Consider the following 266192-nt stretch of genomic DNA (forward strand, 5'->3'; position numbering starts at 1 on the left):
CACCACAGAGCCGACGTCGGAGGCTCTTGGGCTGCCTTGGGTGTTTTCACCGCCGCCGTCCTGCCCACATACGCAGAATCACGAGTCGTTTCGCTGTCCCGTTCCCTCTCTGCCAGCCTGTGAATCAGGGACCTTTGCAGAGAGCGAACAGCGGGATCCAGCGAAGTTCACAGAACGTGCTGGCCACCTGCAGCCCTTGAGTGGAGCACAGCTCCCCCGTTTCTTGCTCCTGCTGGAACATCTCCTCTCTGTCACTGCTGTGTAGCCCACGTGGCAATGCCAAGGCAGGCTTCAGCCTGGAGCTCTCTGATACCACTCCAGCCATCCGACAGCACCAGCAGAGACACCGAAACCCCTCTGTTGTTCACCAGGGGGAGAATGCTTGCTTTTGTCATCATTGTTTTTAAAAAAAAGTCTATTTTAAGACTTTTTTAATCACAGAAGGAGCTTGACCAATCTCAGCTGTCCCGTTTTGTGCTGCCGCAACCTTCTGCTGCGGTGATAGCGAGTCACCAGCCGCAAAGCTGACCTGTTGTTTGAGTCACAGGTGTCAAATTTAACCGCAGGCCGGAGAGGTCTGAGCGCCACCCCTTTTCCCAGGCACCCGCGTGTCCGGGTGATGGGTAAGGAAGAGTCACGGACCGGCCGTCTCTGGGACTTTTCCCTTCACCACAAGCCATGCGTGGGCTCGAGTCGCATCACCGCTGCTTCTGCCCCGCAGCCGCGTAAAGCGTGGGCCCAGCGCGGGGGGAGTCTCGCAAGGGAGGGTGCCCTCAGCCTCAGCCAGCCTAGGGGGAGCCCGGTGGATCCACACCAGTGAATAAACTGGGGGCTGCTGTGCCACCTAGGACAACTTTAGAAGCTGGAGGGGACTCGAGGACGGAGGGTAATTTGTTTTAACAGAAGAGTAGTTGACAACCCTTGCTTTTTCTGCATGAGCTGCCCACTTCTCATGAGAGGGAATCTCATCTCTCAGCATCGCCCTGCCTTCTCTGCTCACGTCAGCTCAGCTGAACTGAACTTCCCAACGCAGCCATGACCAACAGCTCGTTGGGACAGCTTTGCCTTCCAGTTAAAAAGCAGAAGACTCCAAAAGGAGTACGTCGCACGTGTCGTTCTCCCCGCCCTCTCCTCCCTCCACTTCCAGTTGAATACACAAGCAAAAATAGTGCACGCTGGTTTAATTTTCAATCACGTTTTTTGAAAATGAATTCCAAGATACAGTACAGCATCTTAGTGTTCTACACAAAGCAAGCTTCCAGCAAAAGGTCAGAGGATCTTAGATGGTGTAAAAATAGATCCCAAATAAAATAGTTTCTCTAGGAGAGCAGCCTGTGTTGTACATCTCTAGGCCCTTCGAATGATTTCCAGAAGGCAGAGGCCTGGGTGTACAATCCACACGCTAGAAACGAGTTCGTGCACATTCACGCTACAAAGTTAGAAAAGGGAGAAGCTCTGGGTGACCCGGGCCGATCTCCAAACCCAAGCAGTGGGTGCAGTGAGTGCACGAACAAGCGCCCTGGATTCCAAAGGAAGCACACCACTTCCAGTCCAGAAAGTCAGGAAGCAGATTGTAACGACTCGCCTCCGGAGAGCAATTCTATTTACTGTAACTCCTTCTTCCCACCTGGCCAAAGGAACAGCTCCTAGCACTGAAGGGCTAGCTGTTTGCTTTCTGTGTCCCAGCTTGGAGCTGGTAAGCCAGAGCTGCACTTTCAGCATCAGAGACAAAGATCAAGGCTGTTCCTGCAGTCCAAACAGCGGAAAAGGCTCCAAAATGGCCTGAAAACTACGTGATTCTCCCAACCATTTTAATACAGAATTAGCCTTTCAGTGCTCGGATTGCTGAGCACCACACAGCAACCAGGCCTGTCGCTTCTCCACACAGGGTCAAACTCTTCCCACCCCAGAGCATCACGTTTAGCATATATTCTAAGTGAAAACCAACAAAACCCCCTCAGATTTGTTCTCAAATTTCCTGCACGCCTTTGGGGCGGATAACACAAGTTTTGCCAGCCGAGATTTTGGCCAGAGCACCGTCTGAGAGCAGAACGGGCAGCGCTCGGCCATCGCAGGAACTGGAAACAACAGCCACGCCTGGCGGCGAGGCTCCGGCGGTGGGGCAGCGCGCCCAGCTCCACGCAAACCCCGCACGGCAGCGCCGCGAGCCGGGGCCGCAGCTGCGGGGAAGGCTGGGCACGGGCCCGGAAGAAGAGTTTTTAAAAGGCTGCATTAGTCTTTCTCCTCACCTCGTTTTGAGGACAGCGGCTTATGCCAACACACCCCTTGCGCAGCGCACGGAGGGAATGCGTACGCACCCCGCTCCGGGAGGATCGGAACGCTGTGACGGCGGTGCTAACGCGTAGCAGTCTTCGCAGGCGGCTCTGTTTCATTTGTAGAAACACCTGTAAAATAACCCCATTAAAGTTTCCGGAATATAAAACTTTTCATGCTTTCTGCCCCAAAGGCAGCAAGCACTGGCCTCTTAAAGGCCGTCTCTAAACTGAAGGACCAGGGAGCAGCAGAGTCCCTCACAGCGTTTCGTACCCCGCATTACAAGCCTGTAGGACTCATAATTTCTTACACCACTAAGATGATTTATTTTCCACACCTCACTCCTTTTTATTTCCAACCTACAGTTCTACTCCTGCACTGCAGTTCCGCAGTTAGGACTGCACATATCAAAAGGAGACGTATATAATCTAATGTACACTGTTTCTTAAATAAAATCACTTCTTAGTTGAGAATACTTTTAATCCGGGAGAACTGGAGAAGCCGTACACGCTGGGCCTAGCCTACTCCACAGCATCCCCGCAGGGAACGCGATGTTTAACGCACACACGCCCACTCACCCCAAACGGTACCCTCTCCAGAAAGGAAGTCAAGTGCGTGACAGGAGGGGGCTTTGAAAAGGTAGGAAGGCAAAATGGTCATCAAGATCTGCCTAAAAATAGCTAAATAGTGCAGTGAAATGCTCTTAAATACCACAGACACCTCCATTGACCGGCAGCCAGTTTTATGAGCGGCTCTGAAGAAGATTTCTAGCTGAGCTTTAGTGAACTGGGTGTTCCCAGCCAGAGTCCCCAGGCCCGCCACCAGCATGGCCAGTTTCAAGGTGGAAGCAGGGCGTTCCCATTTTCATTTGCCCCTCTTGCCACGGCCTCTCCTGGAGGAAGGTTTGCCGGTGCCCCCCGCGGAGGAGCTGGCAGAAGACGCCACCGCAATATTGATCTGTCCTTCCTGAATCTCCTGTCGGGTCTCAGCTGGGAGGTGATTGATTTTCTGTTGCGTCTCTAAGTAGAACATGACATCCCGCAACTGCTCCTGGATCTCAGAGATCTGCAGGTCCTTCTGTTCACAGGTTTCCTTTAACACTCTCTCCTCCTCCTTCAGCTTGTTCTGAAGCAAGGCTTGATTCGCTCGCAAACACTTGTTCAGTTCCTGCTCCTCCTTCAGCTCGTTGGAGAGTTTAGCCACTTTGTTGTTCAGCTGCGAACACCTTACAAATAGAAGCGCAAAGTCAGGAAAGCGGTGCACTGTACCAGGTTAAACACCACTGCATCCTTTTTATTTCCAGTCCTTTGGGCAACTGACCCCCAGCTGTCCCCAGCCTGACCAAGGCCACCACGAACTTGGTTTTCTGGCAAAAGATGGACAAGGGTGGGCAACACAAGAGGACTCTGAAAGCCCCTCGGGATTTTCCACCCAGCTTAAGGCTTGCTAGCACCCGCTTGTCTGCATGGCTTCACCTGCCCGCGGAATCGGATGTTGTGAAGCAGAATCCCTCCCTGCATAGCCCAGGAGAATCCCTGCCCTTCCCAGTCAGACAATTCCGTCACGTAGCAAAGGGCAGCAGAGGCAGCAGGCAGGCTGCGTGGGAGCACGGGACTGCGACCTTGAACACGCACCTGCAACTCACGGAACAGGCGCCAAAAGGGGCAGAGATTACACAGCTCAAGGCTGTCAGGGACTCCCAGATGCTGGCTCCTGCCACGCTCAGAGTAAAGACCCCGAAACACCCCTTCCGAGACAAGCTGCTCCCACAAGGGTATCAGCAGCCTCACGTCTCACAGACGGCGCTTCCCTGCTCCTAAGGACTCCTTTCCTCTCAGCAAGGTGAGCTGCACAAACCACAGCTCACTGGCCTGGCTCCCTGCTCCAACTGGGACTGCTGGAGAGGCGGCAACGCCAGGGGCCTGGTGGGCTGGGAGGAACAGAGCACGCAGTCCCGCCTAGGGAGCTGGAACACGTCCCCATGCTTGACATCTTGCATCTAGGCACTTCCCAAGATCTACATTTTTCTCTGTGCTGGGTGAGCTGCCGTTCTTCTCTCTGGATGTATCCGCCCCTTGTGAAACAGCCTGGCGGCTGCTTCTGAGCAGGCAGGGGAAGGATCACAGAATGCTAAATACGCAGGCCATGTAAAAACAGCCAAGAGCCCAAAAGCTGCGTTCCACTCAAAGCCACTCTCCATTTGTGAACACCTACAGAAACGAGAGCCTTTTTTAAAATAAGCAGTGTTCTCAGTATGCCAGTTTAAATAGCTCAAAATTGCCCAGGAATAGCAAGATCTTTTCTTTTTGGATGTCAGTGTGAGAGTTTTAATGGCTGCATGGAACTAAACCTGGCAGCGGTACCCACTTCCGCTCAACAGACTGCTTTTCTTTGAGCAAGTCATTCAGCCGCTGTTCCAGACTGTCACACTTCTCAATGGTCTCTTTAAACTTGGTCTTCATGTTGTTAATCTGTAAAAACAAACACACGGGCATTGCAAAGAGATCAAAGTCCTCTGCACTTTCATTATGACATTCAATTTTTTCTGGAGTGGTTTCTAGACTTTGACCAATTACTGTGTGCAGGTAAGCAAAAGCTTTCAGTCCAGAAAAAGCCTGATTTTGGTGAAGACCCTCTGCATTTACAGTTCAGCGTACCCCAACGAGGAACCATGTTGCCGTGGAAGCTGCTCACACAGAACAGCAACTCAGAGTGCAGATCTGTGCCAGGCACCCCATTCAAACAGAAGCTGCATCAGATCCTTAACTTCTTACTGACTGCAGGTCAGCATTCACTTAGCCATTCTCTCAGACTTTTTGTATCTGTCAGCAATTTAAATTTGCACCTTAAGGCTTTCCAATATCGGGTTTTTGCTCATTTTAAATGAAGCCATAAGTAAGTATGGCCAAAGTCTGAAAATTAACATGCTACTCTGCTCAGCACTGACTCAGCAGCTTGCTGTCATAAGGCGGTGACCTACTGACATGAATCTCTTACTCATGCAAAACGCAAACAGAAACACACGTACGTCGGCTTCCTCTTCCCTCTGCTTCACAACTCCCGACTGCCACTGCTGACGAAACCCAAGCTGTCATTCTCTAGGCACTGCACAGAGCACGTCGAAACCTCAAACGTAAGGCTTGCAGGAGATTTACAGACAGAAATACTTGTTTCCTCTGTACTGGTGTGGAAAGCGTGCTTGCACATAGCAGAGGCAGGAATTTAAAGGAAAAGTGCTTTCCTGGAGGAGCAACCTGGAGGTCAGGGTCAGCACACACGGTGCCTTTGCTGTTGCCAGAGTGAAGGCAGAGCAGGTTTCAAGCCTTCCAGCCTTAGTCACCGAATGTTTATGCAGCTAATGGCTAATCTGGGGAAGTGGCCTGAGCACTGATAATGGAATACACTGCATAGTGGCACCCATCCAGACAAGACTTACATGGAGCGAGTGCCGTGAATAAAATTGTAAGGATCTTCAAACATGAAGCTACATTTGGGGCACATATCGTCATTTCTCTTTGAAGTTGCTCTGTGGTTTACGTTTCCTGGTCGTGTGCAGAATGATTTTCGCTGTATCTTTCCCTTTCATATGGCCCTCCCTAAGATTTCTGAGACTGTTCTCCAGACCAAGGTCGATGATCGCTGTTTCAACAGTCACAACTTCTACACTTACGATGCTACTTAACTGCAGGTACCGAGCGGTTAATTAGAAGTCATGCAGAAAGTTCAGTTAAGGACTCAACCCTAAATCCTAATTCACTTTAAACCTAGTTGAAAGGACCTACGTAGAGTGAAAAGCATTAAAATATTCCCACTGGATTTTTGCTCATGACATTTTGAAGCGGTCCTGCCTACAGAATGTTTCATAGAAGGAGACTCTGAACTTTTCCCAGAGGGTGATGAGGAGAGAGAGGGGATCAAAAAGAAAGGGCAAATCAATATGCATTTGGAACAGAAAGGCAGCTTCCACTCTCTGCAGCCGAGCAAATTAAAGTCATATTGTCTATGCTACACCAACCTTCCCTAGAGATATGCGTCAGCGTGAGACGGATGGCAGCGGCAAGCAGGGATCCTGCAGCAGCAGACTTGTTTCCACCACTGCTGCAGTTTCCTGAGCAGCAGATTTAAATCAACCTTCAATCTAGGTGGCAATCTACCTACTTCTGCACCACTGAGCAGCAAACTGCTAGATCTGAGCATCCAGATAAGGGATACGTCTTGGAGCCAATTTTCTCAGCTGGCAGTGAAACAGGCTATGCGAGGCCACGTCACGCAGCACTCGGGCCGTAAGAGACTGAGCAGCTCCAGCTCCCATTTAACTTCGCCACGTCCAGGGGCCTGTTTCGGCAGAGCTTCACACGTGCCCAGCGCAGAGCTCACCTCTTCCGCTGTATCCTTTTCTATTCGGACAATCTTGTTTTCCCAATAGATGCGCTGCGATTCCAGCTGGCTCGTTAGCAAATACGAGTACTACAAACACAGAAGACACACAGAACAGTCAGCTCTTCCGTAAGGGTGGCTGTGCTGCTTAAGAAGCCCAAAGCGCTGCAATATACAAATCAGTTTAATCCGATGAAACTGAGCATACAGGGCATTCTGAACACACATGCGAACTGCAGATCCAGCAGCTGTGTTTCACCAATTTGATTTCAAAATCAAATCACTTGATTTTTGGAAGTCAATGAAAGCCTTTAGAACAGCAGGGTCAAGTAAAAGGCCTGCCAAGCTGGACCCAGTACCGTACTTTTTAAAGATGAGAGATTTTTCACCATAGTAGCAATAAATCTCTACGAGTTTTATTCTCGTCTACAGGGAAAATTAAGCATCAACCATCCCTGTCATAAGAGCCTGAGATCCCAAAGGCTGAGTTGCCAAGTTCCCCATTCACAGCCCAGAACCCAAGGCAGAAGGGTAAATGCACGAATTTAGCTTCACTGTAAGAACAGCTCTGGGAAAACATCCTTGGCCATGTAGAACTACTAGCAATTATTGTTCTCCAACAAGTATGGCCCATTCCAATGTTATTTTGGCATCTGAACAAGGATATGTGCCTTACATCCCATCTTTTCCCTCCTGGTTCTGCAAATGAATTATGAGAAAGTTGGAAAACGTGATAATTTCTTATCATCAGGCTAATAAGCCCAAAATAGGCGTTCACTACAGAATTAAACGTACAAAAAGCCTTAAACAATCTCAGTAATGTAAGAGCGCCAAAATACACTGCCAAATTAATTATCTTTAAAAACATTTAGATCTCAAACTAGATAGAGAGGTCTTGCGCACTCTAAGTGCCAACCTCCCAGAAAAAAGGGTTAAAAATAGCGGGTTTAGCGCCTAAGTGTTACTCAGAAAATTCATGGAAAGCAACCAAGTATTTATTTGAGCAGTAAGCTTACGAAGTCTTGTCTCTATGGGCTTGTCTAATGCAGCTGAAGTCACGCTGCAGCGTATCTGCTCAGCAGAGCAGTCATGTTGAGTTTCTCTCCTTTACCCTTCTAGTTAGGAGAGGAGAAGCTGGCCAAAGGTTGTGTTGGGTCTGGCTGGGATGGAGTTGGTTTTCCCCACAGCAGTGCTCAGTGCTGTGCTGTGCGGCTAGAAAGGTGTTGATAACGCACCAGTGTTTTGGCTGCTGCTGAGCGCTGCACCAAGGCTGTCTCTCCAACATTGCCCCTCAGCAGGAGGCTGGGAGTGGGCAAAATCTGACCAAACTGGCCAAGGGGATGTTCCAGACCACAAAACCTCTGCTCAGCAACAAAAGCTAAGAGAAAGGACAGGCTGGGGCAGGGAGGGGCGCATTCATTACAATGATGTTTGCCTTCCGGAGCAACCGCTACGCATACTGAAGCTCTAGTACCCAGGAAGTAGCTGGACATTGCCTGCTGATGGGAAGTAGAGAATAAATCTTTTGTTTTCCTTTGCTTCTGCACACAGCCTTTGCTTTTGCTTTTATTAAGCTGCTTTTATCTTGACCCAGCGGTTTGGTTTTTGTTTTTTTTTTTTCCCTATCTTATTTTCTCCCCACCCTGTCCTGCTGAGGAGAGGAGTGACAGAGGAGCTCAGTGGGCACCTGCCGTCCAGCCAAGGTCAGCCCTCCACACAGGTACAAAATAATCGTTACCTGCTCAAGAGAAGGGAGCAGAACAGGGCTGGTATCACATGAGCCTGTCAGCTCTCTCTGACAGCCAAGGTAAGCTCACAGCTACAGATTTCTACATACTCGCTCAGTTTACAACCGAACTGCTCGAACTGACAGTTCCATATGCACCCTGGCTCCCAAACCGAGCCGCAGCTCCACCAGGAAGGGTCTGGTGAGCAAGTCTGGGCATTTGGACTCATTTCTCTTTCCAGTGAGTGTTTGGAGCAGCGTAACCAGCTAATCTTCAGTCTGGTTGAAGCTGCAGCCAGCTTACACTCAGCTGCATTGGCTCCGCAGAGCCAAGAAGAGGTTGGCTTTTTTTTTTTTAAAAAAAAAAAAAACAAAAACAAAACACAAAAAAACCAACCAAACAACAAAAAAAAAAAACAGTAAAAACATCCTGCTTCTGCCTGAAGATGATTGCCTACATGCAGGGAGCAGGTCTGCTGCATAAGCTGACGTAATTTTCCTCTAGTCGGATCTGGATTTCAAACACTTCCACACAGCAGCACAATGCAGAGTCCAACGAGCCAAAATATTTACCTCTAATTGTAAGGCATCAATTTTCTCTTCCTGACACATATCTCCCTCGCACTCGTACTGAACTATCTTCCCATCAGTTTTGCTTGCAACCAGGCGATGGACGTAGTTATCTGAAGAGAGAAAATTCAACCACGGGGAATTTCAGCTTAAGGACACCCAGGCTGACATCAGTGGAGATACTTTATGCAGCACAATTAAGCACGCAGACTGCTGCAACAGCATATTAGCAAGGCAGAAAGCCAACAACAGATGTATTTGTTATTTAGCAGACTTCGCAGAGACACCTTACGGGATATTTATTACAACAGCCCATTCCCATACCTCAGGGCAAATTGATGGAAAGGGAGTAACAAGCACGTTCCACAGAGACTATAGGACCGCCCTGGTTCATTACAGAATCGTTTTCTCCCTCCTCCATCTGCTACAGACCCACCAAAACTGCTGTTAGAGAGGAGATGGATGTTCCCAAAAGACAAGGTATTAGTACGGATGCAAACCCCTTAATCTCCAAGCAAACTCTACCACAACTACTCTCACTAAGGGGTCTCGAAAGCCGTTTTACAAACAAGGTCATCCTACAAGAGGGGAAGACAGAGCGCTTACCTCCAGCGTAGTCCCAGACTCTGTGGTTGGTCAACTGCATCGCGTAGGTGTGCTGGGTCTCCTCAAAGTGTTTGTAAGCGTGTCGACTCACGTACCGGCCACAGCCTATGTGCCCACATATTAAACAGATCCAAAGGTTCTGTCAACAGAAGGACAAGCTCTGTACACACAACACTGTCAAGCAGTGGTATTGGCGCTTTGAGAAAGTGTGATCTGACACTGGTGGCCAGCTGATGCCATGCACATCCAGCCACTTCCTTAGAAAGCAAACAGCATCTGCTTTTCCCCCTCCTTTGAAGCCTTGCTTAGCTGGGAGGCTAAAGAGGAGGAGGTACCTGCTCATTCAGACCAGTTAAGAGGCCTGCTCATGTTGACAAGAGGCCTGCTGGGCATGTTGATAAATTAGCACAAGCATGGATGGAAGAATGGCCTTGACTAATGAGCAAGGCCACTCAGCAGGACCACAAAAGCGAGCTCTGAAGAGCACAGACTAGAAGAGACCACCAGGGTCAGCATTAGTTTGGCTGCCTGCTATCATACTGATCAGGCACGCTCTGATCAGCTCGCATGCTAACTAACACTTCTTTCTAAGAATCAGAAAGGTTTGTCAGAACAGGAAACCTGCGAGGTAAGATCCCTTCCCAGTACCGATTGCAACTCAAAAGGAAAGCAGATACACCACTAACTGGTAAAATCAGCCACAAAATTAACTCCAAAAGCAACTTGAGCGGCTGTGCCGTAAGATTTGGTCTAGATCTCACTCACCATCCACCCACCTACTTACTTCTTGAACTCCACACTCAAAACACTTGTTCTCTTCCACGGGCTCAGGCGTTTGGCAGTATCTGCAGACAGGACACCTAGAGGGCAATAAGTGTCATGATTAGACACAGGGAGCTCCATCTGAATACTACAGTAATTAAAAAGAGAGCCAGAGAGCTCAAAGCAAATACCTTGCGCAGTGCGCTGCTCCCTACACGCACACAACTTTCAGTTCACATTTACCCCACCCAAATTTGCCTCCATTCCACACAAGGATACTGTTTTGAAGCCAGTAAGTGTCAGAAGAACAAAGAACAGCTCTTCCAAAGCATTTTCAGAGTCTCAGCCTGATCTGGTTTTGCTACAGTACAAGTGTAGAGAACATCTGCAACCAAGTGCATCGGAGGGGCTGCCAGCAACGTCAGCCTCTGCCAGTAAGCAGAAAAGGCACGACCGAGCTTAGGAAACACCTCCCTGCCTCAGCCACAATCACTGCAGAAACACTGGTACAGACGTGTTACATATCTCCCATCACTGCTGCGCCAGGCTGTCACATTCAGGCTCCCGTTACCTGCAGGGGTTTGCGCAGGTTGGGGAAGGATGCTGCGACTGCACGCTGCCGAGGACAGCCGAGTAACAGCGGGAGAACCCGCGCTTGGCAAACATACCTTGGTTTAAACAACCCTGCGGAGATGAGGAGATGCTTCAGCTTCACCAAGCAAATGGGTTCAGTCTCAGCCCTTCCAGGAAGAATAACCCATAACTGCACCCTAAAAGAATGGGGAGCAGGCACCCCACTATCATTTTGAAACTATATCCCTGTGCTGCCAGAAAGACAGAAGACCCAAGACCAGCAGGGAACTTTGTCTCCTAAGCACCAGAAGCTCAGCCAGGGAGCGGGGTAACTGAGGCTGTGTATCCCGTTGCCAGGACTGTTTATGTATTTTTCATTAGCTGCCGGATAAGCTACAGAAATATTGAAGGGAGGAGACAATTGGATTGCAGTCAACTTTCTATACAAATGCAGGCACTTGCAGCCTCCGTGGCGCTTAAGAAAAGTGGACAGGGATTTTCTTTTATCGTTCTTCTAGACTGGGAGCATAAGTTCTGCTTAAATTGTATATTAGATATTTAAGTGCTACTCTGGACCTTGCTCCTTCGCTGGCTAAGCTCCGCTGCTTCAAATTTAAACTGGTTTTGATTTACAGAGCAAAGCAGCCCATAAGCTTGAATAGCTACAAATTTGATTAATCTTACTGACATTGTTACTCGGCTTACAAATGATATAGAGGGCTAAAATTTTCCTCGTGCTCTGCCAGAGAATCAGGCAATCAGTGGTACCAGTGACAGAGAAGAAAATTAGACAGTGAAGACTGGCAGCCTTCTGCTGCAGTATCTGTGAGTGCCTGACGTGCAGTAAAACAGCAAACAGCATCCAGAAGGATGCAAAATACGCACAACCGATAGCAGCACCTGGGTGCAGTCAGGGGCTCCGACACACTGAAATCCCCCTCCACAGGGACGTGAAGGACGGTAAAAGCAAGAACAGGAAAGGGTTAGCAGTAGCGAAAGCTTTAAGGACAGATGCAGGTCCCAGCCTCCAGCACTGCCTCGTGCCAGGGAGAGTCTCCCTAAGGCACAGGTGATTACCCCAGCCAGGAACGTGGCCTCCCATCGCTCAGCCCATCGCCTCCTTGAATAACACAGCCTGTCTAGAGCAGCTGCCTCCCCTCCCGATCTACTGAGTGATCTTGTCACTGTCCCTTCCTTCCCTGCCTCCCTCCTGTCTCACTTTCCAGTCCTGTCTCCCTGCACACCTGCTCTTGCCCAGCTCTTCTTCATCCCCTCCCAGCTAAGACTACAACTCCCCTCCTGCCTTAGCAGTGAGGCCTGTGGGAAACACGGATCAATTACTTCTGGCAGGGAGATTTCTCTCTGGGATTTCATTAATGGGAAAAAAGAGCATTAGAACCGGCAGTAATTCCTGCCCCACACTCTGATGAGCAGAACCAGGCTTGTCAGCATGTAATCACCACACTCAAATGGGGTTTCAGATGTGGAAATACAGAAAAGCCTCTTACGTGGTGTCCTCCCACCGCTGCAGACACTGGCTGTGAAAGCTGTGGTTACACAGCGTGGTAAGGATCCCGTTCACAGACTCATCCATCCTCTCCAGGCACACTGTGCACTTCGGGAGCTCTGTCAGATCCATCACAGGCAGGCTGGCCCCCTTCAAAAGAAGAAGCAGAGACAAAGCGCTAAGCACTTTCCAATCACTGTATATTAAACACCCACATAAGAAAAAGCCAAAATTCTCTCCCATTAGTGTTGGCACTAGGGTACAAAAACACTACAAAGTAATCCCATGAGTCTACACAGTGGTTACAGATTTATATATAAAAAAAAAAATTATTCACAACTCCCCATGGCAGGTTTAGGTCAGAGACCCTGTGGAGGTGAGGCACAAAGCCCGCAAAGTCCCAAAATGAACTCTCCCAGGTAGTGACAGCACTGGAATGCAAAATGCAGTTTGGGTTGACGCAGTTAAGCAGTTCTCGCAGCATTCTGCCCAGTCCAAATAATCCTGTTAAAATTCTCTGAAGTGCAAGGAAAACAAAACAAAACAAACTTACATCTTCTGATTTGAAGACTTCAGCCTTTTCCACGTAGACCAGCTGGCAAACATCCTCCTCTATGGAGTTGAACTGCCGGCCGTTGCATGCCATATAAAAGCTATCTGCATCAGCCTGTGCACAAAACAAAGGCAGCCAGTTACAAAGAGAAAACTCGCAGCTGATACGACCAAGGAAGAGAAATCTGCTGTACGGTCTCTCCTCCCCTCCACCAAGCCCTGCAGTACCAGAGGAGATATCTCAGACAGCTCCCACCAGCAGGCACTGCATCTCGGGTTTAGCACTACCACTGGAAGGCAAGAAGTGAAGTTCACAGCACTGGCGGCTACTCTGACACTGGAGCATTCAGCAGGAATAACGGATTTCCCTTCAGCATCTGTTTCGCCCTTTGTCAGCAATTTCAGTGCATTTGCAAAGCAAATTGCAAACTGCAAAGATTTCAGCGGGTCCTGCGCACGCTGCAGGACACCGATGCTTGTGCCAGGGAAAGCAACAACAATTTAACTGTGGGAAAGGAGCCATTGCACCGGTCACGCCCCAGGCACGCTCTGAATTGTGCCCAAGAGTCACTGGCAAGGAGGCAGAACCAAACCAAAACCTGTCAAATAAATCATCCATTTTCACTCAGTAACCCCCCAAAACCCTTTCTCTCACAAACGACCACACCGGATTAAGGCAAATTTAGCTGAACGCCACATTCCTAGTCGCTCCAGCCAGAAGCATAAAGGCCGGTGAGATCTGCTTTTGCTACCTGCAGGCACAGCCATTAGGGGTCACCGGGGAACAGGGCTTCAGGGCATTTCCTGAGAAACAGGAATTTTGGGGGGAATTGAGTACAAGTTTACAGATTCGCTGCGTGGCCGTTCAGCACTAGGCACCTGCCCGTGTAATTTGACACAGCGACACGCAAAACGCACCTTTGCGACTACTGCAAACGGCACAAACAGCACACAAAGACTGCATCTGCACAGCAGGCAGGGGAAATACCTCACACGGCATTCACGGCTGGGGGCAATCCTCTTCCCCAGCTCCAAAAATAAGTCATTTGCAGATGGGAGAAAAGACGGTAGAAGTGAGAGGGTCCCCACAGGAACTGGCAGGGGGAATGCTTAAAGCTAAACAGTTCAGCTGCTGGGAGCAGCAAACTGTGTTACCTGGTTATCAGTTCATCCCCTAGACTCTCAGTTTTGGGGGCGACTGGCCTTTTCACGCTGTACTGGCAGTGGCTGGGAGACGACCCAGCTCCTCAGAAAAGCAGAACAATGCAAGCAAAGCCCCGCCAGCTGGGTCCTTTCTGTTCAGCACAGTACAGCATGCTGCGAGACAGCAGGGCACTGTGTATCCTTACCGTTTTTTAAAAATATCCTGCCAACGAGAAATAGGATAGCTAGAACATGGCAGACACTCGCGTTCAGGTCAAAGAGTGGGACTAAACCTTGTCAGCAGCCCCAGGAAAGCTCTGGGCAACGTCTCCAAGCGTAAAGTGCAATTTTGGCTACGAGCCGGCCGGCGAAGCCAGACAGCGCTCCTGAACAGCGGCCACATACAACAGTGCAGCCCCTTCCACAGCAAAGGGACTTCCAGCTCCTACCTGTGAGCTAAACTTTATCAGCACCATGTACTGGTTTGGAGTGGAATCTCTGATGATTTTCATGTGCTCGATTACTTCGTAGAACGAAGCCACAAACTTCATCAGGTCGTGGCTGGTCATCGTAGCAGGGACCGTGAGGATGCACAGCATGGCGCTGCGCCTCACGTCTTCTTTCAAAGAGGTCATCTTGCTGGGGAGACAACAGTGACACAACTTCACCTCACTTCAGAGAGCACACCGCAGTTACTGGAACAGCTGCTGCCAATCTGAGTTCTCTTTTGCACAGTTGTAAATATTAAGAAAGAGAAGCAAGGGGTAGTGATAAGCATCCAACCACGCGAAACCCTTTAGCAAAGGATTAAACTGAGCAGCTCCAGCAAACAACGGTTTTGTCAGGAATCATCTAACACCCGTTTTTCTATAAAAATAGTTGAAGCTGGCAAGCCACAGGTGCTCACAGCTACTCCTAGAACAAGCGAGTAATTTTGTTACTGTTTCAGGTGCCCATTTTGTGTCTCCTGATCGCTTTCAGAAAGACCTGCAATGGAAGTTCTCAGGGAATTGCAGGGGAACAGCATGGAAATGTAATCCCTGAAGCACGGGATGAAACCTCCCGCTTCAGAGAGCTCCTCAGGCCTGCCACCAAGGCCCCAGAGGTCACAGTTTAATTGTGGGACCCCTTGAGAAGCTGCTTCCAAACGTCATTTTTTAGGAATCTGCATTCATCTTACACTCTTGCAGCCCCTGGCACAAGCCCCTCTCCCCCCAGAGCGGCACCACCGGCAGCAGCCAGACCCGGGCCAGCCTGAGCTCCACCGCGAACGCAAGGCACGTCTGCCCTCCCCGCTGCCAGTCACCCTTCCTGTTTGTCCCAGTGCAGGAGCCACAGCCCCAGGGCGACCGACTCACCCTTCCAGGTGGCGGCATTACTCAGGAGCGCTGCTCCCACTAGAGCTACAATTAGCCAAGCGTTCTTACTTTGTTTTGTACAGATGCATGATGCCGTGAACGATTTCGACTGAGGGATTCCCGCTGAAGAAGGAAATCTGGTCAGGGAGCTGTTTTGAAGGCGAGTCTGGAGCAGCCTCACGCTCTTTACTTTGATCGTCGTGTTTATTTTTGTCCTCGGCAGATGCAGCCTCTGAAGATTTTCTTCCTTCCACGCCAGCTTTTGTTTCATCTTGTACAAACCAAGAGTTTCCACATTACTAACCGCGCATCAGAAATGTCTGCTGTTCCCTAAACAGCACAACAGCACCCTGAGAGTCAAATTACAGCCCTGGAAAGCAGCAGAAGGAGACATCTCTCATTTCTGCCGTTCCAGGGGGTACTCCAGAGCTGCCAGACAGCCGGTGCAAGCCCCTGGCAGGACCCGGTGCCGAGGATCAAGCTCGATGAGATTTGTACCGTGCCTGGTGAAATCCCAACAGGAACCGGTATCAAGACAGAGCAGCCAGCAGAGGTTTGTCGAGCAGGGGCGAGGACGGCCCCGCAGCAGCAGGCTGCTCCTCCTGCGCTGCTCCCGTAGCGGCTCAGGCGTTTGACGGGACTTGGAGTTTCCTTCTTGGAACTTCCCCTCTATCAGGGAATTTAACACCTGAACGATCCCACAGGCCAGCAAAACACCAGCCAGCCCGCAGCACAGCCCAAAGTAAATTAACCCTTTACAGAGTGGGAACTGTTTCCCAGCAATAGCCAGCTCTCCTATCTGGACTCCAACACGCATTCCTTCACTTCTCTACTTGTTTTTTAAACTGCTCAAGACTCAAGACCCCCAAACCCAACGGCATCTCCGGCACCCCCACGCTGACAGACAGCTGTCACCGGCAAGGCCAGTCCCCGGGAAGCGCTGTGTTCCCTGGCTGCACGTAAGCAGGGCGGGCGACAGTCACAGGCCCCAAACCCGGCATTTTCCTCCCCACGAGGCCGGTACCTGGCCGCGGCTGGATGGTCTCGATGATCACGTCGGTCATCTCCCTGCGGCCAAGGTGCTGGTGGAGGATGGCCGCCCGCTCCCCGGGGCCTTTCCCCTCCAAACAGGTCGGGACGGCGGGCGGGGCCGCCCCGCTGCTCTCCGCAGCCATCTCGGGAGCTGCGCAGGAAAACGGAGGCGTCGGGACGGGGCGGTGGGAGCGGAGCCCCGGTACCGGGACTCACCGGCAACACCGGGACGGCGACCGCGGGTGCTTCGGAAGCCGCGGGGAGGGCACAGCTCCCTCCCCCCGCCACGGCGGACGGGGCTGACCCGCCCCGGGGCCCAGTCCCCAGGCGGGAGGGAACCGGACGGGACCGGAGAGACTCACCAGCCGCGTTGTAAGCGAAGCCCGCGGGCAGCGGCGAGTGCTCGGCCAGCTCCAGCCGGATCACGACCAGGGACACGCTCATGGGCCCGGGCACCGCGGGCCGCCGCGCTCCGAGGAGGCCAACGGAGATAAAGCACCGCTTCCGCCTCCCGCCGCCTTTCCCCTCTGACCCGCCCGGGTCACGCCGGCGACGCGATGACGTAAAAGGCGGCGGCGGCAGCGACGACGCAACAGCGGAGGACGGAGCTGGGGGGGCGCCTCGAGGGGCCTCCGGCCGCTTCTCGCGAGAACTTACAGGTGTGTTCTCGCGAGACTTGGGGGCTGGGGTCAAATGGCAGGGTGAAGCCTGCCCTCGGCCTGGCAAGGCCTGGCCTGGGCTAGGCCTAGGGGGGCCGGGAGGGACTTCGTCTGATCTTAAAGAGAATTTATCCCTTCCGAGCCCCCCCTCGCCGTGCCCCGGCCCCCTTAGGGTGACTTCAGGGCTGGGAGGAGGGATGGGACACGGCGGGTGGAAGCCGAGGGGGTCACAGTCCTGCGTGGGCAGGCCTGCGCCAGAGCCGGAGGCCCCGTTACCAAGGCAACGCAGCCAAGCTGGAGGGACCAGGCCTCATCCCCTTGGGCCAAAGCACTCTCCCAAAAAATAAAAAACAACTTTCTTTTTTTTTTTCCCTCACACCCACCACGTTGGTATCTTGCAGCTCAGGGCTGTGCCAGGTTTTGGTAAAAGTAACTTGCTTAAAGTATAAAATAAACTAAAGGACAGCCCAGCCCTGGAAATAAGGCCTTTGCTTCACGGGTTAGAGCTGTCTGTGAAGGACAGAGGATGTCTCTGGATAATCAAGATGACACCAGCGTCCCATAGCCCCTCTAAGACGTCTTTGAAACCCTCTCAGCATCATCTGGATCACAGAAGACAAGCTACAGCAAGACTGACTGCGGGGACATCTGGATCAACAGACAAGCAACAGGGAGGTTGCAAGAATGTAGTCGCTTTGCAAAGTTCTGCTCTGATTAGTAACCAGTCGTGTGGGTGTTAGTGATGAGTCAAATTATGTTGCACCTGAACATCTGAAGGGTATAAGGACCCTGTGTAAAACCACGTTCAGGTGCCCCAATTTGGCTGGGACTCTTCGTGTGCATTAATAAATATTTACCCTTGTAACTCTACACTTTCCGTCCTAGCCTCTCTCCTCGGTCGGCATGAGCCAGTTGCAAAGTTTCCGCAGCGTGTACCTGAGGTGCATCGCCCGTGCCCCTTACCTGCTCTGTGCCAGGATCCGGCAACAGCCGCAGCGATTAATTCAGCGGTGGCAATCTGGATGGTGCTGTTATAAAGCTGTGATATTTGACGAGAGCGGAATGCTCCTGCCGTCCCCTCACAAGACAGCTGCCGGTGTGTATTCTCATTTTTCATTTGCTCTCTTGTTTCAATGCATGGAGGGAAAATGAATCCCAGGTGTCCCTGTCAGCGTCCTCTGGTTTTGGTAAGATATTCCCGAACTTGCGATGGTGACGATGGTACCCTGTTGTGCCATCAGAAGTACTGGAACTGACAGCAACCAGCAACCGCGTCGGCAGCTCCAGATCAGGGCCTGAACCCATGTGGTAATGAAACCGTCCTGTAATGGCGGCGGCTGATACCACCCGACGCTGGTGCAGTCCTTCAGGGCACTTTAAGAACTCGGTGTTTTTGCCCCAAGGGTACCACACCAAAACCAGAGGTGAGGTGCTTCAGCTGGGGAGTGCCTATGCTTCCCTCTGTGTCTGGGTAAGTTCCCCCGTCCAGCACATCGGTTCTCACGAGTGCTGGTCGACGTCTCAGACTTCAGAGGGATTTCAAGCTAATTTCCCAGTTCTGATGATGCCATACGTGCTCTTTTCTGGCTTTCTTACTTTTTTTTCTGTGTAGACTGGGAGGCCCGGAATTGTATTCCAGCCGGCACCATCCAGCAGGCTCTGCTCTCTGGAGGGGAAAATAGTCCTTCTCTGAAGTACACAAGAGGAGAGCTGACGAGTGTGGAGTTTTTGCAGGAACTGGGACAGCAGTGCTTTGAGATTGTAAGCCAGCTCCCCCCTCCTCTCTCTGTGCTTCCTGATCGCAGGGGAACGGGGTCCTGCAATGTGGTAGTTCAGTGAGGAAAGAGGAGCTTTTGAAATAAAATCCTCTGACGGAAGGGTCTGGATTTACCTTCTAGGAAGCATTGCTGTCTGATCAGGGCAGACTTTTCACAGCTGTCATCATTCTGGGACCCAGGCGGGATGGTGGCTGAATTTGCCTTCACTCCCACCAGCCTCTGCCTGTGTGTTTAATAACTTTTTTTAAACTTCAAGACGCCTCTAGGATCAGCCAAGATGAGAAGTTAGCGAGTCAGAGATCAGCTAAAAGGCTTTTGCTGCTAGTTTGTGCATGCTCGATGTGTGGAGGCCATGGTCTAGAGAAAGGGGTTCTTAAGATCAGTGGAAGCCCCTCTACTGCAGGTCCAGGACCACAGTGTGAGAATCCTCTTTTGGATAAAGTCTTTTCGAACCAGCTCAGTCTAAAATGCAGATTCCTTTCCCGCCTGCTGAACGGTGAAGCAGTATTTATCTCTCACCTGCCTTGATTCCATGGCGGCACAGTCCTGCCACGTTTCTCTTTCCCAAAATCAGCCCTTCACCTCTGCTGCTGTTCTGCAGAATTAGTAATGTGAGAACACTTGTGTATTTGGTCTACGCAATTTAGCTGGGAGATTCGCTGACGGCCTTCTGCTGCCAAAGGAAGTAGGACAGCAAGAGGAGATGATCAGGCACCCTATGCACCCCACCACTCTTGTTTTCCTCCCTGCTTTAAAACCATTTATGGCTAATTATAATTCTTGGGGGTTTCTCTGGTTTCTTAGGCGAATGTCTGTGTTCCAGTGGACTCTTTTCTCTCGGACTTAATCAGAAATGAGATGATAAAACAGCTCCCCATAATGGCAGAAGCAGTACAGTGTATCCGTGCAGAAGGTCTTAAGACAGCTCTTCTAAGCACCAACTTCTGTCTGCCCCTGCACCGAAAGCACTTTGATGTGGTAAGCCTGGGTGGACTCCAAAATGCATTTCTGTAGCTAGGTCTGCAGAAAGCTGCAGCTGAAATAATTTACATGCAGGTACCAAATGAACGGCAGCCAGCAGCACGTATTAGTGGACATAAATGTCTGTGAAAATGTTTCCTGGCATAAGTTGTTGTAGCGATTGGGCCCTGAAGAGGGTCTGAGTGAGGCAGGTACTTGTGAATTTGAAAATTCCTTGCGAAATGCCCACGCAGCCACAAGCATACGTGTAACAGTCATGGCTAGCAATGTCGATAGAAGACAGCAGCTGGAACCCTACACGAGAAATAAATGTTAATAACCAGCGCCTCTGCTTGCTGTGTATTTAGTCCTTACTCTTTTAAAGCTTGTTTCACCCCACATAACTGCAAAGCATCCCCCATATTAGAAAAATCCCACTACCCCAAGGTGCCCATCTGTCTGAGCTGATGAGCAGGCAGAGGCCCCTCTCTCAGCATGCTTCGCTTTTGCAAAGAGGACACGGAAGATTAGCCGTGAACCTCGAGGCTGGCTCCAGTGGCTTCACTGTAGTGGGCAGCTATGAAGACTTGCCCCAGCACGACAGAACATTTCCTTTTTTTGTGTGCACCAACTCACAGCTTTGAATTTCAGGAATTTATTCATGACTTAAGTTTGTTTTGTAGCCTTGACTGAGACAAAATATGCAAAGAAGAGTCGTATCGATAGATTTAAAACTGGGACTGTTTAAAGTCATCTTGTGGAGATCACGTCATTATGGACTCAGCTTTCTGTGCGTTGTACTGGTGACACCAGTGCCTGTGAAGCTCTCTTAGTGGAGTGATGCTGTGTTGTGATGCTCTGTGGCACCTTCCATCCCAGACCCTTTCAAAGCACTTCAATAGCCACGGCCTATCCGGTGTCATCACTCACGTGCTGTGGCTCTTCTGTAACAGCAGGCAGCAGCACTGCATAGTAATTAGTGAAAAAAAAAAATTAATTGAATGTGGATTTCCATTAGGATTGGCTTTTATGTCTATCTAATAGATTCATTTCTATTCCTAGAGTGTCTGTCAGTGCAGGTGTGAAATATTGCTGGATTTTTTTATGGTTTTGAGGGCAATGCGAGTATTCAGAGACTGACTCAAGATTCTTTTGGTCCAAATTTGAGCAGATGATTACGGTCAGCATCTCTGCTGCTGTGAAGGTTGCTTTGGCGTGGTTGATAGGTGCAGCGGTCAGGACACCGCTTTTCCAGATCATTTGGAAGGCGGTGCAATCCAAGGCTCTCTTGGACAGCATGAAGCAATTGGTTCAGAACAATCTGGGACATCCAGTGAGTCTCCCACATCGTGACATCTCTTGGATATCTTCCATCCAAGGACTGGCTAATCCCATTTGGCTTAGCTGACAGAGCCACAGCCAAACAATTGGCACCCGTGCGGTCACTTGAATCACGTCGTGTCCAGCCCTGTTAGCCCTCCATTCCCTGTTTCCTTTATTTCACATTACTTAGACTGTCAGTCTTGTTCCCACCCTCCATTTCCAACACTGCACAGATGTTTGTGGTCACAGTAGGCTCATGCATAATCCATTTGTTGTTTCCACAGATGATTGAACCTTATCGGGAAGGAATGTGCAAGCCAGATCCTCGTATCTACAAGCTGTGCTTGCGGCGCTTGGGCATTCAGCCCCAGGAATCCATCTTCCTCGACAACAGCAGCCAGAGCCTACAAGCAGCAGCCCAGCTTGGCATTAGAACAGTGAAGGTACAAAGCGGTGTAACCAGGGCAGGCTTTGGGTATGGTTTCTAAGTCCAGAAGCTGTGTTTGACTTGAATGGCTCAGGATTTTCAGTCGCAGTGGCAGACCCGTGTTGCCAAGCCTTTTGTTTCAGCCTGTCCCTATTCCCGCAGGACGCGGCAGGGTTAAAGAGGAGGATTACTGGCAAAGTCTGCGCTGGCCTGTTTCATTCACAGCTCTAAACCAGCGTAACCTCGGAGAAGTCGCTTCTCCTTTATGGACCTCAGTTCCCTATTAGAGAAACAGCCCTCACCCTATGGTTGAGACAACCACATCCATCTGATGTGAGAAAATAAGACATATTTAATAAATTTCCAGAAGCTCTGAGGCTTCATGGATCTGTCAGCTGGGGACTGACTGGTTAACCCTCAGGCTTTGGAGACAGTGAGCACAGGGGTTTTACTTTGGTGAGGGGGAAGGAGAAGCATGGGGCTGGTGGGAAGAGTCCGCTCTGCTCCCCTGGACCGCACGCAGGGAATTCCAGCTCTTAGCCCAGCCTGAGCTCACAGTGCCTGTGCCACAGGAACACGAACGTCTGCGGGACAGAACCAAGGCGGGAGGCTCAGCGACTATTGGTAACGGCACTCTGTGCTGGCAGGGACTGACCAGTGAATTCCTGTGTGTCTTAGTGGATCGGTGCTGTTGGACTCACAGATAAACGCATCACAAGTGTGCAGAGCTCTTTCTTTCCCGGGAAATTTTATCTTCTGTCACCCAGTGTTTCTCCCTCCCTTCTGCTTTCAGGTCGATGATCCCGAAGCAGCACTCAAAGAGCTGGAAACCTATCTAGGTTTTCCTTTGCAAGGGTTTGTTCCATACACTTGTTCAGTGAGACCGAGCATGGAAATCCCAAAAGATCATCTGCAAACGTACCTTGAAAATTTTCTCGGTGACCAGACAACAGGTATTGCAGTGCTTTTTGCTCTTCAGCCTGAAAACTTGCATATTCTGGAGCCACTTGCTCTTTCCATCGTATGACAGATGGATTGAAAAACAGTATTAATGAGAGGCTGCTGATCTCCCAGCAGATATTGCAGCCATTCAGGTTTCAGTGATCTGTCACTGTTTCCCAGAAATGGGAAACAATATTTTAGGACTTCTTCGTTTGGGAGGGGTTGAGCACAAGTTGCCAAAGAGGTGCCAGGAATATGCCTGGCCTGTAAAGCCATCTATAAGCTACTGCCGTGGTTCCCAGGGATTTGGGACGCAGGAGCAAAGTGTACGTTCCTGATTGCTGCAAGCGAGATCTCAGACGCAGGCGCAGAAAGGGGAAGTAAAACCTGGAGAAGTGGTGAGAAATAATCCCAGCTCATGCTTCTGTTTGCCAACCCTCTGCTCTCAACTCTTCAGGCCCACCAGTGTTACGCCAGTTTGGCCACGGACGGTCTACCCGGACCTATTACGTCAAGTTTGGAGATCGCTTGCTAGTGCTGAAGAAGGAGCCCTCCGACAGCCTGCATCCCTCGGGCTCTGCAGTCGGAAGGGAATACAGGTGAGAAGGAGCTGTGCTCCTCATGCTGGCTGGCCTGGGAAGACTCTTGCAGGAGGTCCCAAACAACCCCATCCTAGGGACAGTGCTCTATTCCTATTCTATTCTGCAATCCTTCGAATCCACTGAGCTCTTCCAGCACATGTTGGGAGATGCAGGACCTCACTGTGGTATCTGGCATCTTGGGTGGGAGAGAGGTTGCAGCACAACACCGCAACAGAGCAGTGAGGAGCCTAGCGAGGGGCTAGCCCCATGCTGGAGGGATCACGCTGCAAACCGGTTTGCTGTGCCAGAGATCTCTGCCTCAGCAGCAGAACAGCAGGACACTCGTAGGGGGCCTGATGTGATCTCCCCTTGATTCTTCCCAGTGTGTTAGTCTTAGGGCTCTGAGCCATACAGAGATTTTGGCGTGCTGCTTCCCCCCACCCGCAGCTATGTTATTCTAGTGTGTTTAAAACTGAGCACAGGACTCTTTTTTTTTTTTTTTTTTTTTTTTTTTTTTTTTATATTGTGCGTCTGCCTGGCAACAATGCAGTTCTATTATTGATTCCCTAATGCATCTCTGTGCTGACATGGCTCTCTGACTTGCCCTGGCAGGGTACTGAAGGCACTCTCTGAGGCTGGTGTTCCTGTTCCCACTGTACTTGCTCTCTGCGAGGACAGAAGGTAATCTTGTCCCTCTGCTTGACAACTCTGTACTTGACAACTTCAGCCGGATTCCCCGAAAGATGAGGAGAGGAGAGAAGGAGCCAGACCTCACAAAGTGCACTGGTCTCATTAGTGTGTTCTCCATCTCGGGCTAGAGGAGCCTCTAGAAGTTTGAAGGACAGTAACACTTTTATTTGGCTGGTTTAGGTGTGCCCTTATTTTAGCAATTAATTAAAATGCTGTCTTCCTTTGAAAGGCCGCTATAAAACAGTGTTGTAGGGCTTCCTGCTGACTCAGTATGCTCAGGTTTCCAATAAGGAGGTGATTTTTCTAACTGACAGACCTCAGACTTGCTCCAAGATCTACAGCCGCGATAGCGGCAAGTCTACGAGCCCCAGTCAGCACAGCTACGCTCAGATCTCTGCCGGCTGCAGTAATAAAGTCTCTGCACTGCAGCTGAATGTGCGTCCGCCGTTCACGGCATTTGCCTGCAGCCTGACAGCCCAGCTGCAGAGCTCACTGCAGGGGAGGCAGGGAGATGGTGCTGTAGCCCGGCCCAAAGCTCAGCTTCCTGGGGCTGGAGGGACCAGGACTGGTCGTGCCACAGCCATGTGCCACTGCCTGGCAGCCTGAGTTGGGCTTGAGGCCACAGTTGGGCGTGAGTGCTCACGGAGCAGTGCAGGTGAGGCCTGGGGGCATGTTCAAGGTGCAGGTGAGATTTGAGGGGTGGCAGGTAGCAGGATTAACCTCAGACCCACCTTGCTTCCCCAGCACCCTTGGCACGCCTTTCTACCTGATGGAGTACTGCGCCGGCCGTGTCTACAGGGACGTTGCCCTCCCCGCACTGCAGCCTAGCCAGCGGAGGGCTATTTATGCTGCCATGAGTGAAGTCCTCTCGAAGATCCACAGTGTAGACCTCAGAGCAGCCAAGCTGGAGGACCTCAGGGAGCACGGTGAGAGAAGGCTGTGTGTCCTCAATCACTGTTTTTTTCTGTGTATCAGCATTTCAAGGGATAGGCTCAGGTACAGGACTTGCGCGAATCTTGGGGGCAGTTGGGAAAGCGAAGATGAGCAGCGAGGTGTCTGAATCCCCAGGCATGGTGGGAGGGTGTGGAGAGCTGCTTCAAATCCTCCAGGTCTGTGTTGACTGTTAGCAGTCCCCAGAGCTCCCTGCCGTGAGCAAGAGCTGCACTGTGGGTGCAGGAGTAACTTGTTTGCTGCCATCTCTGACCAAACTTCCGCAGTTCCTTCAGTCTCTCTGCAGGACTATCTCAGCTTCTCGGGGTTGGTGTTGAAGTTACGTTTTTGTCTGGGATCTGGTTATTTTCACCAGAATATCAAACCCAGTGCCCGGTTAAGAATGTATGAGACCCCCAGAAATCACAATTAAACTCTTGGAGCTTATCTCAGGGTGCTGGACTGAGATCTTCTTGCCTGTTTGACTCTTTCTGCATGCACCTTTTATGCCTCTCTTTTGAAGCCTTTTTGTGCCTGTCCCGTTCCATGAGAGCCTTCGTTTCTCTCTTCCAGGTAATTACATTCAGCGGCAAGTTGAGACCTGGACAAAGCAGTATCGAGGTATGGAAACTCGTGTTATCCCAGCCATGGAGAGACTCATCAAGTGGCTGCCTCTGCATTTTCCTGAATCTCAGAAGACGACAGTCGTGCACGGTGATTTCAGGTACTGCTTGGCTGACAGCACCGCCCTGGAGCACATCCCAGGCAGCAGAGAGGGAGAGTGAGCGTAAAGCAATATGCAAACTCCAAAGAGGTGCTGAGTTGGGCTGGTGCAGCAGCTTCAGAGCAGTCTGAAAGCTGGGCTCTGGGTCGTGTTCAGCATCCCCTGGGTAATGAGACCTAGAGGGCCACAAACCCTCTGCGTCTGCCATGAGAAACGTATTCCAAGAGCTGCGACTGGTGCTGTCTGGCACCCAGAGCTCTCACATTTTTCTCAGTGTTCATCTGCCTACTGCAAACACTGGTCTAACACTGGGGAATCATCAGCTGTTTCTGCAATACTCAGAAATCAGTCCTGGAGCATGTTGCTAATGATATTTGGTGCTTAAAAAGTTTGGGTAGCTGGTGGGATGCTGCAGGATGTATGGCGAAACCTGCCAGTGTTACAGATGAAGTCATGCAGGAGTGCAGTGGCTGAGGACAGAGGTGAGGGGTGCTCAGAGCTACTTCTGCGTCGTCAGACCCTGGCTGCCAGGGCTGTGCGGCTGCAATGTAGGTGTGTGCCAATTCTGGGCCAAGGCATCTTCCCACAAGGTTTAGCGCACGCGGTTTCTGTGTGACTGGAAGCTGGTGAGCTCTCTGCGCCCTGCCAGGCTGGTGCTCTCTCTGTTTCCTCCTCAGTAGGCTGCCGCCCTCTCCTGGGGCTCAAAGTGGTGAAGGCTGTACTGCGCTAATCTACAGCACATGACGGTGCAGGGCCTGGAGTTATTGTGCAACCAGAAAATGCCCCTGGACAGTGACTGGCCTGCTTTTTGCCTTTTGGCTAGCTTGTCTTGTCACACCTGTTAATGATCTGAGAGCCTGAATAACTCTGTTTCGTTCTTCAAAGCACAGTTCAGTTCATCATTAACCAGAGTTTACTACTGGGTAATCTCCGCGCTCCCTATGCTTGCAGAAATTAATGTTTCACTTGTGCAGCCTCCCAAAGGACTCGGCAATTTTTATACAGAGTCAAGAGCACTGGAAAGCACCTACTGCTGCTGAGCATTGGGATTTTTTCCCCCTCCTGAGACTTTTCTGATCTTTTTTTTCCCTTTGATACAGGATGGACAACCTGGTCTTTCATCCAGACAGGCCAGAAGTCCTTGCTGTCCTTGGCTGGAAGCTTTCCACTCTAGGAGATCCCATCTCTGATTTGGCGAATAACTGTATGGCCTACTTCCTGCCACCTCACTTTAATGCACTGAGAGGTACAGAGAGGGGCAAAGTCACATTTGCACACGGAGAGAGGGACTAGAGTTTGGAAACGGATTAGCTTCTGCCCAGAGAGCTCAGCTGACAGTTGAGCTCATTGCAGTTGGAAAGGGCTGTGGGTCTTGTACCATATTCCCTGCTCTGCTCTTTCTTCCCTCCCCGAAGAACCCTCCATCCCTCCAGGGCAGAATCCTCTTTCTGCGTGTGAGGTGACTGCTGTGCCATGGTCACCCCATCCCCAGTTTATCTCGTATCTGCCACCCATTTAGCAGATACTCTGCCGTGCACTCCCTGTCCTGGTTGGTACTGTCACCCTGCTCACGCACGTGGATCTTTGTTAGCAGTCATGTCAGGAATGGCCCCAGAGAGGAGGGCCCTGCTTCACAGCTTGCAAAACTGCATTTAAAAATTCATTTGGATTATTTTTCCTCTCACTTCAGCTGTAAAGCTGGGGAACTTTTTTGGGTGGAAAGTTGCGAACGAGGCCAGCCCAAAAGGGGTTTGTCCACAAAGTTATACGCTTGTTAAAAAGAACGATGTAGGGATAAACAAAGAGGAAAAACATTCCGTCATTTAGGAGGAATATCCATCAGTCACTGCTTTCACAATCTCACCCCAATGAAGAAATCTGCCCCGTATGCATTTCACCTATGTGGGCTGGTCCCAAACCCCATTGTTCTGTATGGAAACAGTGGGGCAGCAGTGCAGGTGGTGGATGGGTGCAGGTGTCTGTGCTGCTCCACAGCTGCACGGCTCCGCCACAAGCCTCACGGCATCCCTAGAAAGCTCTGAGCCGCACTGTCTGCTGACTCACTGTTGCCTCTTCACGTCTTCTAGGCTTGAAGAAGTGTGATTTGGGGCACCTGGGAGTCCCCACGGCAGAGGAGTATTCCCGGATGTACTGTGGCCACGTGGGACTGGAGCTTCCTGAGAACTGGAATTTCTACATGGCCTTTGCCTTTTTCCGACTGGCTGCAATGCTGCAGGGACTCCACAAACGCTCTCTGGCAGGTGAGGAATCCAACCACCCTGGGCCCTGTTCTGTACAGGTCTCCAGCCAGAGCACAGACACACGAGCACCGGTGCGGGGAGAGCTCTCGCACTGAACTGGGGGAGGCCAGACCAGCAGCTTGTGCTGCAGGGTTTGGGCACTCCAAAACTGCAGGTGCTACAGCACCACAGCAAAGCGTGGCGTGTCTGGCAGTCTTGTGCTTTCAGCATAGAGCTCCTGTGGGAAATGAGGGATCAAAATGTTGTTTCACTCTGGAGATGAGTGACCTGGAAGTAACCACGCAGCGAGTTATTGCTGTATATAGACAAGAGGGATGGGAATAGAGTATCCTGTAAACAGAGCCCCCTCCCTGCTCCAGCACAGGCTCTGAGGGTGTGAGGCTGCTGTAACCTCTCAGGCAGGCTGTGTGGTGTAGTCAAGTTGCGTGCTGCAAACAGAAGCACACACAGGGTATTTCCCCAGCGGCTGCTTTTTGCTGGATGCAAGGTCTGGTCTGTTCCTGTGTGCTGTTTGTGCTCATTGGAGGTTGCTGTGTGCTCACTTTTCTTTCATGGGAGAACTGAGGAGAGGCCGGAGTTCAGAGCTCAGAGCTGGGTCCTACAGGTGAAGCTCTCAGAACTTCAAACTAAGCACCACCTTCGATGAGAGACTCCAAAGCAGGGAGGCGGTGCGAACTCTCAGTGCTGTTTATCTGCACACACCAGATCTGGTCTGGGAGTCTTTATCAGAGAAACACAAGACGTTATTTTTGTATTCCTTAGAGACTAATCTCCTCGAGTCCTGCTGGGGAGGCTCAGACAAGGGCACGTGGTGCTGTTTAGGATGCGAGTACATAACACAGGCTCTTTCAAAGATCTCCTGTTCTTCTCTTGTCCCCAGAGAGGCCAGCCCCAGGTGAAAGCAACTCAGAGGATGTAGAGTGTGTGGCTGACCTGGCTTGGGAGTTCGCCATAAAAGAAGGATTCCGTGTGTTTGACAGCTTCCCCACCACAAAGCCTCTTGCACGAAGTTACAGCACCTGGGCCAGGCAAAGGCCGATCCTCAGCAGGAGCTACGGTACCTGGCCACGTCCTAGGGCACCTCCTGTGTCCAAGGTCCCCCTGGTCAGTCCCCTCACCAGCCTGTTAGGGATGGCTCAGAGTCTTTGCCGCAAGCTGGAAAAGATCATGGGTGTCCAGTGGAGTTTTTTGATTTCCCAGCTCGGATGGACTCCATCTCCTCTTCTAGAACTGAAGATGAGACATCTTCCTGCCTACAGTAGCTTTGCTGCACCTGCACCAGGGTGGGGGAGTGCGGCATGCCTCTGAGTGTCCTTCCTTTCCTGATCACATGAGACACTTGGCATTTGTAGAGTCTAACGGCTTGGAGAAAGGGGGCTGGATTCCCATCGCTGGCTACATTCAAGTAACAGAGTTCATATTCTGGGAAACAGCAATTTCAGAAGCTGGTACTCCCTTCCAAGATGAGCAGATTAATGCCAGCCCAGCTGTAACTGCTGGTGCTGCTCCACCAAAGCCAGGGGAGGAGTCTTGCTGCCCATGGCACAAAGATAATGCAGTGGAGTCTAAAACAGCCAAGTAGTCCTGGCCTGGGACTGTCATAGCGCTCATAAACCAGGCAAGGACCAAGGGAAAGGGCAAGCCTGCCTCATGCCAGCTGGCACTGCAGGGGTGGAGGCCTGTCCCAGCGAGCGTGGCGGTGAGATACCCTTAGCTGAGGTGCTCTGGGCTCAACAGGGCTCAACATCCCGCACGGGGAGCCAGCAGACTTTGCACACTGGTTCCAAAGGCTGCCTGTCCCCGCAGTTCTACAGGGACATCCTCTCCAAGGTTGCAGAGCAAAGCTCAGTTTCTCTCTCAGAGCGAGCACGGCCTGGCCAAAGCACCAGGCACACAGCTGCACTCCCCGCGTCTGCCTGGGAGGGAGCCTGGACTGGCTATGGGAGGGGGCCAGCACCAGGGTAGGGGGATGCAGGAGGGTATAACGTGTCTCATCCTCTTCCATCAGGCAGAGAGCACCAGAACCAAAGCAGTGGCCCTGATGATGACTGTGCAGGCCATGGGTCAGGATGGCCAGGTGAGCAGGCACATGCACCCAACATCTGACCCTTCTCTGACCCACATAAAGTAACACAGGGACATCTCCCTTCTGGGGCCTCCTCCGCACCGGGAATGAGGCATTGCAGTCTAGGGCCCGTGAGCACTGGGAGTGGGTTGTCCTGTCTGTTGTGGGATCCCTGGTGAGGACATTTCCCCAGCACTGTGTTCCACAGGGCATTTGGAAGGGGCTGGGGCTTTTGCTGCTGTCCTTTGTGGCTCCTGCAGCCTCTTACTTCCCCTGCGTGGGCTTTGATCTCACTCTCGCACAGATCTCTGGAGCAGAGCATCTCAGCAGTGCAGACCCCAGCCTGGTGCTTCACTCAGACCTGAGCTCGGTGTCTGGCTGAAGGTCCCGCGTGGTCCACAGGACAACGCTCTCCAAACCACAGCTGAGCAACTCGCCACCGTGCTGAGGAGCCTCGGACGTGAGACTAAACCAGCCACTCTGGCATGCGAGAGGCCGTGCTAACGGCAGCCTGGGAGCTTCTGAATTTCAGTGGTGTTTGCTGTTATCTTGTATCTGGGCTCAGTGCCTTTATTGCCAGGCTCATCAGGGCAAAATCCATCCCTGGATCGTGAGGCAGTCAATACCAGTCTTGCAGGGGGTGGGACTGGACAAGAATGACCACGTCAGGGTGCAAGACTTGGTTTTGGGAACAAAAAGAATGGAGCAGGGTGTCTCTCCTCCTTCAGCACAACACCTTCAGCTGCCTGCAGATGTTAGAAGGATTCCAGTCAGTGATGAGGGAAACTGAATCAGATCCTTAAGAACTCTGGCCTCAGGGGAGGCTCTGGAGGTAAGGCAGTGCCTCATCCCTGGAGCTGGGAGGAACTGGGAGGACTCCGTGGTCCCGTAACTGCAGCAAGGATCTCTCTGGGTTTCTTTGGTGACCACAGATGATGCAGACTGGATCAATGTGGGCTTTCAGTGCTTCACAGAGGCCAGCAGCAAGGAGAGAACTGTGAGGACAATCATGGAAATTCCTGGGCTCTTTATGTGTAATCTAGTATTAACTCAATATTAAAGTGATGGGCACGCTTCTTTGAATTCTTCTCCAGCTTCTCCAGTGTGGGCGCAGCCTCACCACCCACTTTCCCAAGGTCACATCCATCTGCCCAGGGTCACCACCACATCCCTGCTCTTGGAGGGACAAGAGGTGCCGTGGAGGAGCCCTGGGACCATGAGACTGTAGGGAAGCCTTGTAACCTGAGCCTTGGTTTCTCCCAGGCTCCAGGCTGAAATTCTACCCTCAGGCACTTGGCTCTGCTGTGGAAGAGGGAGGGAGCCTGTATCTGAGCCCGCATCTGCCCAGCCCAGACAGCTGGGATGGTTTCCTAGCAGGCACCTGGCCTTTGCGCCTCCCACCATCTCGTCTTTCAGGCAGGCTCAATCCCCACCAGCTATTGCAGGGCTGAGAATTTGAGGCTGAGCGCTGGGTCTGCCACGAAGGCGTTTCCTCCCTTGCATGTGGTTTTAGTGCTGCTGGGTCTGTCTGCTAAGCCCCAGGGAAGGGAAGGGTCCTGCTCAAGAGGAGCAAAAGCATTAACAGAGGGGTAATCCTCAATGTCATCAGTTGTCCATGCGGGTATCAGCAGAAGATGCACACAGGACAGCATATGGGGGCTTAGCCCTGAGCAAGGCTTGGCTGGAGCCGGCTCTGGGACGTGTCCTGTGGATGCGCAGCCCGGCCCGGTCCCTCTGGGAGACACAGTGCACACAGGCACATCTCTATGGTAAAACAGGTCTGTCTGGCACCTCCCAAAAGTGCTTTAACACACAAAGATCTGCAATGGGAGGGAGAATACGTCAGAACAAGTGGTCCTCATGAGTGCCACCTCCTAAAGGGCCCGGACCCACTGTCCAGGACACGAAGGGGGATCTGTCACCTGTCAGGGGATACGGGCGGCCAAGGACGAGAGAGGCTGCGATCCAGCGCAAGAGGATTTCTTTTCAGCTGATCTAGGGAACAGGCAGCCTAATCTGAGTCCTGCTGGATAACCTTGGGCTGTCGCTTTGCCTCTCCGGGCTTCATGGTGATAGAGTTGTGTCATAGTTCAGGCTCCAAGTTACTGGAATCCTGGTGTGAAAATGTAAAAAATGCAAAATAGGGCTGGTATTTCCCTCCTGCGTGAAATGCCTGGAGACCTGCAGATGCAGGAGCTACCACCATGCTACCACTTTTCAGTGACCTGGGTCTTCCAGGAGAGTGAGTTAAACTATTTTAAAATTCCATATTCTACAATTTTGCTGGCCCCTTTAATAAATTAGAGCCATCCGTCTCCACTTACCCTCCTCAGACTACAGGAGCCAAAGAGGCACTGTCAGATACGGGGTAATTACCGCAGGTTTATTTTGGAGGTTAAAAACTCTTTGTGCCGCTAGTCTGTGGCTTCCTTAGCGATGGCGATGATAACTCGAGGACCTCCCTGGTCCCTGCGTCTGTGCCTGCGCTGAGGCACGCTGAGGCTGAACAAAGCATCTCACACAAACAAGCAGAAAAGGCCTTTAGCCACTCTTGGGAGCAATTCTACGAAGCCGCTCGTTCGCATGCACTGAGCAGTGTTTCTGTTGTGCAAGGGCGTTGCTGGCTTTGTTCCACTTCCCCTGTACACAGTAGTTTCTTTTTTTTTTTCTTTTTTTAATTCCAGTGCGCATGCTAACAGCGGCATGTCCAGGTACGCAGGGCTCCCCAGCCGTTTCCCTCAGCACACCACTTGCCCTGCAAAACGAACCAGAGCTGTTTCTGGTTTTCCTCTGCTTTTCTCCTTGTTGCCTGCACAGAGTTCCCTGGGCACGGATGGGGACAGGGACAGCCAACGCCTGTGCCAGACACCGACGGGGCATCCCCCGTGCACCAAACCAAGCCGTGCCAGTGTGATCTGGGCTGAGCTGGGCTGAGCTGACACACATGGGGCTGAACTCAGCTAAGCCATGGCAACTTCATTCGAACTCAGCTCAGCCAAACTGCACTGCCCAAACCGAGCTGAACCAAGCCTATTCGATCCCAACCAAGCCGTGCCAAGCCGGTTCAACTTGGGCAGTGCTAATGTGGATAGAACTCAGCCAAGCTTTGCTGGACTGAGCCTAGCTGGGCCTAGCTGAGCTAAGCCATGCTGGGCCAAGCTGTGCCAGACTGCGCTGTGGCCGGACCAAGCCTTGCTGGATCCAGCCCAGCTGAGCCGTTCTGGGCCGAGCCGTGCCAGACTGAACCGTGCCGGACCGAGCCTTGCTGGACCTAGCCTTGCTGGTCCCAGCCGACCCAAGGCGTGCCAGACAGAGCCCAGCCGGGCCCAGCCTCGCGGGGGCGGAGCGGGGCCGGAGCGGGACCGCCCCGGAGGAGCCGTGGCCTGGCCCGCAGCCCGGTGCAGCCCAGCCCAGCGCAGCGCAGCGCAGGATGTTGCGGGCAGTGGTGCGCGGTTCCCAGCTCTGCCGCGGCCCGGCCCGGCTCGGCGCGTCCTTCTCGGCCGCTGCCTCCCCCATCCCGGCGCCCAACCCGCGACCCGACATCGCCTTCAACAAGGTAGGGCCGGGGTTGGGGGCTCCCCCGGGGCTGGGTGCTCCCCCGGCTCGGCCGCGGCCCCGGGAGGGGTTTGTGCGGGGCGCGGTGCGGGGCTGAGCCCCGGAGCAGCCGGACATTTGGGCCCGGAGCTTTGGGTTGCTGGAAATCCTCCTTTTGGGGAAAGAGCAGCTCTGGGTGCAGAGGTGTCCAGTCTAAGGAGAAAACTACGGGAGAGGGCACGGGGAGGGAGGGTGCGGTGCCGGTTGTCCCGCACACTCCTTGTGCTCCCTGCCCGCAGCCCCGGGGAAGCACCGAGCCAGCCCTTCCCCGCAGCCGTGGCAGGGCCGCCGGCGGCTGGCTGAGGGTTTGGCAAGTTACAGGGGAGCGCCATGATCTTTGCACCGATACTCTTGCCATGGGCCTGAAAAACAAAACAAATTCACCCTTACCGAGAACGAAAGAGCTGGCGAAAAGCTGCTGTTGGCGCCCGGCGCGGTTTCACAACGGTGCGTGAGGAACCTAAAATCAGCTCATCAGCTGCCAGAAGCTCTAAGTGCCGTGTACAAAATCAACTGAATCGTCCGTGCCTGAAGGGTTTTCCCACTGTTCAGTCTCCTGAGGCTTCCAGGTCTTGCAGGGAGCTACTGAGACAGGAACAGCTTCCAGTTCACGTGCTGTTCGCCGAGATGTGAATTCTTTTTATTAACTTGAGGCCATATCTTTTGTTGGGTCCTTTTAGGGTAAAATAACTCCTCTGTATTGGTGCGGTTTTGGAGCCCACACGAGTTGAGTCTCTTTTAATTAAACAGCCTGTTAAGATGTCATCAAGCAACTAAAGCTCCTACTGATGTCACCTAGGTCTGGCCCTAAGGCTTAACACCGCTTTCCTTTTTTCACTGCAGATTTTCATAAACAATGAATGGCACGATGCAGTCAGTAAGAAAACTTTCCCTTCTATCAATCCAGCAACGGGAGAAGTTATCTGCCAGGTTGCTGAGGGCGATAAGGTAAGTGCTCTCTTGATGACATCGGTTTGTTTTCTGCGTGCGCAGGCGCACGGGGATTGCAGAGGAAGACACTAACTCGCCTCTGGCTGAGGCAGCTCTGCTGGGTGCTGTTTGCAGTGCTAAGTGTCTGGCCTGTACAAATACCACTGAGTGCTGCTTGTGTCCTTCCTCGACTGCTTTCAACAAAAGCCCTCTGGCTTTGCCTCTCACCAGTGGCAAGCTGGGCCTGGAAAGGGTGAAGAGGAATAGATGTGGTGTGCAGTGGAGCCTGAGCTGGGGAGCAGCCGCGGGTGGAGGTTGCTGGGGCGGGCAGGGATGAAGGCAGACACCTTTGCGGTCCCGTGGTGCTGTGCTGGTGGTGTCACTCAGAGTCACGGTGGCAGAGAGACGGGTTTCTTCTGTACACATGCAGTGGGGGATCGTCCTCAGCCCTGGGAATTAAAAAAAAACCAAAAGAGAAAGAGATGGTGGGGAATAGAGTCATGTAATCATCCCATACTGTATGCAAGGCACTCTTAGGAGTCTGTGGCAGAGCTGAGTTGGTGTTTCCCAGCAATTTTGGGTTCTTCCTACAGTCTGGAAACTTGTTTGTATTCCCCAAGGGAGGGGTGAGTGAGGGAAACCCTTTGTTGTTTCCTTGTCCGTGGTAGACTGGCTTGTCCTGGCGAGACCATTAGGGCAAGCCAGAACAGAGAACCAACTAGAAACCAGTTAATGCCCTGACAGGACGAAATTATGGATTAGAGATACTTGACGAGTGGAACAACTCCTTGAGACTGCACTGGCGAAATCGAATCCTGACAGTGTGAAAAACTTTTCCCATGCCTTGCGATAGGGTGCAAACATTAACCCAGCAGATGCGGAAATAACGTGACAATATTTGCACTCTGCAGAGCTGAAACAACAGAGAGCACAAGCGCAGGCATAGGTGCCGCCTGCATGGCTGTTGCGCCCATCTGTTTCTGCTTCTGCTCCCTCTTCCCCACAGATGCAGCCTAGGCAAGAAAGCTGCGGCCGGTCCAGCAGCAGCGTTTGTGCTGCAGCACTGCCCAGGTTGATGCTCGTGGGGAAAGTGGCCCGGGGGCCGCAACCCATGCGCTCCCCTGCTCTGGGACCGATGGGTGTCTGGCAGCGAGGCAGCAAGTTCTTCCTCCCAAAAAGGTGGCACTAGCAGCCACTTGTGCCGTCTGGCTGGAGGCCGTCTTCTCTTGGAGACCAGGGAGGGCTTCAGCTGTATTTTGAGGGAGTGACTGGGGGCTGGTTTCTCCTTTCTCACCCTCTTGCCGGGTCTCCTCTGCAGGCAGATGTGGACAAGGCCGTTAAGGCAGCCAAGGCAGCTTTTCAGCTGGGCTCGCCTTGGAGGAGGATGGATGCTTCTCATCGGGGGAAACTGCTGAATCGTCTCGCTGACCTGATCGAGAGGGACCGGGCTTACCTGGCGGTGCGTATCGCGCTCTGTGGCTGGGCTCTCTGCTGCCATCCCTGCCTTTGGCGAGAGGGAGGCAGAGATAGGTTTGTGCCCATCAGGTGTGATGGGGACTTTAGCCGCAGATTAAATCGTGAGAGAGCTACAAAGGACGGGAAAGTAGTTTTGGGAAACTGAAAGCAAAAAGGCCAGCGTGTAGAACAGATCTGAATCGCAAACTGAGAATCAAATGTAAATCTGTATGCATGACTTTCCCCACCTCGCTCTTCAGGCAATCTCATCATCTTTTGTAGGCCCTGGAAACTCTGGATAATGGCAAACCGTACTCCATCTCCTACCTGGTGGATTTGGACATGGTAGTCAAATGTCTCAGGTAGGCACCGAGGCTACGGTGACAGCACAGTAACTCGTCATGCTCCGTGGTTGTGTGCAGCTGGCCCAGGGCAGCTGAGCCTCACGCAGAGACCCGATGGCTCTGATGCAAGCGTTGTGGGTGACAGGGCTGTGGCTTCATTCGGCCATAGCAGCGTACCAGACACCCTCTTTTCCTCTATTTTTCCTTTTTAAGAATGAGGCTGTAATTCCTGTGACTTTCCAAAGTACGTATGTTTCTCTCTTGCTTGTGTTACAGCTCAGGAATGACAGAATTTATGCAAAGTGCTGGCAAAGGCAGAGAGACAAATGTTTGTATTTACTGTCCGTTCTTAAAATTGCCTGCTTGGGAAATATTGTACTGGTATGTGTTTGATGAAGCGACTGCAGAAAGGATGAAAGCAAATAGCTGAAGGAAGTCTCTCTTATTTTCTGGTGATAGGAGACTTGTTATTTTGAATTCCGTGACCAAAACTTTATTGTTGCTAGATACTTTGCAGGCTGGTCAGATAAATTCCATGGCAAAACCATCCCGTTAGACGGAGACTTCTTCTGTTACACAAGACACGAGCCGGTGGGAGTTTGTGGACAGATCATCCCGGTAAGTGATATGTATCAGTAGTTCCTGCAGCGTTTCAAGAGTTCGGTGTTACCATGAAGAGTTGTCTTAAAATGCAAGTTATTATCTGTTGCTAACCACTGCTTCCTCCAGTGGTAAAGAAAGTTACGCTTGCACCAGCTGGGAAGGCTGCTACTTTGCTCTGGCAGTACAGAACAACTTATTGATTTCATGGGCTCTGAGTGAGATTGACTTTGTATCTGCTGGGAAAAAAAAAAAAATTAAACCCCTTTATCGGAGTTATCTGTCTCAGAACCACAGTTAAGTTTAAACTACTACCTAGCATTAAAACCAAAACTCTGTGTGATAAGGAAGTAGAGACTAGCACGCAAAGTTCAGCTTTATGTACCTGATCTTATTTCTGTAACTGGCAGCAAGCGCAGCAAGGTGGTTTGTCAACAACAAAGCCGTATTTACGCAATGATCCGCGGATAGTGTTACCTCTTCAGAGGGGCAGCCAGGTTCTGATTGTTGTGTACTGCGTTTGCATGTTTTTATACTTGCATTGAGCAAGAACTGAATTTAAGCACTTCACCGGTCTGTGTACGCTGCTCTGTCATTACAAACAGGCTTTCGAAACACCTCAAAAGAGCGTTTAACGGTTAAACTGACATAAAGATTAACTCCAAAAAAAGTTAGAGTTTTGCAATGGTACTGAGAGACCTCACACTTCACAGTACACTTGTCCTGGACAGGCAGAAGGCAGTGCTTGAAAAGGAGCACTGAAGATGCTGAAGAGCAGCTAGGGAAGGACCAAAGCCTGCTTCCGTAGGTGCTGCAGCTGATTTGAGTGAAGCTCACTGGTTATGCACTAATTAATGAGAAACTTCCCAAGTTCAGACCGGCAAACGCCTCCTTGTTTTTCAGTGGAACTTCCCGCTGCTGATGCAAGCATGGAAACTGGGGCCTGCCCTGGCTACTGGGAACGTTATTGTGATGAAAGTGGCGGAGCAAACCCCGCTGAGTGCTCTCTATGTGGCCAATTTGATCAAAGAGGTGAGCGAAACGCTGGGTTTCCATCCGCTGCCTCGCTATCGCTGCTGGGGTGCGGCGTGATACGGGCAAACTGGTGAGGTGCGGCGGGTACGTGACAGGAACAGAGAAGGGCTGTCTGATCTGAAGAAAGGCTGGATTGTCTTGGATATCTTAGCATTTGATTTAAAACCTCTTGTCCTTATAAATACATATGCAGAGAACAAATCTTGGTTAGGGAAAGACTTTAAGGTTCAGTTAAGCAACAAACTTCAGGGCGATTAGAAAGCTAACATACATAGCTCCAAACTACGCTTAGGATGGAAGGCGTGGAGTTGTCCTGGTTCTTGTGACCTGAGCACTAAAACTAAAGATCTGGGAAATTAAAGTGAGGTAGAAAAGGCTCTGTTTTTCGTGAGAGGTCTACTGAAGCGTTACTAACAGATGAGGGTCGGTGAAATCCTTGATCTGTAAAAGGAATAACGTTGCGCTCTCCTGCTGCGAACCGGCAGGCTGGATTCCCACCAGGCGTGGTGAACATCATCCCTGGCTACGGGCCCACTGCAGGGGCTGCCATCTCTTCCCACATGGACGTCGATAAAGTGGCCTTCACCGGCTCCACGGAGGTAAGGGAGTGCCTTAACCTTTAAGCCTTTAGGATACAGAGAATATCTCATTGCTGTAATACCTTTTCTGTATCGAATACTAGAGCTGCCTTGCCTTCTACACTTCTTTTTAAAAAATACAGCTGACTTCAGGGTGTGACATGTATTTTTTACTTCACATAAGACTCTTTTTGGTGCTTTCTTTAGAACACTTCCTATTGTTTCCCTTGAGCTGCTTCTTACCAGAGCTGAAACTCTGGGCAGACTTTGGTTGTTCCGGTAAAGCCCTGACAATGAAGGGATTATTATTAAACTGTTGAGAGATCTAAAACCAGCCGCCCTGCCAGGTGGTGCTGGATGGAGGAGTTAATTCCTAATACCTGTTTTTCTCCTGATGCAGGTTGGGCATCTGATCCAGAAGGCTGCAGCAGAGAGTAACCTAAAGAGGGTGACATTGGAGCTTGGAGGAAAGAGTCCAAATATCATAATGTCTGATGCAGACAGTAAGCACCTGCCACCGTAGTTTTTGATCTGTACCTTTTGTGTTGGCTTTCTGCAAGCAGAGCTGCAGGGGAAAGGAAGCCTCTCCTGTGTCACGTGAGTCTCCAGCTCTGACAGCACCTGGATGGGCTCAGCCCGGGAAGTCTCCATGCCTCCTGCTGCAGCTGCTGTATTTGTGTATCGGCACTTCTTCACTCCCACTTCTTTCCCAGCGCTGTGAAGAAGTTCAGTTATCAACAAATGGGAATTGTTTCAGTATCTTCCTTCAGTCTTAGTTCCATTTCTGTTTTCATTTCTTTCTCTTAGTGCCCATTTCTAGTCTCGTGAAGTCCTGGTTCCCTCATCTCTTGCATATAGGCTCATTTTCGGTCTTGATGAGCTGACACACATGCTTTTATATGGCAGTAAGAAAGGAAATTCTTCTAGATCAAAAATAACTTTCCCTTAATACCTTATAATTTCAAATGAGAATCGTAATCTGACTCAGATTAGATTATTTTTTTTCTCTAGTATGGGTTGCTTTAATAGACTCTTATACTAATTAAATCTGTACGTAACTTCTGCCCTACCAAAGCATGGAAACTGCCTGTCAGCTGAAAGGACTTTGTATCCCTGATACTCCAGTAGTCTGCACAACAGTCACAGAATCACAGAAGGGTTTGGGTGGAAAGGGGCTGTTAAAGCCCACCCAGTCCAACCCCCTGCAAGGAGCAGGGACATCTCCAACCAGATCAGGTTGCTCAGAGCCCCGGCCAACCTGGCCTGGAACGTTTCCAGGGATGGGGCTTCCACCACCTCTCTGGGCAACCTGGGCCAGTGTGCCACCACCCTCAGTATAAAAAATTTGTTCCTAATGTCTAGTAATTCAAAAGAAGTCACTTACTGCCTCTGGTTGGTTTTGTTTGCTTATTTGTTTTCTCTCCTCTCCCCAATCTTAGTGGACTGGGCTGTGGATCAAGCCCATTTTGCCCTCTTCTTCAACCAAGGGCAGTGCTGCTGTGCTGGATCCCGAACGTATGTCCAGGAAGATATATATAATGAGTTTGTGGAGAGGAGTGTTGAGAAGGCCAAGTCCAGGGTGGTTGGAAACCCGTTTGACTTTAAAACTGAGCAGGGTCCTCAGGTAAGAGCAGGAAATGTCCTGAACTTCATGAAATAGTTCAAATCTTGTGCATCCGTAGATGAGGATGAAAGGTATCCTTCTGTCTCCTGATTAATCTCTTTTGAACTGTGCCCGTTACCTCCTTGCTTGTGCAGGAGGGAGAAGTTGATTGGCCATTCTGATTATTCCAAAACCTCTACTTGATGCCGGCATTTAAAAATTATCATCTGCCTTTGAAGCTGGCTTGCCAGTCTGCTGAAATGAGGAGCTGCTAGAGCACAGCTGCATGCACGGCGGGTTGTGGTTGAATCTGTTTTTTTACCCCTGGTAAAGGTGAAGCTGATCTGTCTGTCCTCATGGCTCTCAGGTAGATGAAGAGCAGTTTAAGAAGATCCTCGGTTACATCAGCACTGGGAAGCGTGAAGGAGCCAAATTGCTGTGTGGTGGCAGCCCTGCTGCAGATAGAGGCTATTTCATCCAGCCAACTGTCTTTGGTGATGTGCAGGACAGCATGACGATTGCCAGAGAGGAGGTGAGACCTGCAGCGCCTTTCTGTCTAGAAAACCTGGGTCTGCAAGAACTGGAGATTCATGAACTGTGAAACTCAACGCCTCTTAGAAAGTTACCACATTAAACTTCCCTCAGTTTACATCTGGGGCGCTTTGCAGTATGGGAAGTGATACTTTGAATTCAACATCCTGTGTGACTTCTACCACACATACCTAACTGCAGCATCAACCACGGCCTTCCCCGTGACCGATTTGCACAGATTTTCACATGCTCTGTTTGGATTTTGCAGATATTTGGGCCAGTCATGCAGATTTTGAAATTCAAAACAATTGAGGAAGTCATTGAGAGAGCGAATGACTCCAAGTACGGCCTCGCAGCAGCAGTCTTTACGAAGGATCTTGACAAAGCGAACTATGTGTCACACGGCCTGCGAGCTGGAACAGTTTGGTGAGGCTCAGCACTTCCTTCTCCCTAAACTGCTGGCAGCTTCCTCGCGTGCTGCCGTTTCCCACTCAGTTTGCTCTTCGATAGCCTGTCTCTGCTTCGGGGGGAAAGGAAATGCAGTATTGCAGCTGGCAGTGAGAGCAGCTGCTGCAGGGCGCTGCGTGCCAGCAGTGATTAAATCACCGCGCACATCTGGGCTGTCTTGGCTGCTGCAGCGGATGTTCCTCTGTGTTCTGAGGCCGTGCCAAAGACTGCGCCAAAGTCAGTAATTCAACACCAGTTTACTGTTCTAGCACAAAAGATTTTGGAGATCCAGTATCTCACAATCTCTCTCTCTCTCTTTTTTTTTTTTATGGTACTGAGTGAACAAGTAGGTGTTTTTGGTATCTGTCCTCTGAAGGAGGTTTGGGTGGCAACCTGGACGCTTGGTCCTGTGATAACGAGAGATGTGAATCCATTTCATGGTATTTTGTTTCCTGGTTGGTGAGGATAAGGTTCCAGTATCGATTAATTCTATTGGCTGAGAGAACTGATAAATATGGGAATCCTGCCTGGAAATTCAGCTGTCCCTCTGCTGTAAATGGCTGAGATGTCCATTTGCTGTGGAAGCACCCTTGCATTAAGCGGTTCCGCACCTGCAGGTGCGTAACTCTTCGTTTCCATTTCAGGATAAACTGCTACGATGTGTTTGGTGCCCAAGCCCCGTTTGGTGGCTACAAAGCTTCTGGGAATGGGCGAGAGCTGGGAGAATATGGTCTGGAGGCATATGTAGAGGTGAAAAACGTGAGTATCCCTGTAAGGACTTCCCCAGTCTGCCTTAGCTCCACATTGTATTTGTGCCCATTGGTATAGGCTGGCCTGAGAGTTGCAATTCTTCCTTCTAATGCCTGGAACAAATGTGGAGCTGTGCTTCTGAAGTAACTGCAAACACAACTCCACGCAATTCTGTTTAAAACAGAACGCTAGCCTTGCTTTATACTGCTGAGGAAAACAAGGGGATACCTAAGAGATAACCAATTGCCTGCACTGCTTGGCACCGTTTCACAATGCAAGCGTATGGACCTCTCCGTGAATTTCTGAGAAGTGACCACCAGTATTTAATGCGGCTCTCCTGAGCTGATGTGCCCTCAGGTCCACCTGCGAGACGAGTTCCTGGTGTTAGGCAATCCCATCACCACAGGCTGAGTAACGTCCTGTAAGCCGAGGCAGAGGGCTGTCACGCTGTCTGCCTGCAGCTGCGCTGTCTCAAGGGTGACGGAGCTCTTGGGCAGAGGTGGTTAGCCCGTGGCCCCGGAGTTACAGAACAGTGAAGTGTGTAACAGCGGAGAGCCTCCAGCTTGCGACGGGCAGGGGGCTGATCTGGTGCAGGAGCTCCAGGCGAGGAGAGATCTGAGGATCTGGAGAGATACCGCGACCCAGCCTTTGAGCTTCCCCCTCTCTTTGAGCCTTCCAGACAGGTCTCCAGACCACTGACTGGGATATACTGGCCTCTGGTTCTCTTCCGTAGGCTGCTGCTGCCTCTCAGCCTTCAAGTGAAGATAACCGCACAGTCTTCAGGAAAATAATTTGTGACTGTTCTTTTTTTTTTTCTTTTTCTAGGTGACAATCAAAATTCCACAGAAAAACTCCTAAAGGACAGCAGCCTCCCCACGTGTTTGGAAATAACCTATGCAGCTTCCTGTGACGCAAAGCAAGGAAACCTCTTCTTAACACACACAAAAACTTAGGTGGAAAATGTGTGACTCTGCATTAAGAAATGTTTCTTTAGAAGGAGTCTGAAGGAGCTTTTGTTAAAAAAAAATTACTTGGCTTTATCTTTTTAAAATACCAAATACAGCCCATTGAGTACTAACGCATTACCTGGGTGTACTTGTTACATCTGTATCTGACGAATGTTTTTTTTTTCAAGAAATCATAGAAATGCTTGTCTAGTCTGCAGTAGTTTTTGTAGAAACTTTTTGTTGGCCTATGCAGCTAGCTCTGCGCACCTTGTCCTACACACCTAACGTCCCTCCGTCCTCTGTAAGCAAAGTGAATGGAGACTCAGCTGTGTAACGGAGCAGGAGAGAGCGTTCATCTGTGGTAAAAGTTCGTTCCGGGCGGTTCCCAGCTGCTCTCATGTTATCTACTCACAATAAACATTCTTCTCTTTGTGAAGTTAGCCCTGCCTTTGTGGGAGCAGTTTGCGTCTGTGAGCCAAACAGGAGCACAAATTTGTATTTTCTTCCACGCACCAGTTACCCCCTGCCTCAAGCAATTTTTAAGGTTTTTGCTGACTTTCTGCCCTGCCTGCTTTCCCCGTGTTGCCTTAACGTTGAAGGAAGTCCTACACCCGATGACCGTCCCCAGCACAAGAGCTGGCCCTACCAGAGCAGCAAGGCCTCGGGAAGGGTTGAGCTGTGCCCCAGCGAGGGCGCTGGGCGACACCTGCACCACAAGGCCGCTAAACGAGGCCTGTGCTACGAGGGGAAACAAGACCCCAGAAGGCAGAGAGCGGCCCCTTCGCCCCGGCCCCGCCCGCCATTTTCCCTCTGAGGCGCGCGCGGGCCCCGAGATCTCGCGAGGCTTCCCGTGGCCCCGCCCCCTCTCGCGGCTCGCCCTGCAGGGGGGCGGGGCCGGAGCGCCCCGCTTCGCTCCGCCCCCCGACTGTCATCGTGCACCTCCCGTTTTACGTCATTAGAAGGTACCCGGCCACTCCAAGGTCCCCGCGGGGGCCTTGGTGGCGACGTCGCGCTTTTAGGGGTGGCGGCGGCCGCCTGTAAACCGCGCCACCGCCGTGGCGGAGGCTCCTAAAATTCTCCGGTGTGAGCGGAGAGGACGTGGGAGGTGCGGGCCGGCCTCCCACCCTGGGCGCGGCGGGGGCGGTAGCCCTGCGGGGTGACGCGCCGCACCGGCAGGTGTGCCCGGCTCAGGGTGCCGGCAATGCCTGGCTCCCGGGCGGCGGCGGCGCCTCGGCGGCGGCGGCGGCGTCTCCCGGGCTGAGCGGCGGCTCTGGGCCCGCCCGCGCCCTCCCTGCGGCGCTCGCCCGCCTCCGTGCGGGGTCCTGACCCCCATCTCCGGCCCGCCTGGCCGGGGATGAGGCGGTGCGGCGGCGGCACAAAGGCTCCTCCGGGGCGGCCCGTTGCCTAGCGCGGCCCAGCGCCCCCGAGCCGGCCCCCCCGGCGCCCCTCGCCGCCTCCCTCCGCCTCGGCCCCGTGGGAGGATGTCGGAGGATCACGAGATGGACAAGATGATCAAGGTAGGCAGGAGGCAGCGGCGCTCGGGGTCTCCCCGGCACCGGTCCCCGCTCGTCCCCTGCCCTGCGAGGGAAGGCGGGCAGCCCGGGAAGGGCCCTGGGGCCCGGGCCCCCGTTCTCTTACGGCTCTGCTCCTCGTTGTCCCTCCGCCGGGGCCCGGTTGCCCTCGGGCTGGTCACCCGCAGGGCACCCGGTGTGGAGCGCCAGACACCGGGCGGGGAAAGGGGGGCTGCAGGCAGGCGGCTTGGGGCGCCGGGGCTGCGGGGAGCAGAACCGGGGCCGCCCGGGGCGGCCGGGGGCTGGGGTCTGCGGCTCCCAGCCGCCCCCGGCGGCGCAGGCAATGCTGTCGTCTCATTCCATCTCCGAGTTCCTGTTCGGATGCTGTCAGGAAAACAAATCTGGCGTGTGGGATGTTTGTGTTCGAGTGGTGGCAGAGGAGCTGAGCAGATCCAGGCTTGCTTTTTTTTTTACAGTGAGAATCGGTGTGAGCTTGGTGCTTCCCAGGGAATCCTGCTGTGACCTAGCTGAGCGGATTTCCCGAAGAAGCTGGGGAAACTTGAGATAAAGTAACAATAAAACAATACTTTAAGGACTCTGTAGGCTCTTTACTTTGTGGAAAACATTTGTTGTCACAGTTCTGGATGCCTTTGTAAGTGCTTATTTTAATAAGATTAATGAGTTGCGTAAGGATGTTGGTAAAAAGACCCTGTAGAGTGGCATTTGCCACCTTTCCTTAGCCCTGCTATCTGCCACGGTGGAATTTGTCTTTACAAAGCTCGTTGGGGGCAAAAATCAATGTGAGAGAAGTAATAACGCAGTCTTGTGTTGTTGAAATCCAGATTGATGTAAAATGTCTGGGTCTTGCCTTTTGAACTAAAAAAGCCCAAAGCAGAAGGAAGTCTAAGCACTGTGTTCAGACAAACCAGGTTGTAATTAAATTACAAGATCAAGTGTCAAAATTGTATACTATACCGCCAAAAACTTGCCCAGAATCTGTTCTCGGTCAAAACCCCTCCGAACTGAGCTTCACTGGAACTGCGTCTTGGCACAGTGCAGGTGAAGCAGCTGTCCAGAAGGTTTCTCATGTATTTCTGCGGTATTTCATATGAAGGTAAAGATCTACATAAGAGCTCTTCGGGGTTAAAAACAAAACAAAAAAAGCTGAAGCAGCTGTGTAAGCGTAGGGACAGTCCTGTGTCTGCCTCCTGTCCCTCTCAGTTTGGAGGGGTTTTGACCAAGGACAGATTCCAGGCAAATTTTTGGGGTTATAGGCACTGTCTGAATCTAAACCGTTATTTAGTGCTTGTATATATTATGCTGATTTCTCACCTTCTCAAATACTTAGTTATTGTTCAAGTTTGAGTGGTTTTCACCTGCATCTGCAGGTTTAAGGTCTCTGATTCAAGATAGCGATCGCAGTTTAAGGCAAACTAGCCAAAGCTGAAAGGCTGCGTGTTGGAGCGGTGGAGGTGGAGTTACACCGGTTATTGGCATTTCACTTGTTGGCACGCAGAGCGGCGGTCTGTGTGCCTTTCATTGACTGTAGTGAGTACGAGTTACTCTTAAAGTGCCCGATTTCAAACCTTTTCCAGTTGGTATTCAGTGGAAACAGAGAAGCGCCTGAGCTTTCCCCCGAGCGGTCCCGATGCATGCCTAACCCTGTCTGAAAGCGGCTTGCTGGAGATGGAGCTGGGTGAAAGCTCGGAGTCCTGCCTTTCGGGGCTGTTAGCATCCCAGAATGCTGACTCTGCGTGGGAGGATGCTTGAACCGTTGTTTTAGGTACTGTGAGCTCGCTGAAAGGGAGTTGTGCTGCTGAAGAGAACTCGACGCTTCAAGTTTGTCTGAAGCTTTTTTGTAATTTAATACACTTCAAATTAGTTACTCCCTTTGCCCACTGGAAATTAATGAAAAGAGTGATCAGAAATTTAAAGTTCTTTTAGCGGCAGGAGCAAAAAGGTTTACTGTAAGAAATTGCACCACAGCAGATTTTTTTTTTTTTTTTTTTGAAAGCGCGCTTTGCAGCGCTCTTCTGCCTCGTCTGTTCCCAGCCACAGCAGATTACTGCCAGCTGACCCGTCAGCCAGTCTACAGGTTCAGTGCTGTGCAGCAGAGCTACTGCAAGGGTTTTATTCTCCAGATGTGGAGCTAAGTACAGGGTACCCTGCCCTCTGCTGCCTGCACCCGCTGTGCATTAATCTGAATGAAGGGGCAAGACATTTCGGCTTACCAGTTGAAGTAGATTTTGATGTGCTCAGAGGGCAGTTTTACAGCTGTACATGTTAAATATTTCATGCTGTTTGAATGTTATGAACTCGTGTTGATTTGCAGCTACATAGTTTGGTTGCTAGATTTGAAGCTCCTGTTTCTGAACGAGAGATGTAGGCAATTCTGTACACTGATGGACATCGGAGTTCTCAAATGCTGTATTCATATCGTTAGGAAACAGTAACTAGTGTTTCTTGATCACTGCATTACTCACTTTTACTTCTAAGTTGTAAAGCTGCTTTGGAATGAAGATTTGAATCCAAATAAAAAAGCAGAAAACAAAAATGTTGGCTTTTTATTTAAAACAATAGGAAGTACGCAGAGGAGCATGAAAGAGGACATTAATTTTTATTAAAAATGAACTTTTTTTGTAGTTGCTGAACTTGTCCTTCAGGAGTTGAGAACTCTCAGATCTTATTCTTACTCCATTTGATTCATAGATCAGACTTTCCCATTCCTAATCAGCTTCTCTGTTCCAGTTGTTCAGCTGGAATTAAGCGTTTGGTCTCTGTGCCATCGCAGAAGTGGCACGAGGCAGCAGAAGCTGTTTAGTCAAGACTGGGCTTGTCTGTGGACACAGTATCTCTTTTTAGAGCAACCTGTGCAGTTGAAAGGGTTGGGTAAGTTTTGGGGCAGGCAGGCCCTTTGGTTCTGGAACAGGAGCAGCAGACTTCAAAGCTCTATAAAAAATAACGAAGGATTGTTATTGCTTAATCATGATTCTGCTCCAAAGTACTTTGGCATTTGCTCCTCCAGCTCGGTGGTTTGACTTTCTTCAAGACTTAAGCACTAAGCGTGATCTGGAAAGCGTGTGCTGAGGAGGCTCCCCGGTTCAGAGAAACCCCTTCTTTGCTCATTGATGCTCTTGTAAAATTGTGTTTTCCTTCCGCCCCTGATACCTTCAATTCTCTGTATCTGCATATCAGGAAAGTTAGATGAGCTTTTCCCTAATACGCCTCTCAAGTGAAATTTATGTTCAATTGATAAGAAAATTTCTTTGTGCTTCTACTTGAAAACAACAAACCACGTGTGATCCACTATGCTTTTCTTCCCCTTTCTTTTAAAACTCCTCATAAAACCTCCAGCTGCATGCTAGTAACTTATGATTTATGTCGTACCCACTCCAGACTGCATTAAAAGGGATTTTGGTGTTTTTTTGTTTTTTTGGTTTTTTTTTTTATGTGTCTTTTGCACTCTCTAATCCCTTCAAATCTTGCCTTAAATGTCAGCTTTCCTCTCTTGCTTGCCTTTCGATCCGTGTGGCTTGAGGTGTGGCTGCAGCTTGGCACGTTAATCCACGACTGCTGCAGCAGAGGCCGTCGGTCCCGGGTCAGGACCTGCCGCTGTCAATGCCTTAGTTGAGAGCACGAGCGTTGTCGGTTTTCTCATAGTTTGTAGCGTGAGTGATTCCTGAAACGCTGCTTGTTTTGGATTTAAGTTAACGGAAGGGGAAGATCTGACTGGAATAAAGTCACTTTGCAAGCGACGCACTCTTCCATTTGTTTTCGGTGCATTTATGAAGTATTTTACATGCTTGGTGAAGCTTCTCCAGTTCCAGCTCTTGTTACCGCCACCTTTTCCTCCAATTTGTCAGAAAGCGTGGCTGTTTGAGAGGTGACCCTGAACATAGATAGCGATGTTCGTAAAAGCAGGAAGGCAGGATTTTGTGGTGTGGTTCCTTTTTGCCTTGTGTTTGCACACGCTTCCCCCGTCACCCCGCTCTGCTGTCGGATCGCCGTCTGTGGAGCCGCGCATGGCAGCAGCGTTAAGCAAAACGCCGCGCGCTAAAGCTGCGTTTACATCCCGCCTCGGGACGTGTGGAAGCATGATAGCACCCGGGCTGTGTCATAACAGAACCAAGCCCTGTTTATATGGATTTGGACAAAAGGATTATAAACATGAGCTGGTTCATTATCAGACAAGCTGAAACTGGTCATGCGGGGTTTAATTTACACTGCAATGATTCCAAAGGTTTGAAAACTTTAAGAAAGCAGCAAAATAATTTTGCACTGCAGTGCTGTAACTGGACCTTTGCATTCAGTTGCAATTTACCATTTCTAGGTAGAAAACTGGATTTGAGAGTTGGTGGGGGAGGAAGTGCCCTTGATACACTTTCTGTATTAAAGGCAGAAGATCCCATTTACTGTGCTCAGTAATCCTGCTTCAGAATGCCAAGGTGAGCAGTCTCAGCTGCACAGAAATAACTTTAAACTGAGATATATTTTTGTGTGAGCATTTGTATTTATGTTTACTTTTCCTAGGTGAAGCAAACGCCAAAGCAGGCTCTTTCTCTGCTCGGGTATCTTGCAGATCAGGTCTGCTGAGCTGGTTTTTTTTTTGGAAAGGATGTAGTAATTTTTATTTATTTATTTTTTTACTCTCTTTCCCCTCCCCCTGTTCCTTCGTGAATAGGAAACCTCCATTTTAGAGGAGTACAACATAAACTGGACTCAGAAGCTGGGAGCTGGGATCAGTGGTCCTGTTAGGTAAGACAATGCACCTGCGGAATTGTGCGTAGTCTCTGCCTGTTTCATTAGCTGTGGAGAAGTGAGGATGTGTTTTAATTGTGATGTGACGTGTGGAAGACTCTCTTTATAAACAAATAAATGTCTCTGTACTCCATATGGGCTGTAGCTGATGTGTGAGTGAGGAATTGTCTTTTCTGGGATGTGTTTGAAGTATAAAAACTCGCCTCTCTGCCTTGTCCCGTCTCACTGCCGTATTCCTGAAGCAAAGCGGAAACAGTGGGTTGTGAAACGGCGGCGGCAGAAAATTCTGCTCAGACACCTTTGTCCTTTTGGTATCAGTGCGGTGCAAAGGTCGCTGCTCCCGTCTACGGTATCATTGCTTGGGGCATCAGCACCGTGTGCCCGTTAGCTATTTTTACCGGCTATTTTTTCACATCATCATGTGAGGCTAAAACAGAGTGTGCCACAAGCTCTGCATCTCATAGCAGAGAATCGTGAATTTCTAAGCCATGCAGGAACTGGATGTTTCTGTAAAGCAAAACATCTGTTCTCTTTTCAACAAGAACTCTCCCTTTTGAAGCTGGATTTTGTGTACAAGCACTGGAAAACAAATGTCTGCATCTCTCTGTTTCTGGGTGTTTCACAGGGCGATTGTCTCTTGCTACCATTTATCTCCCTGTCCAGGCAATTGGTTTCTCCTCGTCCATTTTTTGTTGCCATGTTGCCTCAGATCTTTATTAAAATATCCCTTTGTTTTTGATTCTTTTAGCTGCCTGTAAATATGTGGGCCCTTCCCTCTGATGCAGTTCAATTGTGAATGTTAAATGGGAGAAAGAGAGAAAAAACGTGTGCGGCACGGTTGGTGGCCTCGCTAAAACAAGGGTTTCCATTCAGAAACGCTTTATTTGTTGCAGACTCCACCCTCCATTGGGGATGTTCAGGCTGCCACTGTGTGGTTTGGGTTTTTTCATCAAAAGCGTCTCTTCAGGCTGAATGTACAGAGTGCATTCTGCTTGTCTGCAGTTTCCCACTGCTCTGAAGCACTTTTTCTGCATTGCTGAAAATATAACTGTGTGTTAGGTGTTTCTGTATAACATATTTAATTGTTCTGGACAACTGAAAACTGAGGCTTTCAAGCTGGGATGTGGTGACAGGTGCCCTGTGTATTCCAGATTGCGGGCTTTTGTGTTAATTCCCATGTGGAGAGCAAAACTCATAACTGCAGATCATTTGCTTGAAGTGTCTCTTTAACGTTCTTGCTGACTGAGTAATTTTATTGCTGTAATACCAGAGTCTGCGTGAAAAAATCCTCTCAAGAACGCTTTGCACTGAAAATCCTTCTTGATCGTCCAAAAGCTAGAAATGAGGTATAGTTCCCGTTTATACTGTCTGCCTTCTGACACGCTGCGAAGTCTCGCCCTTTGGTGAATTGTTGCAATAGTTTAAAAAAAAAAAAAAAAAAGTGTTCTGTGCAAGATTCCGTGGGTTTGATCCTCTAGCCTTGCTGTGCTCAACTCCTGCTGAGGTGGTGGGTGAAACAGAGGGTCTTTCTAACGCTGAGTTTGCTGTAGCTGTGATTTATAGAGCTGCACTTTAAAGCTAGTGCTCTTCCTGCGTCCCGTGTAGTCTAACATGAATAGTTCAAAGCTGATTTTGTTTCCATACATCTCGCTCGTGGATGTCCTTATTCTAAGAATGCTTCCAGTTGCGCTCTAAATATTATGGGTTTATCTGTGTATGAGAAACTAAATAAGCTCACTCATACAATTTGTGACTTAGTGGGGCTGGCAAGAGCTTGCCAGGGTACCGAGCTGTCAATCTGTTGAGAATGATGGGCAGTCAAGTTGTCATGAGAGTCAAAGCAGCGTTAATTGTCCTGAAGGTTTAGGCAACTTCCATTTCTTGTTACTGAGCAAATTCTCATTTAAAATTGCCAGGAAAAAACAATGAGTTTCCAAAGAGCACCAAGCATTGGCTTGATTTAGCAGTCCAGGTAGCTTTAAACTGGGGAAAATTCCTTAGGTTCCTGCTTCAGCACATTGGAAGAGGAGATGAGGTTTCTCATGTTGTGAGTGCTAGACCCTGAGGCCATAAAAGGAGCCAGATTATGGAATTTCAGGTTTTATTCACAAATTTTTTTGTTTCAGTTTTATCTCTTTTGCTACTTTAAAACTAGTTCTAGTTTTAAAATTATTTTTAAAACCCAAAGAAATAAAAGATTGGGCTTTTTATAGAACTCTACTGGGTTTGGTTCCATGGTCTGTAACAAATAAGTTGGCAATGTGTGATCTTTTTGTCTTACTCAGTCCAAGTACTGTAATGGCTGTTGGTCACTCATGTGAACGCTTGTAGGTATTTCTTATTTTTTTGAATAATTAAAATTGAGTGTGACTGGTGCTGAGCACAGCCGGCAGCGCACAGACTGGTGTGCGCGTAGTCTTGGGGGCAGAGGGAGGAGCAGAGCTGGTCAGGTGCGTGTCGCTGTGTACGGTAACGTTTCTTCCCTTCTCTTCAAGGTACGTCTGCACATGATGTGTGCAACACATCCAAATATTGTTCAAATTATTGAAGTTTATGCTAACAGTGTGCAGTTCCCACATGAATCCAGCCCAAGGTAAGATTACATAGGGTGATTCATTGTCACAGCTTGCTTTCCATGTTTAGGCCAAGGTATTGTGGAGTTTGTTTTGGTTTTTTTTTTTTTTTTCCTTAAAATCACAGTGCAACCAAAATAATATCTGGAACGCTTGACAAATATTTATAATTGTACTTCAGAGTAAGCAACATCTGCTTTTTCCCCTGTCGATGCCCAGACCTTTGCATATTTCAAAATCAGTCCTTCACTGGTTTTGAAAACGTCTTCCTTTCTTAGGTTTTTTGTTGATTCAGTCTGTGATACCTGCATTGTCTGAGAGAGCTTCTGCCCTGCTTTGATATCGCTTTAGAACCTTGAATTGAATTGTAACCTTTGAGCCTCCTTCTGTTTTCAAAGCACTGTTAAAGCGGGATTGGAGCTGCAAGTTTTGTTGCTACCTAGAATCCTAAATGAGATCCTTTTACGTGACGGTGATGCCTGTGAACCACTGGGAAACTGAATGCCAGTCTTCATTTAAAAAAAATGGAAGAATTGTTCCTGAAAATACTAGGTCCTGCCCTGTAAACTCTCAGTACATTGTCCTGCTTAAAATGAACACAGCAAAACTTGAAGCAGACTTGTTTTCCATATATTAATATCGCTTGGGATGAAAACATCTTGTAATTGGAGTGTTGAGGAAAAAAAAAGTCACAACTGGAAGAATTAAAGAGCTGAGATCTGTCTTTGTTAGTCTCTGATGTATCTGATTTTGCTGTATGGTGACAAGAACTAGAAGTTAGTTTATTAAAGGTCTAGCAGTCCTGAACTCCACACTTCCTATTTGTTGTCCTTCATAATTATGTCAATAAAACTGTAAACTAAAATAATGAGGTGCAGTAGGGTATCCAGACTCAAAAGCATTAAAGATAATTCCTCAACCTTCCGCTGCTAAGTTGCCACGAACATCGTCAGCGCCTAGGCAGATGGGCACGTCTGCAAGGATGGGTGCAGGCAGGTGCACGCTGTGCTCTGCGCCAGCTCCAGCCTGAAAGCTGTTTGGCCTGTTTAACGCAAGACTCTACCTGCTGTGTTGTTATTCTTTGAGGGCAGAGTTGTATGTTGATGTGTCTAAATGGCTTCCAGCTCCAAACTGGCTTGCAGGTGGAGCTTGCGTCTATCTGTCTGAATGCATCCCTGTAGACGTGTCCATGGTGTTTGATCCAGCTGGATGTGGGAGCCCAACGTGAAGAGCAAACTGTAGATTCCTGGCTGACAATCAGTGGGTCAGATTGTGCCGGGAGCCAGAAAATCCTGCAGCTTACGTGCTTAAAGGCAAAGTTACGGAACCAAAATAGCTAGAACAACTGTAGAAGAAGCAAGAATATGTCTCTCTTTTGGCCTGCGTCAGTAGATATGAAGTATGCATTATTAGCTTAGCAATTCTGTTATTTTTGATTATTTTTAATATAACAAAATGAAATGCTTTTGAACAGGGCTCGGCTCCTAATTGTAATGGAGATGATGGAAGGGGGAGAGCTATTTCACAGAATCAGCCAGCACCGGCACTTTACTGAGAAGCAAGCAAGCCAAGTAACAAAGCAGGCAAGTTAACACCCATGTATAAGCAAATCCATGAATGATAATGGCTAAAGTATTTAACAATTTCTTGGGATGGGGAGGTGGGAAAAAAGGAAGCTAAAATAATCCTCAGTTCTGATCCGATGATCATTGCCTGCTTTGTTATAACCTGACAATGCCAAAGTTTTAGTAGAAGCAAAGAACTTGAAGGCGTGGGCTGGTTCTTCTGGGTTGGGACCCTGGTGTCTCTGCTGTCGTTAGCAATGTCTTTTCTAACCTGGTCTACACAACACTTCACCAGAGAGAGCTCTTTTCTTGCACAGGCTTCCTGCTGTATCCCTCACTGTTGTTCTAAAAGTGTTCCATCCAACAGTCCACAGGCTCTCACCGGACCACGCGTGGCTCCTGAGCTCCGGTTTGAGAATTGCTCTTGGCCATGACACAGACTTGGTGTTTCTCTCCCCTCTTGGGCTGGGGAGCAGATGATAACGTACATGTGTCCTGGGCCAGTGGTTCTCGAGCTGGGTTCTGTATTTGGTTTTATGGAAGTCCTGCCTGTCACAGAAGATAACGAGAGGAATGTACCACTGTAGTGCATGTTTTCTGTGCTGTTTGTTCTGGTGTCATTTTTCCCTCTCCATTTCTCTAGGAAACTCTCTTGAATGTTATGTTTTATAGTCTCCACAGTATTTATTACTAGAGGTTTTGGGGTTCATCAGGCTCTTTGTTGCTTAGCAGTGTGCCTGATGTGACCAGCTTAGGTCCTGCTAGAGCAGGCAGGACGACGAAGCAGAAGGGCCTCCGTGGGATTCAATGCGGGGATCCCCAGTGTCTGTTCCTCTCAGTTCTGGAGTGAACTTGTTCCCTTTCACTTCCGAGCTGTTGGATGACTTGTGGTGCCCCATCAGAAAGGCTGGATTAGTGGGGAGGTTACAGGAAAGAGAATATGGCTGAACGTTGTGATAGCCTTTCTGGAGAGCCACAGCAGAGGACCAGCAGGTTCCTGTTAAGGAGCCCCAAGGCAGAATGATCTTGCTGTTGAAATGGCTGAGCGATTCTGTGTGGGAATTGGCACCATGGCCTGAAGCTGAGGGTCAGAGTTGCCTTTGTTTGCTTCTTGCAGAAGTTACGTTGGCATTCCAAACAAAAGATTTATGGTCTGTAGGTGAAAGACTATACTGGAGATACTAAGCAGTAAATGTCCTGCTCCCACACCAGTGATCACTGCAATGAGTAAAGGAAAGAAAACATGAGACAAAATATTACAGCATTTGATGTAAATTGACATGACTTTATGAATATATCCATGTCCCAGTCATTTTTTTCCTCTTAAGCTGGGGAGATAATGTTTGGTACTGAGGCAAAAAAAGAGGGCCAAATAATTTCATCTTACTTTTCTGTCTTGTGCTTTGACTTGTTTCTAATGAAGTGGTGATTGTGCTGTTACCTTTTTGCCTTCTTCCAACAAAGAAATTAGGTGGAAGTACAGAACTATTCTTGACAGTTTGTTTTCATGTCCTTTGGGCTGTTTGATGTTGACAATGCAAGGCAATCTCCAGGATTAACATGTTGGGAAAATATTTTGAAACTATACCAAAAGACAAGACTTTTAATTGAGTTCTGACTTTGTGTACAGTTGGGTTATTCATGTCCCAGGTAACTCTTTCCTTTAATGTTTATACAAATGAAGTTGGAAAGGAACGCTAAAGTCTTATTCTTTCATCTAGTGGTTCTTCATCGCTGTCTTGAACGATGGGCCTTAGTTCCTTGTACCCAGTAATAGCTAAAACCTTGTCACAAAGCTGCCTCGTTTTATCTGGGAATGTGTTTGTTTCTGAGCTAAGTTAACGCTGAAGTTCTGTTGTCACAGTGATTTGCAGTCTTACCCAGGGTCCTGTGTTTGGGTAGGATCCTACGGAGCCCAGTAAGGATATTTCCAAATAAGGGTTCTGTGGCTCTGCCTTACTTTTGTTTCAGTAATACTGTTTGAGTGTTTATGCTTTGGTTTTCTTTACATGAATTGCACTTTCTGTAGAACTTTCATGACTGGGTTACAGGTTTCTAACTCACAGCAATGTAAGAAACTGTCTTTGAAAGAATAAAGTAATGTGTTTCTGTGTAATATCAGAAGAAATGAATACATTGCAGGCAGCAACATCAAGAATTGTGGAATAAAACTGCCTGAATGTTCACTCTTAAGTCACTAACAAATGCAATGAAATATTGACTGAGATACTGACACAAGAACTCACTGTTGACTGTTAAACAGAATGTGATTGCTGGAGAACGTGCAAGGAAGTTTAGTGACTTTGTAGGCACAGCATATAAAAGGACACTGTCACGATCCGTTTCGCTTCTGGGGGTGGGTAAGAACGCCCCAAGTTAGTCAAACTAAAATGTTTGGGAAGCCCAGTACAACTTAGCTTTTATTTTCTGTTTGCTTTGAGTGAAATGCAAACTGAAGAGTTTGGTGAGTTTTGTTTCCCGATCATCGCTTTGCTGCACTATTGTGCAGTATGGCCAGGCTTTTCTAAACTCAGAATTGTACCCCAGTGGAGTGCAAGTGTTTGGGGTCTAAGTGGCAGTGTCCTTTTTAAAGCTGATAAACTGTCCAGGCTAAAGGAAGAAATCTGTAATTGTAGTTGATTTGTTGTGCCCTTTTTCAGATAGCTTTGGCTTTGCAGCATTGCCACTCATTAAACATTGCACATAGAGACCTCAAGCCTGAGAATCTCCTCTTCAAGGATAACTCTCTGGTAAGGTGAAGACTTGGTGTTCTTTGTTTACTGCTGGATTCTGTAAAATGGCTCAATGTTGATTTTCAGAATAGTTGTAAAGTGACATTAATGCAATGTATTGGTGACAAAAATTAATGACTTTTTTGGCTTTGTGCTTTTCCATACTCTGATCTGCTTGGAGTTCAGGCTGTCCGTGCTGCTGTTGTTAAACATAGGTCAAGTTCTCCACCTCCACATAGAATCCTGCTTTGCTGAGGCCACATTTCCTGCCTAGGTGTTGTCAGGATGTTCTAAAATACATTATAGATGCTTTGATGTATCCAAGCACTTGCCTGTTTCTTTCTTCTCCTGCTCATAACCACCCTGCGTATGCAGTAACCCCCCCCCCAATGTACTTAGTGCTTTCCAAAGCTGAGAGGTGAGGGCTGCTTTTGACCCAGAGCATCCAGGAAAACAAAAAATGATTATTTCAAAGATCACTTTCTGACCTTTTAGCTGCTGTGTGGAATGTTAAGGGTATAAATACAAAAGAGGAGTACCTGTGGCAAAGGTAAGATGAGTACAAGGTGAGAAGGATGTATTGAAAAGCTGATATAGTGAGATTTTGTAATGAAACCTCTCCTCCTTCTTTTAGGATGCACCGGTTAAATTGTGTGACTTTGGATTTGCCAAAGTAGACCAAGGTGACTTGATGACACCACAGTTCACTCCCTATTACGTAGCACCTCAGGTAACAAAGGATTACAGTTCTAGGCTATAAGGAAATAGTGATCTTTATTGCCTGTGCCTCCGTACCATGTCATTTTAATAGCTTTTGCTGCACGATTAAGGGCTTCTGTGCGCAGGACTCTTGAGTAATTATATAGTAGCCACCTTTCAAGATGGAGTGCCACGGTGATCTGTTGATTACAGCAGGAGATTGTGAGGCAAATTGCCCAGGCTGTTTTTAGCACTGACTTCTTGCTGATGCCTCCTGACTCTCCCAGGCCCAGCTCCCACTGGTGAGACTACTCCGGTGAGGAGTTTGACAATCGGCCTTTAACCACAACAAAACGGTTGTTTTGGAAAAGTCCCTTCTTTGCAATTCCTTTTCCAGCTCAGGCACATACAACATTACGTGAAAAAGGACTACGCTGAAACAAACAGGTTCTGTAAAGGCAATTGCTCGAAAAGAGGGCAGTGCCGGGGGATAGCCATTCACCTTGGCTTGGCCCCCTTGTCAGTATGCATTAAGATGCAATCTGTAATTACAGACAGGCTGGTTTTTGTCCAGGGCATGTCGGCAGCTTTCAGTGACTATGAAGAGCAATTGCAGAGATCATAACCATGCAGTCACAGTCCAGTGCCCTGAAAATGCCTTCTCAGCTGGTGCTTGCTGGTCAAGGGCCATGTGCACTGCAGACGAGGGTTTTAAAGCAATAGAACTACCAAACTCATAAAAAGCTTTTCCTGAGTTTTAAACTGAGATTTTTTTTTTTTTTTTTAGAAACACAGATTTGATCAGTGAGGGACAGATTTTATTTGATTTGTTCATGGGAGAGGCAAAAAGGGACATCTCTGGAGCTAGGGTGACCCTCCAAAGACACTTTAAGTTCTAGTTCCAGAGCATGGAGATGTTAGTTTTTGGACAAAAGAGGTGTGAGTAATTGCTTTAATTCAGGTAAAACTGAATTTTCATCCAAAGCAGCAAAATATTTTAGCTGAAATTTTCCTGTGTAGAAAGTTTCAGTTTTTCTTAGAAAGAACCATTTGAGTTTGGCAGAGTCTTGAGCAGCTGGAATAAGTCCACCTAACAGAAAAGCATCAGACACCTTTGGCATAAGCATTGCTGTTTGTGGTGCCTGTGAATGAGATGTATTTTGCATTTTTCTTTTTTTCCCCTCTCATGGTGACAGGTATTAGAGGCACAAAGACGGCATCAGAAAGAAAAATCGGGTATTATCCCCACCTCTCCAACACCTTACACTTACAACAAGGTAAGCCATGGAACAGCCCACAAGTCAATGTCTTTAAAGCACAGCGTCTTCCCCCTCCCTGCCCCCCGATGGATCTGCTGTAGAAGTAGTCTAGAGATAAAGTTTATCACCTAAGGCAATAAACTTTATTGCCCTGAAATTACACAGTTATGGCTAGAAGCAATAAAGTCATTCTGATCTCTGTGACAGGAATACATCTAACAGCTAGCCAGATTCTCACACCGAGTAAATAGCAGGATCGACAGGAAGCAGTAGGGAAATGTCATGTTGCTTGCTGTTTGGTGTACGTGTGTATTTTCAGCTGCAAGGAAGCAGTATCTTTGGGGCTGTATTTCTCAAAAGTGTGATTCCTTCACCTTTTCTAAAAGGTGTGACAGAGTGACCAGGTATAGAGTGGTATTTCCCCCTTTAAATGTGTTAGACTCAGACCAGGTTTCTCTCAGTTGAACTGTCAAATTAGAAGATAATGATCTGTGCAGCTAGCTGTCTTTCTCAGTTTAGAAGTGACACACTAAAAGATGCTGCTGGCTCTGCGTTCTTTCTCATGGAGCAAATAATGAAATGCACACTAGATCCAAGCCTAATTAATTATCCTCTAATTAAAGGAAAAATATACAAACATTGTTACAGGAGCACTAAATATTGAAAAGATCTTGGGGACAGTCGAATTATTCTACTGGAGTGTGAGCGTATGGGAATTTCTTTCACCTCCACAAGAGACTGGTTCAAAGGAATCCTCTTTTCTGCTGTCAGCTGGAGTTTCTGCACTTTTTAGGCTGTCTTGTTCGGGCAACTGCGGTGATACCTTGTCTGTATCAGGGGTCTTCTGCAAAATGACAAATATTGTATTGTGCTGTCTGTAGCAGTAGGCCATGGACACTAAACTGCTGCTAGAGTCTTGTGAAGTGTCAACGGAGAGTGTTCTGAAAGGTTGTACCCCTTTTTGGTCATACCAAAACATTTTCTTCCATATCAGCATCCCTCTCAATTTGGATTACAGTTGGCTGGTTTCTGATTGCAGTGCTAAGTATCTACACTGATTCCAGCTTCACGGATGGTTGTTTGACCGCTACATGTTAGAGGGGGTGGTTTGATATATAGTGTTCGTTTTAGTAGCTGCCTATAGAGAGCTAAAGCAACGATGGGCAGAGATAACTTTCACTGAATTAGTCCGCATGGGTTTCCTAATCATAAATCTGCCTTCTTCAGGGTTATGATTATCTCTTCTCCATCCTGGAGAAACAGCTTGATGATTGAAGCCAGACACTTCTCATAAAAAGAGTTCTCAGGTGCCAATAGTCTTTTCAATACAGAGTTTCCTCTGCCTTCTCTTGTATGAACCCCAGTCACAGGAAAGGTTGTTTTTTAACAAATTTTGAAAGTCTCACAAGGCTCAAGAACTCTTCTTCTGTGGATTGGAGCAGATTTACTCTCCAGTAACAGCCCTCTCCAAGGGACGTCCCTCTCTTTTGTTGTAAGAGGGTAGATGCAGTTCCAGAGACACCTGGAAATGGTTGCCTGTGCTCAGTGGTTGTTCATGTTGGTAACAATTTGACAGCTGTTTTCCTCTTTTAATGAACCGACGAGCCCTGGACATGGCAACTGAAGCAAAATATGGACCATATTCTTGTACATAGCGGAAGAACTTTGAAAACAGATACCAACTGGAGTTCACTCACATACTGACAAGGTTCAGCTGCCTTGATCTTCTGGGATTTACGGTGTGATACAGTGATTTTGTTTTCAGAGTTCATTTAAAGAGCTGATCGGTCACTTTGGACTGCTTTCAATCATGGTGGCACTAGCTGGAAAGGCTGCTGAAAGAAGCAGCCTCATCCTTACCTTGCCAAGCGTGACTCACTTCAAAAACAGCATCTGGCATACGCGTAGCTCCCCAAAATAGACTGTGGTAAACTCCCAGGTACGCTGTCCTTCCACAGCATTCAGAGCCTGAGTGGAAATGGCTGTGATTGATACTCTTTCAGGATCAGTAGCTCTATCCCACAGATGTAAAATAGAGGAAAAACCACATCTTTGATTCCCTAAGTATTTTTATTAAGCTGCAAGTGCGTATGCCATGGCTGGAGGGGATTGACTCTTGAGGAAGAGAATCTGGGAACCATATCCACAAAGAATTTAGACACTTGTTTCCTAATTACATGCCTAGAGTCCCATTGATTTCATTAGAAATTAGAATTATGTCACTAGAAAAATGATGAGAATTTAGGTACCTAAATGGAAATTGAGACTTCTAGAACCATCTGGGATTGGCTTAAGCTTCCTGAAAAGCATACATACATGGGTTAAGTCCTTAGGATTTCTCTTGTTATCAGCATCCACCTGTTTTGTAGAAGCCAAAAGCCAAGGGTACGATGTAATGATCCATATGACGCAATCTAAGTGTAATCCCTCCAGAAGGAAACAATCTCACCTTTGAGGAGCCCCTTCCTGGGTCAGCGTTGATCCAGTCAAAAACCAGTTATTGGAGTTGGGGTTCTCTCTTTGCTGAGTTTGTCTGTGCAGCTTCAGAAACACTGGTGCTGTCCCAGAGTAGGCAGTGGAATATGCAGCCTGGGGCAGACAAGGTGGTGCTGAGGTTGCTTCAGTTGGCAACTGTGCAGACTCCTGTCAGTGTAAACTGGTCGCAGAACCTCCCCAGTTCCCCAAATCTGCCCGTGTGTGTCTTTCCACAGACACCTGAAGCTGGCTGGAGTTCAGGCTCCTGCTTACGCTTGGCTGTGTGTTCCTGTCCATCCTTGTGCTGGCATAAAACTTTGGGAGTCCCCTGAAGGACTGATAGGGCTGGAAACCAAGCTAAAAATAAATAATTAGCTATACGGATGCTATTGTTGGCACAACAGAAATACTGGGAATGGATGGCAAGGGTCAGAGCAGGTCCTGCCAGCCCTAGCCTGCACCGTGCCATAACCAAGTGATAACAGAGCTGCATCCTTAAGGATATGGTCCAACAGAAGCTTGAATTGCAGTCTAGGCTGTTGGGGTCCTCTTCCCTTCCTGTGTTTCTGTGTTTGTGTGAGCACACGGTGATCCAGGTGGGGAATAGATTTGTCTTTCTGCTTCTTTACTGAGCTGGTTTTTGGTTGGATCCACCTCCTGGATGAGCTTGTTCTGTGTCACAGCAGTGACACTAGTACCAGCACAGGGGAGGGAGCTCCAGCTGGGGTGGGAGGGCAGGAGGCAGCGCAGCGTAAGCAGCCATGAGATCTTCCTCCTGGCTTTCTGAAGCTGCTTCATCTCTGTGGCTTTCAGGGTGTGAGTTTTTCATTAAGACATCTCTGATTAAATATCTCTGCTAGCTCGCTTGTTTGATAGTTTCTTTTTAGTCTCACGTTCTAAAAAATGACTCTGTCCTGGTTTATGTCCTGATATGGTGAAACTAGGATTCAAGTATCCTGAGATGCAGTAAGTGTGCAGCCTGCTCACGCCTCTGAGGCACTGGCTGTTTCCATACAATTTACCATTGCATAGCACAGAGTTACAGGAGCATTTTCTGTAACCAAGCTGCTTTTGGGTACTGGAAGTAGTTTAGGTTGGCAGCATGGAGTGACCTTGTGCTTACGTTTGCCGTATTTGTCCATGACGGTCCTCAGATGGACCTTTAGGAGGAGGCTGAGCTGTGTTTCTGTTTTCTTAGGGAATCGCAGAGAACTTTTAACAGAGCTACACCACTGCTTGCTGCAAATTGCGCCCCAAAGTGATCATTTCCTTGCTTTCAGAGCTGTGACTTGTGGTCCCTGGGTGTCATAATTTACGTGATGCTGTGTGGATACCCTCCGTTTTACTCCAAACACCATAGTCGGACAATTCCAAAGGACATGCGGAAAAAGATCATGACAGGAAGTTTTGAATTTCCAGAGGAAGAGTGGAGCCAGATCTCAGAAATGGCGAAAGACATTGTGCGAAAGTGAGTCAGTTGAGGAAAATGTTGTATTGCTCTTTGCTTTTATTAAGAAATTGGAAAATCACTTGAAAGTGCGTTATCACAAAGGGCTTATTTTTCCAAAGGCGGGGGGAATTGTCTGCAGCACATATAGCGGAAAAAAATTTCTGTCATATTCAGCGCAAATGAAGTCTGTTAAATATTTTCTTTCCCTCTCTTTTTTTTTTTTTTTTTCCCTGCCCGACTGTTGTGTTCAATTTTGATGTCTCCTGTCTCTGAAGTTGATAGTGTGTTGTGCATTTAGTCTTTAAGGGGAATGGGTACACTGCCTTCCTTCAGAGCAGTATAGACAACTGGCTGCCACATTTGCAAGTGCTCTGTAGGTGCATTTTTCTGGGATAATGTTTAAACTGCTGTTAAAATCGGGGAGCATTTAGACGACGTAATAGAATCTGGGAGCTCTGTCCCTTTAAAAACCCTGTGCACATAATACACAGTCTAAAAGGAGTCGAGAGAGAGGCGTGATGGTAAGGGAGGTTAAGATCTGTCACAGGGTGTCAGACTACGAGATAAGGTTTTGCATGGGTGTTTTATTCTAAATGCCAATGGAAACTGTTTTTAATGCAGCTCACATCTCTCAGTTGCAAATGTTTCAGGGAGTGTGATCCCATGGTCCTGTTTGAAAGCACGAATGTGGCACTGATTAGGTCTTGACCTCACTTATTTTTTAAAATGCAAAAGGGACTTACTGCCTTTGCTTGTATCACCAGAGGAACTGGAAGGATAAAAGCAACATAAATAGGAAAAAAAAAATCAGTTAAATAATTTTTAAACTGTCACTGTCTCCTCTGACATATTATAAAATCTCCAGAGACTTAAATTTGTTTAGAAAGGGTGCCAGGACCTGTTTGTAGCAGTGCTGGAGAGCCCACAACCTTTCACTAAATAAACTGTAGATTATGCTGCTGAAACTTCTGTTTACACCAAGGTCAGCTCTTTATTCTGGCTCAGAAGCTCCACAGTCAGTAGGTTTCATTGTCTTTTAAAATGGCCGTGAAACTCAGCTCACAGAATGTTGTTACTTGGATTCAGTTCACTTAATTCTCTCACTAATGTTATCAGGGCTCCCTTTCCTGCTTGTCTTTTCCAGCCGGTGAGTCTGAACCCGTGTTTATGGTGCAGGAATACATTTAGACTTTATAGAGTTCTGGATAAGTTTAGATTTTATTTATGTAGATTGCTATTCACATGGAGTCTTGCTTCTGGAGGTCATATTTTGCATTCAAGCAGCTGCTTCCTTTCAGGCATGTCAAGCTGAAGTCTGACCTCAAGCTTTATGAGCCGGAGTGCTTGATAATAGGTTAGGACTTTGAAAACCTACGGAAAAGGAATGCGTGTGTCTTGGGTCTTGTATCAAAACTGAACTTACAACCTGTTTGGCAGTACGGCCTTGCAAGTGAAATTTATGAGCTAGCCTGTGGTCCTGCTGACACTTTGTGAAAGTTATTTCCACTTGCTTGGTACATTAAACAACTCTGCTTTGCAGCCAGGAAACTGATCTGGAGTATTGTCTAAGAAAGTGTGACAAACTCATCAAGTCATTCTGTTTCTGATTTAGACTCTTGGGATAACTTGTCAGCACTCCATGTGAAATTTTACTTTTTTATTAACCAGTTGTGATTATCATGAGAACATGAGTTTGTCTGCCAAATGTCTTTCCAGGGTTTCATTCTGGTAAAACTTAATTCCATGGAGTTTTCAGAGATCTCAGAATGAAGTTCCTTCTTATTTTGCGGTGCTGTAGCCAGCCAGCGTGCCCATTACTTGAGGTTTTTGCAGAAGAGCTAAGATGTTGCATGGTCAAAGCAGTTAATTTGGCAAACAGGTTTCCAGCTTTGAAGCTTTGCCTCGCTTCATCGTGTGCACAGTGCTTGGTATGAGTATGGACTGTTCTGTGGGTGAGCTCTAGCTGTACGTTCCCAGAATGTCGGTCTGGATCACTTCCAGTTAATCTGGAAGATCATTTCCCATCTGGGAGGATGTGGATGTGGAGTTTAGCAGAAGACAGGTATCACTAAAATGACCTTCAGCGCCTTTCTTTGTGCTGGGTTGCTGAATGTGACTGAATGAGCTGTGGTAGCATTAAAATATCACCGCAGCAAGGGTCAGCAAGGCTGATAGAAAGTCAGACTGCTTTCAGGTCAGCTTAGTGTTTTGGTTGTTAGGAGGAGTTTCTTTTTTGGCCCCTCTAATGCTTAGAGATTGCTAAGTGCTCTGATCCCAGACAGAGCAGCACATTGTGAAGCAACAAAGACCTCTTTATGGACTGATTGATTCCTCTCCCAGGCTGCTGAAGGTCAAACCTGAAGAACGGCTGACCATTGAAGGTGTGCTGGACCATCCCTGGCTCAACTCCACTGAGGCGCTGGATAACATCCTACCCTCTGCCCAGCTGATGATGGACAAGGTCTAAGCAATGTTTTATTTTATTTTATCAAGAATGCTGCATAGGAGAGCTGGATAGCTCTTGGATGGTTTGAGTGTTTTATTTTCCGTGAGGTCGGGGCATAATGCAGACTTGATTTTTGTTATGTGTCTCTTAAATAAATAGGACTTTTGTGCTTTTTTTTTTTTGTCCATGGCTAACATTGTCCATATGTTGTTCTTTAATTCACAAAGAAGCTAATTAAAACATCAAGTGTAACTCTCTTCATTCCAGGCAATGGTTGCAGGGATACAGCAGGCTCATGCAGAACAGCTTGCGAACATGAGAATCCAAGACCTCAAAGTCAGTCTCAAACCCCTTCACTCCGTCAACAACCCAATCCTGCGCAAAAGGAAATTACTGGGGTAATTCTCTAAAGCTGTTTGTGAAAGATCAAAGTGTAGGTAGCTGTGATGCATGGCGAATTACTTTAAGCATGTTACAATTTCATTCAATTGTAGCCATGCTCCTGAATTCCTGATTTGGTTGACACGCTCTTCATGCTGAAGGGGGTAGTTGGAGCCGAGTAATACTTGCGTAATATGTTCTGCCTTCCAAAATATGCCAGTGAGGGCAGGAAAGAGATTGGATAGTGTTATTCTATTCTACAGGTAGTGGAACAGGTCTGTTATGAGAAGATGGGTCACATGCTGAGTAAGGCAGAGCATACTGGGAGAAAATTCCAGTATTTTTTTCCTGATCCTGACATTTATTTACTGAAAAAGTCAGGTGATCTCTCTCTCTTTTTTTGAGTTACCTATCTGAAAAATAGGATAATACATTTTAGGATTACCCTTACTTGAACTAATTTAAAGGAATATTTATTTTTCTTCATACTTAAACTAGCCTCATCATACAGGACATTGTTATAATTAATGCTAAATCTAGCTCCCAGTCCCAGCTTTCCAGAGACTGAAAGGGAGTGTTACACTGGTGCAGTTATGCAATGAGTAATAGACGGGAGTTGCATTCCAATTGTAATTGTTTCCTCCTTCCTCTTTTACAGCACCAAGCCAAAGGACGGCGTTTATATCCATGACCCTGAGAATGGAAGCAATGATTCCAACGTGGCTCTGGAAAAGCTCAGAGATGTGATTGCTCAGTGCATTCTACCACAGGCTGGTAAAGGTTGCCACTTTTAAGAAAGTTACGTTCCTAAACATGCAAGACACTGACTTTTCGCTGTCTGTGTCAGTACTGAGGAAGGATAAACAAAACTCCTGTTGCCCTCGTCGGTCTTGAGAGGAAAGCATTGTCTGTGGACTGTAATTTTGGTGCATGCATAATATTGCTGTCAACAGTGACATGCAGAGCGGTTAAAATAACTTTCAAACAGGAGTGTCTGCTTTCAAACAGCTTTCCTGGTTTGCGTGAGGCGAGGAGGAATGGCTGCACGTGCTGTTAACTGAAGCTCCGAATGTTGCTGTGAGGCAGAATGACGAATGTTCTGTTTACCTTTGTTCTCCTAAATAGGAGAGAATGAAGATGAGAAGCTGAATGAAGTGATGCAGGAGGCATGGAAGTATAATCGAGAGTGCAAGTTGCTGCGAGACACTCTGCAGAGCTTCAGCTGGAATGGTGAGGAACTCCTCCTCTTCCCCGGAGAGTGGTGCTAATGCTGGGTGAAAGAGGGAAGCAGTGACTTTCTTACGGAAATAAAACCAAATTGATTGTATTTCTGCCAGACTGATTTAGGTCTTGACACTGTTTCAGCCCTTCTGCCAGCATGAGTGTTCTAGGAATGAGGATGAAAGTTTAAAATTTCTAATTGGGGTCTAGGGTAGAGCTTTCAAAGCCACCACGTCACGTAGGAACATAACAGCACAAATGGATCATCGCTTTAGAAACTACTTCAGCTGTTTTGAGCTGGTTTCCTTCCAGCTGTTTATTACCCTCTTTCTGCTGGAGGCTGCTGCCCTCCTCTGAGTCAGCACAGCATCTCTTCTGCTCCGTTTGTACAGGAAATGGAATTAAACTAGGCCAGCTGCCTTGAGGCTCTTCAGGGGCTCCTTGACAAAACAGGGTGGCAGAGGTGTTGGCCCCAAGGAGCAGATGCTGATCAATATAAGGGGACTGGGGCCATCAGCCAGGTTCAGAAGGGCTTGGCTATGCCTCTTCTCTCATTCTGGTTTTTGTTTGGTTGGTTTTAATTTAGATTTTTAAGTGCTCAGTTTTTTCAGTGCAATTAGAGATCATTACTTGTTTTGATACCCTTGCAAATGTTGTCCCGCGTTTGTGTGTGAAGCACTGTTTTGTGTTCAGTCAGTGCATGACTCCAGCCGTGATGGCTTCCCTCTTGTGCCCTGCATCGGCTGACGACCTGTTCTTCTCTTTTTCAGGCAGAGGATTCACAGATAAAGTGGATCGACTAAAACTGGCAGAAATAGTAAAACAAGTGATCGAAGAGCAGACAAACTCCCATGACTCTCAGTAGCTGGAGCTTCTTAATCTTATTTTTTTTACCATTTAAGATTTATTCTTTAACTGTAAAAAGTATTTTTATGTAAATTAATAAATCATAATTATTTCATTAAATTTCCATACTGCTTGAAAATGCTGTATAGTTGTAGATACAAAAAAAAAATCATTGGTACTGTAATATTTTTTTAAAACTCAGTTCCTTGAGGTATATATGATCACTTATGTACTGTTAATCATGAGTGCCCCGGATGGGGCAAATTATATTGTTAAAGACCATTCTTTTCCTTAATAACCAGTTGCAGAAGCTGCCTTCCATCTGCTATACATACAGCCAGCTGCAATGACTATGTACGTGAACGAGACAGCCACAGTTTCTCAACGCCCTGCTCAGTAAGTACTTGAAGGAAGTGCTTCATAGCTTCCCTTTGCGCCTAAATTTGGGGTCTTTATGTAGAGGCAACTAAATAGCCTTCTGTTTCACTAGGTAACCCAAGAGCTGCACTTGGCCTTGCCAAGGGCACCCGAGTCCATATGCTTGCTCTATTTTTCAGTTCTGATCAGTAGCCCTCTCTTTTTCTTCTTCTCCATCTTCCTCAGACCTTCTTTAAGGCTTAGTCTTCTTTCTTTCTTCTTCCTCATCTTCCTCAGACCTTTTTTAAGGCTGAATTGGCCATTCAGCGTAAGAATCCTCTTTTTATCATATTGTTCAACAGCAGAATAGAAGAATGTTCTAGTTACTTACGTACAAGTTATTTTTATTTTCCTGGTGGCATCTTCTACGGACAACAGTAAGCATGGGGTTCACTTGCTTTGGCCCCAGATCAGCAGCTGTGTGTGTTCCACCCATGTACTCCATTCTTTCCTTTCTAGGAGATCCAACACTTGGTTTCAGACTTGTCCTCTTCTTTGAAAGAGCTCATCCTGGCAAGGGTCATAGTGCCGCTGTGTGATCCTTCTCTCGTGTCACCCTCTGGAGTCCAAGCTCCCCATCTCTTTGCCTTTGAGCTCCTCCTGGGGGAGCAACAGATGCAGGGCTCCTCTTTGACACACGTCCTTACACTGCCTGGACCGTGAGGCTGCCCAGGGCAGATTCTTACACTAGTCTGGAACATTGGCTCCAAAAGCTGCTTTTTTAAATTTTAATTAAACAAACAAATGAAAAGAACCTGTACATATTTCTAGTTTTCTACCTTCTGATGCTTTTCTTTCTTTTGAGACTGGTCGAAGGCTTTTTATAGAGATATTTTGGTACTAAACCCGTGCAGACGCTGAGTGAGTTTGGTCTGCAGACTGAAGTGCCAATTCAGGGCTATTAGTAATGACTCTTTAACATTATTGTTATATTTCATAGCTCATTAATTTTGGGTTTACATTTACAAACCTGAGCCATGAGTCTCCCAATTTACTCTTCCGGCAGTCCAGCCTTGTTCTTTTTTGTCTTTTTTCTATACCAGGCTTCCTTGCAACCTTTAGCTTGGATGGCAAACCAGTGTCTGACTCTTTCTATAAGGTTTTGTAAACAGTCACTTAGTTTTTCTACATGAAGGAGATACTTTATTTCCCATTCTTCGTCAGCAACTTGTCAGCTTTCTTTTCATCCTGTTGACAGTTTTTCGATGCCTGATTGATTGCAGAGTAAGAACCACAGTCCCTACTTAACCATCGCTTTCTCTGATGGAAACGGGGAGTTTCTGTGTAACCAGAATTGTACCTCTGACACTACGTGGAACACTTGTGCACTGACATATTGATGACAACTGTAGAGAATTAGCAAGAGACAAGAGTATTTGTCATTTCTCGGTAGGATCAGCAAGTTTACAGGCCCTGTTATATGTGTTTCTGTCCTTGCCCTAAATTCTGGGTCAGTTGACATCCACACAATCTTTAAATATAACAGATCATTTCCTTTTAAACTTGAAATCAGCAGAGAAGCTGGGCTCTGACTGTGCATTAGAAAGTCCCTCCTCTCTTCGTCCTCCCTCAACTTACCCAACAGAACAATTTCAAATTGCTACTGGTAGTGAGGTGGGTACATCTGCGACTGACTGTGAAGTGCTTTGGTGTCTGGAGGGAAGTCAGATTTCTAAAGGCTTTTGTGAGTAAGGAACTGCTTTTTATGGGTTTACTGTAGGTTTTATTGTCTATGCTAAATAAGAATGGCCTGATTTAAAATGGAGGTAGGGAGGGACAGATTAAGAAAACACAATTTGAAGAGTCAAGGTCAAATGGTTTTACCTCTATGAGAGAGTTGATTATTTTACTCTTTAAAAACTTATGTTTTAGATTTCAAAATTAAATACACTTTAACGGATTCATTTACATATTTAAAAGTAGTATTCTACTTTCTCCTTCCTGTGGTTTTTTTTATTTTTCACTTGACATAAATGCAAGATACCTTGTCTTGATTATGTAAGGTTTTACTTGGTAATAAATCTACTGATTCTTTATAGCAGACTGTGAATAGTAAGTTTTAAAAATCTTGAGATGGAAGGGTCGTGTGGGATCAAAGAAGACATTCTTTGTACAAACACTAAAGGATATGAGAAAGCTGTGTAGGTTTTTTTTTTAGAATTTTATTTAAGAGAAAAATCTCTGAAATCATTTGACCTTTTCAAAATTTTATGTATATCTGACTTCTCCTGTGACTTGATTATTTTAAGCTATATATATATTAAAAAGTTAGAAGAACTTGACTAGGTGAAAGAGTTTTTTTGATTGGAAATAGCAACATGTCAACGTTTTGCTGTCATTACTTCAGGTTTTTCTTTTGGAAATCCGAGTCTGTCCTCATACGCCATGTTTAACTTCTGTGTATGAAAACGTTTTCATTTCTCCTTTTCAGTGTTATCTGTAATACCTTAGTTTATTTTGGATCAGTATTATATTGTAAATATTATGCATTGGTGTATATAAATGATTTTACTAAACTTAACAGTTGCTGGCTGCTTTTGTTTGGTTCCCAAGTCCCCGTAGTACGGAAGGGAAGGGCACACCGTGCTTTTGCCACCCCCAGACCTGTCATGCCGTGCTCCTCCGTCCTGCCTGCCTTACCAGTGTGAATGAGCACTTTGCTTTATGTTTTGCAGGAGTGCTGTGGGGCTTTGAGATGAAAGACTGACTGCCAGGATAGTCTGGATAAAGCCCTAGAAAAGGGCGTGCTCTGACTGTCACAATAACCTGACATCATTGTTTTTTAAACGCTGCTTTCCATTAGATGGCAGCAGTACGTGCCCAGTGCTACCAGTTAACCCTGCAAGGTCTCCAGGATTTTTCTTGTAGCTACGAGCTTGGGCAGCCAGGGAAAGGAGGGATGAGTTGTTCCGAGTTCAGTGATGTTTCCCTGTCAGGTACGAGAGCTCCTCCATTCTGCCAAGCGTGTTTTTTGAGGCAGAAGCTAGGAACTGGCTTCTTTAGGATGACGATCCTTGCAGGGAGCTGCACTTCGCTGAAGGTGCCTGGGACTGACTTTCCCTCCTCACAGAGGATGTGTGGCCCAAAGAACGCCTCTTCCTTTCCAGTGAGAAAACTCCACTCAAACAGTTAAATCGGTCAGAGATGCGCTCAGCTGAGCGATGAGCCTCTAAGGATGTCTGTCAGCAGACGCGAGGCTCTCACTGCTGCAGCTGAAGGTCCCACTAGGGACCAAAGCATTGTTTCCCTGGTAATCTATTGCTTTCCGCTTATCAGCGCTTAATCCCCTTTTAAATAAATTGCTGCAGCAGCACTGGCTCCTCGCGTGCTCAGCAAACGGGGTCAGCCCAGGCAGGGCACAGCAGACCCTTAGCAACGAAGTAGAGTGTATTATTTAATGCGCTGCTTGCTCCTGCCTCTGCCGGTGCCTGGCTCCCATCCTCCCTGTGGAACATCTGCGTTTGAAGTGGGGCTGGAGAAACGGTCGCTCCGTGGGGCTGGGAGGACAAAGGGAGCAGGAGGCTCAATGTAAATTGGACCTTTGCTGTGACAACACCGGTCAAAAGAAAGAAGGAGCTGCTTGCGCTTCTGGAGGCTGCTGTAAGAATTGCAAATCTCTTCCAGAAGGAGAAGTGTGTAGGGAGAGCACTGGTGCGTGTGACCTGCCCCAGTATTGCAATGGGACAGCTGAGCACCGCCCGGCAGACGTGGCCAAGCAAGATGGGACCGTGTGCGCTGAGGATGGGTACCAGTCTCGCGGGTTACAGTGTACAAGTATCTTTGGTACGGAAGCAAAAGGAGCTAAACATCTGTTTTTTTTGTTTTTCTGTAGAATGGTGGCACCTTAGTAAATAATTCACTTGGGGATCTAGAAGAGCATTGACAGATTCACGTGAAGTCCTGCTCACTTGGGTTGAAGCAGCTTATTTTTCTGAGTAGCGTAGCTGAGCAGGAGTTGGCACAAAGAACAGAAGGGAAATGTGGAAAGAGTCAAGGCACAGAAAGTGAGTGTTGATTTTTTTTTTATGCTACTTTGTAATTTTTCATTCCTTGCAGTTGGCTTTTAGTATGGTGCATGTTCTTATTTTTATAGTGAATAAAAGTCAGAGATTTAAAAATATTTGCCTTTGCTTTACTGTTAATTTGTAACAGCAAATACTTAGAGAAGTAAAACATCCTTTGATCACCTACCCTCAAAGGAGCTGCACCAGATCTGAGCAGCATTTCTGGAAATATTCCCATAAGGAGAAAGTCTGTAACTAAAGATTTACCACGTTTAAAGAATCCATTTACAGTCCATATAAACCTGTAAAATAAATAGCTATCTTCACTGAAAGTGTCTGGCTCTGACAGCACTGCTCAGGCTCCACCAGCACTACAGCTAACGTTGCTGCTGGCAAGACAGTTCCCACCCGACAGCTTGATACCTGGTCTGGCTGACGCTGCTGACAAGGTCTCGTTAGCGCCTGTTCTCCTTCGACGCAGGGATTCATCAGAGCAGGGTGGACGTGGACCCCTCTGCGTCCGGTGGGCTGGCGGGGAGCGTGCTGGCGTAGAACTTCTTCTGGGAGCGCAAGAGAGGAGTCTGAGTGTCAACGTCCCGGCAGGCGTTGCGTTTGAGGGAGAGGAAGACGTGCTGTGTCCAGCCGTACACAATGCAGTTCAGAAGCCCCTGGGAAGCTGCTGTCAGAGCCTGGGAGAGATCACAGTGGCGATGAGGGCTCTCATCAGCCAGCGCTGCACAGCGTTCCACGGCTCCCTGCTGTGGGACCTGTCAGACCTGGCATGTTAGGCTAAGCCTCCCCCTTCCAGCATGATGTTATATCTACCTCCATCCCCACATGATACAGGAATCTCACAATTATTTTAGTAATCTTTGCTAAATCTGCCTCAGGCACAGCAAGGAACTGGACAAGAGTTGTAGAGTAATTGCATTTGGAAACTCATAGAAAGGGAACAAAGCTAACTGATTTCTAGTCCCATTTTCTACCATTTCCATGGTGCTGTGAGTTTGGTTACTGAGACCTTTGCAAGCCTGTGGAAAGCATAAACCAACTGACAAAGATCTCTGCCAACCAAAGCACAAATCAGAGGTAGGCTGGTCCAGCAGTGATGGCTGTAGCTACAGGCACGCTTTGTCTAGCAGAGAGCAGAAGCAGGCAAACGCTCATTTTGCTGGTCAGGCAGAGAAGGCAGAACACGGGAGGCTGCAGCGGAAGCCTTTTACCTGTAGAATCAGAAGAGCCATGTAGACTTTGCTGTTTGTGGACACGGTCAGCTTCAGTATTCCAAGGAGGACAGCTGTGAAAAGGGACGGACAAGAGGGTAGCGCTTTAACCCCGCCTCTCTGCAGCTTCATTGCCAGGCGCCAGCTTTTAGGAGAACGTGGTGAAAATAACTCAGCTCTCTGCTAACCTGGTGCCCAGCAGCAAAAGAATGTGACGGGGTAGAAAACCACTCGTTGTTCCACCGTCTTAATCATGGCCCACTGCTGATCGCCCAGGAATCCCGTGGAGTTTACGAACCTTTTGTACAACCCTCGGGCTTGACCCAGTATGACCTAAAAAAGAAAAGCATACATTGTGGTTTGTACTCTGTGCACGTGCTCTGCTCTGACTTGTTCATCTAGGCCAGAGTATCCCATGGCTTTTTTAGCCAAAACCTCATTTCAGTCTATTAAACCTTGTCACGCAACAGTGTGCTCGCTGCGGGAGAGCAGTTGCTTTAAACATGATGTGAACTGAGGACTCAGAATTGATTTGGGCTCCTGTTGACCCCCGCGGTCGGTGATCTCTGCTGCCACGCTCTGAGCCTTCTCTACCTGCCAAAACCTTTTTGGGACTGGGCTGACAGAACACAGGACTCCAGCCGGATTTATATGGTGGCACAATGATATTTTCTCTCCCCTACCATACCTTCGAAAAGGGAAGTGGCAGCACACAGTTCTGTCCCTGCCATTGCCTGCCCGCTGGTACCATCCAAAGAAAGATGTAAAGATGAAAATGGGAACATCCTCCCACACCAATCATCTGGGTGCGAGGGCTAGTGCGCGAGGGCTACGTTTCTTACCAGAATGGCTACGAAGCTGATCAGAAAGGAAATGAGAAAGACCCCAATGCCATAGAAATGCATCACACGGCAAACAGAGCCGCTCAGGGTTTGCGGCTCGTTGGTGGGCATGCCTATTTCCGTGTGCATCAAGAGACACCTGCAAGGAGAGGGGACAGCCTGAGCTCCTGCCGCGACTCGGAAGCAGTGGGACTGGTTCAGAGACGCGTGACGCTTACCCGTGCTTCTGGCTGAAGTTCTGGGAGCAATTACTGCTGTTGCCCAGGCAAAACACAGGCACCATGAGAAGGAAAGGGATCAGGCTGGGAGGAGAAACGACAACAGCACAGTTATTAGTTATTGCACTATTTCCACTCTGGAAAAGTATTTTACCAGCACTTTTGCACTTTCATGCATGCAGGCAACACAGCGGTAAAGGGAGCACTTTCTGAAAAACCACAGCTCGCCAATATCGTTGTAGTTGGGGAAAGGCCCTTACATCCAAACCGCTGAGCTCGTTAGGTCACTGCTGTTACTGCTCAGCTGGACGGGTTTTAGTCAAACTTGCTTTGGAATAAGTAGGAAACAGAGGTCAGCACACTACAGTTTACCAGAACCACATCGTTCCGCCAGAGAGAATGAGACCTTACCTAGCTGAGATCGTCGCTACCCGGCCAATGCAACCGGCATAGTCGACAACCTGCAAAAAAAGTCCAAAGAGCTTAATTAAACTATCTGTTCCGCCCAGCCACGGGTTCACAGAACCAGCTCCCAGGCAGCACTTCAGCAGCTGAGGGTTCTTCACACGCTGATTCATCCCCAGACCGGGCACAAACGTTTGTTTCCTCTTTGCACTGAATCAACACTGCCGAGCTCGGCCTGTGCTGATGTGCAACAGAAACAACCAGTGCTTCCACTGCTTACTGGCTTCTTCTCCTTCAAGACTAGAAGATTTGAGAAGGGAATTCGGAACTAGACAAGGAGCAGACACTTGATGAGCTCTCTGGTGTAACCTACTCATTTTTTGTAGTGCTTATTCGCCTAACCTGGCCCTGTTCCTCAGAAACTTCATGTTCTGGTGAAGAAATGCAGGCAGTTTGGAGTGGCCTGGTGTCTGCTCTCCAGGCAACGTACTTTGGCAGCTGGCATCCACACACCTGCTACGAGAATCCGACGTGGGCACGGCTGCAGTGGTGGGGAGTTATGGCAGGCGTTGTGTTTGGAATGGGAGTCCAGCAAGAAGGAAACCAGTCCTACCAGAATATCTGAGAGACCAAGTTTGCCGTGAGCAGGCAATGTCTGGGGAAGAAAAAGGCTGTGTACAGAAATGGGGCTGATATGGGAAGAGCGCATAAGGAATCCGCAGTAACGCACGCGGAGCAGCACACCGGTGGCAGCGACGGCGGCGCCTCGCTGTTCAGCCAGGTGCGAGGAAGGGAATAACGGCAAGGAGAGATTTTGGTCACGGGAACGTGAAGTGTTTGTTTAGCCTGCAAGGCAGAGAGTGTTCTTCTGAGCGCTATGTCCTTGTGCCTCGGTTCCCAGCAATTACGCCAGTTCCCCCAAGGGCTTTTGTAAAGGCCAGCGGTGATGAAGTGAGGACCGGCCACTGTTCACAGAGCCAGCTGGGCCTTTTGTTGCTGGCTCACTTCCGTCACGCCTCCTATCTCAAACTCTTACCATACTTACTGACGCTCTTGAATGCTGTATGACACCTGGGAAGGACAGAAATCCTTGGTTCTCAGCTCCAGGCTGTCCAGGTGACCCCTGCTTTCCTGTCCCCTCCACCGGCAGAAGGCAGTGACAGCAACAAACCCATTGCTCAGCTGGTGCAAACTGCTGTTCTTCTAACTGGAGAAGAACTTCACCAAGCCCCAGTCCTGAGCTTTCTCTGCTGTGAGACGTACACTGCCATCGGCCTTTGCCTGCTTTGGTCTTGCAAGCCTTTCACCGAGATCCTTCAGCAGACCTGGCTGTAACTCGCCTGACCTCCATGGGCAAGATATGTCCATCCACACAGCCGTGGGGCCGAGGGGCCTTCAAAGTCCTCGTGGTGAGGCTTACTGCTGTGTATGCACCTCCTAAACCCCACCACAACCCCACGGTCAGACCCGGGTACCCAACAGTGGCTGCACGTCCGTCCTGCTCACCTGGGGGGGCATCCTGTGAAGGTTCTGGTTGTATTTCACCTTCAGGTCCGTGTACAGGTGCCAGGTGTAGTTGGCAGTGTATAGAAAAGAGGCCACGTAGAATATCTGAGAAATAAACCAGACAACGTTTCAGTTCCTGCAGCACGTTTAGTTCATTGCTGATGAACACAAAGCCCCCGGGCCAGAAGCAGGATGCTGAGCAGCACAGTGGACTGCAAAGGTGAGGGTCCCTGCACAGCCCCTGCATCTACTGGGTTGCAGTGGGACACCCAACTGGGAAGAGCCAAGTAGAGGAGGGATTCCCACCTTAGACCACACAAAGGCAGCTTCACTTTGGCCCCAGACCAGGGAGAGGAGAACCAACGACAGCAGATGGTCTCAGAAATACAAATCTCGGTGACTTGGCTCATTCTTTGGCCCAAATCCTGGCAGCAAAGGGTTCAAAAGCACTTTGACCCTCTCTGTGCTACATTCAGTAGGAAACACGACGCAGATACGGCGCTTAGCTTCGCTTCTCGCATAACAAGCTGGCTACACGGTGAATGAGCGGAAACAGAACACAATGGTGCATTTACAGAGGAAAGCCGGGGCAGAGAGTATCTGCATCAGCATCCCGGGAGCCCTCTGCTCTCCACGGGAAAAGGAGGAGAGAAAAGATACCGAACACTGTTTCCCACAGAGAGTTCCACAGCCCTTGATTCCAGCTGGAGGTGAGACCCGATATCTAAAATACCCTGCACAAACTCCCAAACCCTTCTTGCATTTGTTCCTGAAGTCACGGTTGCTCTGGGCAGTGAAGTACCACCAGCGCTGCCTCGTCATGCTCTATACAGGCGTGTGCCGTGTCTGTCAGGAAACACATGCTCCAGCGGCCACGGCAAAGAGGAAGGGCTGGACGAGTGAATTTTTTTGTGGATTTGCTGTCCTTTGCCAAAAAGGCAAGGAGCAGAGGTTTGCCGCCCTGAGATCATCTAAGCCTGGGAAAGTACCCGCTAAATAAACTTGGGTCTCCTTCCCTGCGGTTGCGAACGCTCTTGGCTGACTCAAGAGGCTGAGTCCAAGGGGCTGCTCCGTTGCAGCAGGAACATTACAGCGACTTTCCAGCTCATTAGGCGAGGTTTAATGAGGGCTTGTTGCCCTTCTTCAACTACTTTCAAAGGGAAGGTCAGTGAAACAGCCCACAAAGATCGTTCTCGCCGCACTTCAGAATGCCTTCGAGAGGGTCACAAAGCGTCAGCACTCTCTCCTTGTTTGGAAGAGGGACCCAAAAGCCACTGGGAAGTGGCCAGCAGAAAGGGATGGGAGCTCTGCTCTCCTGAGGAGACGGAGCAGGGGCTGGGAGACAGGAGAGCCCCTCATTACCCCACTTCTGCGGCTCCCCACTGTGCTCGCCAGCACCAGCGGAGCCTGCCAGGACGTTATTAGGCCACTGGAACTGAACTGGAAGAATGTGGGGGAATCGAGCGATTACAACCACAGTCTCTGTGCTGGGCTTCAGTATTGTAAGGCGAAGGCAAAGCAGGGAGGAGGAGAGAACAAAGCCGAGGGACAGCAGAAGGGAGCAGTGTTTACATTTAATACCGACCCAGAGTCTGGGGCTGAAACGGAGCAAGTCCAAGAAACAAAGCCATCTCCTGCGTTACGACACGGTGTGGACATTAGGGGAGTTCCGTCTGCTGCCGCGTCAGCCTTGGTGACAAAGTGATGGCAGACAGGCCGAATAAAGCCAACTATTGTTCTGCTCCTAAGGCAGTCCCTTGAGACAACCGGACTGCGGAGCGAGTCTCCCCAAGGGCTGCCATCTGCAGACACCTCTGCTGAGCAGCCCCGCGCCCGTCCCCACCCTTGTCCTCCAGTGCATTTCACACCTTTTGGGTCTCTGCGCGCAGAGAAGCCGCCTGTGTTTGTGAGATACCCAGGAACGCAACCCTTGCGAGACCTCTCCACTCAACACGGGCAGATACGGGATACGGCCAGGAGACCTTTCCTCGTTTCCTTCGGTCACAGATCACTTACGCTCTGCAGAAGCTGCCGGTTAAACCTGTTATGGCTCCCACTTACGCACAAGGTGTTCCCACCATGCAAGGGCACTGCCGGGATGTTTGGGTGTAAGGAGGTGCCCTGCACCGTGTCACGTGCACTGTGCGGGCACGGTTGCCATGGCAAGCGCTCCGTTTGTTTTAATTTCTTCTAGAGCAAACAGCAGCGACCGCTCTTGCTAGACACAAGCCGGCTCTGCCGCCCTGGCAATCCTCCTGACGAGGGTGGTCTGCTGGTGGCACGCTAGAGAGGAGCCCGCTGACCCCGTGGCTGGGGTTGGGATGCGGCTGGCATCCTGCAGACCCCACCACAGCACCCTGACCTTCCCCCGAGGGGCGGAGGCAAAGGCAAGTCCTGTAAGGTCTCGCCCAAGGCCAACTCTGCCGGCCCATGCTGCGTTTCCCAGCGTGAAAGCAAAGCTCCCACCTTGCCCCAGTCCCTTGCTGGTGTCCTGAGGAGCACGGCCACGGGCTGGTGTGCCCAGCAGCGGTGTTTCCGCAGCGGCTCAGGGGAGCTAGGGAAACCAGAGACAAGCCAGGAGCGCAGCAGCTGCTCTCACCGTCACGAGAATTACGGTTTTCACGAGAATCACGGTCTGACCCAGAAGAAGAGCTGTTGGGACAACCCTGGGCGGCAGGCGCCCGTCCCCAGACACGGAGCAGCGTGAACACTTCCACACCGCGCACGCAGCCATTCCCTGCCCTCTCCCAGGTACGGAGAGCCTCTCCAGCTTCAGAGGCTGCTGCTCAGCGAGGACGTTTCAGTTCCCATCTGCGGGTAGCATCGCGCTCCTGGGGAGCTGCCCGAGCCCACACCACACACATCAAGGCTCCCGACAGCCACTTGTTCTCCCCAGCCACGTCTTTGTGGCTCTTTCAAAAGGAAACCGCCAAGCGCAGAGATCACGGCTTGTGAACCGCCGCTCTGGCCCGAGCTCGGCTGTATCCCGCAGAGTTTTCTGAGAGCAGTGATTTTCAACACAGCGAGACAAAAGCAAACGGTCAGGAAACCGGTGTTTCGCTCGCTCCACGCCAATTCATCCCCAGCACACGGAGTCAGCGGGAAAGCGGCCGAATCGCCGGGGCGGGGGGCTGAGCCTGCGCTGACAGACCATCCCCCGAGCATCCCTGGGATTGTCTGGGAGAGGATAGGGCCAGGCCGGCAAGAGCTGGGCTGTTTGTACGAGTCACGCTGCACGGCTGAGCTCAAGCGCGTTGCAGAACGCGTCTGTTCCTGCCCAGGATGGAGGAAGCGCGAAGAGGAATAGAAAAGCTGCCGTGTGAGAGGCACAGAGATCATCGTCGGCACGGGTCCAACAGGAAACAGATTAAGACCCATCTACTCCAGCAGTTTACACCAGCAACCCAAACGCGGCAACCACACAATCCCATGCTCTCTTTGCCTTCCTCATTGCCTCTCTCAAACCAGATGCACCTAAAACCCCGCGTCGTTATCTCCGTTCGACACAGAAGGCAAAGAGATCCGATAAGCCAAGTTCACATGGGAACCAAGGCCCCTCCAAAACCAGTCCCCCCATGGCCATGCTCTGACGGCACGAACGGCGATGCCGAGGCGGCTCACCTGTCCCGTCGCTTGCAGGTTGTAGCAGATGAGGTCCTGCTTGGCGGTCGGCGTGCTGTAAAGGAGCGCCCCGGCGAGCCAGCACAGGCCCAGAAACAGGTCGGAGAGGCTCAGGTAGAAAAGCGGGCGAACCTGGGAAAAGTAAAACCGGTCAGCAGGTCTGAGCGACGGTCACAGCGCTCCCACGACCCACAGCAGCAGATTTACCCCGCCATCTAAACTGCCCCCAGCTCTCCCGGCAGGGCGGCACACAAAGCCCGTGCTGGTTCTTGCTCTCAGGAGCTGTTTCAGTGCAGATACACCGCTCTGATCACCCCTCCTGCCTCTAGCAACGCCCCAGGAGCCAAGAGCACCACCAACTCTTACAGAAAATATCTCAAAGGTCCAAAATCCTGCAGTTTTGGGACAGGTTGGCAGTGAGAAGCCATCGTTTAAATCAACGGAGAGAGAAATGAAACTTTTGGTAAACACAAACCCTTCTTCAGGTCTGAAATAACTCAAAACAGACATTTTCCCTCTGTGTCTCACGTCATTTCGGTTGGTAACTAAGGCTGAATCTATTTGACACGCCAGATTAATTTTCACTGGTCTCTCTGCATCTTGCTGGAACAGAGTCGCCTCTCCTCTAACGGCAGTTTCCAGCCCATTTCCAGTTTGCGTGCCCTGGCCAGGACGGTAAACACTGTAAGAAAACATTTGCGCAGAATTCTGGCCAACATTTTCGTTGTTAGTGGGGGAGCAGACACCCTGGAAAAGCAGCCTAATTATCTAGATTCTTAATTGTAGTCTTCGGTACCTCATTTTCAGCATCGTGGAGAGAAAATGATGGCTTTTTTTTTTTTTTTCAGGAGGGCTTGATTTTAAGATTTTTTTTCATGCAACTGAGCTTTTGGTGAGATTTGCCTCAATATTGTCCTTGAAGTAGACGGTTGCCACCCATCGTGTTGTGTGATACTTGTCTTGTTCCTGTGAGCAGCAAGAAAGAGCTTAGCAAGATCTGTAGGTGGTAAGGTAGACCTGATTGACCCCGATCTGTCCCTCTGCCACAGTTTGAGGGGGCCTGCTGTCTCCTTGGGCCCCCACTGCCACGCGGCAGGTCCTCTGCCTTCTGCAGGATTGCTCTCCATCCCATCTTCATCCTTGTCCCTCCAGTTCTGCAATTCTAACAAACGTCCAGCCCAGCAACGCGGTAAATCAAACTGCTGTTGCTAGCTAAATATCTGGAGCTCGTCTGTACGCCGCTGCATTATCCAATGCCTTTTTCAACCAGGCTTTTCCTTGCTGGTGCAGAATCGAAGCCCCGTCACAGGCATGACAGGCTGGGGATACCGCCCAATTTGCCGCTACGGCGGGTTAAAACCAGGCAGCTCCGCAAGAAGAAGCAACTTTTGCAATCGAACAGGTGCCCCCTTTCTCCAGCAACAAGTGTCCTCGGAGCCAGGCACCACCGCTGGGTTGAGGAGCTATTTTGGCGGAGACCTAAATAAAGAAGTAGGTAACATAGCGGTGAGCAAAAGGCAGCTTGGCTCTTCCTTGCCAAAGGGAAAAGGGAAAAAACCAAACGGTATTTATAAAATAGAGGAAGGGACTGTAAAGACGTAATGATTCGGGTGAGCTGCCAGGCTGGAGCACACGTGTCGAGTTAGCTCTGTCTGCCCACTGCCCGGGGCCACCTGCCTGTGCAGAACCTGTTGACGTGACAGGAAATTCTCTGTTCGTTGCTTGCCACCATCTCTTCTGAAGGATTTAGCTCCGGCTGAAGAGTTTTATTGACCCCGTAGAGACAGAAAACAAGCTTCAAGAATGCAATATTTGATTTCCTGGGCTGGGGGCAGGAGGGGAAGTGTTCATAACATTGTTCTCCTCCCAGCTTCCAGAGCTGTTTATTCTAAAACATTTCACTCTGGAGCCTCATGACTCAGGCAAAAAACTGTTTGTGGCAAGCTTTGAAATGGATCTCTTCCAGCCCCTTTGTTTACAAATTTCCACTTGAGACCAGAAACACGGGGACGAGGCGATGGGGAAGTAACTGAAGATTTTGCCGCTTTTGAAACAGCAGCAGTGGATCTCCCCTGGCAGCAGAACAAGAGCCTGGAAGCCCGATGCAGACGAGTCGCTCCAGCTGGTATCCATCCCTCCTCTTCAGATTGGCAGAAATAATCTGAGCAGAAACATCTGGACTCCCTGGAGCAGGAAGGGTCCATCCGTGACCCGGAGCCACGCGTGGCTCACAAGCGGCTAGAGCGCAGCTCCCGAGCCACAGCCACATCATATGACTGATGGCACAAGGGCTCCTGAGGAACGCGGGCTTCTAGCCATGGACGCAAACGGGCCGAGGCTGCCGAGTCACGCCGGGACACCTGCCAAACCCAGCTCCGTATCCTACCGGAGTGGGGGACCCCGGAGAGAGACGTGTCTGGAGCTCTCCAGCTGCAGGAGATGTGGGAGAGGAAGCCTTTGATATGCACCTGCTCGGGCAGGTTTTCCGTCCCAGCGCTGTGGTGAAGTCCTGGCCTTCCTTCCTCCCTGGGAACGCGTGGAGATCTCCGCAGCTCATTCCCACTGCGCTGGGCAGAGCGTTTCTCCTCCCTGCTCTGCTTCACTCAACGACGCATCGGTTGTGAGCTCGACTGCTTGCCTTCCTCCTCCGGGGATAACTCACTGCATTCCCTGCGAGTCCTGTTCTCCGGGCTGCAGATCGAACCCGCGACGCACAAAGAACGTTGAAGACAAGGGAAGCGCAAACACAGCTTTGGCACAACACGGCTGCCAGCTCCACTGTCCTGCATTCCTGTCAGATCTGCAGCGTGTGTGTGGACAGTCCCGCCCCGAGGGAAGCTTGCGCCCGAGTCCTGCAGCTTCGGCCTCAGAAACGTTCCTGGCTCGTTTTGCCCCACAGAGGAGGATACGCTAACAAATCCCCATTCCCAGAATTTGTCAGAACGACTGGAGGACGTTCCCGGAGGACATTCCCGGAGCGGTGGGAAGCGCGGGGCTAAGGAACCTGCTTCTCCCTGCGTTGGTACAGTTCAAGGTTGGTGCCTTCAACTCCTATCGCAGACGGACGGACAAACTCTTGGTGAGGCCTTTGCCTCCCGGCTGGTAAACAAGGTTTAACCACGTAAACCCGGGACCGGCAGCTGCTCCTAGCACAGCGCCTGGCCACGCTGGCCTTGGCTACACACGCGCGACCCACCTGCGAGGCACCGACACCCGGACTCGGGGCGGGAAACGGAGGCGCAGAGCTTACCTCGGGGGACCGCACTGCGTTCTGAAAGACGGCGTAGGCGATAATTGAGCTGGAACCTATAACACTGGGAAAACAAAGCGCAGGTTGGAAGAGGAGCACGCCAGCCTCACTGGCATAAGCGATTTCTCTGTGTTTTTTTTCCGGTAGCAGCGCGCTGTACCTGAGCATGGCCATGGTGAACTGTATCCACTGCAGAGCCGAGTAGACCTGGGGAGAAGGACGGGGGTGAGCTCAGCACGACCGGGCCCCACGCGTGACGGGGAGCGCCCCACGGACACGAGAGCCGCTCTGAGGGCAGCCACGGGCCGGGGGGTGCCCGGGGACCCCGCAGAGGAGCGGGCAGGGTCCCGGGAGAGGGGACAGGCGCTGCCCCCCGGTGCCGGTGCCGGCGGGGGTCGCTCACCTCCTGCCAGCCCTCGTCCAGGCGGGCCGCCTCCGCCGGCAGGGCCATGGGTACCCGCCGCCGACCGCCGCACCGCTCCCGGGGCTGCGGGCACCGCCCCCGCTCCGCCCCGCCCCGCGCCCCGGGCCCAGCCCCGCCGCCGTCGGGGCCGACTGCGGGGAGCGGCCGGTGGTGGAGAGGGGCTGAGGAGGGAGGTCGGAGCTCCGGGGGAACGGCGGGGCCCGGGACCCGCGCCTCCGCCGCCGTGCATCCCCACCGGGGTGCAGAGCCCGACCGGTGCGGGAGCGCTCACCGGGGACTTGCCGGGACCGGACACCCCGGGGCACAGCGCCCCCGGTCACCCCTCCAGGAGCCGACCCGAGGCGACCCTGCTTAGCTTCCCCTACACTGTAAGTTGGTACCGCCTCTCGGTGACGTCACGAGCGAGCGGAGGCGGGAAGGCGCCTCCGAGGGAGCGCGCGGGGCGATGGCGGCCCAGCCGCTACCGGTACCTGGGCGGCTCCCCGAGGCAGCCGCCCTCCCCTCAGGAGCCAAGCGGGAAGCGTCTTCCCACAGGCCTCGTCGAGATTGTTCCCCGCCGCTCCGCCCAGTTTGGGGTCCCGCCCCCTCCCCGGGTAAGGGGCAGTGGGCACCGGGCCTGGGGACACCCTCCCACCTGCCCCTCATCTCCGCGGAATTCCTTTCCCTTCAAGGTGGCTTCATCTGCCCGATCAGCCTTTGCCTTCCCCTCTAACGGCAGAAATCAGCAGCAGTTTCTCTAGAAAGCAGTTTAAGATGCAGCTATTCATTGGAACAGGTTTTTTTTTAATTATAGCATTATTAATACAATTTATCTTGCAGCAATATCGGCTCTGTGTATCCACCCCAGGATTCAAAAGGCAGCAAAGCTCCCACAGAAATCAGTTTTGCTTAACTCGAAGTGTAGTCTTAAGGTAAAATGCTTGGGTGTTTCTCTTTTCAACCCTGTATAACCCTGAACAGGAGTAGAGCATCTTCCAGCGGCCATCTCAATTCCACACAGCACGAGCACCACATGCAGTATCAAATTTTTAGGACTGACCTGATCCCTGGGTCAGGTATCTCCATTAAAATAGCACAGATGGAGCTTCTAAGGACACAAATACTTCTGCTTCCCATTTCAAGATGTCATTTTCAAGTATTTAAAACTACCAAATGCTGATGAAGCTTTAGTTGACAGCATCAATTGCTTCTGAGGACAAGGCTGGAGAAAATATTTTGTTCATGTTAACTGTGGCTTGAGACTTTCAGGTGTCCTTATCAGTCTCACCCTCCCTTATTCTGAACCTGGGAAATGAAGCTTAGATGCAAAGGATACACACGCAGGCATCGCACGTACTCTTCAGCCCTAAGAAAACTCACCCAAATTTACCTTATCAGCATCTGAAAAACCATGTTTTTGCAGACACTGGTGAGTGTCAGTGTAATAGCACCTCAAGGAGACTCTGCCCTTGCTCAGGGCTCAAATCACTTGCTCTGTCAGGGCATCACAAAGGATTTCAGGAGAACGTTTGCTGAGACAACTGCTGTGGCCAGAGGATGTGGGGCAAGTTCTGATGCGCGGAGGAGCTGTCTTGACTATGCCTGCCAGCATCTGGCGGACACCCGAGCCAAACGGGAGCCACTGAAGGAGAAGGCAGAAAAAGGAAACTCCGGGTCTCTTAGTCAACAACAGGTAAGGAGAACTAAACTTAGAGGAGGAGCCCTACTGGGAAGACAAAAGGTAGGAGGAGGGGTAGATTAAAGAGCGTAAAACCCAAGGACACTAAGAACAGGGAAGGGAGGGATGCGAGGGGCACCCCGTCTGTACCTTTTACAACATGTAACGTGGAATGTGAGACTGAATTTTGTTGATTGCCAGGGAACAGCTGTAAAAACCACCAGGAATGTGCTTTAGGCCAATCTAGTGCCTTTTTTTTTTTTTTTTTGGGTCTACTTTAACACTGTTATTGAATAGTATTACACAATACTGGTGTCTTGCTTTACGGTGATTTTCCCAACATTTGGAATACTGTGTTTTTAAGGAATGCCTTCCTCTTATCTTCTAAACTCAGACTACCAGAAGGAAATCTGCTGCTCTCTTGAAGTCAGCGGGAAGTTTGCTTGCATAAGGAGAACTGGTTAGGACTCTTGACAGTGTTTCACAGCTTGTACAAAGTTCTCCAACCTATTAGAGCTCATCTTTTTCACTATTCTTCTTCAGGAAAGAAGCAAGGATATTGAGGCTTTTCTGGAGCTCCTCCTTTTTTCCATCACTCATTTTGTTCTTCTCGATCAGTTTTGTGATTCGGACGACTTCGTTAGCAGCAAACTCCTCTCCCTGCTCCAGCATCTTGCTCATAATTTTCAAGTATTGCTCAGCTGACTTCTTCTCGGTTTCTTTCGCTTTTTCTAAACTTTCTTGCCCCTTTTTCAGGAGGGACTGGCGTTCCGATTTCTCAGTGGTGCTCACAAACTTGCTGGCCAGCATGTCGTACTCTTTCAGGCAGCCCGGCATCCCCAGATAGATGCCGTTACTCTTCAGCCAGCGCTGAATAGCCCCGGCCTTGATATGGCCGCTGTAAGGTAAGGGATTGTCAAAGTCACCATCCTGGAACAAGTGAAAAACGGGGAACTTCTCCTTATCCAGCTTGTACTTTTCTCCTAGCTCAGTGTTCAGTTTATCACCATAATCTGTCAAGAGAAAACGAAACACAGAAAAACACAGTAGGTTAATCAAAAGAAAAAAATAGTTTAGGATTCTCTCCTACACAAACTGACAAATGCTTGTCTCCAGAGTTTCAATACTTCCTAACAACCTCTTTGCCAGCAAAGGCCATACACTGAAACAAAACCACTCCAGAAAATCGCTTCTGCACGGCGAACCATCATTAGGTTTTCAAAAGAAAAAGAGAAGGTTCTAACAGTGCTTTGCTGTGACTGTGGCAGCATAAAACATCGGCAGGACCTCTACGTACAAACCCTGTCCTCCTCATGGGGAATTAAACCCCCTTTTTCCCCTTGTTTTGCTCTATCCATTGATTTTATTGATTTTACAGTTAAATCGATTTTTTTTCCTGATCTATGTGCAGAGTGTACACTTATACGTCTTTGTTCTGACAGCACGCCAAGCTACAAGATGTTTTCTCATCTTACATAAATTGCATTTATTCCTGAGGACAGAAAACATCACTTGAAGAGATTTCAACTCTGCTACTTAGCTAAATCCACGTGTGTTGAGAGATGTCAGCGTGGGTGAAACTTCCCAGTTAGACGAATCCTGTGAGCTTAAACTCTTAAGTTCTACCTACAAAGCAAGAGCGAGTCAGGTGACAGTGATCCATTCTTCACCGCTCTTCTCATAAAGCCAATTACAAGAACATCAAGTTACACCAGCCACAGCGCAACGACCACTTTCCGTGCTCCGCTGGCAATAAATGGAGGGTTTGCTACAACGAATTAATCATCCCACATCGTCTTTGTTTGACCAGGCTGGTGGCTAAAGCATGATTCTTGTAAGGCCTGTTCCCTAGAAATGGACGAAAAGGTTTCTCTCAGCACAGAAAGAACAACAATAAAAAAAAAAAGACAAAAAGTGCTAGGAATGAGGAGGGTGGCATCCAGCAGCAGCGTGGGCTGACTTGCTTCATTAACCAGCCCAAAGGAGATAAGCAGCACTCCTACGCTCGCTGCGGGAGGCACGGCAGCAGAGCTCGGCGACCAGCCGGAGCAAGTGCTTTGGTCTGGCACGGCACGGCCCATCTCATTTCTCGCTACCAGAATTCCCTCGGAGCCCATTTTCATCAGAAATTGCAGTGAATTTTATTGCCACCACACCAACCCATACCGTACTCATCTGTCCAGAGTCTCTCACCTGATATTCCCACTTCAGCCACCAGAAGGTCTTCACTAGAGCCGGAGCTCTCTGCTAGCTTTTTAAACTCGTCCTGTTTCTCACCATAGGGATATTGTGTATCAAATTTCACGAGGACAAACTTATGCTTTGGAATTACCTAGAACAAGAGAAAGAAGAAAAAAAAAAAAACAACCAAACAAAACTTTAGAATTTAATGTTTAAATGGTTTATAAGTCACCTAAGGTTGCTTTAGCTTGTTCTTCTTTTCCTCTGCAATGAGTAGACGCAGAGGGAGAATGGAAATTTTATAATTATGGCCTTTCAAAAATGACTCACTGCAGCACGGAGGAAAGACTGAGCTTTGGGTGCACGTACCCCTACACCAGATGATAAAGATGGTGCGCGGTAGGCTTGGGGGGTCTGATAACGCCTTTAATGATAGATGATTATTGTAAATCTGATCAGCATCTTGGAAGGAAGTCAGCTAAACAATTTCCAGGGGGACATGAAGAGGATAGAGGCCAAATCTCACGTCATTCTGAAGTGTCCCAGCAGGAGAACCGCAACCCTTAGCGAAGGAAGGAGGCGCGGGGAGGGAGCAGAGATGCTGGAGGTGCTGTACTGGTTCAACGAACGGAGGATTTGTGTTTTAATTGATTTCTCTTTTCTTGTGCCATTGCTTTTGAATTTTTTCTCTGCTCAGATGATGCCCTTTGAAACGAGCTTGGGAATGGAATCTGCCACCTGGTTTGGGATTTTTATTTGCCTCCAGAAGACCTTGCAAAATCTTGTCTGGCAAACAGGGTCAGATTGCAACACAGGTCCCCACCTACGCAGGGCACTGCAAGCCTGTTCAGGCACTGATGTGCAGCTGGCTGCAACGTTAAAGCCTTCGGTCCTGCGCCTGCTGACCCTATTTACCATCCTGATAGGAAGGGAACATGGCAGGTGTTACACCTTCGGTCTTTTTAAGTCCCTCTGCCAGCATTCTGCCTATTACTTCAAATCCTCCTCGCTGCAGAAGGGCTGAAGCTCCCAAGGGTTGTAGAGTGCCGAAGCGTTCAAACACCAAAAATGGTTTGTCACAGCAGAAAAACCAAGCCGGGGGGGGGGCTGGCATGTGGCAATTAACATTTCCTCACGCCTGAGCAGTTTGTTTAGGGCAAATGCTTTTCAAGAGCCCAGCTGTCTGCTGTCCCCGCAGCTCGCCCCGCCGCAGCGCGGGCTGTAATCCCGCCACACACTGATTCCCTCTCGCCAGCTGCCTCGCCATCTGCCCGCAGCCGGGCCTGCGACACCTCCCACGGCACTGGCTGCTACCGAAATAAAAATCCTGCCACGCTCTGGGAACACACCTTCGTTTCAAAGTGATTTAGCTCAGAAAAAAAAAAAAATAACAAACCCGAAACCGGTGCAAGACCTCAGTCTGGCAGAAGCCTGTTGCTTTCCCTTTCACGAACAATACAGGTGTGACACCGGCCCACGCAGAGCGCGCTCGCGGCCCCGACTCGCTCCTGTCCTGGGCCACCACCAGCTGGGGAGGAGCAGGAGCCAGCCGACAGCAGCAGGCCGCGGGGAGCCGGCCCGGCGCTGGGCCCAGGAGCCGCGGCGGCAGCCGGGCCTCGCCTCGTCGGTGCCGCGGGCCGGGCCGGGTCCCGGCCGTGGCGCTGCCCTGGCGGCCCCCGGCGGCACGGCTCCACTTGGATGGCGCCGATTGGCTGTCCGCCGCGGCCGCCGCTCTCCTATTGGCTGCGGCGCGGCGGGCCCGGCCGCGAGCGCTCCCCCGCGCCGGTGGCGACGGCGGTGCGGGGGCGGCTGGGGGGGCGACACCGCGCCCGCAGCCCATCCCGGCGGCCCCGCACCGTCTCCCCCGCTCTCTGAGCCCGCCCGCCTGTTGCTACGGTGCACATGGCCGCCGCGCTCCCGGAACGGCCGCCCGCCACCCCTCCCCACGAGCGTCCCGGTGGCCCCGGCAGCAGCAGCCGTGCTGGCCGTTACCTTGTAAAAGGTGATGGAGTCGAGGGGCACGGAGCCTTTGGTGTGCAGCGTGCTGCCGCCGGGCAGAGCCAGGCCGAGCAGGCAGAGGAGCAGGGAGCCGGCGGCGGCCGCCGCAGCCATGGCGGAGCGCGGAGGGGAGCGGGGCTGCCGGCGCCACGTGACCGCGCGGAGCGGCTGCTCGCCCCGCCCCAGCCCCGGGGCCGAGCCGGGGAGCGGGGCCGTGGGGCGGGCGGGGCCGAGCCGGGGAGCGTGACCGTGGGGCGGGTGGGACGGGCGGGGCCGAGCCGGGGAGCGGGGCCGTGGGACGGGCGGGGCCGGGAGCGGCTGCCAGGGACAGAAATACAAGCGGGGAGCGTCCAGCAGGAAGCCCAGGGAAGATGAAGGCAGGAGGAGAAAGGGCAGATTGCAGGGTCTGGCCCGGCAGGGCCGGCTGGAGCGGGGAGAGCAGCTGCTGCTGTGCAATGAATTTATATTCAGCAGCAGGCCAGGCATGGTGGCCGCTGCCATAGCATTGCCACAGCCCTCCTAAGCACTTCAGATTTTTTTTTTTTTTTTTTGTGCTACTAGAGGAGATATCTCATGCGCTTCTCACTCAAACGCAGGGTGAAGCGCAAGCAAGCAGTGCGGAAAGCCTCAACAGCGGATTGAGAGATGGCCATGTCGAAGAACAGCCACATCCCACCTCCCTCCTCCCAGCAGACATAATTCTGAACCCAGTCCGCAGGTAGAAAGCAACGACCATTTTCCCCCACTCTTTCCCTCCTCCCTCTTTGCAGGTAACTTGATTTTTCTGCTTGCACGTGTTACCGAGGAGCTGACAAAGCTAGACAATGTAAGCAAGCACTTCAGTCACCTCCAGACCATCTAGACAGAAAAATGAAAGACACAGCACTACTGATTTGTAACGAAACTGACCTTTATATAAATTATAAACCCATCCAGTTTAAAGCAGATCATTTGCAGTTGTGTCACTTAAGTCCGTAGAAGGCTGAGGCATACATATCTTCTACAGTCATAAATTAACAATGGATAATCAAGGAAGAGAGAGTTCAAGATAAGGCTGCGGATAAAACAACAACAAAAAATCCCTCTAAGATCACTAGCGGTTAAAATAAAGTTACGATTATCAATGATCGCAAAATATATATGCAATTTTTGAACAGTTAAAAAGTACAAAAATGATGGGCAACACAATCAGGCATTGTACATTTTGTCCTGTATGTAGACAAAGCAGGGTAGGACGTCTGACCTTTATCTACACCAGACACTGACTTTAAGCAGAGAATTGAGGAGATTGTAAAAGGATCGTGGCTCATGATCCCAGTAGTATAAAAGCAGTACTTTTTCAGTCTGTAAACAGTAGTCTTGGTAGCTTCTTCTAGGTATGTTTTTCAATTAATCACCAAGAAAAAAAAAAAAGTCCAAAACAAACAATAAAACAAATGCCAAGAGTGGAAAAGGGGGAACAGCAGCAATGGATTATAGCTTGAATTTCTTCCCAGATCCCTGTGGGACATATTCTGGAGGGGAAATGCTCTTTTGTATGAAATATATAATATATTTAACTGTACACAATTTATAGGGGGAGAGAAATTCTCCCTCTCCCTCAACCAAGCCCCCAAGCAGTCAGGATGCAGTCATTTTCGTACACTGTCTCCTATAGAGGAACTACAGCTTGTGAAGAAATGGCACCCAATTTTATAAAACACTGAGTACTCCAAAAATTGTATTTGTTTAACAAGCTCATCGTTCACCAGTGGCTGGAACCGGAAAGAAGACAGCGGCTAACACTGAGAGGCAGCCAGTATTCCCCCTGTGCTGGCATAAGGATGGTTTGAGTCACCAGCCAACGCGCTGTGATGGGAAGCAAGAGCGAGCCAGGTTCCATCTCTTCTCAGACTTTGCTTCAGATGACACATATCCTCCCCAGCAGTTTCAATTCTGCTTTTAAGAGAGCTGATGCAGAAAACCTTTTTTTTTAAAGCAAGTTCTGCTTTCAGGCACATAGGAGGATTTTAAAAGCCTGGTTATATAAACCTTACACTTAATTTTTCACCATTGCTTTTTGATACGACTGGTTGAGTTCAACCTCTTGCAGCAGCAGTGGAAGGAAGAAGTGGAATAAGCCAGCCCCTGGACTGTTCCCTCGTCATGAGGGTGCTATGCCAACTCTGTGTTCAGTGCTGGTGTTGCGCAGAGCCCAGGCAGGGAGGGAACAGGGACATCAGCAATGGCAGTTGGCCTCCTTGAATGAAGAGGGGCAGCGCAGATTTCTGGCTCCGCATCATCTCAGCAATGGGACTGTTTTCACTTACCCTACACATTTCAAAGCATCAACTTCAGCGATAAGTCTTGCTTTAATTTAAGGAGCACACCCTTCTTTCCAAAAAGGTATTTCTATACAACATATAAGAGTTCAGTTTCTTTCTTTTTTTTTTTTTTTTTTTCTCCCAGGAAATGTATTACTATAAAACAGACTTAACACATTTTGGTATTCCTCCAGCCCAGAGCACTTACCCGTGCAATTAAACCGTCAGGACATCCATTACAACTTAGACAACCTGCAGACATTCTTCTTTCCCTTTCAGGATGGAGCAAAGCAAAACTAAATCCAGCAAGAGCAGCAATGTGGGGTTTTTTTTGTTTGTTTGTTTTTTGTTTGTTTTTTACACAGGGGATTTATTTAAAAAAATACTCTCATCAACATTCTAGCATTACTAACAAAACAAAATCAGAAGAGATGACAAAGGGTAGGATTGTCAGCTCTCTCAAAACTTTAAATGTAGGCTTCAGATACTAGCTGCTTTAAATCAGAAGATGAGGAATCTGTAAAGTCTGACCTGTCCCTTGTATCACAGGTACGTGTAACTTTTTTTGCCTACCAATTTTAGGCTGCATTACTCCTTTAAAATTAAAAAACCTAGCAGAAATGCAGATTCAGTGGGAGCAGATGATGCCAATGCACTTTCTAACAGAATGCCTAACAAGCTAGTACTTGAATAATCAAAGATCAACTGCAGAAAGCAAGCATAGTTACAAAAAATATTCTCAGCCTCATACCACAGCGGAAGCAAAAGTTACCTTTGCCAACTTAAAACCAAAGCCAATAGGATTTAATTTCTATTAAAATATTTAAGCCTTAAAGTTTCAGTAATCTAAATACACTTTTTAAAAGTCATAATGATTGCTGTTTTACGTTAAACTGACATGAAATCAGACTGCAGTGTCAGACTCCACTGCAGCTATTATATACAAGGTCTCTAGTTTTGTCTTTTTATTTTTTTTTTCTTTCCCTGCTGAAACACCGATTCCCATCTCTCCCTGAAGCTTAATGGCCAAGTTTGCTCATCAGGTTTGCAGCTTTTCCGAATGTGAAAACAACCTGTGTGGGCACTGACACCACCTCTTCCTCCCAGCAGTTCTCTCCCGAGAGGAACCTGCCTCACCACCACGCGTGGATCGCTCCCGCCCCGCGACGCAGGGCTGGGCTCTGCTGGAAGGCTGTACGCGAAGGGTGTTCCTCCAGCACAGCCCCACCTCTCTGATGGACCAACACACAGAATTAATTCAGTAGGACCGGGTGGCTTGCAGACAAAATAGGCAGCTTCAAAACGGGCTTGTTTCCTTGGAGGCGTCTGAATGCGGGCATCTACAATTTCTGCATTTCTAAGGCAAGGACCATACAAAAATTATAAACACTGTATGGTGATGAAAATACAACTCCTTTGAGATATATGCTTTACACTGGATTTCTATTGCTGCTTCTAAAGACCATCTCCAGTTGTTTCTAGAGATCAAAAGGGAAGAAAGTTAGTTTTCTCCTGTTGCAATATGCTTATGAACATGTATAAAAAGTGGTCAAACCCCGTTAAGGGTCCCTGCTTCTCGTTTATGTACAATAATTTAAATCAGCTCAATACATCTGTGATACCTAGAAAAATTGTTTTATGATCTTAAGTCCTTCATGCATTATGAGGAAGTTCTGGATTAAAGTGATGGTATATTGGATGTTGCTTCTGTCTGGGACTCTGGTGTCACTCCCCTGTGGAGTCTGCAAGGATGCATTTCTCAAATCTTTAGTTTTTTAATAGTATCAAGTCTCTTTTTCAGCAGCTCTCCAATTTCCTGAACTGAGTGATGGTAACTGCTCTGGACCTTCCCTTGCACAGTCTTTGTAAACTTTTTTTCTTCCTGCAAAATGCAAAAGAGACATCATTCACTTCACAGCAAGTGTTTAAATCCTCCTGTTAAACTTCCCCCACCATCTCAAACATTGATAAGAATTTCAGGAGGATCACAATGTTAAGTCAGGAATGCCATCAGTACAGAATAAGCGGCACCTGCTGAGCAGCAATAATTCCTGCAGATACTGGTACTGCCTAGTCAGGACCGGTTACACATTAACATTTCTTCAAAACTTCTGGAAACATTCTTGTGCAAAATATTTGTGGCTGAAATTGAAAGAGTGTGTAGCATTTTAGCCAGCATTTATTAGAGCAGAGAATTTCTTATACAGAGAAATGAAGTCGAACAGCGGATGAACTCTGACCAGCTAAGAGACTGTTACACCAAGTTCCAGAGCACAGTGAGCTGCAGGGCCTGGGGCAGGTTCAGATGTCACTAGTTCAGCAACACTGGTACCTGATTTTCCCAAAGCCATTAGCTTCCCTTTAACGTGCAGTTTTCTAACATGCCTGCACTAGAAGGCTTTTAGGAGGACCGCCATCATGCAGCATTTTTGGCGTTGCTCCTGCAGGTAGAGTGAGGTTGGCAATGACCTATCACCAATGCCGCTGCATTTCTGTATGCAGAAAGAGCAAATCCTGGTGCCCAAGGCAGCAGCCATAACCACTGCTCTGTCAAGAAGTGACTTGCCATCAGGACACCTTCTGCAGAGAGATAACGAGCAGAAAAGCCTGCAATGCACAGCCCACGTAAATCAATCGGACGTGGCAAAAAAATTGCATTACTGGCCAGTTCAGCTGACACTATCGCTCCAGCCACACCAGAATCTTCACTAATACCTGAACACGAGAACTTTTTCAAAAGCACCTTTTAGCTCTAAACACACAGAGCTGCCAGCACAGCTCCAGGTCTGAGCAGAGCTACACAGATTGCGTTTATCAGGATTTACTGCGACAATGTCAAACAACAAACTGAATAGCAAACATCGTGAACACGCACAGGAAAAGCTGCAGACTCCCACAGATGCTTCTGCTCAAATCTACGCGAGTCTAACAGTTGGGTTTTGCAGATCTGCTTTGTGTAGTCATTTGATGCCTGGCATCAAAGAGAAGATGGAGGGATTTGCTGACTCAGTGAGGAACCAGAAAAATTACAAAGATCAACAATTATCTGAAAATATCTTATCTTTTAAAGCGAAGATTCTTTGAGGATATTAAGAAAATGTACTTTTTTAGTTTTATTGAAATTTGCATTAAATACATTCTAAGGGATTTTCTTACTTTCTATCAGTTTTTGCAGGTTTTTTGTTTGTTTGTTTTGTTTTTTTTTTTTAAGAGATACTTCTACATCAGCCTCATACAGCAACAAGGGAAAATTTTAATTAAATGTTATGAAACAGACAGGACAATTAACTGAAAAAAATACAAGCTGTCCACCTAAGCTGCTGTCAGACAGAAGTACAATTCTGTAATACAGGGGTGCAGCTTTTAAATCCTCCCCTATTTAAAAATCTTCAGATCTCCCATCCAGACAAACATGAATGCCAACGCCCCGTAGGCCAAATTTGCCATTTTAGATAAATATATCTGAGACCTGCTTGTCTTAAGTGCTGATTCCTCACTGAATTTGAAGCCAAGCTTCCTCATCAGGCCCATGCTTCACATGTCTAAATTTGGCACGAGGTCTGGCATGTGCAGTGCCTGTTACTCCTGCCTTTGGTTCTCCCTGTATAGCTGGGGCAGTGGGAGCAAGTTACCACTTGTTTTTCCATAAAGATCAAGTAATTGTTTCCAGGGAAGTGACTAATCAGCAGTAGATGAATCTCAAATGTTTCCTGGAGTAAGTTTTTTTTATCCACGATGGCATGCTAAAATACAGGTAGTAGAGTAAGTCATATCATAGACAACAAAATAATGTTAAAACCTAAAGCTTGTCTTCACTACCATACTACACAAAATTAAAGTATTTCGAAATTCCTGTGTTTAAATTTCATTTTTTGAGATTATTTTGTGTAGTAAGCTAGAGCTAATCAGATGAGGGAAATCCCCAAGCTCACCACTCCCAAACTTTTGAGCAGTCTGGTCCCTAACCTGTGGTTAAAAGCAATTAAGTCAATCATAACTGGTGGGTTTTGTTTGTTTTCCTTTTTTTTTTCCTTCCAGTAAAACATTTTTGAGGAAAATACGCTTTCAAAGTTACCCCATAGGGGTGTAGATATGGATTATGGATTATACACAAATGGACAGAGCACACAAATACGGGTGCGAGTTCTTACCTGTAAAAGCAGAGTGTCCTTGAGGGACAGCTCTTCAAGTTTTAGTGCAGTCAGAATTATTTCAAGCCCTTTGATGTGATCTATTACATTGGAAGTTAATGTCTGTAGTTCAGTAACATAATCCAGAAAATGTGTAAATACAGGAGGCTATGAAAACAAATACAGATTTTTACATTATAAACACATATTAACACCTACTCAAATGACTGTTCTACATAACTCACTTTCTAACGTCTATCATTCAATTTCTCCCCGCAGTGCTAAGCTATGCTCTACGTACCCAGATAAACACTACCAGTTCACTGTGGTGTGCTCAAGGCAGAAAGGCCTGTGACACTCTAAACTGTATTTCCTATTGAAAAACTGCCACGTGATGTCAGGTGTGGCACGCTCACCACTTGATTCTGAATAGAAAAGGAGTTTTAAAAATTAGTACTGAGTAATCTCGAGCCTATACCAGCCTCTACGAGGCAAAGTTTATGAAAAACAGTTTATTAACGTGTCACCTATCCTGATTTTTTCTTTCAGTATAAATATGCTGCTGGATTGGGGCTGGGGGAAGAAAAGGAAGGAATATTGTCTACCATAGTTACACTGCTTTCTTTTTTTTTCTTCTTCTTCTTCTGCAGGTTGGATTTAAAAGGTCGGAGGACACTGTCACAGTAACTTGATACCCACAGGGCAATGGAGATCGTCTGGAAAAAAGGTACAAGTATGTTACAAGTTGCATTTACAGGAGACTTCTAGCCTGGTTTTATAGTGTTCCTACTGATAAGACTCAGAATATGCAACAAAAACCTCTGCTTTCATGAGTCACTGAGATCAAAGAACTTTCACTGTGTTTTACTCCCAACACTTCTACCCCAGAGTACTCCAAAATGTCTGGTTTCCAAAGGAAAAAAAAAAAAAAAAAAAAAAGATACCTCAACAAAGAAGACTAGGTTTTCCAACAGGTTTGGATGAGTTTTCACGGTGCCATCTCTGACTTCAATCAAATCACCTTTACATTTATTGAACAAGTCTGAAAAGAAACAAAGAAAAGCCTTATTCAGGACACTTAAATTAACTTAAACACCTATTTTCTGTGCAGTACGCATCTCAGTGTGGCGTGCAAAGCTGTCAGAGGACTGAACACTAAGGAGCTAATGATAAGTTTGGCCAAAGGCTCTCAAGAAGGTCCAGCTCTGAAGTTCCCTCTGAATTGTATTTCATTACAAACAGTATCTCCACCCTATTTATTAGCACACCTGGACCAAGTACCAAGGAGGCAACAGCTGCCAAGACTAGGCTGCAAGGTAGGGAAAGGACTGGACATAACGACATTCTGTGGCATGCAACAGCTTTATGATCAGACCAGCCAAGGGGAATCTCTCCCTTGTTCTCAAGTATCCCTCAAAGGGCTCTGCAGGTGCATTTACACACTTCCCCGCCATTGCAGCTCACTCAGCAGCACATCCTCAGAGCACCATGAAGCGCTACCTTAACTACCAGTGTTTAATCTTGAGTTACCATTTACCTGTTAGTCGTTCTACTAAAGACTTGAAACTATTCCCTAGCCTCTCCTGGATTTCTGCTGAATCTTCTGAAAGAAAAAAATAAAGCAGTTATAAACTAGAAGTTTGGGTATATTCTGCTTCCAGAAAACCAAGAGACATTTAAATGTGATTTAGTGTTAGCAGACAAACAGAAATTAAGCTGCTTTCAAAGAGGATCCAGTATTACATCAACATACACTGTACAAAACTTAAGACTCACGTAAAACATTAAATTAAGGCATCATCTCCCAGATAACTCAGTGTCATTCAAAAAACTAAACTAACACACAAGTAAAAGTCTGGCTCCACATCAGCCAACGCCTAGTAGTTTTCAAACTAAATGGCGACATCTCGCTCCCTCCCACCACACACCAAGACAATTTTGTTAAACCCCCACCCCTCAAACACTTACCTAAGCCATTGGTATCTAGTTCATAAATATCACTAACAAGATAAAACAAGCTAGTCTGGCATTGACAGCTGCCATTACTGAAGAAGCCAGCCATTCGGGTAGGAGGAGGGCCAAGGACAGGATACTAGGCAAGAAGCAAAGAAAAAGATAAAGGTGTTGCAGCTTTTCCTTATCCAGAACACAGTGTGTGTCTCTGGCACAACTCTCGGTCAGATTCATACACTACAAACTCAGGGGCAGTTAAGTGCACTCTGCAGCCTGCTCGATGTTACAAGATGCATTCAGTTTCTCTGCTTGCATTCATGTTCATTTAATATCTGGGGATAGCTTTTTCCTTAACGGGTACCTGAATTTTTTGTTCTAGAAACTTCTTCCCTGAGTCCACTGCCGCTTCCAGCTGCTGAAGCAGGGATCGAATTGTATCAATCTTGGATGAGACGCCGTTCTCTGCAGTCTTTTCAGAGTTCTTTGGTTGAATAGTGTGACTAAGAGTTGGGAGTCCGCTTACTAGCCTTAAAGTTAAAGACCGGATTCGCAACCACATGGTTTCTTCCTCCAGTGAGAGTTTCCTATGTTCTTCAGAAATGTCCCTAGAGAAAGGCACCAAATGTTTTCAGGCAAATGCTTCAATTTTGCAAAGTAGCAAGCTTCACTCAGGTACAAAAGCCTACCCAAAGTTATCAAATACTGTATGAAGACGAAGGAGTGGTCAGAAATTCAGAAAACTGTATTAATATGTAAAAAGGCAGCACTGCTAGAAGCGATGAATGATGCTTGTTAAGTCTGCAGTTAGCCAGCCTAGAGAACACCTGAGTACGGCAGTTGCCCTGAAAGGATTTTCCTCGCCACGTGTGCTGGAAGGAAGGTGTGATTCTACAGGTAAGGATATTTCTACCCACCTGTCTTTTGGATCCCAGTTAAACAAGACTGTCAGGTCTCTGTTGTCACGCAAATCTTTCCACGGAATGTCATCCTCCTCTGGGTTCAGACTCATGGACTTTATGCTTTCTTCTAAACTGGCTGATCTGTACATAAGAACGAGCAGCATTAAATCAAACATGCAATCACTGGAAATAGAAAAAAACAGCTCACTAACAGACCATGTTCTCTCCATTTTTCAGCCCTTCTGATGTCAGAAATGTTACACATATATAGTACTGACACAGACACTGCAGGGGAGAGCAAATCAGAAGCAGAAAGAAGTATCTCACAAGATTTTGCCAAAGAGCCGCAAATGCAACTCACTAAGGTCTCACTTGTCCAGTGTTCTGCCTGTGCACAAATCTCAGATTTTTTTTCACATGTAAGGTGCTGCACTTATTGCTGCTGTACTTACATATTTGCTTCAAGTAAGAGGTCTAACAACATCCGTTCTGTGCGAACTTGCGCGAAGTGAAGGGAAGAGTTCAGCCTATTTCTAAATGCAATGAATTCTGGGATCTTCTCAAATGCACCATACTTGTAGGCTTGAATGATATATTCTGAGGTCTGGAAGAAAACACACACCATCTCTGTATTAGTTACTTCCATAAATTCAGAATAACCAAGTTTAATAAGGTCACTGCCGAGAAACTGCATTTCTGTGGTTTTTGTTAACCCAGAGGTGCAGAATCTGGCAGACACTCCATCCCTGGGAGAAGCTTGCACTTTTGCTTGTCCAAGTCACCTCAGCAGTTTTGCTACTTTAATTTGAGAATGCCCAGGTGCTCCGCTGGGCACTGTGATTTAATAGCCAAACGAACACTAAGAATCATCACGTTGCTGTTGCCACTGAGACTGAAAAATACTTAGAGGGGACAGATTATTTTGGAAGGCTTTTTTTTTTTTGTTGAGCTGCATTATTCAAATCATTGTTTCATTGGAGAAGTACTTTCAGGCAAAACAAAGATATCCCAGATTTTCTGCAACTGACTTGGATGTGCATCACATATTACCACAACATGGATTGAAAAAAATTACTCACACATTTTTTTGTTTATCTTTTTTTATTAGATTTTTGAATACAGTATCACAAGGTAATATCACGCCGTGTATACACATTACAATACAATCTAAACACCAAAGGAAACTGCCAGGGTCCCTGGGGTACTCTGCTTCCCCTCTGATGAAATGCAGCAATACAAGGAACGCAACTAATATTTCACATCAGTCCAAGCAATCTCCAGAAAGAGATTTATATGACGAAGGAGCCCCAAACAAGCACTATATTTTAATGAAAATCTCTAGCTGTAGAGACACAGTGAACTATTTATGCTCCCAGTCAAGATAGCTGGCTGTATTTTTAAAATCAAAATTACTCCACAACTGAGAGATTCTGACAAATCAAATATTTTCTTCTGAACAAGATTATTAAATGCACTGAAGATGAGAGGCACCGAAAAAGGCCTCTGGTTAACTGAACTTTATACGGTACTAACACACTCAACCTGTCTGGAAGGCTCAGAGACCAGAAGCTAGCACTCATGGATGAAAGCCACCTTCTTTTTTTTTCCCCTCCAAAATAAGAAGTGTCCTCTAGGTAGCTCTTTTTTTTTTTCTCCTAAGAAATTTGGTTATTTGTACTGTATGAAAAAAAAATATGCCAAATATTCAACAACATACCCTCTGATAAACAGCCTTGCAGAGTTCATTGTCAGGCTGCGGGACTGCGCTATGGGTGCTAATTCAACTGCATCGGCGTGGTTTTTAAATCCCCATAGGACACGTTGGTGTTCTGTTTGCCTGCAGTATCTGGAGAAATTAAAGACGGACGGACACAAGAAAATTAGAGAGATTACTTGTGATTCTGCATATTTAAAGGAGGACTTGAGAAGGATAAAGTTGCCTTTTTAGTTCTGGCCAAATATAGTAGTACTGCCTTCTCTCTCCTCCCTGTCCTTGGCATCCTCTCCCAGAGCAGAAATACTACGTCAGCACTGCACAGTATCCTAGATGGCTGTTACTCATGGGACCCACTCTTAAACAGGATTCACTTCAGGCTGTTAAGTTCAGCAAGTCAGAAGGAAAATATATTTATCCAAAGCAATCAGTCTGAATCAGTAGCTGCATTTTTATGCCAGACCACTTGGTTTCTATCCCACGCTTCCTGTTCTAGGCAGAGTCCCACGCACAGCGTGCTGGAGGACATGTTCTCTGTGCTGCAGCAGACCTTCCAGCTATCTTAAACACCAGCCTAGAGAGGAGCAGGCAGTATCTGAAATCAGGTGAAAAAGTAACTTTTAAAGGATAGTCCTCGTTTAAGATTGCAGTTAGATGCTGTTATGAGACTTGAATGGGAAGCTTGGTATCAGGACCCTGAGTATGAAGGGAAAACCCCAGCAGAACCACAGCAGCACAGAAACTGGTAACAGATTCTGACCTTGTGATACTTGGGACGTGCCTTACGGTAAGGAATCCCTGTTTTTATCTCCACTCTTACTGAGCCATCATCCTAGGTGAACGGTACCCTGAACTGAGCCTTCACCTCCTGCAGTTTGCACCTTACAGTTGGGTTTAAAGGACACTTGCTATTTGCAAATCAGAACAGCTGCTGATGCACTTCCCAACTTAAAGGATCTTAAGGTGATAACCACTGGAAGTGTCCGGAACACATGAGAGATCTGGACACCCAAGATCAAAAACGGTTCATGGTCCTTTGGTCGCAATACTCTATCTCCAAGAAGAAACTGATCCGAGTGCGTTCCGGAGTCATGTCCTTATCTTTCAGCATGAAGAATTCTACAATGCTGATTGCATCACTTTCAGCAATTTAAACATTTTAAGGTGTGGTATGGAGGCAGGTTGAACCATTCAGGCACTGTCTCTTCAGGATTTCTGGAACACGAGTTGAGTAGCATTTTCCTGGCAAGAGCACTTGGAACACGGCTGCCTTCGTCTGCGTACAGATGTTGAGCCACTGGAGACAATCAGCTCTTCTCTGCTGCAAGCACCTTTATCATTCATGCCAAAGAGAATAACCGTCTTCCAAGGTAACCACATGTGAAGTCACTTCAGATTGTCTTCCAGGGAAAGATGATTTATTGCGGCTTTACGATGCAGTGTTCCCGAGCAAACAAATAACATCCGATCGTTTTTTTTCAGTTCACTTTTTTCACCTGGCACCCAGCAGTCAAACATTTCATTCAGACAGTTGGTTCCAGGTACGCTTTTCATTGAGATCCACCAAATGAATTTTAAACAAGACTGAACAAGTTACTCCTTATATATTAAAAAAAAAAAAAAAAAGCTACCACTACCAACAACAGATACGTAGGAGAAAGCTGCCTGGATCCAGGGCTTCACTCCAGCACAAAACACTGCACCCAGGAACTCAAAGGCTCTTAGTAAGTAGAATTAGTACTTAAACAATGAGCAAATGAGGGAAGCAGATAAGAGCAAGCTCCCATCACACAATCCACATTTCACCCCTACAGTGAAATTTCTGTGTCAGACAGATCACAGCAACTCAGCATCTACCTACAGGTAAATGGCAAAAGGTATCTCGTACATCGGAACAGCCTGGGCTGCCAACAGAGAAAGGGTACTTTTCCTGAGAGATAACCATGTGAGCATCTTTAGTATCTTTACTATTCAAGGGCATGGTGTGCATTTTAGGAAGCACCTGATCTCTTTGGAGGAATTCCGTTACTCTCCCCTCACTATCTCCTCCATTCCAGTGCCAAGACTCTCAGTCAAGACAACTTTCTGTTCATTCATATTGCTGTTAGGGGTAAACTGAATACATCAGGTAATTGCCATTAGGAAAAGACCAGGTTTTGCAATTTGATCTTACACCTTCAAAATAATGCACTGAGACTTCAAGAGTCAGTTTTTCCCCTCTGAAATCCTCCCACCTTCTTCCTTCTGCTTTCCCCACCATCCCCTGTGCCCAGGACAGCCATCACTAAAGTATGCTGCCTCAGGGACTGTAATATAAAGGATCTGTAAGTATGCCATCATCACCTTGACCCACCATCTCTGGCTGCTGTACGACTTTCCAAAATGCTAGAAACTACACGACACTGGAACTTACTTGCCACATGATATTTCACTTAAATTATTGCATAAAAATCACAATTCATAAATAGAAAGCTAAAGCTAAATTCCATGTAACAGTAAGTTACAAATTCTTGTAACGAGACACACAGGTTGAGGCACCCTTTACTACAAAGTTGCATGCATTATTCCTCTGCGTTATCAACCACTACATTTCTGTGAGCCCTTACATAGAGCACAGACTTCTGCAAGGCATCTTGACATAACCGCTCTGTTTCAACGACACAGATCTATCTTTCAACTTACATCTTTCTGGTTGGAGTGGAAAAACCTGAGTGCAAAATTGCAGGATTGGGAAGCAGCAGCGTAATGGCCCAGTGACTCGGCATAGCGCGTCAGAAGATAGCTGCAACACAACACAGCACAAGTCAAATACCAGCACACAACCCTGGGAAACCTGAATTTCAGACACAGCTCTGAACAGAGCTGCAGCACAGTCCAGCTTTAATGAAAAGTCTGAAGATTTAACAGAGGGGATTCACAACGTTCTTATTAAAATTTAAGCTTTTACCAGAAACGGAAGGAATCCGTAATTTTTTAAAAAACAGTATGTGGGGGCTTGAAGTTCCTCCATCCACCTTGTTAAGTACGTAAGAGCTTTATTTAATTAGATATCCACAAACACACTAACCACTTGGTATGTCTGTTTTAACTAGGGCTCCCAAGCTTTGCTGCGCAATGACAGAAGTCAGAACACCAAGCTGTGACTGGCATCAAGATACACATTTCCGATTTCTTTCAGATTCCCTTTAGTTAATGCTCCAAAAATCCCAAACTGATCAAAATCTCACAGGAAAGATACTTCACAAGAAGAGGAGCTTACTGCAGCAGACACGCATCACAAAATTCCAAAATACTTTTACATAACACCATATGAAAATTTGATAGTCTGCTAACGTTCAGTATCAAAGAAAACGGAAGATCTCAGCACTGGTTACTGGAGAGCCACCATGACCAATTATTCTCAGTATATACTACCCACCCGATGGTGTCGTGCTGGATGTGTTTTGCATCGAGGCTCGAATAGAGCTCAGCAACAGGTTCGAAAGCACCAAGCCTGCAGTAGATTCGAATGAGCAGCAATTTAAACTGAGCATTAGAAGGACTATGAGATAACCCTTCTTCTAAGAGAGTCAGGCACTGCCACACAGCCGTCTCTTCACCTGGCGACAAAGACAAAACACACAGACGGGTGTGATCAGAGAGAGGCACTGAGCGCTGACAGCACAGTTCACTTTGGCACTGAAGCTCCCTTACATTACACACCTCTCAAAATGGTCCCATGCATTTAAACACGCTGCTGCCCTTAAAACATAGCGTCCCCCCCGGGATTAAAGCTGCTCTCTGAGAGAAAGGTGGAGGAGTAATTCTTCACTGGGAATCTCTCTCACATTTGTACAAAGCACAGCACTCACAGGCCCAGTGCAGAAGAAGGGATCTTCCCTGCTGAGTGCGGGACTGTTCAGGATTCCCAGCTTCTGTGTACAGAGCACTCTCAAGCATCATGAAAGACAGCGGCACAAAGCCAGGAATTCAAGCTTATGCTCTGCCAGTGACCTGCCAGGAACCTGACGATGGATTTACTCAGGTTAAGGACTAAACCTTCCTTGGGAAATACAAAGGTGTAGCTGGCAACTACACTGAAGTGCAGGAATATAATCAGCCATCATGGGAGACTGACTCTCTGGGATGTGGAGGCTAACTGGCAGAGCAGATGTTGAGTAGAGGAATACTCGAGACAGTGCAACAGGTCTCAGCAGAAGGTCTAGAAGCAGGGGATCTAAAAGACAAAGTATGTCAGGGAGGGAAAGAATTACTCTCAGAACACCTCTGGTATGAGAAGGGAATTGGCAGCAGAACTCATGCAAAGGGAGAGAAAACATTACCTATGTGGGAAACTCGGAAAAAGCTTGTCAAGACAGCCAGCACTGAGCTGCAAGAGTCATCAGCAAAGCCCTGCCAGGACTCACAGGAATTAATGGGAAAAATTAAATCCTTTAAAGGTCAGTCAGGTTAATATCAAACACCAGCTGAATAGAGGGACTCCTGAAATGCCTCTTATTGAGGAAAAAAAAACCCAGAAAGCTATCAGCCTAACAATCCATGACAGATACACACTGGCCACAGGGACAGGGACACAGTCTCCTTACCACAACCATCCAGGGTGGCATTAAACAAGACACAATTTTAGGAACATACCTTCTAGCCACAGATCGAGCAGCAGGTGAACCGCAAGCAGGCAGTAATAATCTGAAAACTGCAATTCAGTTTTCAAACAAGATTTCCCTAAAATGAAAAAGAAAAAAGTTACCCTTGAATCACTACAGTGCTGTCTGCTGCTTCTCCCGTTGTCGGCATTATCAAATGACACAGCTGTCTGGCAGACGATAACCGCAGCTTAATTTATAAAATCCAGAGTTGTCTTAAAAACTGAAACAACTGTATACACACTGCATTTGTTAATCACACAAGTGGGACTTCAGGCCACTTCATATGTTGACATCTGCTGGAAGAAAAGACTCTTCTACGACTGCAAGATTTACAAATTAATATGATTGCCCATGTATCTGTCCTATGCAAACCTGACAAAGCCTGGCTTTGCTTAAAGGCACAGGCAATTGTGCTAAGATACAAACACACCACCTAAACTACCCAGAAATGTCTTGTTTATCTTTAAGATATACAATTGAAAATAAACAAAATTAAAAGGCAATGGATAATTCAGATATACTCAAGGATATAATCACAAAGGAGAAAGCAAATTATTATCTAGCAGCTCAACGGGTGCTGTGCGCCAACAGCGATATTTGCCATCAGTCTGTGTTGTTCCACCCCCTCTGAAAAAAATCAGAACTTTTGCTTGTAAAAAGCTGCAAGTGAACTACAAGATTAGTTTCAAGATTTTTCTCACCAAACTCCAATCCATGGCGGTATCTTAACATCAGCTCCCGGACCACAGTCAGCTTCTGCTTCTTATCCATGCTGTGATAGATACCGAGCAACCTTGAGAGCTGCACCACACACAAGTGCTGTTGCAGGGCTTTGATATCGGTTGGCAGTGCAATTTCATTCTCTGCCGTTGCTGACAGAGGGATTACTTCCAGCAGTTGACTGATGAACTGAAAGAGAAACACTCCTGTTAAATTCTGCGGGGCATCTGGGACTGCACAAACAGAAGGCATCATTTCCTCCCTCCAATCAAGCGAAAAACACAAGGTGGAAGTGTCAGCATCAGCCCTGACATCACACTAGAATCAGATAGCTGGCTTCAGTGTTTGTTTATTTATTTATTTTTGAAAGGTGGTGAGCACACAGTTCTGGTTGCACTCAATAGCTTTTAGTAAGTTTCATCAAACAGATGGAGGGAAAAAAAAAAACTAAATCACAGGCAAGTTTCCAATACATCCACACACAAGGGAGTTCAAGCACCTGTTAACACTCACAGTAATAACACATGCAATTAAAATAATTAGTTACTGACAGGCTTCAGAGCACACTTCCAGGAAATAGTGGTTTCGTACTAGCTATTATATTTTCTCTGAGCTCTGAAGTAATGCACTGTGCTCAGTGAGGTCATAATCTTCGATTAATGACTTATTTTTTGAATTAAGTTGTAAGAAAAGCAGCCTCTCATTGTTTACAATTTTAATAGGAGACAGCAGACTTCTCACAACACACAGTCAGGGCTGGACAGTGGTTTTTTATTGCCCTAAAATCCAACAGTGTTTACAGTCTTAAAACTGACTTAGAGCCAATTAATTCAGCTTTACTACCTTTGGTCCTGAAACACAGAAGTGGATCAAATGCATGCCTGAGGAAAAAAGCGCGGCAGCTAGACAGGAGGAACACACAGCACCACGCACACAGATCCCAGTTTTCCCATAGACTTGGATGAATACTGTGTCGACAAATCTTTTCAGTTTGAGATTTTGCCAAGCTGGGCAAGGTTAACCAAATCACTCCAATTTGCACCCCTAGGAAGTCGAGACCAATGTCATAAGGATTATTTCTGGAATATCTCATGTGTCTACTGGCCCAGCAAGATCACCACGTTCTCAGGTACTGAACTGTAACGCTATGCAGAACTCTTAAAGAAATAAAAAAAAATAAGGAAAAAAGAAAAAAAGATACCTCCCCCCAGCCATGCATATCCTTAGCGTGACCCTGCTTACTTTACCTAGGATAAAACAACCTTCAGCATCTTTTTCTGGGAAACAAGAATAAATCTAAGAATCTATAAATATTTTAGAGCAACTTAAACTTTCGGATTTCAAAAAACTCTTCAGCACCACTAACACCCCTCAGCTACACATCTCCTTGACCGAGTTAAGTGCCGCAGAGATGGCAGCCAGAGCAGAGCCAGACGCTGGACAGACCCTCTGATGATGTATGCGCTAAATCAGCAGCAGTTTTAAGGCCAACCTGAAAATTTTAGAGAATTTATTCAAAGTCATGGTTTTACAAGCACTGTGACCAAACTGTAACCTAAACAATTATTTTTAAATATCATTTCCCCCATGCTCTGGGTTTAGAATTTGTTTTCCGGAAACTTAGGATTAAGCTTGTTTAGTGCTTCAGGACTTCAGCGTTACCTTGCCACGGTCTCACCATTTCCAGAACTACGATTAAACATCCTACTGACCACCGGCGTTGGCAGTCGGGTAAGAACACAGCTTTTAACAGAAAACAGCAGCAGCAACCCATACATGCCAGCACCACCACTCCCCTCAGCAGTGAGGCTGTGGGAAGAGCTTGCATTTGCAGTCAAAAAATATTTCAATAAACTAAGAAAACACTACCACTATCCACACTTTGTTTACAAACATTTTATCAACAGCCTCTGGCTGATCCAGGCTTCTCTGTCTAGCCCTCCCCAGCTCAGATAATTTTACACAATGGCTTAGAAAAACAATGGGGTGAGTGACAGGATTCCCAGCTGCTGAAGTCATTCAGCGAGCTGCTCATGACTCTGCACAAATAGTCTTTTCAGTTAAAGAGAACTTGTTTCAGAAAGAGATTCTGGAAAAGTTGCCACAGGTTTGCCATTCTCTAGCACTGCAGCAGAGCCAAGCAAAACATCTGTGTGATGCCCTACCTGCACGGGATGAGGGAGCAAATCTTTCCCAGTAAACATGTAACTTTAATGGGGAAAAACCAGTGATGAGTGGGAAGGGAAAGAGGAGGATGCCTCTGTACAACAAAAGTTACAGTACACAGCAAGGAGAACTGCAAATGAACGACCAGGGTGGTCTTTCTCTCTACTGTTTTAAAATTACTCCATTTTGTAAGCTGTGATCTACAAAAAAAAGTGATGAGACTACTCACTTAAAAATGAGCTAATGGAGTAACTTAATTGAACTAGAACTCCCAGGGAACTTTTCATCACAAGATACGAGCTTGTACCTCGCAATTTTCATCAGCATTACGAGCTTTTCATTTTTTGATACGAGAACTCAACCAAGATGATCTCAAACCACCATGACACCTTGAAACGGTAATAAAAAGTCAAACAAGTACTACATCTGGATTGAGACTCTGCAGGACCAAACTCTTAGTTTTTAGTCTCCAGTAAAAATCCTTTGAAAGAAATTCCTCAGTGTATTTGGATGTTCATTGTATTTTCTGCAGTGCAGAGAGTTTTCTGAATTTCAAACAGAAGGTAAAAATTTGATGTTTCCAGTCTTTTTAGATAAAAAGACCAGAGTGCAAACAAGTGCTGCAGTTCCTGCCACCACTTCTTTATCTTTCCTTACCTTTGTATATTGGCTGGATGGGAGGAGATCCACAAATACTTTGAGATCAGTAAAACAACAGGGTTTGTCCCCAAATTTTTTGAAATATTGGAACATTAGTTCTTCTGGATCACCTAGGAAAAAGGCCAGTTCATCTTTTCAATATGCTCCATTAAAAGTTGAACGAGAAATCTTTGTTAATGCTTCCCCTTCACACCTTTCAAGATTGCATAGCAATTAGAAAACGGATAGCTCCACTGCTGCAGATTTTAACAGGGGCTCAATGACTTCGGTAACCAAAGATATCTTAAAAAAAAAAAAAAAAAAACAAACAAAAAACCAAACCCCAAGAGCTTAATTCAAGCTACTTTGGCAGATAAGAGCTCAGCATAACAGGCACGTGTACATAGCCTCTGCTTATCTAACAGTAACTTATTTTTGGATCAAAATGGAAAATGAACGAGTAAGTAGCACAGATGTTGCTCTAATCACATGACCTTCTTCACTGATTCCGTAAATGCAATTTTAAAATGCAAGTTTTTACAAACCTGGTATCACTGCCAAAAAACTCCAATGAAAAACCACCCAGAGATTACAGCGTAACAGCAGGACTTTCTACAAAAGCAGCGCACCAGGAATGTGTTTTTCATTACAACGTCAGTGACCGTGAGCTTCTATATCCCGTAGGTCCTTCTGAACGTTTCCATGCTTGCCTTTAAAAACCCTGGAGCAGCCTGGAACTATCTGCCTTTCTTCAGGGCTCATCTTCTAATTCTTTCAAAACGCTTTACATACAGACAACAGCGTGTACGTTTTCATAACACACATCGTATTTAACTGAGTGATATAACAAAGGGCTTGTTCCAAGCTCGTGTCCTCTTTCAAAGACTAGCTTATCATTCAGTTGGTGGCTCTTACCTAGTTTATATTCGTCATTACAACCTCTGTGTCGCAAACGTCTGATCAGCTCCAGTTTAGCTAAATATGGTCCCCGAAGTGGCCGCGAGCTTTTAGATTCTTCTGTTATCCTCTCTTCTATGAATTTCACAGCTTGCTCTATAGAATAGTGCACCTCTCCTTCCAAAGAGCTGTGCAATTAAAGAGACAAAAGGTTCTTTGGTTTTTCCCATTGCTGGGGCATTGATAACACACGCTCAGCATACTCACAGGACACTCTTAAGGAAATCTGGCACGATGGATTCTCTAACTCAATCACCATGAAAAATATGAACTGGATGAGCTCTATAGTGTACAAACCACTATTTATACAGCTGTTTCCAACAAACTATTGCCAGTCTCCAAAACAAAGTAGGGAGAACACATCATTTGAGGTCTGATTGTCAGGAAGTTACCCGAAGATGCAGACAGCGCTGTACTGAATATATGAATGCAAGCCACTTGCTCTAGCACAAAGAAAAAACAAATCCACATCAGAACTGTTAACTTACTGCTCTTCTTCTGGCGGAGGTGTCCAGGATTCATCAATGAGTTGAAACACTGAATCAAAGTAAGTTATATAAAACTGCCAATCATCTGAGCTGAAACAAAAATCAGGCACAGAACAAAGTTTAGGCAATTGCCAAAACAGTAACTCACTTCTAAAACTGTATTTCTTGCAAGAAGCTGGATTTGAGGAATAGCATATATTCATATTAGAGAAAGAACAACTGTAATAAGAATAATTTCTCCTTTAAAAGGTCTCACATCTTAAGAATGCTATCCACCCTGAACTTCTTGAAATGGATTAAAGGACACAAATTCAATAAAGAATTGAGGCAAGCTATAAATTCTCCTCTTAACATTTATATTGCAATCAGGGTTCACGAATATCCCCACAAATTGCTAATGCAGAAGTTTCTCCTGCCATGTTCTGAGCAATTTAAAGAGCATAGAACAGGAGATGCCAAATACAAAGAAGTAAACCTGAAAACGTCCTTATATTAGCTCTACACAAGGCAATTCACAACCAGCCCAGAATTTTTCTTCAGTTTTTTAGCAGGACTGCAAAAATATCATCTCACTTTTTCAGCAGCAGCCTTCTCGATAGTGCATTGCACTCCGGCCACCTACGCAGCTTCTTGTACATCGCCATACACTTGTTCTCACGGCTCTGGAGCTCACTTGTCAGCTTCTCTAAATTAAAAACAGAAGGACAAATTTATTTAATCAATGCATTTCCTCCTCTACTTTCTGCACAAAGCTTCTTATTATAGCCAAGGATGCAAAACAGTAAGTTTAAGAGAACAGAAGAGAGGCCCTTGAAGGATAGAAAGGAGAGATTTGCTATGGAAACCTTCTTATTCCAATTCTTTAAAACTGCAAGTGCATTTTAATCACCCGAAAGAGCGTGCAAAAAATGTAGGATATTATTAAATACCATAAACAGCTGGGTAAAACCAGCTTGCACAAGAGTACCTTCAGAGTTTGCATCAGTGTTTGAAACTGGCTTCCTACAGACTTATTTTTGTAACCAGGGGACAAGTCTGAAGCAAAGGAGAACTGCTGTTCCTCCACACAACTGTGATTATTAACTGACAGAGCAAGTTACCTCCTAGTTTTCCTCTCACAACATCCAAGGCTTCCTGATACTTCTCCAAACGTTCCAGAATCATGTAGTACAGTTCGACCTTAAAAGAAAGATTAAACTGCAATGAGATTTGCTAGTAAAACAATATACAGGTGTGCCAAGAAATCAAGTGGCTTGTGTTACTGTCACTGGAAACAGGAGACAGCCAGGACTGCAAAGCTATCTTTAGCATCCCAGAGGGTGAAGCATTCAGGAATTTAGGTCTTTTTTCCATTCTCAGCCCTGAAGTTTCTCTTGGGGTCTCCCTGGGAGCAAACCCAAGTACTTCATCAGTCAAATCAAATGCCAAAAAATTTCCTTGGCCACGCTCTTCCAAATCCCTCTCAACCCTCTGCTCTTGGTTTTCCTTCTGTCCCACTACATTTACTTTCAGAACACTAGTGGTTATTACATTGGAAAACTGTTAAAATAATCAACTTCCTTCGGCAGTTCATTCCTTGTCTCAATAATGTTTAAATCAAGCTGAACGTATCTGCAAGTCTTACTTCAGCCTCAGCTTCAATCTTATCCTCTTTCACCATTTTTTCCACCATTCTCTCAGCTAGCGGCAAAAACATCGTCTTTGAGAGGTTTTCGTCCTGTGCTGAAATAGACTAAAGGGAGAGAAGAATTATTGTAACAGCTCATCAACTTCTTGTGTTGTCCTACCCACTACTTTTTTTCCCCAATTAGAAGAGGGAAAAAAAAAACAAAACAACCCCAGATGCATCAATCCCCCCAAAACCACACATTCAGAGCTCCCATCTGTCACATGCAGAGAGCGACTGCTCGGTTAAAAAGGCAGCAATAAAACTAGTGATAGACTGAGAGGCTCACTCCTGATTACATTATCCAGAGACTCACGCATCTGGGCACAAAATATCCATAGCAAATAGCGTGCAGCAAGGACACATTTGTGTTTTAGAGAATGTGTAGTATTTTAGGTAATGTGATTAATGCCTCCGTGCTTATTTTCTGCTTCGCCAACACTCTGTCAGCCTTTCTAACCTAGTTAGAGAGGAACAGTTCTCCGTAAGGATTTATTCATTAGCTCTCTAACTAAAAAGACAGGAGGGTACCAGTCCGGATAAGAGAATAATTCAAGTGCTATAAATGTGGTGAGGCGGATCAGTTAAGCTGCATTATAAAAACACTACAGCATTCACTTTGGACCACATCACACAGTGCTGCTTAAGGAGGGCTCAGTCCTTCTTCCAGCATCACAGAGAAACAGTTCAGACATTTTGCTTGAAACATCTCTAGTATCTTCACTTAGAACATTTCTGTGTTTGCACTACACCTGCAGCAAAAATCTAACTCATTTGCACCACTGTACACACCTGCATAATCAGGCTCATCACAGACCAAAAATAGTAGGGATTTTTGGGTACAATCTTATAAAGTGCCATTCCAGCCTGAAAAATAAAAGACAAAGATTCATCATTCCTGAAATGTATCTGCTCGTGAGCTCTCATGACAGACAATGCAAGCTAAGCAGCAATGGTGGTGGCAGACAACACAGAATGAGCAACTAGAGGGGAGGACTTCCATCAGTCTGGGAGCCCTCCCATCCTAACACACATCGCTAAAGAAGAAAACAGAAGGTGAAAACGTTTCAAAGATCAAATACTTTGCGTAGGTCTGACAAGAAACAGCAGCGAGCATGTGCGTGTATGATTGCCCAAACAGATGACAGCTTTAATTAGAAGTGGCAACTACATCAGGAAGCAGAAGACTTCTCTAGGAGCAACAGGGATATTTCCAGTGCTGATTTTCACTAGGGTGCTCAGTCAGTGCTAAAAGGCACACCAAAGCACATGCCTCCCTCATGTAAGCCACTGCCCTTCACCACTCATCTCGTACAAACACATACTCAGATACCTGAAACATGAGGTCGCCTACCCGTACAAAGCAGTGGTCGAGCTAGAAGCTTGGCTGTATCAAAGCAGAGCCAGAGCATTCAAGATTCTCTAGCCTAACACAGAAACCGTTATTCACACATTTCTCTCACACATTTCCGTGCCTGCATATAATTAAGGACAACACTTTTACCCATACCAAACCTGTAATTAATTTTAAGAAACTACATACAGTACAGCCCACTCCCACAGATGGACTTCTCTGCCCATTTCCCGATTGCTGTCTCAGTTTGCATTTTCCAGTCCTTTTGGTGGAATGCACAGGCCAACCTGGAACATCCTACTGTCTGACAATGTCTGGATAACTTAACTGGATACATGCTTGTATGATATTTTAAGCATACAAAAGGTCAGATAAATGTTAAATATCATTATCCGTGCAAGACATGCATTTTTTTCCACCCATGGTTGGAGACAGGAGCACAATTAACAAACAGTCACACCTCTGAAGTTTAGACTGTCATATGAGGCTTGTAATTTCATGTACATTAATAACTTAGCCCCTATCTACAGCTCGAACTCAAGCAGCATACAAGTTGGACTACAATGGAGGATAACACTTCTGCTCAATATATTCTTTGAGTTATTTAAACCAAACTTGTACAAAAACACAAGTCACCTTAACGCAGTGGTAACGAGAGGGAGTTTAGGACTCATTTACTCGGTGCTCTGTGCTTTTTTACACAGAAGAGTGAGCGCGCATGCTTTGAAAAGAATCTTCCATTTATAGGCATTCTCCGGGCACCTAATATGGAAGGGATGAAAACAAAACTAACCAGCATGACACTGTTCTGCCAACTGAGAAGAAAGAAGTACTTAAAGGAAGTGCTTTTTAGTTTTTCTTCACTGAGTTACAACCAATACAAGCCTAGCTACATTAGGTTCCATAAGCAAGAGCATGGGCAAGATTACTTTTTTCTTCCAAAAGACAACATCAAATAAAGGAGTGAAACAAGATTGTAAACATGGATCAGAATATCTTGCTAGATCTTCTTCTACCTACTCCAGAATTCCTTTATAATAAACCGCCTCATATGTAAGCACCATACTGTTCAAGACAGACCAAAAAAAACCTCCCAAAATAACCAACATATTCTATGAGACCAGGTACGCGCACAAAAGGCACAGTTCTCCTATCCCTTTTAAGGAAAAGAAAGCATTTGTCTTCAGATAAAACACCCCCTAAATAACAGTCTTAAGTCCTTCTGTAAAAACTAACAGAGTATAACATTCACATTAACCCAGCTTAGCTTTCCAGAAGACAACATATAATAGGAAAAGGCATTAACAGGAAGACATCTAGAAAAAGACACCTTAAGACGACAGAACACAAGTTGTTGACCGTACCTGCTGCATCTTCTTGTATTCTCCAACCCTGGCATAGGCCATGAAGAGATGAGAGTGATACTCTTCGCTGTTGGGAACCTTCTTTACAGCTGCCTCATAAAGTTTAGTTACCAGTTCCGCTAAACCAAAACCAGATGCTCGAGTTAAGACAAATTTGGGAGTAATTTTAAAGCACAGCTACCTAAAGATAGCATCAGCAACACTCTGAACAGTAATCCAAATACACTCATCAACCACAGAAACGGTACTCCCTCCCCCAAGACCTCAAGCGCTACAAACAGTAGTCAAAGAAGGGAAGTGCTTAAAAACCCCAAACAAACCTGCCTCAAAACAGAGTTAGCAGCAACAACTCAACTTCTCAGAAGCACTCAGGTCTTTCTTAAGAAAGTTTATCTATTTTGGATCATTAAACTGAATGAAACGTCTACTCCTGGCAGAACGACTGCTCCAAAATTATGTATCACAATACAGAACACTTTCAGAGCCTAATATCAAATATCAAAAACTCCTACTGCAGGTTTACTTACACCAGTCGTATCCTGTTATTTCCAAATTGCCCGTTTAGTACCTTAACAGGTAAAATACTTCACAGTATACTTTTTAATAATAGGGCTATCGTGACTAAATACTTACGATATTCTAATATGTAAAACTTTTTTACATTTTTACCCTTCCAGATTTTTTTTCCTTACACATACAATCATACCTCAGTGTAGTATTCGAAAACTAAATGTAATTTGTTTTTCCTATAGTTTACATATCCTCAACACACATACATAAAACATCTAATTACAGTTGTCTTGCAGGACCAAAAGTGAAAGTGCCTAACACCCACTATTTCCTTTCTGAGTTATAAACCTAAAAAGTCAGAAACATGAGCTTAATGCTTATGCGAGTTGTTTAGAACCACCAACAGTCTTCTGGCATTTTCAGGGGTTTGTTTATGTTGAAGTCACATACACACACAAAAAAATTGTATTATTCAAGAAGTTATGCTGTAAGTCTACATATATATACACACAGATACAGAGAAAGAAAAACTAGGAGAGCATAAGCAATTGCTATATCACAGACTGATACCAAATATTCATTTCCACAAGAGTGTTTCACCCCTTTGTCACTGCTCCAGCGGTTCAACAGTACATGTTGCTACCACCACCAAGGACCACAAGAAGCTGCCAGGAACAACAACTGCTTAGAGCTGCAGATAAGGAGTGTGTAAGGTCTGGCTTCCTTCAGAAAAGCACTCTGTCACTCAAACATCCATGATTTAGCACTTTTAAAATACTGTATCACTAGAAGGAATCGTACTGAAAAAGATAATGCGGTCAGACTGAGAGGCCAGGACTTCCCTTCGGATTGTCACACAGCTCCTTGAGGCCTGAACCCCTTGACTGCACTCTCACAACATGAAGCACATCCCAAACCACAGACCACGTGATTGTCATCTCTACCACGTATACCGACAACAAAATACAGTAGCTTTCATTAAAAAAAAAAAAAGTGAACTCATAAGCTGATCATGACAGATGATTATTAGCATGCCGTTCATTTAGGACCTGCATACACAATAATGTTATCAAGAGAAGCCTAAACAAGGTTCTTTGCTTTATGGTGATCACTGGAGCCTGAGTGCCATTTATAAGAGGTGTCACTTAAATTTTCTGAGTCTTTTAATAACATGCCTGTACATGAACCCTGGACTCTGCATGTTTCCCATGAAACTGTGAGTCACATACACTTCTGGAAGAACGCATATAATTATGAAAGGAAAAAGCTTACGTCTATGCATTTCCCGGTAAAGAATAGTTAGTGCTTGCAAGGAATTATCATCTGTGGGTTCGAGTGCTGCTACTTCTTGTGCCAGAGCATAAGCTTCATCTTGCTTGCCAGTTCTCTGCAAGCCAATTGCCTTTAGAACCTATTGACACAACACAGAGGTAGCTGTTAGAAAGACAGTCGGTACTTACCAGCAAAAATCCTCTCATTCCTGGTGAGGAGAGGCTTTCCCCAACCACCTCATTAGTTCTACAGACCTTCAGGTTTTATTCAGCTCCTATCCATACGGCTGTAGAGGAAAACTTCCAAATGGAAGCTGCATCAAATAGCGTGGCTTTGCATTTCTTCACAAATACGCACGCCGCTGCAAGGCATCAGCTGCCACTCGCTTTCCCCTACCTGTAGGCTGAGAACTGACCAGCCCTGCTAATTTCAGTTTTTTTTTCTTCCAGTAACTGACCAGAGCAAAGGGACACAAACAAGAGTCCGGTCAATGACACTCGCTTCAGCTTGGGAAGCTTTCAAAACGCAGAAGTGGTAGGAGTTTTCAGGCAAAAACGATACTGCGTGAATTACAACAGCCCGAGAAGTTCCAGAGGGTTGAGAGAACACCGTGGTCTCTGGAAGATGACGGACACTGCCCGAAAGGCTCAGCAAAACACTCCAAGTCTCAGGAGCTACGCTCATCAAATCAGGTCAGTGCACCGCAACCACCTACCTTTGCACAGTGAAGATCCTTGTGTTTTTTGAGCAGCTTATCCGCTTGCTGGATTGCCATTTTATTATTGCCATTATCGAGATAATCTGCATAAGAACATATACAGTATTACAACAGAACACAAGAGCATTCTAGAAAGCTGCTCCAGTTTTACCGTGGAGTATATGCCATCGGGCCAGTAGTGCAAGCCGCATTTTCCTTGTACAATCACCGCTAAGCCAAACATTCAGGAAACATGTCATTTTGTAGATGAAGTATTCATCTCAGGATATCAGTTTTAGTCACTCAAACAAACAAGCTTTTGTAATTACTCCACACAGATCACTACAGCAACAAAAGAGACCTATAATAGAGCGGGCTCTGCAGCAGCAGCTCTTTGCTAGCAATGGAGCTTCGGCTCTTTGCTTCAGTAAAAGTAGAAATTAATTTGGCGTGCCTTCGAGAGACTTTCAATGACTTTCACCAGGCAGCAGGTCAGGAACTAAACACGTGCAATCTAGCGGAGCATCAAGTGAGAAGACCTACTTGTCCACACAGTCCGTGTGTCAGGCAGAGCAAATCTGTCCCTAACAGAGCATCGCTATGCTTTCGCAGGGCTGGTTTTAAAAACAGAAAAGTGAAGCTCCCAGGGGGAACTTCAATATTTCCTGGGGGGATATCCCACTATCCAGTAAAACTTCTGGTGTCTCGAGACCATTTTCTCCTTTTTCCAGCTCGATAGTATAATTTTCAGCTTCACCTACAGAGTGTTCACCTACATCATGTTATTAGACAACTACAAACAAGCAATTTTAAATTAGACCACGACCCCTCTATGCTGCCCCTCCCTCAAGAACTAACAGTTACTAACCAAAACCCAGCAGCAAAGCTCAGCTGCACCTGGCGTGCCAACAGGGAAGGGTCTGCCCACACTGCCCCAGCCTCTCCCCTACCAAACTGAACAGAGGTAATACCAGTTAATTGAAATCATGCTACACATCTTTTTCTCATCAAGACTGTAGTTCTCATAATGAGAAAGAACTCCAGTACTGAGTAGAGAGGTGACCTTCAGTAATTCCTTGGTATATGGCACAAAGTGTGCATCTATACTAATGAGATTTATATTCGGCAGCTTTAACATTTTCGTCCATGGCCAAGCGCGCGCTGCAGATTTAAAGCAGAGCTAATTGGACTCCTGAGACCATACAGACAAAACCTCAAACAAGGCAGCCTGCCCACACTAACCGAAACAAAATACTGCCGCACAAAATACAGTTGGAAACAGGCAAGCGTTGTCCTTACACGGGTTAGATGGCTATTTTAACTTAGGAAAACCTGTGCACCACCTTTAACACTAAAGCTCAAGCAGGGATTTCCCAGTGACAAGGTTTCAAAGCTGCGGATGCCCAAATCAAGAAGCCTCTGCCGGTGATCTGTGTTGCAGTTCAGTTACACACAAATTACCTGCCACGCTGCACTGCCTGTCTTGGATTGTTTAACAACTGTGCCGATAAGATCTCCACTTTAGATCTCCTGAAGTGAATCAAATAAACCACAAACCTCTCTAAACTGCACCAGAATAAAAAGACAGTATTTTGTTAACAACAAGTAAGTTTGTTGGAAGCCAAAGTAGCTAGCAACTTCGAAATGTATTCAAGCTAAAGGAAAATAAACTTAAACATTAGTTGCGAGTCTGTAGGTAGAGATGTTCAAGGGCTGGAAACGCAACACGTGAACCTTCAGGTGAAAGGAGAACAAATCAAGATGAAAGATAAACGTAGCTGTCAAGGAACTCTGAGTACCCGCGGCACGCGGTGCAAACGGAACCGGGTCCTGCAGCACCAAAGCCTGAATTCAGCTCTCACACTGCAGAGAATCCTTTCCAGAACTAGCAGAAAGCATTTCTAAAGCTCTCTCCCTAACAGCTATACTCTCTGAAGTCAATACAGTGAAATACATCTCAAACATCATCTGCTTTAATATCGGTTGAATTTATCAAGCTCTTTCGTTTAAGAGCATTTAAATGTTACCCAGGTTACAAGACAAATAACTGCATGTTAATAAAAAAGGCAATCACAGCACGAACAGCAAAAGAAAAAACTTTAAATTGTTACATAAAGACAGACTGCACAGCTGCGCTCAGAATTACGCAAAGAACTTTAAGAGAGATGTGTATTTACTCTTTTAATCAAAACTACCTTCCTCCATTCCGTGGAACGCTTCACGGATGCAAGTCTACACTGCAGCATCCTCACCGCCCGAGCGGCAAAGGACATTCCCAGAGCGCGTCCACCCCAAAGGAAGGCAGCTCTCCACATGTTTGTGGAGGGAGATTTTTTTTTCCTGGTGCTGACAAAGTTGAGAGCATTTTCTGAAATCTCTATCCGTTCTTCAGTTTTAGGGACGAGATGATGCTGTACCCTGGGGAACTGCTTTTCTTTTCTCTGTATTTGCACAAACAGAGCCAAGCTTGCCTACCATTTCTGAAGCAAACCCAATCGCATGTAACACCCTCGGAAATATTTGGAGACAGATGAATAAAAGAGGTTTCTCAAGGAGACCATCTCCTCCTAACTACTTCACTCTTGCCTCCCAATTAATTTTCCTAACACCGTAATTAGTCTGTGCCACAACACCTCGACACACAACCTGAAGCTTTCCGTGACCGCTGTCGTTCCTTTGATGAATTAATCCGTTCCTAACTTCCCCGCGGCAGAAAACAAACGCCGACCGAAGTTACCTCGGCCGACAGAAAGGCGCTGAGATTCCCCCCCACACCCCCGCCTCCGCCAAATCCGCAGAGGCCCCCGGACACGGCTGGGGGGGTTCCGAGCGCGGAGTCCCCGCGGGCCGGCAGCGGAGCGGGGAGCTCGGCGGGAAGCGCCGCTGCCCGCAGGAACACGCGCGGCGGGGACGGAGCCCGGGTCCCCCCCCGCCCGGCCACGCTCCCACCTCCAGCCCCGGGCTGCCCATCGACCCCCGGAGCGCGCTGCCCGTCGAGCGGAACGCGGGGCTCCCCCGCCGCCGGGGATGGGGCGGGCGAGGCGGGCGGCGGGCCCCGCCGGAGCACACAGCGCTTACCGGGCCGGGCCGCCCGGCGGGCCCCTCCGCGCCGTCCCCGGGCACCGCCGGGCGGGCCGGGGTAACCCCGCGGGACCGTGACGGCGGGTCGGCCCGCCGGGCCGGGGGAGCAGGGGCGGGGAGGACCGCGGGGTCCGTACCGTAGATGGGCCGCAGGCGCCGGTCGTTGGGGTCCTGCACATGGCCCCGCGCCGCCATGATGAGAGCGCAGAACCGCAGTGCGCAGCCGCCGGCCGCGCCGGCCCGGGGGCGGGGGTGAAGGGGCCGGTAGGGAGCGCGGGGCGGGGCCGGGCCCGGTGCGGGGTTCCCGGGGAGCCGCGGGCGCGGGGCTGGGCTGGGCTGGGCTGGGTCGGGTCGGTTCCCCCCGCGTTGCCCAGGGTAGGGGCGTCTCCTCCTTCCTGCTCCCCCGGGCTGAGGGGAGGGAGCAGCCGGGCCCGCGCTGGGGGGAGCGGCGCTGAGGGAAAGGGGACCGGGACGCCTCTCTTCCACCCCCCGGCCGAAACCATGGCGATCGCCGCAGTTACCGAGGCGGAAACCCGGCTGTGCGGGAACTGGTAAGAACCGAAAGCGGATGCTGGGTGCCTGGGCGCCGGTCCTTCGGGCGGGCCGGCTCACGGAAGAGTGGGTTTCCGTGGGGCAGACATGGTGTACGGGTTCCAGGTTTCTCTGAGGCAGCTGGGTGTCTCGGAAGCAGAGCTGTGAGAGCAGAATCAGTGGCACGCATTGATGTGGCAGTTGTCTCTCTTTGGTTACAGTTCTCTAGGAGCTCCCGTGTCGGTAATACATTTACTGATAACGGTGTAATCTCAGAGGTTGCCTCTGAAATACAAGCAGCTTAAAGAAACTAACATTTTTTTTTTTTCCTGAAAGAGACATCGGAATCCAAACAGTTTCTTGCAACATCAGTCCAGTTGGTTTGCAAGTGGTATGGGCGGTTGAGACGCCGCTGCTGGACTTTGTTGCTTTGCCAGGCCGTTGGCTGCTTGGGACCCGGCAGGGGAGAACACAGCTGTAGTGCTTGTCCTCTGTGACACGGAAGGCACCAAACAATAGGTTGTAATATTAATTTTGATGGTTTGAAGGCTGATTCCTTGTGTGCAGGGAAGGAATGATGCATCCATCAGAAATGATGTTACCTGCTTGAGGCAGGAGTAAGGGCTGAGCTCGGTGTGCCTCAGTTCTTTTTGGACCTTTTGGGTTTGTAAGCCTGGCATCTTCCTCGAGATAGGAAAACGAGTGTCTTCGAAATGAGGTCAGTTGGGGAATTTTGGCTCCAGACTAATATGGTTACTGCTATCATTCCCTGAGCAGATGTGACATAAGAGGATCTATTACATATTTTTGCCAAGCAGAGCACTGTTTGACCTCTCATAGCCAAGTTATTTTCGGGGAAAACTGTCTCAGATTAGTTTATGTCCTGATTTCAGCCAAGATGGCGTTAATTTTCTTCCCAATAGCTGCTGTGTTTTGGATTTAGCATGGGACTTGGTATGGGAAGAATGTTGATAGTACGCTCATGTTATTAGTTGTCGCTAAGAGATCAAGGATTTTTTTTCAGCTTCCCAGGTTTTGCTAATGTGCAGGTGCAAGAAGCTGGGAGGGGTACAGCCAGTACAGCTGGCCCAGACTGGCCAAAGGAAGTCTGTAACGGGGGATTGGCTGGTGGGCAGAGATCTGGAGATCGCTGTTCTGAGATTGCTCTCGGTTCCGCTCTGTGATTGCTGCTTGGGACGGGCTGTGTCGGTTGTCGGGTCATCTGGCGGTGAGAAATTGTGCATCGGTCGTTTTGTGTATTCTGTTATTATTATCAAAATCATAATAATTATTTATATATATGATTATTATTATATCTTCCTTCGCCGTCCTAGTAAAGTGTTGTTATCTCAACTCACAAGCTTTCCTTTTCAATTCTCCCCGCCATCCCACCGGGGAGGGGAGTGAGCGAGTGGCTGTGTGGTGTTTAGTTGCCAGCTGGGGTTAAACCACAACAGTTTATTAACTTGAACCTGGTGATAACTTGTTTATGCTGCAGAATTTGTTTTTCACGTGAGGAAATAAAACCTCCTTGATTTTATCTCAATGAGTGTGCAAACTGTGACCTTTGTGTGCTGTATACGTTAATATCCCAACTGTAAGGAACACGGAGGCCCGGTTGGGCTTGCCTTTCTCTTTAGGTACTCAGTTCTTGTCCTGGTTTCAGCAGGGATGGAGTTAATTTTCTTCTCGGTAGCCAGTGTGTTTTGGATTTTGTGTGTGAAGAATGTTGATAAAAACATTCTGATGATACGAGTTGTTGTTAATGAGACCAAGGACACTGTCTGGCTTTCCAAGTCTCGTTAACGTGCAGATGCGGGAAGCTGGGCGAAAGACAGACAGAATAATTGATCCAAACTGGCCAAAGAGAGTATTCCATGCCATAAACGTCATGCTCAGTGTATAAGTGGGGGTTGCCCATGGGAGGGGGCATCATTTTCAGTTATTCCTTTTCTTGTCGGGTATCCGTTTGGGCACCCTTGGCATCCTTTTCTTCTCTCTTGCTTGCTGGCATCGTTCCCTCTACCTTGCTAGCTTGCTCTCCCCACTTTTTTGCTTGCTGCTCGGTGTTGTTCCTGTGATCACTGCTCAGGACGGGCTGCGTCGGTCATTCGGACATCGGGTGGTGAGAAATTGTACATTGTTCATTTTGTATATTTTATATATATTAATATCCTTATATCCTGTTAGCTTTGTAGTTTTTAGTATTTTTAGTAAACTGTTTTTATCTCAACCCACGAGTTTTCCTTTCTTCCCAATTTCTCTCCCCTGTCCCACTAGGTAGGGGGAGGGTGAATAAGGAACTCTGTGGTGATCCGGGCTAAACCACCACAGTTCTCTAAACCATGAATTCATAGAACGCTTTCTTAGGATTCTTTTGTTATGGAAACCGCTTGAAATTGTTGTCAGTGCATTTTCTGAAAAGTAACCTCTGTGACTTTCTCATAGCACAAAGGAGATTCCTGTTGCTAATTTCATCATGCATGAAATCCACTGTAGGAGAAATATTGAAGTATGTCGCTACTGCAGTGAATCAATCCCAAAGTCTGAAATGAAAAACCATATTGAGTCTGAACACGTGCAGGTGAGAAACAAATTTCTCCTCTAAAATTGCTGACTTCCATGGCAATTAATCTAATGAGGTCTGTTTATTGTAGGTGACCTGCAAGTGTGGGATGAAGATAGAAAAAAGTCTCTTGAAGGATCATGAGGTTGGTGGACTTTATATCATGAGACACTTGGGAGATACTCTACGGTATTTGCAAGCACTGATTCCAGAGCCTTTCTGTCAGCCAAGAGCTGGGTTCCAGCCTGTGATTTCTGCATCCTTTTGATTGAACCGTGCTTTCTAAATTCCCACCCTCTGGGAGAAGGTGGTTGGAAACTGCCTTAAGGTGGTGGAGCCTGCTCAAGTCTTCATACCAAAGGGAGATCTGTGATAATTGGTGAGACTGTCCTTACTAGTGATTAAGATGAAAAGTGACACGCTGTTTCAAAAGTACGGAATATGATTAACTTGACTTTTAAAATTCCTTTCACATTACGCATTTTTGACTCTGCTGCAGTCATTATGTGAATTTTAATACCTTATTGTGCCCAGACAGACTTTAAAAATAGCTTGTAAAATAAACTAAATGGGACACAGTGGGATTTTCTGAGTTCCTGAATCCTATTGGCTGCTGACACTGGCAGTCTTGTTAGAAATGTCAGTACCTTCCCTTCCCAGGGGCTCATTTAAAGACAGCTCTGGAAGTGCCACACAAGTCTGCTTATTGGTGAGGAATAGAGGATTTTCTTTGAAGATACGTCCAGTTCAAAATCCTGGGAGTAGTTTATCCTGCACGTTTCTGTGTAGTGCTTTTAGTTTTGTTTGTAAAGCCAGTGATGATGTAGTATTGCAGCATCTGTATCTCATCTGTGTTTAACCCCTTTTGAAGGGCAACTCACCTCTCGCCCAGCCCAGGGTAAAGAACATATGCAAGCAATTCTTGCTGAGTAGTAAATGTGCTGTAAAACCGTTCCCTAATACAACACACGCAAACGTGTTTTTTAGCGGTACTCAATGGAATGTGATTAGTACTGGGTGTCAAGACCGTATCTAAAAGCCAACTTCAAAAGCACCATGTGAATCTGCTGTCCAAGCGTTACAGATCTTAAAAAAATATTCTGAGTAGTCAGAGTGCTTCAGCTGGCGCGTTTGTGACTACACAGCTTATGCAACATGCTGTTCTTATGTTTCTCACATAGTATCTCATTTCAGGCTCTTCCTCAGTCTGGCTTTGGATCTGGCTAAAGAAACAATAGACCGCTCAACTCTTAAGCAAACTGAGAACCTCCCTCCACCTTTGCCTCAGTCTTCCCTGTGCAAAGAATAATCCCTCTTTCTTTTTCCAGGCGTCAGCGTGCCCTCTGCGCCCTGCCCTCTGCCAGTACTGTGACATCCAGCTCGCTTTCAGCAAGCTGCAGGACCATGAAATTTACTGCGGAGCCAGGACTGAGAGGTGTGGTGGGTGCGGTCGTAACATCATGGTGAAAGAGCTGAAGGAGCATCCTCGAGTCTGTGGGCAGGAGGGCAGAGAAGGAAGAGGAAGCAGAAGAGTGCCTTGCTTTGAGGATGAGGATGAAGATTTGCGCCCCCTTCGAGACATTAGAAACCGACTGATATCAGGTAACTGTGCTGGGCCTTTGTGGAGAACGCCCAGGGTGCTAGAAAATCAGATTTATAGCAGCTGTGTAGGAGACAAAACACTTCAGGACGTTAGCAGAAGAAATGTTTTGGCAGCACGAAGAAATCAAAAGCGAGATAAGGTGTAGAGAAGAGTCATAATTGGCTTCTAATTTGACATTTGGCAGCTGATCGAAGTATCAGGTTTTGTAGCTTTCTGTGAAAATACTGAATAACGAGAGCTCCAGAGGCACTGTGAGTGGGACTCTGGCTGTGGAACAGAACCGCAAAGGTACAAACCAGCCAAACAGAGAACTGCTGAGGTACCTGGTGGGAAAGCCCAGTCCACTGCCTCTTCTTTTGTCTCAAAGTATCTAGCTTAAAAATGAAATTGGAGTTGTTTGCTCACTGGGAATTCTGCACTCCTCCTTCCTGCAGTTAAGTAGAAGGGTAGGGAAGACCTGGATGTTGGCTCACCTATGTAGAGCTGCGCATTTCTGCAGTAGCGTCCTGTCTGGGCACAGCTGAGAGTATTATAAATGCTCCTGCTCTTTCCTGAGCCTCTAGTCTCTTACCTCCACGTGCAGAGGGTCATGTCACACGTAGGACATGCTCTTCCCACGAGCTCTCGGCTGAGTCTGTGCTGCGGGACGCTCGGAGGATTTACCACTGCAGAACACTAAGTTACAGCCTTTGCTGTAGGAAACTGCCTGGCTTGTAGAAATAACTTCTAGGCTTAGTTTATAAAACTCGATAACCTGAAGAGCTGTAACTTGTCGGCCACTTACACCAAATTCCACAGAGTGCTCACAAGTAGTGTTTCTGTGCACGTGTAAGCTTTGTTTAAAATTCTCGTGTGATCAGTACAGATGAAATACCAGAGATTTGACACCGGCCAGCGTGGAGGCGCAGCACGTCACCTTTCTGTAGGCATCATCAGTTGAGTCTGGGGCCCCGCTCTGGAACCCTGGTTTTCTTTTCAGTGCAGCAGTCCTACGGGAAAGCGTTTCATGGTTTTCTTCTGAACATGTACAATTCCCACTGTTGTCAAATGTAATATCCGCACGTGCACGTGTGAGACCCTCCTGGGTGAGCTAGTCTGATGAACAGAAGTGAACTGCTTGCTGCAGGCTTAACGTTCTCTCAAATTTACGCTGTTTCTCTTTTGAAGAGCATGAACTGGAGCAGCTGGAGAGAAATGAAAACGCTCATTCTTCACTTTATGAAGAGTGGAACGCCGATTTGGACTACGTGTTGGCTCTTAGCCTACAAAACGAGAATGATCCTCACGATAATGCTGCAGCTGAAATTCCCAGTGACTTCTGGGAAAGCTACTGCACCAAAGAGTCAGTGCCACCGGCCTGTCTTAATGAAACGGACAAGTCAGATATCTTCTCCAGTGACTCTGTAGTGTCTTTTAGCACATCAAAGCACATAAAAAGTAAGTATAAATGCTGTTGTGCTGGTTCTTTTTTTTTTTCCTTAAAGTTGGAGGGAATGGAGAAGGAAAGAGAGGCTTCTTGGATTGGGAATGTCAAAGGTTGTCTAGGTATTGTAAAATGTCAAAATTGCTCTCTTTGAGACACTCTCTAAATCGTTTTTAGGTAATAAATACACAGGAGATTAGACTCTCCGGGAGTACTATTCTTCCTTCCTTTCTTAAATTTTATCTTCTGCTCCCTCAAAATGTAGCAATATTAATGTTTAAAATAGTTTATTTCAAAGAGATATTACTAAAGGAAAGACAGCAAGGGAAGAGGAAGTAAAAGCTACAGTGAATCTCTGACCTTGATCTGTGGTGAGAGATTCATAACAACTGAGTAGGTGACAACTTTCTTGTTAAGTAAACGTGATAGGAAGGGAGGATCTGGGGGAGACCTGAAGTGCCAGCTTATTTTGAGAGGAGAAAAGGTGCTGAAGGATTTACTGAAGACAGCAACAGGTGTTTTTACCAGACCATTCAATACATCTTTGACCCCAAAACCTTGTTCTCACTCTGGGTGACGTGAATTTGCTCATGTGAAATTCAGCGGACCAGAGTAACTTATTTCCTCAGCGTTTGCTCTGGTTGCTGTCCTGCACCACAGAGCAGGAGCCTGTTGCTTAGGAATTTTGAAGACAAGTTGATCCAACTGCATCAAGCTTCTCCAGGCAGGGGATGTAACCATTACGTACTTTGCAGGTGACAAGACCATCATGTTGCCGTGTGAATTCTGTGAGGAGCTCTACCCTGCCGAAGATCTGATTCTTCACCAGGTGTAGTACTTTCTCTTACTGTCTCTGGGCGTTTGCAGGAAAGACTTTTTTTCTGCTCGCGTGACTGAACAAGGGTGCAGCCTTCACTCGATGATGCTCTGGGAACTCCAGCAATTTGGTCTTTGCAAAGCATGGTTTTAAAGTCCATCTATGCTCAACAGGAGAACTAATTTTTCCATGTTTCTTGCATAACAGACAGGTTGTAACCCAGCAAGTGCCTTTGCCTCCTTCAGTAAAAGACGTTCTTCTCCAAGTCCACGAGAATACAATGCTCTGCGTGCCGTGGGGTTGAACGCCTGTCGGTCTCTCTCTTCATCCCAGCCCCAGGCTGTCCAGGCAGAAGGAAACATTATGATTCCGTGTGAATTTTGTGGCATCCAACTAGAAGAGGAGACAATCTTTCATCATCAGGTACTAAACAGACCGTGATCTGTCAAATCACACCCGGTTGTTCAAGAACTGTGCCAAGTCCTGTGGCCTCTTGTTGTGGCACGTTTCAGGAACCCACGTAGCTGTCCCCTGTGCCAGATCTTCCTGAACAAAGCCTCTTGGGTCCCCTCTGAAATGTTGTGGTGTGCTGAGGCTCTTACTGAAAAATAACAATTATTTCTGAAAGCCCGTGTAACGAAAGCTGAACGAAAGGCCCTGCAATTGCACAACGGAAATGTTGGACTTTATATATAGAAGTTCTGTTGGAAGCAGGATGGATGAGTCACAGCTAAGGTGGGAGAGGAGCGCAAGCCTGCGTAGGCAAGAGAGGAAGCAGGCAACACAGACTGCAAACCTAGGAGCTGGAGGAGTGGCTCAGAGGGTGGATGTGATGAAGGAGAAAGGGTGAGAGCGTGAATACACTGAAAGCTCGGCCTCAGAGAGAAGCGGTGGGTTTCTGGAGCGATGGGTGCTGTAGTGCTTGCTAGGGGACGCCGATTCTTCTGTGCACTGCTGCCTGAGACTTGTGACGCGGAAGGAACGCCAGTTCTCGGTGCTGCTGAAGCTGTGGCTGCTTTTCAGGAATGCTGGACAGATACCAGTTGGGCCACTTGGTGCTTTAACGCTTCTCTGCACCTGAAGAGCAGATCTGGGAGAGTGGTGCGCACGTGGAAGAGTCAGTCCTCTGGAATCTGCTGCTTACAGACAAGTCAGGAAAATGCTGAGCTCGCTCCTTTGCTGTTGCACAGCTCTTACAGTCCTAGCTAACAAACTAGTGAAGGCGTATTTTATTTGTTTTTCTAGGCCTTTCCTCTCCTTGGTGATCGTAAATTCAGTATTAATAGAAGTGAGATCTGATAAAACTTCGTAGCTTGTTCTTTGCTAAATATCGTGCTCGACACTGAGGAGAAGTCCCATCCATGTCCTAGAATTATAGTGACAGTACTTCCTAAACTCTGTGTAGGAGAAAATGGGGTGTTGGCAAGCAATATCTGCCTCCTAACAGCTCCCTCCTAACCTGAATCTTGCTGAGGGGTGATGCTGTGCGGTGTTTTTACAGGAATAATCTGAACGAGCTGTCGTTTAAACACTCACGTGTACGTTTTTCTTCAGCACCACTGCGACCTGCGCCCAGCCAGCCCAGCAGCCAGCTTTCCGTCGCAGCAGCCGCTGTCCCCTCAGGCCGAGCGAGAGAGAAGAGAAGCAGCCGAGCTGGCTCGGAGGCGAAGCAGGCATCAAGGTGCGGGCAGAACGCAGACCGGGCACGTGCTTTTCCTTTACCTGTGCAGGAACACTGTGTGTTCCCAGCTGAATAGATGTAGTTGCCCTGTTCTGTCTCCAAAATTTAAAAATCTTCAATCCCCTACTCTTGGTCTAGTTTTACACAAGAAAGAGAAAATCACTGAAACTCGTGTCCTCAAAGATGCTGATTACGAAGCCCTGTGCTGCAGGAGTGGGAGCTGGGTCTGGTTTTGTTATCTGAATGCTCTCTGATGTCTCATGCTGCGTTTCCTGTCCCTGTTAAGCGCTGTGTCCTTGTCCTCTCAGGAGATGTTTCTCCTCAACGCGCAGAAGACTTTGGGCAGCAGAGGCTCAGCTATCCCGCATGGGGGACCAAGTCACCGGGTAACATCACAAATGCCAGGAAGGCACCGTTGTCCTTTTCAGCGAGAGCCAGCGATGCTCCCGACTCCAGAGGGAAGCCCAGGAAGGCGGCTGGCAGCGAGGGAAGACCCAAGAACAGAGGTGCAAGTGAACCTGCAGGTGGGACAACGCCACGTGCGAGACCTACTCGGAACTTCCCTTCGGAAGCCTTCACCCCTGGCCTCTCGAGAACTCCAGCCCAGCCAAGGTAACGCCTTTCTCTTCCCTTTCAAGCAGCCGTGCTGGGCCTGCCCTGAAGCCTCCGGGATCAGCGGCGCCGTCCGAGTTTTGCTCTGCTGAAAGTGGGGGCGCGGCCTGAGGCCTGGTTCTGATCCTCAGACAGGAGCAGCCCCACAGCAGCAGTAGTGACAAATCCGTTTCAGTCCTCGGCCTCGTTTCCTTACGGTGTGAATCTGGATCCCCCTTAGTTCCCTGGGAGCTGAAAGGGTTTCACTCAACTGAATTTGGCCGCTGCTGTTCTGAGTTTCAAACAGCACACTCAGGCTTTTGTATCAGAAAGGACAAAATGGGCCCTGGGAGACAGCGGAGGGTAATGCTTTGTCATCTGGCCATTGCAGCGTGCTCATCGCTTTTCTCTTTGCTCCTTCAAAACTCCGCTGTGCATAAACCCAAAATGAAACCTAAAAATCTTAGTGTGATGCCTGTGCTGCAGGAGAAGAGCACAGGGCTGCTTCCTAGGCCCCCCCCAGAGTCTCCCTGGGGTGAAGGACCTGCCTTTACTGCGCAGCAAGAGCACTGAAGGTTTGCTTCCTCTGAAAGCGTCCTTGTTCTTCTACAGCAGCAGTGACGGCGGAGGAAGGAGCCTGGGGATGTCGGATGGTGCCGCTGGCTTCAGGCGCAGGAGCACAAAGGTGAGGCGGCCGGCGCAGAGCAGGAGCGGTGCTTCGCGCTGTGAGCGGGCGCGGGGCTGACGCCGCCCTTGGGGAGCGCTGCCCAGGCCGCTCTGCGGGCCCTCACCGCACGGGGCTGGCGAAGGGCTGGGGGGCGAGGTGCTGCTGCCGGCTGGGCCCGGCGAGGCTGGGTGGGAACGGGACAGTGCGCAGCCCTTACCCTGGTCATGGTTTTGCCAGGCCCACGAGCTCATTTACCCATGAGGTGTGGATCAGCTGCTTCAGTGAGCGTGGATCGATTCCTCGTTATCAAGTACTCTTTCAAAACCGCATTTTTTACCTTTTTTTTTTCTTTTTTCCCCCCTTCCCTTTAGGCAAAAACCCAGCGCCCAGCATCTGATTATCCAGAGAAGTGAGCCACCACTTAGAAAAAAAAAGCTGTTACTACACACTGGAGTACTTACTGATCCGAGCGCAAGTACATTCCTGTATCACCGTGTCATTTCTATGAATTTAAATTTTTATAGGCAGTGATCATTTTATATATATGTATGTAGATGTATTTTTAATTAGTGGAGTATACCGCAGGTTTTTACTTCTGTGAGCTCTGCTGGCACCACCCCAAGCCAGCACACGCACGCTGGCCCTGGGCACGCTCCCCTCCCGGCTCTGTGTGACGCCCCGCGGAAGAGAGTTTGGGATGCTTACTGGCCCCTTCCCAGCCGCGCCAGCTCCTAAAGCGACACCCTGCGTCCCCCTGGGCCCGGGGCACAGCCGCAGCGGGACGGAGGGGTCTGCGCTGCGAGGCACACGGCCTGGGACACGGCGAGGGGGATGTGATTGTCAGGGGAAGGCGCGTTGAGCCCACGGTGCCTGTAAAACGCTTTTTGACGCTGTGTTAGCCCAAGCTTTTTAAATTCTGTGTAATAAAATCTATCTACTGCTGTCCCAAGCCACCGTGCAGTAAAAAATCCATTTCATGGGGTGAGGGGGGGTCGCAAACGCTGTTTGAGGGCAGGTTTATCAGCCCTGAAGTTTATTTCAGTCACAGCCACCGGGCTCCTGTTAACGGGTGTTCCACTGTTATTACCGGCATTAGGCCTTTGTTAATTTGCTTTATGAGCGCTGCTGGCATCCCTCGGGCCCTGGGAGTTGGTAAGGCAAAACCTGGAGGAGGCAGGTCTCAGATAATGACCTTGGGCATCAGCCTAATTAACTGGGTGCAGCAGATGGCATGAGCAGCGCTAATTAGCCAGCCCCGCTTCTGGGGCAGGGCTGCTGCCAGCGCTGTCCCACCAGCACGGGATGGAAGACGACCAAGGGTGGCTGAAGTGATCTTCCGCTACAATAAAGACATTTTACGGACGCTTCCACCAACTGTAAGCATTTATTTGTACAAGCAAAGCAGAATAAAGGTATTTGAAAACAGGTGGCACCCAAGCTTGCGCTGGCATTTCTGGGGAAAACGGCTGCGGCAAGGTAAGGGCTGCTAAGCTGGCGCTGCTGGTTTGTGAGGGGGAAGAGATCGTCAGTACGAAAAATAACGAACTCCTGAGCTGGTGCGGGGGCTCAGGTGCATTATTCCTCAGGCACGAGAAATGCTGCACTGTCTCCCTTAAGAGAAGTGGTAGCAGTCGTTGTGCTTGCTTCCGCTTTCGTACAAAACAGTTACAGCTCTGCTCCAAGTACAAATTACAGAGTATTAACCAGAAACGTGGCATTTAAACGCAGGTCACCTGCAGCTTCAGCTCCACCAGTTCTACTCCTCTGCGTCAATGCGGCCTCAGCAGTGGAGGAATTTATTTTATTTTATTTTTTTTAAATTCTTATTTCCAGCCCCAAATAAGGACACGATACATCGCAGGGATGCTAAGAATCTCCTTTATGCAAGTGTACACTGTATGGCCAAGAGCACTTAACGGGGCAACGCCGTGTACGGTACCGAGATGGACACACACCAAGCTAGAGCTGAAACCCCCTGCGGAGTTCGCCCGCTGTTCAGTATGAGTTTACATTCTGAAGGAATATACATTAAAAAAAAGAAAAATCACAAACCAATCTTTGCTTTGACAAACAAGCCTATTACAGTTCATTTAAAGCACAAGGAAGTAATGGTGATTAGAAAAGCTTTAATTAAAAGGCCATTTGAGCCACAGCCGAACCACTGCAGCGCTTCCTTCCCAGTAACGTAAAAAACCCAAAAAGCTGAAAACCTCCAGCACAACTCGTTCTCTTGCAGGGCTCGAACCGCTCCTCAGAAAAACCCAAGTCGATGCAGATTATTTACTGGTGTGATGGTTTTCCTGTATAAGAAGCTCCATTTACACAGCAAGGTGTAAACAGCATTGACTCAAAGTTCGTTATTCGTAATCATAAATAATTAATTGTAATAAATACTTATCAAGTAACTTTACAGCACGCTTTTCAGGGCCGAGATGCAGATACGTTCCACGCGGACGTGCTCTCGGGAAGGAGAGGACAGCAGCAGCAGGTTGTTGCTCAGGGCTGCAGTGGGAGCCTCAGGAAGCACTGGCGCGCTGTGTCCTCCACCCCCTGCCAGTGAGGGGTTCCACTGCAATTTGAGCCCCGTACAAACGCACGACCCAATCGCCAGGACGAAACCGCGAAGGGAGCGCTGGAGTTCTGCCGTGAAATTCGACGGACATCCTTCACATTTCCTTGCAGCATCCGTTCGGGAACAAACGGGCTCCGAGCTGTTCCTCCTGCTTAGTTTTCCCCTTGGTGTTTGTAAACTCCACGTGTTTCTGCGCTTACTCCGAGTGATTTCTCAGCTACATATATGCTTCTACCAGCAAATGGACAAGGTTCAAGAGTAAATATTCTTCCTACAGGTGCCTGTCCCTTTGGAAGGGCGGTATGCAACGGAGGGGTAACAGCTTTCCTAACCACGGGATCTGGAGACGGTATGCCAACAACTATCTCTACAACTGCTGCACGCACGCGGCTCCACTCGCTCACAGAACAGGAATATACACACCTGGTGAGGCTTTTCTCTCTCACTCACATTTTATCTTCCGGGTACCACACACTCATTCCCGATATTCACAGTAATATACAATAAATACAGCTTTTTCAGTCCCCGTGACCACCGACGAGCCAAACGAGTGTACGCTGTCTTCTAAAGAGACACACAACACCAGCCTGGAGGGACGGTCACGCGCCCCCGCCGCAGACGGTCCACGTGGCTGACGTGCGCTAAGCACGCTGGAAGGAAAATAAGGAACTCGCAGCTCAGCACTGGCACTTAACTTACAGATAGCGCTGAGCCCAGCAGCACGGCAGCGACCTCAGCTCTTCTCTTCCGTTCTTTGCAGGCAGGTAATTCTCCCTTCTCACAAAGCAACGCCGCGCTTTTAAACGCGCCCAGTGCAGGGCCGCCGCTTTTGTACGAGCGGAGGAAGATCGACGTGTTGTGGTGTTGTGAAGCTGCCCCAGGACGTATTTCACGAGATACAGAAGCTAAACCCAGAGAATCGTGCTCTCCCCAGTCTGTACTGTCCTTCCCTAGAAAACAGAGGCTTTATCTTCAAACAAGTGGCTTTGTGCCTCCCTCCACCTCTTCCTCCTTCTGAGTGCCACGCTTCCAGGATAAGCTGCTCTTAGATCAAAGATCATTTTTGAGTACAAAAAGGAGCTCCTGGTGTTTAACCACACTGATAATTCTGACAGCTTGTTCGGAAATAGGATAAAGTCACAGGTTATGAGCCTGAACCCTGGTATCTTACACCATACAGAGAGAAGCCATTTTGTTTCTGCTAATATTTTAATTACAATAAATTATGTTGTTGCTAAGCAAAGCAGACATTCAAGAACATCTAGGGCAAGAACCCAACTGACTCGTGGCCCTTTCACTTACAAATCTTCCTCATCGAAAGCGTCGAGCTGAAACCCGAACTGAGCTGTGGCAGCCTCCCGTGTGCTTGCTCAGAGCTTAAAAAGGTACAAGAAAAGGGTGGAAAGGTGAACATGCAGGTTGGCAGGATATCTTCTGCTCTAAAACTCAAGCAAGTGCTAGAAATTCTGCACGATCTCCGCCTGTGACAGAAGGGACACCGTGCTCTGTTCCTGCGGGTGCCCAGCAGCCATTCCCTCCCCACACCCCATTCCTTCCTTTTTTGTACTCAAAAATGTTTCAGGGGAGAGCGATCCATGAGCCTTCGCCTCCGAGCGCTCCTGCACTCAGAACGCCCTCGCTTCTGTTGTGTTTGCATGGGTCATGTCGTTCTAAATTACAAAATTAGAAATGTACATGTTGGAAGGTTTTTCAAAATTAAATTATACACAAACCGGTCTTTACTAAACTATCCTACAAATATTCCACAAACAAGGCAGCAAAATAACCAGTCCACCACAAAGTCTACAAATACAAAATGTAAGTCTTCCAACGGGAACAAAAGTTCAGAAAATAAATTAACCTCCAGCTCGTCACGCAGTGTTACAGGAGGTATCCGTACGTGAATCGAAGGGTTTCCAACGTTAGCAGAGTCACGAAACAACCGGCACAGCCGCCTGCAGGCACCCCTGCTCCCGCTCAGCCGCTGAGCGGATCCTCCCGGTAGTGGATGGCGTACCGCAGCTTCTCCAGCATGATGTCCAGCGAGGAGTACTGGGGCAGTTTGATCATGAACATGCAGGTTTCGACACGGATGTACCGCGAGTCTGGAGAACCTGCGGGGGAAGAAGCGCCAGAAGGGGTTTGAACGCGCCCTCCGCTTTTCACCCTTCTCTCGAAGCATCCCTCCCCCACGCCCCTCACTGAAATAACAAAATAATAAAACTCCAGTCTGTCTCTGGAACCTTAAACACCGCCGTGCCGCCCAGTCAGCCCCCAGGCCAGCATTTTTCTGACAGTCCAATCATTTGAAAAGCACACAACGCACAGACCGTACCAAATCTCTTACTGTCTCTAGAGGGCAGTGTTTTAAGTCCTTAAAGTTTATTTTATATTTTATTTTCACTTGGTGTAAAACCAAGTTTGCTCCCTTCTTATTTACGGCCATAGCTACCTGCCTCTCTTTTGTCATTCTTTGTGCATTGACCGCACGTTTAAATTAACCAAGGAGGAACTGAAAGCCAGCACCACGAGAGGAGCAGAACCGATTTTCTCGGCCCGAGGCGCCAGAGAGCGAGCAGACCTGCAGCTCCGTCGGGGGGCGCTATTTTCATGGGGTACGGCGGGACGTGGGCGGTGTCGGGGCCTCCGTCCTTGCACGGGCAGGTGAAGGGGATCCGCTCCTGGTTACAGGCGAACTTGATGAACTTGCAGAGCTCCTCCTGAGTGAACATCTCCAGCGCGCTCCAGAAAAACTCTATGTGCTGGTCAGTTTCCATCAAGCCCACCTGGTACATGGTGTGTGCCTGGGAGAAACGCAAGCGAGATGTCCACTGCTGCTTTCGCTGCTCTTTAAGCAAAGCACAAAGCAATGCTCACACCCATCGCTGACCGTGCTCTACAACTCCTGACACACGAGAACCGTTCTTTCTATGGCATATTTCCTATGGTATTGAAATTCAAGTGTTTAGGATGGGCAGTTACCTGTTATGGATCAATTTTAGATTTTTGTAAACTATTTGCTCTTTCAGCCCTTAGCCCACGTGGCAAATACTGAATAAAGCTTAGTAAAATGGAGACAAATTTAAAATTTGACGTTAAAAAGTAAGTTCATTACTCCTCTCTGGAACAGGCCCCACTCTTCTTATTTCCTGAACCCAGTGAAATCTTTAAAAAACTTCCTTGGGGGCAAAGGAGGGTGTCCAATCCCACAAGGACCGTCCTGGCTGTACCAGAAGCAGAAGATTCTCCCCTAACACCTTCCATGTGGGAAGGTCCTCTCCTCTAAGTGTCAGAGTTTTGCCAGAGTTTTCTTCGCACCTTGAGAAACTCCAGGTTGATGTACGGCAGCCCGCAGGTCCTCAGCTCCATCTCCAGAGGCGTCAGCGTCGTCAGAAGCTGCAGGGGAATGATAGACCCGAGTCCAGCGCGCACTGCAGTCATGCACTCCGGAGTCTGCAGCTCACGCATCCTCAAGCTCCGGATCGCTGTGGCATACACGTCCTTGTTCTCCCACCTGCAAGGGCAGAGATTTGGGACAAAACAGGAGAGCGTCTAAGAGCCCTCCTGCCCCACCCCAGATCGTTACATACAGAAGGGTTTTATGGGGAGACCCCACTTTTGAATAATAGAGAGTGAGCTTTAAGCTATTTGCATTCTGATGCTTCCCAATTTAATTCCACTTTCCTCAGCTTCCTCCTCAGCTGTCTGTCTCTTACGGAACAAAAGGCAGTGAACAGCACTAGCAATTCCAACTTCTGCCAGCAAACGTAAAGCCTTCCCAGATAGTTCCAGCCTTCCGCTTGTTACAAAAGCATCTCCAGAGAGCCTGGTGCTTGGAAAATTATTCCAGAGATGCTTCTTTCTCATGGAACCCAGTACAACATCCTGCCAAGAAGGCTGTTACTTACGCCACTGGGATGTGCCTGCCCCTGGGACACAGCTCCACCTCTTCCCCTGTCATGGTCAGGTAGGTGAATTTGCAGCACGGCTTGTTGGGACAGTCAGGGCTCTCTGTTGCCAGATGCTGAGAAGCAATTTCTGCGCAGAGAGCTTCCAGTTCTGTCTCATCATTTATCTGTCACGAAATGCAAGAACAGTACCTGATAACCAGCATGTCGCAGCGTGTTATCCTTGTGACTCATCCAGGTATCACCACAACGCGCAAAGTGCGCTCATTCTGTCATCTGGGGACATCATGGGGGGTGGAAGCCAGCAATGGCTTTGCTGGGTTATTTTCTGGTTTAGCAACACCAAGTTCCAGTGAACGTTTCAGAAGCCTTAACTCCACTGTGCCTGGCAGCAGAGGAGACTGCGCAGCTTTTCCAAGACATCAGGATGTAAAATCCCTCACCCAAAGTGAGCTGAAACACTTCACGACCCTGCTCACATGAAAACATCTAGCTGTGAAGCCAAGCGTTCAGGGCACATAGTAAAGTCAGCTGCTACTAGAACAGTGTGCTTGTGGGGGAAACTGGGGGAAACAAAAAAAAAAAATGGAGGGAAGAGAAAAATGTGACTTACATTTTCAAATTTTTTGACATAGTTGTAGGTGAGGACGTCAGCTTCCTGGAGATCAAGGTCAGGATCCAGTGGCTCTCCCACCAGGGTCTTCCAGAAGCAGGGCAGGAGATCAAGTGGCAGAGGAACATCTGCTCGAATTGCAATACCCAAGAGCTGCCCAAAGAAATGGAACAGCTGCTCCTCTGCGTAGGTTATGGGGCTAGGTGTCAAAATATACTTCCCCTTTAGAAAAAAACCAAAGAGAACAGAGCACACAAAACAGTATTTAACAACTGATGCGCACCTGACAGGTCCACAAGTTAACAGGCTTGTGAAAATACCGATTTGAAGAGGATGAATGCTGTTTAGTTGGCTACAAAAGGATTTGCTCAAGTGTGCACGGAGTCTTTATATACGATACAGTGACATTATATCACATTATCCTATCCCAAAAGCAACACCATAGCGCTGGTCTCCTCAAGAGCCGCACTTTCACAGCTCTATTAAGCAGCACTCACAGGACTGTTCTGTATTTGCATTACCAGCTCGATATCTAAGTCTTTGAGTTGGGGGATGTTTCTGAGACACAGTCCAGATTTGCAAAGCCAGGTTTGCTACGCAGTTGGTCTTGAGAGAAATGAGCTGTTTCCTACCTTGTGGATATTCCTAGGAAGGAACTACACCTCAGCTGCTGTAAGCTTTACCTTGTTTCCATAACACATCTACTGCGCAACACAGGAGGACACTAAATATGCATTAAATAGCGCGGACGGAGCGTCTTATTCTGCTAGAAATGTGACTGACTTTCCTGGTGACGTTCCTGGAGTAACAGCAGCAGAATACGACTTCTCTGATTTGGGATGGACAACCTCTAAATCAGACAACTGAACCAGGTGCACTGAATGTATTCTGCTCCTGTCCAAACACATGCATTCAAAAAGAGAAAAGCAACTTCATTTCTTGCATTGAGATATCACACCTTATTCTTATTGACCGCAGAGCTCGGGCACAACAGGAGAAGGGAGAGCGAGGAGCTCTGCAACTCTTTACACACTTGCCAAAGGAAGTGACGGAAAGATCCACCTGAAAAAGAGAGGGGCAAAACAATGAATGCCCTCTGAGGCTTCTTACCTCTGCCTTGTACTCCAGCATTTGCCGCTCTCCTGGAAATCACGTTTCGAGCCTCAGAGCACACACTTAACCTCTCTGCACAGACACGTGGCTTAAACAGGAGTGGGGTAGATGCCAGCCACGTCAGCCTGCTATTCACAAGCCCACATTTAAACAGTCTAATTACATGCCAAAAGTATTCATTGAATTATTGCTTCCTGCTGAATTCCTGAGTGCTGCTTTGTCTTCCAGCACTCTGTGTAAGACCAGCACCAACATTTGTTACACCAGTTGCCCCGCAAATGGAATTTGTTACTTGATTAAAAGAGGAGTGGTGCTGTCTGCGTACCAACGGAGCACTTCTGCAGCTAAAAGCAGCGAGGCAACGCATCAGAAACCATTACAGATGCTGAGCTGTGGACGTAACATTTATCTCTTTACAGGTGCTGTCAGTAACCACCACAGACCTTGCAAAGAAAATAATTCCCCTTGAGAGAAGGCGTCAGGGAGCCCTTTGTTCAGCTAGTAGGTGCACGCTTACAAGAATGTTCCTGTACACAATTTGATGGACGACACCACCCTGTAGGTGATACAAGAAGTGCACTTTGGGCTTCTCTAACTCCATACAACCCCATGAATCTCCAAAAATGACCCATTGCCATCCCTACACAGACTGCATTAATTTAGATAGCAGCAATCAATTTTCTTCTTTGACTTTTCTTTGACTTTCCGTTGATGTTGATACCATATCAATAATTCAACAGATCTGCAAAGCAAGATTTTCCTGGCTCCTGTTTCAATCAAGTCTCTTCCTGGAGTACGTGCAACCCACAGGACAACCCAAGGGAGTTTGCCACGGCCAAGCATCAAAATAAACTGAAGAGACATTCTTACTAAATGCTCTTCCCCATGCTCCAAACAACTTACTATTACTTTATTTACTTGCTTTAGTTAGCAAAATTGCACGCCCAGGCACTCGCACTTCCTGCTGTATTAGCTAAAATATGAAAATTAACCATCTGGCTTGCTCAATTCTTGGAAGCTTCCCTCTTTTCCATCTGCAGGACTACAAACACCACAAAGGTAATGCTGCTCCTGAAAGTTAACATGGGGCACATTCCGGTGAAAACTTGGATTCCACCTGGATGAAGTTCTCAGGACTGTACCCGACGTCACCCGTGCTGGTAACTCCGTAACCCCGACTCACTTGTTCCATGAACCTCCTCCCCTGTGAACCGGATGTTGAAAGCATACGTAGGGTCTCCACCGCTGGCAAGTTTAACGCAGAGCTGGGAGGACGGCACACAGGCTAGCTGGCGTGCTGCCTGACAGAAATAGGAATTTTCCGAGGAACGGATCTCCCCTGTTTGGAAACAAAAGAAAACCATCAAATCCTCATCCTCAGAGTATTTTGCATTAGCGAGCTTGGTTGAAACAGATCTGACTTGTTGCAATGGAGTCAAATGGATTTTGAAAAGGGTCAATGTTTCCCATACCTCCAACTATTTCCAAGGGATCCAGGGTGATTTCTGGGGCTGCATGATCAGCAGTTCTTTGGACAGTAGCATTCAGCACTCTGTTCATCACAGTTACTTTTGTGTCATAAAAGATTAAGCCTAAATAAAGAAACACATATCTCAGTATAGTTAATCTGTCCTTTTACAATCCTATTTTCTGAAATTCTCTAATGGACAACAGCAGAGTAATAATTCCATCTTCACTGGGTAGGTAAGATACAGCTAATCCACCTCTTCAATTTTTTAAATTTTTTTTTTCCAGAAGTATTTGTTACTAATGTTTACTGGAAGAAGTGCATTGGGTTAGAACACTGATGGTTGTGTCTTTGATGGTTCACTGATGAACATAATTCTAAATCTCTGTAAATCAGAAACGCTTTGCCAAATAGCTTTCAGAAACCTGAGATGTTTTGACAGTAACGCTAGAGGCAAGAAAACATGATAAAAAAACAGGGCTGTAACACTGCACCACAAATACAGCCTCTATCAAGTCAAAATCTCTGAACATTCCTCACTTCCCCATACTGGGTTTACAAGTTGTTTTTTTTCTCAGCTGGGCGAACACAAAAGCCTACTTACACAAATCGACACCTTTGGTGACTTCTGTATCTTCTCCTTTTTTGGAGGAAAACAAGTTTGGGAAATGTAATGACCTAAATCTTGAGTTTGTTTGCTGTCTAATGAAGGCTTGTAAAAACGATTTTATATGCTCATGCACGTAAGTATTTTCTTGATATCTCTAATTCTACAGCTTCACTGACAAGGAGGATGCCAACACGTCCTGTGACTTTCACCTGACCTGCTGCTTTTTGACTAACAAGCAATTTTAATTTATAGGTAACCCCAAGAAGATAAAGGCACATATGAAGGCCACCTACAGACACAAAAGATGGGCCAACTCTTTCCATGGTCAAGAAAGGTGCACCGTGTCTCTTAACTACCTGCAAGAATAATGCCCCTCGCCTTTAAAAAACAAACCGAGAAAAAGAAAAAGCTCCCCCACTGAGAAGTGCCCGTGGGTTAATGCTGGTTTTTCACTGTCGCTTCAGGCTGCGTGCCAGCTTACCGGGCTGAGAAGGAAGCAAGTGAGCCTTTGTTACCACACCGAAACCACTCACTATCTTGCTTTCCCTCTCCCCTCCGTTTTCTCCTTTCTGACACATGTACACACCTATTGAAATGTCCTGCAAAACTTGCAAAGAAATCCAGTGTGGGCTGTAGTGCACATTTTCAGGCAACAGCCACGCTCCCTGACAAACTGACCTTTGGCCTCTTGCAGCAAGGCAGCAATACTGTTCGCGTACATCTCGGTCTGCCGAAGCTCCACCAGCGGCAAGAAGAACGTCTCCAGCGTTGTATTGAGAGACTGAAGGAGTGCAAACCGTAGGCGTAGACTTTCAACGGGAACACCTGAGGTGGAAAATATCCAGTCAGAGAGATAAAAGAGATTCCCTGCCTACTGCAAAGGCCATCTTCCCAGCAGATTCAGTCCAGGAGCCACGCAAGCCTCCATCTAAAGCAGCCCCTCCTTATCCCTGGATATCAACAAGAGGGCTGAAGATGCAAGAACAGCCATGGTCTGTGAGGTTCCTTCCTGGATCTCAAGTGTCTGAGTCCAGTATCTTTCATCATCACTGAATCTGCATTATCTGGAGACCCTCTTAAAGGAACTTAGGGCTTAGAACGAGGTTTAGGTGACTAAAGTCTGCCTAGGTCCAGAATTGAAATCCAACCTTCCTTTCCCCTACAAGCTAAGCTCAGCAGATACCTTCCCGCTCTAGCCCGATCTAGGAGGTATGCTGGGAGAGCAGAGAACAGTTGCAGGATTTTTCTAACAATGCTGCCAAAGGCAGCACAGTGCCCAAGCACAGCCAAGGAGAGAGAAGACCTAGACTCAGCGTTTCCTCGGCCCACAGAGGCTCCAATCTGCAGCCTCCAAAGGAACGTCTCGACTACCTGGGCGACTGACAGGTCGTTCAGGAGCACTACCAATCTATACATACTCAACAGACAGGAAATTCTGGGATCTGCTGCATCAGCTGGATCCAGATAAACCTCGTGGGGATGGAGTCGTGCAGGTGTGATTGCAAGGTGACGACAAAGCCTGTTGATATACTGGACGAGGGCTACGTCCATTTCCAGCGTCCATTTCCGGGACGCTTTTTGAGCATGTCTTGCATCGATGCAGGCACACCTGAAATGTAAAAGGTTTAAGACCTGTTGAAACCCAAGTGCAATACTGCTGACTGAGAGCATGCTGGGCGCAACACCAGGTAGCTTGTTCTGCTTCTCTCCCCTTTTCTTAAGCACAGCTGTTTCATTGCAAAAATTACAGTTGGAGAATAAAAACTGATTCATCACCTATCTTGCCTCACTGTTACTAAATAATAAGAAAAAAAGGAACTGCCTATTAAGCTTGCTTACTTCTTTACACTCTAAAGCAGATATAGGGGAAGGGGATGTGGCAATTAGCTTGTGGCTTGAGATGGGGAGAGAAGGAGGATTCATTTAAGGGACTTGCTTTCTGCACAATATTAAGAAGGAAGTAACCGTTCCCTCTTCTACACTACCGATCCAGTAACAAAACAGCCAGTTTAAACAATTACCCAGTGCACAGAACAGAACACTGTTGTGGAAGGAAACCAGAGACAGCCAGATGGATCTCCAGTTCTCATCAGCCCAATTCATTACATAGTCTGGAAGCCACGAAGGACAGTATGGCATGTGATTTTCTAAGCTGTGTTGTGCACAAGAAAGTCAGGAACCTGCATTTTGACAGCACCGGGACTCTCTTAAAGTATCCTTTAAGAAAACGACCAATAATATTCTCTACAGGCCTTGCAGCCATGGACAGAAGTTTGCATGTTAGTATTTGGTTAAAGTATTTGCATGTTAGTAATTGGTTAAAGATACTTGGAGCAGGAACATCTGGCATCAAGTTTTTTTAAAGTGTTAATCAGTACCACCTCTAAAAAAAGATTTGCAAAATTTACCTTTCAAAATGTAGATCATATCCACAGGACAGAATAGCTCTCCACACACTACGGATATCCTGTTTAGAACGGTCAACTACAAATCTGTGAAATCCATCCAGTGTCAAATACTTCTCCTCAGGAACTGACAGCAAAGACACAACCATCGAACAGTTAATGATTTACTACAACGCCTGCACAGCACACAGGAAAACAGTCGGCAGGAGGTGGCTCCCTGCCAGCCTCCCCCTGGTTTTACCCATCCCACCAGGGCTCGTTTCCGCAGTAGTTCTAAGCATCATGCTCTTCAGGTCCAATCTGGCCTTCAGCAAATGGCGCTCATTCTTTCCTCTCAAGGACACAAATCCCGCAGCTGCCCTCTGGAACAGCTCCACCAACGCATCTAAGTATCGAGGACCCACACTTGGCTGAATGCTGAAATTCCCCTCTTCTGAATTAACCTGGCATTTCCTACAGTGAAGAGCGGAGTCCAAGCTCCTGCCTATTCACTCTTCCACCTGATCGGTGAAAGAAATAGCAAGACCCTGGAACTAACCCCTGTCATGGCACGGCTGTGCTGTCTCCTCCATGGACACACTAGTCATGAGGCATCTGAAGCTTCTCTTTCGTCCAATTTTCCTCTTGTAACTTAGTAATTTTCCCATATAAGTTGAGAAACACAACTTAAAACCACCTAGTTCAACCCCATGATATACTAATTCCCCACTGTACAAAAAAGCCTTGAAACTGTACCTCTTAGGGAGTCAATTCTCTACCCCATGTACTCATGGCCTACGCACACTGTCGCATGAATTGCATGAGCATAGTTCGCTCTCACTTACATTGGTAAGTCCAGGTTTATAAATATACAAATAAAAGCAGCATTTTAAATCACTATTTTAAAAAATCAAGGTAGCCTCATTAAAAACAAAGACAAACCAAATCTATCATGACATCATATAAGCATGCCAATACAACAAATGTATTTCTTTCTACGATGTAATAGTGTAGAAAAATTCTGTACAGCTCCTACCTTCCTGTTTCTTTGTGGGAGACTTTTCAGGGTCCTTCTCCTCAGGTTTGCTCTTCTCAGGAGATTTTGGCTTTACAGTAGGTTTCTTCTCACTTAGGGCCGTTCGGCTAAGGGATAAAGTGAATGTTAGACAGAAGTTCTTTTTCACCTGTTCAAGAAACTAAGACATTCCTTGAGTCTTTTATAATCTTCTTCCAACCAGTACATGGAAATACAGAGGAAGAGGGAATAAAAATCTAGATTCCTAAATAGAAATCAAATGTTTTACAACTGTCAAAGTGCTGAACACACTGACCTGACACTATTGAGCATGGACTTCTCCTTTGTAGGTGGTTTAGTAACTGGGCGCTTGGTGCTCACAACTTTCACCGGATGCTGTTCTTTGCCTGCCTTGTTGTACTTGCTCTTGTCAAATTTTGGCTTAGGCACACCGTATTTCCTTAAAATCTTCCAACACAGAAAGCGGATAATTACCCAGTGCTTTTGAGTTACACAAAAACATGCTGAAAACAGTTTTCAAAGCGCTACCTGAGTAAGCTGGTCCTCTAGCACCTTCTTTGGAGGGCGGACGTTTGTGAAGAACACATGAAGAAGGTTTCCAGGAGTCTGAGAATTTATCTGCTCTTTACTAAGATAGATATCCGCAACCTTAATGGGTTTCGCTGGAGTTAGGCTCAGCATTTGCTCAGAATGGACGCAGCTTTTAAATATTTCTGTGAGGACTTCCCGAGCGCCTGGGACCAACTTCTCACCTTAAAAAAAAAAAAAAAAAAAGACCAAAACCAGTATAGTACAAAATACCATGACAACTGTTTAGAATTTGAAACGTGAAAAAACATTCTGCATTCAGCTGAAGTATTGTATCACACGCCACTTCCTCTGAGAGAAAAATCACTTAGAAAAATTCTGCTAGCAGACCTGACCTCTCTGCACTCTAACACTCCATTTACGACAGAGAAGTGAATGCCTTCTCCTGTTTTGGCCACATACTGTAATTACTATTTGAGTGACCGTAGTGGTAATTTAAAAAGTAGATATTTTACAATGTCAATGTAAAAATTACATTGTGTAGGTACACACCAACACCCATCCATTGAACCAGTAGTCTAGTCTCTATTCAGTCTCTAGTTTTTTGAGTTGGTGGGGAGTTTTTTTGTGGTTTTGTTTGTTTGGGGATTTTTTTTTCCTGTTCGATTAGCTGTGAGGATATTTTCAGATTGCAAATAGCTGCTCGCCAACTGATGAGAGGCAGGAAACTTGCTGTGAAATTACTCCCTGGCTCCCCCTCCTTGTCACCCATCAATTAGTGAGTCATGTTGAATTTACATCAGCATGGAGAATCTGACCCCTGTACGTCCCAAAAAAACCAGCACAATTGAGGTATTTGCCAATATGAAAACCACATACCTTTTATTGACTTATCATTGAAATAATCTTCTAGTGCTGGGCTCCCCTGTGTGTCAAATAAACTCTGATTTACAGTAGAAACAGTTAAAATCTCTTCAGTTGACATTTCCATCAGCTCATCTTCACCATCCGGACTTGACAAACCAATGAGATCGCTACTATTAAACAGACTGGCTCGGATTTTCTCTACTTTGGCTCTGGACCTTATCTGTACAAATAATTAAATTAGTTAACAGGAATTCTGACAAAACAAATTAACTTCCGTTTATACGATTGAGTCTTAAGCTTTCTCCTCTCCCCATGAGGATAATCAGTATTGCATGTCTTCTAACATTCTTCTACATCAATAATTTGATATCAGAATCCAGCTGCAGCCTAGAAAATATCTTTTCTAAGAACACCTGCCCACTGAAACCAGCATGCTGTGAGTTAATCAGGCACAGCTCTGAACCAGCTATTTAATTTCCTAGCCTGGAGACAGCCCTTAGAAATATCAGAGAACGTTGAAAGTTTCAGACAGGTAACCTGTCATTATTTACAACTCTGCTGTCCTTGATTCATTTCTCCCTTGAGAAAGAAAATATCTAAATTAGCACAGGGCTTGAAGTCTCAGCTACAGAAACTGGGAAGCGGAACAATAACTTCCTTTGATTCTGAGAATAACCACCACGCATCGTTGTCAGAGCAGCTACACACTTGGAGGAGGTTTGGATGCGAATACGCTGACAGCTATCTATACATACTTCATGGTTTATTCCAACTCTGGTGTCTTCACGTCAATTAACAGCTTAAGAAGAGCAACTGCAGATTTTCTATCTTAATAAGCTGATTTTCTTCTAGAAGGGAATCCAAGACTACGCAAAAGTGCCTCTCTACATTCACGAGCCATCAGAAATGGCTGTGCTTTTGCAAGCTCCTGATAAACCTGCCGCATGCACTTAGTGTAACAAGAGGGTTCTTGCGCACAGCTGAAAATCTGGAGTGATCTGGCATCAATGACAATCACCCACAACACTTTTAAGAATTAATTTGGAACCAGACATCAACAAAATTTATCATCTCTTCTAAAACAACTTTAGAGAGGAATCTGCACGTGGTTTAAAATATGGGAAAATGTAGTCATTAAACATTAAATAATTGCCTTGCGGGTCAAACCAAAGGGCCATCTATCTCTGAACTAATCTCCAGCAACAGCTAGCAGCAAGTTTTTCAAGACAGTTACATGAAAGAGGAAATGAATAGATCTTTTCCTTTACATATTCTCTCTGCATCCAGAAATCAGCAGTTTAAAGATTTCTTAAGTTGAGGGCTGCATTGACTGCTGTGCTTAATAGCTACCAATTTGCAAACCAATCCTCCATGCGTGTAATCCTTATGAATTCATTTACACTCTTGGCTTCCGCAACACCTTGTGGCAATGAGCTCTGCAACCTGGAACACGCAAGAGTACGTCCTTCTGTTTTAAACCTCCAACTGGTAACTCCACTACTAGGTCCCCTCTGTCCTTGGAGAGACAGCAAACACTTCTAAGGTTGTGAATGACACAGAAAAAGCCAACGGAGAATAAAGTTCTGTGTCCTCAGCCATTCTGTCCAAGGTGAAAACTCCTAGCTTCCGTAGTCTCACATGCACATGACATCCATTTATTCTGCACCCATAACCTATTCCGAGCTGCACCTTGTTAGCGGCACCTTTAACTCTGCCTCATTCAAACTGTGGCCTCAGTCAAGCAGAAGAATCTTTACAGAAGAAAACACATAGTACACTTTTTCCTTAACGATCAGATCATGGCGTTACACACAAAGTACAAGAAGTACAGTACTTTTTAAAGCCAGAGGTTTAAAAAAAGTTACTAGAATCAGATTGCATTCTTCCAGAAAAAACTGACCCAAAAGGCCCCCTCTCCTGACTGAAGGCTATTACCTCCACTACAGCAAATCCTTTGATCGGCCGCGACAGGAGCGGCTGGTTGTCCAGAGACGTGACTGTGTACATTGATCCAACATCAGACACAGACGCTGTCTCTACGTTGTCAAGTGGTTCCCCAAGGCTGCCAAGGCTCCCAAGGCTTCCAGTACTGCAGTGTGAAAGGTCCAAACTCTCCTGGCTGGAAACAACATGTGGTTCTAACAATCCTGGTGGAATGGCCAGTTCCAGTCCAGCTTGAAACTGGTCCACTGAGATATCACTAACAGTCCGAGATATTCCCTGCGAGCTGCAGAGGGAAGCCTGGCTCGTAGATGCTGAAGCACTGACGCTCATGGCAGGTGTGACACTGCTGGAGCTGCTGATATCCAAACTGTCTGCGCTGCTGGAAACAGTTGGTTTTTCCAGTTCAGTTCTGCATTCTCCTCCTTCCGCCTTGTCCCTGATTTTTTTGGGATCCTCTTCCTGCAAAGGAATGTAGATCTCATCTTTGAAGACACCACCATGCGCGTTACACGCCTTTCTGATTGCGCTTCTGACAGTACTCTCCTCCAAGTGGGTTGGAATTCCAGAAATGACAAGCAAGCGGCTATGAGCTGTGGGACCTACCAGTGCTTGACACGCATCTGCTACAGCATCATTTGTCACACCCAGCCCTTGAGGATCCTTCTTAGTTAGGTGTCTGAGAATTATTAGCAGAGTCAGAGCTCTATGAAACCACAACATATCCTCAGGCTTGCTTCCTCCTATACTAAGGATCGCAGCATCTGTTTCGGCTGCTCTGGAGGAAGACCGTTTGCCTGAAGATGATGTCTTTTCCCGCTTCATTTTGACTTTTTTCCTCTTTGACAGCAAGCTTGGACTCTGTGGTGTCTGCCCTGGGGAAGATGAAGACGAGGAAGAAGAGTCACTAAGATTTGGGGCACTTGTTGAAGACATCACATTAGCTGTTACACTCATATTGATAGGTAAGGTTACTTCTGCTACTGCAAGGCAGACTTCCATCAGAGCGTGAAAGTACGTTGAAAATCTTCCTTGGTCAGCCCCTCCAACACCAGAACCACTGCAGGCATTTCCAGACGCCCAATTTTGTGTTTCTTCATCATACAGCTTGTGAAGTTCTGACTGCAGAGCCATAAGCATGGCTAGACAAGGATTTAGCTGAAGGGCAATAGATGATGACAACCCTGCTGGACTTTTTTTCTGCTCCAGACTGTGAATTTTGCGGAGCAACTCAGCCAAGAGATGAAATATCAATTCCTTCACGCACGCTGCCATGTCAGTCGTCCAGAGAAAGTTCCCTGTGTGTGGAAGGCAAGACATGGCAGTCAGCAGTATTACACTGTAAGTAGCTTTATTACACAAGTTGCAACAATAACATTGAAAAAGCACAAGAAAAGGTTGTTCAATGCCTGTACGTCAGCAATAAAAGACAGGAAGGCTAGAAGGCTACTCCAAGAAGTGCATATCAACAGAAAATTTCTGCAGTCTGAAAAAAAATGTTAATATAATGGAAGGGCTCAGAAATACTTTGTGACTGTAATTTTTCTTTTTGTTCCTAAACTCTCCATCTGAACCAGCACATTACTGGTGCTTGTTATTAAGTAAATACTGCATTCTCACCTAAAAATTCCACTACTTGCAACAGAACCGAAGCAGGAATAGTATCGAGTTCATCTTCTGATTTTCCATCCCCATCTTCCAATTTCCAAGTTAACAGCTGTTCTGTGAACGCCATTGCCAGGGGGAATTCAAGAGGAAGAGAATGCAAGACCAGCACAGCTCCAGGAGGAGGAGATACTCCTAAGCAAAAAGGTCAAAGAAAATACTTAGCAAGACTCCAGGCATTTGTAAAGCAAGAGTAGTATCGTATCTTTTAAGATTTTTTGAGGCTAAATTTATGCTGTGAGAATTTTCTCTATTAAGTACTTTGTAATAAACAAATAGGAATGTTTATCTACAATGATGTGCTGATACAATCTGCAATTATAAAAGTACAGATAACATTTTGTTTACATGACATACGTACAGGCTAAAAATAGTTCTGTTCCATATCTAAACACATATATCTAAAAACCATTTATTTGTAGTATGATGCGTCTGATCAGTATTGACAAAAACATCAGAGATGCTGTAGTTCAGCAAAAGAACTTAAGGATCTTCACTGGAAAGTTTTAAAAGCCTACTGCAGCTCAGTCACCTTCACTGCTCTAAATAAATCACACTGTCTCTCCCTTAGGCTGGAACGGTAAAAAGAATATTAATGATTGTTCTTGCTTGAGAAGCTGGGATGACCTATGTATTACTATACTGCACATATATTATTCTGTGTATTAAAGGGTCCTACAAACACCTACAAAAGCTAAAAAACTAATTAATCTTCACTTGCAACACAGCACCTCAAAGAGCAAAAGCACCAACTTGAACACTGTAAAAATATTAAAAACACTGCTTTGCGAACTCCTGGAAAACGAAATTGGAAAACAACAAAGATCCTGACAGATGTAACAGAACTAACAAAACCATAGTCAGGCGGCTTTCAGCATTTATAAACCCATGTCTGTTTGGTTAAGAATGATGGCATATTTCTGTTAGGACACATTCCCTAATACCTTGTACAAAAACACTGTCATAACCCGTGGCAGGACTAGTGACAATACAGGAAGCTCCTCCACAGGCAATGATGATGCTTATCTCGCTGAGAATACAGTTAAAAAGGTTTTTGAGTGTTTGTTTAGGGGTTTTTATTGTTGTCGTTTTTTTTTTTTTTACCTAGTTTGATGTGGACCTTGTCTGTAGGAGTGATCACTGCCGGGTACTGGTTGGTTGTTGGGGGAGGCGTCAGGCCTGTGTTGGTTGGAGAGGCATCTCGAGGATAGCACACAGCTTCAATGAGGTTCAGCTGACCGTTCCTTTTAACTTTGTGCCCAAGCCCGTAGACAAGCACCCGAGCCCAGGGAGCTTTATACAGCGATGAACTAAGAAGTGAGCAAGAACAGTTTGGTTAGACTGCAACTAGCTACTACAAATCCCAACCCAATCACAGAAAGATTAAACACTCTGTGGCATTCACTTCATCACCCAGAAAACGAGTTTCTGAGAAGAGAAAAAAAAATCTAAATAATAAAAAAACCCAAAACAACAAAACAAACAAAAACCCAAAACCCAAACCAACCAAACAAAAAAAGCGCATATTCAGGGCTCACTTTCGGCTTCTCAATTACTTACTCTTTGCGGAATCCAGACTGACTTTCCTTACAGGACACAATCACAAACGCAGCCCCAGGAAAATTAACATCCATATTGACTTTGGATTCTGAAATTGGGAATTCTTCAGCAGGAAACTGTTCTGGTGCCGTCTGTAACACAGCATTTCACAATGAAAGCCCTCAAACAGCATCAACAGCAAACCACCTCCCTCTTCTTTTTTTTCCAACAAAGATAAAGCATTGTAAGTAATGATATAGTGTGAGGCCCCTCCATTTGAATACGACCCGGAGTATTGCCATTGCTCGTGTTCTCAGTGTGCCCACTGTGACCAGAATAGGAACACAATCCATCCAGAGTGTGAGGGACAGCATCAGGGAAGGAAGGATCGCACACAGAGCAAGGACTCCTCACAAAGGAAAACAACAGTGCTCACAAAACATTACGAAATATTTTACCTGCAAAAAGGAGCAGATCTGTTTAGTGAGGTCTAACAGACTCTCCTCTCCTTGGTGCAGTGTCCGAGTAATGGCAACGGTAAGCCACTCTCTGATGGCTTGTGAATTGCCCTGGTAGAAGAGGTCTGTGGCAGCACAGCTCTGGGAATGGATGCAGTGTTGCAGGGACTGGGCCAAAAGAATAGAACTTGAACTGATTGTTCCATCTGTAATAACAAATAAGGTAAGATAAATTGGGAGATCACTTCAACGCGTTTATGTAGCCTGTGAAACAGACAGCGGAAAGAGAAATTTCAAAACACTTGGAAGATTACAAGCCTCCACTTTCACTCCTGAGCAAGTGCAAACCTCCTCCCAAAGGTCAGCAGTAGAAAGGATCCTCCCAGGACCAAACTTGCACCCCGTCATGGTTGGCTGCAGACAGGATGGCCCTTCTAAATGCCAGCTGTACTCTTCACCTGCCTTAAGTCAATCCGTACGGACGCCTGCCATACAGACAGAGCTGTGGGTTGACAGCTGCCACATTTTGTCCCACGTTCGAAGGCAGGCATACTGCAATTTACTGCGTAAATACAATGAGGACAAGGGACCAGAAGCGCTCTCTTCCCTGCTCATTCTAGATGAGGTGACAGCGGCTTTATCTGGTCTCAAGCTTTCCCTATACATGAACAAGCCAGCTTCTGAGTGGCCCCGAGTGGGTTACAAGCCCCGACATCTCATGGCTGTCATTCTAGAGCTAACGGGAAAAGTCAAAGAAAGACAAAGTGCAGTACACAAAGGAGTGGGCAAGTCACCAAAACGCCAGTTTGGAAACTGTATGTATTAGCAGGACTTGAATGAGACATATTTTAAAGAGGAAAAACTAAACAAAAGCTTGTAAAATTATCTTAAAGCCATGCAAAGTAGTGCTGTACTCTGCAGAGGATCTTTTACAATGCGGCATCTGTTAGAGGTAGCCAAGTTTCAGAGTAATTGAACGATGCAACAGGACTCTTTCCAGTAATTACTTTTGGTTATTAATAGCCTATATTTAGCACTTCCTACTTCCTCCTTATGCTCCAGCCATGTTACACACATTTCTTCGCATGCAGAACAGCTTTGTCACAATAATTGTCTTCGTTAACACTCACTTGAATTAGCCAAAGATTCTTTTCCATGATTCAGCACATACATTCTCTAATCAGATCTGTGATTCCAGTAGGAAAAGGACAAACCACTTTGTGAAATGAAGAAGAGTTGAATTTTGAAAACTGAGACCCAACTGGCATTTAGTTTTACTACCCTGGATTCAAACTATAAAACATTCTCAATTCCTTACAAGTATCCCATGTGGATACTTCCCTCCCCACAATAAACAGAAGCCCACTGATGACAAAAGGACAGAAGCACACTGAATGGAATCTTAGGAGGGCCTCTGAACTCTCTCCAACACTTTTAATTAGATCATTAGCAAGAATTTCAGTTTAGTATCCTACCACCAAGGTCAGGAGTCCATTGAGACATTTCTTTCAAATCCCATCATTATTAACTAATTGATCAATAAGTGCCAAATTCTTTTGATTTTTTTTTTTTTGTCCCCAGAAACTACTGTACCAAAAAAGAGCTGTAATAAAAGTTAGTGTTTACCAGGAAGAGGTGGTGCAAGAAGTTGGTTGGATAGCAACTGCAGGTGCTCCAGAGTGATATCACGGATAGCAGGAATGTGGAACAGCCGAGTAAACATATGTGGAGATTTGGGGGCAAAGATATTGAGGAGAGCCATGCGGCAGTACAGCTTGGCCAGAGAAGCTTCACTTCGCAAAAGCTCTCTAGAAAGCAACAAAACATAAGATTGCTTCATCGTACTTAGAGTAAGCCACATCCAGCAACCTGCCGCTGAATCCAAACATATATACCCAGTTTATTCTTATTTAAGAGGTTCAGGTAGACCAAATCTTTCCTGCTTACTTAAGATAGCACTCAGTCCATCTAATTCTGGTACCAAATGAAGGCACCTGAATTAGAAGCCAACTGTCCACAAAGTCAGTCAAGAGCTGTTGAGCTTTTAAATAGCAACTGATTGATGGTACAAGAAACCTAAGCCTCAAGGAAGGCAGATGTTAGACCAGCACCTATAAAAACACTTTCATGTGACTGAGTAAAATCCTTCCAACAAAACCATTATAATAAATTTCCTTTATTAAAAAAAAAAAAAAAAAGAGAAAAAAAATCCAAACCCACTACCACCCATTAAAACACGAAGATTTAATGAACCTTGTCAGCTTTAATCCAACAACTACAGTAAGATTCAGAAGTTTACTAGTGCTCAGAACAAGGCTGTAGTAGATAACTGTACTATAGGAAATGCTATAGGTCAAGTCAGTAATAAAAATGCCTTCTAACAAAGTTGGTTTTTTTTTTTTTTTTTTTTTTTTTTTACCTGTGAATTTGGATATTGGTATTATCCAGGGTAACCAATCCATTGGTTGCAGTCCTCCTATAGCCAGCCGGTGGCCTCTCTAACATGTCAATAGGATACCAGTATCTTACCAGAACTCCTTCACTTCTGAGGTACGTCTCTACCTGTACCAATTCATTTACCTGCAACACCCAAACCAACACTGTCAGTAAACACAGTAACGATGATCTTTTTTTTTTCTCTCCTTCAAAGAGAGCACCAAATCAGCATTCTAAGCAGTTTAGTACCTTTAATCCTATTTCCTCAGAGATGTGTGATGTTTAATGTGATACACTAAAAAGCCCCCCCGATGTATCTTTACTCACTGAATCAACATCCAGAACAACACCATGAAGACCAAATGTCTTCAGCATCCCACGAATAGCAAACTTGGGTAAAGCTGTTCCCACAGCACTACTGGTAACGTTGTTACTGTCAGGAGAGCGAGTCACCACTGTGAGACCTGGTCAGAAAGGGACAATGCAATTTTTGATGTACAGCATTTTCCTCAGATTGACAATTTATGCAGTAGATCACAAGTGCCAGAGCCCCTTAGTTTTTATTTTCCCCTCAAGATACTTTTTGCTGACTTTACCTTTTCGTACTTTATCAATTGTAAATTTGTTTGCTTCATCTTTGATATCCTCGATAGTAGGAAGGTAGAGGTCTCTTGGGATGCCACCATTTTCCTCGTAGAGGAATTCTACAGTTTGTCGCGCTATATCAACCATTCCTGGTAGACAGAAAGGAGTGCTAGTTATTTTCCCCAGCCACTGGAAATAAAGTTCTTATTCTCATTAACATCATAAGCAAATGAGCTAATTACTTAAATATTCTTTCAGTCAGGCTAATAGATAGGGAGTGGAGCTTTCCTGAGACACACTTGTATGCTTCTCATTAGGGCCCACAATTCTTACTTTGCTAAAGCGTTCCTCAAAAATTTTGCCTTGATATAGTCGTAGACAGAAAATGCATGTAGATAATTACTTCCCAAGCTATCATTCCGAAGTAATTCTGTATCCACGTTACAACAGTACAACAAATTCTGCCACTATTTCTAATGCAAGTTTTCCCCACTTAATTAGGCCAACTTAAGTAAATGTGTTAAAGAAAAATCACAACCACAAACCAAATTCTAAGCACTTGATGAAAACAGCAAGTGATTTTTTTTTTTTCTTTAATTCAAGTTTTCCAGCCCTGAATACAGTAAAACACAAAAAAGAAACACAGGTGTTAACTTCACGCTTATTGCACGTCATACTAAAAAAAGGGGCATGGAAATAAACACAGCCATACCTAACTGTAAAGCTCCTTTAATCTGATCCAACCCAGACTTCCTCTCAGCCTCATTACGGAATCTTCTTCTAATTGTAGGGAAAACTTTAGTTTCCCAGGCTTTAACCAGCAGGGCATAGTGATCCTCCTACAAAAACGAAAGTTATTTAGAACACCAAAAAGACAGAAAAGTTAACAACAGCTATATTTTCCTTAAGGAAGTAGGGGAAACCCTTGTGTGGCAAAACTGAAAAATCTGCATTACAAGATTCGTATTTAGAATACAAGTTACAGCAGGCAGAGCTTGCCTCTTCCTCACCCGGGGAATATCATCGTCGTCGTCGTCGTCACTTTCATCATCTGCAATAGGAGGGGGATGAGGATCGGGGCCTGATGTGATAAAGTTCTCGTAGCTTAGTTCCATTTTATAATGGCAAGATGTGTCACTGTCATATTCTGAAAAACACACATGGAAATGATGAGATCATAACGCACTGGAAGGCATACAACAATATTCCATGAAGCTGTGGAGGTATACTGCATTCCATAGTCTCCAAACAGCCTGTGGAAACGTAACGCATTTTGACATAGCGTAACCAATTGGCTGACTCAATCAACCAGAACATCTTATTGTATTCAAAGCCCTAATAAAATAATTTATCATTGTAGTTGCATTAATTGAGACTAATTTGTGCATCCACATAAAGGAAGATCAAAGTAAGTTCTGTTTTTTTTTTTTTAAATTGCCTTGTCTAGAACCAAATAAGCACGTATTTGACAATGCTTGCTGTACTGCTTTACCTAACTAGGCAGTACCTAAGAACTGCAGTCAGGATGTGCTTAAATGCTATTTAATCGATTTTAAAATCTCTTTCAGGAGAAATTACAAAGATGTTAATCATCGCTTTACGTTGTTGAGCCGTAGCAACAGCAGCGATTCTACACGGAGGTCCATGGGTCCCAGGATCAGAAGCTATGCTGGTGCCAGCATCGTTGTCACTATCAGAAGCCATGGCAAAAGGCAACGCTTCGAAGTTGGCACTTATTTCTTCAGCTAGGTCAATACAGAGATCAGCAGCATTCCTGTGAGCCTGTCCTTCAGCATAGGCAAACTGGCGAGATCCAAAGTTAGCACGGACCTTCGTGTTCTGAAATAAAATTCACACAAAGGTTTAAGATGAGCTGTGGATTGTTTTGATTCTTCTCTTTGCTCTTTTTAAATAACTCAGCCCAAAGGCTAAGCTATCTCATCTCCATGCCGTATCGTTTTCCCAGCATTGCTAGCTATAAGACTGGATGCAGCAGGGAAAATATTAAGCTGCTAAAAACAAACTTCGAACTTTCCTTTTTTTCTAGCTTAAAGATACAGCATACTTGGCTAGCATACTCTGAAGCAAGGTCACTGCTGGGAAGGAATACTAATAGAAGGGCTACTAGCACAGAGTAATGCTATCTCATTGAGCCCGCGGCATGTTAGTGTGCTAACGGGCAGAAAAAGTGCCAAATAATTACAAAACATACATGCACCGGGGCAGGGTAATGGAATACCTCAACCTAACTCATTAAAGGTAAAAAATGATCGCTCTGCTTTTTAATAGACAGATAAGCAATACTTTCTTATATAATGTTTTTAATATTTCTCAAAGAATATATATCAAGCAACATATTTCCGTTAAAAACTTGCCTTTTTCTGAATGTGGACAACCGGCCACATTCCACCAGAGACATCTTCTAGATACGGCCCAAGACGCTGCCCACAATACGTAAAATAAACCCTGCCTTTAGCTGGCTGCCCTGGAGGGGGTGGAGTTCCTTCTGTTCTTTCCCATCCGATTCCTGCTACATCACCTGTAGAAAAATATAACGGTCAAAAGAAGAACATGGATTTAATCTCTTTTCTCATCCACTGCTTCCCTCACCTTTAGGGGATTTTCTGATTTACCAGATAAGCAAGCTAACTGTACCCTTACATACCAGGAGAAAGAGTCACATCCAGTCTAACGCTCTTCCACTGCAGCAAGCTGGAACCGTTGTAATGCACTGCTCGCCCATTGCTGAGAAGTAACACAGGAAGAGAATTAAAGAGAGCACTGAAACAAATAAGGATTACAACTCCCTACCAGCTGAAGTCTAGGTAGCTATGGTACTGACAAAAGGCAACACAACTCTCCTTATTTTGACAAGGAGATAGCCCAGTTCATAATTTTAACATTGCACTTAAAACGTACATGTTGCCAAGTACAACATGCTCACATTTCTCCTCAAGGAGCATACAAAAGTACTGAGCAAGACCGTGATTTTTGATGTACATCTCCAACGTACTTGTGAAAAAGACAGGTGCCCACTGGGTTTGTCCAAGCACCATCCCGTTTTTCTGCTTCTGTAGCAAATCCAAATGAAACTATTGGTCCAGTGTCATCATCTGTATCTCCATAGGAAACTATTTCAATTTCCCAGTAAAATGATGGTGCCTAGAAATAAAAATAATAATTTTAATATATATATTTTAAAAATACAGGTAAAATATATATATATTTTTTCTTTTCATGCACTATTGAATATTAAATGACACAAACTGTTGCACATTCGTGAGTTCTCACCTGTACTGGAACTGGTGAAGTGGCATAGATAAATGTACCCCGAGGGAGTCCCCCACCTGCACTAGGATCAGCCAAGAAGGTCACAGCTGTGAGATGCGATGAAAACATGCATGCTCGCACAGGGGGAAACACTCTTGATGGGCTCCAGGTGATTTCCTTGGGCTACAAACAGGAACACAGCATTTCTTTCTATCAATTACAGTTGAAATCATCTACCAAAATCCAGTGACACATTCTTCTAGAAAGTGCATGTTTAATACAACAAATACAACTACCACAACTGCAACCACAGCAAGTCACATCCCATTACAGAAATTCACATTAAATGAAATGCCTAAATAAAAATCCAACCACTTTGGCCCAACACCGCCGGCAGACCCGCTGCACGCAGTGGCTGGTTTCATTTGCAAGGGGCAGAGGACTCAGCACTCTTTCTGCACTCACCTGTCTTCTGTCTGCTTGGAGTGGAGGAGGCGGAGGTCGAGCGCAGTCACGATACAGCATTCGTAACCTCTCGCACTGCATTTCAACAACAAGGAGCCTCTCCCCTGTAACAACAAAGCAAACCAAGTCATGAGGTTCCAAGCAAATCTAGTTACTTGGAGTCCAACAATGCAATCTTAATAGGACATTTGCATTTTAAGATATCTATTCAAATAGCTTCACTTACCTGATCAACAAAATGAAAGACAAAATCTAATGTATACAAGCCTCTGTCTTCCTCATGTTTAACTGAAGTTCGGTTAGCAAAGACATTGTTCCGTTAATTAAGACACAAAGTCCATTTTAGTGAGCAAGTTTACGACCCAGCAAAAGCAGAAAGTCAAAAGAACTTACGCCTGCTATCAAAAAATCAGTACACTCCCTTGTATACCATATATGGAGATCATACTGAAATCCACCTAGCTCCTACCCTAGCACATCCTTCGCTTCAGACTTTTCTTCCATTGAAAGGCTCTGACATGTTCCTAAAACTTTCCCTTGAACCAAGAGTTCTGCTAGGCTCACTGCTTATCCTTAAACAAGAAGGAAGGTAATCAAGAGTTCAATTACAAGAAATATAAGAAAGTATTGCAAAAAAACAGCAAAAAGGTCACAAAAGAAAACACATAAATGATAATGTCAAGGAGTACAGAGAAGGTTACAGTGGAAGCAAGAAAAGTGGAGGGGGTTCAGAAGCATAGTAGTAGAGAGCTACTACTTGCATCTTCTGTGACACACAGTACAATCATGTTCTAGCCTAACTATGCCTAATGCTTAAACAATTTCATCTGATCATTAGCTACTCTTACATTAGCAGCTCTGTAACTATGACAAGATGTTTTGCACTGTTCTAGCTATCATAAACTCCAAGTAGCTGGAGGATAAAACGCTGACATTATTTTAAAAGCCTTTATGTCTCTGAACCAAATACAACAATGAAGCTGCAAGAAGGTGTTGAATACCTACCAGGGCTGCACTCCTGTGCTACCAAATTAAGAACTTCTACAGCAGCTGGACACTGTTGAATGAATTCTTCACAGAATGAGCTGTCTTCTAACAGCTGAGCCATCACCAAGCATGCTCTTAACAGAAAAAAAATAATACGTTTAAGGCATTACAAAAAGAATATGCTGAATTCAAAGTTGTCTTTTCAGGTATTGAATTCAAGACTTTGAAAAGATAGCACACCAACTGATCTACTTCTTTGTCTGGTTGCTTAGCTATTCATTGGAATTTCCACAATGACAGCTTCCCCCTGTTTGGTAACGTTTACTTATACGAAGCATTTCCTCAACGCATTATCAGTGTTACAGGGGCACTTTATCTTTGGTGCTCATTTTAACAGCATCCATACACTAGACGCACTTAATGAAGCGAACAAGAATTCTTTGCATTGTCTCCTGCTGTCACATATCAATACCCACAGAGGAAGAAAACAAGAACCCATGCCATTTTCTTGAACGTTTGTGTACGGTGTCAGAACAGACTGAGGTGCTGCATAAAAACCAATGACTCACCTGGTTCTTATTTCAGCAAGAAGCCGGACCACTGCCATTACTGGAGTTGAGCCATCTCCTGTTGCAGGAAGTGAGGTGTGAATAGATAGACTTCCCTCCTGAGGAAGCAACATGGACTGGACTGCCTGTACTACCTTCTCAGTAATGGACAGTTTATGAAGAGGCAATGCCTGATGGTGGGGGGGGCACGGTAAAAAGTTAAATTCAAGTAGTTAGTTTCTAAGAAACGAGGGCATTTTATTACCTGGAGTTAATTCTCATTTTGTACTATCACAAAACCAGCATGAAACACCACTCAAAAAAAACCCCAACCAAACAAAAAAAAAAAACAAACCAAACACAGAAACAAAACAAAAAATCCAACACAACATGCAATGGAACATCTTTAAGCACCAAAAGACGAATACCAATGTGAATGAGAACTTAAACACAGATATTGTTAAGATACCCTTAAAATGAGGTAAACTTTACAAATAATCTTTATTCAAACAAGACACTATTTACATGCTACAGATTAATTGCCAGTACGCTGTGATTAAAAAAAAAAAAAAAAAAATCAAATTATTGATATTATACTTAATATTGGATTCTTAAAACTACCGTACCTCAGATCTTGGAACACATAGTCTAGATAATGGAATAGTTAACGTGTCTGATGCTTGTGAGGTCTTTCTACTGTCTATACTGGCAGGTGGAAATTTGACCGTTGCTATACCTTCTTGTTCGTTAATAGATGCCACCACTCCAATGCTTCCTGCTATGCCTTTACCTAAAACCTACAACCAAAGAAGGTCTGCATAAGATTTAAGGCTTTACAAACAAGAAACACAGTGTTTAACACCACACAACAACTCAACACACAATAAGAGCTGGGTACTTAGGAAACAGGAGTAACACACAACAGCAGTCTTCACAAGTCTCCTCCAACGGCTTCACAAACGCAGGCAATCTGCACACCGCTTCACAAGTACGCCAATGCAGGGAAAACATTGGCAAAAGCACCGATTCTCATTTAAGATACAGAATGCGAATGGCGCTGAATTACCTGAACTTCAGAACCTATTTTAATTGTCTCCTTAAAGCCACCCAGAGCACAAAGGGCAGCTACTGCCTGCCGAGCAATTCTTTGAAGTTTGGCAAGTTTCCTTCCACTGCTGCTCCCATTCTCCAAAATACTCTCTGCATATTTCCCAAGTTGTGGAATGTACATCAGAGCCCGAGACAGAACCTAAAGACAAAAGCAAAAATACCGGAGAACGACTTCAAAGCACAAATCAAACAAAAACCAACACCTCAAGCCTTCAGCCCACACACAGTCTCAGAAGAATTTTTTCTGTTCTTGAAGAGAATTATATAACTCAAAATATTCTGAGTTCTCTGAAGTGTGAACACCATCAAAGCCGTCATTCTGTTCTGTTTGCTTACTTTTTCAGCAGTTGTTGTCCATATCTGAGCCGCGTTTGACTCTGGTGCCATCAACAAGCTATGCAGCAAAGCGATCACCTCTGCCGCCATGCTGTTTGCAACGTGGCCGCTAATGAACGGCCTCACAGGATCTGTCCTGTACAGGAGGAGAAAGCAATTTGCCCGTTAATTTCAAAACAAGAGAGGAAAATGAAGCTTCAACTGTCAACAATATAGAGCACAAAAAAGGGAAGTTTATGAACATTGAGATTATTTTCTAGAGCAACACAAATACCGGTAGACAGAAAAGCAGAATCTAGACTCTAAGTATAGAGTTGAAGTAACCTACCTGGCAAGCTCAGAATTCCTCTCTCTGCAAATAGATGTTTGTGCAGTCTTCTTTTTGTCCCCAGTGGACAACCCACTGGTAGTTTCTGGATTAACAGTTTCTATGGGTGGCCCAACACTAACTATCAGACCAGACTGTGCCCACTTTGTTGCTTTTCGAAGAGCTGCAGCAGCTTCTTCTGTAATAACTTCACAGCAGCCGCTCTGGAAATGAAATTGCCATGTAAGACAAACACTTATGTGAGCTCTGTTTGGCCACTCTATGTGATGCATTTAAGTCTCCTCCCTCTGCACATGTAAAAGGACTGAGAACACATCAAAACATCCTCCCTACGTATGTATTAGTCACAGTCATAAGACAAATTATTTCTGTTGCTTTTTTTCATCCACAAAGAGATAAGAGATTTATGTGGATTCATCGCCTTTAATATTTCATTCTTCGCTTAACAGTATAGTTTCTCTTCTCTGATGAAAAAGCCACACATGAGTATTTCTGGTGCACAAGAATGTATCTGAAAACATACACGAAAATTGAATTTAAATATGTGGTTTAAAAATTGTACTATCATGTGCATTAAAAACGTCAGGAAGGAGAATACTAAAGGGGCTTAAACATGACCTACAATGGCTGGAGGAAGCATTACCTGAAATTCTTTTTCCATCCTTTACCTCTGTATTTACATTATTTAATGCTAACATTAAAGTTATCTTTCTGAATAGTTCTGTAAGTTAAAAAAACACTTAAGAAAAGGGATTTAACATCAATTAAAAAACCAAGAATTCTGACTGGCAACCATTTTTTATAACGTTGAATAATTCTTTAGTTATTCCTTTACTTACTTTTGTCATGTCTCGGTCCATTTTCACCACTTTCTCCATATTGGCTCCCGTTCCTAGTCGGAATGGACGACCTTCCGAGCTACTATTAAAGTGAAAACAGAAGATGTTAGCTCTGTTTTCATTGCTCGAAACAATAGCTGAATATACAGTACAGTTTAAATATTATGCGTGGTTTTAAATTATTTGAAACCAACCCTTGCTTCTGAATTGCTCAGCAGTAATAGAAACACTTGATAGTCAAGGACATACCCAACTGCACTGTAATTTGCAAAAGGAATTTAATACTATTGAATGTAGCTGTTTGCATAGCAATTTAACCCTTCCCTCCTCAAAAAGAAGCATCAGGAAATTGGCTTTTACTGAACACAAATGCCGGAGGGCTCTGAGTTAACCTTTCACCAAAGGACATTCAACATCGTACCTTTCAGTATCATTTTTAGCGCATACACAAATAGTACAAAATGGAAGAGTTGACAATGTTGGCTGTTTGAGATTCAGAGATCTCAAAATCCAAGTGGGTACTAAGAATACTAAAGAAGCTGTAACAGCAAGTTATTATCCAGCATATGCATTATTAAAAGCAGTGGTTTTAAAGCCATTTCGCTTTGATAGTTTTTTTACTTGTTAGTCCTGCATAGTCTGTAATACCACAACAAGATACATTCAGCTTTCCCAATGTAGCATCATTTAAGAAGCTAATCTTTCCTGTGACCATTTTCAGACAAAGATATTTTCATGTTCCTTTGCTAGTGGCTCGTAAGCACATCAAAACCTAATCATCACACTCCATATCCCCCTTCTTTCATACATCTGTATACTCTGCTCTGTTTCAGCTTCGCTGCTCTCATCATAACTAGTCTTCTACAAAACAGAGAAGTCCAGGAAGCACTGGGATTTAGAGTCTTTCTGCTGCTGCCTCACCACAAGTTCAGTATAGTGGTACGCACTTTTATCCAGGTAACAGTAAGCTAAGCATCAGCCCTATAAGCCATTTTTATATTACCTTATTATTTTGCCAGTAAACACAACAAATTGGGAAGACAATTTGCTTTCCCATTTACTATGATGTCTAGGATGCACTTTCCTATAAAAAAAGATGCACGGAATTGGTGAAATTGGTTGCCAATTCCAATCCAGCGAGTTAAGATTACCTTAGTAATGGCTGAAGGACTTCATGGGATGACTGGTCTTCCCGTTTATGAATAAAAATAGAAAGTTTACCATCCACTGCCTCACTTTCTTCTCCAGGATCTTTATCACCTTTTATGGAATTTTTAGGGCTGGCTTTTGCCAAAGCAGTATCTGGCTCAGAGGCAGTTGGAGAAAGAACTGTCTGGCAACCTTGACGTAGACAGGAAAAAAAAAACCAAAACAAAGGAAAACACACAACTATGAGCTCCATCAACAAACTTTCTTGCCCTTGAAATGAATGCTAACACATCCAAGATGTATCTAAAATATCACCATGACACACATCTTAGTCTGAGAACAGTTAAATTAAGAGGCAGATGGGAAGTCACAGAACTATTCTATCTTTCAACACTCACATATCATATACCTTTCCCTACTTGAGATTTCTGTTACTACAAAAGCTCCTCGTAGAAACATGACTTGCTTGGCAATTTCTTAAATTGGCATGACACGAAAAGGATGCTGGTACCTGGTACAACATAATCCGCCAGCTTTGCCAACAGCAGAGAGGCAATCTTGGAGGCTGGGTCACTGGGATCATCCTGTTCACTGTTCAGAGAGGGTACCGAGTAACTCCAGGGAGGCAATTCCACATTTCCACAGTCCTCCACACTCATGAGAGGTAGTGCAGCACGACACAACTGGAGGATTATAAGGACCAACTTTGGAGAAGGACGCTGATCCAAGAGAAGTGACAGAAGCTTGGACACACAGGCTGGCTGGCTCAGGATTGCTTTACCTATGTGACTCCTGAAAGGGAATTAAAAAAATCAAGTAACTGCTGTTTAGAAAAAAAAAAAAAAATTGCTCTCGGGATTAGAAATAAATGAATTTATTATTTACAAGATATAATTAAAAAAAAATTCAGTGTCTGACAAAAGCTTCTCTGCAACAACTCATATAACCTGATAGCACTGATTAAACACTGAGCACCAGTTTACAATCCAGTTTTAGAATGGTTTTGAAAGTTATCTTACCTTCACTACAGTAAAAAAATCCTCCCCACCTGCTTTCATACATAGAAAAAATACTCCAGAAACAAAGGCTTAGTACCTTGACAGGTCATTAAGAAGACTGAGAACATCTTGAAGCGCGTCATTCCCTGCAGCTTGATTACCACAGCACTCCGTAGCTCGTGCGAGGTGGTTGGTAAGAAGGCTGGAGACCTGACGAGCCAGACCAGAGTGAACAGCTTCTGTCGAGCCACCTTTAAAAGTAATGCAAGAACACACAATTGTAACTAACAAAAACAAACATACACATCTACAAATTCCTTACCCATAAGTTGAAAATAGTAAAAAATATTTTTGTTTTGCTATAGCAGAACTTTTCTTAATATAAAATGTCTTTTAATTAAAAGTAAAACCTGGCAGAATATCTATGTCCCATCAGCCAACAGCCACATGTCTGTAAGTTTATCTATGTTATGGGTGAATCCTATCACAGCAGAAATACATTAAGTGATCACTCAACGTCTGCGGGTTCTCTGGTTATGTCTAGACAGAATCAAGTGGCAGACCAGAAATTATCTGCAACATAAACACTCCCACAGTGGGGGAAAAAGCTAGAATTAAAAAAATAACAAGAAGAAAATCAACTTCCTTTTTGAATCCACTTTTGCGTTGTAAAGAACCCACCCAGTACTGAAGTCACGGCGAGTGAATGTCCTATTTTAAGTACATTTACACCACTTCTCAGGCACTTGGGTAATTCTAAAGCGCACAGCAGAACTATATTTGGCAGTGTTCCTACCTTCTTCTTTCTCCCATTCAACACACCGATTGGCTAGCACCTGGAAGGCAGCCCAAGCCATAGTGGCCACCTTCTGTTTCTTAGTCTGTTTTTCATTTGAACTGGATTCTGTCTGGCTGCTTAAACTGCAAAGTCGGTCCATAAGTTGTACCAGGCCACTACGCACCAAACACTTCTCTTCACTCCTAGATGATAAGAGAAATTCAGGTTTTAACTTCAGTAACTTTTCAGTCACTAACAACAGACCCAATGAAAATCCAGAACTTGCTGTTAACTCAGCAATTAATTACTTCACTTTGAGAAAGATGGTTCTGTCTTCTCCCTTGTCCTCCCCTCTGTATTCTGAGAAAATTTAAGAGGATGTTCTCAGATACTCCTCATTATGAAGAAAGGGAGCATATTTATACTACGGAATGCTCCTCCTTAAGGCAAAACCTAAGAAGGACAGCTGTGATGCCCTCCTTCCCTTTCCAAAAGAAATACTTTGATACCTCGTGTAAGGTATAGTGCACAAGAGGCCAATGCTATTTGCACAAGCGATGGGGTAGCGAGCACACAGCGAGACCACAGACGTCATGGTCTCTCCAAAAGCTTCCTGGACTTGTTCCACCATCCCACCACATGTCAGCTCTTCAATCCTGTCGGTAGTTAGATATTTGAAATAGTATGCTTTCTGGGTTAAATAAAACGAACAAACTTCCAAATATAGTTTTAAAAAAAATAATCAGCACATATTAAGCATTACTTTAGAAAGATTTAGAAGCAAAACTGCAAGTCACTTAATGTTTTAATATGAAACATATGTAAATGAGATAGTATGGTAGTTTTACCTCAGACATGATTGAAATTTGACCACAAACAAAATACTTAAAAAATATTTATTAAATTTAGATGACAGTATTAGTATCAGCTAAATCTACCACTAACAACTAACAAACATGAATTTAGAATTAAGTCAGGAGAGTAAGATACCCTATATACATATATATGGACACTTCTCACAGTTTTTCTTTGCAGAAAGCAATTTACTATCTTTTACAGAGACCAAAACATTTAATTATTTGCAGAGAAATAAACAAACCTTGGTCCTCCCTGAAGTACCATGGTCACTGGGCCTACAAGATGCGTCACCCCACCAACCCGAACAGCTGCCGTCAGCAACTCTCTCATATGCACCAAGGCTTGCTTCCTCGTGTTCCCACGACGCCACCTCGTCTGAGCAGCTAGCAGAAAGCTGCTGCTGGATACCTAGGAGATTTGGTTTGGTTTTGTTAATGGGAGACAAGCAAGACATCTCCCTTCTTTGTGAAAATCTGAAAATATAATGATTTAGCACATTTGAAATGACATACTGCTTGGTCAGGATTTGTTCCAATGAAAGCAAACAGTTGCCCCAGTAAGACACTGTACGTGGGTTTATCTCTGCTGTCCTCGATGGTCAGTGACTGGAGAAGAGTGAAAGAGCTGCTCCTGTGGCTGGTGACATGGCGTCGCCTACAAGAACACAGGATAATTACACCTGGCAGCAACACAGTGATCCAATGAAAAAAATAATGTGCTGTGCTTGCAAAGTTTATGACGATTTGAACAACACAGGCCACATTATTGCAAAGCAGCTTCATGGAATTAAACTGTTGCATACCTTTGACTTGTTCTAGCAAACTCGATATCTTCATTTCCAATCATTTCCAAGTCGGACGGTGCTGACATACTACGGAGGAAGACGGGCTGGCGGACTGCGTGAGATATCACTTTTGTTTCAGATGCTGATTTACAGGCTGCAATACAAAACAATATGAAGGAATGTCACTCCTGGTGTAGAAGGTTATTTACAAACTGTTTTTAAAAAAATCACTGTGGACATTCCAGTGAAAGATATAACACAGGGTAAGGAAAATACACTCTAAGCAAGAACCTGCAACTCAGCTCTGAGGACTTTTCTGTATTCAGGTATTGTTTCAAGTTAGTTTTGTTTTGATCAGGTTAAGCATTTTTTCCCCCAATACTTCAGGAGACTAGAGTGTAAATTCCACATATTATTACTCAGATCTGAATTTATGGCAATCAGAAAACAAACACTCAGCTGCATTTATTGTAAGAGAAAAAAAGGTTTCATTTTAATTTAAGTGAAAGAGGAAAAATAAGAGAAACAGAATAAATTATATCTTTAGGAAAAAAAAAATAAAGAAAGAAAGAATAAAAGAAAGTACAATGCTGGTAATGACATATATACCTGGAGTCTCTGCAGGGGTACCAGATATACTTCTTGTGATTCCAGACTGTGCTGCAATAGTGACATGTAGTAACAGCTCTGCTCTGTTCATCAAGCTCTTCACTAACGTTTTTGTTTTTGCTAGGGGATGAGAGGTCTTCTGTATCAGTGAATTCACCTCCTGAAAAAACTTCTCCCTAAGATTATGAAAGAAAAATAAAAGAAGTAAATTCAATTATGTTTTAATGCCTTCTGAAGTAAAGCGTTACTATGAGAAAGGTTATTTTAAAGAAGACATACAGCATCTATCTATTCTATGCCAACAAAGTGGAAAGCAGAAAAAATTAAAGAAATAAACAAGTGACTTGTTAGTAAGTACTAGTAGCTGTATGTACTAACGCGGAACAAATGATTCTAACAATTTAATCAGATATTGTCAGACAGACAGGAAAATCAAGTTTTAAAGTATTTGCACCCCCAGCTAGAAGTTCAGCTGAATGTTCCTGCTCCCAAAGATTGTTTTCTTTCTAGAGGTTCACCAGCCTTTAATGAAATTAGATATAAAGTGTTTTTGAAACATTTAGTGCCACCTTCTGTTTCACATCATTAACTGTCACAGAGAACAATGAGATTCAAACACCTACTCTGATGAGCATTTATGTTTGTATGCAACTTTAAACCTGCATACCTACTTTTGGAACTCACTGAAATTCCACAGCTGCTTAAAGCTGCCTGTCTTAAGCTACTAACCTTAGAGCCAGGACCACATTCTCCAGATCACTTCCATCAAAAGAAACTTCTTTCATCGAACACAGAAGTTCTAGTTCTTTCATCTTGCTCTAAACAAAGGGAAGGAAAAGGAAGAATGTGTATTGAGAGAGCAGCATGAAGCGCGAACACACACAGCAGCCACAATGCTTACCTCATTGAAGTGGTAATCATAAAAGAATGGGACATTGTTCTCCAGCTTCCCATGCATGGCGTCATCCACCTCATTCTGCCATTTCTGCTCCAGCTCAGCCACGCTCTAAGAAAGAGACAAAAAATAACACCTACTGCAGCTGATCATCTTCAGGAGTAGAAGAGATCTTAAAAGAAGAAATCTGAATAAGTTTTGTATTTCTGTGTTTCTAAAATGCTGTCAATACACCTTCAATCTCAAAAAAAGCTTTCTAGTTTTTCTTTTGTGTAGTTTTATTTTTACCTGCAATTGTCTCTCCATGGCATTTAACTTCTTAAAGGTCTCTCCCATAATTTTACAAAGTAAATCATATTCTTCAGCATGTTCTTCCTGATACTGGAAGTTTATCAGGGACTGGAGCGCATCAACCAAATTCAAATGTTTAATCACACATGAAACGACCATCTCTTCCATTACTTCCGGCTGAATCACTTCCCTAGGGTTACAGGTAAAGCCAGACTGATTAAGCAAGAATAATGGAAAAACTTTGACAATTCATATTTACAACTCACTAGACGCTGCGTTCACAAACAAGCATTTATAGAATATTAAATACACACCACCATACACAGCAAGCATGCTGTATCCCTTCCATTGCTTTTTCAGCTCGCTCACTTTGGCACCAAACACTTCAAAAAATAACAGTCAAGTTCAAAAAACATAGCAAAACAATGCCTACTTACTTTATACTAGGTCTGAATTGAGGCCGAGCACGTCCAGAGATTTCCCTGAGTTTTATCATGATTCCCGGAGGCAGCCTAATCCTAGGCAAATCAAAATAGTGTCCAACAGGAGGCACTAGAACATCAGAAGGATATGTAAATTCTCTATCTTCCTCTATAGTAAGAGGCAATGGAGAAGGACTTGGTGTAAGGGCTGGAGATATGACACCATTAGCTTCCACCTGCCACTGGCACCTGGAAAAATAAAAACAAATGAAAAGGATTTATTTTTTTTCTTAACTTCCCCAGTTCAGAAAGACACATTAGTCAACAGCACTGTACAAGGACAGACAATATATTAACACATTAAGTGCAGCTTGTACCAAGCATAGCCCAATCCTCCTCCACCTACTCTAAAGAAAACCTCTACTCTCTAGAATATTTCCTTAGCTTTAGGCAAGACAGAACTGTTGAACAAACTGTGCAGGAAAAATTATCAAAACAACCACCTTAAAACAGAAGACTTGAGCACAACTACAAATGTCAACCTCCCTCAGAAAAAAAAAAAAACCCCACATGGAAACTCAGATTTTTTTAATATACATCTTTTTTTACCTTTGTAATAGTTTAGATCTTAAGAGCTCTTGACAGGTTTCTTCATCTTTGGTAATTTCTGGTCCATTGTATAATATTCGCAGCATAGAACAAGCTAACACAGAAAGGCCAAGTGCCAGGTCAACTAAGAACGGCAAGCCTCCTGACACATCCTCTGAAGACTCCTGCAGTAGGAACAGTGATAAATTGCACTAATCAACCAACCATGAAGTCCTTCCCCAACATATTTCAAGATAGATTTTATATTTTTACATATAGTCTTATATATAAGATATATATCACATCTCTTGCACAGAGGTATATTGAAAAAATGCTTTAACAATTTAAAGCAATATAGAAGAACAACTCAGACAAGAAATAAGATTTAAACATTATTTTCCTGAGCCAAGAAAAGACAAGATAAAGTTATTTTTGGTTCCATCATTTTCTGGCCTGCAGATCTGTTAGCTCACAGATCCAGTCCTAGCTCTCAAGTAGCGAGATTCAAGTTTCCTTTTGTTTGATTCCAGTGTCCCTCCCCTCTCTTTTTTCTAGGCTGGAATAATTGTTCCCTCATTAAATCTCTGATTTCCAGGTTGCTACAAGACATCCATCACTCCAAAGAAACCCTGATCTACAAGCAGCAAGAGATACTACAGGGTCTAAAATGTAGGTCCTTTACATTGTAAAGAGATGTCTTATTGACAAAATAAGTAAGCTATTACTGTTCTACATTTCAAACATTAACTTCCAACTCTGAAGTATATTTCTATTTGATCAGAAGTGAGTAACAGACAGAAGAGAAATCGAAGATGAACCTGTCCCACGGAATCTGCCACGTTTGAGTACCTGTGCTCGGACAGTGCAAGCAAAGCCCCACATGGCTTTGTCTGGAGTGTTGTGCTCACGGCCACTCCGCATTTCAAAGGAGAAGGTGACTGTATCTCCTTCCACCTTAACATTTTGACAGGGAGGAGGTGGGGGGGGAAAAAATAAAAAAAAAAAATAAAAAAAAAAGAAAAGAAAATACAGTTAAGAATTAAGGCAAACAAACAAACTTCTCATAAAAGTGGCTTATTTTATAGATTAATGTTTTTAATGACATTTATCTAAGTATTATTGTTATCTCCAATTATATACTCTAATTTAATATTCTTCCCTTTTTGTAAGGATAACTTACAGTGGACAATTTGATTTTAGTTTTACTGTAGTTAACCAGCAGCAAAATAAAAAAAAACCCCACTGTAGTTATAAAATCAAAGTAGAATTTATCACTCTGCACTTGGCCTTGATTTTGATCAAAATGCTTTCATTATTTGTCTGCAAGAAACCATGCAATAATTAATAGTTCCCTTCCTGAAGGCAGACAGACAAGCTCTTCAAGGAGAAGAATGTCAGCACCATTAATAGAAGAGTCTGCTACAAGAACAGTACAAAAATCTGTGTCTGAAAAATCAATGAAATTCCATTAATTGTGAACAATGGAGTGCTTGTCTGAAATGGCTTTCCAGTTCATTACTTCTTGTTTTTCTTTTTGAAATAATTTTTCATTATGTACAGAAGCCCAGTTTTAGTGTGGGACAATGTAACAGCACAAACGCATAAGGAAAAAAAATGCAAATCATACTGCATACAATCTGAGGGAACATACCACAAAATTCTTGAAATACTGAAGTTTCAAGAAGGTTGAGTGATTTTTCTGTCTTGGCTTTACTGCCAAAAGCATTCAATGTAATTTTAAAACCTAATACAAATGGTTGGAAAGTTGCTACACGTACTACTTGTTATATTTGTGAGCTCCTGTTAAAAAAAATGCAGTCACGCCCGTGAAACTTCAGAAAATATGCACAGCCTCAGACTGAATCCTCCTAGGAAGATATGAGGACAGTAGTGCCGTTAGACACTCCAGGACTGAAACACACTCATAACGAATTCTAGTAAGACATAACTAAACAAGTTAAGCTCAGAAGGAAGCACCACACATAACATATAGTCAAGTTTAAAGTTACTCCCCGAGGACGTAAGAGCCCACTTAAGTGATCTCATAAAGTATAACCGAACACTTAAAAAGCTTGCACTTCATTGCCATGGGTTAAAACAGACTCAACATGGTTTCCAAAGGGGATTTTTCTATGTGAAATATTGTTGGATTATAATACTGTACCTTTACTAAGTCTTTCGGCCAACCAGTTCCTAAGACACTACGGCTGCCGTATCCCAGTGTATTGCCTCCATACTCAGCAACCTTCCTACTGTTTGTGTTAGGACCAGCATAGATCACCAACTTCAAAACATAAAATACACTGTTAGACTGTAAGAGAAAAACAAGAAAATCTAATAATAATAATAATACTTAGCACTTACACCGCGCTTTCTATTTTCAAAGCGCTTTATCAACATTAACAAATCCTCACAACAGCCCTGTGAGGTGAGCAGGCAAGTATTATTATCCCCATTTTACAGATGGGGAAACTGAGGCAGAGAGGAAACTGAGTGACTTGCCCCCAAGGTCACACAGCAAGTCAGCAGCAGAACTGGGAGCTGAAGTCAGGAGAAACCCTAACTTCCAGTCCTCACGCTAAGCTAACTAGAACATGCTGTCTCTCTGCTAACAAATGGATTGCTTCTACTCCCATCAAAGTTCATATTTTGTCAGTGACTTCAGTGGGAACATGACCAAGCCCAAAGTATTCTGCAGGAGTTTAACCAGTAATAGGTGACATTAATATTAAAGAGGCTTATAAATAATTAATGGCAGCGAGTATCCCAGGACTTGCTCTATGTCAAAGTCTACACGGCAGCAATTAGTAAGCAGCACAACACTCTGATTATACAAAATAAATGCTATTATTTCTGGCCTTGAAATGAAAAGATTTGTTCATATTAATCCATGTAAACATGTCAACTATCAGGGGAAAAAAAAAAGTAACTATTACAGTTCTGCCCAGTTGAAACAAACTGTGCTGATCTACAAAGCAGGTAGCTAGATTAAAATTTTGAAGTTTGAGGAATAAGGAAAACTGAACAACAGAAGAAATGAGAAGGAAGTCAAATTAACTTAAAAAAAAATGGAAGAGTCGATAGGAATATTTGAGGAGGGAGGGACAACACAACCGCCCCCACCTCCCCACCACCCTCTGGAGCCTATTGTATTTCTCCTATTTAATAACCACCGCTACTTCTGACATCTTCTGAGGAAACTTCCTAATTACAGAGCCTAACTCTTAACAAAGGATCCTCACAACTGGTAAGGTTTAAACGTTGAAACAACCACTAGATGTTGTGTTCTGAAACAACACAGAACAAGAATTAAGCATACACTCTTTTTGGATTGTTTCCTCAAGAGTAACAGAAAGTAAACATGAACCATTTATCGTCATCTTCCTGCCTTTTCATGTCAACAACTCTTTGTACATTTTCTATCATTTTGGCTAAGTCTAGTCTTAAGATGAAACTCAAGAATTCTTCAGAAAGGTTACTGACACTTGTGTCACACAATAAATAACTTCTCTGCATCCCTGTACTTTACAGCCTTGAAGTAGGTAGACTGACATTACAGCATGCACTAATCAGCTCCTACCAATAAAAACCTCCTGCATTATCCTGATCACCAGAAATAAGGTGTCAAGACACGCAAGGGGCAGAAAACACGAAAATGGGAAGTGCTGCTGACAGAAATATACACAAAAGAAAGAATTTCTGAATTGGCCCTTGCTTACCTTATCATAATCATACTGTGAAGAACATCTGTTGTCAAATCTAAGATATAAACAGCGGGCTCCTGGAATATGTACAGTTTCTTTAAATTTATAGTTATCCCTGACAGGATGAACTGTTTCTACAGTCTTCCCAGCAGCCCAGGGAGCGGGGATCTTCAAACCCGTAAGAAAACCTGGTTCTTCTTTCTCTTCCAGCATTCTGAAATAATAGTGAACATTTGGTCCTAAATTCAACACAGATTCATACTATATATTCAGACATCAAACTACAAAGTTCTTAAAATCACCTCTCAGTATTGATACATAGTGACACAAAGTACTGACTCCTCATTTTCGGCATAACCGTACTGAAGGAATGTGCAGAACTTAAAACAGCGCGAACTCTGTACATTAGAAATAACTATGCCAATCTCTAATCTGTAAAATCTGAACTTTTCCCTAGGCTTTCCAATTTCCAAATTATGGTAAACAATCTAAGCAGCACCATAAAAAAGTAAATGGTACTATATAGAGATTGTAGCATACAACTGGTAGCATAAAAACCAACTTCCCTCCTGGGACAGCACCCAAAACTGCTTATACTGTCATAAACCAGTGTGCCTAGTATTTCACTGAAGCTTATAATTTGGAATGGGATTGAAAATAAATTCTTCAGAGTTTTCACACAGTGTATTACACATTATCACAAGTTGTTTAATACTACAAATTTGGCAACATTGCACATAGATATGATAAGCATTTTTTATTTAATCTAGCTGAGTGTTTCTGCTTCTAAGCAGAAGCTGTAGAACTCTGAGCTGAGACACAGGATTTAAATGCAGGACTTAAAATAGTTATATTTCCCTAGGTAAATGAAACCACTTAACATCTTTCCAACAGTTTTAATTGTATCTCATGCTGCCAGATACATTTGATTTTCTTATGATGGCCTTCCTTAGCCTAATTTATTGCAAGAGGAACATTTAGAATTAATTCCTAATGCTTGAGGTGAGGGGAAAAAAAAAAAAAAAACCAAAACAAACCATATCCTGTGCAAACAACCTGAAGATATTAATCATTTAATTCTATACACACACACAAAAATTAAAAACTAATTCCCTTTTGTAAAGACTTCTATATCTCTAAGATAGCCTTACCAACTCCCAAAGGAACATTACAGCTAAGATGTTTTACCCCATGAAAGGACCCAAAGAAAATCACCTCTCATCAGGTAGCAGCTTCCCTTTCTGTTCTGATGCACCAGCAGGGGAACTGTTCAGTTCTGAGAAAACTGGAGACTGAGTTTTAAGCAGCAGTGCAGTCTGTGGCACAAAACAGAGTTAGAAACACGCAAACAGTAAATAATTTTAAGATCTCAGCATTGAAATAATATGATCAATCACACTGTATGTTGTTATTGACAATAAAGCATTACTTAGTACATGTCGTACCTCGTCAAAATTAATACTCAGCATGATCAACTTTTGCGATTGTCAAGCAACTCTTAAACTATGATCTGTGGATCACTTACTGCAGAAAGTTGACCAAGATCTACGGCATTCTAGAACTTGCATGCCACATCTTTTTTCCTTTGTAAACAACTGCTGACACAAAGGCCATACCTGACTTGTGTAAAGAACCAGCTGCACCAGCTGAGGCATCAAGGCATCAGCCATAGTTAGAGTCTGCAGATTTGGATGCATCAGAGATGTCAACAGGACAGGAAGCAGATGACCAAGCATAGTAGCCTTCGTAATTTGCTCCAGGCCTTTTAATCTGTAAGGACAGTCAGGGTTCACATAGCAACAACTATTTTCATATAGTATCACTACTATCTTTAGTCATCTGTTTAATCTTGTAACAGACTGCATAAGTAGGCAACTCAAAATTCAGCAGAGAACATTCGCATTATATTAACAACAACAAAAACTTACTATCTTGAAAACATTTCAAATTCTCCAAATTAGGCCTAGTCTTTCCTGTCAGTTCTTACTAAACAATGACAGACCAGAAGACAGTAAATCACGAGTTTAATTATTAATTAGAAGATGATAAGCTCCATGGGCATGGGATGAAAAGTTCACATCAAACACAAATGTATGCGTCCAGTATGCATATCAGGCTGCTAGCACACATAGCTCAAAGTACTTCAAAATAATCTGTATCTATAAAAATATATTGAGCATGAAATCTGTCTGAACGCATCTCAAAGGAATTGTGTATTATCAATAAACAAAACTAATATTGCGGGAACAGAGAAGCGTAGAAACAGAAACCCAAAATGCAACTGGGAAAGGGAGAGGTTTGTTTAACACAGAAAAGGTTCACAGTTTTCATTTACATCCCATTCCCAACGTGGTTTTTTTAAGTGGAGGGGAGACAGGGAAGGACAAGGTGACGCTATCTGACAGGACATGTAGGATATCATAACAACATCCAAGACTTGTCATGGATAAAATATCTCGTCCAGCTACTAGAGATGCAGTAGTCAGGAATTTAAAAATAAAAAAAATTGCCTCAGCTTAGAGGAATATTCCCAGCTGACTAACTATGGTTTGTTTCCAGTTACTCTGCTCATAAATACCATTGTAACTGAATAAAACCTTCCCAATTTGAAGTTTCTATAGATGATCAAGCTAGTAGTACTGACGCGCAGTCTGATCCTAAATTCTTAAAAAGATAATTCCTAAGCAAATGCTATGGTTAGAAACAGTTCCTATACATTCAAAGCTCAAGTATGAAGTTATAAAAAACCAGTAACGCTAACTGTGCTTGAATAATAAGCCACACAAAGCAAATCTACTGTTTTCAAGTTAGCATACTCCTACTCGTCTTACCTTTGCTCCCTATCAGAAATGTCACTGTTTATTAGTGCTGTAGTGACTTGTTGCAGCATTTCCAAGACTTCATCACATCCTGTCAGAATTTGTGTAGCAAGAGACAAAATGCTGGTCTTTAGCTCCTAGGGACAAAAACAGTTATAGGATACTTAAATTCTTAGAGAATACAAAAAAAAAAAAAAAGACAACAGAATAAAATGATGGATTTCCAAATTAAAATAATGATAATGTGACCTGGCAGGCCCGCAGCAGTAGATTCATCCAAGACTTAAATTTGATTAATGCTAAGCCCCAAAGTGCTGGGAGAAACTAGGTGCATATTTTACAGGATGCACATCCAGTTTCTAGAGGGAAGGAATCCCCAAGTCCAGCACCAGAGAGAGCTGTTAGCCAGCCAAGGTACAGCATTGGTGACAGAATGTCCTAGCAGGCATGAGGATCACTGCAGAGAGAAACTGAACAATGAGAACATGGGTGAATAGTGAGACAAGAAGAGTACTACAATATTTAGCATTTACTCAACGAGCCTGAACAAATAACTTTCAACTGCAGCAGATTATAAGCACACAGTCTCAAAGAGTAGCAGACAAAACCAGTTTAACAAACAATGCCAGAAATTCAGAAGTCAGTACCATTATAGAAGAATCGTTACTGTTACAGTAACTACTGTGACAAGACAGCCTGCACGCTAGGACAAATCTGGCTTCCATGAGCTCATCCCAGACTATTCCAGCAGTAACATGAAAGGCCACCATTTTAATAAACCTTATACCAACAAGACAACCACTGTCCGCAAACCTTGTCCTCTAACAGTTCCCTTGCCACAAGCATTATTCATGCTGCTTCAGACAACAGATTTAGGTGGTTTGACATAAGCTTTATAAGTTAAAATTGCAAAAAAGCAGACATAAATCCAAAAAATACTTTTTCAAGGACCAATTAAGTGATTTGGAGAAGAGAAAGTAGAGGAGTAATGGGTCCAGAAAGGATTCCTGGCACATTAATATTCTCCTGGTACATGAATCTTCTCCTAGTACATATTAATTAAAATACGTTTTAAAACTCATTATATATGTATTTAGGAAAGGAACTGCCTGCTCTCACTGACAATATAGAACCCAAGCTGGAATACTGACCACAGAACAATTGCAGACACTAGCTAGAGAACAGGAAACAACTGTCTACAGTAATTTAACCATCAAAAGGAAAAGAAACAAACAGTAGCATGCATTGCAGAAACAAAAGGAGTCACAGGAACACTGACTGTAGAGAGCCATACTAGAAGAAAACTTGGTGTTTACCTGTACCTTCAATGTCTCTCCCTGCAAGGAGCTGTCACTGTCATCATTGTCATCAGGTTTAATCAAAATAGTGTTACTGAGGAGGTGGTTCTGTACAGCCATCAGATACCGCAAACACGAAGATGCAGCCTTTAACATAAATAAGTACACTTTACATTATCTAAATCCTTTAATCAGCCTTGATTCAGGCTATCCTTGTACTTTAAAATATAAGAGGAAAAAAGTTGAGGGGGATAACAAGCAAAAGCAAAAAATAATTTCCCTTGAACAGAAAATTTTTTGCCAATTTAATGCAAGCTTGTAATACATATTTAAGAGAATAAACTGGTTGCAAAACACTGAATTTTGTGAAATAAGTCGTAAAACATGAAGAAGCATCATCATCTTATTCAAGTATGTAATGTTATAGTAATGTTCAAGTACTGTAACATTAACTCTTAAAAGATAATGTCACCATAGAGCTAAACTGGTTTCACATTCCCGAAGGTGATGGTTCCATGCTACTACTCCTCTCCTAGCCTCCTGCAGCACAGGCCATGACTCCCTGTCTCCTCCCTGGTGTCTGCAGGCAAGCTCACCCGCCTTTGCCATCAGCCACATCAGGAGCTGATCCTGGTGGAAACACCTATGCATACTTTTACCATTAAATAATGTCGACTTTCACTCATTTTTGTCTGTAAATGGCAATCCTTTCTGCTTGTATGAATCATTATACACAACTGTAGAAAAAGTTTAGTTTGTTTTTTAAGTTGTCACAATGCTTTGAAGATTGAAAAACACAAACTTCCTTTAAATTGAAACAGCTACCAGAGCAATTGGAAAATATATCCACATAGAAACCTGGTTTAGCATTACTGTATGATTTACTTTGCTGTAAGAAATTGTTTCTTCCTGCCCTGCACAGCATAAACAAAAGACATTCTTTTCCTGTATTTGTTAAGACACACAGCTATAAAAGTTTCACCTCTATATACTCAGTGAAGATGATGGATTTAAGGAGGGACAGAAGACAAAAGCAAAATACTTTTATTAAAATAAGTTTTACTTACAGGCACAGTTGAAAGAAGCCTTTGAAAATCATCTTTAGATACAGTTTGGCACTTGGTGATTAAGACACAAGATTCTCGGACAACAATCTTGAGAATGTAGTGCAACAGCTCATCATTTAGTCTTCAAAAAATGCAAGAAAGATGTAAAATGTTAATAGTTTAACTATGGTGTATTTTGTATAGCTTAGCTCAAACATCTCTGCAAGCTGTATCACAAATTATGTGGAATCAAAACAAATATCTGTTCAATTTCAGAGATTGACTCAAAAAACCCTAGCCTGAGATGTTTAACAACAATCAATGCAATAAATTACCAGTCATTTCCTACACTGCACTGATATAAAACTATGACTTCTAATGACTCCTAAAAAACCAAACCAAATCAAACAAAAAAACCCCACAGAAGTCTCCAAGCTTCCCCTAAAATGTCAAACTCCTCCCTTGTCCTGCCAGCAAGATAAGAAGCAATTTCAGTGCAATTTTATGCAAGTTTACCTATAGCAAATAACAACCATACATTATAAATGGGGAGGAGAGGGAGCATATTCTTGCATTTTACCTATAATGTTCATCATCTTCACTTCCAAACCTGTTGTTCTGAAGCTGCTCAGCTAAATTAGTCAGGATAACGTCACGAAGTTGAGAGAGACCACTATTCCTCTCTCCTAAAACAGAACGCAAAAATTTTTGCAACACAGCATTTTACAGAATTAATTTACTTTTATTTCCTCAGATATCTTGCTTAATATATGGTACTTCTCAGAAATTACTGTATTTACAGTGTAACCCTAGTCCCTGTTGATATTACAGACTGGTAAAACTTACTCTGCACATAGCACTGTTTCAAATTCCAAAGACTCTGACGCATGAAGCTGTTCCTATGAAGTAACAAATTACTGCGCATCAACTGCTTCCAAGTCCAGACTCCCGTTTCATGGTGAATGCAAGTAGATTGTTAGTCTTTCACTAAGGACTAAAATTACCTCTGGTTACGGTGTAATCGCCACGGGTAATGCTAACCGCTGACTAGGTTCTGTGTTCTAAAACACAGTCTGGACAAGAAACATTATTAACAGTGACAAAAGAGAACTCCAATCCTTTTCCATTTCAAACAGCTGCAGATTGAGACAAATCTTCCTTTTCTACACCTAACATATGCCTGACCACGTAGCCATTCAGAAGGGAGCTTCAGAATTTGAAGCATTCTGTAATTTCCTAGAATAGGATGCATTTAAAGCAGACTAGCGCTCAGTATTCTGAACTGTTCTCCCTCCAGAGGTCGAGGAGCATTTTCACTTTTTGTTTTCAATTACAAAAAAACACACTCGAATGTCAGTAAGACATTCTTACCTTCAGTCAAGACCAATTTCAATAAATTATTGATTTCTGCTTCTCCAGGATATAGGATATTTAAGCCAGAGCTAAAGAAAAAATAAAAACATGTATTACTTAACATATTTAAAACTGAATAAAATAATTTCAATGGACACGTGAAAAATGGCATCACAGAATCTCAGCTTAATATCTGATACAACACTTAGAATAGCTTGTAATAGCTTCTTAGCTTCTTCCAACTTAGAAAGGCATCCTCCATATTTTAACATTTCTATTAGTCACAAAATAAGCAGTTGTTTCTCCAGAAATCTCTTGTAATCAACTACATTTTACTGTTTGAGTCCCAAATCTTCTTCAAGAGAAACTCCACATTAATCACTTGTATATATGACAGCACAATTGTTTTTTCCATTAACAGACAGATGTCAGAAAAAATGGAAGAGGGCTTAGAGAATGACCCAAACGACTCTGGTGATGGAGTAAGAGTTGTGGCTTATCTGTGATAAGAACAACGAAAAACACAAGAAGTCACTACTGTTACAGTTTTATATTAAAGACTGGCTCCTTATAGAAGTCTTAGTTTGAGCTAAGCAGAAGACTTTAGAACTAGCATTTCCAAAACACCACTACCCACAAATAGCCCTCGTGGAGATATTTTCCCCTCTAACCTGTGATGAGCTTTGTCCCTTCTACATGAATTACCACATCAAGATAGATGATCACTAACTTAAAAGGAGTACTTCGTGACTGTCTGAAGTGTCGAAACTGTTATGCAGACTTTTTCTTCTTTTCCTTTTCCCTTTTCTTTTTCAATAACACTTTTACAGAAAAGAAAACTGGTACGTTTTTCAGTTGCACACTGAGAGCAGAGATTACAGCAGCTTCCCTCCCTCTGGCTCATGCTGACCAACTTGGGATACAAACATCAGGAAAAAAAGTTATCACACATTGCAAGCTAGGTTTGAAGTTTCCATTTGTATCAGAATCCCCCTATGAGAAAACAGGAGGAACAAGATATTACCTAATTTTCACCTCTGATTTTTTTTTTTTTTTTAACAAGTCATGGGAGGACATCGGGCTAACCAAGGGAAAAATGCAGCTGGCTGTCCACACGGTTGACAGGATACACTTTTCCCTGTTGAAAAGCAGGACTCTAAAAATGCTAGAAAATCATACTAAATATATGCTATTCTTCATTCACAGAGCTGCATAAAGCCACCAAAGTTTGGAATGTCGTGATTCACGCACAAAAAAATTGCAGGTTGATCTTCAGAAGATTTTGTTCTTAACCCCTGGAGCACTTCCCACTTGAAAGTAGGAAGTTGGTACTCAGGACATTTGAGACAGCATTCCTTGTCCTTGAGATTTACATTATCTTGTTTTTGTGATACACAATCACACTTTCTTCTCGCTTCCCTGTAGTCATTCTGCTATTTTGACAAGCAGGAGAAAGGAAATTACACAGCATCAGGTTCAAGGGATGCAGTAGCTAATGCGATGTGGAGCTAAAGCAACCATCCTGCTTCGCTGTTTGACGACCCGGTGTACCAGCCCAGAGACATAACGTCCATGCTTCTACCAAAATAGATTCCTGTTTCCTAAACATAAACCTGACTTTCTCAAGACAGTTTTACTACCCTGCCCTGTTTCTCCCTGGGCCTTCAATATTACGGCATTCCTCAAGTGTTATTCATTCTGCTTCCCCTTCCATTCCTTTTCTTCAGGAGAATTTCAGTATTGTCACCTGAAACACTGGTGTAACAGCTGACAGCATTAGCTTTGCCTGTTCCAGAACACCAATAAACTATGTAAGCTAAGCATGGAAGTCATTCTAGTCATCACGGAAATGCAGAAAACTTTGCTTGAATTTAGCAGCTGTATTATAATAAACATTAAAAACCCTAAAGAAAACAAAAAGCAACAAATGAGAAGCAGCACAGAAAGTAATTACTGTTATTCCACTATCATCATGACAAAACACATTGCATTTCCCTTCTTCCACAGATATAAATCGTAATAATTTTATCATACTACATTGACCAAAATTTTATTATATTAATTCAAAATTAAACCGCTGAAAACAATCTGAATGTTCACCTGTTAAAACATTTTTCAAATAATCTAAAATCTAAGTGAAGTTTAATTTGACAAAACAGATATTTACCTAATAGCTAGGCAAACCTCCTTCTGAATCTCAGAGCAAATCTGATCCCTTGGTGCCATCAGTAACTGCCAAAGTAACAGGCCAGACCTTCTAACAATATCTCTGTTTCTTTCAGTTTGTGGGCTGAAGAAAAATTTAAAAACCACCTAAGAAAAATAAAACACAACAATATTAAACACTTAAACATTGTTCACATTAACTTTTTTTTCTGCAGTCAGTTTCTCAAACTATTTGTCTAGGTCACTAGAAATCTCAGAGCCAGAAACTGACTTTGGATCAAAAAAAAAGAAGAAAAAAAAAAAAAAAAAAAAAAGAAAGAAATAAGGTAGTAACCCCTCTGGATTTTATTTTAATCTGTAAAGGTGGCAATTACATGTACATTCAAATTAGGACTCTTAAATTGGTGTATAAGATACCGCAAAGCCACTGCTAAGTCAATCTCCATTAAATTTAATGCAATGGAAAAAAAACTACCCTAATAAAATCAGTGGTTGTCTGTATTCTACAATAACTTTTTTTTTAGTGTTTATTGTAAAGTACATTTAAGATCTCTTGTACCTGAAAGACAACAAGGATGCAGCGTATTATACAAGTATCTCCATTCACCATAGCTTTCTCCATAATGTCACAAATGCTGCTGAGGTGATGTGCTTCAATCGGATGCTGTTTGCCCAAAAAATTTGTTATGGGAAGATTGTTGCTGGCTGCAAGCAGGTTGAGTTGGTGGATACACATAGCACCAACATGGTGCAGTAACTGGTTAATAACCTCATTTGTGGTTGTTGCATCCCCTAGAAGAAGAAACACTGTTTATAGACTATAGCATTAGCATTTGCTTCTAACAATGCAATATATCATCATCATCTCTAACTTCAGGACGAGTGCCCACATGATAAACAAAAGAATTACCCACATCACTTTTTTAAATGTGCTAAAGGTAGCAAGAATCTGGAAACTTCCAAACACGTCTCGCTTTTTTTAAAGTAAGATAAAAACCACGACCAACATTTCTAAACCACTTTTCAAGAATGAACTCAACTTCTACTAGAAAGTCTCAGAAGGTGGTTTCTGCCTATTTATTCTATGATAATCATACATTTCACTTCCACTTTACATAAAATGCTGACTTGTAGGTTTCCCTCACCTTTGGGCTCCGTAATTACATGACTCACTCCCAGTCTCTGACAGACACAATGGAAAGCCTGGTTCCCGGGGTTACACCACTGATCAACATAATCATTCGAGCATGTCCATATCATGTTATTCATAGTATCGTAACAAGCACCTAAGAAAAGGAAAATATTTTACACGTTCACTTTTAGAACGTTTATTAGGAAACCAGACAAAAGTATTTTTATAGCAGATATAAATCCAAATTACTTGCTCTAAAAGTTCTCCGTCACCTGACAGCAATTTTTTAAACAATGCATTGGGATGAAAAACATTAAAAAGATTTCTTAACAAAGGAAAGAAGTAAATGCACATCCCTTTTAATGTTTCAAATAAATGTCAACAGTATCTGCTTCAGGTAAATACTTCAGTGCTCACTATTTATAAGTGTAAGTACGTAACATATAGCATTCCACCACAAACTTATCACACACTGCCACGGTGCACAAACTAAAAATAGATGAATCTGACATCAGATACCAGTTAACTTCTAAAAGAAGTAGAAGGGGGAAGTTTCAAATGCATTTTAATACAGCTATTGACAATTAAGCACATTAGAACTTGTTTTAAAGGCCTTGTTGTAAAAAAAAAAAAAAAATAACAGCTTAAATAAAGCTCAGAGTTTGCATAGTCTAATTGTTAAAAAAAAAATCCTAAGCTTAACACTCATCTCCTGAAAAGGTTAAAGCCTACAAACACAAGCAGGTCCAAAACAGCAAAAGCAAAGGGATGAGTGGATCATAGGCATGACTGTTCTACGGCAGAGGCATTTACCATACTTAAAAAGTTAAAAAATAACTTGTTTGTCTACATGTTTCAAATGACTGAGGTAAATCTCCAGAAGTTAACATACAATTATACCTATCCATGCATGCTAGAATATTATTTTAAACTTCTTATCTCAAATATTTTTAAGAAATAGGTTATTTCTTCAGCAACATAAAAACATTGCTTATTAAAATGCTAACAATGATATGCAGTGTTTAAATAGCACAGACACTGTTCAAAAGACTATTTTACCATACCAAGCAGGTTAAAAAAAAAAAAAAAAAAACAACCTGAAGAAAAAAACTCATGAAATTTCAGTCATAAAGCAATAGGGAAGTCACAAATTCCTACAACATCTTTCCAGCTAAGATGCATTCATGTGTTTTCAAATATAACGGTAAGATACTCAGGACTTTGTAGCACCTTAGAGCGTAAGCAGGGTATAAAAATCAGACTTCTTTCAAGATTATTTTCTGCTACAGAAAACACTTTTCTTGAACTTCTGTGCAGCTGAAACTGCAAAAGCAAGATACTGGAAATTCCTTCAGGGAATTCTGAAATTTACAAAATTTCACCATAGACATGAAACCTCACCAACTGCAGAGTTGCTTACTGCAAATTAAAATCCAGATAGATTATTTAGGATCTAAGGGTTGGATACATCTAGTTCTGAAATATTCCCAGAAAAGAGATCTACTTCTTACCAAGTCCTGGAACTAGAGCACCACGTCCAAGTGAACTTCCCGCAGCATCAATGAGATCTGCTCGGCTTGTGAACTGCCCATCCGAAATATTGAACACCAAGCTTGAAGCAAGAACTACACAAAAAAAAAAGTTACAAACAAATTTCTGAGAAAAGTTTATTGTATTTCAGAAAACCAAAGTGTATTGGGTTTGTGTGGCAAGGTTTTGGTAGCAGGGGAGGGCTACAGGGGTGGCTTCTGTAGGAATCTCCTAGAAGCCTCCCCCATGTCCTACAGAGCCAATGCCAACTGGCTCCAAGATGGACATGCCGCTGGCCAAGGCCAACCTGATCAGGAATGGCAGTAGCGCCTCTGCAGTAACATACTTAAAAAGGGAAAAGACTGCTGGGGAAAGCAGCAGCGGAGAGAGGACACGTGAGAGGAACAACTCTGCAGACACCGAGGCCAGTGAAGAAGGAGAGGGAGGAGGTGCTCCAGGTGCTGGAGCAGAGATTGCCCTGCAGCTCGTGGTGCAGACAATGGTGGGTCCCCTTGCAGCCCATGGAGGCCTGTGGAGGAGCAGAGATCCACCTGCAGCCCGTGGAGGACCCCACACCGGGTCAGGCGGATGCCTGAAGGAGGCTGTGACCCCACGGGAAGTCTGTGCTGCAGCAGGGTCCTGGCAGGACCTGTGGACCCATGGGAAAGGAGCAGCAGAGACAACATGTGATGAACTGACCACAACCCCTATTCCCTGTCCCCTGCGCTGCTGGAGAGGAGTAGGTAGAGAAATTAGGAGTGAAGTTAAGCCCGGAAGGAAGGGAGGGGTGGGGGAGAAGGTGTTTTAAGATTTAGTTTTATTTCTCATTATCCTACCCTGATTTGGTTGGCAATAAAGAAGTTAAACTAATTTCCTTAAGTCAAACCTGTTTTGCCCACGACAGTAATTGATGAATGGTCTCTCCCTGTCCTTATCCTGACCCACAAACCTTTCATGACATTTTCTCTCCCCTGTTCAGCTGAGGAGAGGAGTGATAGAGCGGCTTTGGTGGGCACCGGGCATCCAGCCAGGGTCAATCCACCATACAAGGACTTAAAATCTGCCATAGATGTATCCAACTTACTTTTTAAAGATGACAAAGCACTTGTTCCTCCAAAAAGTGAGCGTGTTGCAGAACTGCCTGATCCACCTGGGGGTGGGACCAACATCACCAAGTACGTTCCACATGTGTATATGGGAGTCTTCCTTAACATCTTCAGTGGCAGCCCACAGCTAGTGTTGGCAGCTGAAATATTAAACAGAAAAAGATAACACAAACATGCATTTCTTCATAACATTGAAACCTCATCATAACAGGCAGCAAACAAGGCAGATTTCTACTTAGGGCTTTAAATAAATCAACGTGGAAATTAATTCAAGCTACATTTTGCAGCATTTAGAAGTTATATTAAGAAGTCATACAGAGGGGCCACCTCATAATCCCACACATTCAGCACCAGTCCCCAGGAGGACACAAACAGTTTCACAGGTTATTTAACTACAGAGACAACTTAAAAATTAAAAAAAAAAAAAATTAAAACAAAAAGAAAGACAGCAGTCTCTAGTTTCCAAACCAGGAGCCTAAAATTAAACAAAACTGTTTTCAGAACTGTATGGTGATAAACATATTGAAAGCAGTATCTTAGAGTCAAACAATCTTTTAACATAAAGAGATCATTTGAGATTCACTACGCATTTACTATTTTAAGTTCTCCTGCTCCACACGAAACATATACAGTCATAATGATCTCGCTCCTGCCACAGCTGATCAACACTTTTCTGAGCACTGACTAAAGAATTCTCCAAGAATAACCACTTCTTCTTCTTCTTCCGTAGCACTCTAGATGTTAACTGGCAAAACACAGCCTTGAAAATAGCTCTTCAAGCTAACTCTTTGCCAATTTCCCTGTAAGCATATCTATTTCCTGTATAATTTAGTTTTATGGAAATACCTGTAGTTGTTTAAAATTGAAGAAAGAACACTCATGTACATATGAAGGAAGATGAGAAGTAATTCAGGATAAACTGAATAAAATCTTATCTTAAGACAAACCTTACAAAGCTCCAGATCATCCCGAAAGCCATCAGGGCTGTTCATTCAAAATTCCCTAATTAACTTGGGTAGTTTCAGCAAGACCATAAAAGAAAACCCAAACATTGTTCAAATTACCTCAAATAAGCAAAATCACTTCCAATTCATAACATTCAACTTGTGAAAAGAAATGTGTTAAGAAACAAGTAATGAAAAATTACTGAGAGTCAGTAAAACCCTCTGACCTGCTTGGTCCTCTTTCAACGTATTGGAGATGGTGGAGCCAGTGAGAGCAGCCAGTGTTGCTGACGGGGAGGCTCTGTACCTAGACAGCCTGCTCAGAAGCATCTCGTTTATGCTCTTTGCAGATTCACCCTCTTTTCTCATTAATATAATTCGTTCCTGTAGAGGATTTGCTATACATACACCATTTTCAACCTATTAAAATGGAGAAAACCAACATTTTTAGATATTGTAATCCATAGGAGAGAGATTCCCTTAACTGAACAGTAAGACTGAACAATACCATGTACCAAGTAGGGACACAAACTTAAACCTAAACCCTGCTGGCAGAATTTCTTACCAAAAAAGTGTTATAAAAGCTAGACAGATGAGTATTTGTTTTGTTCGTGACTTTGTGGTTCAATACAATATCTCCTATTTTTTCTGTCCTCAAAGACAGAACTACTTGTCTTAAGCTTATTTACAGAACTCTACTTTTAATATTTTAACCTCCTTGTATTCTTAATGAGGTTTCACTTCCACGTTAGGCTATAAAATGCAGTGTAGGCAAAACAATTGCACTTTTCACTTGTGAGACCTGATTGGCTTTTAACAAAATGAAGCAGATCCACAGAAAACAATGCTTTAAATTCTAACACACTGAATTACTGTCCCAGCATAAAACTTAATTGCTATTTATAATAAAATATGTTTTACGTGACAAGACAATTCATACTGCTGGAGTACGATAGTCGTATGTCCTCTGAAGACAGAACTGAACAATACACCTTCTGTTCTGTTAAAAGTTATTTTATAAACACATCGCAAACTGCTATGCAGATTACACATATCGATATTTAAACCTAGTAGGTGGACTTGAAAATGCTAATATTTAATTAAGCAGCACTCATGCTACCAACTCCAGAGTCATAGAAAACACGTAATTTGCTTACTATAAGTTCAAAAACATCCATAAAGACAGAGTGGCCTTTTGGTGTTTTCTCATTGAGGCTTGCAGGAGACCAAATCCAGTAGAAATATGTACCATCTGAAGAAAGATGCACGGTAGTCATAGTACTGCCAACTGGGAAGTGATTTACTGGCATTGGGATTATTTGACAAACCTACGAGAAGGAGAGCATCTTAACAGTTCTTATTTTGAAGTCTGTTCTTATGAGTATTAACAGTGTACTTAATAAATAAATAAAGATCAAGTGCAGTTAGTCCATAAGAGGTTTATTATTGGACATAATAGTACTATTCCATTTATCTGTTATGAAGAGCTGTTCTCTAATGCTTGCCAAATGGATCTACTGCATATGAAAGGGCTTAAATATCTAAACATTTAACATACCTAAAAATAAAAGGATCATCTCCTCTCTAATGATTGAGAGCGTACTCATAGTACCATAAGGAAAATACACATGCTAAAGAGTTATCTATTTTCTGCAACTTCTCTGAAACATTACTTGAAACTTTGGAAGAAAAGGGGAATCCAAACATTCTCAGTTTCAGGAAACATAGTGGACATAAATGTGCATATCCATCCTTAAAACCATGGCAGGAAAAAACCCAAAGTAAACAAACTATCCATTTTCACAGAGGATGATAGCTGTTTATCTACAAAACACAACTAGATCAGAAACAATACCTGAATTTTGCTACAGGAGAATAACAATGAGCTGTTCAGGAAGATTATGTTTTCAGTTTCAGTCAAAGTCCATTTTGCTATTGTTTGACTTTTTATCAATGTGATCATGCTACATTCTAGCTCTTACAATACTATCCTAATATAGGACAGCCTAAGTCTGTATATGTACATGTGTGTGCATACACACACACACACACTAACACACAGAAACAGGGTAACATCTACAACATAACTTACAAGTTCTCTCATGCAATGCTTTCAACGGGGTTTATAAAAAGGCAGCTTCATGAAGTAAAAAGAACAAACTTCAAGAACAAAACTAATTAAAGCTAGAAATGATAGCTATTAATTAAGAACGCTTTCCTACTCTACTATAACCTTGCAATGAACTATTCCTTTTACCTGAAGGGTATGCTGATCCACAACCTGGAAAAGGGAGTGAGGTTTGTTATCAAAAGAGACAGGCCGATGAAGAAGTTTGCCGTTGCCAAAAGCAACCCACCCAGTCTCCAGCTCCTCATTACGGCAGTACACAAAGCCTCTGGCAAAAAAAAAAAAGCAGTATATTAAAACTCTTTAAAACCCTGGGCTACTTTTTCATTTTTCTAACAAATCACAACCACATTCTTGAACTTTGACTGAACTTAAGTTCAAGTCAGTGTAAGGCAGCAGTTTCTACCATAAAAGACTCCTGACTTCCAAGCAACAAAGAAGCAAGAGGGTGCAGTGAGTCACACCTACAGTGATCATTTATATAATGAATGACATAATTAGAAAAAAAATACTTACAAATTCAGCAATTGTACAACTATAAATTAAAAGGTCTCAAAACCAGTCTATAGTATATCCTTCTCAGCAAAGAATAAAGCAACTTACTATACATAAAACAAACCAACCAACCATAAAATACTAGCTATTCTGCTAGTATACCTCTTTGCAAGAGGTTGGACAAAACGCCCTCCAAAGACCCCTTTCAACCTAAATTATTCTACAATTCTAGAGAAAACATACTCAAGAAAAATTTCAGATGAAAAAACCAAAACATTAAAATAGCATTTAATGAAAATATGCTCTAGTCTGAGAGGTTTACCAAAATAATAACTTTTTAAAAAAAAACAGATCTGCAGAATAGCAAATATTCAACTGTCACTTACCGCAAAGTACCATGTAATCCAGATCCTAATTTGCTTATTCCTCTGCCCACTGAATTAGTTGTATAAAGATAGAGCCCATCTGCTGCAAGACAGCGCCCTAAGTCTGCATCTGAACCAGGGAGAAAGAATAGAGCAGAGACCTCTGTAACACACAATACTGGAAATTCTCCATGGTCGTTACGCTTCTGCGGTAACCACCACAGCAACTGAAAACCAACAGATGCTCCTGACGGGTCATTACCCATGGGTCAGAATTATTTTTTTAATACTGAATTTATTATTCCTTATTCTAAGAGCTACGGTAACACAGCCAAAGTCCATTCTTTTTACAGTAGTTTCTTCACATTTCTTTTGAGCCTTATGGACATGCTCAGATTATGTCTAACTCACTCACAAGAACATCAGGGCTATTTAAATCTCCTGTTATTACCAAATAAACTTAACAAGAATTAGGTGCTAGTCACTCAGCTTCTTTTTTTTTTTGAGGCAATACATGACATTAGTGCCATTCTTCCATGATTCCAATGTACATTGCCTATTTCTGAATAATTTCTTTCGTTTTGTGTTCTTATTTGAGTGCTAAAGACCTGTCTTCGGGTAATACAGCCCAAGCTGCTGTAAACAAAAACCCAACAAACAACCCAGTGAGTTTGAACTGGCTTTTTCTGCACACTATTCAAAACTATAAATACAGTAGGAACTAGACTAGCATACCCAACCACGCTTAGGAAAACAAGGCTATTCAACCAAGCTCATTTCAAGTGGAAAACTGCTTTACTGAAATACAAAACAACTTGAATATTTGCTATTAAATGCCTTCCGAATGACGCAAAGGAGCAGAGGACCATTCTCTTCTGTTTCTGCAACAGGTAATGCCGTTCAGAACTCAGAACTGGCAGCAAGATAAAATACAAGAAAGGCTTATGACTACGCAAGCCTTTCTGCTCAGGACTGCTGGTATAACATACTGCTCGTGGGAAAAGAATAATCTAATACTGAGCCTTGATCTAATCTCTGCTACAACTCTGTGCTTCTCTTAAAGCCAGTAAGCAGACCCTTCCACCTCTGAACACTGTTAAATTAAGACGAAATGTATTTCAAACGTAGCTTTGTCACTTACAAAGTAGTAATTATTAACAATCAAGATGGGACACACAAGGCAAAGCACTGTAACAGGGATGTCAATAAACAGCCCAGTCCATCTATTTAAGTCACAGGATCTGAACAGTCAGTTAGAGAAAAAAAAAAAAAAAAAAAATATATATATATATATATAGTCACTCTCATAGCAAGAAAATCTCTTCAAAATATAACGTCGTCATTAAATTTGCAGATAGCCTAAAATGACAACTCAGATTTGTAAATTCCTATGGCGTGCATTAAGCTTAAGGAGGTGTCATCAAAGCTTGAACTAGTATTTCTAGAGCAATGTGAACTTTCTCATTTAGTGCAAAAATAGTAAGTAAATAAAGCCGTAAAAAAAAAGCAAGCATAAAAACAACCCCTTACAAACCAGACTGGAGAGAAACAAAAGTACAAAAGGAAAAGGGGGAAAAAAAAAAAAAAAAGCAATGAACTTGTACTTTAAAAATAAACACGCTCTGCTAATGATAGCTGCTGAACACAGTGATACTGCACAGGAGAAAAAAAAAAAACAAAACCTGCTTACTGAAACACTAACAACTGGACAATACTCAAACTTAGTTTGACCTCTGCAAAATTCCCACTGAAGTCAGGGAGGGTCACTGTACCTACTGCTTTTGATGGCTTCCTCCAACCTGATTACCAGATGATTTAATATATAATCTGGTCTTCAGCAACCAAAAAGCAACACTTTTCTGAATCCTATTATCTTGCATTTAAAAAAAATTATATGCCATACTATCATTAACACATCAGACTTAGAATTTACCCTCTTAATCTTAATATAAAAGATACTTTTTTCGATCTGATTCCCAAATCGGCTTTCAAAAAAGCAAACAAATCACGTACATATCTAGTCAGATTAGCCTAATGACAGTATGTATGACAAGCCAAACAATGAAAACCATTTAATATTCCTGTAAATTAGGTCCTTGCTTTCAAAATTTCAGTTTTGAATGTACTAAGACCATAAAGTGCCCAGACAGTTGATACCCTCCAACTCACTACAGATGAGGCTTCGAGATACTCCTGTGAAGCCCAACTTTCTTTCCAGATGTTCCTTCTAAACGCTTCACCTTTCAATTACTTGATATGTACTGTACTTGCTTTTACATTACTTCCAACAGAAAAGGAGAAATCCTTTCCCACTCTAAAGCTTTACATTATTTTTTAAACACTTATCTCTGCAAAAAGCATCTTCTCCTCCCCTACTAATACTGACAGCCATGAAATAATCCACCTTTATTTTCACTGCTGGAACTACTGTTGGCATCAGGCGCAGGTAACATGTCTTCGAAGCCCCAAGACACTATATGCTTTCCTCCGAGCAAACAAGAGGGTGATCCAGGTCCTCCCTCTAAAAGCAACAACCTTTAAGCAGAAAACAAAATAAGATGCATAGAGAACAGTGGTAGCAAAAAATAGCTAAACCAAATGTTAAGATGAGGATATATTTTAAGTAATTATTCTGTCAGAGTTGATAAGCCACTTAAAGGAATCATCAATATTTAATTAAAAAAAAAAAACCACCCAAAAAACAATTAGAAGATCGTTTTAAATTTGACTTTCTAATGTTTTCCTTCTGCAATTGACTAAATTTCGTTCTTTTCTAGACCTTTCAATAACTCTAAAGCCTTTTAATCACATTTAAAGATATTTATCTGTAAATGCACTTACACATTTTCAGAGTGGATGTAAAAGTCACTACAAACCTGTATAATACATCAGCCACAGGCAAGGATCCTAGATCCGTCTGTTTCTGTAATAGATGCACTGTATGAACAAAGGTTTTCAGCGACCCTCTAAAAGGATAAGAAAAACATGAATTAAAGATGTCTACTGAAGCACGACTGAATACACACAGACAATAGCATCCATGTAGAACATGATATCCAGTACCATAAAAAGAACATCCAAGATACGTCACCAAGCCTCTTTTCTAATTTGCATTTATTTTCTGGATGATTTTCAATCTTTTGTAGAGGATGCGAAAAGAGGAAGAGAGGGTAACATAAAGGAAGAATGCCTGCAAACTGTCGATCTAAATCACGCTGTCTTTTTGGAAGAGAAGGAAGCGCCATGCAGGTAAGGAGATCAGCAGCCATGGGCTGTCTCATAAACATGTACAGAAAAAGCCACCGGGGCACATGGCGAAATACCTCAATCTTGCATTATTGCAGACAGTTACTTTCAATTATTTCTTGTAGCTGATTAATCATATTTACATCTTCTAATACAATCTATGAGTCTTCCTGGGGCTGAGCCAAAGTATTAGTAAAAGCTGCTGCAGACATAGCTAGAGATGGCTTTCTTTGACTAAAATAGAGAAGACCAAACTATTTATTATCAAGAGTCTGACTACTTTTGCTTACAAACACAAATTTGGAAACCTTTCCCCTTCTGAAGTGATGTGTTTAAATGCATAAAGGACTAGATACTTCCGAAAACAAAATTAAACCTAAGCAGAAGTTGTTTCTAATCTTGCCTAAAAGTGTGTTGCTTTAAAATTTTATTGTGATATTTACAAACAGATGGAGTCTGTAACTCTAATTATGATTCTTGTTCATTCATAAGTTTAACACTTTTTTTTTGGAGAATCTATGAAATTTGTAACATAGTGGAAAACACCTGGGGTTTTTTTTTTTTTTTGTAGAAATAAAGAGATACAGAAGTCTTTAACAAATATATTTCTCAGTTTCTGTTTTAAAGGTCAGGCTATTAAGAAGTCATCATTTTCTGAAAGACGTGGGGGCTTTGTTTCCAGGCATATCCTAGCTAAATACGAGAGTCTTGACTGCATCTTAGACATGATAATAGTCAGTTATTAATTGATTTCTTCAGAAGCATGACTGATCAACTGAAGAGATCCTTTCCATGCACTCTGCTGAATATAGCTTTTCGCTTTCTGTCACGCATAGTCAGTCTTAGCTCCTTAACTTTCTAACAGCGTCTCCTCCTCCACGTCCCAAACTCTGTTTTCCCCACTGTCATTTTCAGCTGTATGCTTTCACTGATATATCTCAGCTTGGAGAAAATTGACACTGAATACTTCAAAGCATCTCAATTAATTATTTAAAGCAATATTTACCCTGTTGTTTTATTCTTAGTAACATGAAGCACCCAAGATTGCAAATAGAAATCTCAGTAACAGTCTCATTTTGAAGGCTTTTGCTTCATAACGGTACCCAACACGTGGCTTATGCATTTAAAGGAGAAATGCAAGGCTTTCACAGCTGAGCGAAGCATGTCAGCATACCACAACTCTGTAAGCAATGCAAGACAGATTTCCAAAGAAAATAAAAGATCAACCTTAATTTCAAAAGTTGTATTTGAAATTTAGCTCTTTTACAGACTCATCTGCAAATGCTTCCTGAAAAATTGACATTTGGGAAAAAAATAAATAAATGAGACAGTGTTTGTAAAATCTAATTTATCTGAGCTATGTTCAAGTACATTCCCTTTTAGATAAGGCAGTTGTCAGTGCAGAAGACCTTGCCCCATACAGTAGATTTCTCATTGACTTCATTAGAACAAGTACACTAGAAATTAAGTGGTTTTCATTTGAATTAACCTTTTTCTAAAGTAAATCATTGTATCTCCTGAGAACTTCAACATCTTAAATCAGAGTTAAACTTGACAGGCAAGACTGCAATCTGAGAAACATTAAAGCATAGATTTTCAAAAGGCAACTAGTGACTTTAGACCCATATTCATATTGCTTTGCTGAAGCTAAGTTTTGTATACTCCTCCCCCTCTCCCCAAAAAGAGTAAGTTTTTATTAAAAGCTATTATGGCCATCTCATGCTCAATCACCTGATGCAGTGCTAAACCCATGCAGGGCACACGATAGTTCAGCCTACACTGGTTGAACTCTTCACTGGCAATGAAATGAAATGAAAAAGTGCCTCCAGATGTTTCACAGGCTACACCGAAATCTGAAATGAATTGCCCTGAAACTTGGCAGCAATGCCTTCTACAGCCAAATAAAGATGCATAAGCTACAGGATTGAAGGGGCAGTACAAAGGGAAAAGGGAGACAACTTTCCCCCATGATAAAAACATTTGGAACCATTCCTAGAACAGATCACCGCAGCAGAAGCAGCAATATGCACAAGGGGCACTTCGAACCTAGATCCTTCTGTTTTTACATATGGTAAACACATGCCAAAAAATAAATGCTTAGCTGATCAGTTTCACCCTTTCCAAACCAATATTTAAAGATTAAAAAGAAAAGGACTAATGTAAACCAAAAATTAGTAGCAACAGTCACACCATTACATAAAGTCTTGGTACCAATGTCAACCACAACATGTCATTTCAGTGTAGTTCTCTTACCTTGCACAAGCCAAGGCAACTAGGGCAGCAGCAGCATTTTCCTTTTGCTTATATGGAATCTGTTGGCCTGAAGCAGAAGTGTCTTCCAGCCAGGAGCACAGTAAAGACTCTATTCCATTAAGACAGTCAGCTGGTTCCTTAGTCAAGCTCAAAGGCTGGCAGTCTCGAAGGCAATTCAGTAGCACCTCAGCAGTTATATTACACAGAGAAGGGTCTGTTCTACTTTGAGACTGAATGAGGGGAAAGACCAACAGAAGCCCCATTCGTGAAGTAAATGGTGCCTGCTCAGGCTGCTGCAACAAGCCTTGACGCTTGAGCAAGGCCAGCGCTTCCTCATCCCCCGAGCTCTCCCGGTCGTGCTGCTCCTCCAAGGCTAGTTGGCGCTGGGCATTCCAGAGTCCACGCAAAGCGTTTAGGCGGTACTCCAGCAGCCGAGCATAAGCATTGCTCTGGTTTCCACACACAGATCGTAAACGCTCAGCCAGCTCCGTTGGATTCTTGGTCTCAAACGTCAGTATCTGAAAGAAGGGAAAAAGTTGGTATTTATACAGGTTTTCTTTTTCTTAAGTGGGGGGGCGGGAAGTAATGTATGCTTGTACTACGATTTCTAGATCAGCTGTCCTCTACAACAGATTGGGGGATTTTTTTTTTTTTTTTTGTATTAATAAAGTTAGACTGGAGGCCAAAGAGCATGCAAGTGGTACGGAGTCTGTCATTGTTGAGTCAGCAATGCCACTGAAGCCTAGATGTGGGGGTTACTGACAGAGATTTTTATACTTTCAATCGTGATGTTAAAATAACAATAATACAGATTGTAAAGAAAAATACATACAAAATAGTATCTTTGAAAATCAAGATTTGCCTCCCCTGGAGTTTGTTTTGTTGTTTTTTTTTTGTAATCAAGGTAATTTTGCTAAAAGCTTCAAAAGGACTGAGGCAGTGGAAGGTCCCAGGGGCTGAGTTTAGAGCCCTTCTATGGAAACTAACAGATCAACAGTATTTTGTAATAAGAAAGTACATGTTCCAGTTTTACAGCTTTTCAAACAAACCAACCAATCAGTTCTCTAACATGAACCAAGGGTTGTTACATGCTCTCCCTCCCCTGTTTTTTTCCCTCCTCAATTTTATCATACTGTGCTTCACTACATCTTTCTCAAAATATTTCCAGTTGCTGCCGTAGTCTTAAAATCTAAAAGTCTCATCATCACCATTTCAGACAGAAGAAAGAGGTCTTTTTGCCACTTCTAAGTAAAATTGGAGACAAAGCTGGAACAACAGAAAACAAGAAAATCATGACAGAAAAACATATTTATGGGTTAGTACCTAGGCCGGGACTTGAAAGAACTCAAAATTTTCAGTAATTTACAGTCAACTTTTTTTCCCTACAGCATACAACAACAGTTGAGATCAGCAAAGTCACTCCAGGTATGGCAACCTCAAGGAAAGCAATGAGCCAAACAGCTTCTGATACTTCGGATCCAGTGTGCAAAGGGATTCTGCTTGCGTGCCACAATTCCTCATCTCATCCACCCCCAAACACACTCACTTTGGCCCATCTTTATGCTGTAAAGCTATGCTTCCCTGATCTAATTTAAAAAAAAAAAAAAAAAAAAAAAAAAAAAAAAAAAAAAAAAAAAAAAAAAAGGAAGGTGAATGTGAGAGATAAGAGACGCAATGGATAATTTCATATATTTGGTTTTTGGGTTGGTTTTTTTTTTTGCTTTTTTTTTTAATTGCAGGCAGTAGTCTGCAATTTGTATTCATTCAGAATATGAAATAGACATTTATGTCTAATTGTACAATTTTGAACAGCTTGATAAAACGCTTCAGGACAAATCACATCTGCCATTTCTACAAACACCATTACTAAAGTCAATGAAACAGCTTTTCAGTAGAACACTTACCGTTAGAATCATGAAAAGTTTACTTTCAAGTAATTCCCACAATAACTACACTTGAATCAATGTTAGTACTGAGCTCCTTAAAACTCAAGAACCTCTTTTAATTAATTTATTCAAAGAGATTAAGAACATTAATCCCTGAACAACACAGTTTACACTCAAAATAACTATCTCGTATCAGTTTGTGTGTTCTATTGTCTGCAAAATAAGTTTAATTGTTTGCGATTACAGACGCAATCTAAAACTTTCTAAACCAGCTTGCTTTTGACTTTCTTGAACTAACCTAAATACATGATGGATCTTCAACCAAGCGATGGCAAGCTGCAGAAAAACAGAATTAATGTTTTCACCTTGAGAGACAAGTTGTGGTATGTTTGGTTGGCTTTCCCTTTTAGATTATGGTTCGGGGCAGAGCTGCCTACAGTCTTCTCCCCATAAACACAGTGGAACCCTGCAAATCACGCCACGTATTTCAAAAAGTGGTGCCCATCTAAATTGTAAGTATACTACCATGTTTAATTCACAAACTTTGTACAACCTTGTGTGGACCTTGAACCAAATTTGTACCCAGTACGTAACAGCAAGCAGAAGGTTTAAATATTCAAACACATGGGAATTGCTTTATTTCAGCCAAATTGCAAATGCAACCAAAGCCTGAATTCCAGTTGCAACTGATGAATGTTTTTTCAACCAAGGTTAAGTTTGGTAGGTTCTCACCAACAAAACTGTAAGCAAATTGTTGCAGAAAGGCCTGCATTTTGGATATAATTTAACCTTGCAAATTTTGTCACTCATTAGGGTCCAACTGAAGGTACACTTAGGAAAACTAGCCGCACTGTTACCTGCTCTTGTTCCTCAGGTCCCACAGTCTACCAGGAAGATGGATTTTTTTGTCTTTAATACTGCCCTACGTCTCCGAGTCTGTCTTGTATAAATCAAGACAAGAAGTCAGTGTCAAATATTTGCAGATATGCTGATGAAAAGTCTTTTCCTACTGAAGTTTTATTTTCTCACTGATCTCAGAGTTTATAATTTGCTTTACAAGCATAGCATGGTCTGTCCGGAACTGTCAGGAGTGTTTTGCTTTGGTCTTTCATAAAGGAAACATGCACTAATTTGGGTTAACGATACATTAAGTATCCTAGATTCAACATATTTAGAAGACAGTTCCAAAATTGGACGTAGGTTTTTGAGAATAAAGCAATTTACATCATCTTGTTTTCATACACAGCTTATGGAACCAGTGAAAAAAACTTAACCATTCAATGCGATCTGAAGGTCTAAGTCATTTGCACTTCCAGAAAACAACAGGATATTCGGAGAATGGTGTAAGATCATCTGCTGTACAGGAATCTTCAGAATATTTTGTTAAAGTCTGTTTTCATCAAAAGACATTTACTGACTACAGATAAGTACTCACAGCTACCTCCAAGACCAAATTTTCACAGTGACTGGCAGTGACAAGCAACTCGGGAGTTTTCAGAGTTCAGATAGACTCCTAAGACCTTGCTGCACACCACGGAACCATTCTGGTTCTCACTGGTTAGCAACACACCTCTATTTCTAACCCAACGCGAATGAGAGAGCTCACTTGGTCCACACTACACATACTGCTTCCCTTTGGAGAGTCTAAATAGACTTCACAAAGGAACCACAGCCCTTGCCAAGGTTTCCTCAGCACACCGACTAGTTTCCTCATATCTTCAGGCAAAGCTTGTTATCTTGAAGCTGTCTGAAGTCAAAGCAAGTTAAAATGAAATGCAAGGAAAAAAAACCACCACATTTATTCAAAAACTCTGAAATAGACAATACAACTACCAGTGTTTATAAAATACACGGGTGAAGAAAGGAAACAGAAAATCTATGCTAAAATGACTTGTACTAAGATTGAATCAGATCTTCCCCATCCTCTACCCAGCTGATTTACCGCAGACCTTCCTGGCACATGTGGGAGGCTGCCATTCCCAACACCTTCTGCCCGAGGCTGCACCCACTAAAGATGGGTGCCTCAGGCTATAAAAGCTGGAGTACACTGCCAAATCTCCCTTTTTAAATCCCCCAGCAAAAAATTAATCCTTCTTCCCAAATTAGTTTATTCTTTTCCTATCCAGAAGATCTGACCATTCTTTGTTAAAACGAGCACAGATTTATTCCCCTGCAGACGCACATGCCTGTTACTCAAGCTGTCCCCTCCAATACTTCACTGAACAACTATTCCTCATTCAGCAAGAGGGAAAATTCCCTTTCCCCCTGCCTTCTCGGTGCCTCAGTATTACACTTCAGTTTGAACCCTGATTTAGGACTGATTTCCAGCATTCTTTTATGAGGGGTATTTGGGCACCTTGCCTCTGTATTTAGCGATACAACACTTGGGGAGATCTCACAGGCAGACAACCAAAAGCTGGCACGTTACAAGCAGTCACCTGAACCACTAAATAATCAATCTCTTCACAGCACCAATCATTTTTTACTAACAAGGCTTAAAGGGAATCCAAGAGGATGAAAAAGATGTAACAATCCCACTGCTTCGCCAGAAAACAAGTTACCCAAGTATCTACTTGCACCTCAAAAGACAATCTCTAACAGAAATAGCAGCTTAACAGAACACCATCAAGCTAAAACCACAAACATATGCTTAAAGGAAGAATGCTAAACAAAATCCGTATGTACAGATCACATTCAGAATTAGCAAAAGATAACTCGCCAAGCTACAAAACAACGCAGAGTAATACACTGCGAAACAAGGACATGACAGAGTTAAGATGCTCAGCAGCAGTTAAAATAACTCCGTCATTTTATAAAGACAAATGTAAAAAGAATTAAAAGAAAATTTAAAGTCTGTCTACATTATGTACATTGGCAGAGTTTAAATAGTTCCATTTCTGCTTTCAGATAAGACATGTTAACATTTTCTTTAGGAACAATCAGTAAATATTAAGAAAAAAAAAATCTTTATAATAGAAATGTAAAGTTTTAAAGAATATCTTCTAATGAACAAAAACCCCCATACAGTGTCGGTGCAAAAATTGTAATTCTAATGTAACCAAGTCATTCTAGTGTCACTGAGAGACTAGAATTTGGGGAAGAAACAAAACAACATTGTTTTTTAAAAATTTTTTTTCTATCTGATTTTGTAAGTAGGGTAAACATCACTGACACTTTTTGCAAACGAGAATCTTCAGTCACTTTGAAACTACAGTTTATACACTGTGACTGTGATCATTACCTATTTCCCAACTTTGGCTAATTTTAGTCAGCAAGGACTACCTCTGAAGTTTTGATTTTCAGAGTCTCACGCTTAATACCCTGAAGTTACATATAACTAAAAATTGTGTTAGTGAGAAGTTCAATTGCCATTATTTTAATTTACCAGTAGCTTGTTCTTAAATATTATTTCCTTGTTTAACATTTAAAATTCATTTTAATAAACATTTTAATTAGAAAATGTCAATCCAAAGTTCAATCACCCTAATTGGTCATTGACATCTGCTTCAACACTGAGAGCCACAAAAGGTATCTAGTTTTAGATGACCAGCTATGGGGAGGATGTCATCTTCTCTGCTATATCCAACTTTTGCCCTGTTTCCCCCCACTACATGACGTGAATCAAGTATTTCTTCCCACTAAATGATATTTTTGCCAATGCTGCTGCAGAAAGTAGTCACTGGCATCCGCTATTACTAGGGGAAAGCGTTTCTCTACCAATAGTAAATACTTGAAATGCTACAATTAAGACACACTAAACTATACAGAGTTTTAGCCTGAGGTTTTAAGACCACATTAAGTAGATTTAAAAGTGAGCTGCCACTAAAAGGCAGCTTTCTCCTCTGGCTAAAATTCCTGCCCCCTTGTCCTCTCCCTAGTGCTGGCAGTAGTGCCCGCATTCTCACAACTGACGCCTACTCCTTTTTTTTTTCTAAAGCTAGGTTTTTTGTTAGACCAGTTCACTGGTGTGGAACAACAGCTAGAATGGAAAGAAGTAGAATGGAAGAGAAAGAAAATGCACGGCCAATGACAGACGTGAACAAGGGCTTTTTGTAACAGCTCTCCCAGTGTACCAGCTTAAACTACAGTCTCCGGCTGAACATACTGGTTTCATTGATCAGTTTTAATTCTGCTACACAGGGAATTGAAGAGCAATGAAGTTGTTCACAAAGGTGTATTTTCTCCTCAAGTTACGTATTGCAAGTGAAAGCCTTTATATCTCCAAAATACCATTTAATTTTTTCTCTACATAATTAAATTGGCTGAACTTCACACATAACGAGAACAACTTATTGAAGATGGTGGTACACTTACCAATATCAATTAGATCTGTAATACCCCCCTGAGTATTAAATAAATATTATTCCCATCTCACAGGAGGAATAAACCATGCAGAACAACAGAAACAACCTCAAAAATCATAAGATATCTCCAATATTGACATGAAAAATATTAACTACGTTACTTTCAAGACCACGTTACGGCTCTAAGGTCATTCCTCTTGTACCACAAAGTTAACATACAGGGAGCATCACTTGCTTACTTGGTTCTTTTGTCTATACAAATACAAATAAAATAATGTTAAAAAGACTGAATTATGGGATTTACAGACAATTCTGTAAGAGAAATACCAGAACTGGCAGTTTTAAGGTACTCTGAAAGTTGAAACACACATCAAAATTTAAACTGCTCGCACAAACAACATTGCATACACACTCCTAGTCCTCCACTTTCTGTTGCTCTGCTGGGTAACAGCGTTTCTGCTTACGGCAATTTCTGAAGACACACAGTAGGAAGCTGTCTTAATGCAAACACTGCCTTGATTTCTTTTAAAACATTTTTCCAAACCCTCTATAAGGCTTTTTGTTTGATACGCCTGTGTGTTTGTAAAATATATAAATACATGCAAACATATTCTTCTTGATGTTTTAGAGACTGAAATTTTATAGGTTCTTAGGAGCTGCTGCATACTTCACATTAGGCTTTTAGCATTGCAGCTGAAAACTACAAGTTTCAAGATTGTTCTGATTTTTTTCTGGTCCAAGAAATTTTAACTATATCACCCCATTGAAAGCCTCTACTGATTCATAATCCTGTAGATAGCAGCACCGCTTTTTAACAGCTCAGCTAAAAGCATGAACTATTTTCCCCTTGTGAAAGCATTAGAAACCTACTTTCTCGCTCAGAAAGAAGCCCTGAGAAACCTGTATCTTCCACCATATACACAATACCGTACCAAACAATTTTTTTTGTAACTTTACACATTTTCCAAATAACCTTAATATCCAAGATGAATCAGAGTAGACACAAGGTGTAAACACACACAAAAAATGCTATAAAAGAAAGTATTGTTTCTTCATTTGTTGATTTGTTTACTAAAATATTTACTCGGCTATATTTAAGTAATAGATGAAAATGTCTGCGAAAGGTAAAGAAATATATTTGTCATTTAAACATCTGAGAGTGCAAATCACTGAACTGTAACTGGTAGTAAGAACTATGTTTGGGAAACATGTTTGCAAAATCAACCTTTAGAAGAAGTTTTCTAGTATTTCTCTACTAGGATAACTAGAACATGACTTTAAAAGATAAAAAGCCAGGAGTATGGTAGTCTCTATTGTAGAAGTTTAATAAATTCAAACAGGTTATTTCATGACAACTGATGGTAACAACAGCAACTCTGCTGGAGATTAAATCCCACAATATTGGTGGCTTACACAGATTATCTAATGAAAGTGAGCTTAAAAGGAAGGCAATGAAGATTTCGGAGTCCTCTCAGAAGGCAAGTGAGAGACTTACAGCAACGCCCGAAAGAATGCCAGCAGTTCCTGTGCAAAAGTAACAGCGAAGGCTCACATTTGTAAGGTTATCTTCCTCTGCAGAACTAACTTCAAGAACCAGCTTCATCTGGTATTACTCTGAAAGCTATAAACACTCTCAAAGTGCAATACTGAGGGGGAAGGGGATGCAAAAGGCAGGACTGGGACAGTTACAAGCCTGACGTACAAGCCTGGATCAGCAGCTCCCAAGCTAGAGGTCATAATCTCAAGAAGGGTCATCCACTTCCCCAAAAATTAAATGGTTTATGCTGGCATTAGGGATTTTTTCTCTCGACAGAGGTGAAGCTTGTAGATGGAAGTAAGGTCACAACCAGAAAGACCTGGGAAGCACTGACCTAGCTAATCACAGAGAATGTTTCTTCTAGTCCGCCAGGAAAATGGGTGAAAGTTTCAAGTTTAGCACGTACCTTCAAGGCTAAATCATTTTGACAGAAAACATGAGTTAGCCACAGGATTGGCACATCCCGTTAAAACAGCACTGGACTTCAGATATTCAACTTCTCCCTAGAGGGCTAGCCCAGACCATACTGGGGGGAATGGGAAAGGAAACTGCCTTTTAAAAAATTATTATTATTTTTTACATGTAAATTTGATTAAAAATACATATCTGCAATGCATAGCAGCAGCTGCCCAGTGGCATGCCATACTCTGTCCTACAACAGAGCTTGACAAGAGTCAAAACATCAGATGAGGACAGATGCATACATGATCCAGACAGCTACTGAGGTAGGAGCTACATTTCTAGCTTCATCTTAAAAATATATTAAAGAAAAAAAAAAAATAAAAATCAGGTATTTAGAACTTTTCCGATTAATGCAGGAGAGCAGCAAGAACAGATATCCAAATGACTATTATCTCTGTTAGGCTGTTATGTAAAACGTGAGCGCTTACAAGTTAAGGTGAGTGACACATAATGCTGTTCTACTTCATACTGTGACTATACATTGAAGATTTGTCTTTTTTCCCACTTATTTCCTTGTGGGGAAAAATATATATATATATATGACTGAGTCTATCACTATTTAGCTGAAAAACTGCTGATACTGCAAATTTAAAGTTAATGAAAATATCAGCCACAAATTTGAAGATCAGAAAGAAGGCCTCCTCAAGTAGAAGGGATTACAACGGTAATGTATGTCAACCAAACTGAACTGCCTAGATACAAGTGAATGCTTTTCTGCCATCAGATGGCTACGACGCAGTCTGTGCGCACAGCCACTGTTCAGCACCGCCCTTCTTACTAAGCTACCAAGGGTTAACACATCAACTTAGATTGCTGGCGCTCTCCTCAGCCTCAGCATGTTGACCCTGGTGTACGGGCAGATTAAAACTACACAGTTCACGTGACCTCGACCTTCAGACATACCTCTTGCCCCGCTCCCAGGGGTCACAGGATGCTGGAAGTGCTGCAGTTTCCATCGTGGCACATTAAAGAACAGCTCATCTTCCATTAAGCTGTCCCTCCCGTGCAGGCATTGACATCCAGGGCAGAGGCTGGACTAAATGTCATGGCAACATCTTTAGTTGTTAGTCACACAGGGTTGTCTCCAAGAAGCAGAAGACTTTGCACTTTGAAAGTAATTTCTCTGTACGAAAGGCTTTAAAATAAGAGTGCAAAGGCTTGCATAATTGCTAACTAATCTAGGTCTCTTGACTAGAAGATTTTATTGGGGAATCCATACCAGAAGCAGCTTTTATACGCACATCATTACAAAATTCCATGGAATAACAAAAAAAATGTGCCCCCTTTCTTTTTGGTAATACATATTCTTTGTAAATATGCTGATAGACAGTCTAAGAAGTTGGCATACATCATTTACATCACGCAAAAAAATAAAAACAAAACAAAACCTCCACATTCTTTAAACCTAAAGATACTCCTAGAACAAGCTACCTTCACATGAAAGAGAATGTTGACACTTTCGTAACTTAAGAGAAAAACAATACTCATATACACACAGGTATATAAATATGCAAAAAATAAATAAAATAACAAAATAATAAATTTTCATAAGCCTTTCTAGGCATAATACCAGTACTACAACATTTTTTTTCCTCTGCTTTTCTTCTTATAAATAGACAAAACCTTTGAACAGAAGGACAAAGGAAACACAACCAAATACATGGACATTATTCGCCAACAAGCTCTTTAAAGGGATATTTAAACAAAACAGACCAGAATGATACTTCCCCTCCCCAAAAAACACCCCTCTATTTAAGTATATTACATTTTTTAATTAAGCATCTCATATCAGAAATTCAGGCAGGGTTCTGACCATCACTGATGAAGCACAAGAAGTGTGTTAAGGAAGTTTACTAATCAAAGCAGCAGCTGCAGCATCTCCTACCCTTGTCCAATAACATATCCCAAGAGATTTCTATTTGGACCACTTTCAAATATATTTATTACATTACAATTAGGAGTAGAAAGTGCAAATTAGCTATTCAGAGTATTAGTCGATTGCATGGCCACACTTCAATAAGATACATGCACCTATTTCCACAAAATGGCTCCTCAAAGCCATTCCAGTTTGCCAAGGTAGCTCTTTATTTAAAACAACACTGACAAAAAAAAAAAGGCAGAGAAAAGTTATGAGCTAAATAACTTATATGTACAACACTTCAAATTTCACTTTTTTTAAACCTCCCTCCTCAATACTGAAAACTATTTCACAACAAGATCTTAAAAAAAAAAAAAAAAAAGTCATTTGTGGTCATCAATTCTTCCAGTAAAAGGAAATTTAAAAAAATAAAATTAAAATGCTTAAATATTCAGTGACTTAAGAGTGTAAATCAAAATGAGTACCATAGCAAAAAGTTCTATCTATTTATTTTAAGGTTTCACACTGCAAACGTGCACAACGGAAAAAAAAATGCCCGAAATGCAAAAAAAAATATGTGAATTAATGGCACTGGATCGGTGAAAAGCGTAATAAAGGTGAAGAGAGAGTATCACTAATTCCATCTCCATCTCCCCCAAATAATTATAGTTTCATAGACATTCCTAGCACTAACAAAATATTCTCCAGAACTAAAGTGTTTGTTAGGTGAAGCTGTGTGTCAAGTTTCATGCTGGAACATAACTCTGGTCTAGCTTGCAAGTTCTTATAAATAAAGTTTGGTTTGGGTTTGTTTTTTTGTGTTTTTTTTTTTAAAGGATAACCTCTTTTATTACAATATAACACAAATAATGCTGTGGGAGCATGTATTTTTCTAACACAGTTATTAGACTCAATGCTGCTTCTAGAACCATGTAGTGGAATTGAAATATTTTATTGAATACAAGCTGCATTGAACGCCAGAGCAGACTCCGATCACAAGGGAGAATCATTCCATATTTATACAGATAGAGCTAAGTCACACACCTTAAAAGTCTCTCTTTTCCTGTTTACGTGATATTTGCCAATATCCATTTAATGGGAGCGGTTAATACTATCATCCCAATCCCCAGGGTCACATCACACAGAAAAGGAAATGCACGTTCAGCAAAAAATATCTTTCCTTAGATAAGGCTATGGGAAGTTTTTACAAACAGCATAAAGACTTCACGTCACAAGGCGAACGACGTTGTCAGAACTGCAAGCCTGGCTCACGGGTTCTTCTTAGCAACACTCCAGATAGCAGCCAAAGCCTCACTAAAGGGTTTTGCGGCCTAAATGGCTGTGACCTAACACAGCACACAGATAAAGCTCCTGCTGAACCATCCCCTCTCAGCTCGCACCACTCAGCTCCTCTGACAAAGACCCTGTGTCATTGCAAGCCACATTGCTGGAGAAGAGGGCGGGGTGAAAGAAGAGAAGGGAGGCATACAGGAAAAAAAAAAAAATGCAGTCTACAAAATAGATGCAACCTACAATCCGTGACATTCAGTCCTTCGCTGTCTCCTCCTAAGACAAAACCGCTGTACCATCTGCCTGCAGCCAAAACCACCAGCAGTTCTGAGAAGGTAAAAAGCTGGAATTGAAATCTGAGCTGCCCTCCCGGCTCTTCAATAGCGATCACTGTCAACAGCCTAAATAAAACACCCAGACACCCCAGTACCCCAAGCATCTTACTGTCAGGCTGATTAACTACAAACCATCTAAAAGTAACAGCAAAAAGATAAAAAGCCATAAACAAAAATAGTCAAAGGCCACCTTGAAATACATGAGGGTGGCTCGGATTGCTAACCCCACGGATTCAAAACAAGGAGGTAGCACCAACACTTCACCCTCCATCTTCATCAGCGCCTCACCACCCTCCTGCCCAGCTCCACTTCCATCACGATTTGAAATAAATTAGATTGACTTAAAACAAGCAGACCGCCTCAATACCAGCTGGCTCCATACCCCCACATCTTTCACCCTGCATCCGCATCCACCGTTCTCCATCCCGGCCTCCCCATCCTCCCCGAGTCATCCTCCCTGCAACTCCCCACCCCCCCCGCCATAACACCATCCTCCTCCTCGCCCCTCAGACCTCCACGGCCACTGTTCCTCCTCCCCCGAGGGCACCCTCCTCCTCCTCGCCCCCGTGGTGGGGGTTGCCCGGGCTCGGCGGGGGCCGCGGGCCCGGCTCACCTCCAGCTCGGTGTCGCCGGGCTCGGCCACCCCAACGATCTCGCTGGGCAGCTCGGCCAGGTCGGTGACCCGGATCAGCCCGTCGTGCAGGAAGATGGTCTCCTCCTTCACCGACAGCCACTGGGCCGAGTCGGTGGCCGCCGCCGCCGAGGCGCCCGCCGGGGACCCCATGGCGCGGACGGCGGGGGGGCTCCGCAGGGCTGAGGCGAGGCGGGTCCCGCTACCCCCCCATGGCGGGGGCAGGGCGGGGGCAGGGGGATCCCCAGCGGCCTGGCTACCGGACAGCCGAAGCGCGGTGGGCAGCAGCGAGGAGCGGCGCGTTGCCACCGCGGCGCCAACGGAGCGGGGACCTCCGGGAGCCGCCGTGCTCGCCCGCAGCCACCACGTCCCGCTCCCTCCTCACACACACAGGTGACAGCGCGACGCCATGTTGGGGGCTGAGGCGGGCCCGGCATGCACCGCGCGAGGAACAATACACCCTCCCCCCCCCTCCCTCCACCGCCGGGCCCGCCCCCCGCCGCGCTCCTCCCCCGGCGCCCCTCGGTGCCGCCCCGCGGGCGCGGGCGGTGCCCCCCGACACCCCGCCCCCCGGGCGGCTCCCGCCGCGCCCCCCGCACGCGGCCGCTCCCCTGCGCGGTTCAACGCAGCTTCGCGCCTCCGCCCCGCTTCCCGCGCCGCCCGCTCCCCTCCGCGCCTCTCCTCCACCCTCCGCCCCGGGGCCGCTCCCCTGCGCGCCTCTCCTCCCTTCCCCTAAAAGCCCCTTTCCTCCGCCCCTCGCCCGTCAGCTGCTCCCTGAGCGCCCTGCTCCTCGGAACCGCTCCCTTTTCCCTTCGGGACTGAGCCCTCGAGGTGCCTCACGTTCCCCGGTTTCTCCCCTCCTGGCACCTCTGGTCACGTTTTTTATGTCTGCCCCTCTCTCCTTCCAGAATGGCCTCCCTCTCTCCCTTTCCCTGCCTTGCCTACCCCTCACCACCTCCTCCTCGGAATCCTGGCACCTCTCAGGGAGCCCTTTCCCAAAGGACTTCTGAGCAAGCAGGTATGTCCCTTCAAATCCATACCTCCAGGTTTATCTGTGTACTAAGAGTGCCAGAGGGTGCGAAGCAAGAGCTCGAAAAGCCTCAGAATGTGTGGAAAAAAAAAAAGAGATCCAAAGAAAAATCGACCCTTCTCTCCTTTTTGGGCGCCATCATGGAACCTTCTCCATTTTCCATCAGTCTAATTTCACGCTCAGTTGCCTCCAGGCTCCTACAGAGCTTGTTCGGAGAGGCACCAAGTGTCACAGGCAGCTGTACCTGGCTGTTCAGCAAAGTACGTGCTTGTGAGACAAATCCTGTTAACGAGAAAGACATGATGATAAATGTTAAATATTCTTAGTGCATAATTACTGTGGGGATTCCCATCGCAAGTGGCTGCTTTTCATGAAACAGTGACTGCACAACAGAACAGAGATGGAGCACTACAGATTTATTTACCTGCTTGATCAGATTAAATTATTTAATATATTAGTGCATTATAACAAATGTGCTGTGGTATTGGAGGAAAAGGCTATTCAAAGCTGTAGTAAAATGAGATCTACCGCCAATGCTTCGTGTCCTGGTTGGGAAGAAGCATTTTTTCCATATGATGGGCCACCACTGAACTTGTGACCCACACAAAGCGCCTCCGTATCACTGACTGAGCCGCATGAGCGTTCCCGCAGTGGTGTAGTTTGTCGTTGAGGCCAGCTCAGACAACGTAGAGTTCTGGTAAGTTCATAGGAGCAGTTGGTTACAGATCTGTGCGGCAGCTCAGTGTATTTGATAGGATATCGCTGCCACTCTTGTATTGGAGAGCAGAAGAGTCTCCAGGCTTGGTTTTATTACAGAAAGAGATGTTATTTGCCTCTGCACTGGAGAGTTTCATTTTTGAATGGGGAGAATATGGAGAGTTGATATCAAAGGTTTTTCTAAGGGAGAGACTGTTCATGGGCATCTGCTATTTTTGGTCAAGACATGGCACAGAGAACAACGGCTGCAGATGGGCATATCCATAGATATGAAATCCACTCCGATCCTCCCGCGGGAGCCCTACTAGCACTCAGAAGAGATGGAACACTGAGATTTGAAGATTTTATGGCAGGTGGGACATGGCAGCTGAGTTCTGGCAGTTGAGATAAGCTGTGCTCACAAGGTCTCCTTGGAGGAATGGGAAAGCTGCCGAGGTTAGATTAGTCACAATATTTCCCTGCAAGATAGTGACTGGTGTTATTGTTTTGTTACCAGAGTAGGAGTTTTGCATTGTTTTCATTCGTTTGCATGAGACAGGGATAGAGGAAGAGAAACGCAAAGTGTATATACGTTTTAGTGGGAGTAACACTGAAAAAAATTCTGTCTTTAGGTTTTGTAGTACTATCATGGTACTTGTGGAATATCATGGTACTAGTGGAATGTCTTCCACAAAATCAATACAAATAGCTGGGAGTAAAATAGGATGTTCACTTCACAAGCAACACTCATGCCAGGAAGGCTTGTCAACAGAAAAGACTTGTGGTGTTTTCCAGAGGTGTTTTTGGATGAGTTTTGGATGTATCTGTTGTTCTCCAAAGGACTGTTTCATAGGCTGGGGAACCCCAGGCTGAAAATTCTTTGTCTTCAGCTTTCAAGTGCTCTTTCCAAGGCCTTTTTGACTGCATGATCCCGGAGGAATACGGTTGCCGCAGTAGCTCTCAGATGGAGAATCAAGGTTTGATATAGCTGTTGATTCAATCCACTAATTGCTTTGCAATACAAACCAAGGTCTTCTATTTGAATAAGGAGCTGACTCAGAGCTAGAAGAGAGGTATGTGTAACTCTGGATACATTCCTACAGGGCTAAGCACGGAAGGAGGTGCACGGCTAAATTATCTACTGGCTAGAGGCTGTGCTTTGTCATTTGACTGGGGGTTGCGGAACAATTTCTCACAGCGAGGATCCTGATACATGTGTTTTTGTGTGGTAAGTAACCTGAGCTGCCCCTGAGTGAAAAGCAGGCCACTTAACTGTGAATCGGAGATTGTGCAGACGTTTCAGAAATCCCTTTGAGCTGTACTTGTGTTCCCCAAGCCGAACAGAGGAGGTGTTTACCATTCTATAGTTATTTATTTGCTTATTTGGAGTTCTTCTGAGTTGTATTGATTTGACAATTCAAAGTTAAAAATCACTTATTGAATTAATCTAACGCCATAAAACTGAGAAATGTGTCCTATCCTGCCTCAGTGCAGGTAAATAAAATAATTACAAGTAAATGTAAGATTTACGAAATTATTTTAGGTGCCCACCATTCAGGAATGAACAGTATGTTGTACAGTCTCTAGGCTTGCACAGCATGGAATGCTGACACAGCTTTCTACATGAAATTTTCAATATTAGGGCCCTATAATGAATTCAGCAAATATAATGCGGTTTGTCTGGCATCTGCTGCAGAGGATGTTGTATAATATAATAAAAAAAAGTATTATTTTTTGTTCTGCATGTCACCAGAAAATGTCAGCTACTGCAACTTCAATGTAGCATTCGAAGGTGCACTGCGATAACTACAAAGAACTCTTGTACTACATTATGGGAGATGGTGTGACTTAAAAAACAGACTAGAACAACTTTGTGACACAAATCATCAAGCTGAGGATATAAAATCTTTAGCTTGTACAGAAAATCAGTCTTTTGCTGTAATTTTTTTTAAGCAGGTGGGTCAGGTGCCTACAGCTGGGTGCCTGCTGCTGTGGCCGTGGTCGCGCCTGCCTCTGGTGGCTGGGTTCTGGAATGAGTTTCGTGCCCTTGGCTTGTCTGTGCATCACCGTTACTGAGATTTACCCAAAGATGCTCGTGGTCTATGGGCAAAAGTTCAGTCCTGTGAGCTGAAAATGGAAATTTCACCATTCTTGCCTCAAAATGACTATTTGCCTATTGTGTAAAGGAATTTAAACAAACATTCTCTCACCCTCCGGTTTAATTTTATATTAACAGCTATAGCGTACGGTGGAAATTCTTTTCATCCTAAGGCTGTGCTGTACGTCTTTCTGTTAATTTAGAAATGGCAGTTTCAGTTTTAATGACCATTGTGGCACTAAGAAATGTGTGAAACAGATGAAATAGCTGCTATTTTTATGTGGTCTGCAGTAACCAGATTTCCATACTGTGAATCCTGGCTCCTCTGCCTAGTACATGTTATTTAGAGAGCCCGAATGCCATCATTAATAAGGCCACTATGCAAGGAATACTGGCATTTCTTGGCACTCTAACTGTGATTAAAAAATACTGTTTCTTCATTTTGCTCCAAGTAAAACTTAGAAAGGACTGAAGTGGAAAAAATGAGTATTTGACAGAGGAGAAAGAATAAACTAACAAGTGAAATATATTAACGTCAAACTTCAGAAATATGTTTTAATTGCAAAATAAAAATATTCACATTTTTCTCAGTTTAGTGTGTTAGCAATAATCTCTAAAGAAGGCTCTGACTGATAGCAAGATTGGCTTGAGGAAGGAAGAACAAATAAAAAGATATTTTTATAAAAATGAATAAGGACAATTTTATTATGGGAAACATGAGTATGAATCACCTACCTCGCAAACATAGCCTTAGTTAAATTGGACATGAAAGAAATGTAAATTATAGAATCGTAATAAAAATGCTGGAATGTTTTCTTGGAGGCCCCCTAATGCGGTGCTGTGACCCCAGCTGTAACTGCACTGTTCGTGACAACGCTTGTCCCATCTAGAGTGATGGAGGCTCCACCTGCAATCTCTTCCATTGTTGAATTGTCATTACAGTTGGGGAGTTTCCTAATGCTAAGTTGAACTTGGGTTACTGTAATTTAAGCCTTGTCATTGTTTTTCAGCTTTTGTAGGCACAGAGAACAGTTTATTTCCTTCTTCTTATGTGCGGCTGTTTTCTTGGGTGAAGGCTGTCACCACAACTGCTCTCCATCGATGCTGCACTAAATAATCCCCATCCTTTCAAACTTTCTCTGTAGGCCATACACTCTCAAAGTCTGATCATTCTTCTGCTCCTTGGGATTTCCTCCAACTTGTCCACGTCTCTCTCGAGCTGCTGGTACTTTAGATGAAGCCCTACCAGTGTGAAATGGTTTGGACAGATTCCTGTGTCTTCTATGCAATACTCCTGTTGTGTGTCTCACCATCATGTTTGCTTTCTCTGCAGCCGTGTGATACTGTTGACTCATACGGGACTTGTGAATGAAATATCCTTACTTAAATTCTGTTTGTGGTGTTTCACATGAAGAAACAAAGAAAGCTGGCATTTAGCATTACTCTCGGTAGTGTCACGTCTCATTTGCTTATTCAAGAACTTAACGCAAGCAGCCTTTTATGGAGGGAAGTATTTAAATGCTGCCCATCAGTGAGGAAGAGCGGTTGGGAGCTGAACAGATCCCTTAGTGGTTGTCCTGAATTTCTGAATCTCTAATGTCTCAGAAGACTCATTATTAATATCCAAAAATAGGTAGATTTTAAATACAGCTATTCGGTGCTGTTTTAAAATTCAACCTCCCTGAAAACTGGTGCAGTAAAACAAGGGAAAAAATAAATGAAAAAAAGTCTGCTACAATATTCTGCTCAATGTTGTAAAAATACAAATGTAACAAGGTGGATTTATATAATTCATACAAATTAGTACAAGGTCCACTTTATAAAGTGTTTCTCAGGGTTTACAATGTTAAACTGACAAAATCCCTAATAGCTTGGGTGGGATCTGAGGGTTTTAAAATTAGTTCTCGGGAATGGATTACAAAAATGGTAGTTTAGTTTTAGTATGCTGCGAGATCTGCAGTGTTTTCTTCCTGTTATAAAAGAGAGGAGGGCTGCTTGGCACTGCTATTGTAATGCTGAAAGTGGTCAGCCTGGAGATGGGGCTGATGCTTAAACACAGATCCAAAATAAATCTTTCATTGGAACTACCGCTAGCTTCATATATACTGTGCATTGTACGTCAAGTTTTATTTAAAACTCCTGGAAAGAAAAAGTGACGTAAGCCAATTTTCTATTGGACTCTCAAGAAATAGTTTGAGTTTCTACTTCTGTATAACTTCAATAACTTTCTCTCAAGTAAATTGGTTGAAATACTAATCCTGCAAATCTCCGTGTTTGAGAGCTATTCATTGATACCAAGAAAGAGTTCCAGTTACTGACACAGAGCATACAGACTTCTGTTTTTTCTTCTAGGATCATTGCCTTGTTACTCAAAGATGTCCTTTGTTCCAAAGCAGACATCTAAATGGCCTTTTTTTTTTTTTTTGCTATTTCGTGTTAAAAAACCTCAGCTTTAATTTTAGGAAAAATTAATCTCTGATGAGAACGGCTCAGTTAAACATGTTAAAGCCCTCTCGTCTTTAAATTAAATATATTATCCTCCTTTACATTAAATAGTATGAACACACACTGTTTTACTTCATGCTTGTATTTTAAGGGGAATTACGGTGTCAAGTCACCCTCAGCGCACCATACGGAGAACTCAATGCGTTAACCTCTGGATCACGCCACTGTGCAGGAAGGGGCAGACAGGATGTGAACTCCCTGCCCGCAAGTCCTGCGGGAGATGGGCGCGGTGACCTGCCAGGGTTTGCGTCTGATTCATCAGGCTCCCTGAAACCTTCGTTCAGCGCTGATTGAAGCATGTTGTCAAACCTGCCGTCGCGCTTCCCGGGGGAGGACGAGGATGTTCGCAGCGCCAAAGCCTGATGGAAACGTGAGGCGTGGGGATGGCAGCTGCAGCTGCACCGCAGGGCGGGGAAGCGTCGTACCTTGTACTCGCAGGTGCTGAGGAGGGGAAGAGCTCCAGTGGCCGGGCCACCAACGCGCTGCCGTGGGAAGTCTGCCCACGGTAACTAGCTGTTTAACTAGCGGGTTAACTTCACGGTGTGGGTGGGGAGGCTAGGTTCCTGTTACTTTGTATTGAACAAGAGCTGCAACAAGCAAGATCTGTATTTTACCAAATTTATATCCCTAGGAGAAATGAGTTCTCTCTCCCCGTTAGGATGGATGGCCCTACACAGCCGTTGTTTTAAACTCGACTGAGAACTGGGCAGAGTTTTACGGAATATTTATCCAAAAAGTTTTATCCCCATCAGAATAAAAAGCTGACATTTTGACATTCGCAACGTAACATTTCAGGGGAGAAAAGTACATTTCAGGAAAATTTACTTATTTTCATTTTCCTTCAATTTTTACTTTTTATTATGTAAGATATTTATTTAATCCATATGTTATACTGGTTGAATGTATTTTTATTTTATATAATTTATTGATATTTTTATGCTGAATAAAATTAATATTGAGATTAAAACTCAAAAAATCTATTTTAACATTGTACCTTTTTTTTTTTTCAAAATGATATTTTCTTAAATATGACTTGTTCACAGGATGAGTTGATTTCAATTACTGGCAAATTTTCTGCCAGCTGTACATTTTCTTAAAATCTGCCATATCATTAAAACTGGCTTAGGGACAATCTCTGTAGTGTTGCAGAAAAATACTGTTGTGACATCTACAGGAGCTTATATTTTATTTATAATTTATTTATCCTTATTTATATCATTACTGGCAACAGTAATGGAGATTGAGGAGATTTTTTAATTATAGTACACACATTCTAGTACCTTTTTACATTGTTTTTACATCCCAGTCATCCCATCAGAACCACAAATAAAAGCTTCCCGTACAGCATTTTTCTTTCACTCTCACCTTGGGATGGGTGGGCTGCACTGGCACAAAGCCATGAGTACAGGGAGGATTGTGTTGACTTGTGAAAATATCTGCCCAGTTTGAATTTCCCTGATTCTGACAGACACTAAGACACTAGACAGTTCTGTCACTCTTTTTTTTTTTTTTTCTTTTTTTTTTTCCCTTTTAACTTTAACATTGTCAACAATGGCTCCCTGAACTGAATTGAACTGGTACTTGTAAGTAAATGAAAAGTCAGAAGAAAGGAGAGGTAGAGCAGCGTGCTCATAGCCTTTGGGTGCTAGTGGGAAGATGTTTCCCATGGACTGTAGGGCTAAGGTCAGGAAACATCGGAATTAACTGCTGTGGGTATTCTGTAGCATCTTTCTTACATAAATATCCCATCATATCTGTTTGTCTCATGTGTAAATATTTGCATCAGGCTTCAGTGTTTTTCTGTTACAGTGATAATCAGCCTACCCTAACCAGATTTCAGACTGTTTCCATTCAGGAGCTGCTCTTCACAAATAAGGATGCTTTTCCTCTGTGACGAAGCAGAACTAATCAAAAATTTGAAATGAACGCATCTTGGCTTTTTCATTTCTTGTTGATAAAAGTCTTGATTTGTTACACTAAAGAACACTTTAGGAGTGAAATACATTATAAGTTTTCGTGGCTTTTTAGAGTACCAGAAAGTCAAACTATCTAGGAAAACTTGTAAATCTTAGGCTAGTTTAATTTCATTCATATATCTCAGTCTAAATCCATCGTATGGTAAGGTTAGGAGTATTTTGACATTTAGAGTTTAAAATACATACAATAAATATAGTAAAATGAAATGTATGAATACTTAAGTGGGTGGAAAGCAGGGATTACTATGACTGGCAAGCATTTGTCTATTCTATTTTTTTCTTATTGTCTGTAATTCTGTAGCAGATGTAAGCTTCATTCCAAACCAAAATTTAACTGTGATGTTTTACAGACACAGAACAGAACTCCTTTAAAATCTAAACATGAAGCACTGCCTGGATAGCTGCATTTGGAATTGATCACTGCATTTCAAGAAGTCGATGGATAGGCCAGGGAAAGTATTGACGAGAGAAATCAGGTATCTTGAAAACACAGCCTATGAGGATAGGTTGAAAGAACTTGGTATGTTCAATCTAGAGAAGAAAAGGCAGAGAGGAGATTTGGTAACAAATGTGTGAAGCAGAGCGAGAAGTAAGCTGTAGTTAACAGGACAAAAAGTCATGGGCTTCAACTGCAGCTGGGCAGACATTTCCCAGTGGTACGGCGTGTTCAGTGGGAGACTGGATGACCTTCTGAGCTGGGGGATCTCTGCTAGTGGAGGGCTTTGGCAGTGCACTAGGCGAGTATCTACTGGGCCTGATGGGGACTTGGCTGATCTCGTGGTGCAGGATGAGATGGTTTTCATAGTCCCTTTGCTATTTTCTGTGTTCTATTCAAAGTAATGGCAGGGAAAAAGCAGAAGGACCTAGAGGAAGGAAAAAGACAAAAAAAAAAAAAAGCAGCTTTGGGAATGTCATGTAACGGCTTGTCCACAGGGAGAAGTAGTGATGGAGGGAATGATGGAGGAATTATTCAAAAATAGCAAGAAGCAGGATTCTGCCAGCTCGTTTCCATCAGCCATGTTTTGTAGGTGTCATCCAGAATGAAAGACCTGAGGCAGCTGTTTGCTACAAAAGGCTAGAGCTGGGTCTTTGTAGAAGTTTTAGAAAAAGGTATGCCAGTCCTGACAAAAAAAAAAAAAATCAATTCAGTCGCCCATGCCGAGTTAGCAATGTTGGGAATAAAACCCACAACTCATTACATGTTATTCATCCAGAAGTGACTTGCCTTTCGTAAGCACATCTCTAAGTAATGGTAACTTGTGAGGGTGTTATAAAAGAAATAACAGTCACTAGAGAGTCTGAAACAACAGGATACCCAAGAAAGGAGTCAAAGCAGGATTTAAAATGAGAATTTTAAATGAGGTGGCTTTTGAACTTATCTTATCTTTGCCTGTTACTTGAAATCCACGACTCAGTTCCAAGATCCTGTGAAATCTTAATTGGCAGGTTTTCACAGGCATTGCAGCACTAACCACCCTTTTTCCTAAGGAAAGGAAGCCAGGTCACTGAATCCCTGGCCTGAGAAAATGCTGTAGTCTGTACTGATTTTCTCTTCAATGGTGACAAGCATTCAAAACAAACTTAAAACTGAAAGCCACTAATTGAGAACTGAAACCATGCAGTGAAAATTGGAATGCCTTTTCCTCTGGGGAGAACAATTTTGCTCTCTGTGTGGAGGTGTTTTGCAGTTGTAAGTGCCCACATCTCCAAGGTGCTCTTCCCCCCCTTCCTTTCTTTCTTGAAGCATTTCTCCTGTTCTTTCAGTATTTCTTTCCTCTAATTTCCAGCCTACTTTTAAAGGAAAAGTAAGAACTATCATCCAATAGAGTCACAGAGGGTAAGCAACTTGATGGGATATAAATATGAGGGAGATAAACAGAAAAGGATTTAGATGTCTTCTGTGGTTTTGTTAGGGGAGGGATGTTGCTGATTTCTGTGAGAGGTGCAGTCTTCCTATGCTTACTGTGACTCGCCTCTTTTTCCCTCTGTTCCTCACAGCCAGATGGCATAAACCAGTAAAGGCCAAATAATTCATCGTTCTACAGACCTGTGATGGACTGGCCCTCATATGAAGCCAGGATGGTTGGAAATCTTTTCATACTGCTGCAGGTAGGGCAGTTTCATTGTAATATTGAAGAGCTGAGTTTATGAGTGTTTGTGTTGGGTTTGCTAAACCGTGACACTGCTGCAGTGGAATGTCAAGTGCTAATAAAATCCTGGTCTTGACAGGTAAAAGCCAGTCTTTTCTGTAATTGTTTTATAAACATCTGGCTTTATGCTTAACAACACAGCAGTGTTTATTTAAAAAGAACAACATCACAAGTAGCCTACAGATAAACCATGAAGAACAGCTAATTGCCCTTCAACTAAAAGGGCAACTCTGAGCAATCAACCAACGAAGAACTGAGAGCAGTGCTATCTGTCAGTCATCCAAAGCCAATGGACTCTTTGGAGACTATACCACCATCACCGTCTTCATTAGATTCCTGGCTCACAAATAGCATCAGCCCAGCCTTTCACATGCAACAGAGTGACCATGTTACGTGTGTGGTGCTCATTCCTCCATTCTTCTGGATTGTTGTCATATGGCTGTTGATTGTGCATGACAAATATAAAAAAAAGCCACTTCTTAGGCTTGATTATCCAGTCTTCCCAGGCTTGGTGCAGTGACCAATTGAATTACGTGAAAATTTGCAGCTCAGGGTGACAGGATGGGAAAAATGATGGAAATCCTAATGAGCGTTCTTATAAATCCCCAGGAGATGGCTGCACTGGCTGGCTCACGCTGGGACGCTCTTCTCAGGTACTTGTGAAATCAGCTGTTATTTCAAGTAAGCCCAAGCCACATGATTTGTGATGTTATTTGTATTATTTTCTTTTTTTTTTTTTTTAATTCAAGCTGTTAGCTAGTTTGGAGATTAATGGGTTGCCTGTGCTAGAAGACAGTTACATGGTGACGCTAGACATTGCCTGTTTATTCGCGAAGCGTGAAAAAGGTCTTCTTTCCTGGAGTGTTGCATTAAGTAAACCGCAGTGCACAGTGCTTTGACCAAAGCCTGTATTTTGACAAAAAAAAGCAGCGCGCTCGAAGTTTTCCTCTTGCATCAGCAGTCTCAAAACGCAGTTTTCCTTTTTCTCCCTCGGTGTCCCTCGTATGTGCATGTGTTTGGGTTTTTTTCTCTCGCACAAACACAAAGCTCCAGATTTCAAATGCCCGTTTTGCACTTTCTGTGTCAGCCCAGAGGGAAGCCATGCGGATAATGTACAATGTACAGGAGCTTTGCCATGTGCCTGTCAGTTGTGTAAGAGTTGCCGTTGTTTGAGTTCTCTGATTCTAGAGGGGCATTTCTTTATTTTTTGTGCTTATTTTAAGGAACAGTTACGGTTGCCCACCAATTTCTGAGATTCCATGAAACAGATCTTCATTTCAGCTTAGCAGGACATTCACATGAGTAATTTGAATACTCCAGTATATTCAAATATATATTTCATCTCCAGTGAAACATTTTGAAGGTGCATCATTCTTTTTAGTGCCTTTGTATTTCCTTGTTCAGAAAAATAACCTTCCTCCCTTGCATATCAAGAACATAAGCATGCTGGCTTGGACTGGTTTTGTACATTTTGTCTTTGCATTTTATTTCCTCATGTGAAAATGGGCATTTGGAACAATAGGATGCCATGTAGAGCACACAGTGATATCTGAAAGCCTTAATTTTAAAAACAATTACATCCCAAGTGCATCTGTCAAGTGCATGGAAAGCCTCTATATCAAGTAGGACTGACAAAATAGATGAAGGTCTAATTGCTTCTGGTTCAGTCTCCTATTTTCTTCATGAGGTTTAAAGCCTTTCCTAGTGCTACTTGGTGTGGTTCTCTGCATCCTACTGACTTGCTCCAATGGACTGAATAAATCATTTTACCTTTGTATACAGTTTCTTGGTGTTACAATGGCAGTTTTTACCTCTGCTGGGTGTCACGAGGCTGATGTGCTCAGTGTATGTAAAGTATTAGAAGTTGTTTGTTATGATCATTAAAAAAAAAAATCTGCAGGCAAAGTGCTAGGAACGGCTAATTGGAAACACAAACTGTCACCAGAGACTCCAAATCTTTTAGCTGTACTGTCCTGTACAGATATAATGGACTAAGCTCTGCAAAAAATGACATTACAACTGATAAATAGGACTATGAAAACATTTATTCCTCATGCTACCTGTGCCAGTCTTCAACACAACTCAATGTTTTTATTTTTTAGTATTAAATATTGATTGGATCTCAGTAGAGGAAGATTACAGTAATGGATCAGGTCCCCTCCTCAGTGTCATCCAAGGATAGATTTTTTATTCTTTTATGTACTTTAGAGCATTGTCATAAATTGCACGTCTGCATAAGTTTAACACGCTTCTTGAGGCCTAATATGAGAAAGTATTACTGCTATTCTGTGAACACTGACCTCACTGAAATTAAGTTACTTGCTCACAATCACGCAGAAAATCAATAGAGCTGAGAAAAAAAAAATTGAATTTCTTTAATCTCAAGTAATATTTTGACTACCATGCTTCCTCTCTCCTTATCATTATTACTAATAAGTATTTATGTCTGGTAGAATGTGAACCGTGGTGCGGTCACAGAAGTTGCTGGCTGTATGCGCAATCTGTTACGTAAAGGCATTTCCACTGAGAAAGGTAAACATTGAAATCATGGGAGAAAAACAGGATAAAATGAGACAAAAAAAGGAAGTCAGCTGACAAAAATGGTTTTTGACTCTTCATCTGTGAGGTCAAAACTGGTCTGATCTACAAAAAACAAACAAACAATGATAAATCAACTAAACAAATAAGAAATTTCATGGTTGCTTATCGGCAAGCATGTTAAATTCCACGTATAACCATCACGAACCAACCCTCTTGCATGACTCAGTGCAAATGTTGACCACAGCCAGTGGGACTGGCTCGCTTTGTTCAATTAGTGGCTTCCTGAACAATGAGGAAGAAAATAGGGAGAACTATTATGAGTAAGATGCTTGTAAAAATATGGATTGAATTGCTCTAATTGCTTAAATAATGAGTTGTCAAGTGCTTAGTGCAGATTGTAATGCAGGAGAGCTGGAGAAATCAAATTAACAGATAAATAGTTCCCCTTGTCCTTCATCCTCACATTCCCACACAAGTCACTGGAAACTTCAGATGCTGTCTCCAAACCAGAACAGGAGCAGGAGCTCTTAATCCTGTATCCATATGATCATGTCATTTATGTGACCTGCCACTGTAGGACAATAACGACGGAAGAAAGCGTAGTGGAGTTTACATTACTCTCCTGCGCAGTTCTGAATCTCTTAGAGAAAGCTGCCCATGTGTCCATCCTGTAACAGTAATAGCTGACAAACCCACAGGAGCCACTGATATTTGTGGATTGGTATGCTGCTTGATCCCCTGAACAGCACAGGACAATGCTGTGATCTCTTGTCCTAACGGAATTGTAAGAGACCTCAGTAACACAGCCTTCACAGTGCGCCAGGGACAGGGCAGAACTCTGCTGTCCGCTTTCAAACTGAGCAGGGGAATTGCTCGCCTGGAGTTTTAAGTGCTGGTTAGAAAACAGTTTTGATCTTAAAAAACGGTTGATTTTAATAAGGAGAGACCAGGAAGCCCTTTTCACTGAAAGACAAGAAACAAAATGTACTGAAAGAAGAATATACAGAGAATCTGGAACAAATCCTGTCAGTAAAATCCATTTGGGTGGGGTTTCTAATGCTGGAAACATTTAAAATGGGATGGGAATGGCCATTTGGAGAAGAGCGGAAGGAGTTACCTAGCATTTGCTAGAGGAAGGCTGCCTAGGCCAGCGCTTCTCTATGAATGGTTTCTGAGCTGATCTTGCCTATGTTTTCTATGAGGCCAAAGCAGAGGTTCTGCCAGGTGGTGAAGACAAAGAAACTGTTCCCCAATTCTATTTATTCTTTACTGAGCTTGTGAGAAGATCCAGACAACTTTTTGCAGATGTGGGGCTACCAGTGGTAACAGTTCTGTGAACTACGAGGAGAGGAAGGGCAGGGATCAGGTGGAAACATGCTGGTGGGAAAAGGTTCAGCTGCCCCTGCATGACAAGGCAGATCCTATAGGTGTCCTGTAGCATAGCTCACTGCTGGACGTCTGAACATTTGGCGTATTTTCCTCAACACCTGGCCACAATGGTAGTGTGGTAGTCCTGTAAAAACACTTCCACATTCCAGCCATAGCATCTTCTCGTAATTAGTGTGTCGCACCTGAAACGCTGAAGGTAGTATTCTCCACAAACCTGGCACTGGGAAGTACTTTGCCTTGCAAATAAGGCTCGTTTTCTCCTAAGGTTCTTAGTCCCAGGAGCAAAGCTAGGGTCTGCCTCTCTGAGACTGCCGGCCAACGCAGCAGCTGGGACGTTGCCTCTCTGGGCTGGACTGAATCCGCCAGGTCATTTCACAGAGGCGGCTAATAGGTAAGAGGTGCCTGTAGATAATAAAGCATTGCATCCTATTACCAATTCCCTGAGAAAGCCAACATCCCTCTATCTTTCCTCTCAAAAGGATGCTTTATTATAATTACATATCACTTTATTAGGCAGCCGAAGCAAAGAGCACATTTGATGCTAATGAAGTGCTGCTGTGGTTGAGTCTGTCACTATTTTTGGACCTGCGCATCTCCAGCACTTTTGATTGGGCGACTGAGGCTTTGGATGTCTCTAGCTTCTTCTGTGGGGGATGCTCAGTGAAAAGCAATGACTCAGCTAGCCAGGACTGCAGAACTGTTTACATGCTCAGAATGAGAAAGGCTGCGGGACAGCGAGAACGCACACAAAAGCTCTTTATGTGGTGGAAGTATTTTTCAGGTAGTGGATAGCATTATCTATATTGAAAAATCCTTCTGAATATTCACTTTGTGCCTGTGTTGGTCATCTGTACAGTCCTTGTTTTTCCTCTTTTCCATCCGTCACCCTAGGGCACTTCAGGAAAAGCCAGATTTCACAGAACTTGAGGAAAATATTTTAGAGGTTAAGAGAGAGGCAAATCACAGCTGTCCACTGGCTGCCTTTCCTTGTGAAAGACGAAGGTTTTGCCACCTCCATTTTCTGCAGCAAAGCCCGAGGAGCTGCTCAGCACTGCGAAGGCATGATTTGGTGTTAAAATTTGACTTAACAGCTAGCGCCCCCAGAAGCAGGCCTGCTCCCACGCCCCTGTGTGCCGACATTCGTCTGGTCCCACGGTGACTCAGTTCAGGATCTAAACCAGCACAAAAATACTCATCCCTCCCTCCCTCTCCCCACCTTGCAGGGCTGTGGTATTGGTCACCACCTAGTCAGACAGGTGACAGGACTGGGGTGGGGGAGGCAGTGGCAGCACGTGAGGACGTTTCCCTGTACCAGGACCTGTTAAGACAACTGAATTGTATTACCAAATCACTCCCTGACAGCACGCGGCGAGACAAAAACTACCCGTTCAGTAAACAAGGTTAATGGTGCCAAGTATCTTTTCACATCTTCTGATACACAAATGAGGAATGTGTCAGAGTAATCAATAATTATAGAAAATACCACTCTATCTAAATGCCTAGTTATTCTTAAAACATCCTATTTTGTTCCTACACCTTCCCTGTTCCCAGAGGGGAAGGGAACGACTGAAGCACTAGTACCTCTTAAGTCTTCTCTTAGACCGCAACTGTGTGATGGAATCTCGGTTTGCAGAATTTGTGATGGCACCTGCTGCTACAAACGATTTTAATCAAGAGGTCTACTTGCTGGTTTTGGACTTTTCCCATTTAAGTGTTCCCATGGACAATTTTTACTTTAACTCAGCTTTCTAAGCATATTGGGTTAAGATCTTTCATTGGTAGTATCAGTAAACTTGTCTCCGTACTAGCAGCGAGGAACCCCTGACTGTACCCCTTATCCACAAACTACATACAGCAGAAGATGTAACTCATCACAGACATAGTTCCAATGACAGGGAAAAATAAAGAATATCTTCCCTGAGCACTGAGGGGCAGAAAATGGAGCAGAGCAACGAGCCAAGCACCCAGCCAGCAGGTCTGCATTTGGACAAAGCTTGCTCGCTGGCTCCCTCTGCTGAACCACTCATATTTAATATGGTAATTAACACGAGGAAGATGGTGGAACAGCAACCAGTGCTATACACTTCCGTACCCTTAACACCAGCCAGCGTCAGCTATAAAGGTTACAAAGATGACCATAGCCCCTCAGTGCAAGAATCTGCTGAGCAAAGCGTCCTGCAGGCATCTGGAGTTTTTTCATTGACTCTGGAGCACTTGAAGCCCGATTCCTCCTTGCCAGTGAACGTGAATAGCATGTGACATACAGGCTTCCACCTCAGTGAGGGCTGTACTACTCCCTTCTCTATCCCCTTTTCATGAAGCTGCTGCATTTGCCAAAATCTCTACTCCCCGTCAAGTTTGACCCCATTGGCTACTTTCAGCTAAGAATTAATGGGAAGACAGATGGTGCGGTTATATAAGCCTTGTTTCCTGCATAACTGGCTAAGAAAGAGCTCAGGCGTGCCAGATTTGTTAATATGTACATCCTCAGTTTTTCTAAGAGCAGAGCTATTACCACCCAAGCATCCTCTTCCAGATACCTGCTAACTGACCTCAACAGAGAAAGAAAACAGACAGGACTCGCTTTCCGACAGTTTCTCAGGTGGGAAAAAATGCTGAGACTCCATAAGTCTCCAAGGATAGAAAAATACTTACCTTTCACAGAAACAGCTTCTGCTTTTTAACTAGTTTCTGAGCCTACAGAATCATGGTTTTGCTTTTTGATCTAAGCAGATACTCTTCCCAAACTAAAAGCATTACACCCCACATGGATAAACAAAGAACAAGGGGAAAAAAATTAAAAAAAAAAAATTGATTTGGGAAGGGACATACATTCCAAATTTTGGTATGGTTCCAGGAGCGGTTAAGTTACCCTGCAGAACTCAGCTCTGGAGCATTCCCAGTGTTTCCACTTCAAAATGCAAGGTATAGCTCCTGAAATGCCCCTGAAAAGTTGCTTTATTTGCTGATGTTTATGTGGTGATTGATGGATCAAAGCTGTTCATCAGAAAAACCACCTCAACAAAGCTGAACGCAAGCTTTAAAATGCTAATCAGTTACCTAGCAGTTGCTAAGACCTGGTTCTTCACAAAAGATACCTGAAGGTATCAGCACAGGAAGGGTGCAGAGAAACACACCCGCACAGATGTTGAACTGGATTTTATTCTGCAACGTATCCTGATGGGTGGTCAATCCAGTACTTAATATTAGCTATTCCAAAAAGAAAACCTGTTGTGGGTTTTTTCCCCCTCCCAACTCATTCATCATTAAGAAAGCTGAATGCATGTTTATACTAAAATAGTTAAAAACCACCAATGACTACCACAAACCCAAACCAAAAAACCAACCAGCCAAAAGCCCTACACTCAAAATTCTAGTAAGCTGCATACAGCCCCCCACAATGTCATGCCACAAGCAGTCTTCCTGTCTGTTAAGTAACATGCATTGCACGATTTGTGCAACACATTCTATTATGGATTGCAATGAAGACACCAGAAACCCTTGCTTTTTTCCCTTCAAATTTAATGTGGTGCTTACAGAGCAGTTAGAACACCAATTTGTGAGGATAGACTCCATTCGAGAGGCTGAATGTAGAACGCAGGTAGCCGCGGAGCTGAGGCACCTTCTTGATTTGTGCAAGGATCTGCGAATCCACTGCCTTCTGGTCTGTCTTGCGTTGCTCCGTTATCTCGTATTTCTAGGAAGTACAAATAATAATGTTAAAATCCTGCACAGTGACTTCAGACTCTTCTACAGACATGAGAGAATTCAGGGCAAACTCTGAGTTCTGGCATTTTCAAGAAATCTTTTCTCCATTTGTTCTAAATATGGGAAAGGTGGTAGGAGACCGGAGGTGGCAGAGAGAACCAAAGCCAGTGTTTGGTGTACGTGGCAGGTATCGGAGCCAGCAGCGTGCTGCTGGCAGTGTCAAAACAGTAAAGGTGTTTCTCAGTCAAAAAAATAAATTTAACTGGAATAATCATTGCTGCTGTTCTAAGGTAGAAGCAGAAGAGATTCCCCAAATTTAAAAGGGGTTTATCTCAATGCTGCTGTATTAATTCATTTTAATGGCATTACCTCACTTTATTGAGGACCACTTAAAATTCAGTTCTCCATTTGTTTCATGGTATTTCCCCCTTTCCTGCCTGGCTTCAAGTAACAAGTGCTTTCAGAAAGAATGAACAATCATGTTCCTTACTTCTTTCTCAGTGTCAAAGATCTCGCCTTCCTGGTGCTTGGGCTTACGCAGCCTCTTCTTCTTAAAGTATGCATCGGTGAGATGCTTGGGAATTTTCACTCCAGAGATATCAAGCTTTGTAGAGGTGGCAATAACAAATTTCTGATGGGCCCTACGCAGAGGGACACGGTTGATAACCAAGGGTCCTACATGCAGAGGAAAGACAGAAGAGAGAACAAGGTTAGCCTTCCTGGCAACAACCACTGCTTTTAAGTTGAATTTCTGTAGTGTACGAGATAACTAGTTTCTTCAGAGATACCTACAGCTAAAATCTGAACAATAAACAAAGCCCTTCCCCACAGCCTCTAGAAAAGCCAAAAAATGCTTTCTGATTTTTACTACTTCCAAGTAGTCAGTTACGCTTAGTATCTCCCCTCCACCTCAATCACAAAACATGATTCCACTTAGTTACCTGAATACGCAATGCGCCAAACCATTCGCATGCAGATCTGTAACACCTGGACTTAAAAACAAACCCCACTCCACCCCCCAAACAAACCAAATAATCACAATTGAAAGTCTTTTACCTGTAACAAGCAAAAGGCCAGTATCAAGCTGCTTCAAGAAGACGACACGCTGAAAAAAGATGAGACGTGACATCAGTGCTCAGGTCCCAGCACTCTGAAATCCCGCGACCAAGCCGGGACCGCACCCGCGCTCCGCCTGTGTTACCGGGATAAGCATTGACAACGCCTCCGGCCACAGGCGCAACTGTGCGACCTGAGAAGAGAGCACCACAGGGGCCAAGCTACCAGCACTTCTCCCGAGTACAGCTTTGCCAGTTACCTCATCTACGACACAGCACGACTCTCCATGTGCTTGTCATTCGAGGCTCAGCAAGGCCAATTAGTACCTTTTTTTATTCTTTGTCTGTTCTGCAGGATGGCAGGACAGCCATCCCGTCGCTCCAATTCTTTGTGTAGGGCAGCACAGCACATCGCACGGTAAGAGCCATCCCCTACTCACATTTTTTTCCTTCTAGGAAACATTATTAAGATGAAGAATACAGCTTAATTTAATAATCAAGTATTGCCTTGATCATCCGATTAAGAGTGGAAATGGAATTCCTCCTTTGCCATGGGCAGGCTAAGCAAGCTTTGGCCTCATTGCAGCTGCAGTACAAAGAGGCATCGGGTCTGCCGTTCTGCAGCGCAGTCAGCATGACACGGATCTACGCGCCGCTCCGCGCTGCAGCGGGACTCCCTTCATTTTGCCTAAGCAACTGGACTAGCCTGTTTTACTTCCAGCTCCGTGTAGAAGAACATTAGTTCAAGGACTGTTTCCTCTAAAGGCAGGACAAGAGAAAGCATTAGACAGGATTCACCAAAAAGTGGATTTGCAGATTCACGTCTTGTGGCTGAGCAGCGTCCCGTGACACCAGCTGGTAAATTCAGAGTACCTCTGCTCAGTCAAAACGGCATCAGCGCAGAAACACTGCAGAGCCGCTGTCAGAGTCCGCGCAGGAAGAAGTTCCGATTACCTTGCCTCTGTGGCGACCGGTCAGAAGGATCAGAACAGTTCCAGGAGTAATGGAGGCCCGCAGCCTCCTCTTGTGCTGGCAAAAGGGCTTTTTGCCGTGACTCAAAAGCTTGCGAGGGACGTCCTCAGTGGGATAGTATCTGGGCTGGAAAAAAGAGGAGCAAAATATTGTACCACTCCGTATGCCAGGAGACAGAAAGCTTTCACTACAGTTTAGATAAGATTTTTTTTTTTTTTCTGCTGCAACTGACACTTCTGGAACACACCGAGTGTTTTCTGTACCATTATGCAAAAGCAAATGTTGAGACCGGCTCGGTACTTCTGCACACGCTCCCAGGTCAGCACAGCAACACAAACGGCAGAGGAGAACCCACCCTTCTCTAAATTACCCGCGTCTCCCCCGAAAACACCAGTCCCTGGGTCCGTGTCTCAAGGAGATAACCACCAGCCGCTCCGAGCGGCGCCGTATGAGCTGAGGCTGCTACGTCGCCCCAGCTGAGAGGCGCGTGCATCACCCAGCCAAAAGTTACACACAACAGCCGTCACCTGCCCGCGTCTCAGCTCTTTTTCTCACCATTTTGCGGATTTTAACCACACGGCTGCCTCCATTCTTGTCTCCACCAACTGGCTTGGTGATGGTTGCACGTGGCTTTTCTTTCTTTTTCTTTTCTATCTGTAGGCAAAGGAAAGGGAAAAGGCGTGAAATTTCAGACCAAAGTCACCGTGAAAGGCGTGATTATTTAAGCACAGGAGTTACTGGCCTACCTTTGTTTCTGGAGCAGTGTACTTGCGCTTGTACAGTGCTTTTCTGGCATACATGGCTGACCGTGAGTACCTCCCGATGCCCCGGGCCAGGACAGGGTTACGGCTGGCATGATGCTTCTTAATCCTCTTCTTCTTCTCACCTCCTTCCTTCTGGCCTGGCTTTTGCTCAGCTGGCTTCTTCTCACTTGTCTTTTTCTTGCCCGGCTTCTTCTCACTGGGTGCCTTCTCGCCTGGCTTTTTCTCGCCCGCCATCTGTGGATGCAAATAAAAAGGAAACTGTGACTTATTACGAGGCGCACAGAGGATCGTGTAAGTTGCAGAAACAAAATAAAAGAATCAGAACTTGATCTTTTACACTGCTCTGACAGTTGTCAGCCACCTCGCACAGCCGTGGCTGATCGAGACGCTGCGGAGCCAAAAGCTCGCTACACACCCATGCGTCACACAGCACGCTCCTCCGCGCCACTCAGGACAGCTACAAGCTCACCGAACGCATCCGAGCCCTCCGCAGCAGGGAGCCCAAGGAAACGCAAGCACAGGCCGAGGCCGCAGCCACCCCTGCGCTCGGGGCTCCCCCGGCCCCGCCGGAGCTGCTGCGCCCTGCCACACCGCGCGGTTCCCCGGGCGGCCGCTCAGCCCTGCGCAGGCCTCCAGCTCCGGCTCCAGCCGAGTCCGGTTCCCGCTTCTCAGCTGGGTCCCCGGAGGCTCGGGCCGGCCGGTCACGGCCCAGCCCGGCCTCCGCGGCCTGGCCTGGTCGGATGCCGCCTAACCTCCCGCTCCACCGCCGCCCCATATCGGCCCCGCGGCCTCATCGCCGTGTCCCCGAGGGCACCGGGCCGGGCCCGTGAGCCCAGCGCAGCCACCGAAGGGCAGATGGCGGCGGATAACGCCCGCCGGGGGCCGGCCCCGCTCGCTGCCGCTCCGCCATTCTTACCTTCCGGGGAGGGAAAGGGACTTACATCCGGGTACAAGTGGCCTAAAGAGAGCGCGGCGTCTGACGTCACCGCGCCGGCCGCGGAGCACGCTGGGACTTGTAGTCCGAAGCAGACAGCGGCGGCGGGGAGCACCGAACAGCCGCTTTCCGGCCCGGCGCGGGGGGCTGTGTGGCCACCAGCGGCTCCGGGAGCGGGGCTCGCCGCCCTCCCTCCAGCGCCAGGCACCGGCTTCGCGGGCCGAGGCTCCGCACCTCCCTTTCCGAGGCGGGGCGGGCCGGTGTCGCAGGCCGATGACGCCCGGGCGGGTGACGCAGGGCGGGCCGCGCCGCGCTCCGTGCGCTTGCGGGGCCTGAGGCGGCCGTTGTTCACGCTCCCCTCGGGGCGCCCGTAGGCCGCGGCCCGCGCCCGGGCGGGGGGTTACCCGCACCCCCCCATGTGAGAGGCGGCTGTCGAGGAGGCGGCCGGGCGCAGCGCGACCCGCCGGCGCCGCGGGGGAAAATGACATCGCGGAGGTGAGGCGGGAACCGGCGGCGCCGAGCCTGGCGCGGGAGTCGGGGGGAGGGGGCGGGCAGGGGTTCGCCCGCTCCCGGGGCGCGCAGAGCCCGGGCCTCTCAGCGCCCGCTCCCGGGGAGGGGGGCTGCCGAGCCGGGCCTCCTCCCCGCGGCCGGCCTGGCCGGGCAGGGCCTCCTGCCGCCCGTGGCTGCGGCGCAGGGGCAGCTGCCTGCAGCCGCGTCCCGGCCCCTCTCCCCGCGCGTTCCCGGGGCGGGATGTGCCCGCTCCCGCCCTCGTGGGGCTGCGGCTCGAGTCGGGGCCTGGTTCCTGCCAACGGCCCCTCGCCCAGCCGGGTGGGGTGAGGGGACCGGCTGGGTGCGGCCTCGCCGACCCCCGTGCGGTAGCATTGGGCTCGGAGTGGGGGGGAGGAGGGTTCAAGCGAGTCTCCCTACCCCCGGCGGGGCGTTTGAGCCGCAGCTGGGCGATGGGTTTTGTTCGTGTGGCAGCCCCGCTCTGTTCTCAGGCCAGCATCCGAGGCCGGGGAGGGTCGTGTTGCCATCTGCAGCCCCGCACGAGGGATGTTACCGGAACAAAAACCTGAGCCGACTTTAAAACGCCTGTTACTAGGCTGACCTGGTCTGGCCTCTTAGTTTATCAGAAGCATTCTGTCTAATTTCAAAACCCTGTGGCGTTGCAAAATCAGGGTGATAAACAGCTGAATCTGTTTCCTTTGTTGTAGCTTCTCACTGTCCTTAATGCATTTTGATGTTTGTCTTATTTTAGCAGTCCTTCTTGGGCTGAGAGGTTAAGGTAAATGTTAGACTTCAGATGAATTAGTGTCATAAAAAGGAAAAAGATGTTTATATTCTTATCTAACAAACCCCTTCTGAAATTTGATACATCTCTAAGTAACATCTATTAAAGTCTAATTTCTTCAACATCGGCTTGTCCTCTTTCTTGCTGTGCTTCAGATGGTTGAAAGTAGATCGGTTGGTTTTCAGTCCGTGGCCGTTTAGAGTTGAATTTGGATTTAGGGGCTTCTGAAGTGCGTGGAGGCTCTCTGGATCTCACACGTTAGAACAAGCGTACAGCTTACCTTTTCGAAACGCTTGCCAGTTTCCTCGTTGTCAGGAGTAATCCTCTTATTCTGCTCAGAACTTTAACTTGTAACTTGTGAGGGAGACTGAAAAAAAAGGTGAGAAATATAAACTGATGAGCCTATAAATAGGAGTAATTAAACTACCCGTCACCGCCTCCCTGAATGCTATGGTTGTGACAGCTGAGATTCAGAACTGATTTGATCTCCCCTGCTCTTGAAAAGGTGATTAGAAAAGCCCGATCACAGCATGGAAAAAAGTATTGATTTTTCCTTTTCTCTCTTCAGTTTGGTAGGAGAGAAATACGCTGGCTATGTATGACTTATAAAACACAGATCCTGCTGATCTTTTCTGGTCTATGCTAACAAAAAAAAAAAAAAAAAAAAGGAGGGAATTGTAGCAAGCTATATTTCCTACCACATATTATTTTTCATCAAAAGGTTTCCTGCTTGGCTGATATCCCCTTAGTTTTGTATGTGAAACCCCTGCTATTTCACCAGTTACTTTTCTGCCAACTTTTTAATCTCGCTGTAAACTAATAAGGGGCTTGGAATGGTGTACTGCTGAACCCCCCAAATCAGGATTGCTGTAAGGAGTATTCCATGCATAGTGAGGACAGCTAGTTTAATTAGAGTGTGGGTTTACGTGTGCGTGTGCTGCTTTCTTGATTGTATTTATTGGCTGCGATGCCCTTTGCTTGGGATAGCCTCTGCACCTGCTCACAGCAGAGACTAGAGAGGGAAAGTAGAAAAAAAAGTCTAAAATGCATTCCATCCCTATAAAAGGAAGCGTAAGAGAACGTCCTCGGTAGGGCTTGTGTTACTGGTATCTGTGTCCGTGTCCCCTTTGTGCTCTCCTCCGCTTTTGGAAGGGATGTAGCCACCGAGGTTCAAAAGCACACATGCGATGGCAGTACTTCAAATGAAGCGATCCTGATCACCGGGCCGGAACCGTGTACCAGAGATCGCTAACACCCCCATTTTTCTATTTGAGGTGACTGACAAATGCATCTTCCTACTCAAAGCCAAAAATACAGAGATGAGAGAGCAGGAGTACAAGTTACCGTTAGAACAAAAGTTACATAAAGTGCAATAAACTCCATCGGTCTCCCGGCTGCAGCTTTTCTTTCGCTACACTTACTTTTTACCATCTTCAGCAGGAGTGTATGTATATGTGGGGGTGAGATTTTGGTTTTTAAACAATCTCTCATCTTTTTAACCTCTCTTTTGAGCACAAGTTATTTGTAGTCCCTTCTGTTCATTAAATTATTATTTCTCTGTTATTTTACATCTTACGAATGGCGTACAGTTACTTCCAGATGCATTAGGGTTTAGAGTAAGATCCAGAAGTTATTACATTAATTAAAATTTAATGGGAGTTCACTGTATAATAAATCTGTAGGGCTGATTCCTGTGATTTCTCCTTTGTATGTTTATACATTTTTGGATATAAACTCAAAAACTTGCAAAGATGTCTCTTGAATCTTATGCATATTTAAAAAGCTTATAAAGTGTTTAAGATGTTGCCGCACTTGGTGGTGTGTTTGTTTTTTGCTTTCTCCTAATGGAAGTCAAATTTTGGAGATGCAAGATCAGCTTCTGCAGGCCGACCTGTCATATTCTGAAATATATTATTTAGTGTTCAGTTCATCCCAGGTACCGATGCTTGTGCAGTTTCTTTGGTGAGACTGCATTAAACCAGAACTTCTGTTGACCTTTGAGTAGTCTCGTTAGATAAATGTAGTGTTATTTATTAATTCATTCCTGTTCCTGTAATAACTTGGAAGTATTTTTTAATTTTGTGTGTGTGTGATTCTTCAGTTATAGATATGGTAGTATTCGCTAGATTTTCTTGGTGGAAGCAGGATATCCTTGACTAGGAAAAAAGCAAGGTTGACAAGAAGAAATCATTGACTTCTGAAACGGAATTGGTACATCAGTAATCCTAATTCCCGTTTGAATGACCTGCTAGAGGTTTGGACAGTCTGGAATCTCTGAAACTATCCAGAATATTCCCATGAGAATCTGTGCCTGAAGAGGATAGGCTGGATAAGGTCTTGGTAGGAATATTGTAAATTTTTCAGTATGGAAGGAATTGCTCAAACACTTGAAGTAATAACCCTAAATTGAGCCATGCACTCATGCATTCTGCTGTTTTACCAATTTAGCACGAAATGCTGACTGTATCAGAAATGCTATTCAGTTTTCTTTTTAGTATAGCACTCCTGTGTCTGCAGTGAGATTGGCTGCAGAGTCTTTTGCCTTAATGATTTGCTTTACTTTGGAGAAACCAAGAACCTCGTGTATGAAGAGAAGTGGCCTGTGTTTTTTCTGCAGATGTGGATGTGCATTTTCACTTGTGCCCCGCGTAGTGTCTTGATTTATGGCAACTCTGAAAAATAAAGGCGATCTTTGAATTGCCAAATACAAGTCTGACAAAGCCACTGAAATACTTCGTGTTCACATCTCTGTGGGCTGTGTGGTGGTTTGGTTTTTTGGGTTTTTTTTTTTCTTTGGTTGGGTTTTTTTTTGGTGTTTTTTTTGTTTGTCTTCTAAAATTGTGCCTCATTGAAAAGTGCTTTCATCCTGAACGCACGGATGTAGTTTAGTACTGCAAGAGTGCAATAAAATTCTTCAGTTACAGATAAGAGATGCGTTAACTGAATAGCTAAGAATAAATGTCTCAGTGCCATAGGTGGGGACACAGAGCTTCTTCGATATAGACCATATACAGCTCTCCTTTGGCAGGAAGCTCCGTTAGTCATTCAGAAGGCTCCTTGTGGGTGGTGAATGTCAATATGAGCTTCTTCGGTGTTTGTATTTAAGCGGGATATGTTCAGACCAGACAAATTGCCAGGGTAGTTCGAAGACAGAGCGGTGCTCTTGTGTCTGGCAGCGGTCAGCACCGCGTTCTCTTGAGGAGCGTGGAAGAAGACGGGGCAACGGAATAGGTTGTCGACAAGTTCCTTCCTGACCCCGTCAGCTGGTGGTCAGCCTGTGCCCTACAGCATGAGGTTTTGTTAAATTTTCAACCTTTAAAATGTTATCAAGTGTCACTTCAGATGTTGTGTTTTATCTTTAAGTATTTTTCCTGGTTGTCTTTCAGGTTCTTTGAATGTCCTTCTTCCAGGAGTAAGGAAAATGCATGACTTGTGGTCTCTTTATATTGTATGCTTTTCTTTGATACAATTTTAATCCAAGCAGTCTGAGTATGTCTGGGTGCAGCTCTTTCACTTACAAAGCATCTTTTACCAATAAGTAAAATTGCAATGCGATATGAAATGAATGATTTATACTTTCTGCTGAGGTAGAGGTTTTTATTAATTTAGCAACAAAATTCAATACTTCCTGGGTCTGAAGCTGTTGAATTGTCCTGTTTAGTCTTGTCGTGTAAGTTAAAAACAGAAGATCTGTTTATTTATTGACACTCTTTATTTGTAACCTCTTGTAGATGGTTTCATCCAAATATTACTGGGGTGGAGGCAGAAAACCTACTGTTAACAAGAGGAGTGGATGGCAGTTTTTTGGCACGGCCCAGCAAAAGTAACCCAGGAGACTTTACGCTCTCTGTTAGGTAAGTTTAAATGGTTTTTTGTCCTTCTTCCCAAATTGGTAAGGGTCTTCATTTGATGCTGTTCTATGGAGAAAGAGTTGTAAATTGACTGCTTGTAAGAGATGAAAGAACGCATGGATCACTTTTAGTCTGTTCACTTTTTCTCTTCTTTTCCTCCTGTTTTCCGTAAAGAGGTTCTCAAATACTTTTACCTAACTGTACGTTGGAGAGTGGTGAATTCTGATTCTGCAGAGAGACAGAGAAAGTTAAGGGGATGCAGAAGTAGATTCATAATAGCATTACGTTTAGCTCTTTAAAAATCTACTTGATAACCATCTGAAAGCAGCAGAGATTATATCAGTTACTGATCAAGCACATGGAAGAAAATGCTACCCGGATGCTCTTCTTGCAAGAAAAGTCAGCAGGTTTTTAAGGGCGACTGCAGTGCTATTTCAGCTTCCAAAATGGGCCTTTTGTAACACTTGTCCCCTGACACTTTGTGTACAGTGGTAGGGATGGGGAAAGCATGGCAAGAGGAAGTAGATAAAGGAAAAAGGAAAAGTGGGATTGGTGATAAGAATAATGCTGCTTGGATACCTTTGAACAGAGGGGACCTCTTTCAGAGAGCTGTTCTTCATCAATGCTAGAGACTGTGGGAGCAAGTTACTTAGATCAGGCAAAGGCAACTGTTTGCTGAAGGGGAGATCTTAGCAATTAGTGTAAAATTCTAGGGAAAGGAGCAAACAGGCTCTGATGGGTGTCTTGAGAATGCTGATTCTTCTTACCCCTCCACTGCTTATGCTTATGTGTGGGTAATTCTTGGGGGTCTGAGGGATTTATACTGGAGATTGTGAGGCCGAAGAGCTTACATTGGCTTCAAGGATCCCTTTGTTATGGAATTAAGTTTTGTTTCCTATTCTTCTTGACTGTTGGACAGCCACTTCCAGTTCTTGCAATCCACTGAAGTGTGGCTGAAGCACGCTTCAGAGGTGCACTAGCTTAGCTCTTCTGCAGTATTTCAGTTGGAAAGTGATACAGATGTAAGTATGGATTTCTGTAACTCAGACAACAGCACACTAAACGTAAAAGTGATTGATTGGAAATCAGCTGACTTGTGTGCGTTCTTTCCTTTGTTTCAAATACTAGACGAACGGGAGCTGTCACCCACATCAAGATCCAGAACACAGGAGATTACTATGACCTCTACGGAGGAGAGAAGTTTGCCACGTTGGCTGAGTTAGTCCAGTATTATATGGAACATCATGGACAGCTCAAGGAAAAGAACGGAGATGTTATAGAACTGAAATATCCGCTGAACTGTGCTGATCCTACATCTGAAAGGTCAGAGAAATGGTGTCCATGCGCTTCTTAGTAAATGCGTGTTTTATCCCTATTGACACTACAGTCAGCTTCCGTTTGATGGCAGGGTGCCCACTGTCTTGTACTAAAAGTGGTCCCACTGATTTCAGTGAGTTTACTTGCAAGTAGACTAATAAACGTGATTAAAGGTAAAACAATCTGTGCTAAAGAAAATAGGTTCTGAAACTTTCTTCCTGGCATGATACAATACTAAACAAAGGGGATAGTTCCCTTTATTTTTACGAGGAGAATGTTTAATTGTAGACATTCTCCCAAAGCTTCCTGAAGCTGTTATTACTGCTAGGAATTCCCAGGTATATTTCTGGGTCTAACTTTATACAATTTATCCAGCAGTGGGCCTGTGTGTAAGAAAGTCTATGACGTGCAGATCCTCAGATTGCTCAAACTCATGTTTGTAGGAGCACGGCTAATCGGGAGAATCAGAGACTTTAGACTTGACATACACTGGGGAAGCACATGTATGTCAGAAGCAAACCTCTGTGGCCAGCAGATAATCAGTTTATTCTCAGAAGTCAAAAAGCAAGGAAAAATATTAAAACAAGTTCCCTCACTCAGCAGGGCTTGTACTTAATAGTAGCGGGGAGGATTATTGCCTTTTTGACCGTGTTTCTTGAAGAGATGAGATTGATGTGATTATCCTGTCCAGTTCCTAATGTGTTGTTTGGTGTATGTAAGCATTTTACTTTATTTAGAACAAGCGGATTCAGCCATGGCTGGAATGACAAGCAGGGTACCTGTCTGTATCTTACTTTATTTAAAGGTGGTTTCATGGGCATCTCTCTGGAAGAGAAGCTGAAAAACTATTAACAGAAAAAGGAAAACATGGAAGCTTTCTTGTGCGTGAGAGTCAAAGCCACCCTGGGGACTTTGTTCTTTCTGTCCGGACAGGAGATGATAAAGGAGAGAGTAATGATGGGAAATCTAAAGTGACACATGTCATGATTCACTGCCAGGTATGATGAAGCACAAGCTTCTTTAACGGGGTTTCTTCCATGGGCGATGGGTTTATTCTAACAGGAGGGCCATCTTGCACTTCACTGCAGAGAGCTGAGTACATTTCCCCTTTCCCTGTGGTTCCGTGTGTGCTATCTATCATCTGTTTGATCGAATTGACTAATTTGATAGCATCAAAATTCTATTATGTTTTATATTTTTTGACTGCTTGCCTGACTGAATCATGTCAGACTATACTATGCTGTCAAGTATCTCCTAATAGATTTGTTTTTGGTTGCATCAGAAGTCTGTCTCAAATCCTCTGCTGATGGAGCCTTTCATGTTCATTAATGTTCAGCGAGTTGCAGTCTCCTGAATGAATTATATAAAAATATGAGGAATTGGACAAATAGAGATCTATCTGAATATATGTTTCTCCTGTCAGTTTACAAAGTTTCGCTTGATAGATGATCAACATTCTGTGAAAATCTTGAGTACTGAATCCAAGGAACACTTTTAAATCCAAAGCTTGAATTTAATACAGAGTAGTTCTTCACTGAAGTATTATTAAGTTATAGTCTTTTGATATTTTCATATATGCCTATGGATTGCTATTAAAAAAAAAATCACAGATTTTGTAATTTTCTTCTGTTATCCTAAAAGACAGTGCAACAACTTAATTTTTTCAAAGCGACTAAAATGCAATAACAGAGATAGTTTGGAGGTAGAAATGGCCTACAAAGACTGTAAAAGCTAAACTGCCAGAATATTTTTTTTTTCAGGAAAACCTTGTTGATTTGCAGTTAACTACTAGTAGCATTTATGACATAGAAGAAAATAACTTAGCATTGCTTCCTTAAAATAGGGATGGGGCCAGTCAATATCAGCCTTTCAGGACCCAGTGATACTCTTAGGGATTTGAATTGATTTCCAAAGCTGTCTGCTAGTTTCTCATCGTGTTGGTCAGGTAGCCTGCTGAGCTGACTGAACCTCAGTTCAGAATGAATAGCCTTTCCTGAAAAGGCAGATGAAATGATTTTCAATTAGATGACAAAAAGGATAATGTCCTCCATAGCGTATGTGAATTTCTTTTTATTAAGGTTCTACCATCCCTTAGCAGAAGGGTTTTACTAGATTCTTCTATCTATGATTTTAAAGAGAATTTCTCATCTGTTGCTTAGCCTAAAGACGATAGTAGGGTAGACTTCCTTGTATGAATTGCGTTTATTTTGATGAGCATCTGTCTTTCAAGGATCTAAAATATGATGTTGGTGGAGGGGAGAAATTTGACTCTCTGACAGATCTGGTGGAACATTACAAGAAGAACCCTATGGTAGAAACTTTGGGCACAGTATTGCAACTGAAGCAGGTGAGTAAATAGGAAAGACACCACGATGCTTTGTTACCTTCAGCGTATATTGTTGAAGTGCAGGCTTTTCCATACGTTCTGTGAGACATCATTTTTTTTTCCTACTGCAAAAATGAAGATCTAAACTTCATGAAACTGAAAGATGGAGTCCATCATTTAAGCGGGAACAATTTTTAATATGCCTCTGAAGGGTTGGACTCTTGTCTCTGCTGCATGCAGAACTCTCTTGTTTTCATTGTGGTCCATACGGATTGCAGGACTAGTCCGGAAATGAGACAACTTAGTGTACTGAAGAACAGCATGAGACTTTATCCAAAAGCAGTTGTTCGCTGCCCCCTTCCTCTCCACCCTTCACTGAATGAATTGCAAAGTTTTAAAGTCCAAATAGATGCCTGGATCCTAGACTTGCCCTTATAAAATATACTTTGTGTAGGGGATTTGTGTTTTTAATTGTCTTCTTACACTTGTAATTTGCTTTACCCTTGTTTAATTTTGTATTTCTCTCAGCCTCTGAATACTACCCGTATTAATGCTGCAGAGATTGAAAGCAGAGTGCGAGAGCTAAGCAAGCTAGCAGAGACTACAGATAAAGTCAAGCAGGGCTTCTGGGAAGAATTTGAGGTACGTCATTACATTCCAAATGTTATGGTATTAAATCTCTACACTACTAAAAAATTAGGTTTGTTACTGCCTTCCTGACACGTTCTCATCTCCCCCTCCGTTGCTCCAGATCTCTGTTCTTGCTCCCATCTCCAGTGTCAGGTACAGCACGTGTTAAAATTTCACCAGTTCCACTCTTGTGTTTGCTAGTAAAATGATTGAAATATTTGCTTTTTTTCCTGATTCTGAGAGCTGATGATGTTCTTCAATGCTGTTTGTTCAGTACCGAGCACCATCCCTCCTGAGTATCCTCCCCATCATGAGGGAGCGTTATGCACAACCTAATCTGGCCCACCAGGACAATTAATCAGGTTCATTCCTGTGTTCCTTTTCTGCCTGTGGACAGGCTGGATTAATGTTTCCGCAGGCAAAGGACTAAGTCCTAGCCTACGTCACTCTTGGTGACTCGTGTAGCGGTATCTGGTGCAGGTGCAGCACGTCAGATGTATTGTGCATATGAAGGGAACTGCACTGTGCGTTCTGCCGTTCATCTCAGTGCAGAAGGTGTTTCGGTTTGCTCTCTGCTGTGTTTGGGAGTTTGAGTATCATTGCTTTAAGGAAACTTCAGTCTGATTTCTCCGTCGATATGTGCTCTTGCCCTTGAGTTTGTGGCTTTTTGATAGCCATTTTTGGGGATCTTTAAACTACTGTGAAGCGGTAGTGGTAGTAAGCTCTGAGAAGCAGCAGCATTAATTGTATGTATTCCTTTGACTTCTGGAGGTTTATTTTTGTTTTGTTTTGATGTTTCATTTCTGCCTGCAGCCAAAATTCCATTTCCCTCCCAGAAAGTAGCATTGCCTTTCCTTCTGTCTTGTGCGTGCACCTCTTGTGTGTGTAACGCAGCTGTACTGCTCCAGCTCTCCTCTTCTTTGAAGTCCTAATGATTTCAGGGAGCTACTTATGTTTTAAGGAAAACACAGCTGAAACTGTTAATTTCTCAAGTAGAGCAAATTATGTATAAGCATTAACTAACACATTCTAAAGTACTTGAGTCTAGCCTGGGTCCCAACCCTTCTGTGACAACTGGAGTCCCTGGGCTGCATGCGTGTGATGGTCATAGCCAAAAGCTTAGAGGTGTCTTAAATATAATGAACTGGTTTATACCACACACATTTGAAAACCACAGAGGAGTCTGGAACTCCACCAGCAGATGGCAACACGAAACTGGAAAGTCCTGATCTTTGACAGAGAGGCTGGTTTTGGGTGTGCAATGTTATTTTGAGAAACATCTTGAACAGTGATGGGTTTGCAAAGCAACCATTCTTGAAGAACTGTTTTCTGAGGAGACGTATTCGTTAGCTGAATGTACTGTCCAGTCTGCTCTGAAAAATAAATCCGTGAAAGGCAAAAGACTCTTACCAAAGAGGTAGTGCATTTCACCATGAATGTGGGTGGAATAAAGGAAAGTGAGGTCATGGCAGTGGGGAAATCATAAAATGAGGATTAAGCTTTCTCCTTGCTCTTCCCCTATGCGCAGTGTGGGGGGCAGTCCTTGACCTGGGACTGCTGAATGGTCAGAATCCCACCTGGAGGGGGAAGCAGGCCAGCAGAGGCTCCTCTGGCTGTTGCTGAGGACTTGGGACTCTGTTTGACCCTAGCAGTAGAGTGGTGGATCCCCTGGGAAGCAGTTCTAATCTTTTGCTTGGGAACCTTTCCTGGAGCTGACCTCAACCTTTGAGTTGCTTCTCTTGCAGAGTTCAACACGTGAACTTTGGTACGGGGCCTGAAGGGTCAGGAAGGTTAGCCCACCTGCTCTAAAGGCTAAAAATTGCTTAGAGAAATTCACTGCTTTTTGCAAAGGCTGACTGGTGGTGTGCTGTCACGTCATGAACAGTCGTGTGGACTGTGCCTGTGACCGCTGCGTGGTGTAGCCGGAACGTACGTTTGCAGGTTAGCCAAGCAAAGGGGTCTGGTGGCTTTCCTGGGGACTTGAAGCATACCTTACTCTTATTCAGAGGGCATAAAAACCAAGAATATACTCTGTTGCCTTGCCCTTCTTGTAATTGGTGCTGGCTTACTAGAAGCTATGCAAATTAATGTGTGGGTTTTTTGTTTTTTTTTTTTTTGTTTCAATTTGTTTTTTTCCTTGAGGAAGCACTCTTGTGCAGTGTGTTTAGGAATGGATTGTTGATTTGTCAAAATATGACTGACCTGTTGCTTGACACTTACGACTTCTTTTGTGATCCCTGATTTCTGCTGAATAAATTTATCTTGTAATGGATTTACCAGTTGGTCCTTAGAAGCAAAGTGTTTTCTTATCTTGTGACTTTTCCTGAAGCCAGAAGTCTTACAGAAAAAGTACATTTAAGAAATGGAAGATTTTACCTGTGGGACATTCCACTTCTTTTTCCCCTTTACTGCTATTAGTGAGGTCGGCACTAAACCTTTTTTTTTTTCCACTGTGTTTTTGGAAATGAAGCAATCTCATAGCAGTTTGTGTCACGCTTTTCCATTCACCTCAGGTAAGCTATAGCTGTCAGCCTTGGTGGCAGGAGGCAGGGGGACAAACTCCAGGTTGTCTGTGGATCTCTGCCTCTGCTGTTTACGAGCTGGCAGTCCAGATGGTGGTTATAAATTACTTGTCTTCAGGCATACTTAAGGATGTACCTCTTGTCTCATGAACCGCCAGACAGAAATGTTGACAGTCCTTGTAATGTTTTTGCCTCTGAAAAATGGCTCTTTGGTGAGCTTAGTGCTTGGATGAGGTGAAATTGAGGACTGTGTTTCAGATTTATTGTTGTATTGTGTACATCTCTTAATGGGCTTATTAGAAGTCGCTGCTGCTCGTGGATCTCTCCTCAGGGATGCTCACAGCAATAATAATTAACTCTGTGAAGTGAAGATGTGTTGGAAGCTATGGTTTCCACACACTTAATTGTTCCTATTTTTTAAACTGCTAGCAAAGTTTGGCTTTTGGTTCTTTTGCTTGGCGTTTCACTTGGCTGAGACTCAAAAGTGTTAATATTAGATAAAGGTGCTCTGTGATAATGGCGCTTGAAAGATTCTTGCAGTGTGGCAAGAGGTGAGCTTACTGCAAAGTGCTGTTTCACTCATTGCTAGTAGTAGCAAGCAATGCTTTACGGGGTTATGTTTTCTGTCTTTGCTTCATAAGCATGAAACCTCACAGCTCTCCTGTGTTGCTTTTGTTCTTTCGTTTCCCTGTCTTTAGGATGAGCCTAATTGTCCAGGGTCACTAAGTGAGGCACTAACAACAACAAAGACTGAAGTAGAAGTAAGCAAATGCACCTGACGTGCCCAAGCTTTAAAGTAAAAGCAATCTCTGCAAGAGCATTAAGGGTGGTAATAACAAGGGGAGCAGCTTCCAAAGCCTGAGAGTTCTTTTTAGTCAGGCCAGTACTGCTTTTGGGATTAAAACTTAGAACAAGATTCTGGTCCCTCCGGCTTCATTGCAGATAGGGAGATTGGCTGCTAAGCAGCATGGCTGTGAAGTGTGGAATTGCCGTTGTCCCTGTCGTTAATTGTGAACCAGGCACTGAGAAATTAGCTCCTTGCCAACAGGAGAAATTCCAGGGCAGATTTATTGTTTCTGCACTGGGATGATTTATGGATAACCCTTTTTGTAGTTACCTAATGCCCACCCCCGCAGGGTAATAGGAGAAAGTCTGCACAAAATTTTGTACTGGTTTGGTGAAATGGGCTTGTGTTGTTAGGAGAGAATAATTAGAGCACTCAAAAGTAGCCGTGGTTGTCACTGTACATTGACATTTTACCTGTCTCATCCGTACCTTTGAAAATACTCTAGCGTTCTCCTGTGGACTCTTCTTTTGGGGGAATACACAAGAATATCTTCCTAATATTCTGCTCCTAAGTGCTGAAGCACCTTTCACTGTGCTTGATATTTAAATAGAGTTGCTTGTGTTGGTGTGCTGCTTTGGGTTTTCTGTATGCTCCTTCCTCCTCTTTGGCTGTTGAGAGTTGGCCTGGCTGTTGTGGTCCTTTTTAACCAGTTAGGTTTTCCTTGCACAGTGTTTTACAGCTAGAAGCTTTAAGGGACCAACTTGCGCCTGCTTGCTCAGAACGGTATCATGAGAACTTGCTGGTTATAGTTTGTGGTTTAAAGAAGCTTTGGATTCATAGGTGTTTACAATTATCAGGTATTTCTTACATACCTTGGAAGCAATGCCGTACAAAGTCTGAATGGAGAAATCCAGTACCGCTCTCTCGTTCTCTGATTATCTGGCATTATAATCAAGTATTATCATTTTTGTGAGAAAGGATCGCTATAATGGTGGTGAAATGGTCCATACTGCTTTTAGTAAAACCAAATATTTGTGCTGTTTTCATTTAGACTTTACAACAGCAAGAATGCAAACTTCTCTATAGTCGTAAAGAAGGTCAGCGTCAAGAAAACAAAAACAAAAATAGATACAAAAACATTTTGCCCTGTAAGTATTGGCTTCTTTCATTATAATGCAAGACTGCTACTTTTCTATGCTTTATTTTCTTAGCTCATAAATACAGGGTTAATTAATCACCACTGTGCTTTTTCTTTGCTTTAGTGATAACTCTCCCTCTTATGTTGTCAGTACTGGCCCATGCAATTTCCAATTTGTGTTCAAATATTTGCACTTTGTAGATACTGATATTTTGATTCCCAAATACTAATTTTATCTTCAGCTTTCATTTAAAAGCCTCACATCCCTAAACTGTTATTCAGCAAAATGGAATGCTTAAATTTAAGAGGATTAATTTGCAGTACAAAACTGCGTGGTGCAGATCCAGCAGCCTTTTGCCTTGACCGAGTGCTTGAGTGTCCGTGTGCACATTAGTTACGAGGGCGCACGAACACTTATTTTGATCTAGCCTGTTAGGAATTGGCCACTTGTTTTAAGAAACGGCAGAAGAGGAAAAGCTGAGTATTCCAGCCACTAATTCACCTAGTTGGTAACTTAATAGCATCTGGGAGCAGTAAGAAATGTACCTGTGGGATGTTTAAAAATAGCTATGTGTTCGGAACTGTAGGATGCAAGCACTTAACATACATTTGTATTCTTCTAGTTGATCACACCAGAGTTGTTCTGCATGATGGTGATCCAAATGAGCCCGTTTCAGACTATATCAATGCCAATATTATTATGGTAAGTGTGCTCCTAGCTGCAGGAATCTGGTTGGCACAGCACGTATCTACTCTTTAACAGGCTCACCTAAACCCAAGTTAGTCTTGTAACCGTTTGTTAAATTGTTTTTTCTCTAGCCTGAGTTTGAAACGAAGTGCAACAACTCAAAGCCAAAAAAAAGCTACATTGCTACTCAAGGCTGCCTACAGAATACAGTGAATGACTTTTGGAGGATGGTGTTCCAGGAGAATTCTCGAGTTATTGTTATGACAACAAAAGAAGTTGAAAGAGGAAAGGTAAAAACAGACTCTCAAACTGGCCTTAGGAAAGGTCGTGACATTTAAATGCAAGTAAGGACTAAATTGACTCGGTTATAGTGATTTATGTGCTGAAATCTGGTGTGCCACCACTGTCCTTGGAGACCTGGGCGGTGTTGAGCGTCCTTTTTTAGTGGTGCCTGTGGGAACTGAGGGTACACCCTTGTCATATCATCAGGCCTCCCTTTTTAAAGGGCCGACTGATTAAATTTTAGCTCCTGAATGTGAATGTATATGTTTTAAAATTGCTCAGGGAATGAGGCACTGGAGTGCAAGGTGTAGCCAAACAGAATGCTGTTCTCTCTTCTGGTGTTACTTTCTGTACTTGAATTTCATAACATTCTTCCTGCCGGCTGAGCTTCGGATTACGGCTGGAGCTGTACTGGTTAGGAATGCCTCAGCCAGGCATGATTTAGCGCTTTTATTCCTAAAGGCAAGTTCTTTGCCTTTGGCTGCCCTGTTCTGCGTGAACACAGCTGCCTGTTCGGCCTCAGGAATCTGCGAGCACCTTTTGAACTGCTCCGGCAGTATTACTGCTCCAAAAGAAGTAATTTTCCTGCAATGATGTATCCTGAGAACCTCCATTTTGCCTTTAAAGTATAGAGATCTTGTCTTACTCACTGTCTTCTTGCAAATCTGAGGCTGTTCCTCTGTTTCTGGGTTCTAATGACATATCGCAGGAAAGAGTAGGAAATAGTTGAATACTGGTGTTCTGGCAACGGTCACGTCCTGCTTCCTGTGTATAGTATAGTTTTATCTTTGGAATGTCTTGCTTCTGATCTTTTTTCTGTTTGGTAAACAATCTCTGTTGGTTTTTGTTTTGTTTTATGTTTCTCTGCTTGTTCCATGTACCGCTGTTCACTTTTTCAACAGTCTGATGGCCTGTTTCTGGATGGAAAGCTGTTACATTGTTAGATGAGCGTCACTTTTGAAAAAAATCGAGTTGAATATGTTGCTAATGGTTTTTCTGTGGATGACTGATAGTTGCAGGGGTTCCTTACCAGTGCCACAAAAAAAAGAACCTTTGTGTCTGTGTACTGAAGACAAATAGTAAATGTGCTTCACTTCCTAATCTAGGTATCAAATCTGCTGGTGGTGGTGTCTGTAGACACTGTTAGTCTGCTTTGTGAATTTTTTTTTGGGCTTTGTAAACTTCTGTCCATTCATCACCCTTATGAAGGGGCATGGTTTGTGTCCTTCCTGAGAACACACTGAAGGAGAGAGAAGCTACCCCTTTCCAGTGACGTTTCTCTTAGATCTTTCTCTTGGAAGAAGAGAAATACATTGTGGGGTTGCTTTGGAAGAGTTCACTTGCATATACTGCTTTTTTTTAAATAACCTACTGAATGACCTGTGCTTCTCTGCAGTTTCTCCAAATTTGCTAAGCCTCTTTTTTGTGCTCTGTCTGTATAGAACATATTAGTGTTCAATTACTTAATCAATCAATGCTGCATGCATTGATTTTTTTTCTTGATGCCTATTTCACTTTTTCAAGAATCGCAAATAATAGTCCTGATATAAAAGCTTTTCCATCTCAGGCCAAGATGCTTTCTGATCTGCGGAAAGGAGAGAAACCTCTGCGTCAGAGATGACTTCAAGAGCACATTGCTTAAGGGAATTAGGAACTATGAAAGGTCTCAGATCTGCACAGAGTTCTGAATATGCTTTAGAGCGCACTGTAGGAGCAGCAAATACTTCCAAATTAAAATAGTGGTGTTTGGAGGCAGTCCATTGAGCCAATAATACATGCATCTCTTCTATCAGACTGCAGCTTATTTTAATGTTTGCGTGTTACTGTTCAGACTTGCTGTACCAACTGCTCTTGCGTTCAGAGTTCTGTATCGAAACGACAAGTTCTGTTGGCGTAGGGTAAGATCTTTTCTTTAGCTTGTACCCTTTTGGGGGTGGCAGGCAAAGAAGGACGAAAGTAACAGAAAAGCCTCTTGTTGCCTAAGTAGGCCAGAAAGCATGTGTTCAGTCATCCCTTACTGTATCTTGTGTCGGCAGAAGGGACTTTCTTGTTGCCACGTCTTCTCATAAATATGCAGTTGTAACTGCAAATAAGAAATGTTTCTCTGTGGTACTCCGTGTTTGGTCTGCATTTGCTGTTGCTGGAAGCTACATCTATATACGCACTGCAATATCTCACCTGGTGCTGCGTGGCCTTGTGTTACCTTCACTGCCTAACAGGAGTCGCGTTTTCCTGAACTGCCGCAGGAACCAAATCCAAGCAGTAATAGGTGAATCCACTCTTCAGTGGGTGGAGTATGTCCCTGGCCAAAGATGAGAGAAAAGCAGCACACCAAAAGCTCTAAATTTCAAAAGCTACAGACACATGAGGCTTCAGTCCCCTGCCATAGGGATCAATTCTTTGTTCCTTTGGTGATTGGATTAAAGTGCTATGTTAGCCCTTTCTGCGCTAAGTGATGGAAAAGCAAGCATCCATGTTTCATTGCTGCTAAAAATGGCTTTACCTCTGACTTGTATTTGTTGTGCAGGCTGTTGGGGTTTGACTGTAGAATTGTCTGTAAGGCTGCAGCATGCCACTGGAAATTCTCAGTATATTGAAACCCGTAGTTGGGTGGAGATACAAGTAACAGTATTTTAATCTCTGGCTTTTGAAACTATTGAGGCAAAGCAGGTACTAAGATGATCACAAAAGATGCTAAAAGGAGAGATTGCCTATACCTTGTTTGTCTGAAATCATCCGGTGTTTGTTGTGGGGAAAAGAAACTTCTCCCTAAAATGTTCTTTACCTTGTCATCTAACTGTCCTGTTGGCACTAGTAATTGTCCTCTGTGTATTTAGAAATGAAAGCTTTAGAAATGTGTTTGTTAACCAGTTTACGAACCAGCCTTTCTTTTTCCTGATTATTCCCTTTTTTTTTTTTTTTTTTTTTTTTTTCAATCTTGCAGAGTAAGTGCGTCAAGTACTGGCCTGATGAATATTCTCTGAAGGAGTACGGTGTTATGCGTGTTAGGAATGTAAAGGAGAGTGCAGCACATGATTACACACTGAGAGAACTTAAGCTTTCTAAAGTTGGGCAAGTAAGTATGTTAGTAACTCTGTCCTTTTAATTCAGGTTGCAGATCACAACCCGTGCCCCCCCGCCCCCAAAATAGACTGTTTCTTTGGAATCAATAAAAGCACTAAGAGATTAATAAATTGAGCCCTGTCTTTTTCTTTGAAGCTCCAGGTTTAGTTCCATACATCTTTCTCTTTGTCCTTGGGATAATTGAAGGTTCTTTTACCTAAGCACTTTTTGGCAGAAGATGCATGGCTGCAGAGCTGTGAGGAGATCTGGAAAGAGGGACGATGCTTTTAAGTAATCACGCTTCTGTCTAGCTGGGCGTTTGCTCCCTTTCCTGGAGATGGTTGCAGTAGAAGAAACTGGTTGTGTGGGGGTCCAGCGTGTAAGAAGAACACTTAAGAGAAGGAATACAACAGATGAGGAAGGAATGGTGAACTAGCATGGAAATAGCGTTTCTTTTTTAAGGAACAATTTGGATCAGGGTGTAGAAAGAATTGTGTAAGAAAGAAATAAGCAGGATGTATTAGATGGGTATGTCCGTCGGGTGGAACTGAGTGGGAAGAAGTGTGTAAGGTAAGTGCTGCTAGGTGTGAATGATGAGTATGACAAGTGAAGGTCCTTCGCTGTTGGTCATCCTCAAACAGAACTTTGCCATGGCTTCTAAAAGCAAGAATGGAAATGTTGTTGGAAACAACTGCATGAGAAAGGGAGCTGAGGAAGCAGGTGGTGTGATTGACTTGTCAGGCATGAAGAACTCTTACCTGTTCCCTCCTTTGACAGGGTTGTGGTGCCATGGATACTGAGCAGAGGTTGGATATGGCACCTTCTGATCTGACTCAACTTTGCCACATAAATGCTTTTAGCTGGATTTTGATCTGAAGGATTTTGTTTTCATGTGTTGGCATCTTCCTTCCAGGGGAACACAGAGAGAACAGTCTGGCAGTATCACTTCAGAACGTGGCCTGATCATGGAGTCCCAAGTGACCCTGGTGGTGTACTAGACTTTCTAGAGGAGGTGCACCATAAGCAGGAGAGCATTTCTGATGCGGGACCGGTTGTGGTCCACTGCAGGTATGGTGATGCACTATGCCTCTCTATGCCTTTGGAGTTTTGTTGGATGTTGAATCCTGTTAGGGTTTTTTGGGGTTTGTTTATTTTTTGGGGGGGGGGGGTTGGTTTTTTTTGGTAAATGGAGCTGAAAAGGTGGTACCAGTCGTCTTGGCTAGATACATTTCAGGTGCAGGATCATGGAAGTTCTAGTATCCCATCCCACCTCCTGTCAGTGCTCTCTCCTCAGTCTTGGGGTATAAATGAGATACTTCTTACAAGGCAAGGAAATGTCAGATCTTACCTTGTAGGTTTTTTTCTGATTCAGGGATGTTAATAAACGCTGAGGTCCAGAAGTGCTGTTATGACTTCTGTCTCTTCCACGTTAAGGTGATTAGATCTCTAGTTACTTCTGGCTGTGTGGCTTGGTTTGACTCGGGCTATTATTTGGAAGTCTACTGTAACTTAATGTTAGACTCTTACTTGAACCGGTTTTTTGGTGTCTGTTCAGAAAGAGCAAAACAATTAACTTTTTGTTCCGCTTCTCTTTTTACAGTGCTGGGATTGGGCGAACAGGAACTTTCATTGTGATTGATATTCTAATTGACATAATCAGAGAAAAAGGTAGGTTCCCCCCCACTTTTATTTTCCTGTGGGACGTTGACAGAGACAACAGGAGTGTTGACAGAACAGAGGATTCTAGTGATGCTACAAAGTAGTTGTGTGTGTTTGACATAGCAGGGGCTTGGTCCTTCCTCCTGACTTAGCTGGAATCAAAGTGCTGAAATCCTGCTCCAGTTCAGCGTAATGAAAACTTTCAGCTGAGAATTAGCCAGGAGTCTGATTATGTTTGTCTTATTTTTACAGTTTATTTGTCTGTTTTTCTTTTAAAATCATTCATGAGTGTGTGGCTGTTGATGTACTAATGCACGCTGAATTTGAGTAACCTGTTTTTGGAGAACAGTGTTATATTTATGTGGAAACTGACATAAACGCTAACTCAGCGTGTATGTTGAGCTAGGTTGCGTTTAAGGTTGTCTTAGGACAGTGGGAAGTGATGCAGTTTTCTCCCCCAGGACAGCTTTCCACAGTATGCTACGGTTCTACAGATCTGTGTGTTGGCAGTCAAGGACAAATCCTCTGTGTTAAATGTTAGCAGCCTTGCTCATTGCAAGATTGTTCAGCTGCGCTGTGTTCTGCTGGAAGGTGAAGTCGGTCTCTCCTTAAAGGCAAAGTTTATTTCACTGTTCTTAACGTAACGATGATTCTTCCTAGGTGTGGACTGTGACATTGATGTTCCAAAGACCATTCAGATGGTGAGATCACAGCGGTCAGGAATGGTGCAGACAGAGGCACAGTACAGATTTATTTACATGGCAGTACAGCACTACATTGAGACGCTACAGCGCCGAATTGAAGAGGAGCAGGTATATTTGTCCTAAGTGAAAAAGTTACGTAGGAACATGTTCTCATGGGAGCAGGGGGCAGAGTTGCTTGTTTGCTGCCTGTGACTTTTGGAGGCGTTACAATGCACAGTGAAAAAGCTGGGTCTGGAAAGTTAGCCTATATTTCAGTTCATTATGCATAAGAATGACTTAAACTATTAGGTGGAATTAGGAAAATGTAAAGTAAAAACAATGTGTTTGGCTGCTTGCAGACAAAGAAAATCATCAGTCTGAGAGGCTTCTCCATATGGCTGCAGCTGGTGCTGATTTGCCTTCTGTTAAAAATGCGTACATTTTACTGACTGTTGCTTTCATTCTCTGCCCTAACCTCTGGTTGTCTGGGATTTTTATCTTTTTATTTCAGAATTTCAGTTTCTTTCCTTTTGCAGCTGGCTTGCTGCTCAGGAGATAAACCCAGACAGCTGATCAGGCAGATGTGGGGAGCTGCATGGCTAGCGCAGTGCCAGGTGCGAGATGTATTCCCTGTTCAGCGACGGAGTGTGCCAGCTCAGGCTTGGCACTCTTGGGTGGCTTCTGGCTGCTTTGGAGTGTGGCAGAGCTTATTTTATATTTGCCTACATGATGTAGATGCACTGTTCAGCAGAGAGGATAGAGACTTTATTCCTCTCCCCAGGACAGCTGTTCTGCGCTCTGATGGTGATTAGACACAAAGTGAAGAACAAGAAATCCCTCAGGTGTACTTTTTATTCCCTGGCTTTGTTGTCTCACTTCGCCTTAGAGCTCCCTCATATCTCTGTGTGTGTAATTATGCAAGCCTTGTGTCCTCAGCTTTTTGAATATGATCTCTTTCTGCTGCTAACATTTACAAAGTAGATCTGTAACTCTCTCTTGATTGTTGTAATGGGTTTTGGATAGTATTTCAGAATTGAGTGGAGCATCTTCTATGGTGATGAGGGTCAGTTAGTTGTGTTTCATACTCTATTCTGTTACTAGCTCAGAAGGCACGTGTATAAAAGTTTAAGAAACCAGGAATCAAGCATTGTCTTACCTCAGGAGGTCCTGACGTGTAACTAGGGCTGGTGGCAGCTGTAGGAATAAAACAATATAGAACTTCTTAGACAAAAGCATAGCTTTGTGGTTACTCTAGGATCTAACGATGTGAAAAAATATGGGGAATTGGGAGTACTCCGAAGCATGTTTTGATAGAGCAGGAAAAAAATTGGCTGAGTAGTAGAATACTATGCAGAATTCTTGAGTTTCACCCCAAAAAGATAGTTTGGGGATGAAACTCTCTGTTTTGAGAAACTCTAACTTCTGGAACCTTCCTCTCTACGCTTTCTTTAATTGCAGTTGCAAACAGAAGTTGGAAAAAAACCTGGTGAAGTCAATTAGGGCACATTTGTAGGAAAGAATACGAGGTCATGCTCCCTGTCTGCTTTTCAATCTGGATGAATGCAAGCCAGCTCTGATAAGAAATTAGGTAGATGCATTAGCTAGCCTGTTATCTGCAGGATTTAAACCAGCTGGCCAGAAGAAGAGGCTATGTGAATAGCTACATCCATTCTCATAGATATGCCTGCTTTTTGTTTATGTTCTGGAAAAATTTCCCTCCTCTGCTAGCATTCCCTCCTGCATTGCAAAGCTGAGAGCCTGAAGTTGCATAGAGTTAAGCACCGAGTTAAATACTGCTTGTCTTTGTACAAGTGTAGAAGAAAAGCAAAGTGAATTTGGTTTAGGTTGGTTCCCCCCTGCCATGGAAATGTGTATATTCTCATATTCTCTTACATCTAGGAAACAAGTAGCTCTTACCACATTTCTATTACTCTGAATTATAAAGGATAATTAAGTGAATTAAGCAGAAGGAAGAGAAGCCAGGTATCTACTTTTTCTTGGCTTGTTTTATCTATTTCAGTCAGCTTAAGTAATAGAAGAACCAACTGATTTTTTTTTTTTTTAATTGCTTTTACTGTATAGTGCATCTGTAACTTGAACTGCCATTCTTCACGCAGTTCTGGGGGTGGTGGAGGTGGGAGTCAAGCTCTAGTTTTGGCCTTCAGAATATTCTTGCCAGATGAGGGGTTTGTACCCATAACACTGTAGAATGCAGCAGAGTTTGAACCTTTGCATTTTACTTAAATCTTATTTTTCAGCTTTAACCTTCCAGGTAATTGATCTGGACTGGTGATGTATTTGAAAGTGATTTGTCAGGAGTAAGTAGGAGGCTGAGAAGGGAGAAGTTCAGTAAAATACAGAACAAGTTGAGCAAGTTTTGAGCAAGTCTCAGGAGGCCATCTTGGACAAACTTCAACCTACATTGCTATACAGAGCGTTCTTAATGGAAATTCAGCGGCCAGAACCCCCCAGAGGCTCTGACAACCTCTGTTGTGAGATTGATTCAGGCCAGGTATTTACTACTTGTTTAAGCATTTAAAACCCAACCAACCAGGAAAAAAAAACCCAAACTCTGATATCTTGTAAGATTTTGAAGTGAGGCTTTCATTTATATGTAGGTTTCAGTGTAAGCGTGTGTTGTGAATGTTTGTTTTGACAAGGAAGAAAGCCATACCCCCCTTCTTCCCTAGTGTAGCTTTGCTTGCTGGAGCCTTCGGTATCTTGAGATGAATGCCAGCACAATTGGCTGCAGCTTGTAACATATGCTGCAGAATACAAATAACAGCTTGGGTTCTTTTTATATCAAACCTAATGGGCTAAGATGTTATTTTATTAGAGATCTTGCAAACAACATTGTTACTCATTTGGCCACATCTCCAAGCTGGAAATAAGGTCAGTGGGAAGCCCACTGGCTGGTACTGTCTGTTAAAGAATGAAGTGTGGTTTCTTCTGCCAAGGAAGATGAAGATCGCGTACAAGTGCTGGTTCATAAGGTTGGTACGTTCTGCTGGAGATGGTGGTGGAAAGGGGAATATTGAAAAGTGGGGCTTTTCAGGGCTCGTAACGAATAGCTGAAGCCAACCTTTAGGTCCTATCCATGTTGTGTGTTACCTATAGAATTGAGCTCTCTTCTGTTCGTGGAGAAACCTTTCTTCTAAAACCATACGTGGTTAGTTATACATGTAATTTCTGCACTACTTCAATGATTGCTTTCTATTAGTAATTTGAATCCTGGCTTTTTGTTGTGTTTTGCTTCACAGAAGAGTAAGAGAAAAGGTCACGAATACACGAACATTAAATATTCTTTATCGGACCAGACAAGTGGGGATCAGAGCCCTCTTCCGCCTTGTACCCCAACCCCAACGTGTCCAGAGTAAGTTAGCTTCTGTTGTTAGCGTGTAAGTTTTGAACTGTACTAACTAATCTACTAATTCTCAAATGAGAATGAGTTAACACAGAATCTGCCCTAGACTGTTGCCCTGTGCTTTGCTGTTAAACTGAATTGAGCAAAATAAATTGTCACTGAATTAGATTGTGTGTACAAATGTTGTTTTTTCAAACAGGTTCTTCAGACTGTAAATATTTGTTTCCTTGCAGAATGAGAGAAGATAGTGCTAGAGTATATGAAAATGTGGGCCTGATGCAACAGCAGAAAAGTTTCAGATGAGAAGATGTACAGAGACTTCCGTGCAAGGGCAGGTGTGTATGTTCATGAGTGAGTGTGCACGTACAGCCTGGAGTTGTGGGGTTTGGAGAAAATGTACACGAAACTGAACTATGAGAAGAACTACAGGAAGAACTTTCTAATGCCTGAAATGCACGTAATCTGTCCCCCTTAAGGCATTTACATTTCAGAAGCTAATTTTGATTGAGTTGCATCTGTGCAACTTTCAAAACAATGTGGAATATTACCTTGTAGTTTGGCCTTTGTTCCATGCCCTGACTCACTGGGGATGTAAGCTGGAAGTCTTTATTAGACTGAAATTCTGCATGCTGGAAAAGCATGAGTAGCAACTGCAGTCTGAACTTTCCATGTCTCTTATAAGTCGTCTTTACTCCTGGTCAATACTAAGGATTTGTGTGCGTCTAAAGGGATTCAAAGAACACTTAATCTCCTGCTCGGCCGCATCGAAGATGCGATGAGCAAGGTGTGTGCTGTGAGCAGTTGGTGTAGTGTTATTGTCGTACTAGTAAAAATTGAAACCTTGCTCTTGCTGGGAAAGAAATCTGTTGATTCTCTTTGTTAAGTTTTAAATATCTGTTATAATTTGATTCTTGCAATCCGACAACTGAAAAAATATATATATTATTGGTTGGCTAATAAGTTTATCTGATACTTCAGTTAATGGGCTATGAACACAGCTAAGAAATAGCTTTGAATTTAAGGTGTCTTTGCTCATTAACTTCTTTTGCGTTCTGATCTAAAGCCATTTCTCACTTTCCCTCCTGTGTTTTCAAAGACCTCATAAATCCTATTTTCCCTTTTCCGTTTGGTAACTGTAAGTGCATTTCATCCATTCAGTCCAGGGATCTTCTCTAAGTCTGTATACAATCTCATCTTCTAGTGCCAAAGCGCCACACAGTTTGTAAGCAAGGTTTGAGACATTTGGTTGAGTTTAAGCCTTTCTTCAGTCAAAATTGAGCACTTCTGTATAATGTCAGAATAAGAAATAACCGCTGTTTAGGTTTTATTTTCTTTTCCCTTCCTTTCCCAGAAATGAATATGGTTTTTAAAAAGGTCAAGAAAGAGATGGAAGAAGCTTCACGTGAACGGTGAACTCTTGAGGGCTTGGTACCTTTTTATTTACGGTTTTAATCCTTCAACAGTAGGCAAAACTTAAGACCATCTAAAGATTGTTTATATCTCTTCTCTCCAGTACCTGATTTACAATTGCTCGTTTTCCAAATAAAAGGAAATCCTTTCTACAATGTAGACAACTACTTTGTAGAGTCAGTTTGGAATCCTGCAAACTGTTGGACTGTCATCCATTTGTTTTTTTTAAATAGTATTTTTGTTTCGTGGTATGGCTATTAGTTGGGTTTTTTTCCTCATTTGAGCAGTTGTGGGATTTTTGGGGGGCGGGGAGGGGTGGGCTGGTGGGAGAGCAATGATATGGATAAATCCGTTACACTAATGTAAAATACTGATGGGAACAATACTTGATTGTGTGAAAACAGTGGATCACCAGCGTGACTAGAATCAGCTACATGATAAAATTAGTCCTAATACATTTCAAACTCAGACTGAGTTTTGTAGGGGTGAGCAGTTACTGATATGAAGGTGCTTTTTGTGATAACTGATGGCTTTCATTATGACTTAGCTGAGTGGCTGGATGGGCTATTTTGGAGTAATTCTGCAAGGCAGTAGCCTTTACACCAAACAAAATTTCTCTCACGTGATCTCTACCCAAAATAGAAATTTACCATACCTCTCCAAAGACACGGTGGTGTAGCGGTTTGTGAGGGCCCTGTCTGTGTTAATATTTCTGTGTTCCTGTATTAAGCAAGAGATTGAACTTCTGTAGAGTTAAGGTATTTTTTAAAAGTTGCATGATGACATCTTGACAGCATATTAAAGCCAGTGAAACAAGTGGCCAACTGGGCAGGCCGTTACCTGAGTGTAAGGTAACCCTCTTCCCCTTCTGCGCGGGAGGTGGACGCTGTCGAGCCTTCTGTTTTTTCGGTAAGGCCTTACGCTAGCGTACGTGGCTAAATTAAAGTTGTGTGGGGAAAGCGGCGCATGGAAGCTAGCTATCCACTGAAATTGCCTTAGTTGAGAAGGGCAGCGCGGGCAGCGAGGCCAGCAGGCTCGTTCTGGTTCGCTTCATCAGGCAGAAGTTTGTTACCGTTCTACCTGAAGTGCCTTTCAGAGTCGCGTTGGATTTGCTGTCCCTGTTAGATTAAAAATCATGTTCATCTAAAACCACTTCTGATTGTTGTCAGTGAGACAAAGTCCTCTTCTAGAGACTCTAGAACGAAGAACAGCTGAGAAGCTGCCAGTTAATTGGGTTTCTTCACTTTGCTCTGTCCAATTATCTGGACCAGAAGCTCCCCTTGAAGCCAGCTGCATGGGTGCGTTAATGGCAGGATCGGTCCCTCGGAGCGGGTACCGGTGGTGTCTTACCAACATCTTTCCCCACGTTTCTGGGGAGGTTGTGTGATTTACGTGATGTTAAGGAATCATTGCCATTTTCCTACAGCAGGTGCAGGTGGTGAGCACTGCATTAAATGCTGTACGCAAGGGTGCAGGGCCAATGATTGCGTTATTGGCCTTACTAGTGAAATTATGCTAAAGCCTGGAATGTAATTAGTGCAGCTTTGTGAAAGGTGAAGTGGGAGATTACATTACCTTTTCCTGAGAGTGCTTTGCAAAATCAAATATTTGAACACTTTGTTTGAACTGAATGAAGGTGCTTCTTTAATGTTAAGCAGAATTTTGTTACTTTGCCTTTGTTCTTTTTGTCTTTTGAGGCTTTGGGTTTTTTAGTTTTTTGGGGGTTTTTTGGGGGGTTGTTTTGGAACTCCTGTCACCAGCATACCATAATACGTGTTTTAATGTCATAGCCTTATACTCTAGTCATAAATACTTGTGCCCTTTCTAGATCTAAAACTTCCAGTCATGACGAGAGAGAAATCCTTTCATTTGGTAGTGAGATACCCCTTCTACGTCGCCTGCTTCCTCTTCTGTCCCTATTTACAGCTTCATCCTGCTGAACAGGGATCAGGTGTAAGTGTTTGCATAGAGCAATTGACGGCAATTAAATAGTTGTCTGAAACTTTCTGCGGAGTTAGGCAAATTCTACACTTCATACGCTAGAGCAAGGTGGAACACGTGTTCAGGTGTGCGCCTGTTCTGCACCAAACTGAAACGTCAGGGGAAAAGAGAGGTGAGAGAAGGATCCTGAACGAACCTGAACTTGGTTAATGTCACGTGTCTTAAAAGATTGACTTGTATAAGCAGCAACCAGTTACGTGGCCAACATAAAGTTGCCTCTTATGACCTCATTTTAGCTGTTTAGAACCTGCCGCTGTATGATTTTTTTATTTTTTTTTTTGTCTTGGAACCAGGGAATTCTTACTGCGGAATGTGTGTTAATCCTGGGGAGCATATGGTGGAAGAATGTCAATGAAGGGGGAACAGAATAGGAAAGATTGTGAATAAATACTCCTTTCTCAACTGGAGTGTTGGGCCCTGCTGAACACCAAAGGGGAGACCTTGCCAAATAAAATCTGCCTGGCTTTCGTGCACTGGCAAGAGAGGGATGATTCTTAAAGCATTTTTTAAAAAATTATTTTAAGTGATGGCTGGGGTTTATGACAGACAAAGCGAGAAAGAGAAATGTTCTTTGGTTCAGGGGAGATGAGTGAATGTGGGTTTCATGTATTTCTAGTGAGTTTTTAGAGAATAAATTTTAAGCATTGGTTTCCAAGCTTTTGCTTTATCAATGGAATGGAAAAGGGACGCAGTTCTGAAGTGTTCTGTTGTAGAAGACTTTATGCCACAAGGGAAACCTTAACCCAACGCCTAAGGCACAATAATTTATGCCAGCATGAATTTGCTGCAGACTTCATTTACGGAATGTTTTATAGCATACACTTTAATTTCAGCTAACTGTTGGTAGGACTGATTGGTTCTCCTATTAATCCTGAGCAAACTTTCCTTTTTCCTCTTAAGATACGTGTTTGAAATATGATTAACTAGGATACGGCTAACGAAGTTGTAAAACCTGTTTCCTTTTTCGTTGTAAGGATGGGAAAAATCACAGCTGGTACTAAGATGTGTTGTCAGGTTTTGATTTTCTACCCGTAACTTCCTTGTTTCAAATTAATTTTTAATTTCTCCCTTTTAAATAGTGAAACGTAATTAATAATTTCAAGCCTGTTTATTTATGACATTATTGTGATTTTGGTTTTTTTTTGTTACAGTACTAAAGACTAATGAAAAAGGATCCTCTTATTAGGTGGAGTAGACCTTGCATTTATTTTTTTCCTGCAATGTATGAAGTATTGTACCAGAGTATTAAATGAAATGTAATATTTTATTGAAAAAATCTCTATCCTTTAAAAGGAATACATTTAGGATGTCATCAATTTGATGTGAATCATGTAAATGTTGATAATGCGCTGTTTATTATACATCTAGTGTTTCAAAAGACTCACGTATTGCCTTTTGCCCACGTACATTCTCTGTAGACCATTTACAATTGTCAAAATGTGACATTAAAATAATAGTTCATGTATAGAAATATTGGTGGTTGTCCATTGTCTTCTGTGCTGGTATTTCTGGGTCTTAGTTCAGCTGCTCCGCTAGCTGCGTTGTGGTTTTTATTGCTGCGAAGTTATCAGAAATAAAGGCATATCTGTAAATGTCAGAACTTAAAAAAAAAAAAAAAAGGGAAAAAATAAATTAAAAAGAAATAAAAAACATTTTCTTAAGATGGTTTGTCAGTTCCTCTGTTCTCCAGCTTGCAGACAGAAAGGGTGGTGCTGTACGGACACTAATCTTCAAGTCTAGATCGTAGCGTTTCTGAGTTGTATTGTGGGATGAGATGCTGTGGAAGAGAGCAGCTGTCCTTCCTGAGAGCCAGTGGAGCAAAACTCTTATTAAATATGATGAATACAAGCTTTTATCTTCGTGTTCCTGCTGTCTGCTGCCAGCTGGCTGCCCGTGGGAGGCTCTCCGTGCTCTCCAGGTACTGCCTCTCCTGTTAGCCCTCGGCAGCCCTTCTCCTGGGGGTCCTGTGCGTGGGCTCCTGCAACGGTCAGCTGTCCCTGCTGCCTTCTGCTCTCTCTTCCTTGCTCCACCCTCACATAATTGACCCTCATTGTTTCTTTCCTCATTTTTGAGCTTTCAAAACTGAGGTGGGGGAGGATTGGCCTCTATTCTTGTGCTATTAGTGCCCAATCAGTCAGTTTTAACTGGGGGAAAGGAAGGACAACCCTGTTGTTTCTCTGTCCACATCACGCTTTGCTGCAACCAGCTCTTCTGGGGTGAGGGAGAAAGAAGCTGTTGCTCTCACTCCCGCTGCTTCTTCCTTCCACATCCTTAATCTTTTGCACCATTTGTGTTCTGGGCTCTGCTGTTTCCTGAGATCATTTTATGCCAGCACCATGCCGTGACTCAGAAGAGGGACTGGTGCTTTGAAAAGGAGCTGTGTTACACCCCGGGCTCCTTTCTGCCAGCTGCTGCTACCACACTTCAAAAGCTATCAGAATTTCTGACTCTCTGTAGCACTTGGAGCTAGACACTTCCAAAATTTAATGTCCTACCTGTTCTCTGGGCTGGAGCAGAAGAACGTACACGTGCCCCTAAGTGTTGCCTAGCAGTCTAATTTTAGACCTACCAATACTGCTTTTTTTTTTTTTTTTTTTTTTTTCTTTCCTTCAAGCCATTGGGAATGAAGGTTCCTGCTAGGCATGTCATTGCTGTTATTGATTCCCGTAAAGAAGACAGACGAGTGGCTTCACTAACATTGAAGGGTTTTTAATTCAAGGAAAGGTTCCACGAAGGATTAGCTCTCCCCTCGGTACTGCTTGGGGGCTGAGTGGTGAAAATGCAGCTGAGCCATCCCGCAAGTTTTTAGGCAGTGAATGCCACAGACAGTGTGAGCAGTGCAGGTTGGACACAGAGCAAATACCAACTGAATTTGTAGTAAAACAAGCTTAATCTCAAGGCGATGGCAAAGCATAGAGATAATCTACTGAAATGGCAGGAAGGAGGCAGAGCTCTGCAGTGGAGGCCTCTGCAGACTCACGTACAAGCTGAATTCAAATGAGGACAGTAGCTATGTAGAGCAGCTTGGTTTTAAGGCGATTATCCTGCAGAGTAAGATTTTCTTTTTCTTTTTTTTTATGAATGCGTCTAACAGTTTGCATCCATCTCTGTGTATAGCAATGGTTTTATAATCAGTTTGCGGGTTGGGGAGGGAGAGGGACTGGTCCAATCTGAGAACTTTGACAAAGATTGAAGGCGATAGTGATGTGGTGACACTTAGAGCACCTCCTGCTTCCTGCCAGGTAGCCGTGTTGCATTTTTGCTTGCCCCATGTGGGTAAGTACGGATACAATTTATTCCCACACTGCTCTCGGTGTTTATACAAACCTAGATGACTGGATATTGCTCAAGGACAAGTTTGTTATCTCCATAAAACCTTGAAACTTTGGCTGACTTTCCTTCAGTGTGAACTTCAAGGCAGTCAGTGTTTAGGTTAGGTGAATTCTGGAACATCCTCCCGTTACACGGCAAGACTTATGCATCGTACCGCTCTTTTCATCCTGGAGCAAGGCGAGCTGAATGGGCCAGGAGAAATGGCAGTGTCCTTCAATCAACCTGTGTGCTGTTTCAAAGAAAATGCAGTTCCAGCGCATCTCTCTTGGTGCAAACCAGGTTCCATTTTCAGGGCAGCAATTCCTGTTTCATGTCCCTGCATGTTGCACCTGGTTGTGCTTTTGAAGCCTTGACATGCTGGCCCCTTCGCTGGGGACCACCCTTGAGCCTGTCGCACAGCGCTTGTCCTCCAGTCTCTGAAATCTTCCTTTGCCTTGAGCTGGGGCTCGATGCTCAAATGTCTGTCTATTTTTTTTTTTTTCCCTTTTTCTTTTGTAATGGTTGGGAAAGATACCTTCAAAGGATTCTTAATATCCTGCTTGCTCTGTTTTCCCCACAGAGGTAAGACAGCACAACAATTTGTAGATCAAAATGTTTGATTTGAAAAAAAACTGCAGCTCTCCCAGTGAATGCCTCCAAGTGTTGGAGGGGCTGCTACATTTTTGGTGTGCGTCATCTTGACAGCTCGCTGGTTTTCTTGACTTTGTGTGCATGTTCGCTCCTAATGGAGGAAAGATCTCTGGGTTCTCGTGCCGGTGCTCTTCTCCGTTTCCTTATTTGTGTCGTTGGATGTGGAATGGGAGGGGGAGGAGGGAGGAACTCCCTAGTCTCTCTGGTGCTGGAAATCAGGCTGGAAGATGCTGTGATTCCTTGTGGTCTTTCTATTTAACAGTCCTGTGTCTGAGCTTCGTTTATGATTGGTTTTTTGGCCACAGTCTTCAATTTTATAGATCTGTGAAAGTCTTGTGTATATTTACAACGCTGAATGGTAGCCATAGGGGTATAAATGCTGTGTAAGAAGTAGGAGAGAGACATAATACGTAAGCAGTGGCTTTTCCAGGCTGCTTGATCTCTTTTTGTCCTGTGTGTTTAAGGTTTCGTTCTTGTAGAGCGGGCGCGTGTCCCGAAGGGAGGGAACGGCTCGGTCCTTCCTGGCGCCTGGGCTGCGGGTGTGTGGAGCGGGTCGAAGGCTGGCTGGGCGAGATTGGTTGCGCTCGCCGTTTGAGAGAAGTCTGCCCTCAGCTCCTGCCCGGCTGCAGCAATGCTGGCTTGGTTGGGATGTGTTTGGCCACCCTGGCCTTCCCGTGGGACGTGGTGTCTCCTGGGACACAGACCTGCACATGGACACGTCCTCCCGCTGCCTTCCCCGTGCCTTCAGCATCCTTTCACAGCAGCTGATCGCATTTGTAGCGCTGTCCTAATTTAGCATAGCAGAAAGCTGCTTTAATTGGAATATTCTTTGTGTAGGCTTTTGTGCAAACAGCAAACCTCCCCGGGACTGCTCGGCTGCACGAGCTCCGTGCTTTGCAAGCCTTTCCCTGGTGTCAAGATCTGAGTTTCGGCATTCACCCATCCCGACTGCGGTACTCTGAGCGACCTGCTCCCCTTCCTCCTGGCTCCTGGAGCCCTCTGGTTAGTCACAGATGTTGGCAGTGACTGGCGTTATTGTAATTAACGGCCTTTCTGCACGCTGCAGTCAATTCGCATTCCTCATGGCTCGCCGGCTCGCAGAGATGCAGTCCTTCAGAGCATCGACGCTGGACGGCTTGGTGCTGCGGTCCCCGCAGGTGTCCTGTGCTGACCCCCGCGCAGCCTTCAGCCTTCTCACTTTGTGACGCAGGGGCTGCTCTTGTCCCCTAATAAAGAGGTTTTAACTACATACCGTGTGAAATTTGAAACCCATCTCTAAAGGTTCTCCCACGGGGATCTGTCGGAAAGTTAACCTTTTGATTCATAGCAGCTCGTAATTGTACAAATCATCGGTGGCTGCGCGGAATTTCTATTAGCTTTGGTCCGCTTCCCGGGCCTAGATCTGCATAGTATTATCAGCGGCTGGACAGTCTGCTCTAAAATTCAGTTCAATCAATCAAAAGGCTTTGAGCGGTGACTTCCACTGCAGAGATGCCTTTCTGCGTAACGTGGAAAAGTGGTAGACTTAAATCGTTCTTCCTAGGCATGGGTCACTGGATGGGCTCAGTCTGGACCACGATGCTTTTATGAGAAGCATAAGAAAATAGGAAGCTGCTCTCCCACGTCCTTGGTGCCTGCCGTTGAAAATCAAAAGATGGAGCCAGGGAGTTGTCCTCACCCTGCGGAGTGAGTAAGCGTGTCCTCAGGGTGGCTGGCTGTGACAGCCTGTGCTCCCCGCGTCCTGAAGGAGCGGTTGGGGTCCCGCTCCCTGTAGCGATGTCTTGTCCTTTGAGCATCAAGCTCTCCAGGATGAATTACACAGTCTTAGCGGTAATGCAGCTTGGGAGATGAAATTGGGGATGGGGCCCTTGTCTTTCTCGCAACCTGGGCTTGCCTCATGCTTGCTGTCCTTCCTCCTGGTCAGCATCGTGGTGTCTTAAGCTGTAGGACAGGACTGATGTTGAGAGAGATCCCCCTCCCAGGGGCTTGGAGCCTTTTTTCATGTCAGGTGTGGGAAGAAGGGCTGTGGTGGCGGTGAGATTCCTTCTGCAAGGCTGGCTGCCCTTTCTCCGGCCGGTTGCTGAGCATTTCTGACAAACCAGCACGCTCGGGGCTCTGGCGCAGGGTCAGAAACGCCGGGGAGAGGCTTTGTTCCAGCCTGCGCTGAAAACGCGATGAGTGCTGGTGCGTAAGAGCCCGCGGGCTCGCGCATGTGAGCGCTCGTAGCTCGGCTGCAGGAGCCTCTGTGCTTAACGCGTTCGGCTCCTTCGTGCTTTGGGGCACCGGGTTGAATTGAACTGTTCACCGCAGGCTCCGGCTCTGCTGAATATGACCCTCGGAGACGCGGGGAGTAACAGGCTGTGCTGACTTGTCAGGTGCGTTGTGGAAATAAACACCGTGGAGAGCTGGGGCTGCTCCAGTACGACCCCGGCGGGCACCGTCAGTACCGGGTGTGAGGCGTTTGCGGATGATTCGCCCGGCTGGCTCCTGACTCCGCTCCCTTGCGAGCCCTTGTGCTGGAGCGAGGACGTAATTTCGTACTCCGGTGCCGCCGGACCCGGCCAGGGCTGCTGCGAGCCCCCAGCATCGCTCGCAGGCTCCCGAGGAGGCTGCGAGCAGCATTTGCTGAAGCATCCCTGCGCCACCACCACAGTGCCGTTCTCCGGTCCCTTTGTGACACAAAGTCTTGCTCTGGCGGGCTCCGCTGTTAATTGCTTGTGTGATAAACATGCAAAAAAAAATGCTGTGCATTTGTTCCCTGTTACTGACCCTGCCTGTCCTCCCTTTTCCTGAAGGCTGCGCTTCGTTCCTGTTGTCCCCGGCGTTCGGCAGCGACGCGCAGGCAGACGACGTGCCCCGCGTGCCGCCGGTCTGGGGCTAATGAGCGCCGTAGCTGTTTTATCTCTATTAATAGTTATTTCCTCACTGAGGATTTTTTATGCTTGCGTGCACCTAGGGAAGGTTGCTTTCAGATTCTCTTCCTATCGCTCCCGATAAATGGGGTGTCGGTTCCAGGATAAACGGGCAGGATGGGAAAGGTGTTGTCATAGTAACGGAGGGATTTCAGTGATGGGTATCCATGGCGATTGTTGCTAAATTCCGAGAGATTTTTTAAAATGCTTTATTTAAAACATAACGAGCATGCTGCCGCCTGTGGTGCCGGCGCGGTGGGGAGCCGTGCGTGTGTGTACGCACACGTGCGTGCGCAGGCACCCGCGCTTTCAGGAGGAAGCCTGGTCATGCAGAAGGAAGGAGGGGGGGTTATTTTGAGGCCGTGCAGATGCTGTGTCGTGTGGCAGCGGGACAGCCTCAACGGCCCCACTCAAACCCGTCTGCGCGGGGACTGCGGCGGCTCCTTTGCCACGGCTGGGGGATGCCAAGGCTCCTGCGTGGCGGCGGCGGGTGGCCCTGGAGGGGGGGATGCATGTTTGGGAGGGTGCGAGGGACACCCAGGTCCGTCTCTGCAGGGTGGTGGTGATGGGAGAGCTTCTGGAGGTTCTGTGGGCAGCCAAAAGACTGGGGTACGGTGCTGAGACCTGCAGAGAGAGCTGGTGTGTGCCGTGGGGGTGCCTGTCCCGGTGGGGAGCACAATTACCTCGCCCCCGTTTTGGCAGCGGCTTTGGGAGTCACCCTGCGAGGTGGGAGGGATGTTCCGGGCGCGGTCACGCTGAGCCGCGGCCGCCATCTGGGCCGCGGGCAGGGCACGGGCAGGGCCCCGGGGCGGTCGCTGGCTCCCTCCCGGCGCAGGAGCAGGCCCTGAGCACCCCTTTGGTTTTTTCTTGGGGGAAAAAAAAGCCATTTTGGGAAAAGCAGCTGATGAGAGTGTCTGAGTCCTAGTGGCAGATTAGGCTCAATAGGAGGAGTTTCTCTTTCCTCTTCTTCGTGCAAATAATCCTTTTTCTCAGCCAGAAAATTTCTGCTGTTTTTCCCAGCGGAGAGATCTCGAGCAGCGGAGCCGATGGGGCAGGGGGGAGAGCGAGGCACCCGGGGTGTTTCGGAGCACAGGCGCTTTTCCTTGGGAATGCATCAGCGCTGAGCACCGGGGTTTCTTTTTTTTTTGTCATTTGGGGCTGAAAAATGAAGCGTGCGCTCGTGATCATTACAACGTCGGCCGAGTTGGTTAAAGGATCTTTTTACAAGCCGATTTGCACAACTTGCTTTCCAGGCTGCTGGGCATGATAAAATACCGCCGTTCAGCCTGTCACCGGGATAATTGGTTGGCATTATGAATCATAAAAGTATGTTCCCCTCTGGAATTTTATCCTGACGTTTGATTTAATTTTTCTTGACATCACATCCATTATACCGCATCGCCTTGCCCTGGATAGCTGGAGTTGCGCGCTGGGAGTGAGGAGCAACAGGTGAGTTGAAGAGCAGAGCGGCTCTGCGCGAGGAACCCCTCACGAAAATGGTGTAAAAGTGCCGGTGAGGAGGCAAAATCCTCCCTCCTGCTTCACCACGGCGGCAGGAGAGGTGGCTCTGGGGGCTGCGACGGAGTTGGGCTCGCAGGAAGGAGAAGGCGTTGGGTTTTCGTTTTTCCCAGCCTTGCTCTATGTTCCTGTGCTTTCCACCCCCCTGAAATGAGGAGACGGGGTGACTCCTCCTACGCTGGCCACCGGAGCCGCGGTGGAGCAGACACGGTGTTCACCGCGCTCCGCGCTTTTCCGTGGGCCCCTCCTGGCAGGCGGCGAGGCTTTTGGCAGGGTCTGCAGCCCGCCGTCACCGGGGAGGACCGTGCCGGGGGTGTGCCTGGGTACGGGATCGGCTCCTTTCCCAGCTTAAACCCCGTGCGACTGCAGGCCCAGGGACACACAGCGATGCCCCCGCGAGCAGATTTGGCTCCTGGAAGTTTAATGAGCATTGTGCCAGGCCCCGAGCGCCCTGGCGTAGGCCCCGACCCCCCTGGCGTAGGCCCCGACCCCTCCAGTCACCCCCGCACTTCCATTTTGGCAGGACTCTAGATGGGACCCCCCTGAGCATCCCCAGTTGGAGCTGGGATCAGCCGCTCCGCAGCCGCCTGCCCTCCCTCCCACAGCCTGGTAATTAGCGCAAGCGTAGGATCCCATTAATTGCAGCGATTGTGATGTTTAGATTTCTGGGTTAATTGCTAATATCTGGTGTAACGTTTTTCCCTCCGGATATTTTTTGATCACCGTAATTAACCTCCCCCGTTTCGGGGGAGCAGACGTTTGTCGCTTCGCTGTTCGGCAGCTGGCGGCGAGGGTCCTGGGGGGATGGATCCCTCTCCCGGGGTGCTGCGCGCAGGTTTGCTCTCGCCAGCCGTGGGCCTGGGCCTTTCGGGGTGGGCGATGGCTCTCCGGTGGCACTGGTTGAACTGCCGTAGGGCTGGGGCTGGGTTTTAGGTTTCGGTTGCAAACCTTTCCCCGCTGGACGTGCAGCTCGGGGTAACGGGGCCGCGTTGAGTCGCATCCCGTCCTGCGCTGCTCCAGCTCGCCGTGTGGAGATGCTGCTGAGAGCTGCCTGGAGCTTTGACCGCCACTGGCAGCGAGACCTCCGAAGCGTTTAATGTCGTGAATCAGTATCCCCCTCCTTTTTTTTTTTTTTAAATCTTTTCAGGAATACCCGTTGCTAATCCCAGCTCCAGACCTTATCTCTAAGTCCGCTCCCTCTCCCAGGCGTGGGGAATGTCTCCGAGCGGCGCAGTCCCAGTGCCCGGAAGCCTGGCTCTTTGGCCAGCAGGTCTACCTGGGTGATTAATTTTTTTTATCCTGTTAATGAGTGTTTGGATTTTAGTAAATTTTCTCCCACTGGGCACAAACTGGGAGCTCTAAGCGTGGCAGGGGGACGGACCAGCCGGGATGCTGCGCTGGCAGCGCGTGTGGTCCTGATTGAGCGGGAAGCGTGACGGTGGGGGGTCCAACCCGGGTGTTGGTCGTGCTTTCAGCTCCAAGCTGGATGAAAGGCCGGGATTTTCAAAGGCGTTGGACGGAGACCGCGGCAGAGCTTCGTCGCTCTTCATTTCCAACAGACTGGGGTAACGTCCTTTGAAGAGTCCAGCTTAACCCAAGACAAACCGCGGCTTGCTTTAGTTTTTAATTGGTGCTTTCTCCATTTTCTGTTTTGATGAAAACTCCAAGGAGCAGCTGTGATGCTGTGGGCTGGGCAGGCGGGAAGGGGAGTCGGCAGCCCACCGACCCGGGCGGCATCAGGCCAACGGGGACCCTTGGACCGGTGAAGGGAGAACAGGTTTATTGGAAATCCATCACCTGAGTTTGCAGAGCATTATCCTTCATAATTGCCTTTTAAAATAATTTGGGTGAAAGCAGGGCTGCTTTGTGATTTTTCTTTTTTTTTTTTTACCTTCCCTGCTCTTGGAAAATAACAAAAGGTGCCGATCTTCTCTGAGAAAATGAATCTAATTAATTGCCTTCAGCAGGGCCTGGAGAGCTTTTGACGGGAGACAAAGTGTGAATGCGAGGGACGTGGGCTTGATCCGCGGCTGCCGCTGGGTTGTCTTTAGATTCTGCTCTGAATTTCAAATCAGCTTTATGCTCCGCCGCTGCTTCCATTTTCCACCGTGACAGCGGCCCATCCCCGCGTCGTGTCTGTGCTGTACGTGTGGAAATGGCTTCTGTGTGCGGATTTAGCGGCTCGCGAGGGACGGAAAAGGGAAGACGGCACCGTCCTGGCACCCTGCGTCCTCAGCTCCCACTGACAGCACGGAAACGGGACGATTCCTGCGCTCCCCAGGACTCCCGGGGCCAGGGCTCAGCCGTGAAGAGCTGGAGGGTTTGTACCTTGCTGAGCAAAACGCGCCTGACCCCGCCATGAAAGCTGGCTCTGTCCTGGTTACCCGTGAACTCATCCGGTTGGGAAAACAATTCCTGTCCAGCCGAGCAGCTGCCATGTCAGGTTCCTCCCCCGGAGGGAAGCTGAGGACAAACCACTTTTTCTCCACCTGGAGAACGCTCTCCGCTTGCTTTCGGCGGGGATGAGCGATAATGAAGCAAGTGGAAGTAATTCCCGGCTGTCTAAAAGTTAATGACTTTGCCATGATGCTGTGATGATGATGACGATTTTTCAGTTGGAGACGAGAGAAGACAGTTCTTCTTGCTCTGGAGACTCGGTGTCTCTGAGCAGCAGGCCTGATGTGACACGTGTCCTTCGTGTTCCTCCCTCCCGGTTTTGCCTGGAGGAAGAGGAGGAGGAGAGGGAAGCTGGAGAGGCCCACCGATGGTCACAGCCCGGAGGTGAACCAGAAGGGTGAGCTGGCCCCGCTGCCGCGGTGGGGCTTGGCGAGCCCCATGCCCTCTCCAGGGCAGGAAACGTGGTGGGACCGAAACGCCTGGGGTCAAACCCGGCGGTGCCCAGACGGCTTTGCCGCATCCTGCCTTGCTCCCACTGCTACCGGGTGAGAAATGTCCTGTTCCAGGAGAAATGTCCTGGTGCAGGCCTATGTGTAACCCGTGTGGCAACCACCAAAAACACCCCCAAGCCCAGGTCTCTTGGTGGCCTCCTGCTCTGCCGTGGTTTAACCTCTCTTTCCCACACCGCATGGCATTGGCCACGTTTCCGCTGTCCCGTGTCCGCGCCGCCCTTGCTCAAAGCCTCGGGCGCCTTTGGCTTTCGGATGAGGCGCGTAACCCCAATTTCCAGCGCTTTCCTTTTCTGTTTGCCCTAATAAATGTTTGGTTTTTTTTTTTCGGTTGCCTGTTGCAGAGCTTGCCACTGATTTCCCGGGAGAGGAATAAAAGCTGGAGCACAAACACAGCGCGGAAAATCACGGTCGGTGGGCACATGCGCTGCGCCGCATTCACACAGGGCGCGAGGAGAGAAAG

At 44.9% G+C, this 266192-nt stretch overlaps 11 protein-coding genes across 39 annotated transcripts; 5 read left to right on the top strand and 6 right to left on the bottom strand.

Annotated features, from left to right (window-relative positions):
• Positions 1-2999: 2999 nt before the first annotated feature.
• BRAP (BRCA1 associated protein) lies at positions 3000-17058 on the bottom strand. Its single transcript, XM_086761563.1, has 12 exons — positions 16843-17058; positions 16473-16631; positions 15518-15719; positions 14540-14729; positions 12949-13062; positions 12397-12545; positions 10338-10413; positions 9554-9692; positions 8951-9060; positions 6652-6741; positions 4642-4745; positions 3000-3499 (listed from the first exon to the last, which is right to left on the bottom strand). The coding sequence occupies exons 1-12, from the start codon at positions 16922-16924 to the stop codon at positions 3139-3141; spliced, it is 1776 nt and encodes a 591-aa protein (XP_086617689.1). The 5' UTR covers positions 16925-17058; the 3' UTR covers positions 3000-3138.
• Positions 17059-17936: 878 nt separating this feature from the next.
• Positions 17937-30897, top strand: ACAD10 (acyl-CoA dehydrogenase family member 10). The gene is made up of 14 exons (XM_086761587.1): positions 17937-18235; positions 18752-18900; positions 19722-19895; positions 21485-21643; positions 22421-22580; positions 23027-23168; positions 23763-23831; positions 24585-24766; positions 25344-25494; positions 26595-26740; positions 27582-27755; positions 28636-28989; positions 29762-29832; positions 30125-30897. Exons 1-14 carry the CDS (start codon positions 18043-18045, stop codon positions 30200-30202), a joined length of 2202 nt encoding a protein of 733 aa, XP_086617713.1. The 5' UTR covers positions 17937-18042; the 3' UTR covers positions 30203-30897.
• A 2324-nt stretch (positions 30898-33221) lies between these two features.
• Positions 33222-43074, top strand: ALDH2 (aldehyde dehydrogenase 2 family member). Its single transcript, XM_086761564.1, has 13 exons — positions 33222-33376; positions 34258-34362; positions 35663-35803; positions 36082-36161; positions 36650-36761; positions 37647-37775; positions 38264-38377; positions 38757-38859; positions 39796-39980; positions 40327-40491; positions 40759-40916; positions 41582-41696; positions 42513-43074. Exons 1-13 carry the CDS (start codon positions 33251-33253, stop codon positions 42543-42545), a joined length of 1566 nt encoding a protein of 521 aa, XP_086617690.1. The 5' UTR covers positions 33222-33250; the 3' UTR covers positions 42546-43074.
• Positions 43075-43655: 581 nt separating this feature from the next.
• MAPKAPK5 (MAPK activated protein kinase 5) lies at positions 43656-70938 on the top strand. Of its 15 annotated transcripts, XM_086761574.1 has the most exons (17): positions 43658-44151; positions 45741-45928; positions 48827-48900; positions 50174-50249; positions 51399-51496; positions 52951-53063; positions 55706-55791; positions 56408-56503; positions 57669-57749; positions 61487-61674; positions 63997-64117; positions 64370-64500; positions 65142-65263; positions 65609-65713; positions 66475-66565; positions 66853-66946; positions 70800-70938. In XM_086761574.1, exons 5-17 carry the CDS (start codon positions 51411-51413, stop codon positions 70848-70850), a joined length of 1365 nt encoding a protein of 454 aa, XP_086617700.1. In that variant the 5' UTR covers positions 43658-44151; positions 45741-45928; positions 48827-48900; positions 50174-50249; positions 51399-51410; the 3' UTR covers positions 70851-70938. The 15 variants fall into 15 exon arrangements, with proteins under 15 accessions (XP_086617691.1, XP_086617694.1, XP_086617695.1 ...); XM_086761565.1 differs by lacking the exon at positions 45741-45928 and having other exon boundaries at positions 43656-44151; XM_086761568.1 differs by lacking the exons at positions 45741-45928; positions 70800-70938 and adding an exon at positions 69643-70678 and having other exon boundaries at positions 43656-44151.
• Positions 70939-71445: 507 nt separating this feature from the next.
• On the bottom strand, positions 71446-84184 carry TMEM116 (transmembrane protein 116). Of its 4 annotated transcripts, none has more exons than XM_086761585.1 (11): positions 82732-84184; positions 82197-82243; positions 82037-82100; positions 78787-78918; positions 75166-75270; positions 73666-73715; positions 73255-73338; positions 73037-73175; positions 72383-72527; positions 72195-72268; positions 71446-71660 (listed from the first exon to the last, which is right to left on the bottom strand). In XM_086761585.1, exons 2-11 carry the CDS (start codon positions 82208-82210, stop codon positions 71460-71462), a joined length of 1008 nt encoding a protein of 335 aa, XP_086617711.1. In that variant the 5' UTR covers positions 82211-82243; positions 82732-84184; the 3' UTR covers positions 71446-71459. The 4 variants fall into 4 exon arrangements, with proteins under 4 accessions (XP_086617711.1, XP_086617710.1, XP_086617709.1 ...); XM_086761584.1 differs by having other exon boundaries at positions 82440-84184; XM_086761583.1 differs by having other exon boundaries at positions 82037-84184.
• A 127-nt stretch (positions 84185-84311) lies between these two features.
• ERP29 (endoplasmic reticulum protein 29) lies at positions 84312-88447 on the bottom strand. Its single transcript, XM_086761586.1, has 3 exons — positions 88291-88447; positions 86311-86449; positions 84312-85130 (listed from the first exon to the last, which is right to left on the bottom strand). The coding sequence occupies exons 1-3, from the start codon at positions 88408-88410 to the stop codon at positions 84628-84630; spliced, it is 762 nt and encodes a 253-aa protein (XP_086617712.1). The 5' UTR covers positions 88411-88447; the 3' UTR covers positions 84312-84627.
• A 737-nt stretch (positions 88448-89184) lies between these two features.
• Positions 89185-119052, bottom strand: NAA25 (N-alpha-acetyltransferase 25, NatB auxiliary subunit). 2 transcript variants are annotated; one of them, XM_086761303.1, is made up of 24 exons: positions 118993-119052; positions 115793-115878; positions 115078-115216; positions 113296-113414; positions 111370-111444; positions 110536-110643; positions 110012-110090; positions 109485-109596; positions 108912-109001; positions 108382-108551; positions 107485-107597; positions 104643-104850; positions 103931-104017; positions 102714-102894; positions 101978-102077; positions 98034-98185; positions 97597-97722; positions 97044-97287; positions 96698-96821; positions 96267-96332; positions 95674-95771; positions 95335-95445; positions 94751-94897; positions 89185-92481 (listed from the first exon to the last, which is right to left on the bottom strand). In XM_086761303.1, exons 1-24 carry the CDS (start codon positions 119048-119050, stop codon positions 92359-92361), a joined length of 2916 nt encoding a protein of 971 aa, XP_086617429.1. In that variant the 5' UTR covers positions 119051-119052; the 3' UTR covers positions 89185-92358. The 2 variants fall into 2 exon arrangements, with proteins under 2 accessions (XP_086617429.1, XP_086617430.1); XM_086761304.1 differs by lacking the exons at positions 115793-115878; positions 118993-119052 and adding an exon at positions 115332-115462.
• Positions 119053-119226: 174 nt separating this feature from the next.
• On the top strand, positions 119227-130166 carry TRAFD1 (TRAF-type zinc finger domain containing 1). The gene is made up of 11 exons (XM_086761908.1): positions 119227-119406; positions 121835-121970; positions 122044-122097; positions 123281-123554; positions 124723-124992; positions 125734-125807; positions 126003-126218; positions 127350-127476; positions 127785-128088; positions 128683-128752; positions 129106-130166. Exons 1-11 carry the CDS (start codon positions 119357-119359, stop codon positions 129145-129147), a joined length of 1617 nt encoding a protein of 538 aa, XP_086618034.1. The 5' UTR covers positions 119227-119356; the 3' UTR covers positions 129148-130166.
• Positions 130167-130598: 432 nt separating this feature from the next.
• HECTD4 (HECT domain E3 ubiquitin protein ligase 4) lies at positions 130599-205753 on the bottom strand. 3 transcript variants are annotated; one of them, XM_086761907.1, is made up of 76 exons: positions 205583-205753; positions 193298-193815; positions 190675-190764; positions 190203-190333; positions 187820-187928; positions 187068-187206; positions 185968-186138; positions 185038-185230; positions 183845-184006; positions 182742-182855; positions 181244-181384; positions 180658-180890; positions 180100-180245; positions 177951-178021; positions 177160-177265; positions 176601-176721; positions 175552-175680; positions 174248-174372; positions 173033-173186; positions 172632-172732; positions 171432-171630; positions 169877-169996; positions 168562-168666; positions 167734-167897; positions 167140-167373; positions 166700-166892; positions 166418-166522; positions 166246-166334; positions 165517-165692; positions 164926-165061; positions 164636-164777; positions 164365-164531; positions 163775-163921; positions 163284-163468; positions 162585-162738; positions 162001-162281; positions 161492-161681; positions 160341-160422; positions 159502-159704; positions 159174-159309; positions 158794-158976; positions 158354-158524; positions 157749-157918; positions 157198-157313; positions 156193-156296; positions 155749-155910; positions 155471-155619; positions 155123-155202; positions 154833-154996; positions 154059-154296; positions 153468-153604; positions 153170-153296; positions 152469-152606; positions 152200-152336; positions 151856-152016; positions 151063-151244; positions 149437-149642; positions 149000-149130; positions 148544-148749; positions 147395-147574; positions 145769-147072; positions 143846-144053; positions 142967-143190; positions 142734-142885; positions 142439-142545; positions 141427-141550; positions 140437-140627; positions 139697-139843; positions 138413-138532; positions 138124-138279; positions 136786-136889; positions 135828-136049; positions 135215-135381; positions 134625-134820; positions 133888-134110; positions 130599-133420 (listed from the first exon to the last, which is right to left on the bottom strand). In XM_086761907.1, exons 1-76 carry the CDS (start codon positions 205751-205753, stop codon positions 133284-133286), a joined length of 13257 nt encoding a protein of 4418 aa, XP_086618033.1. In that variant the 3' UTR covers positions 130599-133283. The 3 variants fall into 3 exon arrangements, 2 of the variants coding, with proteins under 2 accessions (XP_086618033.1, XP_086618032.1); XM_086761906.1 differs by having other exon boundaries at positions 169877-170023; XR_015260489.1 differs by lacking the exon at positions 130599-133420 and having other exon boundaries at positions 134092-134110; positions 134625-134702.
• Positions 205754-223476: 17723 nt separating this feature from the next.
• Positions 223477-226718, bottom strand: RPL6 (ribosomal protein L6). Its single transcript, XM_010125447.2, has 6 exons — positions 226467-226718; positions 226276-226374; positions 225703-225846; positions 224750-224798; positions 224184-224368; positions 223477-223682 (listed from the first exon to the last, which is right to left on the bottom strand). Exons 1-6 carry the CDS (start codon positions 226716-226718, stop codon positions 223530-223532), a joined length of 882 nt encoding a protein of 293 aa, XP_010123749.1. The 3' UTR covers positions 223477-223529.
• A 1012-nt stretch (positions 226719-227730) lies between these two features.
• On the top strand, positions 227731-256266 carry PTPN11 (protein tyrosine phosphatase non-receptor type 11). Of its 9 annotated transcripts, none has more exons than XR_015260494.1 (17): positions 227733-227913; positions 232441-232563; positions 233689-233883; positions 234683-234875; positions 236108-236224; positions 236732-236845; positions 241194-241290; positions 241904-241983; positions 242100-242258; positions 245195-245326; positions 246227-246381; positions 246914-246981; positions 247633-247784; positions 248192-248269; positions 248391-248497; positions 249914-250167; positions 250916-251026. XR_015260494.1 is itself a non-coding variant. In XM_086761944.1 (16 exons), the coding sequence occupies exons 1-15, from the start codon at positions 227900-227902 to the stop codon at positions 251320-251322; spliced, it is 1782 nt and encodes a 593-aa protein (XP_086618070.1). In that variant the 5' UTR covers positions 227731-227899; the 3' UTR covers positions 251323-251354; positions 256121-256266. The 9 variants fall into 9 exon arrangements, 5 of the variants coding, with proteins under 5 accessions (XP_086618070.1, XP_086618066.1, XP_086618067.1 ...); XR_015260495.1 differs by having other exon boundaries at positions 249928-250167; XM_086761944.1 differs by lacking the exons at positions 248192-248269; positions 248391-248497; positions 249914-250167 and adding exons at positions 251253-251354; positions 256121-256266 and having other exon boundaries at positions 227731-227913; positions 250916-251028.
• Positions 256267-266192: the final 9926 nt, after the last annotated feature.

This window comes from Chlamydotis macqueenii, chromosome 17 (assembly GCF_036417535.1).
Source record: "Chlamydotis macqueenii isolate bChlMac1 chromosome 17, bChlMac1.mat, whole genome shotgun sequence".
Taxonomy (NCBI): Eukaryota; Metazoa; Chordata; class Aves; order Otidiformes; family Otididae; genus Chlamydotis; species Chlamydotis macqueenii.

Bases quoted from the DNA above. Each gene is read 5' to 3' on its own strand.
- MAPKAPK5 (XM_086761565.1), top strand. From the start codon at position 44,116: ATGTCGGAGGATCACGAGATGGACAAGATGATCAAG. The intron at 61,675-63,996 runs GTGAGTCAGTTG...TTCCTCTCCCAG, and splicing joins GCGAAAGACATTGTGCGAAA to GCTGCTGAAGGTCAAACCTG. The intron at 65,264-65,608 runs GTTGCCACTTTT...TCTCCTAAATAG, and splicing joins TCTACCACAGGCTGGTAAAG to GAGAGAATGAAGATGAGAAG.
- PTPN11 (XM_086761945.1), top strand. The intron at 236,846-241,193 runs GTACGTCATTAC...GTTTTCATTTAG, and splicing joins GCTTCTGGGAAGAATTTGAG to ACTTTACAACAGCAAGAATG. The intron at 245,327-246,226 runs GTAAGTATGTTA...TCTTCCTTCCAG, and splicing joins AGCTTTCTAAAGTTGGGCAA to GGGAACACAGAGAGAACAGT.
- ALDH2 (XM_086761564.1), top strand. From the start codon at position 33,251: ATGTTGCGGGCAGTGGTGCGCGGTTCCCAGCTCTGCCGCGGCCCGGCC. The intron at 33,377-34,257 runs GTAGGGCCGGGG...TTTTCACTGCAG, and splicing joins CCGACATCGCCTTCAACAAG to ATTTTCATAAACAATGAATG. The intron at 39,981-40,326 runs GTAAGAGCAGGA...CATGGCTCTCAG, and splicing joins AAACTGAGCAGGGTCCTCAG to GTAGATGAAGAGCAGTTTAA.
- TMEM116 (XM_086761582.1), bottom strand. From the start codon at position 79,482: ATGTTTTCTTACAGTGTTTACCGTCCTGGCCAGGGCACGCAAACTGGA. The intron at 75,271-78,786 runs GTGAGCCGCCTC...TTTATTTCTCAG, and splicing joins ACCTGCAAGCGACGGGACAG to ATATTCTACGTGGCCTCTTT. The intron at 71,661-72,194 runs GTAAAAGGCTTC...GATCTCTCCCAG, and splicing joins TGGCTCTTCTGATTCTACAG to GCTCTGACAGCAGCTTCCCA.
- TRAFD1 (XM_086761908.1), top strand. From the start codon at position 119,357: ATGGCGATCGCCGCAGTTACCGAGGCGGAAACCCGGCTGTGCGGGAAC. The intron at 124,993-125,733 runs GTAAGTATAAAT...CGTACTTTGCAG, and splicing joins CACATCAAAGCACATAAAAA to GTGACAAGACCATCATGTTG. The intron at 128,089-128,682 runs GTAACGCCTTTC...CTTCTACAGCAG, and splicing joins AGAACTCCAGCCCAGCCAAG to CAGTGACGGCGGAGGAAGGA.
- NAA25 (XM_086761303.1), bottom strand. From the start codon at position 119,050: ATGGCGGCGCGGGGCCATGTGCAGGACCCCAACGACCGGCGCCTGCGG. The intron at 111,445-113,295 runs GTACGGTCAACA...TTTATTTTTCAG, and splicing joins AATACAAGAAGATGCAGCAG to GCTGGAATGGCACTTTATAA. The intron at 110,644-111,369 runs GTGTGTACAGTG...CTCTCCCTTTAG, and splicing joins TGATGAGCCTGATTATGCAG to TCTATTTCAGCACAGGACGA.
- ACAD10 (XM_086761587.1), top strand. From the start codon at position 18,043: ATGAGCCAGTTGCAAAGTTTCCGCAGCGTGTACCTGAGGTGCATCGCC. The intron at 25,495-26,594 runs GTACTGCTTGGC...CCTTTGATACAG, and splicing joins GTCGTGCACGGTGATTTCAG to GATGGACAACCTGGTCTTTC. The intron at 26,741-27,581 runs GTACAGAGAGGG...CACGTCTTCTAG, and splicing joins TCACTTTAATGCACTGAGAG to GCTTGAAGAAGTGTGATTTG.
- HECTD4 (XM_086761906.1), bottom strand. From the start codon at position 205,753: ATGGGGTCCCCGGCGGGCGCCTCGGCGGCGGCGGCCACCGACTCGGCC. The intron at 184,007-185,037 runs GTCAGAGGGTTT...TTAATATTTCAG, and splicing joins GTTGAAAGAGGACCAAGCAG to CTGCCAACACTAGCTGTGGG. The intron at 166,893-167,139 runs GTAAGTAGGCAT...CTGTAACCCTAG, and splicing joins CAATTCAGACCTAGTATAAA to GGAAGTGATTCAGCCGGAAG.
- ERP29 (XM_086761586.1), bottom strand. From the start codon at position 88,410: ATGGCTGCGGCGGCCGCCGCCGGCTCCCTGCTCCTCTGCCTGCTCGGC. The intron at 86,450-88,290 runs GTAACGGCCAGC...CTCTTGTTCTAG, and splicing joins ACTCCATCACCTTTTACAAG to GTAATTCCAAAGCATAAGTT. The intron at 85,131-86,310 runs GTGAGAGACTCT...TTCTCTTGACAG, and splicing joins GGCTGAAGTGGGAATATCAG to ATTATGGTGATAAACTGAAC.
- BRAP (XM_086761563.1), bottom strand. From the start codon at position 16,924: ATGAGCGTGTCCCTGGTCGTGATCCGGCTGGAGCTGGCCGAGCACTCG. The intron at 15,720-16,472 runs GTACCGGCCTCG...GGTTTGTACAAG, and splicing joins GACCATCCAGCCGCGGCCAG to ATGAAACAAAAGCTGGCGTG. The intron at 10,414-12,396 runs GTAAGAGGCTTT...ATTGCCCTCTAG, and splicing joins CAGCGGTGGGAGGACACCAC to GTGTCCTGTCTGCAGATACT.
- RPL6 (XM_010125447.2), bottom strand. From the start codon at position 226,718: ATGGCGGGCGAGAAAAAGCCAGGCGAGAAGGCACCCAGTGAGAAGAAG. The intron at 224,799-225,702 runs GTAATCGGAACT...ATCTTTTTTCAG, and splicing joins CCGGTCGCCACAGAGGCAAG to CGTGTCGTCTTCTTGAAGCA. The intron at 223,683-224,183 runs GTAAGGAACATG...TGTACTTCCTAG, and splicing joins TCTTTGACACTGAGAAAGAA to AAATACGAGATAACGGAGCA.